Source organism: Geotrypetes seraphini, chromosome 5, assembly GCF_902459505.1.
Source record: "Geotrypetes seraphini chromosome 5, aGeoSer1.1, whole genome shotgun sequence".
Classification (NCBI taxonomy): Eukaryota; Metazoa; Chordata; class Amphibia; order Gymnophiona; family Dermophiidae; genus Geotrypetes; species Geotrypetes seraphini.
In genome coordinates, this window is record NC_047088.1 from 196,107,358 (window position 1) to 196,395,715 (window position 288,358).

At 43.5% G+C, this 288,358-nt stretch overlaps 1 protein-coding gene across 3 annotated transcripts; it reads left to right on the top strand.

The window, feature by feature from the left end:
- The first annotated feature begins 38,383 nt into the window (after window positions 1–38,383).
- LNPK (lunapark, ER junction formation factor) lies at window positions 38,384–230,757 on the top strand. Of its 3 annotated transcripts, none has more exons than XM_033946157.1 (13): window positions 38,384–38,535; window positions 62,501–62,593; window positions 79,598–79,639; window positions 95,855–96,042; window positions 114,250–114,308; window positions 125,684–125,724; window positions 139,806–139,889; window positions 139,974–140,022; window positions 164,095–164,316; window positions 201,987–202,092; window positions 206,745–206,815; window positions 218,591–218,761; window positions 229,843–230,757. In XM_033946157.1, exons 2-13 carry the CDS (start codon window positions 62,567–62,569, stop codon window positions 230,028–230,030), a joined length of 1,248 nt encoding a protein of 415 aa, XP_033802048.1. In that variant the 5' UTR covers window positions 38,384–38,535; window positions 62,501–62,566; the 3' UTR covers window positions 230,031–230,757. The 3 variants fall into 3 exon arrangements, with proteins under 3 accessions (XP_033802048.1, XP_033802049.1, XP_033802050.1); XM_033946158.1 differs by having other exon boundaries at window positions 229,852–230,757; XM_033946159.1 differs by lacking the exon at window positions 79,598–79,639.
- The last annotated feature ends 57,601 nt before the right edge of the window (window positions 230,758–288,358 follow it).

A 288,358-nucleotide genomic window follows, 5' to 3' on the forward strand; every position in this document is an offset into this window, starting at 1 on the left:
GCAGCTCCAGGGCCCCCAACTGCAGTTCTAGGCTGGGTCTGTGGGTTGCATCAGCTTGTCCACACCTGCCTCTCCCTGGTTGTTCACTCCTAGTGCGCAGTGGTACAGCGACAGCAGCGCAAATCTGCCCAGTTTTCAATCTGCCGGTTCATGTGCTACCTCCAACCAGCTCCAGCCAAGGCTTCGTGGAAGGGAGGGAGGAAGTAAACATTTCCACGGGCCGGATTAAAACACTGAATGGGCCAGATATGGCCCGTGGGCCAGTTTACCCGTCTGAGCTAGACCAAGAGCTCCAAGTACTACCTAGGCTGCTGTATAAACAATTGCACCACTTACATTTATGACTACAAAAACAGTTTGTAAAGGAATATACTAGCCACCACAATTAAAAGGTTAGACTCTTCTTATTGGTTTATAACGTCTGTCTAAGATATATGAAACAGAACAAAACAAAAGACCCAATGCTAGCTTTATTGCCATTTTTAATAAATACTTCTTTGGTACTTAATGTACATATTATATCGGGTATCTCAGAACCTACCTACTTTCAGTTGATGGTAAACTCACCCACAGAAACAATATAGGTATTTTTACCTACAGTATCTACCATATGAAATTCACTCCCTGGGATTATGAGATTATGTAAAGATAGTATAAATTTCAGAAAACAGTTGAAAACTCAACTGTTTGTTGATGCCTTTATGTAATACATACAGATGGAACACTGACCTAGTTTGGCCATGCACTGACCCTAAGAGTTGATGTAGTCGTGGATACAGTAATATGAAGTAAGAACTCCAGCTTGACAGCTGTGATATGTAAATGTTTATTTTGTTTATTTTATGGATACTTGATGTGTTTTAACAATATGTATGCTGTTTTGCACATCGCTTTGATTATAATCAGTTTATACATTTTTTAAACCAATAAATCACTTATTGGGTCTAACTTTCTAATCTTTTCCTCCCTATAAACATAAAATGAGGAAAAGGTCTTATTGGACAGGAAAGGAGGGGAATAGGGTCTCTGAGGCATAGTAGAGAATGCAATGGTTCCATTGGTGGCTCAATACAATGGTCATACTTGCTCATCCTCCTTTTCAATGACCAACGCCTGAAGCCAAGAATGGGAGGCTTGCCCCCCTGTTGCTCGACATCTGCTAGAAATACAATAGATCAACATGTACTATTCAAGGGTGCAAATTCAAGCACCTGTGTAGCATCTGTAGTTCCCCTCACCCCCCTCCCATCCTTGTGTCCTTGTAGGTCTCAGTCGAAACAAGGAGCAACCTCTAAGGCCTGACGCCTTCAACAAGGCCCCTTCCCCAATCCTTATCCAAAACATGTTACCTTGGTTGCATCAATACCCAAAGCGAGCTGATGCCTACTTATTGCTACAAGGATTCTTTGTGGGTTTCTTTATCCCATTTGAGGGAACCATTCCACCAACACCCACCCTGCATGGTGTCCCTCCAATACTCCAATGATCCACTGTGATTGCCAATACACTTAACATAAGAACATAAGAATTGCTGGGTCAGACCAGTGGTCCATCCTGCCCAGTAGTCCGCTCACGTGGTGGCTCTCAGGTCAAAGACCAGTGCTCTAAATGAGTCCAGCCTCACCTGCGTACATTCCAGTTTAGCATGAACTTGTCCAACTTTGTTTTGAAACCCTGAAGTGTGTTTTCCCCTATAACAGATTCCGGAAGAGCGTTCCAGTTTGTACAGAATCTATCCCCTTTCAGCTTTAGAGAGTGCCCTCTCATTCTCCCTACCTTGGAAAGGGTGAACAGTCTGTCTTTATCTACTAAGTCTATTCCCTTCAGTATTTTGAACGTTTCGATCAAGTCCCCTCTCAGTCTTCTCTTTTCAAGGGAGAAGAGACCCAGTTTTTTCAATCTCTCACTGTACGGCAACTCCTCCAGCCCCTTAACCATTTTAGTCGCTCTTCTCTGGACCCTTTCGAGTAGTACCGTGTCCTTCTTCATGTACGGCGACCAGTGCTGGACGCAGTATTCCAGGTGAGGGCGCACCATGGCCCGGTACAGCGGCATGATAATCCTCTCCGATCTGTTCAAGATCCCTTTTTTAATCATTCCTAGCATTCTGTTCGCCCTTTTCGCCGCCACCGCACATTGCATAGATGGCTTCATCGACTTATCAATCAGAACTCCCAAGTCTCTTTCCTGGGAGGTCTCTCCAAGTACAGCCCAGGACATCCTGTATTCGTGCATGAGAATTTTGTTACCGACATGCATCACCTTACATTTATCCACGTTGAACCTCATTTGTCATGTCACAGCCCATTTCTCAAGCATGTTTATGTCATGTTGCAGATCTTCGCAATCCTCCTGCATCTTCACTACTCTGAATAGCTTAGTATCGTCCACAAATTTAATCACCTCGCTCGTCGTACCAATTTCCAGATCATTTATAAAGATGTTGAAGAGTACGGGTCCAAGCACCAAGCCCTGCGGAACCCCACTGGTGACGCTCTTCCAGTCTGAGTATTGTCCATTTATCCCATTGTCCATGTTTCCTATGCTCCAGCCAGTTTTTGATCCATGTGAGTATTTCACCCTCGATTTCATGACTCGCAATCTTCCGAAGTAGTGGTTCGTGTGGAACTTTGTCGAACGCCTTCTGAAAATCCAGATAAACAATGTCGACTGGATCGCCCTTGTCTATCCGCCTATTTACCCCCTCGAAGAAGTGCAGCAAGTTCGTCAGACAAGATCTGCCTTTGCTGAAGCCGTGCTGGCTGGTCCTCATCAAACCGTGTCCGTCAAGGTGATCAATGATGCGGTCCTTTATCAGCGCCTCTACCATCTTTCCTGGTACCGAGGTCAGACTCACCGGTCTGTAGTTTCCCGGATCTCCCCTCGAACCCTTTTTGAAGATTGGCGTAACATTTGCCACCTTTCAGTCTTCCGGAATCTTCCCCGATTTGATTGACAGGTTGGCTATTAGTTGAAGCTAGGAAGAAGCTGTGTGAATTGTTCTCCGTTAATTATGTAAGACATTCTTTATCTTTTTGAATCAGCTATGCCCATTACTAGAAACATTTTTGTAAATCATCGTTAGATCCCTGAGGCAGGAATGAAATGTGGCACGTCGGAACTTGCAAGCTATAAGATAAGTTTGCTATGTTTTCTTAAACTATATGACATACACAAGTTAAGAATTTCCAGCCCTAGTGGCATATGACTATATAAGCATACAAGTTTTAAGTCGTCTCTTACTTTTTTGTATATGCAATGAGGCGGTAGTGTCGGGGTTTTTACCAAGTTATCGCCTCCATGATTCTGAGCATAAAGTTTACTAACATTTCATATACCATCGACACAGTATACCTATAAATATTATTAAGAATGATTTTTTTTTTTTTTTTTTTTTGCATCTTACACATTCCTCTTTATCACTCTATTTTTGAATGATTTAAATTTATTACCCCCTTTTTTGGGTTATAACCATGGGCAGAATTTTCATATGCAGACTAGCAGTGGCAACAGCAGGCAGTGGCGTACCTAGGGTATGTGGCACCCGGGGCCCATCATTTTTTGACACCCCCCCCCATGTAAAAAAATATTTTTTGTAATGACCATGAAACGGAATAAATGGTCAGAATAGAAACAGGCAGTGAAAATTTTCTTATATTCCAAACATAACATAACATAAATTCAGTGGCGTACCTAGGGTATGTGGCACCCGGGGCCCATCATTTTTTGACACCCCCCCCCCCCCATGTAAAAAAAAATTTTTTTTTTTTTTTTTTTGCAATAACCATGAAATGGAATAAATGGTCAGAATAGAAACAGGCAGTGAAAATTTTCTTTTATTGAACCTCATATATGTAACCATTATTCCAAACATAACATAATATAAATTATGTCTAAATTGTCATGACATTAGAAGTACATATGGAGTAGTTGCAGGTGATGCTTGGGACAGTTCTGATTGTGTTAGTTCGGTTTTATGTGTTTTTTGAATAGAAGGGTTTTTATTTCTTTTTGAAGGTTTTGCAGTCTGTGGTTGATGTCAATTGGTTGTAGAGTTGGAGGTCGAGTGTTGCAGCTCGAATGGCTAGGAGGTTGTCGAACAGTTTTTTTCTTTTGACGTTTTTGGTTGGAGGGTGTGTGAATGGTGCACAAGTTCTCCTATGTCTGTTTGAAGTGGATTGAATTATTTAGCTGAAGAAATTAGTTACCCCCCATTCCACACACATTAATTATCTTCCATTTTTGTTCCCATTATAAAAAACACTGATAAGTTCCCAGAAAAAAAATACATTAAAATAAGAAGTGAAAACAAAGGCCCCTACAGATGAGAACATAACATAAGAATAGCCTAACTGGGTCAGACCAATATTCCATCATGCCCAGTAGCCCATTCTCATGGTAGCCAATCCAGAATACTAATACCTGGTCAAAACCCAAAGAGTAGCAACAATCCATGCTACCGATCTAGGGCAAGCAGACACTTCCCCCATGTCTTAATAACAGATTATGGACTTTTCCTCCAGGAATTTGTCCAAATCTTTCTTAAAACCAGCTACACTATCTGCTTTTACCATAACTTCTGGCCACTTCATTTTTAAGTTTAGATCTTTCCTTTCAAACAGAAACCTTGCTAGATGTCAAATACAGCACAAGGTAACTTCACATGGACTTAGCTGTGCAGGAAATGTGAATCTCCTCATACACCCACCATATAGTGCAAAAATGTGCAAAGGTCTGTTTTTTTCTTTCGATCACTACATAGCCTAATGCCACACAAGCAGCGCTGTTACAAACATATTCTGTAGGTCAATGCTAAGGATAACAAAGTTTCCTTCCTTGGACTAGAAGGAGATACTGATAAACCACTGGAAGAGATCCCAACACAACACCCAAAGACCCACTCAGTGTGTGAACCAGTTGAGTGGAATGGACTAACTGGAGGGTGGAAATGGGCCCGGAGTTTGCTCAGCAGAATTTCCCAGACCACCTCTTCCTCTCAACACATTGACACGCTGCCACCACCACCACTAGTAACACCTCACTGGGTAGGCCAGCTATGCTATAAACTTTATAAAACACATTATTATATTTTCTTATAAAGCACATATTTTAACTGAACTCTCTGACATCCTCAGCCTTTCCATTCACAAAAATAGAAGGAAGAAAAGTTCCCATTTCCTGCTGTTTCATGTCCCCGGCCTATACAATATTTTTTTTCTGCAGACCCTTCAAAAGTCTGACCAAATCCTCGTTTCACTTGCATTATAAAGTACTGAGGATGCCATCTCTCCCCAATCCCAGGTCCTAAAGTCTAAGACAGTAGCGCAAACTAATACTGCCAGATTCAGGAAAAAAAATTTCGATTCGATTCAGCCTATTGAATTGGTTTTTCAATTCGATTTTCCTGCCCAGTTGGGTGATTTTTTTCAAAACTCCTGGTGGGTTTTATAGCTTTTTCACCCCCTTTGGCTTCTCCTAACCACACTGGCGCTGTGGTGTAAATAAAATAAAGAAACAAAAAGGACTTTTCCTCTCTCTGTTAAATCTTAGCTCACGTTTGCAGTCCAACACCAGCTCTGTCAGGATACAAATTTCAAATATGACATATTATAATCACAAAACAGAAAATAAAATTAATTTTTCTACCTTTTGTTGTCTGGTTATATTTCAAATCTTGTTGGTCCAAGGCTCTGGTTTTCTTCTGATAACTTGCTTGCCAGGGTCTCCTTCTTTCTTCTTTCTGCGTGCTAACCATCCATCTGCCAACTCTGTCCTCCCTTTCCATTTCCCTTCCCTCCCCAGGAAGTCTGGTATCTTTCCTTTTTTTCATCTCCCTCCACAGATCCACCTTTTCTTAACTACCCTTTCATCCGGCATCTCTCCCTCCTTCCCCACCACCCCAGAGTCCACCATCTCTCCCTTTCTTTTCCCAATTACCCTCCTATCCAGTATCTCTATCCCTCCTCCACACCATCCCTTGTGTCCAATTTCTCTCCCTTTCAGTTCTTTCCTCCCTAAATCCCATGGTCCATCATCTCTCTCCCTCTCCTCTATTTTCAGACCCATTATTTCTTCCTCCCCCCCCTCAAAGTTTGGCATATGCACGTCTCTTTGAACACCCTCTTCCCTCCGTGTACTTCTAAACCAGGGTCCCCCCCAAAGGCCTGTCCCCCCTTAAAGGTCTGCCTGTCCCCCCTTGAAGGCCTGCACCTCCCTTGAAGGCCTGTCCCACCCCCTTGTAGGCCTGTCCCCCCCTTGAAGGCCTGTCCCTCCCCCTTGTAGGCCTGTCCCCCCCTTGAAGGCCTGTCCCCCCCTTGAAGGTCTGCACCCCCCCCCCCGAAGGCCTGCACCCCCCTGAAGGCCTGTCCCACCCCCTTGTAGGCCTGTCCCCCCCTTGAAGGCCTGCCTGTCCCCCCTTGAAGGCCTGTCCCCCCCCTTGAAGGCCTGTCCCCCCCCCCTTGAAGGCCTGCACCCCCCCCCCGGAAGTCCTGCACCCTCCCCCGAAGGCCTGCACCCCCCCGAAGGCCTGCCCCCCCCCCTGAAGGCCTGCACCCCCCCGAAGGCCTGTCCCCCCCTTGAAGGCCTGTCCCACCCCCTTGTAGGCCTGCCCCCCCTTGTAGGCCTGTCCCCCCCTTGAAGGCCTGTCCTCCCCTTGAAGGCCTGTTCCCCCCTGAGTCCTGCACCCCCCCGAAGGCCTGCACCCCCCCTGAAGGCCTGTCCCCCCCTTGAAGGCCATTCCCACCCCCTTGTAGGCCTGTCCCAACCCCTTGTAGACCTGTCCCCCCCTTGAAGGCCTGCCTGCCCCCCCCCTTGAAGGCCTGTCCCTCCCCCTTGAAGGTCTGCACACCCCCCCGAAGGCCTGTCCCCCCCTTGAAGGCCTTCCTCCCCCCTTGATGGCCTGCCTGCCCCCCCTTGATTGCCTGTCCCCCCTTGAAGGCCTGCCTGTTACCCCCCTCCCCCTTGAAAGCCTGCCTGCCCGCCCGCCCCACCCCGAAGGACCGCTCGCCCCCCTGGCCTCCCCGCACCACCTATGAAGCAGCACTACCTATGCTCCCGGCCTTGCCGTTCAGTCCCCCCCCCACCACCCCCGAAGGACCGCTCGCCCCACTGACCTTCCTGCACCACCTATGAAGCAGCCGCAGCAGAATCGCGACATCAGCGATCCCTGCGCTGCTTCCTGCGCCGCGGTCCCGCCCCTCCTCTGACATCAGAGGAGGGGCGGGACTGCGGCGCAGGAAGCAGCGCCCAAGCAGCTCAGGGATCGCTGACGTCGCGATCCTGATGCGGGCTGCTTCACAGGTGGTGCAGGAAGGTCAGTGGGGCGAGCGGTCCTTCGGGGGTGGGGGGGGACTGAACGGCAAGGCCGGGAGCACCCCCTCAGGGCTGGCACCCGGGGCGGACCGCCCCTCCCGCCCCCCCCTTGGTACGCCACTGACAGCAGGCATTAGCCACAAGCAGCACCACCTGCACATCTCCCATCACCTGAGGCAAGACCTCCAAATTTTGCTCCAATTCCTCAGCAAATTTAATGGGCTGTCCCTTATTCAGATGCAGCCGGTGTGGTGGGGTATTTGGTTGCTACTGTGATGGAGCCTGGTTTGCCGCTTCATGGCCCCAGATATGGAGAGACTCCAGCTTCACCAGGAACATCACCTTTCTTGAGCTTTTCCCTATAGTTGTAGCTTGTATGTATGGGCTCACAAGCTTGGGAATAAGAGGATGGTCTTTTGGTCCAATAATGTGGCAGTCACCGAAACTATCAACAGGCAGATGACTCGTTGTGTTGTGCTGCTTTCAAATAAACCTCATAACCTCAAAGCATGTTCCTGTAATAGATAACCAAATAGAAGACGCTCTGTCACGTCAACAATTGCCTCTCTTTCAACAGCTCGTCCCATCAGCAGAAGAGGAGCCTACACAGATCCTTGAAGAGTTGTTGAAGCTAGAGATGTCCCACTGAGCTGTTAATTTCTGATTCTCTTGCTCCTATGACTTGGCTGGCCTATTAATCAGCCTATCAGCACGTCTCTGGGCACTTCCACTGCTTGGTTGAGTCTCTGGACCTGTGAGTGAGAAGCGTATTGCACACTATATCACGGATTCATTCAGCAGTGGTATGTCCAGGGCAAGATTCACCTCTCACTTAGCAGGGTTTACATTCTTCTCCAAGCTCTTAGGCTGGGACAGCCTATGAACCAGCTTTTTGGCAAAGACCCTACTTAAAAGCTGGGTCAGGATGATTCCAGTTCAACCGTACCCCCGCCTGCCAGTTACCCACAACATTCTATATCTCCTTTGGAAAGCCTTAGGGACTATATGTTCAGGGGTCTCCTTGAGGGCCGCAATCCAGTCGGGTTTTCAGGATTTCCCCAATGAATATGCATGAGATCTATGTGCATGCACTGCTTTCAATGCATATTCATTGAGGAAATCCTGAAAACCCAACTGGATTGCGGCCCTCAAGGAGGGACTTTGAGATCCTTATTCTAAAGAATATGAAACAGGGCTCTTCAGGGCAGCTTTCGCCTTGGCTTTCTTTGCTGCCCTCCACATTAGTGAACTGACGGTACAATCCAGCCAGTGCTTGACTGGTGGGCTACGCCTTGATGACATCAACTTCCAATTTGGGGTGATATGCATACGCATTGCCAGGTCCAAGATGGACCAGAGCGGCAGAGGGAACTTGATCACTTTGCACGGAGTTCCTGGCTTACCAACTTGCCCTGTGGATAACCTCCAACAATATATGGCAGCCTGCCCAAAGGGGAGTCATGTTCTGTTAATCCATTAGGATGTGAGCCCACTCACAGTTTCAAATACTGCAGTATTTAAAAGGCCTTTGACAGAGGCAGGCCAGTGTCCTGAGTGCTTCAGCATGCATTCCTTCCACATTGGTGCCGCCATGTCTGCCTTCCAGCATGGCCTTCCAGTAGTAGCTATTCAGGGACTGGAGTGCTGGAAATCATCAGCATACCACAGCTATATTAGGCCCTTTGCTCAGGGTGCCTCTCCCTCTTTCGCTTCCAACCAGTAACTCCATCTCTTCCAGGAACCCACACAATATGGATCATCGGACAAGTACATGTCTTGAGAGCACATGACAGATTACTCAACCGGCTTACCAGCGCAAACATGGGCTTCAACCCAGGCACTACAGACATCCTTTGGCTTGGAGCCAGCGAGATGAGAGGACACCAACTGCTCCCCTGTATCTACAATCTGCTGGAAGACTGGAAAGTGGCGATCTTCAAGAAGGGTTCGAGGGGAGATCCGGGAATCTACAGATTGGTGACCTTGGTACCGGGAAAGATGTGAGAGGCGCTGATAAAGGACCGCATCATTGATCACATTGATGGACACGAGCTGATGAGGATCAGCCAGCACGGCTTCAGCAAGGGAAGATCTTGCTTGACGAACTTGCTGCACTTCTTCAAGGGAGTAAACAGGCAGATAGATAAGGGCAAGCAGGTCGACATTGTATATCTGGATTTTCAGAAGGCGTTTAACAAGGTCCCGCAAGAACGACTACTTTGAAAAATTGCGAGCCATGGAATCGAGGGCAAAATCCTCATGTGGATTAAAAACTGGTTAGCGGATAGGAAACAGAGAGTGGGGGTAAATGGATAAAACTTGGACTGGAACAGCGTTACGAGTGGAGTGCCGCAGGGTTCGGTGCTTGGGCCCGTGCTCTTCAACCTATTTATAAATGACCTAGAAACTGGTATGATGAGCGAAGTGATTAAATTTGCGGACGATACGAAGTTATTCAGAGTAGTGAAGACGCAAAAGGATTGCGAAGACCTGCAACATGACATAAACTTGCTTGAGAAATGGGCCGCCACATGGCAAATGAGGTTTAACATAGATAAGTGTAAGGTGATGCATGTTGGTAACAAAAATCTTATTCATGAATACAGGATGTCTGGTGCGGTACTTGGAGAGACTCCCCAGGAAAGAGACCTGGGAGAACTGGTAGACAAGTCGATGAAGCCATCAGTGCAATGCGCAGCGGCAGTGAAAAAAACAGAATGCTAGGAATGATTAAGAAGGGGATTACGAGCAGATTGGAGAAGGTTATCATGCCACTGTACTGGGCCATGTTACGCCCACCTGGAATACTGTGTCCAGCACTGGTCGCCGTACATGAAGAAGGACACAGTACTACTCGAAAGGTTCCAGAGAAGAGCGACTAAAATGGTTAAAGGGCTGGAGGAGCTGCCGTACAGTGAGAGATTAGAGAAACTGGGCCTCTTCTCCCTTGAAAAGAGGAGACTGAGAGGGGACATGATCGAAACATTCAAGATAATGAAGGGAATAGACTTAGTAGATAAAGACGGGTTGTTCACCCTCTCCAAGGTAGAGAGGGCACTCTCTAAAGTTAAAAAGGGATAGATTCCGTACAAACGTAAGGAAGTTCTTCTTCACCCAGAGAATGGTGGGAAACTGTAACGCTCTTTCAGAGCCTGTTATAGGGGAAAACACCCTCCAGGTATTCAAGACAAAGTTAGACAAGTTCCTGCTGTACCAGAACATACGCAGGTAAGGCTAGTCTCAGTTAGGGCACTGGTCTTTGACCTGGGGGCCGCTGCGGGAGCAGACTGCTGGGCACGATGGGCCACTGGTCTGACCCAGCAGCGGCAATTCTTATGTTCTTATGTAAGACAAGCCCAAACCACATGCACTAATCCTACACCTGGCGGATCATGACATCAATGTGTCTTCATGCAAACATTTCATCTCTGATGTTAAGAAAGACCTATTTGATCTATCTCTCGTTGCAGACACGCAGATCCTCTGGTTTGACATCATTCCTTGCTCAGATCCTGGTGTTTCTAGACTATGGTTATAGAGGGTAAAGAAGGTGAATTGCCAGATTGGCTGGTGGACAAATGGTCTGGGTGGAAGGAAGATCTAGCAAGAGTGGAACACTCTATCATCCCTGGTCATTATCTCTCAGATTGGACCCTCTTCTCAGACAAATCTACTAACCAGCTTATTAATGACTTCCAGGAGACCTTGGATAACCTCTTCAAGGGTGGGGATTGTTAGAGAAAAGGGTATTAATAGGGACCCAAGACTTTAAAGCCATGGGTTGTGGCAGACGCAACCGAGCCCTGAAAATTCCTGCCAAATAATTTAGAATTGGCGCTCTAGTTGAGAGCATACTATGCCTAAGAGCAAGATACTGTCCACCTTGCTGGTTTGCATGGCAGGTGGACTGATGAACTGTAGGCAGGTTTGGAAAGGACTAATGCAGTGGCCTCGTTGGAAAGGAGGATGGTAGGTCATGAAAGGGACTGAGGGGCATGCTTCCTCGCTGGGTTTGAAGACGGGGAGCATGTCCTGGAGAGGGCTTAAGGCTCGGGTGCTTCCTAGGATGTTATTCATGCTTATCCTTAATAAAGTTGTGCCCTTCCAGAAATTTCTCTGTGATTTTATTTCTAATGCCTTCTGCTGAGCGTACGAGGGGATGCAGCCTTCCTATGTTATGTTACCACAACAATATTTTAGCTATAATGCAATCCAATTAATTCAACTTTTGACCTATATGAAAATCTGCAAACTCTAGTTCTATAGTACAGATATGTGGACAGAAATATTTTAAATCAGGTTTTTCTTTTACAGCCACATATAATCAAGTTTAAAGCTCTATCAAAGAATGCTTGAAGAGCTATATCTCCAAATTCCAGGTTGCCTTGCACGTTCCTCACAAAGCGGAACGGTACTGCTAATGGAAAGCATACCAAATGGGCTCTTGCCCACTTCTCTGACCTTAATCCCAGCCCACCCCTCCCCGCCCTTTTCAGTTCTCAGCTGTTCTGCCATGTAACAGGATAACCACAGCTGGTGACACAGCTTCTAACTGCACCTTCTACTTGGAATGAACTATCACTACCTTTCACTTCTGAAACGCCCATAGCTCTCAAGAAGCACATCTAAATAGTTCATCTCTTTTGTCACTATTAGCTACAGTATTTTTGCCATTTTAACTCCTGCTTTATTGCAATTGCGGAACCCTAATCGGCCACGAGGATGTCAGAATACTTTGGAATAAGCAACCTACAATGTATCAATATTATAAGCAGCTGTCTGTCTAGGAAACTTAAACTTATGAACAGTGATCTTGGAAGTTTAAAAACATTAGCTACAAACACCAAAGAAACAATGACACATGTCTCCTAAAGCAACAAATAAATAGAAAATTTTTGTTCTACCTTTGTCTTCTCTGGTTTCTGCTTTCCTCATCTTCTTGTTACTCTCTTCCTTCCATCCACTGCCTGCCATCTCTCTGCCCCTATATGGCATCTTCTCTCCTTCTATGCCCCTTCCAGAAACTGTATGCCTCCCCCTTCCATCTCTCCTTTCACCCCCATTGGTCTAGCATTTCTCTCCTCTCCTTCCCTCTCCCACATCTCTCTTCTGCAATCCCTTTCTTCCCTCATTTTCCTTTTCAATTTATTTTCTGCATCCATCTAGATTACGTTCTTACTACCCTCTCATCAATTTCTATTTTTACTGTCTACCTACAGCTCGCCACCTCTTTCCCTCACCCCCTCCAGTATTTCCCTAACTCAATCCTTTTCCCCCATCATGTGCCCTCCTTTTATTTATCCCCCTCCTTCCATCCTCTGCCCTCTTCTCTCTCTCCCTTCTCTCCACTTCCATCATCTGCCCCTTCTCTCTTTCCCCCACTTCCATCATCTGCCCTCTTCTCTCTCCCCCTTATCTCCACTTCCATCATCTGACCCTTCTCTCTCTTCCCCCTCCTTTCATCATCTGCCCTCTTCTCTCTCCCCACTTCCATCATCTGCCCCTTTTCTCCACTTCCATCATCTGCCCTTTCTCTCTCTTCCCCCCTCCTTCCATTATCTGCCCTCTTCTCTCTCCCCACTTCCATCATCTTCCCCTTCTCCCCACTTCCATCATCTGCCCCTTCTCTCTCTTTCCCCCACTTCCATCATCTGTCCCCTTCTCTCAATCTCTCCATCCACCACAGGCCCATCTTTCTTCCTCACCTTTCCGATTTTGGCAACAAGATTGGCAAGGACCCCCCACCCCCGCGATGGCACTGAGCGGCATCGGCACCCCCCCCCTGCGATGGCACTGAGCGGCATCGGCGCCCCCCCCACTCCACGACGGCACTCAGCGGCATCGGCGACCCCCCACTCCGCGACAGCACTCAGCGGCATCGGCGCCCCCCCTGCCCTGCGACAGCACTCAAGTTCAGCCTCCTTCTTCCGGCATCAGCAGAACTTCAGATCGGCAACAGGTGCTCAGTCAAAAGCTTCCCCTGACTGAACTGCCTGGGCGGAAACAGGAAGCTGAGTCAGGGGAAGCTTTTGACTGAGCACCTGTTGCCGATCTGAAGTTCTGCTGATGCCGGGAGAAGGAGGCTGAACTTGAGTGCTGTCGCGGGGCAGGGGGGGTGCCGATGCTGCTGAGTGCTGTTGCGGAGGGAAGGGCGCTGATGCCGCTGAGTGCCGTCGCAGCCCAGGAATTTTCCAGACCTGTCCGGCTTTGCACCCCTCCTAAGGCTGCACCCGGGGCGGACCGCCCCCCCTTGGAACGCCACTGTGCTAAAGGCATAGAGGGGTGGGGATTGGTGGGGGCGGGGGACCCTGGCAGTGGGAGGGAGTGGGTATCCCTCCTGTCAGGGGTATTGGGAGTTTGTTGGGGGGGTGGGCCTGGTAAAATCTGGCCTAATATGCCAGCATCTACCTCCAGGATGCCTAGTGATGCCCAACCATGCCTTGGTGTCGCTAGGTGGGATTATACAAACGGTGCCTAGCAGCCCTTTGTTTAAATCAAATGGGAATCAGTGGTCATCAGACCAATCCTGAAAAAAACTACGCTTGTTCATAGGTGCCCGGAAACTGTAGACCTGCCTCTAACCTAACTATTGTCTCCAAGATCCTGAAAAAACAGTATTAAACCAATTGCACTCCTTTATTGACAAACAAAGAGCTCTATCTGCCTTCCAATCTGGATTCAGGAAATTCCACAGTACTGAAACCATCCTTCATGACATCATTGACGACTGCTCGAAACTCATGAATAAGGGTAATGATGTCCTTCTGGGGCTGCTGGATCTCAGCGCAGTGTTCAATATTATTGACCATCCTCGCCTCATTGAACGGCTCTCTGAAACCAATCATATACTGCTATCCCCCCTATTATTCGATCTCTACGTTAGACCTGCAGATATCAAATACAGATTCACTCCTTCGCGGATGACATCCAACTGTACCTACCGCTAGGAGAAGCCCATGATGCCCAGATTGCGAAACTCCAAAACTGCCTCTTGGAAATCAAAAACTGAATGTCCGTCAACAAATTACAATTAAACACCTCCAAAACGGAACTCCTTTGGATGCAGTGTTCCCGCTAAGCTGCGCTGGCCAGCGCTCGCGCACAAAATATTACATCGCAGCGCAAAGTTTCTCTTCACAGCGCACACACGCGTCGGTAAGGTAAGGGGACGCATTGGGGGGATTGCACTTCCCCACAATTGCCATGCTTCGGTTCCCCTTCTTCCTTCCTTCCTCCCCCCCCCCCCGCGGGACCCTGCGGCACCATCAACTCTTACTCCCTCTAATGTCGGCCCTGCAGCTCCAGACTTCCTCGCACCTTCTCCCCTCCCCCTTTGGATCGCTATTATTTTAAATGTTATAGCCGCGGAGCTGTATCCATCAGTGCAGATGTCTAACCTCGGCCTGCCCCGGAACTCTTACTGCAACAGTGACTTCCTGTTCCTGCCTAGACGGGCGGCTGCTGCAGTAAGAGTTCCGGGGCAGGCCGAGGTTAGACATCTCCACTGATGGATACAGCTCCGCGGCTATAACATTTAAAATAATAGCGATCCAAAGGGGGAGGGGAGAAGGTGCGAGGAAGTCTGGAGCTGCAGGGCCGACATTAGAGGGAGTAAGAGTTGATGGTGCCGCAGGGTCCCGCGGGGGGGGGGGGGGAGGAAGGAAGGAAGAAGAGGAACCGAAGCATGGCAATTGTGGGGAAGTGCAGAGCTGCAGGGAAGAGTGTTGCGGTACCCAGCTGGAGGGAGAAGGAAGATGAGGGAGGGAATTAAAGGAGATGCCAGGGCTTGGAGCGTAGGAGGAAGGTATGCCAGTCTAAGGGAAAAGGAAGGGGGAGGTGTGAGAGCATGGAGGGGGAGCGAAAGATGGAAGAAAAGGAAAGGAGAGAGATGCCAGAGAATCAGGGAAGGGGAGATACCAGACTATGAGGAGAGGTGTGGGAGAGGGAAGGCGAGGAGAGAGATGCCAGACCAATGGGGTGAAAGGAGAGATGGAAGGGGGAGGCATACAGTTTCTGGAAGGGGCATAGAAGGAGAGAAGATGCCATATAGGGGAAGAGAGACGGCAGACAGTGGATGGAAGGAAGAGAGTTACAAGAAGATGAGGAAAGGAGAAACCACAGAAGACAAAGGTAGAAAAAAATTTCTATTTATTTATTGCTTTAGGAGACATGTGTCACTGTTTCTGTGAAGCATTGTATGCAGAGTCCAGCTGGTTCAATTTAACCTTTGTCTATGTATTTTTATTTTATCCCCCCTTTTACAAAACTGTGAAGCGTTTTTAGCACCAGCCTTGGTGGTAGCAGCTCTGATGCTCAGAATTTTATGAGCATCAGAGCTGTTACCTCCGTAGCTAAAATCCACACTACAGTTTTGTAAAAGAGGGAGGGGTTAGTTTGTGATTACATATTCCTTACTAGGCGAAGGTGTTTTCTGTGTTCTGTGTGTTCGAAAGACATGGTTTTCTGTTAGGATTGACGGTGTAGGATTGATCTGTGCTGGTCTGGCTTGTTTAGTTTTACAATGGGTGTATTGATGTACTGCTCACTGCAATATGTAAGATGCTGCCTTTTCCTAGGTACTCATGTGTGACGTGTGGTTTGTTACTAAAAATCATGTTTTTCTTACAGATGGGGGGGGGGTGCCAAAAAATGATGGGCCCCGGATGTTACATATGCTAGGTACGCCACTGTATGTAAAGATACCAGAAAGCTGGCGTAGCAAAAACTTCTAAGTTTTGAGTATTTAACCCTCCCACAATCTCACGGGCACTCGTTTCAAGTTTATTGAGATTTTGATTTAAACGCAATATCAAATATTTTCAATGCGTATAACAAAAATAAATTTGGGGAAATAAATAAAACCATTTGAACCAGTGTTCCCGCTAAGCTGCGCTGGCGTGCGCTGGCGCACAAAATATTACATCGCAGCGCACACGTTTCTCGTCACAGCGCACGATCGGAAGAGGCGTACGGCAGATGGCAGGGCGGCGAGAGGAGAATCGGGCGAGTTGGCTCATAACTTGCTGGCGCCCGATATTTTTGGCTCACGGTGAAAAAAGTTTGCTCACAACACCCGCCCGCTTAGAGGGAACACTGGCTGTGACCACACCCATTCCTCGCTGTGATGGGAGTCAACTACTATAACTGCAAAAGACCAAGCGCGCAGCCAAGGAATACTCCTCGACTGCAACCTTGAAAAATAAGGAACTACTTTTCAGAGTCAGATTACTCCCAATTACTCTATGCCTTTAGTACTCTCCCACATGGATTACTGCAATACACTATTCAACGATCTCACAGCAAAGAATATAAAACGTCTCCAGCATGTTCAAAATACTACAATCAGGCTTCTAAAAACCTCCGTGCCAGCGGCCCTGTCTCCCAGGCTCTAGCATCAGCTTACTCGCTGCCTGTAGCCAAACACTGTGTCTTCAAGGGCCTGATGCTAGCGTTCAAATCCTTGCATGACATGGCACCAGGCTATGCGATTGCTAAGTTTCCTCTGTATGTGCCAAACCGGTACCTCCGCTCCCAAGATGAAATATGCCTCAAAATGCCCCCTGGTTGTGCCCTTCAACTGCAAACCACCAAACAACATTCCAACTCCTTCTTCATACTGAGCCATTGGAATCGACTGCCCCCCGCAGATCAGATCCCTTGAAGGACTCCTCAACTTTAGGAAAGCAATAAAAACATACCTCTTCACCTAACCCCCCTGCCCTTGACCAATAGATCACAAAGAAATACCAGAACCCAGTATGTGTCACGCAAGGAAAACTTGTTTTGTAAAATCACTGTAACTATGGCAAATCCAACCTGTAAATTCTGTTTGTCAATTAGGATAAAACTTGTATTGGAAAACTTGCACTGTAAGGACAACTATGGTAAATTGTAACCGGTAAGCTGTACTGTATATTAGTATTAGACCCCCTAGTATGTGTCAAGTTAGGATAATAACTTGTAACATAAACTTGTACTGAAATGATAGCAAATCCAGTGCAAATCATAACTGTTAACTTACAGTGTATGTTCAACCTGTAACCCGTTCTGAGCTCTGTGTGGACAATGGGATAGAAAATAAATAAATAAATACATTTTTGCTTGCATGCTGACTAAACAGGATATGGAGACCACTAGTCCTTAGCTTTTTACATTTTGGGTGATAAGGGCAGCTTTGGTGGCCCTTACCCCAGAGTCTGCGTTCAAATAAGGCCAGATACTTTGCATCCTATATAATAAAACCCTAGAGCGCGCATGTGCTCTTGAAAAATCGTGATCCCTGGTGCCGTGTTTTCTGATCCGTGGCCGCGTTCCATTTTAGAACGTGGCCAGGGATCACTCTGGCCACTCCCCTCCTCATTCACCAACCTGAAGCAAGCTCCTCACCAACCGGAAGCTCCCGCCCTCCAAGCACCTCACCTCCCGCCCTCGCTCACCGCTGCTGCTGCTGCTGCCACTGATCCTTCTCTTCGGGGCAGCCTGCGATCGTGGCCGGCTTTGGCGGGCCTTGCGGGCCACTTTCCGGCCTCGGTGGCACGTTCCCTCTGACACACGGGATCGCGTCGGGAGGGAGCATGCTTCCGGGTTGGGGAGCGGCCTGTGAGGTTCGCTGGGGCCGGCTACCACGATCGCGGCCTGGAGCAGGCCAGAAGATGCCGGGATGCAGGGAGGGTAAGCAGGGGAATCAATACAGGGGGCCAGAGGGAGAGGGAAAGGGGGCTGCTTTGGGGGGAGGGGTGTGCTGAGGTGAGACAGAAGGGGCCATGGAGAGACAGTGAGAGGGAAAGGGGGCTGCTTTGGGGGAGGGGTGTGCTGGGGGAGACAGAAGGGGCCATGGAGAGATAGAGAGAGGGAAAGGGGGCTGCTTTGGGGGGGAGGTGTGCTGGGGACAGACAGTTTTGCTCTGGGGGAACACAGAAGGGACCATGGAGAGACAGTGAGAGGGAAAGGGGGCTGCTTTGGGGGAGGGGTGTGCTGGGGGGAGACAGAAGGGGCCATGGAGAGATAAAGAGAGGGAAAGGGGGCTGCTTTGGGGGGGAGGTGTGCTGGGGACAGACAGTTTTGCTCTGGGGGAACACAGAAGGGCAACACCAAAATACAAATACTAGGGAAGTATCAATTGAATTCTAAGATGCACAGTTACTTCCTGAGTAATTTCTTACTAAACTTGGCCGTGCCTCAGAGACTGAATCATCAAGCAAAGCTTTTAGCTATACTGCTTTTCATCAGTCAAGCTCTCACTCATTGGCAGCAGGCACAAGTTCAGATTTAGATAATTTGTTTAAGTCTTTTTATCATTTTTTCATTTTTCTTTTTTCTTTTAAGAAATAAATATATAAATTTTTTAAAGGATAGTGCACATTATTAAAGGCACTTATCTGTTTCTCTTGTCAGCACTGGTTCCCAACGGGGCCACCGTTTCACCTCGTGTGGCTTCCTCAGGGGAAATTGTGCAGTGCCTGGAATGAAACATGTTACTTTGTTATATTTATTCTTTTATTACATTGTTGCAGCAATCTTCTTTAAAAAAATTTTTAATGCAGTTTTAAACTTACAATGTTGCAGCAGTCTTTAAACAAAATTCAATGCAGTTTTTAGTGAAATTTTATTGAGCAACTTACAGAACAGGTTCTCTTTAATCCTCCGTGTAAAGGGATTCAGAAAATGGCGATCGGCTGACAGAACGCTGAAGTTTTAAATAGTGTGGAACCACTCACGGTGCTTACGTGGGAGCGTGCAAGCGTGGAAAAATGTCACCACGTGCAAACATCGCTCACATCGTGATTTGTTCGGAGCCAGGAGAATCCAAAAAAAATTTTTTTTGGATTCTCCTGGCTCCGAACAAATCACGATGTGAGCGATGTTTGCACGTGGTGACGTTTTTCCACGCTTGCACGCTCCCACGTAAGCACCGTGAGTGGTTCCATACTATTTAAAACTTCAGCGTTCTGTCAGCCGATCGCCATTTTCTGAATCCCTTTACACGGAGGATTAAAGAGAACCTGTTCTGTAAGTTGCTCAATAAAATTTCACTAAAAACTGCATTGAATTTTGTTTAAAGACTGCTGCAACATTGTAAGTTTAAAACTGCATTAAAATTTTTTTAAAGAAGATTGCTGCAACAATGTAATAAAAGAATAAATATAACAAAGTAACATGTTTCATTCCAGGCACTGCACAATTTCCCCTGAGGAAGCCACACGAGGTGAAACGGTGGCCCCGTTGGGAACCAGTGCTGACAAGAGAAACAGATAAGTGCCTTTAATAATGTGCACTATCCTTTAAAAAATTTATATATTTATTTCTTAAAAGAAAAAAGAAAAATGAAAAAATGATAAAAAGACTTAAACAAATTATCTAAATCTGAACTTGTGCCTGCTGCCAATGAGTGAGAGCTTGACTGATGAAAAGCAGTATAGCTAAAAGCTTTGCTTGATGATTCAGTCTCTGAGGCACGGCCAAGTTTAGTAAGAAATTACTCAGGAAGTAACTGTGCATCTTGGAACACAGAAGGGACCATGGAGAGACAGGGAGAGAGTAAGGGGGCTGCTTTGGGGGAGGGGTGTGCTGCGGGGAGACAGAAGGGGCCATGGAGAGATAGGGAAAGGGGGCTGCTTTGGGGGGGGAGGTGTGCTGGGGACAGACAGTTTTGCACTGGGGGGAAGACAGAAGAGGGCCATGGAGACAGTTAGGGAGAGGGAAAGGGGGCTGCTTTGGGGGAGGGGTGTGCTGGAGGCAGACAGCTTTGCTCGGGGGGGGGGGGGAGGGAGGGGAGACAGAAGGACACAGACAGCGGCCAAGGAGAGAGAGATAAAGAAACACAGACAGACACACATATATTCTATCACCCGTTAATGTAACGGGCTTAATGACTAGTAATAGCATAATACCCTGCAAAAAAAGGGTGTTATGTCATTTACAGGTTGTTGTACAGGTGGCAGCAACCTAGCAGGGGGATGTATGTATGTAGGGTTACCAGATGTCCGGATTTTCCCAGACATGTCCTCCTTTTCGAGGACATGTCTGTGGATCCGGAGGCTTTTGAAAACCTGGCACTTTCAAAATCTGGCACTTCCTGTCAAAATCATGTCAGGAGGGGGCATCCATGCGGGCACGGATGCAATGCAGTGACATCACACACATATGTGCATGCGCATGATGCCATCATTGCGCATCTGTGCATGCGCGGATGCTATCTGGGGGCAGGGCTGGGGGCGGAATGGGGCGGAATGCAGGCGGAATGGGGCAAAACTGGGTGGGCCTGTGTGCATGGCCATGGGTCCAGATTTTCCTCTGGGAAAATCTGGTAACCCTATGTATGTGTTTCTGGGACACAAACATGAAGGCCTGCTGTACTATAAACACTCACTGCATTGAAATTCCCAGGACATTCAGGAAGCTTGGACAGAAATTTTCCTGGAGAGACCTTAAGGTTTCAGGGTTAGGATGTTTGTGTTGTGCAGCTGTATAATTCTGACAACTGATATGGGGCCTACTGAAGAGACATGGAGAGCTACTTGTAACAACAGATGGCCTTTCCACAATATTTGCTGGGTGACACAGCACTTATGGTTTGAAAATGAGGGCCTGACATGGAATAGGGTTGACCATAGGGGCAATGATTCTCTTAAGATACAGGAAACACACCTTCAGAGACAGATGCACCTGGAAACAGGTGGGACACTGGATATGTGACCTTTCCTAAACACTGGCAGTGCTCTGTCCTTTGCAATGATGAGGAGAACTGTGCTGAGGGAACCATAGAGAGGGATCAGGATTTAGGTAATACTAGCATTGCTAAGTGTGTTGTATCAACTGTGCAGGTGTGCTTTCCATTGCCATGCACTGGATTAGGGCTCTCACTGGGGCAGGACACTGGTCAATGTACCTAATACAGCTAGTGTGAGTAGGATTACCAGCTGTACCCCTAGCCACGCCCCCAGGCTCACCCATTTCCACTCATCCTGCCCCCTTATGTCCCAGCTCTGCCCCCGTAAGTGCTGGGTTTTGAAAAGCCGTCCAGATCACCGGACATGTCCTGAAAAGGTGGACATGTCCGGGGAAATCCAGACATCTGGTAACCCTAAGTCTGAGACAGGGTCAGCTGTGGCGATATCATTCATGTGTGGATGTCCTTTTTGTGGCAGAGTATGGGAGTGCTTGGTACTGACCTGCTAACGCTTCCATCTGACCACAGACCCCTGAAGACACTTTAGTTTCCTATAGCACAGATCCCTGGCTCTCTTCTTCAGGTTTCAATCTATTTGGAAAAAAAGGGAAAGGTTGAATCACTCTTGCCTCACAGAGATTCCTTTGTGCACTCTGAACAACAGAGTGCTTCCCATCATATCATGTGTATAGGCTGAACATCCTAGTGATGTCTTCAGGAAGTTCCTTGGTCCACATATGGCACAGGGGTGGCTGTGCTAACATGCATAGGCGTCAGAACAGGATTGGGGGCGGCACAGGGGCCATGGCCAATCCAAAATTGCCAATTGGAGGTATGGCTCTCCCGACTCCCCCACCTACCACCTCCCCACCCCTGAAATTTAAATCTTTGGGCAGCCGAAGGCACAACGAAGTCAGCCTCCCACCATCGGCCTGTCCCAGAAGTGTTCTTTCTAAAGTGTCCTGCCTATGCGGGAAGAGGAAGTTCTACAGAAAGAACAGGCCGATGGTGGGAGGCTGGCTTCATAGCGCCATCGGCTGCCCAAAGAGTTTAAATTTCAGCAGCAGGAAGGTGGTAGGTGGGGGAGTCGGGAACTGGGGACAGGTTGTACCATAGGATCCAACTGATAGGGGAGGGCTGTGGTTAGGAATGAGGGAAGGTCATGATGCACAGGCTTTGGGATAGGGTGGTTGGGAAAGCAAAAAGGACAGATGCTGCATGGACTAGGAGGGGGTTGGGAAGGACAGAGGCTGCACAGGCTGGAGGTTAGGAAGGGAGGGAAAGAGAGATGCCGCTGGTGGGTGAGGGAAGAGAAAAAGAAAATTCTTGGACATAGGTGTGAGAAGTGGGAGGGAAAGAGAGATAGTATACATGGGGAAAAGCAGAAAGAGGGAGAATTGTTGGGCATGATATTGGTGGAGAGGAGGGAGGAAGAAATGCTACTGGGAGGGAGCAGAGATGACTCAAAGAAGGGAGAGATATCAGATTTTGGAGAAGGGTGATGGAAGGAGGGAAGAGAGAGATGTCACACCACTGGATTGGAAAGGAGAGAGAGAGAGATGCCAAACTACAGAATGGAAGGAAAGAAGGGGAAAGATGCCAGACTGCAGAAATGAGAGGCGTGAAGGAAAGAGAGAGATGCCAGATCATGGGATAGGAGAGAGATTCCAGGCTATGGGAAGGAGAGGAGAAAGATGCCAGATCATATGAGGGGGGAAGGGGGAAGAAAGAAGTCTGGCCATGGGAGAGGGATGAGATGGTGCACCGAGATGGAGGTGAAGGGGAGACAGAGGGAGGAGATGGTGAACAGCAATAGGTACAGAAGGGAAGAGATAAGAAGAAAAAAGGGGAAGGGGAGAAGAAAGAGGGAGGAGATGGTACACATGGATAGATGGGAAGGGAAGACATGGAAAAGAAAGCAGAAAAATGGCAGAAAGTGAAGGAGAGAAAAACAGCAAATGGATAAGGTGGCCCTGGAAACACAGTTAAGAGCACAGACAGAAGGAAGTGCAGCCAGAGATTGGGAAAAGATGGTTTGAAATTATTTTATTTTCAATTTAGTGATTGAATTGTGTCAATTTGAGAATTTACATCTGCCGTCTATATTTTGCATTGTTCAGGAAAAAATGCATTTGTTTCTGTTTCTCTGTGGTTGTACTGCATGCAGAGAATTGCATCTTAGGGTTTCATTTGAATATATTTGTACTTTTAGTTTGTGGTCCTGTATTTGCATGGGGTTATCTGTGTTCTGCATGTGTGACCAAGGCCAGGTGTTCTGGTAGGAATGAATGTTGAGAAGCATACAGTGTGCTTTGTGTAGTTTAATTTTGTGGTTAACCATTATGTGTTGTTAATAAGATTATATTGTGTGTATATATGAAAATGAATGGAAAAAATGGTATTACAATTGGTACTATTATGGGGCAGGGTCTGGGGCGGAGATTGAGTGGGGTCTGGGGAAGAGCTTTCACCCCCCCCCACCCATAAAACCGTTCTGCTGCCCATGGTAACATGGTCATGGTATACTTATCCTACTACATTTCTAACACATGCATCTCCTAGCCCTTCTCCTTTAGTATGCTGTGTGCTCTTATGTGAGCTCTGAACCTACTTGTAAAGCAGATGTGTGCCAACTACAACTGATTAGAGCCATGTTTGTTGTTATTGCACCAGCATCTATCCTCCTTCCTCTCTTGCCTCTTACAGTATGTACCCCCTTCCCTTATCCCTGGTTTTTTCTACTTTTTTCTCTTTTATAATTAAATGGAGTTCTTTTCCTGTCAGTTCGATTGATTTTATGTTGTAAGCCACTCTGATGCTTCCCTTGCGAGGGGCGGTATATCAAGTCTAATAAACCATAAACCATATGCCCCCTCATATATCATAGACAGATGCTCTAGGACTCCATACGTCAGAATTACATAGTTTATCACTCAAATTCCAATTTCTGACATATGAAAAACAATATTGCATTTAGAAAGACATGGATAAACATCCAAAATTTTCAAATGCTTCTTGATTTTCGGTACTATGTAATCAATCAAAGAAGTGTATTTTATGACATACATGAGTATATCTGAATTATCAGAGTTAGGGATGTATTGTAAAAGTGCATTCCGAGGCTTAAACCATGCTTTCTTAGCTGTCTTCTTTAACAACTTAGGCCCCCTTTTATCAAGCAGCATTAGGGTTTTTTATCACCAATTTTTAAAGCTCCTAATTTTTTATCACTGGTCACTGCGGTAAAAACTCCAGTGCTCATAGAATTCCTATGAGTGTAGGAGCTTTAAAAATTGGCGATAAAAAACCCTAACGCTGCTTGATAAAAGGGGGCCTAAGTTATTAAAGAAGACAGCTAAGAATGCATGGTTTAAGCCTCGGATGCATTTTTACAATACGTCCCTAACTCTGATAATTCAGATATACTCATGTATGCCATAAAATACACTTCTTTGATTGATAAAAGTGGGCCTAAGATAGATAACCCTAATCTTTAAAGTTTCTTTAAAAACAATTTATATTTACTGATACTACAAATGTGTCAATGATGAAAAAATTGTTTGAAGGGGATGCTAGAATGCAAGTGTACAGGATACATACTTGTGAAATCCAATAGGGTATTTCTATCGATAGGTTTGGTGTGGACAGTAGTAAAAAACTGTTCCTGATTGTAACCTATTTTTACATCCAAAAAAGATAACTCTTCTGCATGCCAACTAGTTTCAAACTTAATTGTAGGATGACAAGAGTTTAAAAATAGTACAAACTAATGTAAAGAATCCATATTCTTAGAGGTGGGAACCAAAATGATATGAATCAATACATAAGTGAAAGGGTGAAAAATGAGTCATCTATTCAGTCAACATAAAAACATAAGAATTGCCGCTGCTGGGTCAGACCAGTGGTCCATCGTTCCCAGCAGTCCACTCCCGCAGCGGCCCTTAGGTCAAAGACCAGTGCCCTAACTGAGTCCAGCCCTACCCAGGGCTGTGGAGTCGGTAGATAAATGTTCCGACTCCGACTCCTCAGTTTTTTGTACTTCTGACTCTGACTCCAACTCCGACTCCCCAACTCCTCTGTATTAATATGCGAATGTATTTTATACATTCCTTAAAGGAAAGAAAGGCAACATATATGTCATTACCACAGAAACTACTGGCTGGGAAGCCAACAGTCTACTGTATTGAACTGTTTAAGCAAAAGACAAACACAACGAAAACAAAGTTTTATTAATTTTTTTATTAATTAATCAAATGGCTGTAGACATAAACATCAGGAACACCAGTTCAAAGATAAAAACCACATTATTTGGGCTGTGGAGTCGGAGTCGGAGTCAGAGTCGAGGAGTTGGAGTCGGAGGAAATTTCGGGTACCTGGAGTCGGAGTTGGAGTTGCCAAACAATGCACCGACTCCGACTCCGACTACATTTAGATTGGAATTTAAAAAAAGCAAGTTTAAATGTCCCAATTCACAAGAAGTTATAATTAATGACTTCTCTACTGTAAGAATAAAGACCAATGCATGCACTACCTCATGTAACCGCAAAACGAACATGTGCTTCACTATATGGCACGCAACGCACAATTCGGAGCACCAATACTTATAAATGTATTCTCCCTTGTTGTTGTTTACAACTTATTTCCAACGTTCAACAAGGTTTTCAATACCTCGTTGATAGAAATTATCTGGTGTAGACTCGAAAAATTCATCCAACCAAGCTCTCCCACCATACGCACAACATCTTTTTACGCAGATGAAGATCTTGTTTCACGCGCGGGGTCGTTTGTTTATCGGGGCTAAGCCATTCCTTACGCTGCTTCATATTGATGTACAGGCACCATTTTTCGTCGGCAGTAACGATTCGGTAAAGAAATCGTTCCTTGTGTCCATGAGTTGAATGGTGACAAGCAAGCAAACCAGCGGAGATTGTGGCTCGTTGATTTTTGTTGTCGTCACTTAAAGCATGCGGAACTCATACTCCACACTTCTGAACCTTTCCCATCGAGTGAAGATTCTTCTCTATAGCAGTGTGAGAGCATTCCATTTTCTCTGCCAGTTCCCTTGTCGTTTGACGTGGATTTTCGTGCAAAAGTTGGTTTAATCGCTCTTCATCGAACTCAACTGGACGGCCAGCACAAGGTGCATCTTTGAGGTCAAAATTTCCATTTTTGAACTTGGCATACCAATCACGAGTGATTCTTTCAGCTAAAGCACCCACTATATACACAGCACAAATGTTGCTAGCAGCTTCTGCGGCCTTAGAACCTTGATTAAAAGCAAAAAGAAGGTGGTGTCGAAAATGCTCATTTCTCTCAACTTGACGTTCCATTTTAACGATCTGAAAATTAACAGAAATTTATCTAAAAAAAAACAAAACATAGATTCCGGTAGAACAAAATATTCTCTTTGGAATGACTTAAAACATTGTGCCAAAAACATTTAATGACATGCGGAATGTTACAGTGTTTTTTTATATTTTAGGGAAAAAAAGCATCCTAAACAATGGCAAAAAGACTGCGAACAACAAACACGACAAAGTCTACTGTTTATGAGCACTTTGCATTATCAAGTGATGGAAAACATTACGTGTGCCAATGTATTAGAAAAATTATGATGGTGAAAAACAATGTGATGCAAAAAGCAGTTTCGGTGGGCCTGATAAAAATGCACCTACAAGAGCATCAAATTTAAAAAGACACTTACAGCATTTTCATCCCAAAGTGTTAGAAGCCTTGAATGAGAAAGATAGCAATGAAAACATTGCATCTACTTCTGTGACAAAAAACGTTCAGAAATCTACTGGAGAACAATCGCAAATAAGAAAATTCTTTATATCTGACAAAGTTACCATAAGGATGACACCAGAAAAATTCAAACAACACATTATTGAAATGGTAGTAAAGAATAGTGTACCACTATCCTTCTTTTCACAGACAGCCTTTTTAGGCCTAAATGGAGAAATGGCAGAAAAACTTGGTGTTTCTCTGGAAAGAGAAAGTATAAGGAAACTTATAATTGAAGAGGCAAAATATAAAAAGGAAGTTCTTAGCATCTCCTGTGTTAACTTTGCATTAATCATTAGCATGTACTAATCCTGCTGTACTAGATGGTTAGTATTAACATACCCATTCCCCACCCATGCAATGTCATCTCCTCCCCCCCCAATTTTTTTTTTTTTTTTTAAATAAATACTGTATGGGTTGGAGTATACGAACAAGGAAAACAATGCACAAAGCTTTAATGCCTGTTCTCATTCTAACCTTGTGTTAAAGGTTTACCGCTCTTTAGTAAAAGGGCCCCACAGAATTGGTCACAGAGAAATGGGAGGCGGTATATCTCCTTCAGAAACCCCCCAAGATACCTGTGAGTCAGTCAGAGAAAGTTGAGAGAAAGGGGCTCATTTTGAAAAGAGAAAAACATCCAAAAATTGGCATAAAAGGGCACATAGACAGTTTTCTTATCAAACCCTCCCAATTTGCTATTTTAAAAACCTATGCTTTTGATCAGTAGTTCATTTAAATCTCAAGCGGGTATGTTAGAGGCATGGTGTGGGTGGGATGAAGACATGCGGATGACTTGGACGTTATTCTGCTGTAATCAAACATTTAAGAATTGGTTCAGGGCACAATTGAATGTTGAGGCTAGACATGTTTTAATAATGAATAAGTACCATAATATTGTTCAAGCTGACCAGATGACCACTAGAGGGATGTAAGCATGACCACCCACACCCCCTAGTGGTCATTGACCCTCTCCCACTCCCCAACAGATGTAAATGAAACAGTACATACCTGCCTGTATGGCAGCTTCAGATACCAGCCTATATGAGCAGTAAGCAGGTCTCTGGAGTAGCCTGGTGATCAGTGCAGTGGACTGCAGAAAAGGGGATCCAAGCCCATATCCCCCTTTCACTGCTACACTTGTGGTGGAGAGTGTGAGCCCACCAAAAACCTCCTATAGCTAGATATAGGTGATACCTGGAGGCATAAGGGCTATTGGTGTGGTGTACAGTTAGTTTCAGTAGGTCTAGGGTAGGTTTTGGAGGGCTCCCCATACATTATAAGGAGGTTATGGTGAGATATGTACTTGTGCCTTTTTATGTGAGGCTGACTGCAGTGCTTTCTAGGGTCACCTACTTCTCTGCTGGGATGTCTGTGTGGCCAGTCTACTAAGAATGCTAGCTCCTCCTACATCCCAATGACTTATTTTGTGCATTTTTCTTTTGCACATGTTTTTGTTTTGTTTTTTTCAAAAAATGGTTCAAAAAGATAGACGCATATCTGAAAAATGGCCATGTTAAAAAAAAAAGAAGATAGATGTTTTGTAGTTTTGAAAATGGTCATGTTCACTCCTGGATTTTTGTGCATCTTCCACAAAATGTCCAAACTCAGATTTGGATGTCTTACTGAAAATGCCCCGCCGCATGTCCTAGGTCCTACTGGGATCAGTTATGAACCTTGAAGGACAGCTGTAGAAGAACTCAAGGAAGCAGGCAGGTACAGCCATCTACCTATAGGAGACACAGACAGTTCTGATGTGCCTCTCAGAACTAGGTTAAGGGATATGTCTGTGAACCACAAGAGCCCATCTGGAAGTATAACAAGGAGTCTAAAAGGGGGAGAAAAGAGTTCAATATAGCAAAAACTAGCTGAATGAAAAATATGGAAAGAGTAGAGGGGAAAACTGTTGGAGGCATCCTGGCTGCCTCTTGTGGTCGTTGACAATCCCAGATATTGCATTAAATATCCAGGTCAAAGTTTGGCACGATTTAGTCTGCAAAGATAATTTTCATTGGCTGGCCAGCTAAGGCTAATGCCAAAGATACCCCTTCTTTTACTAAGGTGCGCTAGCTGATTTAGCGCGTGCTAATCGATTTAGCACACGCTAACGATTAGTGCGTGTTAGATGCTAACGCGTCCATTATATTCTTTGGATGCGTTAACATTTTGTGCATGCGCTAAATCGATTAGTGCATGCTAAATCGGTTAGCGCTCCTTAGTAAAAGGACCCCATAGACTTGCTTTTTAGGTGGGTCTATCTGGCTGTGTACCTTAGTTTCCAGCCAGCCAAGTCCCATGGAATATCGGGAGGGGGAAGTGGGTATAATTTTAAAGTCTCTATTTTGAGCATGAGTCATTGCTAGTAAAGGAGTTTTGCTGAGTGATAGCTAGCTTGGCCACAGTAGACCTCTTCTATCCCTGCCTCACCAACAGGACCACCCAAAGTAGATACACCCTCATGGAATGACAATGTTCTAATATCTAAATAAATAAATATTTTTCTTAGTGTGCTCTGGGACAGTTTTGAGTCATATCTAAGGTACCACTTTGGCCATCTGTTGACATAAGCAACTTTAATAATAAGACTGTGACATCATAACTGCTGAAAGGGGCGTTCACAGAAAGAAAATAAAAAATGCTGAAAAATGTGGTTGTCAAATTTTACATAGGATAGTGGGGTTTGGGGGGATGTCACACAATGCTTCCTGTTAGCTGTCCAGACTTGATGGCATCCATCTTTCTGATAAAAGAATGTTTAAAGGGAATAGTTACACATTTGAAGAAACAGAATCTTTGGAAAGAGGCTTTCTTATCCCTATCAAGTATGTGAAAAATATATGAGGGAAGGTCGGGCCATTCTCAGCTTCAACAGCTGGACAAGGACTCCTTAACTCAAAATTATAGAACAATGAATAGAAAATCACCACTTAATCAAGGGGAGGTTGGGCAATTTCCTGCTTCTGTAGGGCAGTGACTTTATGCTGTATTTAGTAGAAAGGCCCAAATGGAAATAAAACTGTGGTCATATGCCTGTACAAATAATGATTTTCAGTGTAGTTCTTTACATTTGAAAAGGGAAGGGTAAGGAGAGAATGGGTGGGATAACATTAACGGAAAGAAGGAGCTCAAGGCCTGTGAGTTCAGCTAGAGAGTGTTGTGATCCTTTCTGCTTTTTCAACCATTCTGGAATTCTGTCTCCACCATTTCCCCTGGATCACAGTTTCATTCATTCACTCCTCTCATTCTAAAGAAATGTTTTCTAATTTTACTCCTCTGTCGAACCCATTTTATCCCATTGTCTGTATTCATTTTAAATATTTTTATGTTTTTGTGTGATGCTAACATTTAATGCTTGAAATGCAGTACAGGACTAGTAAGTGAAATCCATACTCCTATTTCCTCACTAAAGATTATACTTCCTCCCCCCCCCCCCCCCGCCTTTTACAAAACTGTAGTGCGATTTTTAGCACCAGCAGTAACAGCTCCGATGCTCATAGGAATTCTATGAGCATCAGAGCTGTTATCGCTGTGGCTGGCACTATAAACCATGCTTGGTTTTGTAAAAGGGGGAGATTGTTTTCTCCAATATTGGACAAGTATGAAAGTCTTCTTGCGGCTGTCATTTATTTGTCATTGTGAACTTCCTAAAACTGATTGCTGGAATTCCAGATTCTGAAGAGTTTATTCAAAGTACAGCAGAGCCAAGCAAGGTATTCTTTTGAGAGCATTTAAGTAAATTCAAGAAAGTCATATAAAGACACGGATCTTCCTTTTTTTATTTAGTGAAAATCTCAAAGAAGTTTGTGATATATTTTTATTAGGAAACCTACACAGCATCTCACACTTGAAGTCATAGCTATGAGTTGATCATGCAATACAGTGTTCTTTAAATTAAAACAAACAAAAATTTTAAAGCTTAATATGAGTCTTTTTAATGTGCACATTTACTCACTTAGAAAAAAAGGCCTCTTCATTAACACATGATTTAAGAATCAGTTACACAACTTATAATCACATATAAAATCCTAATGGGAGTATTTTCTTACTAAGGCTGTAACAGTTTACATTTACTTAATGGCCTGGGGTTATAAGGAAACTACTCAATTAGGAAACTTAGGCCAGTTGCCTGCATATTTTAGAGCAAATTATCCTTTCACAGTCCCAGAGCACACAATATAAATACCTTCACCTTATTTCCAGTGAAAAAGATTTTGAAAATCTGTAACCCTAGCCCACACTTTAAACTTATGAGGTGTTTCCCCTGTGGTGGAAGGAAGGACTTCAATAAGTTATAATGTTTTTTTGTATCACATACTTTATGGCTGGCACATATTTTAGCTGTTAAGCTACTACAAGTATACTAAAACCACTGTGTATTTTCAGTGAAGAGTTTTTGTCCTAAACCCCAGATATCCCCAGCATGTTCTAGAACAGTATTCTTCAACCTTTTTACACCTATGGACCGGCAGAAATAAAATAATTATTTTGTGGACCGGCAAACTAATAAGACTGAATTTTTTTTTAAAACCCCATCGCCGCCCCGTCCCTGCGAGCTTGGTCCAGTTAACCATCTGATCCCATCCGCACAAGCCTCAAATAGTTATGATTTTATATTGACCATATTTTAGTAAAGTATAAAAAGAAACAATATTCTGTACAATTGTCATTTTATAAATATAAATAATACAGGGCAAGGATCAACAAAACCCCCGTCTCCCCTCCCCTTCAAATATATCCCCTCTACTATCAAGAAAACTGAATAAGCCAAATTATTACAGAATGCTACACAAATATCATGCTAACAGAATACTGCAAAAAACAAAAGGAATTGACCCCAAAATATCCACAAAGAAGAAAATCCAGAGAAAACCAAAAAAACTCTGTGGAGTGACGATGTTCCTAAATGGACTTTATTTGAAAGTATCAAAGTTCCAAAGGTACACTAAAATCATCCACATAAAATAATTCCATCCACATAAAAGTAAATCATCCACATAAGAGCCTTAAAGGACCTAGTCCGCTAGGGATACAGGACCCAACACGGTCCGTGTTTCGACAAAAAGTCTTCTTCAGGGGTCCCTGGGGGTCCTATAAAGGTGAGTACGTGGGAAACAATTGTGTGGTGAGCCAGAAGTGAAGCTCTGCCTGGGCTTTGCATTCCCCAGTTATGTCTAACATCAGCTCTAGCAGGATACATATTTTAAATCTGATATATTCTAATCACAAGATAGAAATAAAATTATTTTTTCTACCTTTTGTCGTCTCTGGTTTCTGCTTTCATCGTCTTTTCACTCTCTTCCATCCAGCGTCTGCCCTCTGTCTCTTCAATCCAGCATCTGCCCCTTCCATCCACTGTCTGCCCTTTCTTCCTCCCATATGGTATCTGCGTTCTTTCTATGACCCTCTCTCCTACACTAGATCTAGCATCTTTGTCCCTCTTTCCTTATTTCTCATCTGACCCCCCCTTCCTAGCATCAATCTCTCTCTACTTTGTCATTCCTCTGTCTCTCCCCTTTCCCTCATCTGATCTCTCCATTCCATCCTGACTCCTTCCCCTCCTCTAATCTCCCTGCCAGCTGTTTCCTTCCAATTTTCCTCCTCCCCTGTCCAGCAGTACCTTCTCCCTTTCTTCCTCCCCTTATCCAACAGTAACTCTCTTCCCTTCCCTTCCCCTTCTCCCCTGTCAGCAGTAACCCCTTCCCCTCCCTTGTCCAGGAGTACCCCTTCTCCCCTTATCCAACAGTAACTCTCGTCCCTTTCCTTTCCCTTCTCCCCTGTCAGCAGTACCCCCTTCCCCTCCCTTGTCCAGGAGTACCCCTTCTTCCTTCCCTCCTTCCCTCTCCAGCAAATGTTTCCTCTATGTAAGCTAGCGGCAACTCTGTGTGCTTTTAACTTTGGCACACAGCTGCTCCTAAGCAGTATTTTAGCCGCGGTTTCATGAGGCAGCCTTGGGGCCTTTGGTAGGCTGGCCCACATCACATCATCGAAGCGGGCCAGACTAGCAAAGGCCCCGAGGCTGCCTCATGAAACCACGGCTAAAATACTGCTTAGGGGCAGCTGTGTGCCAAAATTAAAAGCACACAGAGCTGCCGCTGCTGGTCTGGGGGTACGGAGACAAAGGCAGGAGCAGGAGACATACGCGGAAGGAGTCCTGGCATAGCGACAACAGGAAGTTGCATATATTTTGTTTGGGGGGTCATTGGGGGGGATCTGGCAGTTGGGGTTTGGTACTCTCCTGCTGGCGATCTTCGGGGGGGCGGGTTCTGTCGGCAGGAAGGGTTGAGCACCTTCCTGCCGGCAATCGCAGGTTTTGTCAGCAGGAGGGATTGGAGAGGGGAGACTGGTGGCTGTAGCCGCGGCTGCTATACTAATCGCGCCAGGGAGATCCCTTGCTGCGATTAAGTATAGCGGCCACATCTACTTACCATGTAGGCCAGCATTTTGCTAGCCTACTTTGTAAGTGTCTCCTGCTCTGCTAGGAGATGCGTAGGGCCACGTAGGTTTGCCTAAGGCTACCGCCTAGCCTTAGGCGAGCTTGCAGGCCTTCCTAGGCCACCAGAAGTGTCTTCAATATAGGCGGCCTGCCTGGGGGGCATTTTTTTAGAAAACATGCCTCCCGATTGACTGATTAAACAGCTGTAGGATGCCTACAATCGGGACGCACTTTGCAGAATCAGGGCCTACGTGTATTAGTTGTGCCTGGGAATTTGAAATGATGAGACAGATAGGCTGGGGATGAACCTGCCATGGTTTTCAAGCAAAGGCAGGCAAACTTAAAGATGACCCTTGCTTCCACAGGTAGCCAGTGTAGTTTTTTTGTAATACGTACTTACATGGTCCGATTTCTTGAGGCCATAAATGAAAGACTGCAGCATTCTGGACAATTCTCAGTCATTTGATGGTTTTCTTAAAAGATCCCAAGTATATAATATTGCAATAGTCTAAGGTACTCACGTCTATCTGCCACCCAAGTCCCGCTCAAAAGTAGACCTGCTTTTCATTTGCCTACAATGTAGGTGTTACGCAGACCCGCTCGGGCGCTCAATGGTATGTAAATAGATGTTCACATTGAAGCTTCAACACACCATGCCTATTTCCATAGGCACAGCTTTTCCCGATGGGCATTCACGAAATTTCATTTTTCTACTGGACCATTTCATTTTGGTCCAAATTTCATTTGCCATTTCATTTTGGTCCAGGTGAATCTCTTTTCACTTACGCTGACAATATTCTTGTCTTCTAACATATATTCCTCTATATCCAGACTCAGAACTGGTCATTTAAATAGGGTATGAAGCTAAACCCTACTAAACACAAATTATTATGATTTGTATCAGAATATCTAGAACTCCCAGAAAACTTTTTTTTGAGCACTGGAGAAAAATCTTATAGAAAAATCTATTAGAGTATTAGGCCACGATCACACAACATTTTGACTCATTATATGAATATATTATATGTTGTGCATCCACGTATAATTTGTTAACATAATAATTATGGACTCAAATCTTACTTTTGAACAACAGATAAACAACTTATTTAGAATGATTTTTTTTTTAGCTTACATTGTCTTAAGCCAGTTGGATCACTTGTCCATAGACATCATTTTCCAGTTCTCGTTATATAGCATGATATGATTAATTTTGCTGGATTTAACAATTATGGAAATATTGCCTGAACTAAAATGTATTTCCTAACCAAGCTCTAGTTAGTATTGTTGCAAGCCTGAAACAAGAGAAATTAAGTACCCATTCAGTGGAAAACAAAGGATGGCAGGGTTGTTGCAGCAATATCTCCTTAGACCTGTTAGTTTCCAAGATATGCAACACAATCAATGAAACTGAAATGTTAACTATCCCCAGTCTACATGAACAATACTTAGTAATCAGAGTGAAACTCCAAAACAATGACTCTCTTTAAACCTTATCAGGGCTAAGCAATCAGAAATTGGGCTAAGATAAAAGCCACTGGACATTTTCAGATAATGACCCTATTAAAATCCAATAAATGACCCTATTAAAATCCAATCAAGGCTCTGCCCAGCTAGGGAGCCAAACCAGATGGCATCACTCACCCAGAACAGAAACTAAATTTGAATTATTCTTGAATTGTGATTGGACCTAACTTCAAGCTCCTATCTATATATATAAAATCGGATGTATGTATGTATGTATGTTCCTAAAATATTGCAAAAGGTGAAGTGGGGAAATATAAATAAAGTAGTGCAAAAAAAACTCCACTTAAAGGTAGCTGAGAGTCTGCTCAAATGGAAGAAAAATCCTCAGGTTTTATTGGCAGAGTTCAAGCTCAAATCACCACCTCCACATCATTGGCTAAAACACTTCCATAGAGTGACAACTCGCTGTTGAGGTTTAAAATAATTGAGGACTGAGCTATTTTGCAACTGAAACCACTGTAAGTGTTTAAAGCAGTCTGTTAAAATTCCAACGTTTCACAGCACTAAGCCGTTTCTTCAGGGCTAATATGACCTTGCTTGAATCTTCACAGATATACTACCAGATCGACAATCTTAAAAGTGACAAATCCCCTGTACCTGATGGAATTCACCCAAGAGCCTTAAAAGAACTGAAGGTTGAAATCAGAGAGCTTTTGTAAAAAACTTGCCAAAACTGGACAGATACTGGACAATTGGAAGATAGTAAACATCACGCTAATTTTCAAAAAAGGATCAAGAGGAGAACCGGGAAACTACAGACCTGTGAGTCTTATGTCTGTCCCTGGAAAGATGGTTGAAGCACTGATTAAAGATAGCATAGTCCGGCACTTGGATACACACGACCTGATGAGAGCCAGTCAACATGGCTTCAGGAAAGGGAAATCATGTTTGACGAATTTACTTTAATTTTTTGAGACCGTGAACAAACAAATTGATAGTGGAGAACCGGTGGACATAATATACTTGGACTTCCAGAAAGCATTCGACAAGGCTCCACATGAAAGGCTTCTCAGGAAACTACAAAGCCATGGAATAGAGGGAGATATACTAAGATGGATAGGCAAATGGCTGGAGAACAGAAAGCAGAGAGTGGGCATAAATGGGAAGTTCTCAGTCTGAGAGAAAGTGACTAGCAGTGTGCCCCAGGGCTCGGTACTTGCCCATATTTTCATCAATGACCTAGAAGAAGGAAAATCCAGTGAGATCATCAAGTTTGCAGACGACACAATTCTATGCCGGGTAATCAGATCGCAGAAGGATAGCGAGGAACTCCAGAGTGACCTGTGTTAGTTAGAGAAATGGGCGGAGAAATGGCAGATGAAGTTTAATGTGGAAAAGTGCAAAGTAATGCATTTAGGCATAAAGAACAAGGAACACGAGTATAGAATGTCAAGTGCAACTCTGGGTAAGAGCGAACAAGAAAAGGACTTGGGTGTACTGATAGATAGGACGCTGAAACCGTCGGCACAATGCGTGGCAGTGGCAAAGAAAGCAAATAGAATGTTAGGCATGATAAAGAAAGGAATCACGAGTAGATCGGAGAAAGCTATAATGCCACTTTATAGAGCAATAGTCAGACCACACTTGGAATACTGTGTCCAACATTGGTCTCCCAACCTAAAGAAGGATATAAAACTGCTGGAGAGGATGCAGAGACGAGCAACAAAGCTAATAAAAGGTATGGAGAACTTGGAATACGAGGAACAACTTAAGAGACTGGGATTGTTCTCTCTTGAGAAAAGGAGACTACGAGGGGATATGAGCGAGACTTTCAAAATACTGAAAGGAATCAACAAAATAGAGCAGGAAAAAAAATTATTTACAATGTCCAATGTGACACAGACAAGAGGACATGGACTGAAGCTAAGGGAGGACAAGTCCAGGACAAATATCGGGAAGTTCTGCTTCATGCAACGAGTGGTGGACACCTGGAATGCTCTCCCAGAGGAGGTTATTGCGGAATCCACCGTTCTAGGATTTAAAAGCAAACTAGATGCACATCTCCTTACGAAAGGCATAGAGGGATATGGGTGACTAAAATTACGCCAGGTGTACATCTGGCTGGACCTCCGCGTGTGCGGATCGCCAGACTTCATGGACCGAAGGTCTGATCCGGAGATGGCAGTTCTTATGTTAAGAAACCTAGATTGTTAACCTCTTAGCTCTAGAATTAAGTTTAAAAGTGCCTGCATTATTCTTAAAATCTATCATGGTCAATCTGCATAAACTATTATGTCTTTAATATTGAACTTTGTTAGACAAGCCAATCGCAGATCTATTCATGCACATTCTTTGGTGTATCCTTCTTTTAAGGGCATTCAATCTAGGTCTTTGTTTTCTCATTGTCATTTATTTTTACTTCCATTTGGAATGAATTACTGGTTAATCTAAGAATGTGTACATTTTATCAAATCTTTTGCATATATTTGAAAGCCTTTCTTTTTCAAACACTTTTAGAATGACTACTTTAATACTGTACTATTACCTTATATTAGTAATCTTTTTTGTGAACTGCCTCGAGCCCTAACATTGGTTTTCAGATGATGTGATATAAGAAGACAAAAGATTAGAATAGACCTTATGAGACTCAGCATCAAAATGGCAAATGAGGTTTAGAGTGAGCAAGTGCAAGGTGATGCATGTAGGATATAGAAATCCTACGTGATGCAGGGTTCCATGTTACGAGTCACTGCCCAGGAAAAAGTCTAGGTGTCATTATTGATGATATGTTTAAAACTCTCAGTTCAGTGTGCAGTAGTGACTAAGGGAAGTAGAATGTTAGTAATGATCAGGAAAGAAATGGGAAACAAACTTAAGAATGTTATAATGCCTTTGTATTGTTCCATGTTGTGGCCACACCTTGAATACTGTGTACAATTCTGGATGCTGCATTTCAAAAAAAGATATAGTGGAATTAGGAAAAAGTATAGAGAAGGATGACAAAATGGTAAAGGGAAAGGAGCGACTTCCCTATGAGGAAAGGCTAAAGTGGCTAGGGCTCTTCAGCCTGGAGAAGAGATGGTTCAGGGGACATTTGATTGTGGTCTATAAAATACTGAGTGGAGTGAAATAGGTAGAGGTGAATCAATTGTTTACTGTTTTCATAAATACTAAGGGCTCCTTTTACAAAGGTGCCCTATCCACAAAATGTATCTTGACTCTTCCAAGGCAAAACCTAGTATCTGACAAAAGTGTTAAAAAATAAATTTGAGCTGGTTTTGCCTGCATTGATTTATACAATACTGCTGGACTTAAGCTCTAAATTTACATTTGACTAAATATTCTCTTAATGTCCCGCATATTTGTTAGCAGACAATTAGGAGGTTGAGATAATTGCCACGGGCTACACCACGAATGCTATGTTCGCATTGTTCTGTTTAAAGTTCACAAACAAAAAAGTATGCTATCATTCAACGATCTTACTGCAAGATCTTGCCAGTTAGCATTATAACGTAGAACAGCAAACATAGAAGACAATATTTATTCAAAATGAAGCTCTCAGCATTAAACTAATAAAGAAGTGCGAACTGCCAACATTCACATGACTCCGGGACAGGACCGCACGCCAGCTTAAGCTCAGACTGCAGAATCCTCTGCCATGAAACAAAAGCTCTGCCCAGCGGAATACGTCATATGACGCCCAATTCTGTCATAAGTCGCAAGCTAGGTGCGTGGTGATTGGCTGGTTAGAGTTGGAGCGCGGTGTTTGATGGGAGCGCGGTTACGTTGACAGTTGCTGAGCTATCTTGGGAGGCGGTGACTGTGGTGGGGTATTGGCCACCAATGCTGGTGTCTCGATGCGCGACCTTCCCGTCAGGTTGGTAAATAGTATGTGAATTGCATAGTGCCAGAGCAGTGGTGCTTTGGTTTGTAGTTCTAATTTACTAATAGTACTTGTTTCATCGCTGTGTTTGTAATTAGGAAGCAGAGTGGCCGAGGCCTGCGACTCCATCCCTATGCTGGGTGTATAGTTTTGCACATGCGCCCCTCTTTTTTTAAAATTTTTATTAATAGTTCATGGGGGTGCAAGGTCGGATTGTCCTACAGGTCAATTGTATACTGCACTCCGAAGAACTGGGGAAATCACGTGAAAATTCAAAGTCTCGCTTCTTTATCAAGAACAGTTCATTTGGTGTTCACGCTTTAATTGTTTACGAACAAGACAAAGGCGTCCTATTTTTTTTTAACATAAGAATTGCCTCTGCTGGGTCAGACCAGTGGTCCATCACAGTGGCGTACCTAGGGTATGTGGCACCCGGGGCCCATAATTTTTTGACACCCCCCCCCAATGTAAAAAAATATTTTTTGTAATAACCATGAAACTGAATAAATGGTCATAATAGAAACAGGCAGTGAAAATTTTCTTTTATTGAACCTCATATATGTAACCATTATTCCAAACATACCATAACATAACATAAATTATGTCTGAATTGTCATGACATCAGAAGAACATATGGAGTAGTTGTAGGTGATGCTTGGGACAGTTCTGATTGTTTTAGTTTGGTTTTATGTGTTTTTGAATAGAAGGGTTTTTATTTCTTTTTTGAAGATTTTGTAGTTTGTGGTCGAGGTCAATAGGTTGTAGAGTTGGGGGTCGAGTGTTGCAGCTCGAATGGCTAGGAGGTTGTCGAATTGTTTTTTTCTTTTGACGTTTTTGGTTGGAGGGTGTGTGAATGGTGCGTGAGTTCTCCTATGTCTGGTTGAGGTGGATTGAATTATTTAGCTGAAGAAATTAGTTACCCCCCCATTCCACACACATTAATTCTCTTCCATTTTTGTTCCCATTATAAAAAACACTGATAAGTTCTCAGAAAAAAAATACATTAAAATAAGAAGTGAAAACAAAGGCCCCTACAGATGAGAACATAACATAAGAATAGCTTAACTGGGTCAGACCAAGGGTCCATCATGCCCAGTAACCAGTGTTCCCTCTAAGCGGGCGGGTGTTGTGAGCAAACTTTTTTCACTGTGAGCTAAAAATATCGGGCGCCAGCAAGTTATGAGCCAAATAAATATGTTGCTTTCTACCACAGAACTTCCTTACGTTTGTATGGAATCTATCCCCTTTCAACTTTAGAGAGTGCCCTCTCGTTCTCCCTGCCTTAGCTACTAAGTCTATTCCCTTCAGTACCTTGAATGTTTCTATCATGTCCCCTCTCAATCTCCTCTGCTCAAGGGAGAAGAGGCCCAGTTTCTCTAATCTTTCGCTGTACGGCAACTCCTCCAGCCCCTTAACCATTTTAGTTGCTCTTCTCTGGATCCTTTCGAGTAGTACCGTGTCCTTCTTAAAGTACCAGTGCTGGACGCAGTACTCCAGGTGAGGGCGTACCATGGCCCGGTACAGCAGCATGATAACCTTCTCTGTCTCTTCAGTCCAGCATCTGCCCCTTCCATTCACTGTCTGTCTTTCCCTGCCATCTCTCCTCCTGCCCCCCCCCACCCCCCAATTTGGTCTAGCATCCATCATCTTCCTTCTGTTCCCCTCATGGTCTGGCATCTCTATCCTTCCCTCCCCCCTGTGGTTTTTAGCATATCTCTCTTCTCATTTCCTCCACTCAGATCTGATCATTCTCTGCTCTCTCTTCCCTTTTCTTCTCTGGTCTTCCTTCTCTATTTTCTGCCTCCATCTAAATTAAATTCTTTCTTACTATTTAGTCCCGTTTCCCTCTTTTCACTGGGGTCTACACACAGCTTGTCACCCCTTTCCCTCACCCCTCCATTATCTTACTATTTTCTTCCCCCTTTATTTATCTCCTCCTTCCATCCAGTATGTGTTCTTTCCCCACTTCCATTCAGCATCTGCTCTCCCTTCTCAACTGACATCCATCTGCCTTCTGCTCTCTCTCCCTTCTTCTCACTTCCATCATCTGTCCCCTTCTCTCTCTCTCTCATCTCCTCCATTCCATCATCTGCCCCTTCTCTCTCTCTCTCTCTCTCCCCCCCCCCCCAACTTCCATCATCTGCCCCCCTTCCCCTCACCTTTGTGGGTCACTTTCTTTCCCCTGAGGGTGGCTCATGTCACAGGGGAAGCTTTGGCCGAGCAGAACCGCTTGATTGACAGTGGAACTTACTTGATTGATGTCGATGCTGGGGCCCGTTGCCGTTTGAAGGAAAAAAAAAAAGGTGGAAAAAAGGAACCTGTAAAGGCGAGAGGAAGGGAAACCTCCAGGACAGCTGCTTTTTGCCCTCCTTCAGCGGCCCAAGAGTTCAGACCAGCAGCGGCAGCTCTGTATGCTTTTAACTTCGGCACAGAGCTGCCCCTAATCAATAGTTTAGCGCGGTTTCATGAGGCAGCCTCGGGGCCTTTGATAGCCGGCCCGCTTCGATGATGCGATGTGGGCCGGCCTAGCAAAGGCCCCGAGGCTGCCTTATGAAACCGCGCTAAACTATTGATTAGGGGCAGCTCTGTGCCGAAGTTAAAAGCATACACAGCTGCCGCTGCTGGTCTGGAGGTGCGGAGACAAGGCAGGAGGCAAACGCGGTGGAAGGCAGGAGTCCCGGCGAAGGCAGGAGTCCCGGCACAGCGACTGCAACAGGAAGTTGCAAGTCAGCTGACGCCGGCCTTTCGTTGCGGCGGGGACCGAATCCTTCGCGGACCGGCAAGATTTTGTTTGCGGACCGGCGGTTGAAGAACTGTGCTCTACACTGTGTGCGCTGTGACGAGAAACTTGTGCGCTGCGAGGTAATATTTTGTGCGTCAGCGCACCCCAGCGCAGCTTAGCGGGAACACTGCCAGTAACCCATTCTCATGGAAGCCAATCCAGGTCACTAGTACCTGGTCAAAACTCAAAGAGTAGCAACATTCCATGCTACCGATCCAGGGCAAGCAGATGTTTCCCCCATGTCTTAATAACAGACTATGGACTTTTCCTCCAGGAATTTGTCCAAACCTTTCTTAAAACCAGCTACACTATCTGCTTTTACCATAACTTCTGGCCACTTCATTTTTAAGCTGAGATCTTTCCTTCCAAACAGAGACTTTGCTAGATGTCAAATATAGCACAAAGTAACTTCACACGGACTTAGCTGTGCAGGAAATGTGAATCTCCTCATACACCCTCCATATAGTACAAAAATGTGCAAAGGTCTGGTTTTTTCTTTCGATCACTACATAGACTAATGTCACACAAGCAGCGCTGTTATAAACATATTCTGTAGGTCAGTGCTAAGGTTAACAAAGTTTCCTTCCTTGGACCAGAAGGATATACTGACAAACCACTGGAAGAGATCCCAAAACAACTACCCAGGAATAACACCCAAAGACCCACTCAGTGTGTGAACCAGTTGAGTGGAGTGGACTAACTGGGGGGTGGAAATGGGCCCGGAGTTTGCTCAGCAGAATTTCCCAGATCACCTCTTCCTCTCAACACATTGACACGCTGCCACCACCACCACTAGGAACACCTCACCGGGTAGGCCAGCAATGTTATAAACTTTATAAAACACATTATTATATTTTCTTATAAAGCACATATTTTAACTGAACTCTCTGACATCCTCAGCCTTGCCATTCACAAAAATAGAAGGAAGAAAAGTTCCCATTTCCTGCTGTCTCATGTCCCCGGCCTATACAATATTTTTCTTCTGCAGAGTGCAGACCCTTCAAAAATCTGACCAAATCCTCATTTCACTTGCATTATAAAGTACTGAGGATGCCATCTCTCCCCAATCCCAGGTCCTAAAGTCTAAGACAGTAGCGCAAACTAGTGCTGCCAGATTCAGGAAAAAAAATTTCGATTCGATTCAGCCTATTGAATTGGTTTATCGATTCGATTTTCCTGCCCAATTGGGTGTTTTTTTTCAAACATCCTGGTGGGTTTATTTTATAGCTTTTTCACCCCCCTTTGGCTTCTCCTAACCACACTGGCGCTGTGGTGTAAATAAAATAAAGAAACAAAAAGGACTTTTCCTCTCTCTGTTAAATCCTAGCTCATGTTTGCGGTCTAACACCAGCTCTGGCAGGATACACATTTCAAATCTGACATATTGTAATCACAAAACAGAAAATAAAATTAGTTTTTCTACCTTTTTGTTGTCTGGTTATTTTTCAAATCTTGTTGGTCCAAGACTCTGGTTGTCTTCTGATAACTTGCTTGTCAGGGTCTCCTTCTTTCTTCTTTCTCCTTTCTCCGTGCTAACCATCCATCTGCCATCTCTGTCCTCCCCTTTCGTTTCCCTTCCCTCCCCCGGATGTCTGGCATCTTTCCTTTTTTTGTCTCCCTCCACAGATCCACCTTTTCTTAACTACCCTTTCATCCAGCAGCTCTTCCTCCTTCCCGACCACCCCAGGGTCCACAATCTCTCCCTTTCTTTTCCCAACTACCCTCCTAACCAGTATCTCTATCCCTCCCTCCACACCATCCCTTGTGTCCAACTTCTCGCCCTTTCTGTTCCTTCCCTCCCTAAAACCCATGTCCATCACCTCTCTCTCTCCCCTCTATTTTCAGACCCATTATTTCTTCCCACACAAAGTCCGGCATATGCACGTCTCTTTGAAACCCTCCCCCTTTCCTCCGTGTACTTCTACACCAGGGCCCCCCCTCCCCTGAAGGCCTGTCCCCCCTTAAAGGTCTGCATCCCACCCCTGAAGGCCTGTCCCCCCCCCTTGAAGCCTGCCTGCCTGCTCCCCTTGAAGGCCTGCTCCCGCTGAAGGCCTACACCCCCCTCGAAGGCCTGTCCCCCCCTTGAAGGCCTAAATCAATGAACAGAATGGATCACCTAATTGTTGCATATAATGTATGTTTAAAACAGAGGAGAAAAGACCTCAAAAAACCCCTGGAATATGAATCAAAAAGACCATAGCCAATTAGGGTTGGTTTTCATCACTGGTCAAAAAACCCCTGTGTGGATTTTAATTTTTAACTTATTATGTGATGTTGTTTTTAATCTTTATCAAATATGTGCAATATTTATATTTCTTTTTCTAAAATTTTTTTATCAAAATCTCTCTTGTTAATGATTAAGCATGAAAAAACCAGCAGCTCTAGACATAATTCAATGCTGAAAAAACACCATAATCTTTGAATGTCAAGCACTTATCTTAGTGACCCGACGGAGGTCCCATCCATTTCGCTCCAATGGGGCTTCTTCGGGGGTAATAATAGAGCTTGTATATTGCCGGTGTAAACCAATTTTTCAAATTGCTCATATATTCTAAGAGAGAAGAGAAAACATTATATGAATATTTTAAAAAACAAATCAAGACCCATTAAGGATAGGTATGATGAATACTTTTTGTTCTTGTATTCAACTTGTATCATACTGTATATTAAACTGCAACCAGCCAGTCACATGATAAAAATTGACTAAAGAAGTTAAGACTTCCAAATGTATATTAATTGTAAACTACAGTTACAAAACTAACTGTAATAATAAAAAGCTCGAATTGCAAAGTTGGGATGCCATAAATAAACAACTACCAGTTGAAAAAAATGTGAATGATTAACAAACACATATTAATAATGAATTGCTTTTGTGAAGCTTACTGCATTAAGAAAAGCTTAAATTCCAAACTGGATATGGCATAAATAAATCGCTAATAAGGCAAAAAGATGTGAATAATAAATCGGGATAAACTTGCCCGTAGTGTAGCTGCGTTTTTCAATCTTTGCATCAAGCATGCTACAAAATGGCGCCTGTATTTAAACAGGACGCCGAGAAAATTGAACCAATAGAATCAATGATGATGTCATGATTAATGACGTGGGGAATCACGTGTATGTGACGTTGACTTGATCTCGATCTGCTGCTGTCTATAATGAATGGTAATCAAAAGAGACTTTCAAAAATGAAGAAAGAAGAAAGCTAACCACTTGATTAACCCAGAATGGCAGAAATGCAAAATATAGGCAAGATGTTGTTGATTGTGTTGCAATGATGAGGCTTAAATCATCAAAAAAATGCATGCCATTCTATTTGGTTGTTAAGTCCATGGGGTTCAAGTGATTGTAATCTGGAGATCCAGTGTTGTTCCCGTCTCAGCAATATTTTGCCGCGGTCACCCCCTCTTCTGGTTTTAGGTATGATGTCGATAACCCAACATTTTAATTGCTGAAACTTGTGATGCATTTCTGAACAATGGGATACTAGTGGTGCCTCTTTTTTGTTGATCTTGAGATTAGAACGATGTTCGTTTAATCTAATTTTAAACTTCTGATTGTTTTTCCAACATATAATTTGCTACATGGACATAATAGAAGATAAACAATATACGTACTGTTACAATTACTGAAAAAATTAATAAAATATGATTTATTGTCATGAGGATTAATGAATTGATTAGATTGGATCATGATGTCACAATTTTGACAACGTCCACATTTATAATGTCCTTTTAATATGGGTTTTGTGACTGTCAAAGGTTTTAGCTCAGATGGACTCAATAATTCCTTTAAGTTCTTGCCTCGTGAATATGAACTGCGAAAAGTGGTATCTTTAAATATGCCCAATGTTTTCATGATGTTCCAATGTTTTCTGACAGTATGTGTGATTCTTGGGCTAGCATTGGTGTATTTTGGCACAAAAGTACAGATATTGTCTTTTTGCTGGTCTTTAGGAAACGAATGAAGTAATAATGACCGGTTGTTGTTCTTCGCCCTTTTATATGATGAATTTAGATGTTTTTTGTGATATCCTCGTCTTGTGAGTTTATCTTTGAGAAATGATGATTGAGATTTGAAATCAATGTCAGAACTGCATATACGTTTATAACGAAGGAATTGAAAAAAAGGTAAACTGTTTTTGCATCCTTGTGGATGACAGCTAGTGGAATGAAGAAAAGAATTCCTATCAGTCATTTTATGATGTACTTTAGTAATGAAGCCTTGATGGGTTTGTGTAATTTTGACATCCAGAAAATAAATATTGTCATAAGAAAAAGTGTGTGAAAACTGAATATTGTCATTGCAAGTGTTAAGCCATCTTGAAAAAGCCAAAAATTCATCTAGATCTCCTACCCACAACAAAAAGATGTCATCGATGAATCTATGCCAAGATTTAATTTTGCTGTGAAATGGTGATGACAGTAACCATTCATTTTCAAATTGATTCATGAAAATACAAGCAATGGAGGGGGCAAATGTAGCCCCCATGGCTACACCAGACAGTTGAACATAAAGTTTTTCTAGAAACAAAAAATAATTTTCTTGCATGGCAATTCTACTTAATTGTAGAAGAAAATCGGTTGGCACAAAATGAGGATGTGGCCTGGATTCCAAAACTGTTTTGATTGCTTGCAATGCTTCCTCTTGGGGAATGGATGTGTATAATGAACTGATGTCAAGAGTGACCATTAAATATGGATCATGTACTTGAAGGCCTACACCCCCCTCGAAGGCCTGTCCCCCCCCTCGAAGGCCTGTCCCCCCCCCTTGAAGGCCTGCCTGCCTGTTCCCCTTGAAGGCCTGCCTGCCTGTTCCCCTTGAAGGCCTGCCCCCCTTGAAGGCCTGCCTGCCTGTTCCCCTTGAAGGCCTACACCCCCCTCGAAGGCCTGTCCCCCCCTCGAAGGCCTGTCCCCCCCGTGAAGGCCTGCCCCCCTTGAAGGCCTGCCTGCCTGTTCCCCTTGAAGGCCTGCCCCCCCTGAGGCCTTTCCCCCCCCGAAGGCCTGCAACCCCCCAAAGGCCTACACCCCCCCTCGAAGGCCTGCCCCCCCCTTGAAGGCCTGCACCCACTCCGAAGTCCTACACCCCCCTCGAAGGCCTGTCCCCTCCTTGAAGGCCTGCCTGTCCCCCCCTTGAAGGCCTGTGCCCTCCCTTGAAGGCCTGTCCCCCTGAAGGCCTGTCTCCCCCCCCTCCACAAGGTCTGCCTGCCCGCCCCACCCTGAAGGCCTGCTGCCCCCCCACTACCTCGAAGGACCGCTCGGCCCCACCATCACCACCACGAAGCACTGCTCATTCCCCCGGCCTCCCCGCTTCATTTCCCTGGGGAAACAGCCTGCAGCAAGATCGCGCAATGTCAGCGATCTTTGCCTGCTTCGGCTGTTTCCTCCGCCGCGGTCCCGCCCCTCCTCTGACGTCAGAGGAGGGGCGGGACAGTGGCGGAGGAAACAGCCGAAGCAGGCAAAGATCGCTGGCATCACGATCTTGCTGCAGGCTGTTTCCAGACGCGACACCCGGCGCAGGGGGGGGGAACTGGACCGGACCGGGAGCACCCCCTCAGGGCTTGGCACCCGGGGCGGACAGCCCCCCACGCCCCCCCCTTGGTACGCCACTGGTCCATCATGCCCAGCAGTTCGCTCACGCGGCGGCCCTCTGACCAAAGACCAGCACCCTAACTGAGACTAGCCCTACCAGCGTACGTCCTTGTTCATTATGAACTTGTCTAACTTTGTCTTGAATCCCTGGAGGGTGTTTTCCCCCATGACAGACTTCGGAAGAACGTTCTAGTTTTCTACCACTCTCTGGGTGAAGAAGAACTTCCTTACATTCCTACAGAATCTATCCCCTTTCAATTTTAGAGAGTGCCCTCTCGTTCTCCCTATCTTGGAGAGGGTGAACAACCTGTCCTTATCTACTAAGTTTATTCCCTTCAGTATTTTAAACTTTTGTTTAGTTTAAATGTTTAGTGTGTACATGAACTCAACAAATTAAACAAGTCCCCCCCTCCCATTGCAAGCAATATGCCATTTCCCACTCCCTGTCTTGTTTACTTCTTGATAAAGAGGCCAAGGAGTGAGACTTGCTAAATGATTGGTCCAGGGTATTAATCTGGAACGATTTATGTGTAATATTGCTTTGCAAATGGAAAAGGCAGTATGAGGAATTATTGTGTTTTTGAATGGATATAGAGTGGAGGCAATATGGGTAACTTTTGGGTTGAAAATTGCTCTATGCTCATTGTTTAAAAGTATGTCAGACTATATACTTTTAGGCTTAGGGGGAGACAGTATTCAGGAATGTATGTGGCATCTTCTTTTTCTCCTGCTTGAGCCACTTGGATTTTCTCCTCTTTAGTTTTACTGTTATGAAACTAGTTGATAAGGATAAGTGGTTAGGTAGTGACTGTGAGAATGAGAACCTTTACATGAGTGACACACACACTTGATGAATGAGACTCTGTGCATTGTAGTGTGTCCTTATAGGTGCATTTGCTGGTGTACTGTAATCACAGTTCTGTTTTGGATATTTGAAAGCATATTGCATAGCTGTCCATAACTTGGATTTATGTAATCGGAATTTGGATGCCCATAAAATTACAGGTATAGCCAGACACCCCAAGTGGGTGGGCATGAAAACACCACTCTCCACCTGGCATCTCTCCCTCCCCTTCCCCTCTGGGCTATCAGGAGGGTCTCTTAACTGTGCTCCCCAAGCACCCCTTGGGTACCCCTTTAAAGCCTTCAATTCTTTGCTGGCATCAAGCAGTAACTTATATCCACTGCTTGTGCTGGCTCCCAGCCTTCCCTTTGAAGTTACGTCAAAAAGAAGGCTTGGGACTGGTGTGAACAGTGGGATATGAATTGCTGCTAGTGACAAACTGAAGGAATTAAAAGGTACCATGTGGGGGAAAGATTGGGCTAGCATTGGTGTAGTTTAGAGACACTCCCTCCCCGTGAACATGTGAGGGAGAAATGCTTGGAGTCTTTAGCTGGAGGAGCTTGGGGATTCCTTCCAATCATATTGCAGCTGTTCAGCTGCTGGATGATTCTCCAAAACAGTGGTGAACAAGCCAAAGTGTAGATGGAATAAATCCAAAATAGAGATTTAATTGAACAAGAAACAGACCTGGAGGAGTAAATGTACACCTGACTCGGCTAAGTTTCACCCTGTATTGGGCCTCAGGGGCTAGAAATACTGTTAAAAATAAATATTACAAATGGGTATAAAAATAAGCATAAAACACATGAACCACTGCTACCCTAAAAGTGCACATAGAAAACCAGCTATTTGTATACTTCAGAGATAAAATGAGCTAGTATTAAATACATAAGGACAATCTAGATGAAATCATAATCTTGAAGCTAAAATGTATTCACTATGGATAAAAACAGGTCACATGAACTACTCAATATAAAAAGCATTCTCAAACCCATGCATCGAAAACAGATGTGCCAAAAGTAAAACTTAACATCAGACTGTGTGTTTGATTTCAGTATTTTTATCCAAAATTGTTGAGTTATATCCAGAAATTCACAGCCAGTAATCCTGAAACAGTGATTGTCATCTTCCTTAGACTTGGATACTATTGTTATTGAAAAGAGGCACAATGCATTACCATGATTATATGCACAAGCTAGGTCACATAACTTCCTTCAAGACTCACCAACACTAACCTTTTTACTTGTATATTACAAAAAAAATCTCTTTCAAAAGACTTTTACAAAAAAAATAAATATGTACACAAAATGGTTTAAGGGCTTTAAAAACTATAGTGGGCATGATAGTACATTGTGCCTCATTTCAGTTTCAACAGTACCTGTGTTGTCTGTGAGGGAGACAGTAAGCACTGTTTTGCTATCATTTTTTAGTATGTCTTCTTGGCTCTGAACTTTTTGTCTATAATCTGGCTCCTTTTGGTTTGATTTCAGTATTTTTATCCAGCTTAGGGTTTGCAGTTATCACATACCCAAAGTAGTGTGGAAGCCTTACTTTTGGTGCTTTCAATGTATGGTTTTGATGTGTAAGCCTTCTGAATGTCCTCTGTAAAACGTCATTTCACATACCTAATGCTCAATAACCGGCTCTTATGATATAGTTTGTTCACTCATCAATTCCAGCAAACAACAAATATGAATCCAAGTGAGGCAATATACACCATCTATAACTTCAGTATAAGCTCTTCTGTTAGGTCATCAGATGTCCTTTCCGTATGTTGATCGCTTTAAATCAACAGAAATATGTGCACAGCTAAGGCAACAATTTCACAAACTTAATTGTTACTTTAATCATTACTTAGCACTCTTCTTTGATCCAATTTTATGCGCTTTGTCTATACGCTTTAATTATATGCTTTATTAATGCATTTTATTTAAATGCTCGATAGTATCAAAAGTTTCAATTTTCAAATATGCTTAAAAAGCACTTATCTGTGCACTCTGTGCTACTATTTCGGCTGAGGACTATTTTCATCCGAGATATTTCGCCTAATGGCTGTTTCCAGGTTGTCCCCTGCAAAGTATGCAACATATGATTAATAACTCTTGCCACCTAAACAGCACATATTATATAACTCTTGTAAAACCTCATCCTATTCCTATTCTATTTTAATTACAACCCTTGCTTATTTAAAGCTATGTACCTATGAACGTTGTTTGGTCCTAAGCATTGGCTTTGGGTACTTTGATCTTCCATTTAGATTTTTGATCAAAATACCTATTCCTTGGCCTTCATTTTTTTATTTTATTTTTTTTAATTTTTAAACAATTACCGTATTTTTCACTTCATAAGATGCACTTTTCCACCCCCAAAAAGGTGCGCCTTATGGAGCGAATACACCTCCCCCCAAGTACCTTTTTAAAGTTGCGGTGATCCAGCGCTCTTCTGCTGGATGGCTGGCTTTCCTGAAATGCTTTCATGTTTTCCTTTATATATACAGTGGTACCTTGGATTACGAGCATAATCCGTTCCAGGAGCATGCTCGTAATCCAAAATGCTCGTTTATCAAAGCAAGTTTCCCCATAGGAAATAATGGAAACTCGCTTTGATACGTTCCCACCCCCGATAAACGGCATTGCTCCACCCCGCTCGCAAAGGCCCCCTCGCTCCAACCGGCGGCCCCCCTGCCAGTACAACTTAAATTTACCCACCTCCCCGTCTAGCACCAGCACGCAGGCACAGCTCGTGTGCCTAGAAGATCTTCCGGCTTCGGTTCCATAGACAAAGTGCGCTTTTGACCTGACACCTCTGGCTTCTGCCTGCCTTGAGCATGCATCTGCGCATGCTTAAGGACTTCGATTCTCCCTCTCGCCGAGATTCTCGGCGAGAGGGAGAATAGAAGTCCTTGAGCATGCGCAGATGCATGCTCAAGGCAGGCAGAAACCGAAGGTGTCAGGTCAAAAGCGCACCGGGACAAAGGCGTGCTTTGTCTATGGAACTGAAGCCGGAAGATCTTCTAGGCACACGAGCTGTGCTTGCGTGCCGGTGCCGGTGCTGGTGCTAGACGGGGAGGTGGGTAAATTTAAGTTGTACTGGCGGGGGGGGGAGGTGTTGCCGGTTGGAGCGAGGGGGCCTTTGTGAGCGGGGGGGGGGGGAAGCGATGCTGGTTATCGGGGGGGGGGGGGGGTGCTCGCAAATCGAGTCAACACTCAGTTTGCGAGTCAAAAGTTTGCTGAGTGTTTTGCTCGTCTTGCAAAACACTCGCAAATAGGGTTACTCGCAAACCGAGGTTTGACTGTACTGATATTTATCAACATTTTACTTATTTCTGATCTGAAGAAGAAGGGTTACCTTCGAAAGCTCATCATAAAATGTATTGAGTTACTCCAATAAAAAAAGGTATCACCTTATTTCCTATTTTTGTTTTTATTTCTTTATATTACCTCGGTGTTCTTCACAAATAATTTTTCCAGCCGGGTGGGGCAGAACTGGGAAATTTGGTTGTGGGGAAAATTAAATGTGCACTATTTTTATTAGTTAATTATTATTAATTATTTTCCAATGCTCAATATGACTTCCTTTTTTAAGGTTTGACACTTAGGCAATGTTCCAGTAGCATTTAAGCCACCCTTGAAAAAAAGTAATGCAGAGCCTCTTATTCCAAATAACCATTGGCCAGTATCAAACCTTCCATTTCTTTCAAAACTTCTGTACTTGAGAGAGTGGTGTTCAACCAATTTCAAACTCATGTTGAATCAGTTAATGCTTTGCATCCCTGGCAATCTGGTTTTTGTTTAAGACAAAGCACAGAGACAGTAGTTCCTGTCTTAGGGTTCCTTATACAAAGCTGCGATAGCAATTCTGCCACAGCAACATGCACTGAAGCCCACAGGAATTGAATGGACTTTTGGTGCATTCGCCATGGGAGAATCACTATTGTGGCTTTGTAAAAGGGTCCTTACTGAGTGAACTCCATAGTCAGCTAGATCAATGTTTCTCAACTTCTTCAAGCCAAGTACTCCCTAAGTCTAACAAATACCAACTGAGTACCCCAGCCCAAGCTCTGCCCCTGACCCTACCATCATTATAATAGTTCTAATTGTATTGCAATTTCTTCCATTCATTTTTCATGTACACACAATATAATCTTATTAATTCATAATTGTAACTACAAAATTAAATACCCCCCACAAAACACATGTTTGTTTTATTTATATTTATTTTGTTTTTCAAAGAGGTCAAGGCAGATGACTTTAAAATATGCAATGTCACCTCAATAAAAACTATAGAAAAATAGACAAATATAGTACAAAATATAGACAGCATATTATAAATTCTCAAAACTTACACATTTCAATCACTAAATTGAAAATAAAATCATTTTTCCTACCTTGTTGTCTGATGATTTAATTCGTTTCTGGTTGGACTTCCTTCTGACTGTGCATCCAACACTTTTTTTCTTTCTGCCTCCTGCACGCTTCCTCTCCTCCGGACCTCATTCAATTCCCCAACCAACATCTCTCTCTGTCCCTCCATGAGTCCAGCTTTTCTTCCTCTCTCCTCCACCCCTAATGACAACATGTCTCCCTTTCCCTCCTCTGTTATGATCTTGCATCTCTCTGTTCTTCCTCAGGGTCTCACCCCCCCACCTCTGTCTCTTTTGTCTGCACCTCCCATAGTCCAGCATTTGCCTCATGTCATAGAAACATGATGCCAGATAAAGATCAAATGGCCTATCCAGTCTGCCTCTTTGGCCAGGCCTCTGTCTTTCTTCTGCTTACAACCCCCCCCCCCCCAATATGTCCAGCATGTGTTCTCTTTGTCTTTCTCTGCCTCTCTCTCTCTCCTTCCTTCCTCCCTGGTCCAGAATCTTTCCAAATCTCTGCAGTCTCTTTCTCTCTCTTCCCTCTATACACCCCTAAGTTAAACATCTGCCCCCTCTCTTTTGCCTCCCCTTTGTTTTAGGTTTCTCCCTCTATCTTCCTTCTGCTAACATTTTGAGTTCTACCTTTGTGTCTCGCACTCTCTTTGTCTTCCACCTCCTTAGGGCCTGGCATCTCTCTCTCCTTGGTTCAGGGTGTTTCATAGGAACATAAGATTTGCCGCTGTTGGGTCAGACCAATGGTCCATCATGTCCAGCAGTCTGCTCACGCAGCGGCCCTTAGGTCAAAGACCAGTGCCCCACTTGAGTCTAGCCTTACTTGCGTATGTTCTGGTCCAGCAGGAACTTATCTAACCTTTTCTTGAATCCCTGAAGGGTGCTTCCCCTCTCTGCAGTCTCTTTCTCTCCCTCTAGCCCAGCATCTGCCCTATCTTCCCCCTTCCTTTTGGTTCAAGTCTGCTTTCCCGTCCCTTCTCAAGGTCCTTTTCTATCACTCTCTCTCTCTCCCTCCCCCTGCTCTCCCCCCCCCCGCACGTCTCTTTGGCAACCCCTATCCCTCTGAGGCCCTTGCAATGGGCACAGCCTTACACAGTGCTCAGATAGGGGAACCACAGAGGGAATGCCAATGGAAGAGGAGGCTGGAGAAAGGGGAAGTAAACAGAACCCCCATTAGCGCCCGCCCACCAACGTGTGCCTCCAAACCCCCTGCTAAAGACCCAATCTTCAACGACATCAGCACCACTCTGCTGCAACCTAGACAGGAAAAGAAAATGGGGCCAACCCCCAAGCACCCTTGGCCAGACAGAAAAGGCACCAACGCAGAAAAGTTTTTTTAAAAGTTATAAAAAAGACAAATTCATATGCCCTTTCCCCTGTAATATCAATCATAGCACCTCGTTTACATTGTCTACCTCCCTCCCTCAACCACCAAACTCGCTCACATTCTTCTTTTGAAACTCTCCCCAAGCACAGAAACATACCACAAAATCACTCTATACTGAGCAACAGGCGCTCCTCTGAGCTGTTAACTCCCACGCAAAAATAACAGACTCCTGCCGTAGTGTCTAACTTCTTTTCGCATTGAGTGGCTTTCCACTGCGCATGCCTGACAGTGTTTCCCGATTTGGTTGGTGGAGAGAAGTGGAAAGGAGGCGTTACCGTAAAAGCACAAAAATACGAAGGACCGAGCAAACCGGAGAGATTCGTGAGCTCCTCCTGTAATAAGACTGCTGTAGCCAGTATTGTCCTGTCAACTAGATTTTGAAGGGTAGTTGTAGTTTCACTATTTAACAGTGCCGTTCCAGGCTGTTTGAATTTCAAGCATCATTCAGCCGGATGCTCATTTAAATTAGCTGGGCGAAGCGCCTAGCTAAAATGCTAGAGAGAACACTGCTACCTTAAATCTGATGTGGAGAGCCTTTCTGACGAGACCAGGTCAGTTAATGCAGCCTGCAGGCATGCTGCCATCTACCCAGGGAACCTCCTCTCCAGTGTCTGCTTCTAAGTTGAGCAGGCCGGTCCATGACTCCAATGACCTTTCGGAGCCAGACTGGCTGGATTGAAGGTCAGATTCCATGATATTTTTGTCTCGGGATTCAGATTCAGTACTGGATGACTGGCTGGCAGTCAAGAGTCCTCCCGACCAGGGGGATGACTGATTCGCTGCCTCTTCAAATCAGTTTCGGTCAACCACTTTATTGACTATGCTATTAAAGAACTGAAACTGGAGGCTCCCACCTCTACTTCCAGTTCACAGTCATGAGTGGCTTTAATGCCTTATATGAACTTATCAGGGTCATGAGCGAGGCAATGAGTAAGTGACTCAGCCTCCAAGGTGACCTTGAGCAGGCTGCTCTTTAAGGGATAGATACTTTTCGATAAGGGGACCTTATGACCAGTGTGGCCGATTGCTGCCCTAAATCTTCTGCTGGAAAGTAGACCACACTGACCTCCGGGCGGGATTAGGAGCAAATTTCATCCCTCCTGTCGTTCTCTGCAATATAACCAGGGGGCATCTGTCCAGAGATCCTTCTAAGGTTACAGATAGCGACAGCTATTCAGTAGTTCCAGACACCAGCAGCCCTCAGGGGCTTGTGTCAACTCTCCCTTCAAGAAGTCTCAATGATGCCAGGTTGGCAGTTGCATCTCTGAATGTTGGGGGACAGCTATCAGTGTTTCGGGGAGAGGGGAGTGGGAGAAAATTTCCTCAGACCAATGGATGTTTAGATATCTTCTGAGAGGGTTACATGATTGAGTTTTATTGCCCTACTCTGGTTTTGTTTGCCGACTCTCCAACTGGAAAAGAGACCAAGATCAGGGCCATGCTTCAAAGACTTCTGGACATTTGAGCCATATAACCTGTTCCCGATGTTGACTTGGGGTCTGGAAGATACTCTGATATTTCAGCATTCCTAAGAAAGGCACAGAGGATGAGGCACATCTTGCATCTCAAGGAAGTAAATTCCTTTCTGGAATCTGATGGATATTTGACAGCCTGTTCCCTGTCATCAGCAGCAGATGAATCCACATCAGGGGTGGGCAACTCCGGTCCTCGAGGGCCGGAATCCAGTTGGTTTTCAGGATTTCCCCAATGAATATGCATTGAAAGCAGTGCATGCAAATAGATCTCATTCATATTCATTGTTGAAATCCGACTGGATTCCGGCCCTCGAGTACCGGAGTTGCCCACCTCTCATCCAGACGCATGGTTGTCCATCCACCAGCAGGCGGAGATAAAGAACAGCAAAGTAGTGTGCCAGTACCTTGGATGGCATGCTCCATATCTCTCCAGTATACTCTTATCTCCAGCAGTTGGATAAATGGACTTTCCATGTTCCTGAATTCTAGTCCAGGCTCTCATTGTATTTTCTAACTTGGTTGTAGCCTGGGAGATTTAGGCTTGTAGGGGCCTTGGGGATATATGACCTGTTGGGGCCAGGTCAATACTTCTCTCCTTCCCCCCCCCCCCTACAGTTTCTCTTGTTCTGTCTGCTTTACAGGCTCCCTCTTCACAAAGAGCATTACTTAGGAAGATTCCTTCTAACATTTTACTTTTTACGACTCTTATTTTGGTTACACTGTTGGAAGAGAAAGATCATTGGCGAAGGACTTTTATGTTTGGGAATATTGAAGGAACCAGATGAAGAGGATGACCTACAATCAGAAGGCTGGACATGTTGAAAGCAACTATGGGGATAACGCTGGAGGACCTTACTGGACTAGCACAAAACTGATCTCTTTTTAGATCTGTAACTCAAGTTGCTAGGACTAGAGCATGAATCAATGGCACCTAACAACAACTTTTGATATTAATTCTATACCTTTCTTTATGGAAGAGGTAGATCCACTCAAAAGTTATAGTGGGGGGTAGAGACAGACTGCTTTGCTTAAACAAACAAAAAAAACTATGGTATAGGGAGGGAGGACAATTGGTACTCCTTTTTATAAAGGCGTGGTAGCGATTCCCCTGCCACAAATCCACCGAAGCCCATTCAGGTCCTATGGGCATTGGTGTGTTTGCTGTGGGAGAATCGCTAATGTGGCTTTGTAAAAGGGATCCTTTAATACACTGACTTAACAAGAATACATGACTTATTCTTACCAAATCAACACTTTTCTCTCTTTTATGGTTGAAAATAAGTAGTCTAAAATTTGTTTTATAATGTTTCTTTTTGCTATATGTTTTACTTCATTTTTAAATATGACTGATTATGCCATGAGAACTCTGTACTGGTTGTGCTGTGATATGAAAAAGATTTAGAACTATTGTTGGGAGGTCACGTGATGTTGTGCCGCTAAGCCGACATCAGTGAGGAGAGCTTGTGAACCCTAGACTGAAATCGCCCCCAAAACCTTACATTTTCAGCTTCAGGAACTCCAAAAATCAAGTGCCCCAATGATCTGATTCCCCCCCCTGCCTGTGATCTTGGTGAGTTGGAGTCTCAGCGATGTCCAAGCTGCCTAGGAGAGAGAGGGATCACCTTCGGGCTGGGAGATTCAAAGATGGCAGAGGATGAATAACCTGGGCCCCAAACTGTATGCTTAGCATGGGTCACGGAGATAGTTTCAGAAATCAAGACTGCTCTGGGCACAGCCTTGGAGGTAAAGCTACAAAGCATTGCCAACAAATTGGACGCAATGGACGGCCGGTTGGAAATGTTACACATGGATCTTACAAATTACAAATTACCAACATAGACTTTCCAATGTGGAAGACTGTGTGCAAAACCATGAGGAGACAAATCAGCAGTAAGGTTGCTTCCTCAGAGGAAAAAATAGACCATCGCTCCCGATGCTGTAACCTCTGGCTGGTTGGCGTGCCAGAATCCATTAAAGATGCAGATCTTCAAAGCTTTTAAGAAACGTGAATACCAACAGCAGTGCAGATATCATCCTCGGCAAGGCCTTTGCACACTGAAAGGGTGCCTGGGGCCAGACTGCGCACTATGATTCTTAAAGTATTAAACTATATGCACAAGCAAGAAATCTGGAGGGCCGGAGAACAAGTGACTTATGAGAATCGCCCAGTCTTGTGTTTTCAAGATTATTCCTTGACGGTGATAACCAAACGCAAAGAGTGTTACACAGGCTTGTTCACTGCTACACCAGAAGAGGATCTCTTTTGCCCTTCTCTACCCTGCATGCCTGAGAGTGCGCCATGAGGGCAAGGTAATTTTTTTTTTTCAATCGGGCACGTGAAGCCCATCGGTTTGCCTAACAGATAGCGAGAGAAGCTCCCTAGCCTTGGGGGCTGATGGATGGACATTGTTTCCAGGGAGAGACTGGCCCCATCGCTTCCTTTCTTGTCAACCCTGTCGTGGACCTGACAATTTTGGCTGGTGGCATATCAAAACAAGAAAAACCAACAGTAGTCTTAAGATATGTGGACTTTATTATTCTTTCTGTGCCTTGGAATGGATGGTCAGGGAATTTGGAACAAATACACAGTTATAGGATTGCAGAAGGATTGATCTTCGGGTGGGGTTTCTGGTCTTGCCGGGCAGCACGAGAATGATAGTGATCTTGGCCCAGAGAACATCGCTGTTATCGTTGGTAGTAATTTCAATTTAAGGGAGCCTTTGGGTGGTGGGGGAAGAATGATTGTTTGCATGAGGGTTTGTGATACAGGATTGCCTGCAATATGTGGCGGATGGTGTGTGCAGTGTGCATGGGGAGTGCAGATGCAAAGACCTGATGAGGGTTGAGCACCTTGAGTCTATTTATCCCCCACCCCTTCTTCTTTTTTGGGGACAATTAAGCTTCAAAGTGAACCTTCAGGGGCACTGCTCTCAGCTGCAATGATTTATTCTGTGGAGTTGGGACCGTGAGAAGGCTTGTTATTATTCGGAACTGGGGGTGATCATGTATGGCAGGGGTATGCAATTCCAGTCCTCGAGAGCTGGAGCCAGGTCAGGGGTACAGGATGTCCATAATAAATATGCATGAGATAGATTTGCATCTCAAGGAGGCAGTTCATGCAAATCCATCTCATACATATTCATGGTGGATATCCTGAAAACCTGACCTGGCTCTGGCTCTTGAGGACCTGAATTGCCTACCCCTGATATATGGTGTTACTTGATATTTTCTTTATAGGGGTTGGATCCCTCATAGGGCCCCTAGACCATACTGTTTGATATGGTAAGCTAGGGGAGGGAGAAGGGGTGGGAGGGGGAGGGTTAGTTTGTGGGGGAATTCAGTTCTGGCAGTTAGTGGGTGGGGTTTTTTTCTACTTTGTTGTTGGAGGAATGAGAGATGCTGGAGCTCACTCTGCTCCAAAGTGAAGATTTTCAGTGAGAAGACAGAGGGGGGCTGAAGGCGGGGCTGGCCCTTCCTCATGCTAATACCGATCAACTTCTGTTTTGAAAGGCCTTGGGAGACTACACTGGGATGACACTTAAGCTGTTTTTCCTGGAATGTTAGCGGGGTAACTCCTCCCGTAAAACGACAAAAAATTCTACAGGCATTAAACCGATGTAGTATTCCTTCAGGAGACACACCTTTTGCAGCAGGAACATGAGAAATTTAAAGAAATAGTGGGTGGGTCATACCTTGGGTGCCTAAGCAGTTCAGCGCAAGGCAGGAGTTCTGATTTTGTTTTGTAGGAGTCTGCAGATGGAGGTAAGGCAGCAGTGACTACTAGGAGTCATCCTAGACAAAGACTGAACTTGTCACAATCAAATAAGTTCTATCATAAAAAGTTGCTTCTACAAACTTCGTCTTATCTACTCCTTAACTTCTATTCTTGAAACCGCATCTATCCAAACTCTGATCCACTCATTAGTCATCTCTCATCTTGACTATTGCAACTCCTTATATAATGGGATCATTCAAAAGGAATCACGTCATCTGCAGCTTATCCAAAACGCAGCAATCAAACTTATACACAAAGCAGGAAAATATGACTATGTCACTCCCTTCTATGAGAAGCGCATTGGTTACCCATTTCACATCGCACATACGCGCACACCAGCCTTTCTTGATAAACTCCTCCCCATGGACCCTTAGATCAGCAGACCAGAACTTATTGACTGTCCCCCCAATCAAGGAACTTTTTTATTACACCAGAAATACAAACTTTTCCATAACATCCCCAACTCTATTGAATGACATGCTATCTCACCTCCAAGAAAATTATCTCGATAAATTTAAAACTAAACTAAAAACTTTCTTGTTACAAGATGCATTTCATAGCGCTTGACAATACCCCTTTTCAACTGCAAATCAGCCCACAAAAAGATCCGCTTCTATGAAGCGATACTCTCCTCGTATATTTTCCCCTTCCCTCATACATTCATTCACTTTTATTTTTTTACGATGTAATTAAAACCTTTCCTCCCCCTCTTTCCCCCAAGTTCATGTACATCATCGTCCTTGTCTACTTCATGTTTTATTATTTTTTTCTCTCTTTTACCCCATTTTATTTTCATGTTTTTAGCTTTGTAAACCTGCCAGATACATGATGATGGTCAGTATATTAAAATGTAAATAAACATGGAAATTTGGATCCTGGGGGCAGATATGTCATAGCTCATGTGGAGATGGGCGCCCTTTGCTTCTCTGTAATATTTATGTCCCAAATGTGTACGCTCAAAAACTTTTTTTGTACTTGGATAGCTAAGGTGGCTGACCAGGAAGTACCCGTCCTTATGGGAGGGGACTGTAACATAATATTTGATCCTAGTATGGATAAATTGCAGTCCAGAGGAGGGGATCAGATGAACATAGGGAAAGGCCTTCCAATGCTGTGTTCGGTTCTGGATTTGCTAAATGTCTGGAGGGTGCTGCATCTGGGGGAGTGAGACTACACACACCATTCCAGAGTGCATGCATCCCAGTCTCGAATTGATTAATGGCTGGTCTCGAGCATACTTTTTCTTACATCTCTAGGGCAGACATTGACTCCTTTTGGGGTGTCAGACCATGCTGTGATTTCAATTCACCTTCAGTTTGAGGCTTCTCAGAGACAACCATATTCCTGGTATTTTTTACTATTCTTTTATAGGGACCCTACATTTCATGCTCAATTACAAGCTAAATAGGCGGATTATAAGTCTCAGAATGCTCCCCATTTGGACAATCCAGTGTTATATACTGGGAGGTAGCTAAGGCAGTCCTTAGAGGTGAAATTATCACTTATATGGTAGCTAGTCTTAGGGCTAGGGACAGAGACGACATTCATTTGAAAAAACAGGCGCATGCATTGTGAGATTATTACAAGACTTTATATACCAGGCAGCAGGACTTGATGGGGGGGGGGGGGCGTCTATTTGGAAAATTTCTCTTTGCCTCACTTTTTCAGCAACCGCATAAACCAAGCTCAGTGCCTCCATCTCTGAGGCTGAGGAGGTGATGGCAATTCAGAACGGAGCTTTATTCAAAGCGCCTGGTACAGATAGGTTTAGGTTGGAGTTCTACAACCTGCTGAAAGAGGATTTGTCACCCCTGTTAGCTACGGTATTCAATCAGATTGTTCAGACTGATCAACTGCTGGAATCACTCCAACTGGGATGCATAATAGTGCTTTTGAAACCGGGAAGGAACCTGATGCACCCATTCTTCTTTAGGGCTATCTCGCTAATCATTGTGGAAGCAAAGCTCTTGGGCAAAATCATGGCAAATCGACTGGCACACCACTTAACTTCTTTGTTGGTGGAATCGCGGGTTGGGTTTGTACATAGTCGCAAGGTGACCAAAAATGTGAGAGAAATTTTGGCATCCTTGGAGTGGGTGGCTTGTAAACAGATCCCATCCATATTGGTCAGTTTTGATGCTGAAAAGGCTTTTGTGTATCCTGGGATTTTATATTCGAAGTACTTACAAGATACAGGATAGTAGGTTTTTTTCCAAGATGCCGTGAGAGCGTTGTACATGAGACCTTGGGTCATTTTATGGGTCAATAATATTTGCTCGGCACCCTTTGTGATAGAGACAGAATGTCCGTTATCCTCTTTTTTTTTTTTTTTTTCTATTTATCCTAACCCTGGACCCTTTCTTGCGGGAGGTATTAATGAACCCGGAGATCCAGGGGGTTCGGATGGGTCATACTTTCAGCGTTTGCTGATGACTTTCTGGTCCACATTATGGACCCCTGGGTCTCTGTTCCGTTGCTTATGGACAGTGTTCAGGAGTATGGAGATTTTTCCGGTTTCAAACTTAACTTAGTGGTCTACTCTTTTTGGGCTGCCATGGTCCAATGTTTGACCAGATTGCTACAGTGTATGATTCCTCTGTCAGCGGAGGGCCTGCTGCTAGATCAATATAAGGTCTTCAATAAAGGACACCGCCTTTTGTTGCATAAATGCACCTTAGTGGGTAAAAAAAAGTGACTTTGTCAGTGTGGATGAGTGAAGATGTCCCCCTCTTTCTGGGGTTGGACAAACCGGCTTCACACCTTGTTGTTGGAACTTAAATATGCTTAATTCACTCCAAAGCCCAAGAACCATTTTTTTTAGGGTTTGGGAAGTACTGTATATATCTTCTCTCTTTCTCCTAGAGCCTACAGTGAAGTTTCCCTTTGGGGGGGTGGGGGTCGGTGGGAACTTGAGAGCTGTGTCTCACTAGCTGGGCAGGTCATAGGAACAGGGCCACCAGCATGCCTTATAGTTCTCTGTTGAAAGTCTAGCCTCTCAAGCTCCTGGAAACCACCACACTTAGTTATTTTTGTGTTGTGGTGACAGGATGGAATGGATGTTTCATACAGAAGACTTCTTTTGGTGGTGGGGGGGGGGGTTGAGGGTTTGTAATGGTGAACAGGATGTTCATGCTATGCTGTGTTAGCATTGGTTGTGTGTGTTTTTTTTATGCATTTGCCATATATGTCTTTGTTTATCAATAAAAAAACAGATTTGAAAGTAGAACCATTGTTGGAGCATGCGAGAAGATGTATTATGTTACATTTTAAAGACTTGATACTGCCATTAGTTACAAGGATAGCACAGGGATTTACAATTGAGCTAATAGAGAGAGAGATCTTTTTGTGTTTAGTGATATGTTAAGTTGCTTGTGCTCTCAGATACATTTTTAGATTTGTCATGTTTGCTGTAGGCTTATGTGCTGGGACTGAATTGCCCATTGATATTGAAATCGGTGGTAGCTCCTTGTTGAAAGATTCAAATGTGATCTTGGAAAGAGAATGTGTATACTTTTAATAGGATGATGACCAACAGGATTGACTGTCTCATAAAATGGAATAATATTTTTACAGATGAATATCTGTTCTTGTACATGAGATGAATATATGTTGGCCAACTTCTGTTTTTAAATGTTGCAACAAATCCTGAAACCATTAAAAATGTTTACACAATCTTAACATAATATATCATGGGGTTTGATTTTTGTATACTAACTCATATTTTTGCTTCTAGCTGTGAATTCCATTGCCTGATTTCCATAAGCTCCAAATACCTTTCTCTGCTATAACAGCAAAAATAATGGGTGGACTTGTGTCTCGATGGAAAGTAAGTAAATCTTTTTACAGTGTATAAATCTTTTAAAGATTAAGGGGCATACAGGCTGATATATGTATTTTTCCTCCAAAAACTAACGGTGATGTGCCAAAGTAGCTTATTGACCGTTCTAAATGATCAGTCACATCTAGTCTGACTGTAAATTAACTGTGCCAGTCTTATCCATTTATCTGGCTATTTGTAGTAGACCAAGTAAATGCTGCAAACTAAAATGAAAGCAAGATCTTTTGTGATGGTGGTGGTTGTTTATATTTGGAAAATTAAGATTTCATAACTCCTGTTACTGTTGGCCATTAAACTTCATTAAAGGATCACTTTGTGTATTCTTGTCAAAACACCCAGCAGTCGCCCTCACCCTTGTCCTCATTTGAACTAGTTAATTTTCCCTTTCTCTCCCCTTCTATACCTCTGGCACATGTTCCCTTTTGTATTTCCTGTGCTTCACTGATATTAGTTCTGTGTTGGGAGTCTTTGGGGAGGAAGGTGGTACAGATGCATAACCCCTGTTGGTCACTGACAGGCATTATACATAATGTGCTTGGATAATGCGAAATATAGATGTGTTTCTTTTTTAAGGTAAACCACAATGTTTTTTTATCCTGCTGAACCAGTCCAGACAAGTGGGTTGAGTCCACCAATAGATACATGGGCATCATTGATCTAGTTCAGTAAGGGCTGTTGCAACCTGGAATTTTCCAGCATTTGTCTACCTTTAGCAGAATGTGTAGGTTGTTCTGGCTGGTGCAGTAGGTCTCTAGGCCTGACTCCCTGGACACAGGCCACAACCTATGTGAGTTTAGAGGTGAGCTTAGTTTAGAGATGTTTTAGCCAATGGGCTATAGCTTGGAGAGATTATTCTCTTTGGTCCTCGTGGGGATCTGTCAGTGATTTGGGGGTATTCCCCTCCCTGGGGCTCTTAAGCAGTATTCAGAAAAAAAAGGTTTGAACTTGGTAACTAGCTTTTCTTTATTCCCCCTGCTTTGTGAGAGGGAGGAATGAATGAATGAATACACACATATATACAGTCATGTGAAAAAATTAGGACACACCATTAAATATTCAATTCTTTCTTAAGAAATGTTCACATATCGATGTCAAATCTCTTTTTTTTATTTATCTCTGGAAAAGAAAGTGACGTAATTGCAGGTAAACAACAAATGTTTTCCTTGATTTACTCATGAAACAAGATATCCACAAAATATATATTCTAACTGAGGAATAAATTAGGACACCCTAATAGCTAATGTTATCCCAGGACAAGCTGGCAGCATATTCTTGACTGATGGGTGACGGCACCGACGGAGCCCCGGTATGGACACTTTTAGAGTGATTGCACTCTAAGAACTTGGAAAGTTCTAGAGGTCGCACCGCGCATGCGCGAGTGCCTTCCTGCCCGACACAGGCGCGCGGTCCCCAGTTTCTTAGTTTCCGCGGAGCTAAGAAGACGCGTTTTTCAACGGCCGTTGAAAATTTTTCTCCACGCCTTCCCGCTCGCGAAAACCCCCTTGGCTCTATTGCCTCTTTTCTTTTCTTTTATTTTTGTAAAAAAAAAAAAAAAACTTGTATTTTTTCTTCATTTTTGATTTTTCCCCGGCGGGGCCTTCTGCCACCATCGAGGCCTCGGCCTTCGATTTGGCGGAAGCCGTTTTTCCTTTCATGCCCCCTCAGCCAGGGTTCAAGAAGTGCCAGCGGTGTGCACGGCCTATCTCCCTTACGGACCCGCACAACTGGTGCCTACAGTGCCTGGGTCCGGAGCATCAGGCGTCTACCTGCACCCGCTGTGCCACGTTGAAAAAACGTACTTTAAAAAATCGTGAAATTCAACAACGATTACTTTTCGGTACCGAGATGTCCGATCCCGCGACATCGACACCGGTATCGGCTCCGGTACAGTCGGCACCTACCTCATCGACACCGCGTGACACCGCGCCGGCGTCGCAACACCCAGGTAAGCCGGCTAAGAAGCCTTCCCCGCTGGAGCGTCCTCCGGTTTCGATTGCAGCGAGTCCAGTCCTGCCGACCGTGAGGCGCCAGCGGAAACGCTCCGCCCCTATTGAGGTGAGTCCCTCGACATCGGGCTCCTCATCTCCGGGGTGTAGAGCGGCACCGCAGGTACCGCAAAAGAAAAAGGCGGTACCGGTGCCTTCATTAGATGATCGCATAGCGGCCATCCTCCAAGTACAGCTTAAGGAGCAATTACAACAACTCCTTCCAGCTATCTTGGCTCTGAATCTCCCGGTGCCGGTCCGTACTGAGCCACCGGTACCGGCAGTGGAACAGCCTGTATTGTCTGCATCTACTGTTTCGGTACCGGTACACTCGGCCGCATCGGTGTCGATGCCACTCCTCGCACCGGAGCCGACATCCCACCACCAGTCGGTACAAACTTTGGCACCGATGCGACCGGTGACTTCTCCCGGTACCACATCGATGAGGTCGGGTAAGTCACTGCGCAAGTCCCGACACTTGGAACCATCCACCCCTGAGTCTCGGGACCGTAGTTCCAATATTAGGGACCCTGATCTGTGGGGTGATTCCGAAGAACCTTTTCTATCAGAGGGTGAGTGTTCTTCGGATGAGGATGATCCTGTTGTTCCTGACCCATCCTCCAAGCATGACTCTTTGTCTTTTACTTCCTTTTTAAAAGACATGTGTGAGTCTCTTTCCATTCCTTTGGAGGCTGAGTCTAAAAAGTCTAAAGCCTTTCTTGATGCCCTTGACTTTGACCAGCCTCCAAAGGAATTTTTGAAACTCCCTCTTCATGACATCCTGAGGGAAACATTTTACAAAAGTCTAGAGACTCCTCTTACTATCCCGGGAGCTCCCCGCAAATTGGACTCTCTATACAAAGTCATCCCTATCCCAGGGTTCGACAAACCCCAGCTTCCACATGAGTCCCTTCTTGTGGAATCTACACTTAAAAAGTCTTCAGGAGCTAGTGTTTATGCTTCTGTCCCTCCTGGCAGAGAAGGTAAAGCCATGGATAAATTTGGTAAGCGTCTTTACCAGAATGCAATGCTCGCCAATAGATCTGGCAACTATGCTTTTCATTTTTCATTCTATTTAAAGCATCTCCTTACCACCATGGCTTCCTTTGAGCAGTACCTTCCTGAGCGAAAACGACTGGCTTTTCGCCAATGTTCTTCTTCACTTTTCCAGCTGAGAAAGTTTATGGTAAGATCTATTTACGATACTTTTGAACTTACCTCTCGAGCAACAGCTATGTCTGTGGCCATGCGCCGCCTTGCCTGGCTGAGGGTATCCGAGCTTGATGTCAACCATCAAGACCGGTTAGCTAATGCACCGTGCTTAGGGGATGAGCTGTTTGGAGAGTCTATGGACTCAACTACCCAGAAGCTCTCCGCCCATGAAACACGTTGGGATACTCTCCTCAAGACAAAAAAGAAACCTCCACCGGCACGGCCTTTCAGACAACAATCGGCCTACCAACGCCGTTATGTGGCTCGTCCTCTGCAGTCAGCTCCACAACAACCTAGAAGGCAGCGTCAGCAGCAACGGCAGACACCTAGACCACAACAGCAACAGCCTGCCAAGCCGCCTCCTCAACAGAAATCCACGCAGCCCTTTTGACTTACTTCTCCAGGGCATAGCCAGCGTCCAACCATCTTCCCTGCAACCTCAACCTATAGGAGGTCGTCTTTCTTTTTTCCTCAGCCGGTGGGAAGTTATCACTTCGGACCAATGGGTCCTCAACATCATCCACCACGGCTACTCTCTCAACTTTCAGAACCTCCCGGTCCCAAGTCTACCAAAAGAGTCTGCTTTGAACTCTCCTCAGTCTTCCCTCCTTCTTCAGGAGGTTCAATCCCTCCTCCTTCTGAACGCTATAGAGGAAGTTCCTCCAGATCAAAAGGGGCAGGGATTCTACTCCCGTTACTTTCTGGTCCCCAAAAAGACAGGAGACCTCAGACCGATTCTAGATCTTCGCGATCTCAACAAATGCTTGGTCAAAGAGAAATTCAAGATGCTATCTTTAGCCATGCCTTACCCTCTTCTCAATCAAAACGAATGGCTATGCTCCCTCGATCTCAAAGAGGCATACACTCACATACTGGTCAATCTGACCTCCAGACAGTACCTCCGCTTCATGATCAACCGCTGTCATTACCAATACAAGGTACTACCCTTCGGTCTTGCCTCCTCTCCAAGAGTGTTCACCAAATGTCTGATTGTGGTAGCTGCCTTTCTACGCTCTCACCACCTTCAAGTCTTTCCTTACTTGGACGATTGGTTAATCAAGGCCGATTCATCTCAGACAGTGCTCCTGGCCACCAACCAAACCATCCTGTTTCTACAACTTCTGGGGATCGAGATCAATCTTCCCAAATCTCATCTCATCCCCACTCAGAGACTTCAATTCATTGGAGCAGTGCTAGACACAGTCCTCATGAGAGCATTTCTACCGGCCAACCGTCTTCAGACTATCCAATTTCTCTGTCAGCAGGTACTTCTTCAGAGTTCCATATCTGCCAAACAGATGATGATACTCTTAGGTCATATGGCTTCCACAGTTCATGTAACACCTTTAGCACGTCTTCACCTGCGCACTCCTCAATGGACCCTTGCTACCCAGTGGTCCCAAGCGACGGATCCTTGCTCACGACACATATCTGTGACATCATCTCTTCGTCAGTCTCTACAATGGTGGTTGATATCCTCAAATCTCTCCAGAGGTCTTCTGCTCCATCTACCACCTCATCAACTAGTCATCACCACCAACGCATCCCCTTATGCCTGGGGAGCTCATTTGAACGAATTCCAAACTCAAGGCCTTTGGACAGCCCAGGAAAAGAAGCATCACATCAATTTCCTGGAACTCAGAGCGATGTTTTACGCCCTCAAGGCCTTCCAACACCTTCTCTTTCCTCAAGTCCTCCTGCTGTGCACAGACAATCAGGTTGCGATGTACTACATCAACAAACAGGGTGGAACAGGCTCTCGCCTTTTGTGTCAGGAATCCCTAGAAAATCTGGACTTGGGCCACAGCTCGCAGCCTATTCCTGAAGGCAATCTACATCCAAGGAGAGCAGAATTCATTAGCGGACAAGCTCAGCAGAATTCTCCAACCTCACGAATGGACTCTCGATCCTTCAACCCTACAGTCCATCTTCGATCAATGGGGCACTCCTCAAGTGGACCTCTTTGCAGCTCCTCACAATCACCAACTGCCCCAATTCTGCTCCAGAATCTATACTCCTCACCGTCTGGCAGCGGATGCATTCCTTCTGGATTGGTCCAATCGGTTCCTGTATGCTTTTCCTCCTCTGCCACTCATGCTGCGGACCTTGTTCAAACTCAAGAAGGAACGAGCCACCATGATTCTAATTGCTCCTCGATGGCCCAGACAACATTGGTTCTCCCTTCTTCTTCAACTCAGTTCCAGAGAACCTTTGCTACTTCCTCTGTTTCCTTCTCTGCTTTCGCAGCATCAGGAGACCCTCCTGCATCCCAACCTTCAGTCTCTACACCTGACAGCTTGGTATCTCTCGGGCTGACTTCAAACAACTCTTTTCTCTCTCAGCCCGTTCGGTCTATTCTGGATGCTTCCAGGAAACCCGCCACTCTGCAGTGTTATCATCAGAAGTGGACAAGGTTTTCTTCTTGGTGTCTTCTTCATCATCATGATCCTACGTCTCTTCCAGTGGAGACCTTGTTGGATTATCTGCTTTTTCTGTCTGACTCTGGCCTCAAATCTACCTCCATCAGAGTCCATCTCAGTGCTATTGCTGCGTTTCATGAGCCAGTCCATGGGAAACTCCTTACAGCTCATCCCCTGGTCTCCAGATTCATGCGAGGTCTTTTCAATGTTAAACCACCCCTTAAAGCACCTCCTGTTATCTGGGATCTGAATGTGGTTCTCTCCGCTTTGATGAAGCCCCCGTTTGAACCTTTGGCGACAGCCACTTTCAAGTTTCTCACTTGGAAGGTACTTTTCCTTATCGCTCTTACCTCTGCCAGGAGGGTCAGTGAGCTACATGCACTAGTTGCAGATCCACCTTTTACGGTCTTTCATCATGACAAGGTGGTTCTGCGTACACATCCAAAGTTTCTCCCTAAGGTTGTCTCTGAATTCCATCTCAACCAATCCATTGTTCTGCTTGTCTTCTTTCCGAAACCTCATTCTCATTCTGGGGAACAGGCTTTACATACTTTGGATTGTAAGCGAGCTTTAGCTTACTATTTGGATCGTACTAAGCCCCACAGATCATCGCCACAACTTTTTTTGTCCTTTGATCCTAATAAATTGGGTCATCCTGTTTCTAAGCGTACGCTGTCGAATTGATTAGCAGCGTGCATTTCTTTCTGCTCTGCTCAGTCCGGACTGACACTGGGAGGTTCCGTCACGGCCCATAGAGTTAGAGCTATGGCAGCATCTGTAGCTTTCCTCCGTTCTACGCCTATTGAGGAAATCTGCAAGGCTGCCACTTGGTCCTCAGTTCACACTTTTACATCACATTATTGTCTGGATACATTTTCCAGACGGGATGGTCACTTCGGCCAATCTGTTTTGCAAAATTTGTTTTCATAATGGCCAACCTTCCCTCCATCCCTCTTTTTGTTAGCTTGGAGGTCACCCATCAGTCAAGAATATGCTGCCTGCTTATCCTGGGATAAAGCACAGTTACTTACTGTAACAGGTGTTATCCAGGGACAGCAGGCAGATATTCTTGCGTCCCACCCACCTCCCCGGGTTGGCTTCTTAGCTGGCTTATCATAACTGGGGACCGCGCGCCTGTGTCGGGCGGGAAGGCACTCGCGCATGCGCGGTGCGGCCTCTAGAACTTTCCAAGTTCTTAGAGTGCAATCACTCTAAAAGTGTCCGTACCGGGGCTCCGTCGGTGCCGTCACCCATCAGTCAAGAATATCTGCCTGCTGTCCCTGGATAACACCTGTTACGGTAAGTAACTGTGCTTTACCAGGGCTGTGGAGTTGGAGTTGAGGAGTCGGAGACAATTTTGGGTATCTGGAGTCAGTCGATAAAAATATACTGACTTCTGATAAATTTAAATTATAATAAATTATAATAAAAAAATACAGCAAGTTCAAATGTCCCATTTCACAAACAATAGTCATAATTAACACATCATTGTTTACGGGCATTTTTCGCTGATTTACGCCGAAAAGTGGGCAAATTTTTAAATGTTGCATGGGAAATTAAGTTTCGCGTAAAATAGCTGTAACTTCTGAACCCTTGCTTATTTTTGAATAAAACTTTCAGTTTCTTTTCTTATATTGAATTCAGTAAAGTGACATCACATATGCGTGAAAGATAAACGACCAGAAAATGTCCAAATAGATTCCAGCAGATCTATTTTAAAGAATTAAAAGAAGTAGAAAAGTATGATTGCTCATCAAAACTAACTGTAGAAGAAGCCATCCTTGTTTATCCTGAGATTAGTGATGTGACTAGAACCGTAACAGCAATGCTATCCACCCAAGTCAGTGTTGAAAGACAATTTTCAGCTCTAAAAATAATCAAGTCGGATTTAAGAGCTTCTATGAAAGAGGATCTGGCAGAAGCAATTCTGTTTCTTAGAACAACATTACATTGAGTTTGTTTTGGATTGCATTTAACAGCTATTCTACTCTACAACTATATACCAAGTTTAATATATAAACTGTTTTAGGTTTTCCAGCTTTTGTTTTAAAACTAACAAAAAATGTGGTTCATAATTTTAAACTGGTAAAAGTTTCTGTTTCTGATTTTTAGTCATGCTATGCTACTACTTTATAGCCAGAATTCTTGTAATATTCAGCGGACTTGAGGAATCGGGTTGAACCATGGGGGCTGAAGCCATATTTTTTTTCTTTGAAATTTGCAAAAAGTAAAATTTTTTTTTTTTTTTGAAGAGGAGGAAGTCCATCTTCAGGGTACTTAAATACTTCTCTCAAAAATCTATAGAATAGTTCCTTAGGAGACATTGTCAGCAATTTAGGAAAGTTTAGAATCCTAAGATTTAACAGTTTAGTATAATTATCAAAATTCGCAGCTTTCCTTGCAAACAATAATCTGTCTTGCATTAAAGAAGAATGAGAGGATTGTAAACCTTGGACCTTTTGGTCTAGGTGTGTAACCTTTTTCCCCTTGGACTTTCATCTCTTCCTCAGTCTTTCCCAACGTCTGTGTCTGAATTTGAACCAGGGGAAAGGTTCTAGCACATAGCTTGTGGAGAGAGTTTAATGCTGTCCAAATTGACTCTAAAGTGAATTCAGCAGGTCTTACCAATGAGGGGACTGATGGAACCTGTCCTGGACCTGCTGAACCCTCCAAACTCTCCTACTCTGGTTGAGATGTACCTGCCACGAGTACTTGGGGAAACCGCCATGCCCTTCACCAACGCAGCCGACGTTGAGTTTCGTCTTTGCAAGGTTTCCAAAGTTCCCCACTCTCGCCGCTGCAGGGGAGGAGCAGGTCCCGTGGGACTCGACGAAGCTTCGCTGCCGAATGCTGACGTTTCTCTTGCACTCGGCAGAGCTGGTTTGCCCCTTGGAGAAGAGGTTAGGAAGCGGGGTAGATTTGGGCTGCCATGCAGAGGCAGCCACTCTGCTCCTTCTTTTTAGGCATCTTTTAAAATTGAATCGTAAACCTGAAATCGGGTCAAAAATAGTGATTTTTCCAGCATTCTCACTACGCCACCATCTTTCCCTCATATTAAATACAGAGGAGTCAGAATCATGGGTACCAGAAACTGAGGAGTCTGAGTCGAAGGATTTATCTACCGACTCCACAGCCCTGAGTGTTACCTCCTTTGGCTGAAATAACTGCAGTGAGACGCTTCTTGTAACCATCTGCCAGTCTCTGACATTGGTCTGAGGAAAGTTTGGCCCACTCCTCATGGTTTACTCATGATACAAAAGATATCCACAAAAATGTGTATTCAAATTGAGGAATAAATTAGGACAACCTACACCCTAATAGCTAGTGTTACCCCCTTTGACTAAAATAACTGCAGTGAGATGCATCTTAAAGCCATCTGCCAGTCGCTGACATCGGCCTGAGGAAATTTGGCCCACTTCTCAATGTAGAATTCTTTCAGCTGTGAGATGTGAGGGGTTTCTTGCATGTACAGCCCATTTCAAATCACCCCACAGCATCTCAATGGGATTAAGATCAGGGCTTTGACTCGGCCACTCCAGGCCTTTCCATTTCTTAGTTTTCAACTAGTCCTTGGTGGATTTACTGGTTTGTTTTGGGTCATTATTATGTTGCAGGGTTCAGCTCCACTTCAGATTTAATTTTCTTATAGATGGTCTCACATATTCCTCAAGCACCCTCTGATACACAGTAGAATTCATGGTAGATTCTATGATGGTAAGCTGCAGCAAAGCATCCTCAAACCATGACACTTCCACCTCCATGCTTCACAGTCGGTATGAGATTCTTTTTCTGGAATGCTGTATTTGGTGTACCATCTGCCAAACTATTATGACTCACTTCAAGTTGTAAAAAGATAGCCTCAATAATAGTTATGCTCAAAACACCTTATACAATCCAATGGGAATTCTGATTCCACTTTCTCAAAATGAGTTAGTGGTGTTGGAATTCTTCATCATTCCCAATACATGGAAAGTACTCAATATGTTTTTTAGAGAGAGAGATTTTTTTAGAGATTTTTTTCTATTTTCTTATTTATTTTATAACATCAATATAACTTATTATAGCTTAAATAGCTTGTATATAGAAAAAGGTTTAAAAGTGCATCACTTAACTTAAATCCTTATCGGGGAACCAATCTTTACAGACTAAGCCTCCCCCTTTCCTCAGAATGTTGCCCAGTTCCTAAAAAATCTAAAGCCCTCCTCCCTGCACCATCTCCTCATCCACACATTAAACTATGGAGCTGTGTACTCTGACCAGCGGTTTGCACCCCCCAAGCGGTGTACATACCCTATGCCTATTGAGAACCTCTGTCTTAGGATAGGGGCAAGTTCTGTTTCAGGGACATTTCTCGATTTAATAGCAAACCCAAAGAGCCAGTGAGCAGTGCCCTTCCAAGGAGTGCAAAGGCTTTGAGAATCTGGTGCTGGTAATTGACCTCAGTGAGAGCTTACTGAACCACTCGTTAGTGCTGGTGGGACGTGGGCTGTCACTATTTCATCACTAATGAGTTTGCATCATCTTGGACCAGTGGGCCTTGAATGTAGTGCATCAGGGCTGTGCCCTGGAATTTGCAGAATTCATCTTCATTGTCTCTATTGCATCCCCCTGTAGCTTTCACTTTGAGAGAAACAGTTGGAAATATCCTCTAGTGCAAGGGTGCCCAACACGTCGATCGCAATCGACAGGTCGCTCGCTCAGGTGACCCCAGTCGATCGCAGAGCGGGTTCCCTTCTTCCCTTCTCTTTTTTCCCCTCCTGACTGGCCTGCTCCTGAATTCTGCTGCTGCCTCCGCTGCTCAACATTTAAAAAAAAAACAAAAAAAAACCGGCTTGGAGAATTTATGCTCCGGGGGCTAACGTGTGCTTGTACCGATTTCCCTTCTCTTTCCTCTGAAACCGGAAGTTATGTCCGGGGGGTGGGGGGTGGGGGGAGAAGGGAAGCCGGCACGCACATGTTAGAGCCCCATTCGCGGGCTAAAGTGGGAGACAGGTCAGTTAAGCTTGCGATTTGCTCTTCTTGCTGCCAGGTCCTGCCTACTTTCTGTTTCCTCAAAGGCAGGACCTGGCAGCATTTCTCCCAATAGGTCGATCTTGGGCCGATCAGCCTTCCTCTCCCCGACGTCAATTCTGCCGTCGGAGAGGAAGTTCTGGCCAGCGGAACTTCCTCTCCGACGGCAAAATTGACGTCTGGGAGAGGAATGCTGGTGGGCCCGAAACAAGGAGAGCTTGGCCGGCGGCGGGCGGCTTTGGGGGCCTGTTATCCCATGGCAGTGGCAGTGGCAGTGGCTTGGGGGAGGGCAGGGAGGGAGAAAGAGGGCAGGTAGGGAGACAGAAGGAAAGAAGAGAAACAGAAAAAAAAAAGGGTGCATGAAGAGAGAAAGAAAGAGAGGGTAGGGAGAGAAGAAGAAAATGTGTGTGGGGGGGGGGGGAATGAGGTCAGGAGGAGAGGAAGCATACAGGCTAAAAGAAGGGAAGAAAGATTGGATGCACAGTCAGAAGAAGAAAGTGCAACCAGAGACTCATGAAATCACCAGACAAGGTAGGAAAAATGATTTTATTTTAAATTTAGTGATCAAAATGTGTCTGAATTTATATCTGCTGTCTATATTTTACAATATGGTCCCCTTTTACTAAACCGCAATGGCGGTTTTTAGCGCAGGGAGCCTATGAGCGTAGAAAGCAGCACTGGGCATTCAGCGCAGCTCCCTGCGCTAAAAACTGCTATCGTGGTTTAGTAAAAAAGGAGGGGGGTGGGTATTTGTCTATTTTTGTATGGTTGTTACTGAGGTGACAGTGCATAGAGTCATCTGCTTTGACCTCTTTGAAAAAACCCCGGAATAGGAATGATAATTAACAATTCTATGCGTACAGTGTGCGTTGTGTTTTTTTTTTTAATTTTATTGTTGGTAGATCATTTTGACTTGGTCATTTTAAAAGTAGCTCGCAAGCCCAAAAAGTGTGGGCACCCCTGCTCTAGTGATTATTGCAGCTTGGAGTAGTGGAACTGGTTCCTCATCAGGATGCAGGTCGGCGTTACCTCATCTGCTTTTGCCCTTCTTAAGAAGGAGTATTCTGTATCTCAAGGGCTCTGTGAATTCCTCATTTCTTTATGGAAACCCTGAGGTTGGTATTTATCTTGGTCAGACCAGGTGAATTTTTGACATCTCTGGACGTGGTTGAAGGTGTATATCTCTACATCACAATCGGGTACCCTCACACACACATCTTTGATTTTGTGTTCTGGGCAAACACTTCCAATTAAAGACTCTCTCCCCTTGCAGTGGTGCCTTTTACTTTCAATGCCCTCTGCTAGTGAGGCATCGGAGTACACCCATACCAGGATGATTGGCTGATCTGGGCAGACTAGAATTAAGAAACAACAAATTATCGGGCAATCATTAAATCTTTTTGAATAATGACCCCCTTTTTTTTCTCTCGTAATCTTTTGAAATGGGTAGGATGTCAATTTGAGAACCTATATCTTATTTTTCATATTTAATGTATTAATGCTAGGACATTTTTGATAAAAGTGGTTGTAATTTTATTGCACAACAAATCTTGCTGTGCAGTTTTTTTGAGAAACAATTTCTCCTTAAACACTTTAGTTTTTTGTATACACAAAGACCGAGGGAATAAATGATCAGCACAGTGAGTTTTTCAGATGCCTATCTGAATGATCTATTATCAGCACCTCAATTTATTTACACATGACGTTTTATTTTTTATTTTTAAATTCTTTATTCATTTTATAATTCACAACAAGTGTACAGTAAATATGAAACAATTAGAATACAATATCACTTGAAAATCTACTATATCGTAGAACAAAAAGATATAACCCCCACCCCCTCCCACATACAACAAAAAATATACCACATGAATATAATATATAGGACCTGGCAACTCAGCTTCAATGCCAAAAAATGCAAAGTTATACACCTAGGCAGCCAAAATCCATGCAAGACTTATACCCTTAATGGTGAGATCCTAACTAGAACGGTAGCAGAACGAGACTTGGGGGTGATTGTCAGTGAGGACATGAAGGCTGCCAGTCAGGTGGAGCAGGCTCCATCCAAGGCAAGACAGATCATAGATTGCATACGCAGGGGTTTCGTCAGCCGTAAGCCGGAAGTCATTATGCCATTGTATAGATCCATGGTGAAGCCCCACCTGGAATACTGTGTGCAATTCTGGAGGCCACATTATCGCAAGGATGTGCTGAGACTGGAGTCGGTTCAGAGAATGGCCACCCGGATGGTCTCGGGACTCAAGGATCTCCCGTACGAAGAACGGTTAGACAAATTACAGCTATACTCGCTCGAGGAGTGCAGAGAGAGGGGGGACATGATCGAGACGTTCAAGTATCTCACGGGCCGCATCGAGGCAGGAGGATATCTTCTTTTTCAAGGGACCCGCGGCAACAAGAGGGCATCCGTGGAAAATCAGGGGCAGGAAACTACGAGGTGACACCAGGAAATTCTTTTTCACTGAAACGGTGGTTGATCGCTGGAATAGTCTTCCACTGGAGGTGATTGAGGCCAGCAGCATACCTGATTTTAAGGCCAAATGGGATCGACACATGGGATCTATTCACAAGGCAAAGGTAGGGGAGGGTCATTAGGGTGGGCAAACTGGATGTGCCGTGACCCTTATCTGCCGTCTATTTCTATGTTTCTATGTTATTCATATATATATTATTAATAGAAATCCAATCCCCCCCGATCCACATGTAAGAATTAAAGTTGGGAAAAGTGTAAATTATTCATTAGAATAATTTAAAAATGGCCCCCACACATCCTTAAATTTATTATAGTAACCTTTTTGAACTGCCAACACTCTTTCCATTTTAAACACATGACATACTGAATTCCACCAGAAACAATAATTCAACCTTGTACAATCTTTTCAGTTATACGTTATTTGTTGAATGGCATCTAGTGTCAATATCATCAAAAGCTTATTATTATTATTAGCAGATATTTGAGGCTTAGCTCTCATCAGCATGCCAAATAAAATTGTGTCGTATGATAATGCTACATATAGAGATCCAAAAATTTTTAATGAATGGACAATAAAACAAGTGATCTAAAGTTCCAGCATCAAGGTTACAATGCCAACATCTATTAGACCTAGACACATGACGTTTTAGAAATACCTTTACATCAGTGGATAGAGTTGGAGTGGTTACAAAAAAGAGCTATCCGTACTGAACTTCATGCATTAACATTAATTGAATATCCATGCGGTCTTAGGGTACTGAAGGAGCCCCAATCTATATGGATAGGATTTAAAATTTGTTTCTAATTGGAATAAAATTCTAAATAAATGTAGTATGGATCTAATGATTCTGATTGTTGAGCAAGCACAGAGGACCTAGACATCTCTAAAATCAGATATAGATCAAACAAAGACATTTCCTCACAAGTTCCACCTGAGGATGTAGTTGCAAAGATAGAACAAATGAACAAACTCCAAGAATTCAAAGACACACTTTTAAAAGACTAAATTAGAGAAATTTAAACGTGACGAGCGAGATTACATCCAGAATAGGGTTTATAATTGGGCACGTTTGAGTCAAAATAGATCATTTCAGATAAGGATCCAAGATGGCCGCGGTCGTGGTTCACTGAGCAACCGCCCGCAAACCTTACCTTGGGAAAACTTATTTTCTGGCGTTTTTTTCGCTGTGGACTTTTCATCATGGCAAAGAGGAGGGGAAAGGGAGCCTTTTCAGCCTCGCGGCGTCCCGGAATAGCCTCCTCTGGCAACATTGAGGAGTTGCTGAGACGGATGCAGGGCGCCATTGGAGCGTCGGTGTCGCCCCCGGCTGAGACACTTCCTAGCAACGGACTGGAGGTGTCTCTTCGGGCTCATGAGATCTCGTGGAGAGGCAGCCGGAAGAGCTCCCACCCAGAGGCTGCAGGGAACGGCGAGACAAACACCGACTCAGGCTCACATGGATTGCAACAGAGCCTGAGTGCACATGGGGACATCACAACGCTGGGGTCAACCTTGACACAGGAGGAACGGAAAGGAGAGGATCCTTTGGCTGGTGAGCCTAATTTCTTACTATCAAATCTGCAGACTTTTAATATTGTAAAGCCCCAAGAAGTTACACTGGAGGCTTTGTGGGATTTGATTGCCAATTTGGTTAAAACAGTAAATACTAATCATCTTCAAATTGAGGGGAAAATAAAAACTCAAGAGAAAGAAGTTCTTCAGATAAAACAAGACCTGGGAGAATCAAAACTAGATATCCAGAGTATTAAAGATCAACTTAAATCTTCCAAGTTGCTTCAGGACACTTTAATTAAGGACAATATAAATCTAAGAAGGAAGATAGAGACATTTGAAAATTTCTCTAGGAATAATAACTTAAGATTGATTAATTTTCCATGAATTTCAACAGTGACTCCAAGAGAAATGTTAAAGCGGTATTTGCTGGAGATATTGGAAGTATCGGAAGATTCATTACCTCCTTTCACCCAAGTCTATTATTTACCTAATAAAAATCAGGATCTTCAAGAAAAAACTCAGGGACCAATTGATGTATCTGCTTGACTTGAATTATCTGATAAAGAAGTTGCAATACCTGCTACATTGATTGTGACCTTGGCAATTACGTTGGATAAAAATTGGCTTTTGAGACTATTCTTCAAAAATAAAGAGAAAAAGTTTCTTGATCTAAAGATACAGATGTTCCCAGATTTGGCAAGAGATACACAAAGACGTAGAAAGGAGTTTTTATTATTAAAACCTGGAGTTTTGGCTCTTGGGGGAACTTTCTATCTTCGTCATCCCTGCAAATGTATAGTTCAATATAATTCTCAGAAATATGTTTTCTTTGAGCCAAACCAGTTGACGGCCTTTCTCTCCTTGTCCCGCCTGGAGAAGGGGAAAGAATGAGGGCTTCAAGATATTAGACGCCTGAACATCAGATAACCACGTACCAATTATCTTTCATTAATATTTCTTTCTTAACTCCGTTTATTTTACATCATGGATCAATGGTGGACTTGAGAGATTATACAATATTTGGTTTCTATGTAAATTTAATGAGGTCTCTCTTTGTTCTTTTGTTGTAATCACTTTCTGTACAAGATTTATCTTGATTTGTTAATTTGAAATTTATAAATAAATAATAATAATAATAAAAAAAATAGATCATTTCAAAAACGAGCAAGAAAAATGACATTTGACGCTACTACAAGTGGCTCCAGTGATGAAGACCCACAGACTACTAATTTAGGAGCTGCCAACATTCAACAACCTCCACAATTTTTTTTCGTGCCACGCTCAAGGGGCCAAACCAGACAACCGCATCATTCACCACCTCGAGTTACACATTATGCCCAACCTCGCCAATGTCCAATCACACGTTCCAGACAGAGAAGGAACAAGTAGTAATTAATACATCATCTAAATCTCTCTCTCCATTTCAAGTGTCTATCCTCCAAAGGGGTCTATCTTTTGTACCTTCAGTAAATACAGATGTTTTTCAATACTTGAAAGTATGAAACGTTTCATTCGCACATTACGGTTAAAGGTTTTCTTTAAAGATCAACCATGTAACATCGATCTATCGAAAGTTTGAGTCCCATCACGTTGGACACCACCAGGGGTTATAGATTCTGCAATAGATACATTTCAAAAGTTGGTATAACAATTAACTTTTTTATTTGATTTTGGGGGAAGCATCAGATGATTCTCGGTGCTGCCATCTTTGAAAAAGATGGCAGTGAGGAGCATGTCCAGTGCTTCCCTTGGCCAATGTAAATATTAGTTAATATGGGGGATGGGAAGATTCTAGTCTTTAGGTCCTCCTTGTACCTGAGGTCCGAGCCAGGTCTGCTTTGGGACTTCAACTGCTCTTTTTTTGTAACTTCCCATTCCTTATTATTTCATACCTGCTCATTTTCTTTGAAGATCTGCTATACTAGTCCAGGGCCTGTTGTAGAAGACTATGGTAAAAAGGATCTTGGGATTCATGTGCGCATATCCTCTTGGTTTGTATCTAGGTCTGCAGTGGTTTTGCTGGGATTAAACTTGGTATGTGGCAAAGTGGATCTAATTCTACTTTGACAGAGGCGTACTGGAAAATTCCAGGTTGCATCAGCACTTGCAGGGGTGTTATTGAACTATTCCATTATCTCTACCTCCATATGCTGATAGGTGTCTAGTAGGACTCAAGGAAAGGAACTAACAGGTATGCATACATTTCACCTTGACTCCCATCAAAGTCAATGGGAACTTAAGACTTTAACTGACCTCTAGAGATTTGTCCTCATCTTTAAAGTAAAATTATTAAGTGCCTAAATATTTTGAACATTATAACAAAAGCTTAACACTACCTTCCTTTCTTACTCTTTGCAGGCAAAACCTTCCACTGTTGAAGTTTTAGAGGACATAGATAAGGTAGGTTTTCTTATTTAATTGATGACTAGGAAAATTTTTTCTAATCCTCTTTCAGTGCAATAGGTGAGGCATTCTAGATGGGTAATACACTTCCCCCTCCTGATTCCCAGTTCTAGGACTCGTGATTTCCTAAAACTAGAATCACCCCTACCTCCCTCCCACCTCCCCGGACCTTACCTGGTGTTCTAGTGGTTTTTTGGGGCAGGAGTGATCTTCCTACGCTCCTGCCCCGTGCAGATCACTTATCCAAAATAGCTGCCGTGAGTTCCCAGCATAGTCGCATTCCTCCGCTCTCACACGCCAAGCACCCCTTTTCCCATACATTCGGAGAACAATCTCTCCTCTCTTCTGCTCTCCTCGATCTAGCATGTTTCCCCCCTCTTCTCCCTGTTCACGATACAGCATCTCTTCCTCAAACTGCACCCCCAACCCCAACCCTACTCCTACCCCTACCCCAAACTCATATCCGAGATCTACCATCACTAGCCCCGCAGCTTTCCTTCTCTGGTGCCCTGTCCCCTCTGACACAACTTGTCTTCCTCTGATTCGTCCCACTTTGCCGGAAACAGAAAATTGCATCAGAGAAGGGCAGAGGGTTAGAAAAAGGAAAGCTGCGGGGCCCAGCGCAGATGATCCAAAGTCAAGTACTTTCTACAGCATTCCCGTGGGAGGATATGAGCCTCTCGGTGACCACCTACCTACTTCGTGCAGGTGTCAATAAGAGCTTGCTGTATCAGTTCGGGCAGAGAGCAAGTGCGGGTGTGCTGAATTATTTAAGGATTTGCTGAACCATATCTTAGTTACAACAATATATATATATATATATATGTATTGTTGTAACTAAGATATATATATATATATGTATTGTTGTAACTAAGATATGGAAAAATTTGCTTTCAGGAGTTGTATTTTATTTCTTATTCAAAGTTTGTTTGATTTGATGTAAATAAGACTATATAAATCAAACAAACTTTGAATAAGAAATAAAATACAACTCCTGAAAGCAAATTTTTCCATATCTTAGTTACAACAATACAGTCCACAAAAAGGAAAAGAGGGAGGAAAAACCTTTCACAACCAAGGGAAGTTGGAACTTTAGAAAAGGCAAAAGGAAATGTGGAGACTGTTAATCAAATGAATTTATATTCGATCAGGTTTGTGGACAATGGGTCCATTATCCGGTTTTCTAGAGACCGTCTTGCCTTCCAGGAAAAATTGTAATTGTTCAGGTTCATAAAAAACATAACGATTACTTTGATAGGAAATACAACATTTACATGGAAAGAGTAGTTGAAAGATAGCCCCCCAAATTCAAAACTGCTTGACGAAAGGTTAAAAACTTCTTTCGTCGTGATTGTGTCCATTTAGAAACATCTGGAAATATGGTAACCTTAAAGCCAAAAAACTCAGCTTTTTTAGTTTTGTAGAATAATCGAAGAATTGCTTCTTTGTCTTGAAAAAAGACAAATGTAACTAATAGTGTGGCTCTAACATTAATTTCTACCTGGGAAGATTCCAGGAATCCTGTAATGTCCAGTCCAATTGGTTCTTCAGCCACTACTTCTTCTGAACTGGCAGCATATTTGTCTCTGAATACTTCAAGACTGAGGTCAAAAATAAATGAAACATTTCCTTAGAATACAATCTGGATACAGGAAAATTAAGGAGGCGCAAATTGAGGTTCCAATTAGCATTCTCCAGATTTTCTATTTTCCTAATTAACATATTCCTATCTCTTAAATGTTGACCAGATTGATTCTTAACTTCAGAAACTGACTTTTCAACTTGATCTAATCTAACTGAATGTTGCTGAAGTTTTTCCTCTAACGCTTTAATTTGTTTTGTGGATTCAACAAGAGGAACAATAAACAGGGAGTATACCTGATGCAAATTTTCAATAGCTCCCCAGAGTGCCTCCATGTCCATGACTATGGGCTTCACTAGTGGCTTTAGGGGTGAAATAGTAGAAAATCCTAATGCTGAAATTAAATCCAAATTCTGAGTCTTCCACCTCTCCTAAAGCCAACTGAGAGCCCAATCCTCCACGCGAGAGCGTCTCTCTCCTCTGTGATGTTAATCCTTCCGGGGTCAGAGGGGAAACCGGCAGTGCCATTGGTGAAAAAATTCCCAATGCCTCCCGCTGCTCTGTCGGATCGACCTGCATTCCTCCGAGCTGTGGAGGAATTCCTGGTCCTGCCGGGCTCAACGATGTCTCGTCGTCCAACCCCCGGCAGTGGATACGCCCTGATTAACAGGCACAGCAAAGGTGGTGATTGCTGTTTTCCGCGGCGTTAAAGTGGTAGCTGAAGCGGGAGGAACTGTCCTCTGCTTCCCTCTTCTCTTCGGCATACTCCGAAAAAGCTATTTCAAAAAGGTAACTGGCAACCTTAGTCTTTTAAGCCTAGAGCGGGGAGCCTCCAACTATGCGACCTTCTCCATCGCCATCTTGTTTTTTTTCTCCCCCTTGCTGAACCCTCTTGCTTTAGGAGAGTTGGCCACCGAATCGGCCAGGCTGATTTAAAAAAAAACAAAAAACGTATCGATTCACCCGATTTGAATCGAAAATCGGGCAGCACTACTGTGTTCCCCCACCTGAAAAGTCCTAAAATCGCCATTTTTTGTGTTTGGGACGTGTGAAAAATATTGTAATTTTGGCACAGATTTCTTGACGGTGGAAATTCTTGAATTTTTAGAGATCTTTTTTTACTAAAGCTTCCTGCATCTCCAAAACTGCACATTTTGCCTAAAAACATGGTGGAATGGAGTCCTTGGGCTCTACTCATGTATTGTGCAAATTTAGCGCTTTTAGAGTGTCCTTAAGCCATGTGCTGTGTGGTGCAGCCGTGGGAGGCAGCAATGTCAAACTTAGCTTCTTCCCTGCTGAAGCAGGTGACTGACATGCTCAGCTAGCCTGGTGGGGCGGCCTTCTTTACTTTCAGGGCTCAGTATGGCTATTGGCTCCATACGCCTGGCTGTGGACCCTCCACAGACTAAAATGCAAATTTAAATAATCTCAGGATGGCTCTACACCCCAAGAGCTGGACACTTTTTCAGACTTTATGAAATTTTTGTGGAATGAGTTTTAGACCAGGCGTTCTCCCCTTGTGCAATCCCAATTCGCCTCTGCAGTGTCTCTTGCTGGCATTGTTCCTTTGGGCACGTGCTCGATTCAGCCTGCTGCTGTGCTTGCACTGCCTGACCCTGATGTGGATGACTCACTTGCTGAATCCTTATTGCAGGCACATTGCTTTCTGGGGTGGGAGATCAGGGACTGTATGCTCGATCTGTGGGATTCCTCTGCAGTTTGGGAACTTGGGGATGATCCCATGGTCCTGCGCTTATTTGAGTCTGCGGCTTTGCCGTAAATTATTTCTGAATCTTTGCAGGAGTTGAATTTGGTCATTCAGCCGGCTCCGCCTACTTCTTCCTCCTGGTTTTGTGGTCTGCTCTTGCAGTCTGCTTCTTTTCCCTGGTACCCTGACATGAGTGTTCTGGTCTTGGAGCAGTATGACTCTCTAGAAGGTGCTCTTAAAATTACCAGAGCCACGGTTGTATCCTCTGGCACAGGAGTTCCAGCAGCTTTTGGGTCAGCCCAAGTGGATTCTTTGGTTGCACAGGTGACTAAATGCACCTCTTTACCCAGTGAAGATGGTGTGGTGTTAAAGGATATGGTCCTCTGGAAATTCTTTGACGCAGCTGCTTAGGCATCCTTTGCCGCACGTGCCTGTCTCTCGACTGGAGAGTGAAGCTTGTGGATCCTTCTCCTTTTGGCTGAGACAGATTATATTGCTGATGAATTTATAACCTTCTACAAGTTTTGCCAAAGTTGTTGGCGTATTCCATCTCTTCTCACAGGATGCTCTGGATCTGACAATGGGCTGGTGATTCCACGTCCAAGGCTACTTTGGCTAGACTGCCCTTTAAGGGATAGTTATTGTTTGGCCTACTCTGGATCTTCAGCATATGAATGCAGCTCTCAAGCTCTTTTGCATGGAGTCCGTGTTCGGTCATTGCTGCAGTGGCCCCAGGGTAGTTTCTTGCCTCTCTGGATCTCATGGAGGCATATTTGCACATTCTTATTCTGGCCCACTGCAAATTTTTGCGGTTTCATATTCTGGAACAGCATTAACTAAAACAAAAGAACGATCCAACAAATCTGCAGTGAAGAGTCAAACGATGAAAACAAGGAAAAAAAACCTGCAGATGCAATGTACAAGGTACAAAATCTTTATTGGAGAAAATACAATGTAGCATTCCAAAAAATGGTTCATATATGAAGACACAGGATCCGACACGGTTTGTGTTTCGGGAAACACTCCTTCTTCAGGGGTCCTTGAATGACTGACAACGTAGTACTCCTATCCAGCTGCAACTCAATTGACTTGCTACATTTATATTTTCTCCAATAAACATTTTGTACTTTGTACATTGCATCTGCAGTTTTTTTCCTGGAACAGCATTACTAATTCTTGGATCTGCTTTTTTGGCTGGCGACAGAGCCCCAGACCTTCACCAAGGTGGTCGTGGCGGCTTACCTGCGGAAAATGGATCTCCAGGTTCACCTTTATTTAAACGACTGGCTGATCAGAGCTCCCTCCTTGTCCGAGGGTCAGCGCACAGTGGAGCAGGTGCTGGAGGTCCTGGGCTGGATTATCAACTTCAGAAAATATTCGCTGGAATATCTGGGAGTCCTCTTTGCTATGGCTGCAGGCCATGTCTATCTGGGATCCATGGTTGCCACGTTGGATTTGGTTCCTGTGTCCTCTTCAGCAAGCTGAGCTCTGCGCTTACAGCCCTGTCTTCCTTGGACTCTGGAATCTCGGGCAAGCATAGACTGGTGGCTTCTCTCACAGTCACTTTGCAGTGGAGTACCGCTGCAAATTTCCTCTTGGATCGTGGTGATGACATACGCCAGCATTTGGGGCTGGGGAGTCCTCTGCAATCATTGTCCTGTTCAGGTGTGTTGGATGTCCTCTTGGCGGTAATGGTCAATCAACTGGTTGGAGCTCAGAGCCATTCAGCTAGCTCTGATGTGCGTGCAGAAGACTTTGGAGGGCCAAGTGATCAGTTGTCTTTGACAGTGTGATTGATTGTAAAACCGCTTAGATCAACCTTGATAGGTGGTATATAAATACCTAATAAACTTGAAGGGAGGGACCAAGAGCACCCCTCTGGCTCAGGAAGCCTGCATTCTTTTCCTTTGGATGGAACATCGCCTCCAAGCGCTGACGGCAGTTCATGTAGTGGGAATCATCAATGTTCATGCAGATTTCCTCAGCAGACAGACCCTGGATCTGGATGAGTGGACTATGTCTGTCTGCAGTAGCGTTCCGAGCCATAATGCAGTGCTGAGGTCAGCTGCACTTTGACTTCATGACCACTGCGAGAAACAAGAAAGTGGATCGTTTCTGCAGTCAAAAGATCCGAGCCCGGAAGCAAGGGGCTCGACGCTGTGGTGCAGTGTGGTCTCAGGAGCTTCTCCTGTATGTCTTTCCTCCTTGGCCAATGATAGGCTGGGTCACTCAGCGGATTACGGTCCATCAGGTGTGCATCATTTTGGTGGCTCCAGACTGACCTCTCAGACCATGGTATGCAACTCTGATGCATCTGCGCAGGGGTCATAATCTTTGGCTGAGGACCCATGCAGGGTCCAGTCCGCATGGATGATCCGGGTCACTTTGCTCTAACAGTATGGCTCTTGAACATGCAGCCTTAGAGTAGAAAGGATATTCTGCTATAGTTAGTGATACTCTTCTGAAGTCTAAAAGGTCGTCCACAGTTTCCGCTTATGCTAAGGCGTGGAAGGCCTTCCAACATTGGTGCGCCCAGGACCAGGTGGACTCTTATTGAGCTTCGACCTTGCTGATTTTTGCCTGCCTTCAAGCTGGCCTGGATAAAGGCCTCAATGTAGCATCTCATTGGGTTCTAGATCTTGTTTTAGATCTTGTGATCGTTGATCCTAATTGCCATTGCATCCTGATGTCGCTAGATTTTTGAAGAACATAAGCAATGCCTCCACTGGGTCAGACCCGAGGTCCATCGTGCCCAGCAGTCCACTCACGCGGCGGCCCAACAGGTCCAGGACCTGTGCAGTAGCCCTCTATCCCTTTTTCCAGCAGGAAATTGTCCAATCCTTTCTTGAACTCCAGTACCGTACTCTGTCCTATTACGTCCTCTGGAAGCGCATTCCAGGTGTCCACCACACGCTGGGTAAAGAAAAACTTCCTAGCATTCGTTTTGAATCTGTCTCCTTCCAACTTTTCCGAAGCCCTCTTGTTCTTTTATGTTTTGAAAGTTTGAAAAATCTGTCCCTCTCTACTCTCTCTATGCCCTTCATGATCTTGTAGGTCTCTTATCATGTCTCCTCTGAGTCTCCGCTTTTCCAGGGAGAAGAGCCCCAATCTCTCCAATCTTTCAGTGTATGAAAGGTTTTCCATGCCCTTAATCATTCGTGTCACTCTCCTCTGAACCCTCTCAAGTATTGCCATATCCTTCTTAAGGTACGGTGACCAATACTGAGCACAGTACTCCAGGTGCGGGCGCACCATTGCCCGATACAACGGCAGAATGACTTCTCTCGTTCTGGTCGTAATACCCTTCTTAATAATACCCAACATTCTGTTTGCCTTCTTAGCAGCTGCTGCACATTGTGCTGTTGACTTCATTGTTGTGTCCACCAGTACACCCAAATCTCTTTCAAGGTTACTTCCCTCTAATACTAATCCCCCCATTTGGTAGCTGAACATCGGGTTCTTTCTCCCTATATGCATGACCTTGCATTTCCCTATATTGAAGTCCATCTGCCATTTATTCGCCCACTCCTCCAGTTTGTTTAGGTCCCTTTATAGGTCCTCAAACTCTTCCGCATTTCTAACCCTTCTACAGAGTTTAGTGTCATCCGCAAATTTGATAACTTCACACTTCGTCCCCGTTTCCAGGTCATTTATAAATACATTGAACAGCAGCGGTCCGAGTACAGACCCCTGTGGAACTCTGCTCGTGACTTTCCTCCAGCCTGAGTAGTGACCCTTCACTCCAACTCTCTGTCTTCTGCCTGCCAACCAGTGTTTGACCCATCTGTGCACGTCCCCTTCCACCCCGTGGTTCCACAGCTTCCTAAGTAGCCGCTCATGGGGTACCTTGTCAAAGGCCTTTTTGAAGTCGAGGTAAATGATGTCTACGGGTTCCCCTTTGTCCAACTGACTGTTTACCCCCTCAAAGAAGTGCAGTAAGTTTGTTTGGCACGATCTTCCCTTGCAGAAGCCATGTTGGCTCGCTTTCATCAGCCCATTTTTTTCGATGTGCTCACAGATGCTGTCCTTTATCAGTGCTTCTACCATCTTGCCCGGAACCGATGTCAAACTTACCGGCCTATAGTTTCCCGGGTCTCCTCTTGACCCCTTTTTAAAGATAGGTGTAACATTTGCTATCTTCCAGTCCTCCGGGATCTCTCCAGTTTTCAAGGATAGGTTGCAAACTCGGAGTATTCCCACTATCTCATTTCTTAGTTCTTTTAGTACCCTAGGGTAGATACCATCCGGGCCTGGCGATTTGTCGCTTTTCAATCTATCTATCTGTTGGAGGACATCCTCATGGCTCACCTCTATTGCTGACAGTTTTTCTTCTTGGTCTCCATGGAAGATCACGTCGGGTTCTGGTACACCGGATGTGTCCTCGCTTGTGAAGACTGACGAGAAAAATTTGTTTAACCAGTCGGCTACCTCTTTTTCCTCCTTTATCACTCCCTTTCTGTCTCCATCATCCAAAGGTCCTACTTCCTCCCTTGCCGGTTGCTTCCCTTTAACATATCTGAAGAACGATTTGAAGTTTTTTGCCTCCCTGGCCAGCCTCTCTTCGTATTCTCTTTTCGCTCTCCTAACCACTTGATGACACTCTTTTTGGCTTTTCCTGTGTTCTTTTCAGTTCTCCTCAGTCTGGTCCTTTTTCCATTTCCGGAATGATTTTTTCTTGTCTCCTATCGCTTTCTTCACCTCATTGTTTATCCATGCAGGATCTTTTGCTTGGTTTTTTTTTTTTTTGCACCCTTTTCTAAATCTGGGGATGTACATATGTTGCGCTTCTTGCACTGTGCACTTGAATAGAGACCAGGCTTGCTCTACGGTTTCTGCTTTTCTTGAGCTTTTTCTGAGTTTTTCCCTTACCATTTCTCTCATAGCATCATAGTTCCCTTTCTTGAAGTTGAACGTTGTCGCTGTGGTTCTTTTCCCTTTTGCTGTACCTACTTCTAATTTGTACTGGATCATGTTGTGATCGCTATTTCCTAGTGGGGGCTCTTTGTTTTAGACCACTGGTTAAACAACCTTTCCCTTCTTGAGCCCTTAACCTGGTGCTGTCTAGTCTTACCAAGGCTACTTTTCAGCTCGATCGAGAGGCTTCCCTCTTGGACTTTGTGCTTAAGACCGTTTTTCTGGTTGCCATTACTTCGGTGAGACGTGTGTCAGAAATACAGGCTTTTTCTTGCAGAGAATAGTTTCTCTGTATCTCTGAGATGGGGGTTTCCCTACGGACAGTTCCTTTCCATGTTAATCAGAAAGTGCGTTGGCCTGCCTTTCAGCCTACTGGTTCCATGACACAAGATCATCTGTTGAAAAAACTGGAAGTGCGCAGAGTGCTTCTGCGTTATCTGGAGGTCACTAACGGTTTATGCTGACTCATTCGGTTAAGTGAAACGCTCCCGCTTCCAAGGCCACGATTTTCAGATGGATTTGTGGGGCCATATCGTCAGTCTACATTCTTTCTGGGAAACAGTCCCCTGTTTCCGTCAAGGTGCATTCTACTAAGAGAGTGGCGGCTTAGTGGGCTGAAGCTAGAGCTGTCTCCCTTGAGATTTGCGGGGCTGTAACTTGGTCTTCACTACACATATTTGCTAAGTTTTACAGAGTAGATGTGGTGATGAGATGTGACTCTGCCTTTGGGTCCTTGGTCTTAAAGGTCGTCACAGCAAGCCCACCCTAGCTTTTTGGGGACTGCTTTTGTACGTCCCATCTATCTAGAATGTCTCACCTATTGCACTGGAAAAAGAGATTATGTACTTACTCTGGTAAGGTCTTTTCCAGTAGATGGGTGAGACATTATAGACTCCCGTTCAGTCCTTCTGCTTCTCCATGTTGATTCTTGGATGCCTGTCAGCCCTTGAGAGGTGCGAAGAATTTTGTATATGTTTCCATTTTATATGGGAGTAGTTCTGAGCTCCTTTGAAGCCTTTGTTGGCAGTTACCATTCCTGTTTGATTTACTTCTTAGTCAACAACAACACACTCCTAATTTGCCAAACAAATCCTAAACTAGAAAAAACAAGGAAGGCAACCAAGTCACATCAAGGTCTGTGAGGGGGAAGCTCAAAGTGCCTAACTTGGCTCACAACTTGCAAACCAAATATAGTGTAATATGTCAAAGAACATGTCACATTATATGATGTTATAGGGCGCTCTCAGTGTGAACCCTCAGTGATAGGAGCACAGCTCCGACACTTCACTTCTGGGCCAAGGCCATAAGCCTCCACCCGCACACCATCATCGAGCGCCCTGTGTGTGCAGAAATCAAACCAATCAACAATCATTGATTGTTGATTGGTTTGATTTCTGCACACACAGGGCGCTCGATGATGGTGTGCGGGTGGAGGCTTATGGCCTTGGCCCAGAAGTGAAGTGTCGGAGCTGTGCTCCTATCACTGAGGGTTCACACTGAGAGCGCCCTATAACATCATATAATGTGACATGTTCTTTGACATATTACACTATATTTGGTTTGCAAGTTGTGAGCCAAGTTAGGCACTTTGAGCTTCCCCCTCACAGACCTTGATGTGACTTGGTTGCCTTCCTTGTTTTTTCTGATTTACTTCTTAAGCAGAACAGTTTTGTTTTAAGCCTGTTGCTACAGGTGCCTCCTCCTCACGTGTCTTGGGTGGCTCTCGGTGCTTGCATACTAACTGCAGGTGAAACTAAGGAGCCCAGTGAAGTACAGCAGAGGCAAAAGGAAAAAGCCAGAGTGGATTCCTTTTGCAGATGGCCATCTGTTTAGAATGTCTCGTTTATCTACTGGAAAAGAGCATACCAGGGTAAGTACATAATCTCTTTTTCTCCAAGCCAACATAATTTGAAATCATAACAAACAGGTAGCAGATGAATCGACCTATACGTGAATTCCATTATTTCAACTGATAATTCAGATCAGCCACACATTATCACATCTGATAACATTATCTGATGGTGCTGACATAGAAAAGTATTTTAAATTTTTCTAGACTTGACATCTTTATGTGTAAATTCCCACGCTGCCACGTAAGCCTCTTCAGTTATATTTTCTAAGTCTGTTTATCTTGGATCATAAAGCTATAATTTCTGATACAATCTCCACTTCCAGGAAATACTTAAGCACTTAGCAAGGAAACATATTTAATGGATGAAAATCTTTATGCTCGTTTCCATCAGCAGCAGAGCACAAGACTTTGCCAGTGCTTGCGACTTCTCCAACAGGCAAATTTGGTGGCATGGAGACTAAAATATTTTGGCTCGAATCAAATCTTGTCTTGGTTTTGGTCTGGATTGTCGTTTTATGGGTCTGAAGTTATGAGATCATGTTAACAAGGCTTGAACTCTGCTTTTGACGAGGAGGATAATGTGTGTGGATTTTCCCTGCCCCTTCTGTTGGGGGAGAACAATCCCTTGAAGTGGAGGTTGCATCAAAAATGGCAGTAAAGCATGGGTTGTTTTTTTTTCTCTCCTCATACTTACCTTTTTGCCTTTTTTCTTTAAAGAGATTCTCTATGATGTAATGGTGTTAAGTTAAATTTTTTTGTTTGATGTACTACATCATGGGATACATTAATGATTAGTTAAATAGGTAAGGGTGTTTTAATTTTTTAAAAATTTGACACTTGTATGATTTTTAGCTAACAATACATCTTACAAGATCAGGGAAGCAAGGAGGGAAATTACAACATGTCTGAGAAAACACAAGCAATGCTGCTAGTTAAATGGGTTCTGTAAAATTGAGCTAGTTTTGAAGCCCAGCAGCAGGAAATTGGCAGTCTTTAGCAACTTTTCTGGTTTGCATGCTGATTTCAGTTTCTAGCAGATTTGAACATACTGATGGTGCTGATTGTTGTAGCTTTTTTTGTGGTTTCACAGCCTCCCCTCTGTCCCTGTTGTCCAGTTGCTGCCATGCAGTAGCTCACCTTTTTTGCTCCCTCCCTCCCTCTCTGTTACCCAACTTCACTGACCAAAAATGGTAAATCCAATGTATGCTGTTCAGGTGGGGAAATACAAAGGGAAAAGAGGTAGGGTGCTACAGAAGGAATGATAAACAAAATGTGGTGCTTTACAAATTGGTAGGGTTAAGACTTAAAACGTAGTTTTGAAAAGGTAGGCCTTTGCTTTTGTGCAGTTTATCCCAGTGGTTAATTTGCATTCTTTCCTACTTAGAAATCCTCTGTTTATCCCACACCTTTTTAATTTTGTAATTTTTCTGTATGCACTAGTCTGGGAGAATATTCCAGGCTACCTTGTAGAAAAAGAATTTTTGCAATTGTGTGTGTTTAGTGTACACCCTTTTGGAGCTTTATATTACAGTATAATCTCTAATTCTATAACATTATTTCACTTGAAAAAAGGTGCTGCTTATGTATTATATACTTTCCGGGTATTTTATTTCTTTATTCCAATATTTTATCTGACCATTCAAGTATTTTTTAAAAAAAAAATCTTTCATACATTTTTTTGTCTTGTCTTCTAGAACATACCTATTTATATTCTTGAGTCTCAAATGACATAGACACCCCCACATCATTTTTGATTTGGCTGTCTCAAATATATTTATAGTAAGCAAGTATGTTACTTTAGCTGGTCTGTAGAGGATGAATGAAGCCCTGATTTGGGGCATCTAATGTGAAAATTTTGTAGCACAACTTTGTTTACTTGTATAGTACCAAACTTCACAACTAAAACATGTTGAAGAGAAACTAGTTGAAACTGTATAATAATGAGAGGGTAGACAACACAGACTTCCCATTAGAACTACAATCCCGAATTGTAGAAGTAGAAATTGATAAACCACCTATCCATGAAAACCCACATACAATCAGTAATAATCTTTCCTTGTGATGAGAAAACTAAGATCATCAGAAAATACTTCAAAACGAAAGCTTTCCAAATTTTAGTATCCCATCTTGACTAGACTACTGTAACATAATTCTAGTTCTTTGCCCTAAAACTTTGCTAGCACATCTACAACTAGCTCAAAATGCAGCAGTAAGGCTCGTATATGGACTATGCTAATTGGAACAACTACAGCCCTACTATATGAAACTACATTGGCTGCCCATAACTGCAAGGATCAAGTTTAAATTAGGCATCACTGTCTTTAAGATCCTGAGAGCGAATGCCCCTGACTACCTAACAAGAGTTGGCCATCCTACTTCAGGGTGCCTCCAACAGATATTCCACCAGAAATCTTTTCCCATCATGCAATAATATAAAGTCTACCAGGCAAATTACCTTATTCATACAATATTAATTAGCAAAATGCTGGAACCAATTACCATTTACACTACAATCTTGTGGCCACTACCTCAGATTCAGAAAACCTTTAAAAGCATTTCTCTAGCAAGATGAAACCAACCCTGAAGTAACTGAAATAAGAATGATAAAAGCCCATTCCTAAACTGTCTAATGCAGCTCCTGGTAGAAAATGAAGAGCCAAAAATGAACTACTTGCACTTGTAACTATGTGTTTGAAACTGACCTTACTGCATTAATAGCAATCCTATTGAATGTCCATGTCAATCTGTCCCTTGCAGGGGTAGGCAATTTCAGTCCTTGAGAGCCACAGGCAGGTCAGGTTTTCAGGATATCCACAATGAATATGTATGAGATGGATTTGCATGCACTACCTTCTTGTAACTTCCTGGTTAACTGACCCAAACTCTTGTAATGTAATCTGACTTTGAACTGAATAGGTCAGTGTCCTGCAAACTTTCTCAAGCCGCTGCACACTAAAGTAGTATTTGCTGCTCAAGGCATCCAAAAGTGTGCAGATGCCACCGTGATGTCATGCATATGCGTGACATCATCACGTTGATGTCTGTGCATCTGCAAAGGCTCTCCAGATGGGCCCTGAGATACCAGTGGAAGGTGCCAGCAGGGAAAAGGGCCAGAGAGAAGGAGAGGCGCTGGCACTGCCAGATTGCCTACAAGACGTGCCTCTCACCGCGAGAGGCATGTCCTGTAGGCAGTCAGCCAGCGCCTTTCCTCATCCTCAGTGTGCCACGGCACATTTGAAATCTCAGGAGGCACTGTAGTGTGCCGCGATACACTGGAATAGGTAAAGATGGAATAGAAAACCTGCATAGCATAGAGCGCAGAGCATATACCGTATTTTCACACATATAACACACGCGTTATACGCGTTTTTACCTACCGCGCATACCCCTCGCGCGTTATACGCGTGAGCGCGGTATACAAAAGTTTTTCTACATAGTTCCCACCCCGCCCGACGCCCGATTCACCCCCCCCAGCAGGACCGCTCGCACCCCCACCCCGAACGACCGCTCGCACGCGCTCCCACCCGCACCCGCCATCGGAGCAAGAGGGAGCCCAAGCCCTCTTGCCCGGCCGACTCCCCGACAATATCGGGCCAGGAGGGAGCCCAAACCCTCCTGGCCACAGCGACCCCCTACCCCCCACCCCGCACTACATTACGGGCAGGAGGGATCCCAGGCCCTCCTGCCCTCGACGCAAACCCCCCTCCCTCCAACGACCGCCCCCCCTAAGAACCTCCGACCGCCCCCCCAGCCGACCCGCGACCCCCCTGGCCGACCCCCCCGACACCCCCACCCCCCTTCCCCGTACCTTTGGTAGTTGGCCGGACAGACGGGAGCCAAACCCGCCTGTCCGGCAGGCAGCCAACGACGGAATGAGGCCGGATTGGCCCATCCGTCCCAAAGCTCCGCCTACTGGTGGGGCCTAAGGCGCATGGGCCAATCAGAATAGGCCCTGGAGCCTTAGGTCCCACCTGGGGGCGCGGCCTGAGGCACATGGGCTCAACCCGACTATGTGCCTCAGGCCGCGCCCCCAGGTGGGACCTAAGGCTCCAGGGCCTATTCTGATTGGCCCACGCGCCTTAGGCCCCACCAGTAGGCGGAGCTTTGGGACGGATGGGCCAATCCGGCCTCATTCCGTCGTTGGCTGCCTGCCGGACAGGCGGGTTTGGCTCCCGTCTGTCCGGCCAACTACCAAAGGTACGGGGAAGGGGGGTGGGGGTGTCGTGGGGGTCGGCCAGGGGGGTCGCGGGTCGGCTGGGGGAGCGGTCGGAGGTTCTTGGGGGGGGCAGTCGTTGGAGGGAGGGGGGTTTGCATCGAGGGCAGGAGGGCCTGGATCCCTCCTGCCCGTAATGTAGTGCGGGGTGGGGGTAGGGGGTCGCCGTGGCCAGGAGGGTTTGGGCTCCCTCCTGGCCCGATATTGTCGGGGAGTCGGCCGGGCAAGAGGGCTTGGGCTCCCTCTTGCTCCGATCGCGGGTGCGGGTGGGAGCGCGTGCGAGCGGTCGTTCGGGGTGGGGGTGCGAGCGGTCCTGCTGGGGGAGGTGAATCGGGCGTCGGGCGGGGTGGGAACTATGTAGAAAAACTTTTGTATCTCGTGGGCTCTTATTAGACTCTCTGCTGTGTCTTCCAGAAGGGAGGATATTTAGTGGGCAAGCCATAAGCTTCTAATAAAAGCATTTATGAGGGGGCGGTCGGAGGTTCTTGGGGGGGGGGCGGTCGTTGGAGGGAGGGGGGTTTGCGTCGAGGGCAGGAGGGCCTGGGATCCCTCCTGCCCGTAATGTAGTGCGGGGTGGGGGTAGGGGGTCGCCGTGGCCAGGAGGGTTTGGGCTCCCTTCTGGCCCGATATTGTCGGGGAGTCGGCGGTCCTTCGGGGTGGGGGTGCGAGTGGTCCTGCCGGGGGGGGGGGGGGGGGCGGGGCAGGGCGGGTAAACGGAGAGTCGGGACAGCGCACGGAGAGTCGGGTGTGGCCAGAGGAGAGTCGGGGCGGGCGAAAGGACAGTCGGGCAGCATGCGCGTTATACCCGTGAGCGCGGTATACAAAAGTTTTTATACATAATATCGTGGTTTCTGCGCGCTATACCCGTGTGCGCGTTATACACGGGTGCGCGTTATCTGCGTGAAAATACGGTAGTATATAGTGCAGAGCATGTACCGTATTTTCACTCATATACCGCGCACCCGTGTAAAACGTGCACACGGGTATAGCGCGCGGGGAACACAAATTTATGTAAAGAAATTTTTATATACCGCGCATGCCGTCCCGACTCTCCTGTCGTCGCCCGACTCTCCTTTCGCCCGCCCCGACACTCCTCTCCCCCTTGAAGTCCTGTTCCCACCCTGAAAGCCTGATGCCCCCCCCCCGATGCCCGATTCACCCCCCCCCCCGCAGGACCGCTCGCACCCCCACCCCGAAGGACCACTCGCACCCGAAGGACCGCTCGCACCCCCACAGCCTCCCCACCATGGAGAAGCTCTTACCGTTGTCCTGCTGCTTCCTCTTCCGGCGGTCCCGGCCCTTCTGTGAGCCCTGCGCCTGCTGCTTCCTCTTCCGGCGGTCCCGGCCCTTCTGTGAGCCCTGCGCCTGCGCTGCTTCTTCTTCCGGCGGTCCCGCCCTTTCTCTGACATCAGAGAAAGGGCGGGACCGCCGGAAGAGGAAGCAGCGCAGGCACAGGGCTCACAGAAGGGCCGGGACCGCCGGAAGAGGAAGCAGCAGGCGCAGGGCTCACAGAAGGGCCGGGACCGCCGGAAGAGGAAGCAGCAGGACAACGGTAGGAGCTTCTCCATGATGGGGGGGTGGGTGGGGAGGCTGTGGGGGTGCGAGCGGTCCTTCGGGGTGCGAGTGCGAGCGGTCCTTTGGGGTGGGGGTGCGAGCGGTCCTGCGGGGTGAATCGGACGTCGGGGGGGGGTGAACTATGTTAAAAAAATGTTGTAAAACGCGCTCACGCATATAACGCGCATGGTTATGCACGGTTTGTAAAATCGTGTATAACGCGCGCATTATATGCGTGAAAATACGGTAGTGGTTCAAAGCGTAGCATGTAGAGTGTAGCTCCTATGGCGTATAGGATTTTTCTCATGACAAGAGTAGCTTGTACGTTGAAACTGCTGTCTCATAAAATACCAATTTTGTCCATTTTTTTGCAATTTTTTTTGTTACAGAAAATTCAGTTGCTAGAAGAGTTCAGAGAGAAAAACCAAAGGTTACAAAAGCTATGGGTTGGAAGATTACTTCTGTATTCCTCCATATTTTACCTTCTAACCTGCTTAATTGTATATCTGTGGTACCTTCCGGAGGAGTGGACAGCAAGAATTGTAATGACCCTTCCATTTTTTGCTTTTCCAGCGATGTAAGTAGACTCGAATGAGTTCAGTGTCTAGATTCTATTTGTTTTACTTTGCACTGTCAAATGATGTTACTTTTCTCCTTAAGAACTTTTTTTTTTTGTTAAAAAAAAAAAAAATTCACAAAGGGGCCCTTTTTACTAAAAGCTTTTTTATTGGCTTTCTAGCCTGTCCTTCCCAGGAGCCCAGAATGGATTACAGTTGTACATTCATAATAAGGATGACAACATTAAACAACATAGGCCAGAGGTTGGCAATCTTTTTAAAACAAAGAAACATTTTATCTTAAATATATGACCCAGGATTTACAAAGAGCCATGATGGGTAGAGAAGGGGGTTCGAGATATTCCAGGTCTCCCACTCTGTTCCCTCCCCAAGATCTAGCTTCTCTCCCCTCCAATCCCTTGCAGGTCTCTGCATCTCTGATCCCTTCCACCAACCCATAGTCAAGGCCTCTCCAGGCCCTGACCCTTTGATTCCCTTTAAACCCCACAATTTCCCCTCTCCACAAGCACCTACCTAGGTACCAGGTCCAGTGGGGATGTCTTTGGGACAGGAGCATTTTAACATGTGCTAGGAGATAGTTAGTTATTATTTTCATATGTATCTTATACATTTTTATAGGATGATCTGGAGCCTTAAAGGTTTGGATAACTTCCTACAAGAAGTGTCTACTGTATAAGCCATTATTAGGATGGAACGTGGGGGAACCCACTGCTTATTCTTAGGATAAGCAGCATAAAATCTGTTTTACTCTTTGGGATCTTGCAAGGTACTTATGTTATGTTAGAGATGAAGAAAAAAATTGCTCATATGCTGCCGTACTTCGCATAGCTATGGGTGAGCACAGTCCCACACAATGATGTCACCACACTGCCCTCTGTCCTCCGCAGTGTGAAAAGCCGGCTGCTGAGCCCCGGCATTGTTCCTTTCCAGTATGCCTTATATGCATCCTGGCACCTACAGCTTTTTTTTCTTGTGGCTATTACCTCAGCAAGAAGAGTCTCAGAGCTACAGGCTCTTTCTTGCAGAGAGCCTTTTCTCAAATTCAGAGGCAGTAGTTTCTTTGTGCACCATTCCATCCTTTTTGCTTGAGGTTGTTTTGATGTTCCATGTCAATCAGAAAGTCAGATTGCCAACGTTCCAGTCCACAGGTTCCAAGAAGGACTGGATTCTGAAAAAGTTGGATGTGAGAAGAATATTTCTCCAATAGGCTGAACTCTTTGGAAACCTCAAGATACCTTACCATTTTTTGTGCTTACAAGTCAAGCAAGACGTGGGGCACTGACTTCCAAGGCCATGATCTCCAGATGGATCCCTAGGGCAGGTTCGTCAGCATACAATGTGAAAAGATTAGGACACCCCATGAAATATTCAGTTCTTTCTTAAGAAATGTTCACATATCGATGTCAAATCTTTATTTATCTCTTGAAAAGAAAGTGATGCAATTGTTGGTAAACAAAAAAGATTTTCCTTGATTTACTCAAAGATATCCACAAAAATGTGTATTCTAACTGAGGAATAAATTAGGACACCCCCACATATCCTCCCAGTTAAAGAGGGTCAAATCACACACAGGTGTATTACATCAGGTGCACATGATTAGAACATCATTACTCAGCATTTTGAAGGAGGTTTGCCCTACTTAAACCTCAGACATTTAGTTTGGTGTGCTCATGACTGCTGCGGTGAGAGTGAACACCATGGTGAGATCAAAAAAGCCTGAGGCTTTCAGAAAGAAAATTGTAGCAGCTTATAAAAATTGAATTATTTGGACACCAGAAAAGAGGACATGTTTGGCGTACACCAAATACAGCATTCCAGGAAAAGAACCTCATACCAACTGTGAAGTATGGAGGTGGAAGTGTCATGGTTTGAGGATGCTTTGCTGCAGCAGGACCTGGCCAGCTTACCATCATAGAATCTACCATAAATTCTACTGTGTATCAGAAGGTGCTTGAGGAATATATGAGACCATCTGTAAGAAAATTAAATCTGAAATGGAACTGAACCCTGCAACATGATAATGACCCAAAACAAACCAGTAAATCCACCAAGGACTAGCTGAAAACTAAGAAATGGAGTGGCCGAGTCAAAACCCTGATCTTAGTCCCATTGAGATGCTGTGGGGTGACTTGAAATGGGCTGTACATGCAAGAAACCCCTCACATCTCACAGCTGAAAGAATTCTGCATTGAGGAGTGGGCCAAACTTTCCTCAGGCCGATGTCAGCAACTGGCAGATGGCTACAAGAAGCATCTCACTGCAGTTATTTCGGTCAAAGGGGGTAACACTAGCTATTAGGGTGTAGGTAGTCCTAATTTATTCCTCAGTTTGAATACACATTTTTGTGGATATCTTTTGTATCATGAGTAAACCAAGGAAAAATTTTGTTGTTTACCTGTAATTAAATCACTTCTTTTCCAGAGATAAATAAAAAGATTTGACATCGAAATGTGAACATTTCTTAAGAAAGAACTGAATATTTCATGGGGTGTCCTAATTTTTTCACATGACTATATATTGCTGTGGAAAACAGTCTATCAGCCTCAATAAAGGTGCATTCAACTAGAAGCACGGCTTTTTTATGGGTGGTAAACATAGAAACATAGAAATAGACGGCAGATAAGGGCCCACGGCCCATCTAGTCTGCCCACCTTAATGTCCCTCCCCTACCTTTGCCCTGTGAATAGATCCCATGTGCCGATCCCATTTTGCCTTAAAATCAGGCACGCTGCTGGCCTCAATCACCTGTAGTGGAAGACTATTCCAGCGATCAACCACTCTTTCAGTGAAAAAGAATTTCCTGGTGTCACCTCGTAGTTTCCCGCCCTTGATTTTCAACGGATGCCCTCCTGTTGTCGTGGGACCCTTGAAAAAGAAGATATCTTCCTCCGCCTCGATGCGGCCCGTAAGATACTTGAACGTCTCGATCATGTCTCCCCTCTCTCTGCGCTCCTCGAGCGAGTATAGCTGTAATTTGTCAAGCCGTTTTTCGTATGGTAGATCCTTGAGTCCCGGTAGTCGGGTGGTCTCCCCTGAGAAGATTTGCAAGGGAGCAACTTGGTCCACTCTACATAGATTTCCAAGTTTTACTGAGTGGATGTAGCAGCAGGGGAAGACTCTACATTTGGGTCCTCAGTGTTATGAGCTAGCATAGTGGTCCCACCCTAGATTTTTGGGACTGCTTTTGTATGTCCTGTCAGTCTGTCCAGAATGACACACCTATTGCACTAGAAAAAGAGATTAGGTTCTTACCTTGCTATTGTGTTTTCTAGTAGATAGGTGTGTCCAGTACTTGGCAGCTGAATTTTAATGCCAAAAAATGTAAGGTAATGCACCTTGGTAGAGGAAATCCATGCAGGACGTACACCCTGAATGGTGAAAACCTGACAAGAACTGCAGCAGAACGGGACTTGGGAGTAATCATCTGTGAAGATATGAAGGTTGCCAATCAGGTAGAGAAAGCTTCAGCAAAGGCGAGACAAATGCTGGGTTGCATTAGAAGAAGCTTTATCAGCCGAAAGCCTGAAGTTATACTGCCGTTATACAGATCCATGGTGAGACCACACCTTAAATACTGTGTTCAGTTCTGGAGACCACATTATCAAAAGGATGTGAAGAGAATGGAGTCAATTCAGCGAATGGCCACTAGGATGGTCTCAGGACTCAAAGATCTCCCATATGAAGAGCGTCTGAACAGGCTACGCTTATATTCTCTCGAAGAGCGCAGAGAAAGGGGGGACATGATAGAAACATTCAAATACATCACGGGCCGCATTGAGGTGGAGGAAGAAATCTTTCATCTTACTGGTCCCACGGCGACAAGAGGGCACACGTTAAAACTCAAGGGGAGGGTGTGTGTGGCTTGGACACGCATGAGGAAGGTCGGATAGTAAGAGCGCTCCATGGAAAAAGACCTTGAAAGAGTTAAAAAGTCACAGGAAATTAAATAATTTGGATTTATTTAATTTATTTTATTATAAATAAAGAAAATAAGGTGATGGCGTCAGGGAAACAAAACAAAAATGACTTTGCGGTGTCGGGTAATAGTAAAAGAGCGAAGACAGAACAAGAGATGGGTTTAAAGACTGGAGATGTGGAAGTAATGAAGGAACTGAAAGTAATTAAAGAAATGCTATCGAATATAACTAAAAAAGGCAGGGGAATCAAGATGGCGTCGGAGTGAGTCGAGCTATCAAGTGGCTCCTGCTCTGTTCGGCATTTTCTTCAATTTTTCAACTTTTCCTTATAGAATTTACCTGCTAGGCCTAAGCGCAGAGGTAAGCAGAGGAGTGTGCTTCCTGCCTCCTCTTCCACTTCACTGACTCGGCAAGCGGCAATAACATCCTATGTTGTCCCAGTTGGAGAGGGCGCATCCGCTGACCGAGGAGGGCAGACCTTGGTCCTGGAAGGCGACGTTTCGCTTAGCCCCTTTGGGCCCGGAGTTCCTCCGCGTCCCGGGATGATGTCGGGGACGCCCTCAGACGCACAGGAAGCGCCGGAATTGATGTCTCCGGCGGCGCTGCAGGTCTCACCCCTGACCCCGGATGGAAACCACAGCTTGCTGACTTCCTTACAGTAAGCATTGGAAACAGGAGGACCTGAAAGTCAGCGGGAAGCAGGGAAGGTGGAGATGGATCCTATGGTGGAGTCCCCCGGAATAGCTCCCCCCGCTCCCCTGATTAAACCAGTGGTGATTGACATGGAGGCATTATGGAGCGCTATGGAGACTTTACATAAGGTATGCTCCCAAATTGTACTTTCCACACAAAATACTAATAGTAAATTTAAAACTTTTGAAGAGAAACTCCAGCAACAGTCTCTTAGAATGGACAAATTGGAGAAATCTGTGGCAGATGGGAAGATTACTACTAATTTACAACTTAAGGATAAAGTTTTACTTGCTAGGAAAATTGAAAATTTGGAAAATGCTAATAGGAACTTGAATTTGAGACTTTTAAATTTTCCTGTTTCCAAGTTTCAATCTCCTAGGGATCTATTTCATTCCTTTTTGAACACTGTTTTGAAATTTCCTGAAAATAACATGCCACCATTACAAAAGATATATTTAGTACACACCCAATTGATGGACTACCTTGATCAGTTCTCGCTGCTACATGAAACCCAGTCTGGCTTCAGACCTCTGTTCAGCACTGAGACGGTAATTGCAGCGACCCTAGAATACATACGCAACTTATTCAGCAAGGGCTATAATGCCTTAATCATGCAATTCGACATGAGCTCAGCCTTCGACTTGGTGGATCACAAAAAACTGCTACAATGTTTAGATGCAATCGGCATCGGAGGTGAGGTGCTTAACTGGTTCCGAGGATTCCTTATGACCCGCACCTATCAAGTGCGCTTCAACCACAACCTCTCTAAAACATGGAGAAACCCATCAGGCGTTCCACAAGGGTCCCCACTATCCCCACTACTCTTCAACGTCTATATATCTTCACTAGGTACGCAACTGACCAAGCGAGGTATAAAAGTATTCAGTTATGCAGATGACTTCACAATCATTATCCCGTTTAATGCATCACCCTCCGAAATCACCCCCATAGCAACAGAAGCACTAAACCTGATGGAACAATGGACCACAGAATTCAAACTGAAGCTCAATGCAGATAAAACTAAATTCTTTATAGCCTCGCCACATGCACATAATACGACAAAATCATTACTCATTAACAATCTTAATTACCCCATTCAACCAACGATGAAGATTCTCGGGGTAATACTAGACCAAGGGCTAACCATGAAAGACCATGTGGACTCCCTAATCAAAAAAGGATTTTTCACTCCCTGGAAACTTTTCACTCTCTGGAAACTTAGGTCCATTAGAGCATACTTCCACGCTCCAGCATTCAGAATTCTAGTACAATCCCTTATACTAAGCCACCTTGATTATTGCAACATTACCCATCTGACAATCTCCCAGAAGCAAATGCAAAGACTGCAACTGATACAAAACGCAGCAGTCAGGCTGATCTTCGGGCTGAAGAAGTCCGATCACATAACCCCTTCCTACCAACTCCTGCACTGGCTGCCAATGGAGGCACCACGAAGTTCAAGCTGGGATGTCTCTGCTTCAAGGTATTATATGGTCTAGCCCCTAAATACATAACAGACCTCTTCTCATTCCCATCCAACAAACATGAGAGAAGTATACACCTGAAGTTCGTCTCCCCACCGGCTAGAGGATGCAAATATAAAAGATACCACCAACAACTTCTATCATATCAAGCAGCCTTATGGGGCAAAGACTTAGAAAAACTAATTACTCACACAAATGACTATGGAGAATTTAGAAAACACCTAAAAACGTACCTGTTCTCGAAACACCTAGGTAATGAACCAGGACAATAGCCCCCTTCGCAATATCATTCCCAAAACTGAATTTGTAAACTGTTAACCCCCAATCACAAACTATGAATACCCCATTCAATTTATGGAATTTTTCTAATTCTTTGTAAGCCGCATGGCACTTCAAGGCCCTGCAGCATACGAACTGTTGTTATTATCATTAATGTTCCCATTATCAGATGTACACTGCTATACTCTGTAATTCGCTGTATGTACAGTTTCTCTTTATTGTAAACCGCCTAGAAGTCGCAAGATTGTTGGCGGTATATAAGAATAAAGTTATTATTATTAAATTTACCAAAGGAGGATAAAGATAAAGGGAACGCCATACCGGGAGAATTGGATCTCACTGGTATGCTGGAGACATCGCAAGAAGATTTATTGACTAGAGCTACTTTATTGGTAACTTTTGTCTTTCTTCAAGATAAAGAAGCAATTCTTCGTCTATTCTATAGGACTGAAAAGGTGGAATTTCATGGATTCAAAATTTCTATATTTCCTGATGTATCTAAGTGGACACAAGCCAGACGTAAGAAGTTCTTGGCTTGTCGTCAGTCTGTTTTGAGTTTAGGGGCAACTTTTCAATTACGCTTCCCCTGTAAATGTTGCATCACTTATCAGAGTAATAGATATATTTTTTATGAACCCGATCAACTGCAGTTTTTTCTTGAAGATAAAGTAACCACAAGAATTCCAGATAACTCCATGGAATCAACCCAGCATGCCATTATAACTCCAACTGCACTCTGTTATTTGTATTGTATTAATTTAGTTTATTTCTTGAAACCAACTACCCTTGGAAGTGATTGATTCCTTCTCCTCTCAGATTGTGGACTTTACTCATAGTTACTATGTGGCATTATTTTATAATTAATATTTGTTTTTCTTATTGGATTGTTATATTTCCTTCAAGTACTGATTGACATGTTAATTTGTAAAAGTATAAATAAAAAAAAATAAAAAAGAATATAACTAAAAAAGTTACTGAATTGACGGATGATGTTTCAACTTTAAACAAGAAGATGGATTTGATGGAAATAAAATAAAATAACTTAGAAGGAAGAATGATAATAGTGGAAGAAGAAATATGCCATAACAAAACGGAAAGGGAAAAAATTGAGCTACTTACTAGAGAGCTGGAAGATTGCTCAAATCGCGAAAGAAGGAGCAATTTACGCTTGCTTGGCTTACCGGAAGGGGCAGAAAAAGGAAATGCGGTTGCTTTTATTGAAAACTTGTTACCTAAAATACTTCCGCTTAAAACAAAGTTCCCAATAGAGGTAGAAAGGGCGCATAGAGTGCCGACAAGAAGATCAGAAAAACAAAAGGGTCCACACCTACTGATCTTTAAATTATTGCGACACCAACAGGTCATTGAAGTATTTCAGCTGGCAAAACAAAATAAAGGTTTAAAATATCAGGATGCCTACATTTTGTTCCAGACTTCGCAAAAAGCACTGCTGTTAAAAGAAAGAAGCTTTTGGAATTAAGACCGCAATTAAGAGAATTGGGAGCTAAGTTTGGTTTAGTTTACCCTGCAAATATGAAAGTTACTATGGGAAATAAGACTTTAACTTTTGATGATTCAGAAGAACTGCAAAAATTTATTCAGAATCAAGAACTGCCAATGTCAACATAATTTTCATTTTCAATGCAATTTTTTTTTTGTTATTATGATTGTATTATGATATTTTGTTTTGTTAAGGAAGATAGTTATATCTTTTAATTGGAAACGTATGCTGATTTCAAAGGGTAACGATACAGAATGTTTTTAACTGTATTCAAAAATATTCACTTTAACGATCTTTCTGCTTAGAATATTGAATAGAGTAAACATTCTATATTGGAAGCATAATGTTTTTATAAGCTGTTTATTTTAATTTATGATAGAGGATGGGATATACAAGAGGGTTATAAATATTTAATATATTGGGTGAAGGTTGGAAGGATTTGAAGCGAAAGTAAGGGTGAAATATTTTATTGCTTAATTCTATGAACAGGATACTCTACTGAACAATCATGAATGTATGTGGAATTAAAAGTAATGGAAGTATGCCGTTGTGGTACTTGATTAGTAGAGATCCTGTTTATAAATATGGGGTTCTGCTTTATATATATTAATTAAATTCCGTATGAAGATGTGACAATTGAATGGAATTATATGGAGGGAATTCTAGTGAGTAAGATGTTAATTATTTAATACGGAAATTTTTGGGACGGAGCCTCTTTCTTATGGGGATGTGACTGTGGGAGTGTATGCTGGTCATATGTGCATGATTGTTACATTTTTATCAGATGGCGGAAAAGAGAGCGAAGAATATTAAAGATTTGTCAAAGGAAATGGTGAAACTCATATTCCCATAAGTCTGTGGAATAGGATGTACGTTTTAAGAGATATACCAATGAACCGGAAAGCGTCAGGGATGTCATGGAAACAACGTTCGCTTACCCAGTTGGTTTCTGTATATCTCTTGAGTATCTATATTATGACTATAGTTTGAAGTTATACAAAGATATTTCTTTGAAGACAATGTCTTGCCATCATGTGAAGAGGAATGAAGATTATACGGAGGAACAGGATATTAGTTGGAAGAATTAAAGATGACGTATGGAACTGAAGACTTGCATTGCATATTCATGAGTGCAACGGGAAAAGGTTCTCTTTGTTCGCTACAAAATCTGAAAGTGGAGAGAGAATGGTTGCGCTTGGCTTGTGTATACTTCTGTGGTGGCGTTTTCATGAGAGGAGAGCTTTGTCTTGAAAACTCTTAGGTTATTTATCCCTGTATTCCTGATATATTACTCTTATACCGGAACTATATATAGAGAGAAAGCAGGGACTTATTAGTTTGTAGATGATCTTATAGGAAATATGCTTTATTCCGTTTATATATGTAATATGAAATAGGGAAGAAAAAGGTTGAAAGAGATCTATTATGAAGGAATAGATCTGTTGAAAGAAGTTGATATAGGAAGAACTTAGTATTTTCTGTATGATCAAAGTCAATATAAGGAGCAGCTTGGGAAAATATAAAAGTGATGGTTTTAATGGAAATAGAATTAATAAAGTTTTTCTATGATAACTTTAGAAGGTCAATTAAATAAAATTAAGGTCATAATATATGATAGTTTTAAGCAATTGCTTATATATTTTATGATCTTATTTTTCATTTGCTTTAATCCATCATTTAATATGGTAAAGTAATATAAATATGATCCTGAAACTTTTAAAGATTTAATAAGAGATATTTGTTATTAAATGTTTAATGGATGAAATATGTAGAGGGGATATTAAAAGTAATATATTTAATAAATTAATTCAATATGCTTATAATATAGATTATATATATGAAATGCAGAGATAATTGTGCTGAGGAATTGAGTATGACAATGGTTTAAAACTTGATTTTAACCATGGAGAGGTTTTTAATTGGGAAAGAAATATACTATTAATTATTATTTAAGCTTGATTATCATTCAAATTAATTTGTGACTCAATTTAGAATTTTTAATAGAAGAAGGTCTTTTTGGAGTGTTTTATTACCGATCTAATATGCGTGTTACCAAGTTTACACAAGTACTAATTAATTGGGGGGGGGTGGATATGGGAGGGGGAGGGTTGTGGGTTAGGGGGAATGGAAGTTCTAAGGGGAATGGATTATTAAGAAATAAGGGGATATATCTTAAAAATGTGCTGCTGTCTGATCATGATATTTATTATAGAGTTATTTGTCAGAATTTCATCATAAAATAGATGGATATTAAAATTTTCTCTAAATGTCAATGATCTAAATCACCCAATTAAGAGAAAGAAAATGTTAGCTTTTCTCCATAAACAGAATGCAGATGTGTATTTCATTCAAGAGACACATCTTTCCGGGATTGAATCTAAGAATTTATTGGGGGGTTGGGTATCTAAATGTTTATTTGCACCTGCTGTGGGGAAAAAAGCTGGGGTAGCTATTCTTGTAAACAGGAAATGTAGTGCTGATTTTCAGTTAATAAACTCTGATCCTTTAGGAAGATGGGTGCATGTTAAAATGGTTCTGGGAAATACAACTCTGGATTTATTTAATTTGTATGCTCTAATTCGAATCAAATGGAGTTTTTCAAAAAAATTCAACAAATATTATTACCACTGGCTGCTTCTAATTTAGTGGTAGCTGGAGATTTCAATGCTGTAATGGATCCGTTTATGGATAAGAGACCAAGCAAAGTTATGAAGTCGTTAGGATTAGACAATTTGGTACAGTCTTGTGATTTAGTTGATATATGGCGTATTCTTCATTTTAATGATCAGGAATTTTCTTTTTGTTCTCAGGTCCATAAGTCTTTTTCACGAATTGATTATATCTTTGTTTCTAATAGTATAGCTCAGCGTGTGACGAAAGCAGTTATTGATCCTATTATAATTTCGGATCATGGTGGTGTGTGGATTGACTTACATACTGACGACCCAGTCTATTCTAAATCAATTTGGAGATTTGATAATGCTTTGCTTGCAGACTCGAACTTTCTGGATGATTTTAAATTAAAAATGAATGAATTTTTTCAAATTAATAATTTGGAGGATAGAAATATTGAGATATTATGGGATGCTTTTAAAGCAACAATGAGAGGGAATATTATTTCTTATTCAGCATTTATTAAAAAACAACTTAAACAATTTATTGATTTGGAAAAAGAAATTAAAGTATTGGAAAACAAATTAATTGAGAAATGGGAACAAGCTATTTTGCAAAAATTATTAAAAACAAAAGCCAAATATAATGAGATTTCCTCTCAATTTGTAAGGAAAGATATGTTTTATCAGCAAGCTCAGTATTATGGTAATTCAAATAAGGCTGGAAGGTTGTTAGCAAATTTTCTTAAAGCAAAAAAAAGGAAATCTAAGATTATTGCAATTAAAGATATGCAGGGCAATACACACATTAACACTAAAGATATTTTACTACAGTTTCTTGATTTTTATAAAGGTTTATATTCCTCTGAATCTTATGAAAATAAAGAACAAAATGGGTTAGATTTTTTGAATTTACTTAATGGACCAAAAGTTCTGGATCATATAAAAAGAAGTTTAGAAGATCCTATATCTTTAAAAGAAGTAGAATTAGCATTGAAGTCTCTTAGAGTTGGGTCCGCTCCAGGTGGGGATGGATATACTGTTGAATTTTATAAATCATTTCAGAATATTCTTTTACCATATCTATTAAATTTGTATCAATACCAAATGAATAATGGTAGTATATCAGGTACTATGGCTGATTCTGTAATTATTGTCTTGCCAAAACCAAACAGGGATCCTACTTTGGTTTCAAATTACAGGCCTATCTCTTTGCTAAATGTAGATGGTAAATTGATTGCTAAAGTATTAGCATCAAGATTGGCAAAAGCTCTTCCTTTTATTATTGATGTTCATCAAACAGGATTTATTGCTAAAAGACATTCTTCAAATAATACTAGGTTAGCCTTTCATTCTTTAAATTTAGCCAAAAATATTAATGATCCAGTTTTTCTAGTGTCTTTGGATGCAGAAAAAGCATTTGATAGAGTGGAATGGAGTTTTATGTATCAAGCCTTAGAATGGTTTGGTATAGAATCAGGTTTCATTCAAATGATTCAGACATTGTATAGCTCTCCTGGTGCAAGATTATATATTAATAATATGTCGGATAGATTTAACTTGCTAAGGGGGGTTAGACAAGGATGTCCTCTATCTCCCTTACTTTTTGATGTTCTTGAACCCTTGCTAATTGCAATTAATCAAACTAAGGGAATAAAAGGAATCCCATACTCAAATTGGGAATTTAAACTTTCTGCTTATGCAGATGATATTCTGCTTTATTTGAGGGAACCGGAGACTACCATTCCATGTCTACTTAATCTATTAGAGAAGTTTGGAAAATTTTCTGGATATAAAATTAATTGGAGTAAATCTGAAATTCTTCCGATTAATGTTCATTGTACCAAAGGCTTATTTGATTCATATTCATTTATATGGAAAGAAGAAGGATTAAAATACTTAGGAATTGTTTTTAAAAACACAATTGATGACACAGTGAAAGAAAATGAAAAAATTTTATTAAAAAAAATAACAGAAATGTGTGAGCAATGGAATCCTTTACATCTCTCTTGGTGGGGAAGAGTTCAAACAATTAAAATGATGATTTTGCCTGTAGTTTGTTATCAAATGAGTATGATACCAATTTTCTTTCAGGGGTCATTTTATAAAAAGTTAAACAATATTCTTACAAAATTTGTTTGGTTTGGTAAAAGACCTAGAATTGCTTTAGTATCTTTGCAAAAAACAATTGTGGAGGGAGGGGTAAATTTTCCAAATTTTTATAGGTATCATCAAGCCTATATTCTAAGACAGGGTATGTATTGGATCCTCCCAGAACTCATGGAAAATGTACCGGTTTGGTTATATTTAGAATGGCAGCTCCTGTTTCCATTACATCTAGTACATGTAGTTAGTATAAAATTGCCTAGGAAATATAAAGATAATAGAATATTACTTGATACTTGGAAGACATTAAGATATATTAGTAATTTATCACCAGATCCAATTTCTAAATCATTAAATCAATCCATTTGGGTAAACTCCAAGATTAAAATCGGCGGTTTTAAAATCGTCTGGAAGCAGTGGATAATTGCAGGTATTAGAACTTTGAATGATGTTATATTAGATTAGTCTCTAAGCCCGTTACATTAACGGGTGCTAGAATAGATGTGTGTGTCTGTCTTTCTTTCTTTCTCTCTCTCCCCTTGGCCGCTGTCTGTCTCTCTATGTTTATTTGTTTCTCTCTCCTTGGATGCTGGCTGTCTCTCCTTGGACGCTGGCTGTCTGTCTTCCTTTCTGTCTGTCTCTCTGGCCTCTTGTGTGTCATTCTTCGTGTCTGTGTCCTTGTGTCATTCCCCCACCCCCCCCAGAGCAAACCTGTCTGCCCCCAGCATACCCCTTCCCCTCTCCCTGTCTCTCCATGGCCCCCTTCTGTCTTCCCCCCCAGATAAAGCTGTCTGCCCCCCAGCACACCCCTCCCTCCAAAGCAGCTCCCTTTCCTTCTCCCTGTCTCTCCATGGCCCCCTTCTGTCTTCCCCCGCAGAGCAAAGCTGTCTGCCCTCCAGCACATCTCTCCGCCCAAAGTAGCCCCCTTTCCCTCTCTCTGACTGTCTTTCCATGGCCCCCTTCTGTCTTCCCCCCCCCTCCGAGCAAAGCTGTCTGCCCCCAGCACACCTCTCCAACAAAAGCAGCCCCCTGTATCTGCAGCACCTGCACGACACCCTTCAGCCAATCGTGAGTGCTCAGAGCGCGAGAGAGAGCAGGGCCTAGGTGTATTTGGCGCGGCAGGGGAGGCCCCCGACTGCCCCAGCTGCAGCTTCTTCGGCGTCGGTGAGGAAGGAGAGGTTGGCCCGACTCTCCGCAGGGGCTTTGGGGACAGTCTTCTGCGGCTCGAAGCTCTCCTCCTGGCAGCCACTGCCAGCAGCGCTTTGCACTGCCTTCCTCCCGCCGGCCAGAGTAGATGTCTGTATGTCTGTTTTTTTTTAAATTTGTCTCTCTCTCCTTGGACGCTGTCTTCTGTCATTCTTTGTGTCTGTGTCTCTCCCTGGTCCCCTGTCTGTCCGTCTTTCTGTCTCCCTGTCCCCCCTGCTTGCCAAAGCAGCCCCCTTTCCCTCTCCCCCTGTTCTGCAATGCCTACCTGCTCCATGGCCCCCTTCTGTTCCTCCCCAACCTGATTGCTGTCTGCCCCCAGCACACCTCTCCCCCCCCAAAGCAGCCCCCTTTCCCTCTCCCCCTGTTCTGCAATGGCTACCTGCTCCATGGCCCCTTTCTGTTTCCCCCCCCCATGATTGCTGTCTGCACTCAGCACAACCCTCCCACCAAAACAGCCCCCTTTCCTGCCTGCTCCATGGCCCTTCTTTTTCCTCTTCCCCTCCCTCCATCCATGGTTCCTGCCACCGCTGCCGCTCCTGTTCAAAGCGGCCTGCTGAGGTTCGCGGCTGGCTGTAGCGAACTCGCAGGCCGCTATCCACCTTAGTAGCTTGTTCCCTCTGACGCGATCGCGTCAGAGGGAATGTGCTACCATGTGGAGAGCGGCCTGCGAGGTTCGTTGCAGCCGGCCGCGAACCTCAGCAGGCCACTTTGAACAGGAGTAGTAGTGGTTGTTGCGGGAAGAGGGGGAGTCGGCGACGTGCAGGCCGCTGTGAACAAGAGCGGCAGCGGAAGCAGGACCATGAGCCCTCCTCCCGCCGCCAGCGCTGCTCCTGTCGCCCGATGCACCTAACTGGCGCATACGCCTCAAGCCGCGGCCACGGACGGACACAGCACACATCAGGTCCCCACAGGAGATGAGACGCCGCTGCTGACAGCCAAGGTAGGTGCTGGGAAGAAGGCTGGGGACTCACGCATGCGCACTCATGTGGCCACGGAACTACAGATCATGGAAGCACACAATAGGAGTGCGCATGCGCGAGTTAGCCTTTTATTATATAGGATGGATCATTGCTTAGTTTTTCACAATTGCAACATAAGTTTGGCTTAAACAAAACACAATATTTTAAACATAGTAACATAGTAGATGACGGCAGATAAAGACCCGAATGGTCCATCCAGTCTGCCCAACCTGATTCAATTTAAATTTTTTTTTTTTTTCTTCTTAGCTATTTCTGGGCGAGAATCCAAAGCTTTACCCGGTATTGTGCTTGGGTTCCAACTGCCGAAATCTCTGTTAAGACTTACTCCAGCCCATCTACACCCTCCCAGCCATTGAAGCCCTCCCCTGCCCATCCTCCTCTAAACGGCCATACACAGACACAGACCGTACAAGTCTGCCCAGTAACTGGCCTAGTTCAATCTTTAATATTATTTTCTGATTCTAAATCTTCTGTGTTCATCCCACGCTTCTTTGAACTCAGTCACAGTTTTACTCTCCACCACCTCTCTTGGGAGCGCATTCCAGGCATCCACCACCCTTTCCGTAAAGTAGAATTTCCTAACATTGCCCCTGAATCTACCACCCCTCAACCTCAAATTATGTCCTCTGGTTTTACCATTTTCCTTTCTCTGGAAAAGATTTTGTTCTACGTTAATACCCTTTAAGTATTTGAACGTCTGAATCATATCTCCCCTGTCTCTCCTTTCCTCTAGGGTATACATATTCAGGGCTTCCAGTCTCTCCTCATACTAGAGAATGACACGGGGAAAAAATCTGTCCCCGTCACCGCCCCGTCACCGGCCCACCATCCTCTGCACCGCCCCGTCACCGCCGATCCCTTCACCGCCCCGTCACCGTCACCGCCATCCCTTTCACCGCCCCGTCACCGCCACTGCCATCCCATTCACCGCCCCGTCACCGTCCCCGCTGCATCCATATAAGCCTTTTTCCTTTCACTCCCTCCTTCCAATTTGAGCCGGGAACACTAGCGATCGCACGGTCCCCGCGGCCACTACCTGCCTGCCCGGTCGATCCTGGTGTTTGGCCGGCTATCTCCCTTCTCCTCACCTTGGTTTGTGGGTTTTCTTTTTCGGCAACCTGCGCGCTTTCCCAGGGAGCCGCACACGCGCGGCTGCTCAGTGTTCGATCTTCTGCTCTGCTGCAACTTCCTGTTTCCGGTTGCGTCAGAGCAGAAGATCGAGGCTGAGCAGCGGCGGGTGTGCGCGGCTCTCTGGTAGCGTGCGGGTCGCCGAGGAGGAGGATCTGCGGACTGGGGTGAGGAGAAGGGAGAGAGCTGGCTGGACACTGGAATCGATTGGGCGGGCGGGTGTGAGCTGCGGGGACCGCGCGATCCTTCATGCCTCACTGCGGGGGACAAGACCATTCACCGCCCCGCGGGCGGTGAATGGCCTTGTCCCCGTCGCCGCAGCGACTGCTAGTTTTCTTCCCCGTTTTCGGCGGGTGACCCGCGGCTAAAATGCGGTGGCCGCGGGTAAACCGCCACCGTGTCATTCTCTACCTCATACGTCTTCTGGCGCAAGCCTTCTATCATTTTCGTCGCCCTCCTCTGGTTGCAATTGAAGCAGGCTATTCAGGTAGGGTTCCCTGAATGGAAAGGTCTTAATACTCAATATAGTTTACAATTCCTCTGCTTTCAGGCGGATTTCTTGGGACACCAAGCCGCAAAATGGTATAAATTATTATATGGATTTTTAAATAAAAAAAAGAAAACTGGCCTTAGGGATATTTGGAGTATTGAGATTGGACAGACAATTTCTGCATCTCAATGGCCACGATTTTGGTCTTGGAGATTAAGGTCTACAAGGTCAGCATCTATGAGTCAAAAGTGGTTATTTTTGTTACATCGAATTTTTTGGACCCCTACACGTTTACAAAAGTTAGATAACACTAGATCCAATAGATGCTGGCATTGTAGATTAGAAGTTGGGACGTTAGATCATTTAATTTTTTTCTGTCCCTGTGTAATTGCTTTTTGGAAACTAATTTGGCCCCAAATTAATAAATTATTAGAAAATCATGTTGGACTCTCTTATGACACTATATTATTTGGTACAGCAATGAGAGGTCAGAGTCCGATTTCTGCAAATAATAATAAGTTATTATTAATATTGACGGGGGTCGCCATGCAACAGATTACTCAAAATTGGAAAGATTATACTAAGCTAAATTATACCTTCTGGTGGAATTCAGTTTGCCACATATATAAGATGGAAAAGTTGATTGTGTTACAACAAGGAAATTTTCATAACTTTAAAAAATATGGGGACCATTGATTTCTTATTCTAGTCATCAAACATCTTAAGCACATGAATAGTTTATACTTGAATTGGGATGGGATATATGTATAATATTGTCAATTAAGTATTGATCATTGGGGGGGTATTTATTCTTATTCTATAAGATTATATGATTGTAATTTCAAGTGTTTTGTAAAAATTGATTTAATATGTGTATCTTCACTTGATGTAAGAGATAAAAATGAATAAAGATTTATAAAAAAAAAAAAACAACTCAAGGGGGGAAGATTTCATGGGGACACCAGGAAATTCTTCTTCACCGAAAGGGTGATTGATAGATGGAATGGTCTTCCACGTCAGGTAGTTGAAGCGATCACAATGCTCGACTTCAAAGGACGATGGGACCGTCAGGTGGGGTCGCTCCAGAGGAATACTTAGAAGACGGATTCTCGAAGGAGGGAGGGTTCGTGAGTGGGCAGACTTGATGGGCCTTCGGCCCATTTCTGCCGTCATACTCTATGTTTCTATGTTTCTGTAGGCCTGCTCTGTCAGTGATTTCCTATATCTACTTTCTCAATTGGAAAGTTTGTATACAAACCTGAAATTTGGATGTCAGTAAGACCTTAAAGGTATGAAAAATTAGTCTATTGTATAACACATTAGAGTATTTAAGCTCCTTAAAGGTTTCTGTTTGGCATGTTTGTTTTGCTATTTTGATTGTTCAGTGGCAATGTTTAAAATGTTATGATTTCAGAGCAGAACAGTGTTGTACTTTGGGAATTTCCCTATACCACTCCTTCTGATGCGTTTCTATATGGGTCTGTCGCCTGCTTTGGTACATACTGAAGGGGACAGCAGAGCCCTCTAGTGAAGGAGGGGTTCAAAAGCTGGAGTGGATTCCATTTTCACAGTTATTGAGCACTGGGATATTACCCATCTGTCCAGAGTGACACACCTATCTACTAGAAAAGATATTAATAAGGTAAGAACCTAATTTTTTTATATTTCTATTTAGACAGAAATCCAGATGGCATCTATGACAGTAGCATGCTAGGTTGTATAATAAATAAAAATGTAAACTTAGAATATTATTCAGTCCTCCATGAGGAGCATGTATGATATGAGTGTACTATTTATTTTTTCTTTACAGCATTTGGTTTTCAAGGACATTACTTATTCTATGGTTTTCCAAAAGAATGGAAAGAAACAGTAAGTTTTTAAAATATTTTTATATTCATTTTTGTGAATGGGATTGGTTAAATAAAAAAAATCTTGATTTTTGTATACAAAAGAGATTTAGTATAAAATGCACAAGGGAGGAAGATGCATTCTATCTATTGGTGTTTAGTACATAATGGATGCATTTCATATACTGTGGATACTTTCACAAAAAACTATTGTAAAATACATGGGTATGCCTTCAGAAGTGCTGCCCGATTTCCGATTCACCAATTTACTTCGATTTGATTTCCTTTTTTTCAAAAATCGGCCTGGCCGATTTGGAAGTGCTGCAGTGCTTAGGCCAGACATTGGCAAACTACGGCCCGATCTAGGTTTTTAATCCAGCCCCCCTGAATTTGTCTAAATGACATAAACGTATAAAGTGAGAAAGCAATTAGAGTGACGCAGCACCTCTATAAACAAGAAAAAAAAGAAAAAAGCACTGCCCATCTACATCTGGTCTCTTCACAAAGGATAATAAGAACAACCACTGGGAGAGGAAGCAAAAAAATAACCTTGAATGAACCCCTTTATGCTTTACAAAAACAAAACAAAAAAACACAACAGAAAAAAAGGGGGTGGAGAGGAAACTACCACCCAGCCAGGTGATGCAAACAAACTACAAAATAAAGCGCAGATGAAAGTTCAACAATAAAAGTTCCCAAGATTAGTTAGGACCAGGACAGGAAGTTTAACCTAGAGTCTCTGCAGACTGCGGTGGTGCAGTGCTTAATTTATGAGTGTTTCCCAGACGCAGACTTAATTTTTTTCCATCATATCCGGATCTTACTGGCCTAATTACAGAGTATTGGGAGGTCCTGGAGGGCTTCTTAAAGGGAGCTAAGACTGACAAGGTGGTATTCCCATGGTTCCTGAATTTCAACAGTTATCTTTCCAACCTAAGGTGGACTCCGTAGCTCAGGTTACCAAATGGACTTTCCTTCCTAGTAAGGGGGATACACAGGACTGCAGAGTGAATGTGGCTTTCAAACATCAGTTTGAAGCCTTAGCCTTGGGTTTTAAGACTGCTTTTGTTGTGACATGGCCTGTCATAATAATAATAATATTCTTATATACCGCCAGATCAAGAGGTTCTAGGCGGTTCACAGCAATAGAACTAAAACATATAATACAGATAAAATACATCAGAAAATAAAAGAAAATGTTAAAAGTTAGAAACAGGATGCATTAGGATATCAGCCTATTAAAAAGTTGTCTTTAACAATATCACTAATAATTGGAAAGATTATAGTAGACTTAATTGTAACTTTTGGTGGAATTCATTGTGTCACATGTATAAAATGGAACGATCATTAACTGTACAAAATGACAATTATAAGAACTTTATTAAAATATGTGAGCCATTGACATCCTTTTGTAATGATTAAACACCATTTTTCTATTGAAATATACACCATATACTATAGGGAGGGGGAGTGGTTCATATTGTATTGTTTATTTTAGTGATAATGGGGATGACGGGAGGGATGAGAGTTTATATATACACTTTACAATACTGTAGGAAGATTTTCAACTGTTGTTTTTCAAAGTTTATTTATTTTGATATTTGTACACTTGATGAAAGTTTGAAAATGAATAAAGATTATTAAAAAAAACAACAACAACAATTTTCTAAAATCAGAATAAGAAGGAACCTCTAACATGATTTTTCCAAGCCATACATTTAGTTTAGTGGCTTGAAACGAAAGGGTTCTCTCAAAAAACCTCTTGTAGCGATAAGATTTTAAGGAGGGATATGTAAACATATGCACTCTACGTGTACTCTTAGTAGAATGGCTCAGAGAGAAGTGAGGAGCAAGATAACCTGATGACATACCAAAGATTGCTTTGTAACATATACATATAAATTTAAACAAAATTCTGGACTCTATCGGCAACCAATGGAGTTTCTGATAAAAAGGGAACATATACTCCCATTTTTTTCAAACCAAAAATGAGGCGCACAGCAGTATTTTGAACCACTCTCAATCTTTTGAGAATTTTCTTATAAGCACCTAAATATATAATAGTACAGTAATCAAGAATACTTAAGATAGAGTCTGCCGTTCATAGGCACGGACGATGAGGTATACCTAAGAACATAAGAAGTTGCCTCCACTGGGTCAGACCAGAGGTCCATCCCGCCCAGTGGTCCGCTCCCGCGGTGGCCCACCAGGTCCTTTGACCTGTGAAGTGATTTGACCATTTTTATATCCTACCTCTGCTTCTATCTGTACCCCTCAATCCCTTTATCCTTTAGGAACCTATCCAAACCTTCCTTGAACCCCTGTACTGTGGTCTGGCCTATCACAACCTCTGGAAGAGCGTTCCATGCGTCTACCACCCTTTGGGTAAAAAAGAACTTCCTAGCATTTGTTCTGAACCTGTCCCCTTTCAATTTCTCCGAGTGACCCCTAGTGCTTGTGGTTCCCCACAGTTTGAAGAATCTGTCCTTGTCCACTTTCTCTATGCCCTTCAGGATTTTGAAGGTTTCTATCATGTCCCCTCTAAGTCTCCTCTTCTCCAGGGAGAACAGCCCCAGCATTTTTAACCTGTCAGCGTATAAAAAATTTTCCATACCTCGTATCAGTTTTGTCGCTCTTCTCTGGACTCCCTCGAGTACTGCCATGTCTTTCTTGAGGTACGGTGACCAGTACTGGACACAGTATTCCAGGTGCGGGCGCACCATTGCACGATACAGTGGCATGATGACTTCTTTCGTCCTGGTTGTGATACCCTTTTTGATGATGCCCAGCATTCTGTTTGCTTTCTTTGAGGCTGTCGCACATTGCGCCGATGGCTTCAATGTTGCGTCCACCATCACCCCCAGGTCTTTTTCAAGGTCGCTCACCCCTAGCAATATTCCCCCCATTTTATAGCTGAACATCGGGTTCTTTTTCCCTACATGCATGACCTTGCATTTGTCCACATTGAAACTCATTTGCCATTTTTTTGCCCACTCCTCTAGTCTCGTCAGGTCCCTCTGCAGGTCTTCACAATCCTCCTTGGTTTTGACCCTGCTACAGAGTTTGGTGTCATCAGCAAATTTAATGACCTCACATTTCGTCCCCGTCTCCAGGTCGTTGATAAATATATTGAACAGGAGTGGTCCCAACACCGATCCCTGAGGGACTCCGCTCGTGACCCATTGCCAGTCTGAGTAATGCCCTTTTACTCCAACCCTCTGTTTTCTGCCCGCCAGCCAGTGTCTGATCCATCTGTGTACATCCCCTTGCACCCCGTGATTCCACAGCTTCTTAAGCAGCCTTTCGTGAGGTACCTTGTCGAAGGCTTTTTGGAAGTCGAGGTAGATGATGTCTATGGCTTCCCCCTTGTCCATCTGGCTGTTTATTCCCTCAAAGAAGTACAGTAAGTTCGTGAGGCACGACCTACCCTTGCAGAAGCCGTGCTGGCTCGCCTTCAGTTGTCCATTTTTTTCTATGTGCTCGCAGATTGTGTCCTTGACCAGTGCTTCCATCATCTTTCCCGGGACCGAGGTCAAGCTCACCGGCCTGTAGTTTCCCGGATCTCCTCTTGATCCCTTCTTAAAGATGGGCGTGACATTTGTTATTTCCAGTCCTCTGGGATCTCCCCAGTTTTCAAGGATAGATTACATATTTGGCAAAGTGTTTCCGCTATTTCGTTTCTCAGTTCCTTTATTACCCTTGGGTGGATGCCGTCCGGGCCCGGTGATTTGTCGCTCTTCAGTCTGTCTATCTGTCGGAGGACATCCTCTCGGCTCGCCTCTAATTGGACCAGCTTTTCATCGTGGTCTCCATTTATGATCTCCTCAGGTTCTGGGATATTGGATATGTCCTCTCTCGTGAAGACTGACGAGAAGAACTTGCTTAATCTGTCAGCTATCTCTTTTTCCTCTGTTACCACTCCTTTCCTGTCTCTGTCGTCCAATGGTCCCACTTCCTCCCTGGCTGGTTGCTTCCCCTTCACATACCTGAAGAATGGTTTGAAGTTTCTTGCTTCCCCCGCCAGTCTTTCCTCATACTCTCTTTTTGCTTTCCTAACCTCTCGGTGACATTCTTTCTGGTGCCTTTTGTGCTCCTTCTGGTTGTCCCTTGTTGGGTCCTTTTTCCATTTTCTGAAAGATGATTTCTTGTCACTTATCGCCTTTTTTACTGCATTGTTTATCCACGCCGGGTTTTGAGCTCGATTCTTTTTGCACCCTTTCCTAAATCTTGGGATGTACAGGTCTTGTGCCTCGTGCACCGTGCCCTTGAGTAGGGCCCAGGCTTCCTCTACGGTCTCCATCTTCATTGAGCTGTTGCTGAGCTTTTTTCCCACCATTTTCCTCATGGCCTCGTAATTTCCTTTTCTGTAGTTGAGTGCTGTCGTTGTGGTTCTTTTCACCTTTTGTGTTCCTATGTTTAGTTTGTACTGTATCATGTTGTGATCGCTGTTTCCTAATGGTGCTAGTACTACCACCTCCTTTGCGGGTCCCCCTAGCCCATTGAGGATTAGGTCCAGAGTGGCATCCCCTCGCGTTGGTTCCGTGACCAGCTGTTCCATGTAACAGTCCCTCGTTGCCTCTAGGAATTTAGTTTCTCTCGTGCAATTGGAGTGTCCAGTGTTCCAGTCTATTCCAGGGTAGTTGAAATCCCCCATAAGCACCACACTTCCAAGTTTGCATACCTGCCTCAATTCGTCCTTCAGGTCCTGGTCGTTTGTTTCTGGCTGTCCTGGTGGGCGATAGTACAGTCCCAATTTGATGTCTGCTCCATTTCCTCCTGTCAATTTAACCCATATTGATTCCAAGCTGTCCGCCCTTACTGTCGTTTCCATCCTGGTTGAAGGAATGGAGTCCTTTATATACAGTGCTACTCCTCCACCCTTCTTGTGTGTCCTGTCCCTCCTATAGAGTTTGTACCCTGGCAGGGCCACATCCCATTTGTTGTCCTCGGACCACCATGTCTCTGTGACTCCTATTATGTCCAAGTCCTCTTTACTGGCTATAACTTCTAGCTCTCCCATTTTTGTCCTTAGGCTCCTGGCATTTGTATATAGGCAAATTAAGTCCCGGTTGGTTACCTTCTCATTTGGTTCTCCTCGTGGTTTGGTGCTCCTGTCGATCCCCTCACGGTCTGCCAGTCCCCGAGCCTCGTTCTGTTCACCTTCCTCCTGTGGTGTGTCTATCCCGTCCTCCGTCCGCTTCTTCGACTTTGGATAGCCCTCTGTTTCCGGCTGTTTCTTCATTTTGTCGCTCTTTAGTTCCTTAAGTTCCTTTGATCCCTGCAAGGCGTCTTTGGGTTTTAGTCCAGAAAATGTCCACACAGTCTCGAGCCCTCTATTGCCATTTCCTGATTCAGTATCCTTGCTTGATACTGTGGTCCGATGTGTCGAGGTCAGATCGACTATCGGCTAATCATAGCGTGGATTGATTAGATGGAGGATGCTCCATATGACATTATCATAGTTTTGAGCAAGGTATCAGCTTATTCCATCTCCGCCCACAGAATGCTTTGGATCCAACAATGGGCGGGAGATTCGGCCTTTAAAGCCACCTTAAGCGGATTCCCCTTTATGGGGCAGATGCTCTTTGGAAAAGGTTTGGATGATCTTATGGCCAGTGTGGCTGATCTTCACCCTAAGACACTTCTGGACAGTCTGCCTCTGAATTCTCAAGGGTATACTCGGAATAATTTTTGTGGCTCCAGGTGCTTTTACCAATACTCTGAAGGATTCTCTGCCCAGAGAGTAGCGCAGGGTTCAAGACAAGAGGTATGGTAAACTAGACCTCCGGACCACTTCCAACCTTTTATTTATTCAGTTTTCTATACCGTTCTTCCAGGGGAGCTCAGAAATATTATGCCAGCGGTGATGAATGTTTAGCTGCTGTGCTTTATGCTTATGCTCCACTGTGCGGGTTTTTCCTGCTTCCACATCTCAGCACTACATTAAAGAACATTTGGAATACTACATTTTCAGATAAGTGATGATATTTAAGGACTGTGATATTTTATAGCATACCGTATTTTCACGTGCCTCAGGCCCCGCCCCCAGGCCCCCCGCCCCCAGGCCTTTTCTGATTGGCCCAGGCGCCTTAGGCCCCACAAGTAGGCGGAGCTTTGGGATGGATGGGCCAATCCGGCCTCATTCCGTCGTTGGCTGCCTGCCGGACAGGCGGGTTTGGCTCCCGTCTGTCCGGCCAACTACACAAAGGTACGGGGAAGGGGGGTGGGGGGTGTCGTGGGGGGTCGCGGGTCGGCTGGGGGGGGGCGGTCGGAGGTTCTTGGGGGGAGCGGTCGTTGGGGGGAGGGGGGTTTGCGTCGAGGGCAGGAGGGTCTGGGATCCCTCCTGCCCGTAATGTAGTGCGGGGGGGGGGGTAGGGGGTCGCTGTGGCCAGGAGGGTTTGGGCTCCCTCCTGGCCCGAACAACTAGTGGGAGGGGGGGGTCGCCAGGGCCAGGAGGACTTGGGCTCCCTCCTGGCCCGATATTGTCGGGGAGTTGGGGAGTCGGTGGGGCAAGAGGGCTTGGGCTCCCTTTTGCCCCGATCGTGTCAGGGAGTCGGGGGGGCAAGAGGGCTTGAGCTCCCTCTTGCCCCGATCGTGTCGGGGGTGCCGCGGTTGGCTGGGGCAAGAGGGCTTGAGCTCCCTCTTGCCCCGATCGTGTCGGGTGTCAGGACCACCAAGAGGAAGCAGCAGGACACCGGTAGGAGCTTCTACATGATGGGGGGGGGGGGGGGTCGTGAGGCTGTGGGGGTGCGAGCGGTCCTGCGGGGGGGTGTGAATCGGACGTCGGGGGGGGATCTATGTAAAAAAAGTTTTGTACAACGCGCAAGGGTATGCGCGGTACGTAAAAACCACATATAACGCGCGCGTTATATGCGATAAAATATGGTAATTCCACTTATCTTGGAGTTTTTGACCGAGGATGTGTCTGTTGGTCTCAAATTTGTGATTTTGAGATCGGCTTGTCTATGTGGAATGTTTTTTTAGAAACCCCTATTAGACACTGAGGTCTTTTCTCCATTTTCTCAATTTATTGATGTATGGTTGTTTGTAGTGCTGTATAACATTGGATGTTGTTTTTGGATACATAATGATTTTTTGGACTCCCTTCTTGGTTGTGAGTGTTTTTACATGAATTTATTTAGGAGCGGCTGGGGCACGGGCAGTGTGTCTGGGAGGGAATGCATGGATGGGAGAACATCTCAGGGGAGGAGACATAGGCATCCTGGGACTGTCGGCCAAGTCTCTTCCCTGAAGAAGCCCTTTCTGGAAACGTCAATCGCTCCTCCTAAACTTACTTGCTCCACTTCATCACTTCATCATGCTTCTATTCTTTTCTCTCCTCTCTTCTACCTTCCAAAGTATTTAGATCAATGCTGTCTTGTTAAAATGTTTATTTTATTTTTATTTTTCCTCTAACTCTACTTTTCACTTCTCTATTACCCTCCAGGTACTTTAGTTAGATTGTGAGCCTTCGGGACAGTAAGGGAATTTTTCAAGTACCTTTCTTATTTCTAATCTTAATGTATATTTTCTGTAAACCGCTTAGAACCTAACGGATGTAGCGGTATATAAGAAATAAATTACAAATTACTCAAGCATTTTTCCCTGTCTGTCCCGGTGGGCTCACAATCTATCTAATGTACTTGGGGCAATGTTGACCTCCAAGAAATCCCAATGATGCGAGGACTGTAGCCAGATTTCCACAGATAGGAGGAAGGCTAACAGAGTTCTGGGAGGTATGGGTGCATATCAGCTCGGACCACTGGGTGCTAGACATAATCTTGAGACAGGTACCAACTCAAATTCAACTACCTCTTGGTGGATCATTTCATGGATTTGTTGGCTGGGTGACAAGAAAAAGTGCTCAGTCTGAGTTACAGTAGACAGGCTACTAGCCATTTGGTCCCTGGAACCTGTTCTGCCTGCAGAATTGGGTTTGGGCAGATAACTTTAAATACTTCATAGTGCCCCAAAAAGATTCAGATGAATGGAGCCCTATCTTGAATCTGAAACCAGTAAATGTAGCCTTGAAGATGCCATGCTTCCGCATGGAGACTGTTTGGCCAGTCATTGCGGCAGTCGTACCAAGGGGGGTTTCTGGCCTCCTTGGATTTGTTGGAAGCCTACCTCCTATATTCTGATTTTATCCAGCTCACAGAAGGCTTTTTAGATTCCATGTGCTAGGGAGACATTTCCAGTTCTCTGCCCTTCCATTCAGGCTGGCAGTGGTGCCGTGCACTTTCACCAAAGGAATGGTGGAGTTGGCGGCCCATCTCCGAAAACAGGGAATTCAAGTGCTTACCTACTTGGACAATTGGCTGATCAGGCCATGTCCAAAATGGAAGGAGAGAGTGCAGTGACTCAAGTGGTCCAGCTGTTACAGGATGTGGGTTGAATCATCAACTTCCTGAAGAGTCGTTTGGAGCTGGTTCAACAATTGGAGTACTTGGGAATATGCTTCAATATGGTGCAGGGCAAAGTCTTTATTCCTGAGCCATGCAAACGGAAGCTTATGAAATGGATCTCTGACTCCTTGACGATGCCAGCGCCTATGGCATGGCACTATCTTCAGATACTAGGCTTCATGACGGCAACTATAGAAGTAGTCCCTTGGTCGAGAGCTCATATGCGTCCCCTCCAGCATGCTCTGTTATCCCACTGGTCTCCACAGACTGATTCACACTTTGGAAGCTACTGGAATGGATGGTAGAAGTTTGGCGAATATTACAGTGGTGGCTGAGATCGGAGTGTCTGGCAAGAGGCGTGGTGCTCCACATCTCCTATTGGGTGATTTTGATGACTGATGCCAGTCTTTATGGCTGGTGAGGACATTATTGCTGGCATGTAGTCCAAGGCCAGTGGACGTTTTCATAGAAGTGGTCCATAAACTGTCTAGAGATGCAGGTCATTCGACTAGCCTTGCAAACTCTGGAGAAACACCTGAAAGGCAAAGCGATCAGGGTGTTCTTGGACAATACTTTATTTTTCATAAATTGTCTCTTCGGGTACCTTAGTTAGATTGTGAGCCTTAGGGAATTTCCAAGTACCTATCTTATTTATTTTTATTTATTGTATCTTTTAATGCATTCATTTTTGTAAACCGCTTAGTATATAACCGCGGTATATAAGAATTAAATTAAATTAAATTAAAATACTATGATGGTGGCTTATGTTAATCAACAGGGAGGCACCAAAAGTGCTTTATTAAGCCTGGAAGCCAAGCTGCTAGTCAGTTGGGCAGAGGTACATCTGCAAGTGATATCAGCAGTTCATGTAACAGGAGAGGACAATGTGCAAGCAGACTATCTCAACAGGAAGACCTTAGACCTGGGGGAATGGTCACTTTCCTAGAGGGCATTCGACTGCATAATGTGTTGCTGGGGGCGTTCGATGATTGACATCATGAGTATCTGTGGACAAGAAAGTGACTTGATATTTTTTTTTTTTTTTTTCAGCAGGAGAGTCAAACCAGATAGTGACAGCTTAAGATGCCCTGCTCCAACCTTGGCCAATGCAAGGTCATCTGTATGTGTTCCCCTGTGAACCTTGGCCAATGCAAGGTCGTCTGTACATGTTCCCCTATGGCCCATGATGGCCAGATCATTCATTGAATAGCAAACCAACCTGGACGGGTGATCCCAGTGGCTCCAGATTGACCACGTTTACCGTGGTACGGGGACTTGGTAGGCCTGCAAAGAGACAAAGGTCTCAGGTTTCCAGTACATATGAATCTCTTGCCTTAGAGTATCCAGAACATTTTGGTCTTAACAGCATGGCTCTTGAGCACACAGCCCTAGTGTGTAAAGGCTATTAGAGATGGTTATAGCTACCTTCCTTAGAACAGAGAGACCAGTAATAGTCACGGCTTATGCTAAGGTCTGGAGGTTGTTTCAACAGTGGTGCACGAATAAACAGTTAGATCCTTGGAAAGCTGCAGTGGTTTTGGCTTTCCTGCAGGCCAGTCTAGAAAAGGAGCTGGCAGTAGTTTCCCTCAAAGTGTAAATTGCAGTCTTTCATGTTCCAGATCCTGAGTGGAAAAGGGATCCTTGGCCTCGCATCTGGATGTTGTCAGATTTTTGAAGGGGGCACTGAGGTTGAGACCTCTGGTACGATAGATGTTTACAACATGAAACCTTAATGTTTGTCTTGAGTGGCATCAGCAAGGCATCATTTGAGCCTTTGCAGGCGGCATCCCTGCTGAATTTAACAGTGAAGATAGATGGTTATTCTAGTATCTATAGCCTCAGCTAGAAGAATCTCGGAGATACAGACACTTTATGCGGGGAACCATTCCTCAGGTTTACTGAAGCAGGAGTTTTCCTCTGTACAGTCTCTTCATTTTTGCCTACAATGGTGTCTGCTTTCCATGTCAATCGAGAAGTCAGGTTACCAACCTTCCAAATCATGGGTTCCAAGAGGAGGGACAAAGTAATGAACTTGCTGGATGTACAGAGAAGTCTACTTTGATACTTGGAGGTAACCAATGAGTTTTGTCCTTCATATCATCTTTGTGTCTTAACCAATGCAAGGTAGTGTCTAAGGTGACCATATCCAGATGAATTCGTATAGCTATCTCATCGGCGTACGTTGACTGTGGAAAACAACTGCCATTTGCTTTGAGAGGTGTGGTGTCATTGTGGGTGGAGACAAGGGCAAACTCTCCTGAGGAGATTTGTAGAGTAGCTACATGGTCCACTTTTCATACATTTGCAAAGTTTTAAAGGGTGGATGTGGCAGTAAGAGGAGAAACCACTTTTGAGTCCTTGGGGTTAAGGGCATGCTAATCTATCCTGCCCTAGCTTCAGGAGATTGCTTTGGTATGTCATCTATTTTTAGTACTTGTATGTCCTTTGTGCCAGAAGGAAAGATTAGGCACTTGAATAATCTTTCGGGAAGAGGATATATGAGTCCCGACACCCTGCCCCTTCAGTCTGGGGTTCGCCTGCCTACTTTTCAGCCAAACACATGGGTCCAGAGCAGGGGATTTTTTTCCTCAGATGCTTCCATTACCTTTTTGGAAGATTACCATACTTGTGTACGTATTCTCTTTCTCCTTCATTCTATGACCGCCTAAGTTTAATTAAACAGATATTGTTTAAACTGCAGTTATTGTACTAATAAAAATGTAAAGTTAAACATTTTTTTGTTAAAAACTTATGACAGGATGTCTAGTCTTTGTAGACTTTCTTACCAAGATCATCCAAATTTCTAATCTTGGTTTATATTTGAGTCAACCTTTTTTTCCTCCTTTTTTTTTTTTGGGGGGGGGGATAAAGGCCACCTCCGGTTTATATTTGAGTATATACAGTAATAGCATTCTTCATATTATGACTTGAGAGACAGGACTATGGCAGGATTATATATGAGTACATAATATAACTTTTCTGCTTTTTCTAGACGATGCTTTAGAAGAACTTAACACTGACAAGAAGAAAATAGTAAGTAAAGAAAGAAGGCCAGCCTAGTAACATACAGGAGATCCATGTTTAAATTCCTGAGCTTAATGTTTATGGTGTGGACTGTCAAGCTGTGTATGCTGCAAAGTGAGTGTTTACCACAATGGTGATTCTTAATGGTTTAACCCAGTGTTTCTCAATATGCGGTATGTGCACCCTTAGGGGTCAAAATGATCTAAAATGATCTACCAACAATAAAATTTTAAAAAACACAACGCGCACTGTACGCATAGAATTGTTAATTATCATTCCTATTCTGGGGTTTTTTCAAAGAGGTCAAAGCAGATGACTCTATGCACTGTCACCTCAGTAACAACCATACAAAAATAGACAAATACCCACCCCCTCCCTTTTTACTAAACCACAATAGCATTTTTTAGCGCAGGGAGCTGCGCTGAATGCCCAGCGCTGCTCTCGACACTCATAGGCTCCCTGCGCTAAAAACCACTATTGCGGTTTAGTAAAAGGGGACCATATTGTAAAATATAGACAGCAGATATAAATTCAGACACATTTTGATCACTAAATTTAAAATAAAATCATTTTTCCTACTTTGTCTGGTGATTTCATGAGTCTCTGGTTGCACTTTCTTCTTCTGACTGTGCATCCAATCTTTCTTTCAGCCTCTATGCTTCCTCTCCTTCACACCTCATTCCCTCCCCCAACTTTTTCTTCCTTTCTCCCTGACCTTTCTTTCTTTCTCTCTTCATGCCCCCTTTCTTTTTTTTTTTCTCCTCTTTCCTTCTGTTTCCCTGCCTGCCTCCTTTCTTTCTTTCTTTCTTTCTCCCTGCCCTTCCCCAAGCAGTGGCTGCTGCCATCGGGGAACAGGACCCAACGGCACCAGTGGATAACAGGCCCCAAAGCCGCCGCCACCCCATGCTCTCTCTGCTTCGGGCCGATCATTCTTCTTCTCCCCGACGTCAATTCTGCCGTTGGAGAGGAAGTTCCGCCCAGCCAGGCAGCGATTGGCTGGCCCGAACTTCCTCTCCGACGGCAGAATTGACGTCGGGGAGAGGAAGATTGATCGGCCCGATAGATCGCCAAGGCAAAGGGAGTCCTGGATGATCGACTCACTTTGCTTTGGCGAGCTACTGGTCGATCGCGATTGACCTATTGGGCACCCCTGCCATAGACCAAGCATTGTTTCCCATTAGGGGGTTCTTTTACTAAGGTGCGCTAGCTGTTTTAGCACGCGCTAAATATTAGCGCGTGCTAAACAACGCGTCCATTATATCCTATGGATGCATTAGCGTTTTGTGCACGCTAATATTTAGTGTGCGCTAAAATGGTTAGCACACCTTAGTAAAAGGACCCCCTAAGTTTTTACACTTTGAATCTGCCAGCCTCACAGTTAGCTGTACGCCGATTTAATAAAAATGTTTTGCTTGCTTTGTAAAACACTTGCAAACCAAGTTACTTACAATCCAAAGTTTTATTGTACACAGACTATATGTAATCTGTTAAACACTGATAGCACCAAATGCCCCCATGTGATGGGAGCAGAACAGAGCAATGGCAGAAACCAATATTCTAGAAAATGTTTAAAATGTATAATGAGCCGTACGTATAATAAGTTCCTCATCTGATTTTGCTAAAATGGTTGCAGACTGTCTGCCTGGGCAAGAAACTTTGGAACTTCTGAGAGACAATATGCATCAGAGAAAAGCGGCTAAAATGGTTAAGGGGCTGGAGGAGTTGCGTACAGTGAGAGATTGGAGAAACTGGGCCTCTTCTCCCTTGAAAAGAAGAGACTGAGAGGGGACATGATTGAAACATTCAAGATAATGAAGGGAATAGACTTAGTAGATAAAGGCAGGTTGTTCACCCTCTCCAAGGTAGAGAGAATGAGAGGACACTCTAAAATTAAAAGGGAATGGATTCCGTACAAACATAAGGAAGTTCTTCTTCACCCAGAGAGTGGTGGAGAGCTGGAACGCTCTCCCGGAGTCTGTTGTAGGGGAAAACACCCTCCAGGGATTCAATACAAAGTTGGACAAGTTCCTGCTAAACTGGAACGAATGCAGGTGAGGCTGGATTCATTTAGAGCACTGGTCGTTGACTTGGGGGCAGCTGCGTGAGCTGATTGCTAGGCATGATGGACCAGTGGTCTGACCCAGCAGCGACAATTCTTATGTTCTTATATCAAGTTGAGCTGTGAAAGGAGTAGAAAATAGTACCCTTTTAAAACACCACCTTGCCCAAATGATCCAAGAAAAAGGAGTCATTGCCAGGAGGCATGTTTGTAAATTTTCTACATATCCTTGATTCTTTTTTTTACAACTAAGGAATGCGAAACAGATGTAAAATTATAAGGTTCAATCACTTCCCTCTTTTTAAGACTGACTGGATGACAAATTGAGTCTTCCACACATGAGGTTGCTTTTCCATGGGGCTGTGAATTAGTATGGCAACAATGGTCTTTGTAACCTCGGTTTACTTCATAAGTTTAGACATCTGCATATGATGTTGCTTCCTGCTAAAGCAAGAATGGTCTTGTATACTGAACAAATGTTGGGTAGAAGTTCTTATAAAAAGGGATCCATTCTGTGCTGGGGATAGAAATGGATGAGGTAGAAATCCCTGTAGGGGGGGTACTCTTCATTCTTTTTAAATCATCGCTAGAAGAAATCTTTCTGCAAGCATTTCCAGTGCGACTTATTTTTAGCCTAAAGATTGCACAGTTTTTTTATAAATTAGGATGATGTGTTGTGTTAAGAATATCTGTTTTGTATATTGCTGATTTATCTGTGACATCCTCAAACAAAGGTGTGGGAGTGAATTGCCTTAATAAGGCTCCTGAAGTAGAAAGCAGAGTGTGGAAGGTACTGGTAGCCCTTAGTCATCCTGCACTCGAGGAAAGTCAGGAAAACCCTGTTGAGGAAAGTATATCTTAATGAAGACAACTCATCCACCAGCCAGTGATATAGCTTCAATATCCCCTGCTGTTGAGAATACCCAATTTATTAAGCATGCTGTTTGTGAGGAGAAAAAGAAACGCTAGGTGACCTTATGTGTCTACTATGCCAAGCGATCTGTAACTGTGATTTAGATGGGATCTACAAAGTACTTTGTGAATTTAAGCTTCTACAGTGTTTTGCTTTTGGTGGGGGGAATAAGGGAAATGATACTGGTTCCTGCTTCCAGCTGCTGAAGATGAGGCCTGTGTCAAGACAAATCTTCTTGCCATGTTCATGGCAGTTTTGGAGATTAGGGGAGGACTTGCCAGCTAACAGTATGCTGCTAGTATTGCCAGTGCTTCAAAAGAAGCCCACACTTTCCATCATTATACCCCCGCTACCACTCTACCTTTTGTACTCATTCACATACCCTAGCCAACAGCATCTCCTTCAGAAAGTCAGAGTATAGGACTGGAGGGTGATACTTTTCACTCAAGGGCCATGTGAGGTGACTAACATATATAAAAATCCAACTAGATAGGTATGAGACTGTTCAATATCTGGAGCTGCAAGCTGGGCAGTATACCCTCTTGGATTGCCTTTTATACTGCATTCAGTTTCTGTGTGGATGGCTCATGTGTACATGATTCCACTGGAAAAGATACCCAGTAATACCACTAACTGCATTTCAAAAAAACCCAAAGATAATGGATTTTTTTTGTACACTTAAATCGCTAATTTATCTGGAAAACATCTTAATTTATAAGTTTTACATTACATTAGTGATTTCTATTCCGCCATTACCTTGCGGTTCAAGGCGGATTACATTATTACAATTTACAGTATTACATATTACATATGAGGTATTATGTCAATTGGAGATACATAAGAAGTAGTCTGGAGATTTACTAAGATGGAAAGATCAGAGTGTTGCAGGTGGTGCGCATTTGGTTGAGTTAGTTTAGTTTAATGTATTTTGTACCGACTTCATAAGCACCTAGGCTTAGAATCCCTTCTCCAGATTCTGTGTTTCTTACAGGCATGTTAATTTTAAGTCAGTACAAATTTTTTAAAAAAAGGTGTTGGAGCTTTGGCACAATATAAACGTGGAGGGGCATAATCGAAAGAGTTGTCTAAGTCGCAAGTCGTCCAAAGTAAAAAACAGCCTTAATTTTTTTTGTTTCAAAAATCGTCTAACTATACGTCCTGTCCAAGTCGCTAAATCGTCTATCTTTATACCACATTTTTGTCCAACTTTTCGTCCAAGTCAGAAACGCCTAGAACAAGCCCTGTTGGACATGGGAGGGGTCTGCAAAGTGATGGACTGAACACCCAGACATGTTACCTAAATAGTGGGGTACTTTACAGGGCACTGCTGTGAACTTCACAAAAAGGATGCCATGTCTTCTCACTACGGCTCCTTTATAGGTCATGGTGAGCCCCACAAACCACCTCCAGAATCCCCTAGACCCTATTTTTGATTAAATGTTAAAGGAAAGGGTGGGAAATTTATATTTTTGATGTTATTCTAGTAAGAAATACAAGTGATGTATTTCATTCATATGTTTTATAATTTGTACACTTGATTTAAGATTTAAAAATGATAAAGAATTAAAAAAAAAAAGGAAAAATCATTCCACAGAGTACTCACTGATCAGTTTGACCACAAATATACTCTTATCTAGAATCATCACAACTGTGTTATTCTTTTCTCCTTAGACTTATCAGCAGCATTTGATACTATTGATTATGTATTACTTCTTGAAAGACTCTATAGGTGTCTGTGGCCAAATACTTGACTGGTTTAATTCTTTTCTCTCTAATCTATCATCTATAGTTACCTTTAAGGATACTGTCTCTAAACCTTACATTCTTAATTATGGTATTCCCCAAGGATCCATTCTATCTCCACTATTATTCAATATTTTTCTATCCCCTTTACTAAATTTATGTCAGTCCATAGGCTTCACCACCTTTTCATACACCGATGATATTCAACTTTTACACCCTCTAAATCCAGAAAATAAAGAAGAAATAATCGAGATTAATAGAAAGTTAGTGAAGATTAAGCAATGGCTTAATTCCAATATGTTAGCCCTAAACATTAAGAAAACAAAAGCATTATTTTTCCCATGGAAAAAAGATATAAGCCTGAGTGCCCCTTTCACCCTAGATAATATCCATTTAGAGTCAGTAACATTTTAAAAATACTGGGTGTCATCATTGATGAAAGACTCTCTTACAATCAACATGTAAGCAACACTGTTAAATCTTGCTTTTATAGGCTACAAATGATTCGCTCGATTTCTAAGTTTCTAGAGCCAAAATCACTAAATATATTAATTCATTCTTTATTTATCGCTAAACTTGATTATTGTAATTCTTTATTACCATATTTTCACGTAGATAACGCGCACCCGTGTAAAACGCGCACACGGGTATAGCGCGCGGAAAACACAAATTTATGTAAAGAAATTTTTATATACCGCGCATGCCGCCCCGACTCTCCTCTGGCTGCCCCGACTCTCCTCTGGCTGCCCTGACTTTCCGTTCGCTGCCCCGACTCTCCGTTCGCTGCCCCAACTCTCCTCTGGCTGCCCTGACTCTCCGTTCACCTGCCTCGACTTTCCGTTCGCTGCCCCGACTCTCCTCTGGCTGCCCCGACTCTCCTCTGGCTGCCCCGACTCTCCTCTGGCTGCCCCGACTCTCCTCTGGCTGCCCTGACTCTCCGTTCACTGCCCCGACTCTCCGTTCGCTGGCCCGACTCTCCGTTCACCTGCCCCGACTTTCCGTTCGCTGCCCCGACTCTCCTCTGGCTGCCTCGACTCTCCTCTGACTGCCCTGACTTTCCGTTCGCTGCCCCGACTCTCCGTTCGCTGCCCCGACTCTCCTCTGGCTGCCCCGACTCTTCGTTCACCTGCCCCGACTTTCCGTTCACTGCCCCGACTCTCCTCTGGCTGCCCTGACTTTCCATTCGCTGCCCCGACTCTCCTCTGGCTGCCCCGACTTTCCGTTCGCTGCCACGACTCTCCGTTCGCTGCCCCGACTCTCCTCTGGTTGCCCCGACTCTCCGTTCACCCGCCCCGACTTTCCGTTCACTGCCCCGACTCTCCTCTGGCTGCCCTGACTTTCCATTCGCTGCCCCGACTCTCCTCTGGTTGCCCCGACTCTCCGTTCACCCGCCCCGACTCTCCGTTCACTGCCCCGACTCTCCGTTCGCTGCCCCGACTCTCCTCTGGCTGCCCCGACTCTCCGTTCGCTGCCCCGACTCTCTTCTGGTTGCCCCGACTCTCTTCTGGTTGCCCCGACTCTCTTCTGGTTGCCCTGACTCTCCGTTCACCCGCCCTGACTTTCCGTTCGCTGCCCCGACTCTCCTCTGGCTGCCCCGACTTTCCGTTCGCTGCCCCGACTCTCCGTGCGCTGCCCCGACTCTCCTTTCGCCCGCCCTGCCCTGCTCCCAGCTCTGTAAGCATGCGCAATGGTCTGAGCATGCTTGCTGCTTAGTTTTCTGCGCCGGGTTGTGGGGGCGCGCTTTTGACCTGTCACCAAGGCGGTTTTTCTGGCGGTGTGCTTTTCACCATGTGGCTGTGGCCCCCCTCTATCTGGCCTTGTAATTTGCCCAGTGAATACTATTTTGACTATACAACAGCATCTCAGCCTTTGGGTAAGCCTATAAAAGATTAATGCTGCATGTAGAGCCCACATTTTAATTTGATCTCTTCAGATTGGTATTCTGCATATATCTACCCGGTAGTAGAGTTTATCAATTAAATTTAAATTTACCGCCATAATGGCAGGAATGAGACGAAAGTCATATACAGCGGACTTTAAGCTTCAAGTCGTTGCGAAAGCTGAGGAAATAGGCAACCGGGCCGCAGCGAGAGAGTTCGATGTTGGAGAAACATCGGTGCATGAATGGAGAAAAGATAAGAAGGAATTGGAGAAATGCAATCCGCGAAAACGGGCACATCGTGGGGCCAAACCAAAATGGCCTCAGCTGGAGGATGACTTGAAGCAGTGGATTCTGGCGAGAAGGGAGCAAAATCAATCAGTCTCTACTGTTGCGATTCAGATGAAGGCAAAACTACTTGCCAATGGAAGAGGAATACCCGACTTCAAAGCTGGCTTCACATGGATCTCAAAATTTATGAAAAGGAACGGACTATCAGTTAGAATGAGAACAACTGTTGGCCAGCGACTTCCAGATGACTGGCAGCAAAAATTGATTGATTTCCGTGACTTTGTCGCCAAAGAAATATCTGAACTTGGCATCACTGCAAAGGACGTCATCAACATGGATGAAATTCCAATGGCATTCGACATTCCAGCGACAAGAACCATAGCCCCCACAGGTACTAAATCTGTTGCCATCACCACAACTGGGCATGAAAGAACGTGTTTTACAGTCGTTCTTGGTTGCTCAGCTAGCGGGGTTAAGTTAAAGCCCATGCTCATTTTCAAAAGGGTCACTATGCCCCGTGAAAAGCTGCCCACCAGTGTGGTTGTGCACTGCAACAAGAAGGGATGGATGGACTGCGACGTAATGAGATTGTGGGTAGATAAATGCTTTAGGGCAAGACAGGGTGGATTCTTTGCAAAAAAATCCTTGTTAATTTTTGATGCCATGGCTGCCCACAAAGAAAAAAATGTTCAGGCCTACATTAATTCTACTCGTGCCCACATCGCTGTGATACCTGGAGGCCTGACATGTAAGCTGCAACCACTTGACATCGCAGTGAATCATCCATTCAAGACTTTTATTAGAAAGGAGTGGATGCAGAGCGGCATGCACGAGTACACACCCACGGGGCGGCTGAAGCGGGCAACTTTCACAGAAGTCTGCAAGTGGGTGGCTTCAGCATGGGACAAAATAACACCAGATACCATTCGAAACGGATTTAGAAAAGCGGGCATTGTTTATGAAACCAATGACACTACGGGTACTACCAGTGCAGCGGAAGGAGGCAACAACATGGATATCAGCGATGATGATGACGATGATGACGATATTACTTTGGAAATAAACGAGGATCGTCTGCAGGCCGTGCTAACTTTATTTAATGATGATGATGACAATTCGGATTTTGATGGATTCAAGGATTCAGATGACTGTGATGATGATGACTGAATAAACCTGTAAATTTTGTTTATTTACAACTTTACCGTAATTACGGTAACTGTATTTAGATTATTTTGTCCTCGATACTTCGTTTGATCTACCGGTTAATGTTATAGTTTATAAGAATGAACATGTAATTTCTGTTCTTGTTGCTGAATTCATACTCACTAACTCTAGATTAAAAGTTATACGGTTGTTTATAAGAATGAACAGTTTTTTTCTTTTCACGTGTTTGGTTGGAGGGTGTGTTAATGGTGCGTGAGTTCTCCTATGTCTGGTTGAGGTGGATTGAATTACCGGTATTTAGCTGAAGAAATTATGGTAGTTAAACACCCCCCCCCCCCAATTCCACACACATTACGGTAATTCTCTTCCATTTTTGTTCCCATTATAAAAAACACTGATAAGTTTCCAGAAAAAAATACATTAAAATAAGAAGTGAAAACAAAGGCCCCTACAGATGAGAACATAACATAAGAATAGCCTAACTGGGTCAGTCCAATGGTCCATCATGCCCAGTAGCCCATTCTCATGGTAGCCAATCCAGGTCACTAATACCTGGTCAAAACCCAAAGAATAGCAAACATTCCATGCTATGGATCCAGGGCAAGCAGACGCTTCCCCCATGTCTTAATAACAGACTATGGACTTTTCCTCCAGGAATTTGTCCAAACCTTTTTAAAACCAGCAACGCTATCTGCTTTTACCATAACTTAAATCTTTCCTTCCAAACAGAGACCTTGCTAGATGTCAAATACAGAAAAAACAAGGTAACTTCACAAGGACTTAGCTGTGCAGGAAATGTGAATCTCCTCATACACCCACCATATAGTGCAAAAATGTGCAAAGGTCTGTTTTTTTCTTTCGATCACTACATAGCCTAATGCCACACAAATATATTCTGAAGGTCAATGCTAAGGTTAACAAAGTTTCCTTCCTTGGACCACAAGGAGATACTGACAAACCACTAGAAGAGATCCCAAAACAACTACGCAGGCACAACACCACTCAGTGTGTGAACCAGTTCAGTGGAGTGGACTACGGTAACTGGGGGGTGGAAATGGACCCGGAGTTTTCTCAGCAGAATTTCCCAGAACATCTCTTCCTCTCAACACATTGACACACTGGTGGGTTTATTTTATAGCTTTTTCACTCCCTTCGGTCTGCCTGTCCCCCCTTGAAGTCCTGTCCCCCCTTGAAGTCCTGCCTGTCCCCCCTTGAAGTCCTGTCCCTCCTTGAAGTCCTGCCTGTCCCTCCTTGAAGTCCTGCCTGTCCCTCCTTGAAGTCCTGCCTGTCCCTCCTTGAAGTCCTGCCTGTCCCTCCTTGAAGTCCTGCCTGTCCCCCCTTGAAGTCCTGTCCCCATCCTGAAAGCCTGATGCCCCCCCCCCGACGCCCGATTCATCATCCGGAAGGACCGCTCGCACCCCCACCGCTTGCACTCCCACCCCGATGGACCGCTCGCACCCCCACAGCCTCCCCCCCTCCCCCATGGAGAAGCTGTCTACCTTGTTTCCGGATGCCAGTGAGCCCAGCTGTTTCCTCTGCCGGCGGTCCTGCCCCTTCTCTGAGCCCTGCGCTACGCTGCTTCCTCTTCTGGCGGTCCCGCCCTTTCTCTGACGTCAGAGAAAGGGCGGGACCGCCGGCAGAGGAAACAGCTGGGCTCACTGGCATCCGGAAACAAGGTAGACAGCTTCTCCATGGGGGAGGGGGGAGACTGTGGGGGTGCGAGCGGTTCTTCGGGTGGGAGTGCGAGCGGTCCATCGGGGTGGGGGTGTGAGCGGTCCTTCCGGATGATGAATCGGGCGTCGGGCGAGGTGGGAACTATGTAAAAAAATTTTTATATATCGCGCTCACGCGTATACCGCGCAAGGTTTGTAAAAACATGTATAACGCGCGCGTTATATGCGTGAAAATACAGTAATAAATATTACACAAAAAGAAGAGGCTTCTTCAGATAATCCAAAATACTGCCATTAAACTGATTCATAACGGCAAAAAAATATGATCATGTCACTCCCTTTCTGATCAAATCCCACTGGCTCCCAGTTAATCACCGCATTACTTTTAGTATTTAAAACTTTGTCTACTAATGAACCTCAATTCATTAATAAATTACTTATCCCTCAAAATACGTCACGTTCCCTTAGGTCCATTAATCAAAAACTTAGAGCAGTCCCCTCCTTGAAAATTATTGGAACTCGTCGACATGATATGTTCTCAGTAATGGCTCCAACTGTGGAATATCTTGTCTCAACATATAAGAGAGGAAAATGATTTGAGTCGTTTTAAAAGTAACTTAAAGAGTTTTCTTTTTAAAGATGTTTTTAATCTTTAATTATGTTCAAAGTTTATTTTAACTTTTCCTCAGTTTTCACTCTCCCCTCCCTAATGATCGTTCCATTCATGTTCTCTTCTTAGTTCTGCCCTTTCTTACCTTATGTATCTATTAGTCTGTAAGTCCGTATATTTATCGCGTGCCTATACTTTTTATTAAAGTTGTATTTCGCTTAGTAAATTAAATAAGCGATTCATCAAACCAAAATAAAACTTGAAACTTGAAACTTTTACTATACATCCTGGACAGAACTTAGAAGTTGTGAGTTAGACGATGTAAAAACAGGTGTAAGTGCCAAAAAGGTATCCAAGGTGACTAGATACAAAGTAAAGACCTACACACTCCCCCAGTGTTCACTGAGCCCTCTCATACCCCCACAAAGATCAGAATAAAAAAGTACATACATATCTCCAGAACATCAGCCCCTGGTATAGGAAAGCCTAGTAGAGCTGCACACAAGTGTCTTAAATAGCCTGGGGGATGGGTTAGTGAACCATAGAGAGGAGTAGCAAGTCCCATAAGCCACTTTAACCACTGCAATTATGGTGGAACATTCGAGGCCACCAAAACCCTACTCAACTGCCATTTAGGTGCCACATGCAGCCATAAGGGCTATTGGGGTTGTAGACAGGTGGGCATAGTGGGTTTTGGATGGCTCACCATAACCTATAAGGGAGTTCTGGTGAGATGTTTGTGGCACCCTTTATGTGAAGTTCATAGCAGTTACCTGTAAGGTGCACCACTGCTCCTTACAGGTAACTGCTCTTGAGTGGCCAGTCCATTACAAGATTGGCCCCTCCCATGTCCAAATGGTCTTGTTCTGGGCATTTGGGATGTGGATGAAATTTTGCTTGAAAATGTGGTATAAAGATAGATGTCCTGGTGGTCTGGGGGACCCAATGGCCATGGCTGTCCAAATGATTTTCGGAAAAAAAAAAAAATATTCTAGATGTATGGTGATTTGTCTTTTGAAAATGGGTGTTTTCCTACTGCCAGTTTTTGGCATCTAGCACCATACTTTCAAATTGAACTTAAATGTATGTTTTGATTATGTCCCTCAACGCATTTATGCCATGGAGGTACAGTGGTGCCTCGCATAACGAACGCCTCACACAACGAACGCTGCACACAACGAACTTCATGTCTTGATTCACACAACGAACTTCGTTTCACACAACGAACTTCACACAACGAACTTCGTTTCACACAACGAACTTCGTTTCACACAACGAACTTCGTTTCACACAACGAAGTCGCCCGAGCTGCCGATGTATTGCATCCTTCCGCGCAGGCACTGCACTTAACTGCCCTCTCTCACTGTATACAGTCGTCTTTTTAAGATAAACTCAATATTTTTTATATATCATGAAGCAGGAAGGTGATTTCTGTTGAAATGAAGCGGGAAATAATTAGAAGGAGTGAATGTGGGGTAAAACAGTGTGACCTCGTCAAAGAGTTTGGCCTCAGCAAGACCACCATTTTCACCATTTTGACAAATTTATCTTTTTTTTATGTCATCTTAGCATATTTTATGCTGCAGAACGAATTATTTTTTTTAACATGTATTGTTATGGGAAAACGCGTTTCACATAACGAACTTTTCGCATAACAAACTTGCTCCTGGAACGAATTAAGTTCGTTGTGTGAGGCACCACTGTATTTAAATGTCTGTCATCTCCCTTCTGCCACCTTCCTCCATCTTCCCTTTTTTTCCCCAAACTATACATATTAATCTTTAAGTCTCTCCCTATACGCTTTATAATTACCATTGATTATTTTAGTAGTTGGACCAACTCCATCTTGTTTATCCTTTCTGAAGGTATAGTCTCCAGAACTGTACACAGTCCTCTAAATAGGAGATCACCAGAGACTTGTATAGTGTAAATACACTTCTCCCTTCGTATTCGCGGTATCATCACTCTGATTATTTGAAGTTTTTAGTTTGTATAAGCTTTACAAGTGGGGTTAAGCTAACCAGGCCCTGGCCCAACTTTTCTGCCTCTCACCCTTGCATTGTCCTCGCGGGTACCTGCGAGACTTTGTCTGCTAAATTGGCGTTGGCAAGTGAGCGGTTTCCCCTCTGAATTAGGCTCTTCTTTTTCACCTTGCTGCCGTTGACAGGCAACCACGGCGGTCCCCTGCTCTCGCTCTCCGATTCTTCATTCGGCTCCCATGACTACCGAGGAAAAGAAGAGCGAAGGCTGCTCTTTCGCGCATACCTGCCAAAATGGAAAGGTCACAGCTCCTAGAACAACGGCCGCTACTTCTTTTAGGTTGTTTTCAAAGCCTCATTCTAGCGCTGTAATGGCTTCCCTCGCGCTCTCAATGTGTTCCAAGCCTCATGGGAATCGCCGCCAACTTCTTTTGTCTCAACCCTATAGCTCCTATTTCTATTCTCTTGTCTTTCTTTCCCCTTCTTTGTATCTGTTTCCCAGTTATTCTTGGTTTTTCCGTATTCGCGGATCTGTTAAGCCCTATCACTGTGAATATGGAGGGAGAAGTGTATCAATACTTTTTTCCCTACAGGCCATTCCTCTCGCCATGCACCCAAACATCCTTCTGACTTTTGCTATTGCCTTTCTGTTTGGCCACATATGGTATCTGATGATCTTATAACCCCCCCAATTTATAGCACTCCATTGGGTTTTGCAGCTCAAATGCATGACCCTGCATATTTTTATTTATTTATTTTTTTTAATCATTGCGTTAGTTGTTAAAATAACTGGCAAACCATTTTAATTAAAATTTTGCATTGGCTTATAAAAGTGAGCTCAATGTAAATGTAATGCTATCAAGACATGCTTTAATTATGATCCATAAAATATATTTTACTTGTATATAGTTTCTTGACATTTTGGTTCTTTTTCTCTGGGAAGAGACTTTAGGCACTCGATGCAGAGGAAGCTTTTTAGCCAAGTAATTTGATTGAGTTCCTTTGATGTTTTCCTGTTTATTGAGTTTTCACAGCATTTGCAGCAAGCTAATTGCTTCTGCTAATAAATAATCTAAAATCGATGCTGACAGCAGTTAATTGGCACAGAGACTTTATTCTGTACAGCACTTGGCTAATGACCTTCTTTAAATTAATAGCATTAAGTGCTATGAGGAAATAAATCTGAAGAATTGCCTGTCATTTGCTGTCATGTCTAATAACTTCCAATAATGATAGCTGATAGAGTTTTGCACATTTCATTATTGAAGCTGGTGCATGTAATTATTCTTCTCATTATGTATAAACAATTAGCAATATTTGATGTTTGCTTGCAATAAAGCTATAAAGTGCAAGTGGTAGATTAGATGTTAAAATCTACTCATTATATATAGTTTTTATGGTGTATATATTTCATGCCATATTGGTAACATACGCAACATGATGGTAAGGTTGAGCATAGTATGTATAGACTTTACCACCACCATTGCTGGACACCACTTTTTCAAACTAGTTCTTAGTTGGGGAGTGTGTGGCACAGGGGTTAAAGCTATAGCCTGAGGCTGTGGGTTCAAATCCCTTGCTGCTCCTTGTGACCCTAGGCAAGTCACTTAATCTCTTCGCTGCCCCGGGTACACTAGATAGAGTTTGAGCCCACCGGGACAGATAGGGAAATATGATAAAGTACCTGAATGTAAACCACTTAGAATATGGGTGGTATATAAATAATAAAATAAATAAATAAATTCTTGAGTGATTTGATTATGGAATTCTTATTTTTAGCTTGAAGAAGTAATGGAAAAAGAAACATACAAGACTGCTAAACTGATTCTTGAAAGATTTGATCCAGATGCAAAGAAGACAAAAGTAAGAAACTTGTTATTTATTTTTGCAGCATATATTATAAATGAGGTAATGCATTGATAAAAATGATCACATTATCTTTCATAGGAACATGAAATACCACCTGGGCAATCTGCAACTCCAAGACCTGGACAAGGTAAGTTACATCAAATGTCTGTGAAGTTCTAACCTCACAACATTTCAATTTTTCTTGTAATATAATACAATTTTCAATGTATGCAGTTACCTGTTGGTAAATCTCAAAAATAGAGGGTAATTTCTCAGTCAAGGTACCCAAAATATTTTGGCTCGTTTAAATAGATAGGAAGGACTTCAAAAGTCTTCGTGCAAATGTTTGGCTACTGTAGTTTATAGCAACAGCACTCCTGGTGTCATGAAACACAGCAGAGAATTACTTACAACTGTTTCACCTCTAGTTCACTTATATGTCCTTTATTATAAAGTTCACTGTCAAGCAGGGCACTCTAAATGTTAAGAACATAAGAAGGTCCATCGCGCCCAGCGGTCCGCTCCCGCGGCGGCCCATCAGTTCTATGACCTGTGAAGTTGTTCCTGACCATTTCTATAACCTACCTCTGCTTCTATCTGTACCCCTCAATCCCCTTATCCTTTAGGAACCTATCTAAACCTTCCTTGAACCCCTGTACTGTGCTCTGGCCTATCACAACATCTGGAAGCACATTCCATGTGTCCACCACCCTCTGGGTAAAAAATAACTTCCTAGCATTTGTTCTAAACCTGTCCCCTTTCAATTTCTCCGAGTGACCCCTAGTACTTGTGGTTCCCCACAGTCTGAAGAATCTGTCCCTGTCTACCTTCTCTATGCCCTTCAGCATTTTGAAGGTTTCTATCATGTCTCCTCTAAGTCTCCTCTTCTCTAGGGAGAACAGCCCCAGCATTTTCAACCTGTCAGCGTATGAAAAGTTTTCCATACCATTTATCAGTTTAGTCGCTCTTCTCTGGACCCCCTCAAGTACTGCCATGTCCTTCTTGAGGTATGGTGACCAGTACTGGACACAGTACTCCAGGTGCGGGCTCACCATTGCACGATACAGCGGCATGATGACTTCCTTTGTCCTGGTTGTGATACCCTTTTTAATGATACCCAACATTCTGTTCGCTTTCTTTGCGGCTATCGCACACTGTGCCGATGCTTTCAATGTTGTGTCCACCATCACCCCCAGGTCTCTTTTCAAGGTTGCTCACCCCTAGCAATGATCCCCCCATTCAAGGTTGCTCACCCCTAGCAATGATCCCCCCATTTTGTAGCTGAACATTGGGTTCTTTTTCCCTACATGCATGACCTTGCATTTCTCTATGTTAAAACTCATTTGCCACTCTTTTGCCCACCCTTCCAGTCTCATTAGATCTCTTTGTAGGTCTTCGCAGTCTTCTGTGGTTCTAACCCTGCCGCAGAGTTTGGAGTCATCAGCAAATTTAATAACCTCATATTTCGTCCCCGTCTCCAGGTCGTTAATAAATATATTGAATAGGAGCGGTCCCAGCACCGATCCCTGTGGAACTCCACTCGTGACCCATTGCCAATCTGAGTAATGGCCCTTTACTCCGACCCTCTGTTTCCTGCCTGCCAGCCAGTGTTTGATCCATCGGTGGACATCCCCTTTTAACCCCGTGGTTCCACAGCTTCTTGAGCAGTCGTTCGTGAGATACTTTGTCAAAGGCTTTTTGGAAGTCAAGGTAAATGATGTCTATGGATTCCCCTTTATCCATCTGGCTGTTTATTCCCTCAAAGAAGTACAGTAGGTTCATGAGGCACGACCTTCCCTTGCAGAAGCCATGCTGGCTCGCCTTCAGTTGTCCATTGTTTTATATGTGTTCGCAGATTGTATCCTTAACCAGTACTTCCATCATCTTTCCCGGGACTGAGGTCAAGCTCACCGGCCTGTAGTTTCTCGGGTCACCCCTTGATCCCTTCTTAAAGATGGGCATGACTTTTGATATTTTCCAGTCCTCTGGGATCTCCCCAGTTTTTAAGGATAGGTTACATATTTGGCGAAGTGTTTCCGCTACTTCGTTTCTCAGTTCTTTTAGTACCTTTGGGTGGATGCCGTCAGGACCAGGTGATTTGTCGCTCTTCAGTCTATCTACTTGTCGGAGGACATCCTCTCGACTTACCTCTAGTTGACAAGCTTTTCATCATGGTCTCCGTTTATGATCTCCTCGGGTTCTGGGATATTGGATGTGTCCTCTCTCGTGAAGACTGATGAGAAGAACTTGTTTAACCTGTCAGCTATCTCTTTTTCCTCCTTTACCACTCCCTTCCTGTCTCCATCGTCCAATGGTCCCACTTCCTCCCTGGCTGGTTGTTTCCCCTTCACATACCTGAAGAATGGTTTAAAATTTCTTGCTTCCCCCGCCAGTCTCTCCTCGTATTCTCTTTTTGCTTTTCTAACCACTCGGTGACAGTCTTTTTGTTGCCTTTTGTGCTCCTTCTGGTTGTCCTTTGTTGGGTCCTTTTTCCATTTTCTGAAAGATGTTTTCTTGTCCCTTATCGCCTTTTTCACTGCATTTGTTATCCACGCCGGGTTTTTTGTTCGATTCTTTTTGCACCCTTTCCTAAACCTGGGGACATACAGGTTTTGTGCTTCGTGCACAGTGCTCTTGAGTAGGGCCCAGGCTTCCTTTACGGTCTTCATCTTCCCTGAGCTGTTGCTGAGCTTCTTTCCCACCATTTTCCTCATGGCCTCGTAATTTCCTTTTCTGAAATTGAGTGCTGTTGTTATGGTTCTTTTCACCTTAAACATAGTAACATAGTAGATGATGGCAGATAAAGACCCGAATGGTCCATCCAGTCTGCCCAACCTGATTCAATTTAAATTTTTTTTTCTTAGCTATTTCTGGGCAAGAATCCAAAGCTTTACCCGGTACTGTGCTTGGGTTCCAACTGCCGAAATCTCTGTTAAGACTTACTCCAGCCCATCTACACCCTCCCAGCCATTGAAGCCCTCCCCTGCCCATCCTCCACCAAACGGCCATACACAGACACAGACTGTGCAAGTCTGCCCAGTAACTGGCCTAGTTCAATATTTAATATTATTTTCTGATTCTAAATCTTCTGTGTTCATCCCACGCTTCTTTGAACTCAGTCACAGTTTTACTCTCCACCACCTCTCTCGGGAGCGCATTCCAGGCATCCACTACCCTCTCTATAAAGTGGAATTTCCTAACATTGCCCCTGAATCTACCACCCCTCAACCTCAAATTATGTCCTCTGGTTTTACCATTTTCCTTTCTCTGGAAAAGATTTTGTTCTACGTTAATACCCTTCAAGTATTTGAACGTCTGAATCATATCTCCCCTATCTCTCCTTTCCTCTAGGGTACACATATTCAGGGCTTCCAGTCTCTCCTCATACGTCTTCTGGCGCAAGCCTCCTATCATTTTCGTCGCCCTCCTCTGGACCGCCTCAAGTCTTCTTACGTCTTTCGCCAGATACGGTCTCCAAAACTGAACAGAATACTCCAAGTGGGGCCTCACCAATGACCTGTACAGGGGCATCAACACCTTCTTCCTTCTACTGACTACGCCTCTCTTTATACAGCCCAGCATCCTTCTGGCAGCAGCCACTGCCTTGTCACACTATTTTTTCGCCTTTAGATCTTCGGACACTATAACCCCAAGGTCCCTCTCCCCGTCCGTGCATATCAGCTTCTCTCCTCCCAGCATATACGGTTCCTTCCTATTATTAATCCCCAAATGCATTACTCTGCATTTCTTTGCATTGAATTTTAGTTGCCAGGCATTAGACCATTCCTCTAACTTTTGCAGATCCTTTTTCATATTTTCCACTCCCTCTTCGGTGTCTACTCTGTTACAAATCTTGGTATCATCTGCAAAAAGGCACACTTTTCCTTCTAACCCTTCAGCAATGTCACTCACAAACATATTGAACAGGATTGGCCCCAGCACCGAACCCTGAGGGACTCCACTAGTCACCTTTCCTTCCTTCGAGCGACTTCCATTAACCACCACCCTCTGGCGTCTGTCCGACAGCCAGTTTCTGACACAGTTCACCACTTTGGGTCCTAACTTCAGCCCTTCAATTTGTTCAACAGCCTCCTATGAGGAACTGTATCAAAGGCTTTGCTGAAATCCAAGTAAATTACATCTAGCATATGTCCTCGATCCAGCTCTCTGGTCACCCAATCAAAAAATTCAATCCGGTTCGTTTGGCACGATTTACCTTTTGTAAAGCCATGTTGCCTCGGATCCTGTAACCCATTAGATTCAAGGAAGTACACTATCCTTTCTTTCAGCAACACTTCCATTATTTTTCCAACAACTGAATTGAGGCTCACCGGCCTGTAGTTTCCTGCTTCATCCCTGTGACCACTTTTATGAATAGGGACCATATCTGCTCTCCTCCAATCACCAGGAATCACTCCCGTCTCCAGAGATTTGTTGAACAAGTCTTTAATAGGACTCGCCAGAACCTCTCTGAGCTCCCTTAGTATCCTGGGATGGATCCCGTCTGGTCCCATCGCTTTGTCCACCTTCAGTTTTTCAAGTTGCTCATAAACACCGTCCTCCGTGAACGGCGCAGAATCTACTCCATTTTCTCGTGTAACTTTGCCAGACAATCTCGGTCCTTCTCCAGGATTTTCTTCTGTGAACACAGAACAGAAGTATTTGTTTAGCACATTTGCTTTCTCCTCATCACTCTCCACATATTTGTTCCCAGCATCTTTTAGCCTAGCAATTCCATTTTTTATCTTCCTCCTTTCACTAATATATCTGAAAAAATTTTTATCTCCCTTTTTTATATTTTTAGCCATTTGTTCTTCCGCCTGTGCCTTCGCCAAACGTATCTCTCTCTTGGCTTCTTTCAGTTTCACCCTGTAGTCCTTTCTGCTCTCCTCTTCTTGGGTTTTTTTATATTTCATGAACGCCAACTCTTTCGCCTTTATTTTCTCAGCCACTAGGTTGGAGAACCATATCGGCTTCCTTTTTCTCTTGTTATTATTGATTTTCTTCATATAAAGGTCCATAGCCATTTTTATCGCTCCTTTCAGCTTAGACCACTGTCTTTCCACTTCTCTTATGTCCTCCCATCCTAACAGCTCTTTCTTCAGGTACTTTCCCTTTGCATTAAAGTCCGTACGTTTGAAATCTAGGACTTTAAGTATCGTGCGGCCGCTCTCCACTTTAGCCATTATATCAAACCAAACCGTTTGATGATCGCTACTTCCCAGGTGAGCACCCACTCGAACATTAGAGATACTCTCTCCATTTGTGAGGACCAGATCCAATATCGCTTTTTCCCTTGTGGGTTCCGTCACCATTTGTCTGAGCAGAGCCTCTTGAAAGGCATCCACAATCTCCCTACTTCTTTCCGATTCCGCAGACGGAACATTCCAGTCCGCATCCGGCAGGTTGAAATCTCCCAACAGCAGAACCTCCTCTTTCCTTCCAAACTTTTGGATATCCACAATCAGATCCTTATCAATTTGCTGCGATTGAGTCAGAGGTCTGTAGACTACACCCACGTAGATAGAAGTTCCATCTTCTCTTTTCAGAGCAATCCATATCGCTTCTTCCTCTCTCCAGGTCCCTTGCATTTCGGTCGCTTGGATATTGATCTTTACATAGAGAGCTGCTCCTCCACCTTTATGACCATCTCTGTCCTTCCTAAAAAGATTATATCCCGGTATGTTTGCATCCCATCCATGTGTTCCTATTTTTAGCTTGCACTGGATCATGTTGTGATCGCTGTTTCCTAGTAGCGCTAGTACTACCACCTCCTTTGTGGGTCCCCCTAGCCCGTTGAGGATTAGGTCAAGAGTGGCATCTCCTCGTGTTGGTTCCGTGACCAGCTGTTCCATGAAACAGTCCCTCACCGCCTCCAGGAATTTTGTTTCTCTCGTGCAATTTGAGTGTCCAATGTTCCAGTCTATTCCAGGGTAATTGAATTCCCCCATCACCACCACACTTCCGCTTTTGCATACCTGCCTCAGTTCAGCCTCCAGGTCCTGGTTGTTTGCTTCTGGTTGTCCTGGTTGTCCCAATTTTATGTCTGCTCCATTTCCTCCTGTCAGCTTAACCCATAGTGACTCCAAGCTGTCCGCCCTTACTGTTGTTTCCATCCTGGTTGAAGGGATGGAGTCCTTTATATATAGCGCTATTCCTCCACCCTTCTTGTGTGTCCTGTGCCTCCTATAGAGTTTGTACCCTGGTAGGACAACATCCCATTTGTTGTCTTCGGACCACCATGTTTCTGTGACTCCAATTATGTCTAGGTCCTCCTTACTGGCTATAAATTCTAGCTCTCCCATTTTGGTTCTTAGGCTCCTAGCATTTGTGTATAGACAAATTAAGTCCCGGCTGTTTACCTTCTCTGTTGGTTTTCCTCGTGGTTTGGTGCTCCTGCCGACCCCTTCATGGGCTGCCAGTCCTCGAGCCTCGTACCGTTCATCCTCCTCCTGTGGTGTGTTTGTTTCATCCTCATCCCCCTCCTGTGGTGTACCTATCTCATCCTGCATCCCCATTTCTGGATGTCCCTCTGGCTCCGGCTGTTTCCTCCTTTTCTCGCTCTTTAGCTTTATTAGTTCCTTGGGCCCCTGCATTGCATCTATGGGTTTTTTTTTCAAAAAATGTCTACTCAGTCTCGGGTCCTCTACCGCCTTTTCCTGGTTCAGTATCCTTGTTTGATACTGTAGTCCGATGTGTCGATGTCAGATCGACTATTGACCTGTTTATTCTATTCCTATGGGCCGCTTAGCACTTACCATGTGCTGCTTGGCAGCGTACCTTGTAAATACCCAACTTAATGTGCCTAAGTTTCCGTGTACAAAAATAAAATTCAGTTTGAATTTGGAGATGATCTGTTTATCGTAGGACAAGCAGGCAGCATATTCTCACATATGGGTGACATCATCCATGGACAGCATGAAAAGTGAGGGAGGGACGTGTGGATAGTGGTGGTAGTGGGGGAGCAGAGAGGAGGATGGGTGCCAGCGTCCAGGTGGACCCCCCCCCCTTACTACGCCAGGATTCTGCTGGCTAGGGCAGAGCCTTTTGCCCCCACAAACAAAACAGCATTCCGCTTCCTATGGTGAGCTGTACTTTCTCAGAGTTCTAGCCACTAGCAGATAGATGCTTTAAGCAGCTGAGAGAGTGCCTATAGTGACATCTCACAGCACTGATCCAACTGGCCCCAGCTACTAACTACCATAAACTATTTGCAATCTGGAGTAAATGTATGATGTTGGGTTTTCAGGATATCCACAATGAGTATGCATGAGAGATTGTGTGCCATGAAGGCCATTCATGCAAATCTATCTCATGCATATTCATTGTGAATGTTCTGAAAAGCCAGCTGGCTGTGTGTGGCCTGAAGACTGTATTGAGAAGCACTGCAGTGGGTATTGGAGAAGAATAATAGCCTAAACAAACAAAAAAAAAAATATTTCCCTTCCTAAAATTTTTTTCCAGTTCACATATTGCTCACATATTGCTCACATCATTTGCTCACTGCCAGCTCCTACTTCATAGTTAGTTAAGAAAGGTTGTTGGCAATTGCAAATGCCCCGCCACCGCAAACTTTCAATTTCAAGAATAAAATTCTCCCCAATTAATTGGTTAAAATTAGAAATCTGAGAGTGCTATGAAATTTGTGCCCCCCCCCCCCAAAAAAAAAAATAACAACCACAAAAAAAACAAACAAAACAGCAATTCATAGAGCAGGACCTCTGGTTAGATTTTATATTACAGCATCAGACTGGCAGCTTCCATGGTCTCGGTCCATGGTTTCCAGTCTTTAGGATAAAAACTTGTACTGGAACTATGGTACATTGTAACCTATACAGTATATACTATACAGTATATCAGGGGTGCCCAAATGGTCGATCGGGATCGACCAGTAGATCACAAAGACAACGTGAGTTGATCGCATTGCCTTTGCGATCTTTTTCGCCTTGCTGCTTCCCCAAACCAGGCCTGACGCGTACAAGCGCTGGACTTACAAAACTTTACCTCCGACGTCAACTCTGATTTTGAAGAAGTTCTGGGCCAGCCAATCGTTGCCTGGCTGGCCTGGAACTTCCTCCCCGATGTTAGAATTGACATCAGAAGTGAAGTTTTGTGGGCCCGGCGCTTGTAAGGCCTGGCTCGGGGAAGCAGCAGGGAGAAATCACGTTGGTGGCTTGGGGGTAGGGAAAGAATCAGAGAAGTGGAGAAATCGGCATGATGGCTTGGGGGTGGCAGGGGGAGAGAGAAAGAAAGGGGGGCAGGGGGAGAGAGAAAGGCAGAAATAAAGAAATATTGGCTTTACAGAAGAAGGAAGTGCAACCAGAGACTCATGAAATCACCAGACAAAAAGGTAGGTAAAATTATTTTTTCAATTTAGTGATCAAAATGCGTCCGTTTTGAGAATTTATATCTGCTGTCTATATTTTGCACTATGGCTCCCTTTACTGAACCGCAATAGCGTTTTTTAGCGCAGAGAGCTTATGAGCATTGAAAGCAGCGCAGGGCATTCAGAGCAGTTTCCTGCACTAAAAACCACTATCGCGGTTTAGTAAAAGGGGAGGGAGTATATTTGTCTATTTTTGTATAGTTGTTACTAAGGTGACATTGTATATTTTAAAGTCATCTGCCTTGATCTCTGATTAAAAACCCCCAAATACAAATGATACTTAACATTTTCTCTGCTTACAGTGTGCTTTGTGTTTTTTAAAATTTTATTGTTGGTAGATCATTTTGACTTGGTCATTTTAAAAGTAGCTCACAAGCCAAATAAGTGAAGGCACCCTTGCAGTATATTATGTATGTTAGCCTGTAACCCGTTCTGAGCTCTTTGAGGAGGATGGGATAGAAAACTAATAAATAAAGTTTTAAGAGACTTTGCGACTGCCTGCACCACACATGCGCAAGTGCCTTTCCGCCCAACGCCAGCATGCGGTACCTCAGTTCTTCATTTTCCACGGAACAAAGAAGCCCCTTTTGATTGAACTCCATTCAGTCGGTGTTGTCTTCCTGCTTTGCGTTTCTTTTACATTGTTTTTCTAGTTTTGGTGTTATACTTTATCTAGTCTACGTTTTTTGTTGCTTTTGTTGTTTTTTCTTAAAAAAAAAAAGAGAGAATAAAAGTTTATTTTCTTTTTCTAGAACCTTAGGCTTTGGCCTTGAGGTTATTTCCCTTGGTGGGATTTTCATTCACCATTGATTTTAATCTTGCTGACGAGATTTTTCCTATGTCGAAACCTACAACGGGATTTAAAAAGTGCTATAGGTACCAGCGGCCTATTTCGATAACCAACCCCCATAATTGGTATCTTTAGTGTTTGGGCCCTGATCACCGAATTGAATCTTGTGTTAAGTGTTCCACTTTGAAGAAGCACTCCATTAAAGCCCATCAAATTTAACAGGAGAAGCTGTTCGGCTCCGCTATGGACATCGGAAAAGCTTTGGAGCCGTCATCATTGAAAACTACATTGATATCAACATTGGGAAATCTAGCATCGGGGAAGCCAGATACCGAGACATCCTCTTCCCGGCAAGCATCACAGGTCTCTACAGCATCGAATCTCTTGATGCAGACCACACATTGATGCCATCGATCTAAGGATCTGCAGGTTGTCTCCTCTTAGTCGTCCAGGTCACCATGTCCGATAATACTGACTGGTGAGCCTTCGGTACTGGTGCATGCCGCTTGCAGGAGTCGCAGGCATTGAAGGCATATGTTCTCTTGATGCAGGCCAAAAGATGTTGCCATCGTTCTGCTGATGTACAGGTTTCTCCTATATGGGGTGTATCCTCTGCCAAGGCACCCATGCCGACACAACCTGCTGCACCGACGGTACCAGCAGTTGAGCTATCAGTACTGGTGTACTCTTTCTGGGAGAAGCTCGATGAGTTCTTCACAGGGAGATTGTTACTGTTTTTAGGTTGTACTGCTTGCATATCTTAAAATCAACTCCCTTGGTACCGGCCCAACTTGAACATACTACTGAGAGGTATCAAGGTACCAATACCACCGATTCATTGGCGCATCGAAATACTGCTCAGGAATTTTCTATGAGGCGTCGTATCTCTCCACACCGTTCTTCCATGCATGGTTCTTTGCATGGAAGTTCTACTTCTTCTCACCGTAAGACATCAGAGTTCTTTCTTCTGTTGACATCCTTTTTTAAAGAGGCATCAGAAAGTTCGTCGATCATCTTCTTCCTCTTCATCGGATCGGTACCAAAAATGTCGCAGGGCTTCTTTTTTTTTTTCTCAGTAGTTTTCTCTGATTTGAAGTCCAACCCGGAGTGTGGTTTTTCCCAGGTACGTTAGATAGATTGTGAGCCCACCGGGACAGATAGGGAAAATGTTTGAGTACCTGATTGTAAAAACCGCTTAGATAACCTTGATAGGCGGTATCTAAAAACCTAATAAACTTGAAAACTTTTCTGAGCACGAGTCCTTTGGTGCAGTACTTCCCCGAAGAAGATCCTCTCCTGAAGAAGTTTCCTTTGCTCCTTACATTAACCAGTTATGCAAAGATTTGTCTGTTTCAGTGAACGCTGAATTTCAAAATATATTGAACTTTCATGGGCTTCCAAATATCTCTTTAAATTGCCATTACATGAAATGTTTAAACAGATCCTTTTTAAAAAATTGGGAGATGCCTTTACCTGTTAAGGCTGCTCCGGGGAAGATGAATTTGCTTTACTCCCAGATTTGGTAGTCCATAACTTCCACATCCTTCATTATTGATGGAATTGACCCTCAAAAAATATTTTCCTACCAGAGTTCATGCCTCATTGCCTCTGGGACACGAAGGCCATTCTATGGTCAAGTTTGGACGTCACCTTTATCAGAACTCAATGCTGTTGAACAGAATTCTTAATTGCACTTTCTATATGTCTTTGTATCTTCAACATGTACGATGGTTGACCAGTTTTGAGCAATACATTTCTTTAGAGCATCTTCTGGAATTTCAGCAGACTATTCATACTCTGTCACAGATTGTGAAGTATCTTCCAAGATCACTTTCTAATGTTTTTCAACTGTCTTCCAGAGCGTTTACTATGTCAGTAGTTATGAGATGCCTAGCTTGGCTCAGACTTTCTAATATAGACCTCAATCTTCAAAATAGATTGGCCAATATTCCATGCCTAGGGAAGGAGCTTTTTGAAGAGCCCATCAAGTTTGCTGCACAAAAATTAGCTCAACATGAGCAAACTTGGAATACTTTAAATAAAACTAAGTCTAAGTCTTTTTCTTAAAGAGATCTACCAAACAACCTCCTTCACATTGGATACATTCTCCTTTTTCACCTTCTGTTTCTGGGCAGCCACTGAAATAACAGCAGATGTGCTAGAGGCCTTGAACTGACTCAATGGAACTTGTTCATAACTCTGCCCAATTCTTCTAGATCAGTTGGAGCTTGCCTTCACTGTACCATCAATGTTGGGGTGTCATATCAACTGACCTATGACTTTCACAGTCCTTATGGAAGGTTTCTTTTTTCATTTATGCCCATAACTGCTTAACCTCACCCTTCATCCCTCCAAAAAAACAAACAAAAAACTTCAGTTGGTCGTGACTCGGGCTGCATCTCAAGTTTCTTGATTTCCAGCAGTATTTATATTTCATATTTCCTATGAACTTTGCTGCACAAACTCGCATTAGTAGGACATTCACCATGGGTGTAGAGCTTGTAAGGTGGTATTTTCCTATTACCTGGACTCCATTCCACTAAGAGAGGAATCTTAAAATGGGTGTAGAGTCTGTAAAGTTGGATTCCTCCAAATGTTTTTCAGCAAGAATAACACAAATTAGTGTGCGTCAATCAGAATACTTCTGGATTCCACCATGCCTGTAAGGTGGTTCTTTTTCCTGCTGCTTGGATACATTAATATAAGCACATGACGGGATCTAACGGGGGTGTAGAGCTTGTAAATTAGATCCCCTGCATAGGAGAACCTTGTACTGCTTTATTTCCGAAGCAGAATCAAACAAATTTTTCTTAAAAACATGTCTTCCACTGTACCATCAATGTTTTTATACAGTACCTTCCAGAAGGGACCCACTTACTTTAACTATTTTTCCCTACACCTATTCTTTCATGAACATTCTCCACAAAACTTTTCATTCCATCTCATTTTGATTCTAAAAGGCTCAGAGGTTTGGGAGTGGCTATAGGGGAGGAGCAGGCCACTACATTCTTTATAGAATATATTTTTTTCTTTTGCTCCAGATTATTTCAATAGCCTCTGAACTGATGGTTTCTTCTATATAGCCTATAATTAGACGTTTATGCATCCTGAAATCAGTTTGCACATTCCAGATTTGTTCCTACTGGGATTTCCATACAGGCCTCTTACATTTCTTTTATTTTTTGTTTTTAACACATAATTTCGGTGCTCGAGCAATTTTGTTTTTAACACACAATTTCGGTGCTCGAGCACACTTCATCTCCACTTCTCCTTGTATGCTGAGCCGCTCAAGTTGCAATATACTCTATACCTCAGCAGGAGAGTTTAGTTCTCTGCCACTTTATTAAGAGAATGAATGCTTTTGGATCTATAAAATTTCTCAACATTTACCCTTTTTTCGGTCCTTCAATCACTAATTGCCAATTTTTCTAGACAATATTCTCCTCATAGTCTAGCAATGGCAGCCTCTCTCCTGGATGGATCGGACCATTCCCTCTGGGCGTTTTCTTCAATTCCTCTCTTAATCAATTCAGCTTCAGCAAGAATCGGCCTCCATGCTTCTTGTGGTCCCTGGGTGGCCCAGACAGCCATGGCTCTTCCAATTTTCCAAGTTTATTTAAAATTTGTTATACTGCCTAATCTGAATTCTAGCCTTGACAAAGATCTTTCTCTCAAGAGTCGAAGGTCTGTTTTATATCTTGGTGCCTTTCGGGGTGGCATCGGCAGACGCTGCTCATTGCTCATCCTACCAGACTTTTAGTTACGTCCAAACAATTTTCTATACAGCACTGCTGTAAGAAGTGACAGAGATGACTTTCTCTGTTCTAGGCTCTTTATCTTACCTTATTAAGTCTTTATCCAAGTTCATCTGGGAGTTTTTTCCTACCCTCTCCCGCTCAGTTCCTTGCCTCACTTCAGTCAGAGTTCACCCTAGGGTTGTGAGTATTTCCATGTTCAGGTTGACAACCTGCTCATCCTCTGGTTTCCAGCTTTGTAAAAGGTCTTGTCCGACCTCCTCTGGGTCCAGTGGTTTGGGATCTTCAACTTGTTCTCACCAAACGGTAGGACCCTTCATTTGAACTACTGTTCTCTGTACATCTTAAATTTCTCTCTTGGACAGTGGTCTTTGTCATCTCCATCACTTCTGCATGCAGAGGGACTAGGCTTCCAGAGTGGGTGAAACCCATTCTGTACAGCTTTTTCACCAGGATAATATACTTTTTCTGTACCCCTCCTTTATTCTGGACAACAGTGCTCACGAAATGTAATATATATTTCATCGTTGTGCTTCTACCTTTCTCTCTAAAGCCTCATTCTCACCCTGGAGGAGTGGTTCTTCCTACCTTTCTCTCTAAAGCTTCATTCTCACCCTGGAGGAGTGGTTCTTCCTACCTTGGACTGCAAAAGAACCTTTACTTTCTCTTACAAGGAGCTCAGTCATGCAGAACCTGTTCATCCTCTTTGTTCCTCACAGGTTAAGTCAGCTTATCCCTAGAGATCTATTTCCACATAACTTGCAGTCTTTTTCTTTTTCCATTTTTCCATGTACTACAACTTATGGAATCTCTGATAGCATGTAAGATCTCAGCTATTGTGATTTTAGTTGCATTCTTCCATCCCGATTTCATGGGGATATCTGTAAAGCGGCTACTTGCTCCTCAGTTTATGCACTCCTGTCTGGAATCTTTGTCCAGAAGAGTGTCACTTCAGCCAAACTGCATTATAAAAGTTCAAGTTTCAAGTTTATTAAAATTTTGATGAAACGCTAATCATAAATTCTAAGCATTTAACAATTAAAAATGGGGAATAATTAACATACTTGTTAATGACCAGACATAACATACATAAAATCAATAGGAAAGTGGAGGAAATACAATTTAAAAAGAAAAGTACAAATAAGTGTAGAAATGAGGCTTCACACAGGACTCAGATTGGGATGAGGCGACCCTAAATGGGAGCCTTATAACCCTTTTATTGAGTATCTTAACTCCCTTAATTACTTAGCTAATGCTTTGCAAGGTAAGTTTCATCATGCATTTACAGTGCGGATTATACCAAGGTAACTCCTTTGTTTACATATTTAATGTGATTCTCAAAGCTACTATCTCACGTGACATCTGAATACATTATAACGGTTACAATTCCCTTGTGTACACATTTAATATGTCTAAAGGCTTACTATAGCATGTGACATTCCAGAGGTTATAATGCATTCTCCTTAAGCTCAGCATGTGACAGAGGCCTGCATTTGCACGTAGGCAAAGTCTGTCTGCTGCCCATATAAGGAATACTTAAATAAGATAAGGGTAAATGTGTGACAGGGGTCTTGTGACAAGAGGGGAGGGGTGAATGCCTCAGCATTCTGTCACAAGGTGCTAACATTTTTCCTTGCTTTAGAATGGCTATGTGGCAAGAGGGGAGAGGGAATGAGGAATGATTCATAATTCTTTCACAAGGGTCAGTGTGCTGAGCTTGCCTTTTATCAGAATTGCATCCCTTCAAATAAGGTTAAGGACAAGAGGGCAGTGAGAGAATTCATATTAGGGTTGAAAGGGATTAATGTTGATATCAGCTAAGACAGACCCTGAGATGGTTTAGCATTCATATGCATCTTTAAAGAGGAAGCATTTAAGGTTTCCCTTGAATTTGTCTAAATTTTGCTCAGCCCTAATGTGTGTAGGTAATGAGTTCCAGATTATAGGGGCTGTGGTTGCAAATGAAGAAGCCCTGCGGGTACTGATGTTTTTTAAAGATGGAACGTGAAGAAGGTTCTCGAAGGATCATGAGGAATGAGAAGCTTATGAATGGAAGCAGGTGCTTTAGTGTATTGGGTTTTAAAGGAAAGTAAAGCAATTTTATATGTGATTCGATGTGGAATTGGTAACCAGTGCGTACTCTTTAACAGGGGGGTAACGTGATCAAATTTCTTTTTGTTCATAATAATTTTTATGGCAGTGTTTTGTATTAATTGAAGATGTCAGATGCCTTTTTGAAGGGGATCACGAACAGATTGGAGAAGGTTATCATACTGTTGTACCGGGCCATGGTATGCCCCCACCTGGAATACTGCGTCCAGAACTGGTCGCTGTACATGAAGGTCACAGTACTAATCAAAAGGGTCCAGAGAAGAGCGACTAAAATGGTTAAGTGGCTGGAGGAGTTGCCATACAGTGAGAGATTAGAGAAACTGGGCCTCTTCTCCCTTGAAAAGAGGAGACTGAGAGGGGACATGATCGAAACATTCAAGATAATGAAGGGAATAGACTTAGTAGATAAAGACAGGTTGTTCACCCTCTCCAAGGTAGAGAGGGCACTCTCTAAATTTAAAAGGGGATAGATTTCGTACAAACATAAGGAAGTTCCTCACCCAGAGAGTGGTAGAAAACTGGAACACTCTTCCGGAGGCTGTTATAAAGGAAAACACCCTCCAGAGATTCAAGACAAAGCTAGACAAGTTCCTGCTGAATCAGAACATACGCAGGTAGGGCTAGACTCAGGGCACTGGTCTTTGACCTAAGGGCCGCTGCAGCTGACCCAGCAGTGGCAATTCTTATGTTCATATGATCCCTTTGTTCAATGAATTACAGTAATCAAGCTTGGATATGATAAGGGAGTGTATTAGGATGTTAAGGGACTGCAGGTCAAGAATGTTTGCTAGGGATCTGACGGGCTAATTTTAATTACCCTGCACGCCAAATGTGGCCTACAGGCCTGAGTTTGACACCACTGCTCTGGATAAATATCAAACATGTACCTTCAACACATGTCCAATTCCTCTTTTAGCCTCTATGTTCCTCAAGGACTGCTTGCAAAATTAGGTCTACTTTTGAGCATGAGTTGGGAACGAGATAGGCTTCATTTAGATCAGTGTCTCTCAAACTTTCTCGAGCCAGGGCACAGTAAAGATAGTGGCCACAGCTCGAGGAACCCAGAAGTGCACGGACGTAGCTGTGATGACATCATGAGCATTCTTGACATCCACACATGCGCAGAGGCCCTCCAGACAGGCCCTGAAATGCCAGTAGGGCATGCAAGCAGGGAAGTCTAACAAATATCAACTGAGTACCCCCAACCACAGACCTCCCAATCTCCACCCAAGACCCACCCAAGCTCTTCCCCAGATCCCGTCCTCTTTACTAATTGTAATGCAATTTTTTCCATTCATTTTTCATATATACACAGAGAGAAATTCTCAAAACTGATACATTTCATTTGAAAATAAAATCATTTTCTCTACCTTTATTGTCTGGTGACTTTATTTGTCTGTGCTTTTAACTATCTTTCCAGTGCCTTCTTATCCATTGACTGTTTTTCTCTCCATCTTCACTTTCTGCCTTGCATCCATCTTTGGCATTAAGCTAACCTTCAATTTGTTTGCTTTCTTCTCAAAATCTATTTTTCCATGTCTTACCTTACCTTCCTACATCTCTCTTTCCCACCCTATTTCTATGGTCTCGCATTTCTCTCCTTCCTCCCCTTCCCCCCATAGTCCAACATCTCTCTCCTTCCTTTTCCCCCTTCCCAGTCTGGCATCTCTCTCTTCCTCTACTACTACTACTACTACTACTACTACTACTACTACTGCTATTTCTATAGCACTAATGGACTCTTTTCTATTTCCTGGTCTGATATCTAGAAATGATAGAGGAAATCAACCATGGATGTAGAGCAGGTAATGTAACGATCATGGGAGACTTCAACTTTCCCGGGATAAACTGGAACCTGGGAACCTCAAGCTGCTGCAGGGAATCCAAGTTCCTGGAAATGATAGGGGACTGCTTCCTAGAACAAATGGTGGGAGAACCGACAAGAGGGACCGCCACCTTGGACTTGGTCCTAAATGGCATAACTGGAAGGACAACAAATGTAGAGGTCACAGTCCCGTTGGGTACGAGCGATCACAGCATGATCAATTTTAAAATTGGCATCGGGAAGGAGAAACGTACCAAGACTCAAACCACAACCTTTAACTTCAGAAAAGGCAAATATGACAGCATGAGAGTCATGGTTAAAAAACGGCTCAAGAAAAAGGCAGCCAAAATCAGAACAGTCGATCAAGCATGGTCCCTACTAAAAAATACCATCACCGAAGCGCAGAATCTCTACATTCCGCAGATATCCAAAGGAAGGAAAAATAAAAACAAAGGAGAACCAGCTTGGCTAACTAAAGAGGTGAAGGATGCAATAAGGGATAAGAGGAACTCGTGTAAAAAATGGAAACGCGAACACACAACGGAGGCCTGGAACAGTCACAAGATCAACCAGAAGAAGTGTCACAAGGTGGTAAGAGACGCTAAAAAAGCATATGAGGAAAAGATAGCGCAAGAAGCTAAAAACTTCAAGCCCTTTTTTAGATACATAAAAGGGAAAAAAACAGCTAAGGAGGCAGTGGGCCCTCTCGACGACCAAGGAAGAAAAGGGTGCATCAAGGAAGACAAACAGATTGCGGATAGGCTAAACTCATTCTTTGCGTCTGTCTTTACTAAGGAGGACACTGCATCAATGCCAGAAACAGGGAGAGCATTCAAAGGAGAAATTGAGGATAGCCTAACCACAGTGAATGTGGATTTGGACATGATATACTATCAGATCGACAAACTAAGAAGTGACAAATCCCCTGGACCAGATGGAATTCACCCGAGAGTGCTAAAGGAGCTTAAGGTAGAAATCGGAGAACTTTTACAACCCCTAGCTAACTTGTCAATTAGAACCGGGCGAATACCAGATGACTGGAAGATAGCGAATGTCACTCCAATCTTCAAAAAAGGATCGAGAGGAGAACCGGGCAACTATAGACCTGTGAGTCTTACATCGGTTCCTGGGAAGATGGTTGAAGCACTAATAAAGGATAGCATAGTGCAACACCTGGGAAACCACGACCTGATGAGAGCTAGTCAGCATAGCTTCAGGAAGGGGAAGTCATGTTTGACAAACTTACTTCAATTTTTTGAGGAGGTGAACAAACAAATCGATAACGGTGAACCAGTGGATATAATATACTTGGACTTCCAGAAAGCGTTCGACAAAGTTCCACACGCAAGGCTTCTGAAGAAACTACAAAGCCATGGAATAGAAGGAGATATACTAAGATGGATAGGCAAATGGCTGGAAAACAGATTGCAAAGAGTGGGCATTAATGGGAAGTTCTCGGACTGGGAAAAGGTGACGAGCGGTGTACTCCAGGGTTCGGTCCTTGGGCCCATCTTGTTCAATATCTTCATAAACGACCTGGAAGAAGAAACAAGTAATTTAGTCAAGTTTGCAGACGACACAAAACTATGTAGGGCAGTTGGGTCACAAAAGGACAGAGAAGAACTCCAGAGAGATTTGAACCAGCTAGAGAAATGGGCAGAAAAATGGCAGATGAAGTTCAACATAGACAAATGCAAAGTGATGCACCTGGGTAAAAAAACAAGGAACATGAATATAAAATGTTAGGTGTAACATTGGGCAAGAGCGAACAAGAAAGGGACCTGGGGGTACTGATAGACAGGACCCTGAAGCCATCAGCACAATGCGCAGCAGCAGCAAAGAAAGCAAACAGGATGTTGGGCATGATAAAGAAGGGGATCACGAGTAGATCGGAGGACATCATAATGCCGCTTTACAGAGCAATGGTCAGACCACACTTGGAATACTGTGTCCAACACTGGTCTCCCTACCTAAAGAAGGATATAACCCTGCTGGAGAGGGTGCAAAGACGAGCCACGAAGCTAGTTAAAGGTATCAAGAACTTGAGCTACAAAGAACGCCTCGGAAAACTGGGATTGTTCACCCTCGAGAAGAGAAGACTGCGAGGGGACATGATAGAGACTTTTAAAATATTAAAAGGATTCGACAAAATAGAGCAAGAAACATCGTTATTCACATTGTCCAATGTGACTCGGACAAGAAGTCATGGATTGAAGCTGAGGGGCACCAGGCCCAGGACAAATATCAGGAAATTCTGCTTCGCACAACGAGTGGTGGACGCTTGGAACACACTCCTGGAGGAGGTCGTGATGGAGACCACCATTACGGGATTCAAGGGCAAGTTGGATGCACACCTTCTCGCAAATCACATTGAGGGATACGAGTAAACAAGGTTTCTCAACAGGGAACACCTGGCTTGGCCTCCGTGGGTGCGGGTCACCGGACTGGATGGACCTAGGGTCTGATCCGGCAAAGCCATTTCTTATGTTCTTATGTTCTTTAGTCATCTCTCCTCCCTCCCTCCCCCCAGTATAACATTTCTCTTTCCCTTTTTGCCCCCTGCAGTCCATCTCTTCTCTCTTCCTCCTTTCTGGCCCCCCTCCCAGTCCAACATTTCTTTCTCTCATTTCTTTGCTTCTTCTCCTCCAGTCTTCTTTCCCTCCCCTAACCAACATCTCTCTCTCTCTCCCCCCCTCCCTACATGAGTCCAACTCTCTGCCCTCTCCCCCCTCCCCCCCGAGTGTGATATTTCTCCTTTCTATCCTTCCCATCCATCTTGCCCTCTCCATGAGTCCAATCCTTTCTGCATCCTCCACACTTTCTCTCCCCTTGCCTCTTTCCTTAAGTGACATACTTCCTTCCCACTCCCTAACACATGTTCTCTCCCCATTTCTCCCTCTCCTCCACCCCATGTCCATTTCTCCCTCTCCTCCACCCCATGTCCATTTCTCCCTCATCACTCTTACTCCTCCTGTAACAATTTTCCTTCCTTCCCTCCTCCCAACCCCACTCACAGCTAATATGCTCTCTCCCCATCCACCATCTCACCCTCCCACCCCTCCAGTGTGTAGCATCTTTCCTTTCCCTCCCCTTCTGCCAGGTTAAGTAGCACCTCTTCTCCCTTCCCTTTCTCTGCCCCCTGTCCAACAGCACCTCTTCTCTCCCCATATACAGCAGTACCCCTTCTCCCTTCATCCTCCTCTTCCCCCTGTCCAGCAGTACCCCTTCTGCCTTCCCTTTCCCTCCTCCCCTGCCAAGCAGTACTTCTTCTGTCTAGCGGCAGCTCAGTGTGCTTTTAACTTGGCCACAGAGCTGCCACGAGGATTAATTTAGATGCAGTTTTCATCAACAGCCTCGGGGCCTTTGCTAGGTCAGCCCATTACAATGATGCGACTTCCTCTTTCGAAAGAGGCCAAGTTAAGAGCACACTGAGCTGCCACTGCTGTTCCAGGGGTGTGGAGAGCAGGAGTCCAGGGAGATATGTGGCAAGAGGCAAGTCAGCTGGCCGGTGCTTCTCTTCCTCTTCTGTGAGCCACGGCACATTTGGAATCTCAGGAGGCACACAGTTTGTGATACACTGATTTAGGTGGACGTGACTTGGGCATCACTTAGGTGTGCTTGAGGCGTCCACATATAGGTGAACAAGACTTCTATTTTTTGATGTTTAATAATGCATTACTTAAGCAAAGCACACAATATATATATATATATATATATATATATATATATATATATATATATATATATATATATATATTGCATACTAAACTTCTATTTTTGGGGTAAAGAGGACTCCTACTTGATGATAATAGAAAAAAGATATTTAATGAAATACATTATTTAAGCAAAGCATGTGAAAAAAAAAAAAATATATTGCATGCTAAACCTTATTTCCAAAAGGTTAAGAAAATAAGTGTTCTTCAGAGCAAGTGGACGTGTCTGAAGCACAATCTTGACATCATTGTGACATTATCAATATGCACCTAGATGGCAGAATGCCACTAAAAAATAGGAATATGAGCTGGGGTGGAGCCTAGTGGAAAGCCTGATGTGAGACACTTTGAACCCCTATTTTTGTGCACTTTTCGCTGTCCAACATCTCTTAAGTGAAGAAAGCAGAGCCTACACCCTTCTCTTCACTCTGATGCACTAAATTGTACTACTTTTCTTATGCTGGTGGCAGTAAGGGCTACTTTGAGATATTTGTTTCAGGGAAGGAAGGGAGACTTGGGTTTTTATTCCTGTAGGGGGCATCTTGATTTGGGAGGGGGAGGTAAGACTAGAAGGGGGATTCTTGACCCTACTGGGATATCAATGCAGGTGCTAAAAGGGGCCAAAAGAGACTTTGAGGAAAAAATAGCCAAGGAGGCGAAAACATTCAAGCCGTTCTTTCGATATATTAAGGGGAAATGACCCACGAGGGAAGCGGTGGGGCCGTTGGATGACTGTGGAATAAAGGGAGTGCTAAAGGAGGACAAAGAAATCGCCGACAAACTGAACACATTTTTTTGCATCTGTATTTACCGAAGAGGATATACACAGCATACCGGAACCCATCAGGCTATATGCTGGAAATGAAGACGGTAAACTGATAGGGTTGACGGTCAGTCTAGAAGAGGTATGCATGCAGATTGATAGGCTTAAGAGCGATAAATACCCAGGACCGGATGGCATCCATCCGAAGGTCATCAAGGAACTGAAAGGGACTATAGCTGAACTGCTTCAGCTAATAGCCAATCTGTCGATCAAATCGGGAAAGATTCTGTTAGACTGGAAAGTAGAGAACGTTACGCCGATCTTCAAAAATTCAGCAGATTACAGGGAATTGGAAAGATCATACTAAACTAAATTATACTTTTTGGTGGAACTCAGTGTGCCATATTTATAAAATGAAAAGGGTATTTGCTATGCAGCAAGGTAATTATAATAAGTTTAAAAAGATTTGGGAGCCATTGACTATTTATTCTAGTGATCAGACATCTTAAACACCTGAATATTGGATAAGATAAAGAGGGGTGGGATTATGATTGATAATAATTGATATATGTTAAGTATTAGTATATGGGTGGGAGGGGTGGGTCTTTTTTATAAATATTTATTTGGAGTAATACAAACAAGAATGTCAAGTGATTAATTAATGTATTTCTGAATGATTATTGTACACTTGTTGAAATTTCTGAAAATGAATAAAGATTTAATTAAAAAAAAAAAAAAAAGGTTCGAGGGTAGGTCCGGAAAACTACAGACCGGTAAGTCTTACCTCGGTACCGGGAAAGATGGTAGAGGTGCTGATAAAGGACCGCGTCATTGATCACATTGACGGACACGATCTGATGAGGACCAGCCAGCATGGTTTCAGTAAAGGCAGATCTTGCCTGATGAACTTGCTGCACTTCTTCGAGGGAGTAAACAGGCGGATAGACAAGGGCAACCCGGTCGACTTTGTATATCTGGATTTTCAGAAGGTGTTCGACAAAGTTCCACATGAACGACTACTTTGGAAAATTGCATGCGTTGGAATCGAGGGTGAAATACTCACATGGATTAAAAACTGGCTGGAGCATAGGAAACAGAGAGTGGGCTAAATGAACAATTCTCAGACTGGAAGAGCGTCACCAGTGGGGTGCCACAGGGCTCGGTGCTTGGACCTGTGCTCTTCAACATCTTTATAAACGATCTGGACATTAGTACGACGAGTGAGGCGATTAAATTTGCGGATGATATGAAGTTATACAGAGTAGTGAAGACACAGGGGATTGCGAGGATCTGCAATGAGACATAATCAAGCTCAAGAAATGGGCATCGACATGGCAAATAGAGGTTTAATATGGATAAGTGCAAAGTGATGCATGTCGGTAACAAAAATCTCATGCACGAATACAGGCTGTCTGGGACGATACTTGGAGAGACCTCCCAGGAAAGGGACTTGGGAGTTCTGATCGACAAGTCCATGAAGTCATCTGCACAATGCGCTGCGGTGGCGAAAAGAGCGAACAGAATGCTAGGAATGATCAAGAAGGGGATCACAAACAGATCAGAGAAGGTTATCATGCCACTGTACCGGGCCATGGTGCGCTCTCACCTGGAGTACTGCGTCCAGCACTGGTCGCCGTGCATGAAGAAGGATATGGTACTACTCGAAAGGGTCCAGAGAAGAGCGACTAAAATGGTTAAGGGGCTGGAGGAGTTGCCGTACAGTGAGAGATTAGAGAAACTGGGCCTCTTCTCCCTTGAAAAGAGGAGACTGAGGGGACATGATCGAAACATTCAAAATACTGAAGGGAATAGACTTAGTAGAAAAAGACAGACTGTTCACCCTCTCCAAGGTAGGGAGAACGAGAGGACACTCTCCAATGTTGAAAGGGGATAGATTCCGTACAAACGTAAGGAATTTCTTCTTCACCCAGAGAGTGGTAGAAAGCTGGGACACTCTTCCAGTGTCTGTTATAGGGGAAAACACCCTCTAGGGTTTCAAGACAAAGTTGGACAAGTTCCTGCTAAACTGGTGAAACTGGACTCATTTGGAGCACTGGTCTTGACCTTGGGGCCGCTGTGTGAACGGACTGCTGGGCAGAATGCACCATTGGTCCGACCCAGCAGCGGCAATTCTTATGTTCTTATATTCTTATGACCTTTGCTGTCATTTTGGGAAAGAGGGTTTTGAGTGTTGGCCACATTGGGGCCGATTCTGTAAATGGTGCCTAAAACGAAGGTGCTGGCCACATGTCAGTCACACTTAGGCGCCATTTACAGAATCATTGCTAGCGGCACCTATGTAAAAATTTAGGTGCCTGAAATGTTTTAAGGGCACTTTGTGGCACCTAAGTCACACTCCGTCTATAAAAATGTCCACTTAGATGTTGGGCGCCAATAAGCGCCATGCAATAGGCGTCTATCCAATTCTATAAAAGATAGGCTCCTATCACACAATTTTTTATTTTTTCAAATTATTGAGTCTACTAACGATTTTTGCCAATTAAGTTAGGCGCCCAAAGTTTATAGAGTTTCTCTGATTGGGCCTTCACTAACCTCCCCCCCCCCCAAAAAAAAAAGGCTAGCATAATCTTAACCATGTCTCAGGGAGGTATAGTTTTAGCTTTTAGATGGTCAGTGGGTTTAAGTCTCTTGAGAATGTGAACTAACGCAGATTTGTATGAAGACTGTATTTTCCTTCATATGTTGGGCCTCCAAATATAAGGCTTCATTTTGACTGAATTATGCACAAACTGTCAAGTAGTAGTTTATTTCCTGAATTTCATGTTTTATTAAAGCTGTTTATAAAATGTGTCAGTACTATGCTAAATTTCTAATTCTATTAAAGTAACAGTACAGTATACTTGTTTTTCTGCCAGAACTTCGTCAGCGGACTGCAGCTCAAAGAAATCCAACTTCATCCACCTCTGTAGATCCTAGCCAGGGATCTCCGCAAGCACCAGGACTGCTGGCAGGAACTTCTACTCCTCATAGGGACACATCAGCTCCAGGTGGTCCGCCTGAGAGAACTGTTTCAGCAGCAGTGCAGTCAAATATATTACCAAGATGTCCAGGATCTCCTGCCACGATGCCTGGAATGGGTAAGCCAGGCACTTACTGTTATTTACAGTTTATACTGCCCATCTCTGGTTACCAATAAAATAAGTCATTTTCAGATCATATGGAAATGGAATTTCATTTGGAAATAGAGCAGTTATCTGATTAAGCAGGAGTTCCATATTCAATTAGCCATAACTCTTTACAGCTGGCACCTTGTGATACAGAAACCTACTGCCTGAGCTCGTTTAACTGTTATAGCTTCTTTGTTTAAATGGCCATAAAACTTTGCAGCATTTTGTAGTCAACAATATATATAACATACTTTTTTATGGTCTGTGTTTAGGATTGCTTCAGATTTATATAAATCAGGTATCAATGGAAATTCTTCTAGATTCTTTATAAACTTACCATTTTAACATGTTTGCCATTTCACAATATAAATGGCAGAAAGAAAATGGTGTGTATTTTGTTTGTAATATCTTGTAGCTGTTTTGGGCTACGAGAAAATAGAGTACTTTGCTGAAAGCACTACAATTTGTTTTTGTAAACTGGTATATACTCGTACAAGTGGTGTTTTATGAACTAGATAAATTCATATTATGCTAAACCAGTTTAGGTATTTTTTTTGGCATACAAGTAGAATCATTATTTCTGGTACGTCCCTTCTGGATTCTGTACTCAAGGTATCCAGTTCATAGCTATGATCCAGTGTTTGCAGAAATCCCACACTTTTCTCACATCCTACTACACAGAGAGAGACAGAGCCACCTTCAGCTTCAATTTTTGCAAGTGATCCATGCAGAAGTCTTTCTGATCTGCTTTTTCTTATTTTTGGCAATTTCAAGTTTGTTTTCAGTGGCTTTGGTGCCGTGTGATCACTTGCAGTTCTGTGGAGCCAGACTGTTGCTTCACAGAGAAACTGGTGGATCTGTGGAGCCAGCCTGCTGTGTGCCACCCTGTTGGGACTTGGGTCCATCTGCCTGGGAGCAAACTTGCCTTTTGACCATGTCAGAGGTTTAAGCGCAGGCTGGATGTGTCCTGAGTAACAGCTCTCAGTGTATAGGGGCGCAGGCTGCATTAGTTTTGGAATTTATTTTTGTGTTTTGGGCACAAATTCGCTGGTGGTGGCCATCTTGGATTTTTATCAATATATATATTTTTTTAAAGCTTAAATTCTGTCTCAAAACCTCTCGATTTGGTTCAAAAAAAGGCAGGGATGGACTCCTCAGCCCTAATCTGTCGACCATATGTTTAGATTGTGCCGGATGGCCAGCACAAGAATATCAGTGTGCTGCTGCGCACTGTGGGAGGGGGTGGGAGCTTTGAGCCTTGCTTCCTCCGGGTCCTTGAGGGTTGGGGAGCTGGCATGGGTTCGGGATCTGGGTTAAAAACCCGCCAAATGCCTGTTTTGGATGATGGTGCCAAGCGCTTGTGCACAGAGTCTGGAGATTCCTTCCAAAAAGCACCAATGGCTTGGTGAGACCCAGCCGCTGCCCCAGGATGTGCTTTTTCTCTGGAATTGATTCAGCTTTGTGAAGAGCGTATTCCATGGATCCAATTTTTTTGACACGACAGGTAAGCATGTCTTCTGCGGAAACGCAGGTTGGTACATTGCCGGATGTCCCTTTATGAAGCTTCTCTATGCCAGTCATCACAGATCCGGATTGCCTTAGTTGGCACACAAATACATCGATCCTCAACATCACAGCGACTCTCCCCATCAAAACATCGTCACTCTTCATTGAAGCATCGATGTCCTCCTTAGATGCATCAACACTCTTCATTAACTAGACACTCTGCATCAAGACACCGTCATTCTATATCGCATCGATCCCACGTTTCCAGAGATAAGAGAACCTCCTGTAACTTCTCTTCATCATCTTCATCAGATCGGTACCGATGACATTGAGCAGCATCGTCTCCTCCACATTCTTCTTCATACAGAGAGTCACCTGGGATTCATGCAGTTGATTCTGATCTCTCATGTCACCATGTGAGCCCCCATTGTCTGCCCCTGAGCCATATGATATACCTTCTGATCCAAAAAAACAAAAGGAATTGACCCCAAAATATCCACAGAGAAGAAAATCCAGAGAAAACCAAAAAAAACTCTGTGGAGTGACGATGTTCCTAAATGGACTTTATTTGAAAGTGTCAAAGTTCCAAAGGTACACTGAACATCCACATAAAATAAATTCATCCACATAAAAATAGGTTATCCACATAAAAGCCTTAAAGGACCTAGTCCGCTAGGGATACAGGACCCAACACGGACCCCCAGGGACCCCTGAAGAAGACTTTTTGTCAAAACACGGACCGTGTTGGGTCCTGTTAACCCTAGCGGACTAGGTCCTGTAAGGCTTTTATGTGGATGATTTCAGTGTACCTTTGGAACTTTGACACTTTCAAAATAGAGTCCATTTAGGAACATTGTCACTCCACAGAGTTTTTTTGGTTATACCTTCTGACCATCTCCTCCTTCTCCAAGAAGATCTCCCCCTGAAGAACTTTCTTTTACTAAATACATTGACAGTTGGCCAAGTCTCTCCCTGTCAATTTAGAAGCTGGCTGACTTCGAACAGTATATTCCTCTAGAATATCTTGAGGATTTTCAGCAGACCACACAGTCTTCTACAAACCAGGAAATATATGGCAAGGATGGCATTCGATGCTTTTGAAATGTCATCAAGAGCATCGGCCCTGTCTTTTGCTATGAGGCATCTTGCTTGGCTACGAGTCTCTGACATGGAGTCTCTGACATGATATTAATCTTCAGGACTGTTCAGCCAACATTCCATAACTGGGGGAAGAACTCTTTGGTGATAGAATAGAGGCTGCTACTCAAAAGCTGACTCAGCATGAGCAAAATTGAACTCTTTTAATAGATCAAAGACTAAGAGTCAACAATCTAAGTCTGCTCCAAAACCAACTTCTTTTTATTTTTTAAATCAAATTTTGAAATTTCAATTCACAAGTATCCACTTCTAAAGAAAAAAATACTTTTAAATGCAGCATATTTCCATTAGAAATAATATACTTCTCCTATATTAGACCCCAACCAAATGAACAAGGAAAGGAATAAGGCAATCCAGAATTAGTAATAGCATTAAAGTAAGGCTTTAACAATCACCAGCGGTAATTTTTATATACCAATACCCTATAATATCTTTAAACCTTAAGCTATTTTCTTAAGATCTATAAAGGCTTCCAATTGTTCAGGAACAAAAAAGATATATTTTAAACCTCCCAGGGAGACCAAACATTTACAAGGATAAAGGAGCCTAAATGTGGCCCCTAAATCCAAGGTCTCTTGTCTATAAGCGAGAAAAGATTTTCATTCCTGTATTACTTTTGTAACATCTAGAAAAATCCAGATTTTTTGACCAAGGAAAAGAGATTTAGAATTGGGGAAATTTACAGATTTTTTAATTATTATTTATTTTTATATTTTTTACAAATTGTTTATTTCCACTGAATTGTTGTTTAACAATTGAAATAAGAAACAAACAAAAATTATAAAATAATTCCACATTAATGACTAATTCAAAGTCCACAAACTGAGGAGAGAGAATCCATCACCTCCAAGGGAAGTTGGCTTTCAGGAATAGTTCATAATTAAATCGCATTACAGAGAGGGACAGATTCTTCAAACTTTCAAATAATAAAAGAACAAGAGGGCATTCAGAAAAGTTGAAAGGGGACAGATTCAAAACGAATGCTAGGAAGTTCTTCTTTACCCAACGTGTGGTGGACACCTCGAATGCGCTTCCAAAGAGCGTAATAGGGCAGAGTACGGTACTGGGGTTCAAGAAAGGATTGGACAATTTCCTGCTGGAAAAGGGGATAGAGGGGTATAGATAGAGGATTACTGCACAGGTCCTGGACCTGTTGGGCCGCCGCGTGAGCGGACTGCTGGGCACGATGGACCTCAGGTCTGACCCAGCAGAGGCATTGCTTATGTTCTTAGTGCAGTTGGATTTAATTAATTAACTGCCTGGTTGAGAGACTCTATGAAGGCCTCTGAAGTTCTTTCAGCTGCCTTACCCTCAAGAAAAAAGTTCAATTGATCAGGGTCATAAAATATATATCTAGTACTCTAATAGGTAACGCAGGATTTACTGGGTAAACGTAACTGAAAAGTTGCTTCCATACTCAAAGTTAACTGATGATAAGCCAGGAATTTCTTCTGTCTGGCTAGCGTCCATTTCAAAACATCAGGAAATATTGAAATTTTAAATTCCACATTATCAGTCTTATAGAATAGACGAAGAGCTGCCTCCTAATCCTGGAGAAAAACTAAGGTTACCAGTAAGATTGCTCTAGTGACTATTTCTTCTTGTTGAGATGTTTCCAACATACCAGTGAGATTCAGATCTCCTGGTACAGTTCCTTTGCCTTTATCTTCTTTAGGAATATTCAAATAATATAGCTTTTGTAACGGTGGCATATTATTTTCAGGAAATTTCAATACTAGTTTTAAGAAGGAATGAAATAAGTCTCTCTGTTTGAAATTTGGATACTGGAAAATTTAAAAGTCTAAGGTTCAAACTTCTATTGGCATTTTCCAAATTTTCCATTTTCCTAATAAACAGGCACTTTTCCTTCAATTGTAAATTAATGGAGACCTTCATTTCTGCCATTGATTTTTCTAAATTGTCCATTCTTTAAGAATAAATGGGATACCCATGTGGGATTCCTACGAGGGTCAAGATAAGGAAATTGGGTCATTAGGGCATAGACAGGGGGTGGGTAAGCAGAGTGGGCAGACTTGATGGGCTGTAGCCCTTTTCTGCCGTCATCTTCTATGTTTCTATGTATTCTGTCAGACTGTTTTTGAAATTTCTCTTCAAAAGGTTTTAAATTGAATGTTAGTGTTCCGTACTGAGGAAACAAATTGGGAGCATACCTTATGTAGAGATTCCAGTCCACTCCAAATCGCTTCCATGTCGGTCACCTCAGGTCTTGTTAAAGGAGCAGGTATAGATATTCCAGGAACTGCCCCAATGGGTTCCACCTCCTCCTTCCCTGCTTCAATGCAGGTTTCACTTCCTCCGTCCTCTGGTGTCGGCTGCAAGGAAGTCGACAAGCTGTGAACCGCATCTGGGGTCAGGGGTGAAATCTGCCAGGGCCAACTCTAGCACCTCCTGCGCTGCTGACGGCGTCCCTGACATCCTCCCGGGACGCGGAGGAACTCCAGGCCCCAGTGGGCTGAGCGACACCTCGCCCTCCAAGACCGAGGTCTGCCCACCTCGGTCAGCCGACAAGCCCGATCCAACCGGGATGGCGTATGCAGTTATTGCCGCCTGCCGTGACAACGAAGTAGCAGAGGAGGCTGGAAGAATGCCCCTCTGTTTGCCCCTGCGCTTGGGCATAGGAAGAGGTAAAAATGTTGATAGAAATGCAAGTTGCCAGTAAAGTGCAAGAGTGACTTCAGACGCGACTCACTCCATCGCCATCTTAGATCTCGCCCAATTTTCAAATTTTCATAACATTATTTAAATCTTGTTGAGATAAAAGAAGCAACTAAAGTAGCCCGCTGAGTGGTTTCATTAATTGATTGCTCCAATATAGCTGACAAATTTTTTAAGTTCAATTCTTATTGTCCTGAAGATGAAGATGTTGCGTTACTGACCACAACCAGCTTCTTATTCTTATAAAAGATGATACCCTGCAACATCTTTTTCCAAACCGCCACCACAAAAGAGACAAAAGCAGCAGTGACCGGAAAAGATTCACACTGACTCCTCAAAAGCCAGCTCAGTTTTTTTGACGTGCTTCTAGAGAGCATGGCCACCATATTTCCCTCTCAGCCTCTTCCCCAACCTATTGGAGGTTGACTACAATTATATCATCAATGTTGGGTTCTCATCACAATGGACTCTTGGGTCCCCAAAGTCATCATGGAGGGCTACTTACTCCAAATCACCCTCCAAGAGAGTCCTCTTTCACATCACAACAGACATCCCTTCTTCAGGAAATCGAAGCTTTGCTTCAGTTAAATGCCATAGAAGCAGCTCTTCCTTCTCAGAAAAATCAGAGGTTTAAGTATTTTCTAATTCCAAAGAAGACGGAAGGTCTTTGACCAATTCTCAACCTCCGAGACTTAAACAAATATCTGGTCAAAGAAAATTTTGTATGTTATCTTTAGGGACTCTACACCCTCTTCTAGAATGAAACGAATGTCTATGCTCTCTAGACCTCAGAGGCCTTCACACACATCTCTATACATCCTGTTCACAGGAAGTTTCTGTGCTTTTGCGTAGCTCACCAACACTTCCAGTTCAAGATTCTGCCATTTGGCCTGGCTTCTTCCCCAAGAGAATTTGCCAAGTGCCTAGTAGTCATGGCAGCAACCCTGCGCATTCACGGGTTTTAAGTATATCCATATCTAGATGACTGGATGATAAAAACTGTCTCGCCTCAAGATATGCTTTCTACAACACAGTTGACAATAACAGAAAAGAGACTTGGGAGTTATGATCGACAAGTCGATGAAGCCGTCCACACAATGTGCGGCGGCAGCGAAAAGGGCGAACAGAATGCTAGGAATGATAAAGAAGGGGATCACGAAGGGATCGAAGAAGGTTATCATGCCGCTGTACTGGGCCATGGTGCGCCCTCACCTGGAGTATTGCATCCAACACTGGTCACCGTACATGAAGAAGGACATGGTACTACTCAAAAGGGTCCAGAGAAGAGCAACTAAAATTGTTAAGGGGATGGAGGAGTTGTCGTACAGTGAAAGATTAGAGAAACTGGGCCTTTTCTCCCTCGAACAGAGGAGATTGAGAGGGGACATGATCAAAACATTCAAGGTACTGAAGGAAATAGACTTAGTAGATAAGGACAGGTTGTTCACCCTCTCCAAGATAAGGAGAATGAGAGGGCACTCTCTAAAATTGAAAGGGAATAGATTTCGTATGAACGTAAGGAAGTTCTTCTTCACTCAGAGTGGTAGAAAGCTGCAACGCTCTTCCGGAGTCTGTCATAGGGGAAAACACCCTCCAGGGATTCAAGACAAAATTAGACAAGTTCCTGCTGAACCAGAACGTACGCAAGTAGGGCTAGTCTCAGGGTGCTTGTCTTTGACCAAGGGACGCCACATGAGCAGACTGCTGGACACGATGAACCACTGGTCTGACTCAACAGCGGCAATTCTTATGTTCTTATTTCTTCAACAACTAGGGTTCGACGTCAACTTTCCATAGTCTCAACTTCAACCATCCCAAAAAACTGCAATTCATGGGATCCCTTCTCGACACCGTTTATCTATTGGCTTTTCTACTTCAACAAAGACAAGACACTTTGCTTCAGTTTTGCAAGCATGTTTCTCGTCTATAAACCATTTCAGACAGACAGAAGATGTGGCTTTTGGTGACACATGACATCCACAGTCTGTTACCCCCTTTGCAAGGCTCCATCTCAGAACAGCTCAGTGGACCCTAGCATCTCGATGGTCTTGGGCTCTCGATCCTTTCTCAAAATATTACAATCGCCTCGCCTCTTCGTCAATCACTTCAGTGGTGGATGGATCTGACCAATCTTTCCAGGGGTCTACTATTTCACATCCCTCCACATCAGAATGTGCTCACCACAGATGCGTCCATGTATGCTTGGTGAGGCCACCTGGACGATCTTTGCACACAAGGTCGCTAGTCTGCTCAAGAGAAAACATTACACATCAACCTATTAGAGCTGAGAGCTATTCAAAATGCTCTAAGAACCTTTCAGAGCAGTCTTTCCAATCAAGTCCTCCTAGTTCACACAGACAATCAAGTAGTAATTATATTACATCAACAAGCAAGGAGGAACTGGCTCTCTCCCTCTCTGTCAAGAAGCCAATTACATCTGAAACTGGGCGATTGCTCGAAACATATTTCTCAAGGCCATATATATGCAAGGGTCACAGAACATTCTAGCAGACAAACTCAGCAGATTTCTTCGACCGCACAAGTGGATCCTCGACACCAAAGTATTACATAAACATTTTCTTACTATGGGCGACTCCTCAGATTTGTTTGCCTCTCTCCACAATCACAAATTGCCTCAATACTGTTCCAAACAGTATTCTCCTCAATGTCTTGAAGCAGCTGCTTTTCACCAATCCCTCTCATTCTCAAGACATTAGTCAAACTCAAGCGAGAGTCAGCCACCATGATCTCGATAGCTCCTCAGTGGCCCAAACAACCTTGGTACTCCCTTCTACTTCAGCCAGGGATCCAATTCCCTTGAAAATCTTTCCATCTCTGCTTACTCAAAGTCAGAGTCTTTTTCCATCCCAATCTGAAATTACTACACCTCATAGCTTGGTACCTCTTGACCGGACTTCAGCAGATCCTAATCTGTCTGATGCAGTACAAGCCATTATAGCTGCTTCTAGAAAGCCCTCTACTCAGCAATATTATCAATAGAAGTGGACACTTTTCAATATGTGGTGTACTCTCTACCACCAAGATGCTCTAACTTAGTCTCTATCATCAGTGTTGGATTATCTTCTCCATCTTTCCAATTCTGGCATAAAACCTACTTCAGTCAGAGTTCACCTCGGTGTTATTAGTGTTGACGTTCCTGTCAACAATAAATTTCTGGGCTCTCATCCTCTTGTTTCCAGGTTTATGAAGGGACTTTTCAATTCCAAACTCCACTCAAACCACCTCATAGAAACATAGAAATAGACGGCAGATAAGGGCCACGGCCCATCTAGTCTGCCCACCCCAATGACCCTCCACTACCTGTCACTGTGAATAGATCCCACATGAATCCCATTCAGGCACGCTGCTGGCCTCAATGACCTGAAGTAGAAGACTATTCCAGCGATTTCCTTTCAGTGAAAAAGAATTTCCTGGTGTCACCGTGCAGTTTCCTGCCCCTGATTTTCCACGGATGCCCCCTTGTTGCCGTGGGACCCTTGAAAAGGAAGATATCTTCTTCGACCTCAATGCGGCCCGTGAGATACTTGAACGTCTCAATCATGTCTCCCCTCTCTCTGCGTTCCTCGAGTGAGTAGAGCTGTAACTTCTCTAGCTGCTCCTCGTACGGGAGGTCCTTGAGTCCTGAGACCATCCGGGTGGCCATTCTCTGAACCGACTCTAGCCTCAGCACATCCTTACAATAATGTGGCCTCCAGAATTGCACACAGTACCTCTAGGTGAGGTCTCACCATGGATCTATACAATGGCATAATGACTTCAGGTTTACGGCTGACGAAACTCCTGCGTATGCAACCTATTATTTGCCTTGCTTTGGAGGAAGCTTGCTCCACTTGATTGGCAGTCTTCATGTCTTTACTGACGATCACCCCTAAATCTCGTTCTGCTTCAGTTCTTGTTAGGATCTCGCCATTAAGGGTGTAAGTCCTGCATGGATTTTGACTACACAGGTGCATGACTTTGCATTTTTGGGCATTGAAGCTGAGTTGCCAGGACCTAGACCAACGCTCCAGTAGAAGCAGGTCGTGCATCATGTTGTCGGGCATTGAATTACTGTCAATTGCCTGGGATCTTAGTATAGTCATAGCCACTTTGATGACATCCCCATTTGAACCAATGGCTTCTACTCGCCAGGTTTCTTACTTGGAAAGTGGTCTTCTTGATTTCTCTCACTTCTGCCCATCGAGTGAGTGAACTTCAAGCATTGATGTCGGACCTGCCATTCACAGTATTCCATCATGATAAGGTGGTTCTCCGCACTCATCCTAAATGCCTCCCAAAAGTGGTCTCAGAATTTCATCTCAATCAATCCATTGTGCTACCAGTTTTCTTCCCAAAGCCTTATGCTCATCCTGGAGGAACAGCTTTTCACACATTGGTTTGTTTGTTTTTTTTAATATAAATTTAAAGATTACAATATCAAATGATACCAGGAAAAAAAGGATTCTTATACAAAATTTAAACAATATTTATACATACAAACAAAATTCTTTTCCAAGCCCACAATAATGGGGAGACATGCTACCAATTTTTTATACAAAAAATAAGAAGAAAACTAAGAATTGGTTCTTGATTCATCCTTATGAATCTTAAACCCTTTCCTACCATTAAATTTCCTCCAATTTCTCAGTTATGAAACATATTAAAGAATAAAACTCATTTCTGTTCTCTAGCTAATAAGAATTGTTGCAATTGAATAGGATACATATTCAATGTCTTGTAATTTAACAAGACATTTGCATGGAAATTTTAAATAGAATGATGCCTCAAGAGCTAACACTTGTTTTTAATTTTAAAAATTCTTTCCTTCTTAATTGTGTAGCTCTTGATACATCAGGAAAAATTCTAACCAAATATCCACAAAATTTTGTCAATCTATTTTTAAAGTAAGTTTTCATTATTAACATTTTATCTATCTCACTCATGCATGTTATTACCAGAGTGGACCTACCGTATTTTCACGCAAATAACACGCACCCGTATAAAACGCGCACACGGATATAGCGCGCAGAAATCACGATGATTTGCACAAAAACTTTGATATACCGCGCTCACGGGTATACCGCGCATGCTGCCCGACGCTCCTTTCGCCCGCCCTGACTTTCCGTGCGCTGTCCCGACTCTCCGTTCACCCCCCCTGACTTCCGTGCACTGTCCCCCCTTGAAGGTCTGTCCCCATCCTGAAAGCCTGATGCCCCCCCCCCCGACGTCCGATACATCCCTCCCCCCCCCCCCGAAGGACCGCCGACTCACCAACAATATCGGGCCAGGAGGGAGCCCAAATCCTCCTGGCCACGGCGACCCCCTAACCCCACCCCGCACTACATTACGGGCAGGAGGGATCCCAGGCCCTCCTGCCCTCGACGCAAACCCCCCTCCCCCCCAAGAACCTCCGACCGCCCCCCAGCCGACCCGCGATCCCCCTGGCGACCCCCACGACCCCCCCACCCCCCTTCCCCGTACCTTTGGTAGTTGGGCCAGAAGGGAGCCCAAACCCTCCTGGCCACGGCGACCCCCTAACCCCACCCCGCACTACATTACGGGCAGGAGGGATCCCAGGCCCTCCTGCCCTCGACGCAAATCCCCCTCCCCCCCAAGAACCTCCGACCGCCCCCCAGCCGACCCGCGATCCCCCTGGCGCCCCCCACGACCCCCCCACCCCCCTTCCCCGTACCTTTAGTAGTTGGCCGGACAGACGGGAGCCAAACCCGCCTGTCCGGCAGGCAGCCAACGAAGGAATGAGGCCGGATTGGCCCATCCATCCTAAAGCTCCGCCTACTGGTGGGACCTAAGGCGCGTGGGCCAATCAGAATAGGCCCTGGAGCCTTAGGTCCCACCTGGGGGCGCGGCCTGAGGCACATGGTCGGGTTGGGCCCATGTGCCTGAGGCCGCGCCCCCAGGTGGGACCTAAGGCTCCAGGGCCTATTCTGATTGGCCCACGCGCCTTAGGTCCCACCAGTAGGCGGAGCTTTAGGACGGATGGGCCAATCCGGCCTCATTCCTTCGTTGGCTGCCTGCCGGACAGGCGGGTTTGGCTCCCGTCTGTCCGGCCAACTACTAAAGGTACGGGGAAGGGGGGTGGGGGGGTCGTGGGGGTCGCCAGGGGGATCGCGGGTCGGCTGGGGGGCGGTCGGAGGTTCTTGGGGGGGAGGGGGGTTTGCGTCGAGGGCAGGAGGGCCTGGGATCCCTCCTGCCCGTAATGTAGTGCGGGGTGGGGTTAGGGGGTCGCCGTGGCCAAGAGGGTTTGGGCTCCCTTCTGGCCCAACTACCAAAGGTACGGGGAAGGGGGGTGGGGGTCGCCAGGGGGATCGCGGGTCGGCTGGGAGGCGGTCGGAGGTTCTTGGGGGGGAGGGGGGTTTGCGTCGAGGGCAGGAGGGCCTGGGATCCCTCCTGCCCGTAATGTAGTGCGGGGTGGGGTTAGGGGGTCGCCGTGGCCAGGAGGGTTTGGGCTCCCTTCTGGCCCGATATTGTCGTGAAGTCGGCGGTCGTTCGGGGTGGGGGTGCGAGTGGTCCTGCCGGGGGGGGGGATGTATCGGACGTCGGGGAGTCGGCCGGGCAAGAGGGTGCGGATGGGAGCGCGTGCGAGCGGTCGTTCGGGGTGGGGGTGCGAGCGGTCCTGCTGGGGGGGTGAATCGGGCGTCGGGCGGGGTGGGAACTATGTTTTAAAACTTTGGTATACCGCGCTCATGCATATAACGCGCGAGGGGTATGCGCGGTAGGTAAAAACGCGTATAACGCGCGCGTTATATGCGTGAAAATACGGTACTCTGGATCACATCCTGACTATCTTCCAAAAACTCTGTCAAATTAATTTGATTAGTAACCAGATGGTCCACCTCCTGGGCGGATTGTACTTTCCTTTGAGGAACATAATAATAATTATTTAATGGGAAATTTTCCACATTGAATAATCCCAGTATTTCTTTAAAATATTTCCTTAACAAAATTTCAGGAGATAATAAATGAGTTACTGGGAAATTAACCAATCGGAGATTTCTCGCTCTATAAACATTTTCCATCATTTCCATTTTTGAATGTATCACCGTAGAATCCTTAACAGCAGTTACTGAGATAGCTTGAAGTGTATTACTTTGAGTTTCAAACACACTTAATCTTTTATCCAAACAACTCAAATTGGAACCCACATTTTCAAATTTTTGAGACACAGACTGTGAAAAATCCAATGTTTGTTTAACTGTTTCTCTGAGAATCCCTTCAACTCTAGATATACCTAACCACAAATACTTAAGGGTAATATCCTGTGTTTCCACTGTAGGTGGTTGGTCCTCTGCTACACTTGAAAATTCAAGTGGTTTAGGTATTTCAGAAAAAAATAATTTACTTGTCTGAGCAGAGGATCCCACATATTCAGTGGAAATAGCGGGAATGTCTTTCCTGCTATCACCTGATACTGGATGAAGAGGGGGTGTTCTTTCGAGGGGACTCATTAATGCTCCCGATATGGGAGATGTCATATCCGATAAAGTTTGTGTAGGATTATTAATAGAAAATGTCAAATGCCTGTCCATGGGACCAGATAAAGCTCTTAGGTTTAATCTTTCTTTTCCCCATAATCTGGCTGATTAAGGTTTAATACAACCTGAATTCCTGCTCCTCAGCTGCTGCGGCCACAACCGCAGCAGCGGTGTGAAATTTAAAGGAATTCTATGGAGACGGACCCGATGACGTCAGGGGGTCCATCTCTCCTAGTGCCTGCCCGAACCAACGAGCGCCTGCCGCTGCTGCTGGAGACTCGGGGCAGCAAAGAAACGTCTCCTCCAGATGTCCCAGGGTGAAATCAGGTTAGCAGCTCCCAAAAAACTGCGGCAGTGGTGTGAAATTTAAAGGAATTCTATGGAGACGGACCCGATGATGTCAGGGGGTCCGTCTCTCCTAGTGCCTGCCCGAACCAACGAGCGCCTGCCGCTGCTGCTGGAGACTCAGGGCAGCAAAGGAACGTCTCCTCCAGGTGTCCCAGGGTGAAAGCAGGTTAGCAGCTCCCCCACACATTGTACTATAAAGCTATTTTCTGTTTTTGAGGGGAGGGATTGAGACCGGCAGAGCCTTTAGTGACTTGGCAAGAGGGAAGGCCCTTCTGGCTTCATTATTGCCATTGAGTCATCTTCTCATTAATGTTTATTATTGCAAAGCTCTTAAAAATATAATTAAACCTCAGTTATTGTTGATTTTAACAGACGTTAATGCATACTCATGCTAGTTCTTAACGGGATCTTCAGACTGCCACCCGAGTAGCATAACTTGTAAATCTGTAAGATTTAACTAATATAACTGGGGAGTTTACCATAAATACCCTGCTGAACCAATTTCAAAATCTTATGATTAATACAAAATTGCACTAGAAGCCAATGCAATTTCTTCAATATAGGGGTAATGTGATACTCCCATAAGCATACGAGCAGCAGAATTTTGGACAATCCACACCGCCTGTACCTGAGTAGCTGCTATACCCAGGTACAAGCCATTGCAGTAGTCCAATTTCAATAGCACCATACTCTGTAAAACTTGCTGAAAATCCCAACCAATAAGCACTATTTTTAATTGTGCTAACATTCTCAAATCAAAATATTCCTTCTGTACTACTCATGTAACTTGCGCTTCCATTGTCAATTTTGCATCCAGTCACACTTCCAATAGCATGATTTCCTTTTTTACTGTAACCTCAGTTCTATAGAACTTCATGTGTATATGTGCTTGTGTGTGGTGTTGAGGTTTTGGTAGGTGCAGCTGTACTTACAGTAGTTGTGATGGCATGGCATAGTAGAACTGTCAGCTGGCCATACTTATTCTCCCTCCCTCAAATCATGTCTGCACCTTGCTCCTTACCTGCATTAATAATAATAATTTTATTCTTATATACCGCCATACCGAAAAAGTTCTAGGCGGTTCACAACAAGGTGAGCTAATATTACAGATAAAATACAAATTAGAATAATGGACTTAAGTAATTAACTTGTGTTTTGTTACTGCACTGGCTGTTAACACACAGTAGCTGTTTAACAAAACTTAATAAAAGGGCCCTTAATATGTTTAAAAAAGAACCCCCCCCCCAAAAAAAAAACTAGCATAGTCAAGTTGAGCCTTAGGGCTCCTTTTACTAAGCTGCGCTAGCGGTTTTAGCGTGTGCTGCATTGCCACGTGCGCTAGACACTGACACTACCATTGAGCTGGCGTTAGTTTTTATGCGTAGCTTGGGGTGCAGCGTGCGCTAAAAATGCTAGCGCACCTTAGTAAAAGGAGCCCTTAGTCTTGCTTCAGTTGATAACAAATGCAACCTGTCAAATAATCCACAAAAACTGCTATGCCAGTTACAGAAGTCCTCAGTGAACTGCATTATAGTAATTTTGCTGTAGTTCATGTGTTTGTTTTTCCAATCGGATCCTCTTGTTCCCAATGAGGCTGTTGCTTCAACTTGCAACTAGGCAAATGCTATCGTCACTGCTATATGTTTGATATGTTATAGTGAGATCAGAATATAACCAAACTCCCAAATTTAACTTTTGCACTCAAGGGAATAAAATTCCTTGGCTGGGAAGTCAAAGTGGATGAACTTCTGGCTTACCTTTTATTTAACATGTTACATTCCACAGCCAAGCATTTTATTCTGTCCAAATCATCATCTCTGTATATACCAATGGGGCACTAGATCTATATATTTATTTATTCAATTTCTATACCGTTCTCCCAGGAGAGCTCAGAACGGTTTACATTAATTTATTCAGGTACTCAAGCATTTTCCCTTTCTATCCCGGTGGGCTCACAATCTATCTAGTGTACCTGGGGCAATGGGGAGATTAAGTGACTTGCCCAGGGTCACAAGGTGCAGCGTGGGTTTGAACCCACAACCCCAGGGCGCTGAGGCTGTAGCTTTAACCACTGCACCACACTCCCCCTATATATAGGTAGTACTTAAACTTGAATACTGAAAAATTCCTACACATTGGTTATATATAAAAATTGAAGGAATACGGTGATTAGATTAGATCCTTGCACTACCCCACAACACAGCTTACCATTGTGTGGATCAAAATAATCCTAGCATTCATTATTGGAATCTCTTTTGCAAGTAGAATGAAACAATCCAAAACCATACCTGCCAAGCCAACAGCTTGGCAAAAATGCAGATATTGTATATATTGGTCTGCAGTACTTGAGAAAGCACAAATTAGCTATTCTGTGTTTTCATATTAACAATTTTTAAGTTTTTAATTTATAATGTAGTTTTGAAATTTTTTTTGTATACTGTGGATGCTATCAACTCTTAATAGTACCTAAATATTGAAGTGGTTGATGTAATGCTAATTTTAGGATTTTCCCTGCTTCCATTTGCAAACTCTCGCACATCTGGAGAGGTGAGGGGGAGTGGGTATGAAGAGATGCGGTGAAAGTCTCTCATTAGGGCAGGGTATCGAGGGCTGTGGAGCTACACACAAAACCACTCTGATTTTTCATGTATCACCTGTAGGAATTGCGGGAGAAGTATAGGTAGGGTATTTACCTCTTGACATTTTGGGCCATCTTCCCATACAACCAAAAATACAAGCACAATATTAGGAATTATTAGGGAAGGCATGGAGAATATTATTTATTTTTAAAATTTATATACTTTTTAACACCAAACGATTTCAATATCAACATACATAAGAATAAAACACATATAGACATCAAAGTTGTTCTGTATCACATCAGCCCTTCTTTACATTAGAAACATAGAAATAGACGGTAGATAAGGGCCACGGCCCATCTAGTCTGCCCACCCCAATGACCCTCCCCTACCTTTCTCTGTGAATAGATCCCACGTGTCTATCCCATTTGGCCTTAAAATCAGGCACGCTGCTGGCCTCAATAACCTGAAGTGGAAGACTATTCCAGCGATCAACCACCCTTTCAGTGAAAAAGAATTTCCTGGTGTCCCCGTGCAGTTTCCCGCACCTGATTTTCCACGGATGCCCCCTTGTTGTCGCGGGATCCTTGAAAAAGAAGATATCTTCTTCCACCTCGATGCAGCCCGTGAGATACTTGAATGTCTCGATCATGTCACCCCTCTCTCTGCGTTCCTCGAGTGAGTACAGCTGTAACTTATCCAGCCGTTCCTCGTACGGGAGATCCTTGAGTCCCGAGACCATCCGGGTGGCCATTCTCTGGACCGACTCCAGTCTCAGTACATCCTTACGGTAATGCGGCCTCCAGAAATGCACACAGTATTCCAGGTGGGGCCTCACCATGGATCTATACAATGGCATAATGACTTCAGGCTTACGGCTGACGAAACTCCTGCGTATGCAACCTATGATTTGCCTTGCTTTGGATGAAGCTTGCTCCACTTGATTGGCAGTCTTCATGTTCTCACTGACGATCACCCCTAAGTCTCGTTCTGCTTCAGTTCTTGTTAGGATCTCGCCATTAAGGGTGTAAGTCTTGCATGGATTTTGGCTGCCCAGGTGCATGACTTTGCATCTTTTGGCATTGAAGCTGAGTTGCCAGGACCTAGACCAGCGCTCCAGTAGGAGTAGGTCGTGCATCATGTTGTTGGACATTGAATTTATGTCTGTTGAGCTTTTGCCCACTACATTGCTTAGTTTGGCGTCATCGGCGAATAATGTTATTTTACCTCGCAGCCCTTCTGCCAAGTCTCTTATAAAGATGTTGAATAGGATCGAGCCCTGCGGCACTCCACTGATTACCTCTGTCATTTCAGAGGGGGTGCCATTCACCATTACCCTCTGAAGCCTACCTCCAAGCCAGTTCCCAACCCATTTCGTCAATGTGTCGCCCAATCCTATAATAGTTCTACTCTCATAAAAATGCTGCTACAAAATGTTGAATCTTTAAAAAAAAAATTTTATTTCAGTTCTATGACCAAACAGACTACAGTATTCCACATTCTCAACCCTTCAAAACAGAAAATTGATGCTCTTGTGTTTGCATACCTTGGCTGCACAACTACATCCACAACATAGTGTTTTCTGATCTTAATGATCTACTTGGACAATAAACACTTATTATCTGTTTTAAATAGGATGGTATTGGATGATATCCATTGTTCATCAAGCTTTGCATCACCTTTTTGTTGTAGCCTAAAAATCACTGGTAACCAGTGTTAGCTGCTGCAAAACAGGTGTTATGTGAGCAGTTTTAAAAAACCCCTTAACCAGCCATACCACCACATTCTGAACAACTGCAGTGCACGACACCTGGTTTTTGCTGATCCCAGATATAAGGCTTTACAATAGTCCAATCTAAATAACACTATCACTTGTATAAGTTCTCGAAAATCAGACAGAGATAGCATGGGTTTCAATCTAAACAACAAATGAATGTGCATAAAGCAACATTGGACAGTTTTTTAACAATTTGATTTTTTAAAGAGTCCCGAATCAAGTTTGACACCCAAAACAGTCATCTCCTTCAGATACATTGGCACCCAACACATTCATACACTCCAGTCACAACTCATCACCATTCCTCCCAACAAACATCACTTCCATAATTCCATGATGTAACCGCAACTTTTGTGTGCAACTTTGAGTTCTGCTTCATAAATGATATAGTTGAATAAAAAAAGATCAGAAAATGGTGACCAAAAGGATAAAGGGGTTGGAACTCCCTTTGAGGGAAGGGTAAAGAGAGGTATGATAGAGGTCTATAAAATCATAAATGGAGTAAAACAGGTACCTGCAAGCCAGTTGGTTTGTAATTATTTTAAAAAGTACAAAACTTACAGCCTGTTTTACAAAGCTGCGCAGCAATGACCCCGAAGCTTTTTTAAATCTCTATGAGCTTTGGGGCCGTTACTATGCGACTTTGCAAAACAGGCCCTTAAAGTACACATAGGGCTCCTTTTACTAAGCTGCGCTAGCGGTTTTAGCGCACGCTATGCTCGCTACACCCTAATGCCTCCATAGAGTTGGTGTTAGTATTTTCTGCATAGGGCAGGGGTTAGCACGCTCTAAAAACGCTAGCACACCGTAGTAAAAGGAGCCCATAGTTACATTACATTACATTAGAGATTTTGATTCCCCCATTACCTTGCGGTTCAAGGCGGATTACAAAAGAGTTAAAAATGGTGGTTACAATGGAAGATTGTTTTGTCATTTCTAGAGAGGTAAAGAGTAGTTTCTGTGTGGCGGGAAAAGGGAGGGAGGAAGGACGGTAAGTTTGATGTTAGGACTGTTTTAGGAATATCTTGAAGAGTATAGTTTTTATTTCTTTTCTGAACATCTTGTAGTCCGGGGTCGTTATCAGTAGATTGGAGATTTAGTTATCTAGTTTAGCTGCTTGAGTGGCTAAGAGGCCATTGTAGAGTTTTTTCCGTTTTACTTCTTTGATTGAGGGGTATGTGAATGGGGTGTGTGTTTTTCTATGTCTGACTGAGGTAGTTTGGATGAGGCAGTTGTTCAGATAGGTTAGGCCGTCTCCGTTTAAGGTTTTAAATAACGTACAGTAAAATTTAAATAGTATTCTTTCTTGGATTGGTAGCCAATGTGAGTTGATGTATGCTTCTTTAATATGGTCGTGTTTCTTCAATGAGTAGATGAATCTTAGAGCAGTATTTTGGATTGTTTGTAGTTTAGTCATTGTAGCAGGGCAGGGGAGGTAGAGGATGTTGGAGTAATCTAGTAGATTTAGGATTAGGGATTGTAGTTGTATATGTAAAACAAATTGGAGAAAATATTTTTACCTCCATGCATAATGAGGTTCTAGAATTTATTGCCAGAGGATATGGTAAAAAACATATGGGTTTAAAAAAGGTTTGAACAAACACCTAGAGTCCATGATAGGCTATCAAAGGGGACTTGGGGAAATTGACTGCTTATCCCTGGGGATAAGCTGCTAAAAATGTAGCTAGATATCTTGCTAGATATTTGTGACCTGAATTGGACACTGTTGGAAATAGAATGCTGGACTTGATGGACCTTTGCCCTGATCCAGTTTGGCAGTTATGTTCAATGTGGCAAAAATCACATTTCTGATTAAAACAGTTGGAAGTTTCTGGGTCCTGCATTGTATCTGTAGAAGAAAAAATGTTTCCCAATATCTACATTTTTGTACGATATATACAACTAATAAATGGCTTAATTATCTCTGAGTGGGGAAATAGCATATTTTTCATTTTGTAGTGAAGAAGTAATTTTAGCATATATTACTGCTGAGATCCCATATGTTGGAAAATTGATAGCCAGCAGGTATTTTGCCAAGTTACATAAAACTGTCCAGTCAACCTGTAATTGTTTTTGATGTTCCTATTAATAATTGTCTTTAACAGCATGATTATTCAATTGCATGGTTTGAGAGACTTCTAAGTATGTAACTAAAGAACTGTTTTGAAGCATGCAAATTTTACATTAGGTTGAGAACTGCATCATGCAGCAGACCTATCCCCTACCCTAAGTATTTGTTATATTGAATAAAAGCTGCTTAGATTAACCTGAAATTCAGATCCTGGTTTGAACTTTTCTAGCCATTTCAGCTTCATTGGCTCTGTTGGTGAAGTTGAAAGTTCCCAAGGGATTTTTCAAAAGTGTAGTAAGTTTTTTGTTTTGTTTTGTTTTGGTTTTTTTTTTTTTTTGCACATGTTACATTTTTATGTTCATATATGGTAAATGTAGGGGACAGTCCCTGCATTTAACTCACAGGGCAGATGGCACATGGGCAAAGCATTATATGCAACGGCAGTGTGGGTGCTCCTTTGTTATCTAGCAATGCATGTACAGCAATGTGGGCCCACATTGGCACTCTGTGATCATACCCCTCCCCACCCCAAAAAACCCAGGGTGTGGAGATTGCTAAGGGGTGTCACCCATGGCAGCTGTCATTCTTGACTGCTGCCCAAGTCAGTGTTATCCAAAATGACACCTGTGTCATGTAGCAGTACTCTCTTGATATTACTGCTAGTGTTCATCATTTGACCAGTACCTCTCACCCTCCTGACCAGACCCACCACTTAAAAGCATGAATGTTGTATGCAGGTCTGATTTTTCCTATCCTTAAAGTATAGCAGAACTAGAATAGGCTCTGAGAAAAAGATAGCAAAATGATACTGGTAGAACTCTCCCTTATAACAAGTCTTTTCAGCTTAGAGAATATGGTTGAAGTTGATAAAAATACAAGCAGGATGAAACATTTTAAGCCTTTTATATTTACTTTACTTAAAAATTGTATTTCTCCCCTCTTTTCATTTTGTTTACAATCGCCCTTTTCTAACCAAGTATGTCTAATTGTATGAAGATTTTGTCTACTACTTGTTGTTTGTTCCCCCATTTTATATTTTTAACTTTTTAAAAAATGTACAACGCTTGGAATGTTATGTTAAGCGTTTAATCAAATTTTTAATAAACTGTGAGACTATGAAACTAATGAGAAGATTGAAAAGAAATTGTAGAATTGTGGGGTTTTTTATACAGTGTATAATTAAGTTGCTGAATATGTCGGAGAATGTGGCCAATGCAACCCAAATAGCAGAATTCAGAAGAGGTTTGAATAAGTTCCTGAAGGAAAAATAAGTTCATGGAGGAAAAATCATAAATTTGTAGTCAGGTCAACTTGGGAGAACTGTTGCTCATCTGTGAAAATGCTTGGCTTGACGGAACTTTGGCACAATGTGGATTTTCTCATGTTCTTAACATTTTTGGCCACCTTAAGCATCTAGATCAGTACTAGTAATTGGCATTTCTTGTACAATCCCGCTCTATTCCTGGACAAGCGGGTTATGCATCGCATGTTGCAAGACTACTAAGAAGCCTTATTTTACATAATTGTTTTCAGACCCTCACCTCAGGACTGCCCTCAGGACTCCAGTTGCTTTCCTGCAAGCAAGACAAGCTACAAGCTAGTCTTTTCTGCTCGTATTTAATTTTTCTTCTACTGGTATTTTTACAGATTTTGCTTCTTTGTGCTGCTGAGGTTCCCAGTGAGGACGGCTCTGGCTGCGGGAGATCAGTCTTTGGGGATAAAATCTGTTTCCAGGGGGTTGGCTGCTTTGCAGTGCACCTCTTGGATAGCCTGCATCTTCAAATTAGGGCTCAGGGAGCATTCCCTTGGGAACTGGCTCACCCCAAGTTGGTCTGCTAGTGAATTTGAAGGCAGACTCCATGACTCTGTGGAGGTGTGCCCGGGATCGGAGCCGACGGCATTCCTCTGCCAAGTTGCGTGCACATTAAGTTCCTTGGGTGGCAGAGGACCCTGGCCGGTGGTATCGCCAGCAGCGCAGGAAGTGGGTGAGGTTTCGTCGGCCCTGGGTTCCTCGACCCCTTTAAGGGGTCCTGCCGCTCACTCCAGGTGGGGCCAGTCCAAAAAGTCAAAATTGGCCCCTGGGGACAGCACGCTTGCAGAACCTGGTGAAACGCAGCCGCAATTTGTCAAAGGTGAAAAAAATCTTCCCAAAGCACCAAACAGAGCTCCCAGGAGACAGCTGCTGCCCCAAACAAGGGGTTTCCTCCGGAATTTATTAACATGCTGTTGCAGGCTTATATGGCCAAGACAAATGCACTATCTGCGTGCCGTCTCTAGCATCCTTGCTAGGTTAGGGGGTTCCCCCTTCCTAAGCACGGGTCTTAAGTCCAGATTCCCTGAAATGTCCAGGTATGATTGGCCATCCGATGACACAAAATGACCAAGACGACCTGACAATGCCATTACTTACACAGGCAGGTACTACTGCGGGGGATGTAGCGGTGCTCGCAGATCTCCAAGAGCCGGATCTAGGAGAGGTTCCAAATATGACTGAGGACCTCGCGGTGCGGAGATTCTTTAATCCCTCAGGCTAATTTCTGAATCCCTCCAGGAGTTGAAATTGGAGGTTGGGTAATCAGCAGCAGAATTGCTGATTAAACACATCCGTCATTGGGTAGAGCTTGGACATAGCTCTAGCAAACTCTCAGACCTTCCGGCGCCTCCTAGTGATCTGTGAACATCTTTGCTATGTCTGGAAATCAGGAAAGAACAAAGACTGCGGCTTCATACTACTAAATTTTTGCGTCCCCAAAAGCAGATTCCCTGGTGGCCCAGGTCACCAAGCACATTTCTCTCCCTAGTGATGGAGGGATTGTGTTAAAGGACACACAGGATCGTAGGATTGATTTCGTCCTCAAATGGCTGACTTTTCGGTTTCTGGACTTGCAGTTTAAAGTTTCATCATGATCCTAACACTATAGTGCTTCAAGATATCCTCTTTTTTAATTTCAGGTATGGATTCTCTGTCGGGCGCCGTGTAATATCTCATCTCTTCATAGTGGTGAACAAGCTGTCGGCGTACTATATTTTGGCATGTAGGATGTTGTGGATCCAGCAGTGGTTTGGTGACTCATCCTATAAGGCGACCCTGAGTAAATTTAACTTTTAGAGGGCAATTACTGTTTGGTAAAGGTTTAGACAACCTCATGGCTAGTATGCAGGACCATAAAACCAAGTCCTTGCCCAACAGCAAGCCCCAGTCCTCTTGAGATCTGGGACATTTTAGCTTTCATTCCTCCAGACTTTCCTGTCAGTACTATGGGGGCTCCTTAGAGCAGCGATCCTATTGGTCAGCCAAACAGTGGTTTGGTGGATCCTGACATCCACAGTCATCGGGGAGCTGCTCGGCATCTACCCTTAAGAAAAAATTCTGACGCCAGGCCCTCATCTGCTCCTCTGGTGATTGTAGGTCAACTTTCTGCCTTACTGACAGAATGGTTGGCTATCACTTCTGCTCACTGGGTCCTGGATATTCTTTGTGATGGCTGAAAACTTGAGTTTAATCAGTCCCTGTCAGCAGAGGTGTAGTAATTGGGGGGGGGGAAGCTGTCTGCCTCAGGCGGCATTTTGGTGAGGACGCAGGCACCCATCATCCTCGCCACCTCCTTTCCCGCTGATTCCCTTCCCCTGTACCTCTGTAATGTTCCTGGCACGAGTAGCCAGCAGTATCTGCTCTTACTCTGATGTCACTTCCTGGACCTGCACCTAGGAAGTGACATCAGATGAAGAGCTGATGATGGCGCGACAGCAGCTTGGGGACTGCTGCTTGAGCCAGGAATGTTGCAGAGGTTCGGGAGAATGGAAGTGGTGTGTGTGCGGCAGGAGGGGTAAGAAAGAGTATGTGGAGGTGGGAGGAATGCCACCATCCCGGGAACCTCTCACCCTCGTTATGCCATTGCCTATTGGAGCTCTTTCTAGACTCTCCATGAGGAGGCCAAGCAAGGCAGCCAAAGTGGAGGCCATAGTTCAAAGGTTGCTGGACATTGCGGCCATAGAACCCATCCTGGAACCTGACTCAGGCCAAAGAAAGGCCCCAAAGATTGGAAACCGATCCTGGACCTCAAAGCAGTGAATGCAGTCCTCAAAGTTCCTTGTTTCAGGATGGAAACAGTGCATTATGTGATTACCTCGGTGGCTCCGGGGGAATTCATAGCTTTATATCCTTGTTTTTCCAGATCACAGGAAACATCTGTGGTTTCATGTTCTGCAGTGGCACTTCCAGTTTTTGGCCTTGCCCTTCGGGTTGGCGACGGCACCCATGACCTTCACCAAGGAGATGATGGTAGTGGCAGCCCACCTGCAAAAACTTGGAATTCAAGTCCATCCCCTAGACGACTGGCTCATCAGAACCCAGTCGGAGTCAGAAGGACGTTGGGCGGTTTGCCAGTTTGTTCAGCTGCTTCAACACCTAGGCTGAGTGATTAATTTTCAAAAGAGCCACTTCTTGCTGATGCCGGACTTTGAATATCTGGGAGTATGCTTTGCCACAGGACAGAATTAAGGTGTTTCTGTTCAACTTGTGCCAGGTGAAGCTTCGCCAATTGATACGTGCCTTCCTGGAGACTCCAGTCCCGACAGCCTGGCAGTACCTGCAGGTCTTGGGGTCCGTGGTTGCAACCATAGACGTAATTCCCTAGGTAAGGGCTTATCTGCGCCAATGGATGCGCTTATTTCCTGTTGGAAGTCCACAGAGAGATCACATTGCATGCCTGTCTTCCTTGGACAGTAGGGGCTCGGTACTGTCTGGCCTGGTGATGGAGTTCTCCTTCTTTGTCCCTGTATCTTCTCTTCCAGATCTTTGAATGGGTGATCCTGGCGATAGATGCCAGCCTGTTTAGAGGGGATGCTCTTTGCTCAGACAGCCTGGTCTAGGTGGCCCCCATCTGAGAGAAAGTGGTTATCAATTGCCTGGAACTTCATGCGATTTGGCTGGCCCTGAGTTCAAGCGTCTTCTCTGGAATCAGGCAGTGCATGTCTTCTTGGACAATGCCATGGCAGTGGTCTATGTCAATCGCCAAGGAGGCGCCAGGAGCAAGTCTCTGCAATGAAACCTTTCGGTGGATGGAAAACCATCTTGTGGCAATAGCAGCACATGTAGCAGGAGTGGACAATGTTCAGGTAGATTATCTCAGCCATCAGACTCTGGATCCGTGGTAATGGTCTCTGTCCCAGAGAGCCTTTAACTACATAGTGGAACGGTGGAGTCATCCAACATTCAATCTCATGGCACTGGCGGCCAACAAGAAGGTGGATTGGTTCTGGAGGGCCGTCTTTTTCTTCTCTTCAAGATGTACTGGAAAAGGGCCTGGCCATCAGCTCTCTTGAGAGTTCAGATCACCAGTCTCTCTTGTTTGGGTCCTAAGCCTCTGAGAGTCTCTTTGGCTGCTCATCCAGATGTTGTCTGGTGTCTTAGGGTGCATTGAGGCTTCTTCCCCCTGCAGCTACCCTGTCTGGGGCGCATTGAGGCTTCGGCCCCCTGCGGCTACCCTGTCCAACTCGAAATCTCAATCTAGTTTAGTCTCCACATAGTCTCCGTCTGGTTTCCTAAGACGTACAATCCCGCCTGAGTTTTTTCTTCTATCACTGATATACCTGAAGAAGGATTTATCTCCCTTCTGGATGTTCTTTGCTAGAGACTCCTCCATGAGGAATTTAGCCTCAAAACAGCAGTCAGGGAGGCTAAATTCCTCATGGAGGAGTCTCTAGCAAAGAACATCCAGAAGGGAGATAAATCCTTCTTCAGGTATATCAGTGATAGAAGAAAAAACTCAGGCGGGATTGTACGTCTTAGGAAACCAGACGGAGACTATGTGGAAAAGGATTCGGAAAAAGCCCAACTATTAAATGAATACTTCTGCTCAGTCTTCACCCGAGAAGCGCCAGGGCTCGGCCCTCAGCTACAGACAAGGGTTGGCTCAGTTGACCCGTTTAGTAACTTTGAGTTTACGCCCAGCAGTGTCTACGGTGAGCTGTCAAAGCTCAAGGTTAACAAAGCAATGGGGCCGGACAACCTGCACCCCAGGGTGCTTAGGGAGCTGAGTGATGTCTTGGCGGAGCCACTGTCCGCGCTCTTCAACCTCTCCCTTAGTACAGGCAGCGTCCCGTTGGACTGGAGGACGGCTAACGTCATTCCACTCCACAAGAAAGGCTCAAAGATGGAGACAGCAAACTACAGACCAGTGAGTCTAACATCGATAGTGAGCAAACTAATGGAAACTCTAATCAAACACCAATTAGATAAGATCCTGGATGAAGAGAATCTACGGGATCCCCGACAACATGGATTTACTAAGGGGAGATCCTGCCAATCCAACCTGATCAGCTTCTTTGACTGGGTAACGGGGAAGCTGGATATTGGGGAGTCCCTGGACATCGTGTACCTGGACTTTAGCAAAGCATTCGATAGCGTACCACACTGCAGGTTACTGAGCAAGATGAGTTCTATAGGATTAGGTAACACATTGACGAAATGGGTTGGGAGCTGGCTTGGAGGTAGGCTCCAAAGGGTGGTGGTGAACGGCACCCCCTCTGAAATGACGGAGGTGATTAGTGGAGTACCACAGGGCTCAGTCTTGGGCCCAATCCTATTCAACATCTTTATAAGAGACTTGGCAGAAGGGCTTCGAGGTAAAATAACATTATTCGCCGATGACGCCAAACTGAGTAATGTAGTGGGCAAATGCACAACAGACAAAGATTCAGTGCCCGACAACATGATGCACGACCTACTCCTACTGGAGCGATGGTCTAGGACATGGCAACTCAACTTCAATGCCAAAAAATGCAAAGTTATGCACCTGGGCAGCCAGAATCCATGCAAGTCTTATACCCTTAATGGCGAGATCCTAGCAAAAACGGTAGCAGAACGAGACTTGGGGGTAATCGTCAGTGAGGACATGAAGTCTGCCAATCAAGTGGAGCAGGCTTCGTCCAAGGCAAGACAAATCATGGGCTGCATACGAAGGGGTTTCGTCAGTCGTAAGGCGGAAGTCATTATGCCATTGTATAGATCCATGGTGAGGCCCCACCTGGAATACTGTGTGCAATTCTGGAGGCCGCATTATCGCAAGGATGTGCTGAGACTGGAGTCGGTGCAAAGAATGGCCACCCGGATGGTCTCGGGACTCAAGGATCTAGCATACGAAAAACGGCTTGACAAATTACAGCTATACTCGCTCGAGGAGCGCAGAGAGAGGGGGGACATGATCGAGACGTTCAAGTATCTTACGGGCCGCATCGAGGCGGAGGAAGATATCTTCTTTTTCAAGGGTCCCACGACAACAAGAGGGCATCCGTTGAAAATCAGGGGCAGGAAACTACGAGGTGACACCAGGAAATTCTTTTTCACTGAAAGAGTGGTTGATCGCTGGAATAGTCTTCCACTACAGGTGATTGAGGCCAGCAGCGTGCCTGATTTTAAGGCCAAATGGGATCGGCACATGGGATCTCTTCACAGGGCAAAGGTAGGGGAGGGACATTAAGGTGGGCAGACTAGATGGGCCGTGGGCCCTTATCTGCCGTCTATTTCTATGTTTCTATGTTAGTTCTCCGATCACTGGCTCGTCTGCCCTATGAGCCTCTGGAGCAGGCATCCTTAATGGATCTCACTGTCAAGACAGTTTTCCTGGTGGCCATAACTTCAGCCCGCAGAGTTTCTAAGCTTCAGGCTTTATCCTGCAGAGATCCTTTTCTTCAGATTATGGATTCCAGTATGTTTCTGTGCACTGTTCCCTCCTTCCTTCCGAGGGTGTTCTCTAGTTTCAACCAAAAGGTCTGACTGCCTACCTTTATTACCTCGTGGTCGAAAGAGCAGGACCAAGTGCTGAGGTCGCTTGATGTGTGCACTTTTTGTTGTAGTACTGGCAGGTCACAAATGAGTTTCAGGTATCGGACTACCTGTACATATTGGTGGATCCTGCCCAAAAGGGCACGCTGGCTTCAAAAGCCATCATTTCAAGATGGATCCTTAAGGCTATTTTATCTGCCTACATCGCCGCCGAAAAGAAGCTCCCTCTTTCTGTGAGGGCTCATTCTGCTAGAGATGTTTCTTCCTTTTGGGCAGAGTCATCAGCGATCTCTTTGGAGGAAATTTGCAGGGCTGCTATCTGGTCCTCCTTGCATACTTTTACCAAGTTTTACAGGATTGATGTGGCCAAGCAGGATGCTGCTTTTGGTTCCTCTTTTGACAGCATGCTCATCAGTTCCACCCTGACTCTATGGGCCTGCTCTGTTACATCCTACTTGTCCAGGAATAGAGTAGGATTGTACAAGAACAAAAGATTAGGTTCTTAACTTTACTAATCTTCTTTTATTTATTTATTTAAAAGATTTCTCAATCGCTTATTTCTAGGCAGCTTTATAAATAGTAACATACATAAAATAAAAACATACAAAAAAACAAAATTTGTACAAACAACAAGCATTTCAAATTATTCAGTGAAAACAATTAATACACAGCGCTCCATTATATATCAATCCAAAACCCAGAATAAACCAGAATCATCATTTATTGCAATGCTTTTACAAAAAGTGTAATCTTAACATTTTCTTGAACTTCTGAGTATCAGAGAGAGCTCTTTGCAGTCCAGTCTTTCTTGTAAATCCACGCTCCAATCCTGGAACCTGCCCTGGGAGTTGCTCATTTGTTGATTGTCTGCCTTAATAAATATTGGTAAGCTAGATTTATGGTTTATTGACCAGCTTTTCTAAGAGTACCATCTGAATGCACTTTGCCTTGGGGGTCCCTAGCTGTGCCCCCCCCCCCCCCCCTGTTAGTTCAGGCTGTGTCTCATAGCACAGTTTCATTCAGGTTTATGCTGTTCAATAACTTGTTTCAATTGTTTGTTGTTATGACTTTTCAAGTTATGAGCAGATTAGATTTATTTGTTGGGGAGTGTCCCTGTACCCGTCCTTTTCTCTGTCCTCTACAGGTGTCACTATCTGCTTTTGCACAAACTGGAGTCCTGAGGGCAGTCCTGAGGAAAGAGGGGAGGGTCTGAAAAAATTATTTAAATTAGGCTTCCTACAACCAGTCTCGCGATATGGGATGCATAACCCACTTGTCCAGGAATAGAGCATGGATTTACAAAAAAGAAGATTAGGAAAGGTAAGAACGTAATCTTTTGTTCAAGTTTCTTTATTTTTTATATACCATTTATCATACAGGTATCTAAACGGTTTACAATAAAATGATGAATATGCATGAGATGCAAACCAAGGAACAGAAAAATACATCTATCATTTCTGTATCTAAAGATATAGAGCATCTTCAAGTCTGAATGCTATTGAAATGTGTACATTCAGATACAGTGGGTATTTTTTCTAATACTGGATTTTTTCTAATAATGGGATTTGAACCTGTATCCCTTGGTTATAGTCCATTGCACTAAACACTAGGTTACTCTTATGTTCTGCAAGGACATGTATGTGGCCATTTTCATAAGAATGTTGCCAGACAACTTTGTGCCTTGTTTTCCCCTTTCTCTGTGGACGAGCAGATATCGTAATCTCACTTGTGGGTAACATTATTCACAGAACCTGGTACCGATACTGCCAAGTGCACTATCACTTTATATCTTTAGGCTGTGCCCATACCGTATGCATGCCAGTGCCTTCCTGCTCAATGTCTGCTTGTAGGACCATCAGTTTTAGTCTTCACAGAGCTGAGAAACTGTCTTCAGTTTTTTGTCAGCACATCAAACTTGGATATCTTTTTGTTCCTTCCCCATTTCATTTTATTGTGCTTTTTGCCATAATTCATTTTTCTCATTTTTTAGTTATTCCCTGAGTTTGGTTAAATTTTTTTTTTTTCATTTTTGAATTTTTTAACCTTCGGGCTACTTCAAATCCTTTTTTGCCCCAGGGATAGTTTTTGGTATACAGTATTCCCCTGAAATTCACAGGGGTTCCGTTCCAAGAACCCCCGCAAATTAAAAAAAAACCCACAAATGCGTTTTTTTGCCTGTCAAAAGGCAGGAGAGGGCAGCTGGAGCGGGTGAAGACAGCGGGTGAAGACAGCGGGTGAAGAAAATCACTCGCGGTCTGCCCCCGACTGCCTCTTCCTGTAGTAAAGTCGGGCTACACTAATCAGGAGCTGTTTTGACACGCAGCTCCTGATTGGTGTAGCCCGACTTTACTACAGGAAGAGGTGGTCGGAGCAGACCGCGAATGAGCGAGTCTGCAGATTCGCAGAGGAACACTGTACTTTTTCACTCGAGCTCCCCAGGCTATCGAATCTTTTGACTTTGCGTCAGCCATTTTTCTCTCCATGTCAGAGGGTGCTGAATGGCTTCAAGAAATCTACTTGATGTAATTGAACCATTTCAGGCTCTGACCCCCCCCCCCAAATTTGTGTGTTCAGTATCTAGGTCCTGACCATTGGGACATTTGCTGGTCATATGCAAAAGAGGACACTTATGAGTGTAAAGCCCAACAACATAAGTGTGTTTTTTTGTTTTTTGTTTTCTTCAGCATCGAACATGGCAGAGATTCACAAACTGCATCAACATTGGCATCAGTACTGACACCATGTGCACAGATGTAATGGAGAGCATCAAGCATCAGGCTCTCTTCAAAGGCAAGATCTGTCATAAGAACATAAGAAGTTGCCTCCGCTGAGGCAGACCAGAGGTCCATCTCGCCCAGCGGTCCGCTCCCGCAGCGGCCCATCAGGCCCTTTTGCCTGAGCAGTGGTCCCTGACTAGCTCTATAACCTGTCTCTACTCCTATTCCTATAACTTACCTCTACTCCTATCCCTTTAGCCCATCTCTACCCTTATCTATACCCCTCAATCCCTTTGTCCTCTAGGAACCTATCCAAACCTTCCTTGAAGCCCTGTACGGTGCTCCTGTCTACCACAGTCTCTGGAAGCACATTCCATATATCCACCACCCTCTGGGTGAAAAAGAACTTCCTAGCGTTTGTTCTAAACCTGTCCCCTTTCAATTTCTCCGAGTGCCCCCTTGTACTTGTGGTTCCCCTTAGTTTGAAAAATCTGTCCCTGTCTACTTTCTCTATGCCTTTCAGGATCTTGAAGGTTTCTATCATGTCTCCCCTTAGTCTCCGCTTCTCCAGGGAGAACAGTCAATCTGTCAGTATATGAGAGATTTTCCATACCCTTTATCAGTTTAGTTGCTCTTCTCTGGACTCCCTCAAGTACTGCCATGTCCTTCTTGAGGTACGGCGACCAGTACTGGACACAGTATTCCAGATGCGGCCGCACCATTGCACGATACAGTGGCATGATGACTTCCTTCGACCTGGTCGTGATACCCTTTTTAATGATACCCAACATTTTGTTTGCTTTCCTCGAGGCTGTGGCGCACTGCGTCGACGCCTTCAGTATTGTGTCTACCATCACTCCCAGGTCTCTTTCAAGGTTACTTACCCCTAGTAGTGATCCTCCCATTTTGTAGCTGAACATCGAGTTCTTTTTTCCCACATGCATGACCTTGCATTTCCCTATGTTGAAGCTCATTTGCCACTTTTTGGCCCACTCTTCCAGTGTCGTTAGATCCTTTTGGAGATCTTCGCAGTCTTCCATGGTTTTAACCCTGCTGTATAGTTTGGTGTCATCCACAAATTTAATGACCTCACATTTTGTTCCCACCTCTAGGTCGTTTATGTAGATATTGAACAGGAGCGGTCCCAGCACTGACCCCTGCGGAACTCCGCTCATGACCCATTTCCAGTCTGAGTAATGTCCCTTTATTCCAACCCTCTGCTTCCTGTCCGCCAGCCAGTTTTTGATCCATCGGTGGACCTCCCCTTGCACCCCGTGGTTCCATATCTTCTTAAGCAGTCTTTTGTGTGGTACCTTGTTGAAGGCTTTTTGGAAGTCAAGGTAAATGATGTCTATAGATTCCCCTTTATCTACCTGGCTGTTTACCCCCTCAAAGAAGTACAATAAGTTTGTAAGGCATGACCTACCCTTACAGAAGCCATGCTGACTCGACTCTAGCTGCCCATTGTTTTCAATGTGTTCACAGATGCTGTCCTTAACCAGCGCTTCCATCATCTTTCCCGGGACCGAGGTCAAGCTCACCGGCCTGTAGTTTCCTGGGTCACCCCTTGAACCCTTCTTGAAGATGGGCGTGACATTTGCTATTTTCCAGTCCTCCGGGATCTCTCCAGTTTTTAGGGATAGGTTGCATATTTGTCGAAGTGGCTCTGCTATTTCGTTCCTTAGTTCCTTGAGTACCCTTGGGTGAATGCCGTCCGGACCCGGCGATTTGTCGCTCTTTAGCCTGTCTATCTGCCTTAGGACATCCTCTTGGCTTACCTCTAATTTGACCAGCTTAACATCTTGGTCTCCATTTACAATCTCCTCAGGTTCTGGAATGTTGGTTGTGTCTTCCCTCGTGAAGACTGATGTGAAGAACTCGTTTAACTTGTCCGCTATCTCTTTTTCATCTTTTACCGCTCCCTTTCTGTCTCCATCATCTAAGGGTCCCACTTCCTCCCTTGCCGGTTGCTTCCCCTTAATGTACCTGAAGAATGATTTGAAGTTTTTTGCTTCCCCCGCCAGTCTCTCTTCATATTCTCTTTTTGCTTTTCTAACCACTCGGTGACACTTCCTTTGGTGTTCTTTGTGCTCCTTTTGGTTTTCCTTTGTTCGGTCTCTTCTCCATTTTTTGAACGATGTTTTCTTGTCACTTAACGTCTTCTTCACTGCATTTGTTATCCACACTGGGTTTTTAGTTCTATTTTTTTTTTTTTTTGCACCCTTTCCTCCTCCATGCCTCACCAATTGGGGGAGGTAGCACATAAAGCTAAGAAGCATAGACATTCTTCTAGGCATGGCATAGTATTGTCCCAGGCATCCATCTCCTCGATGCATAGTAAGCATTGATTCACCATACATTGCTGCAAATCATTTTTCCTCCCAGGCAAGCCTTGACATCAAGGTCTGCAGGCATGTAGATCATTGACTTACCATCTATTGCTGCAGATCATGTTTCCTCCCAGGCATGCCTTGACATCAAGGTCTTCCACGCCCAGACAACACGCACTGCAGACTGCTTCCACGCTGATGTCTGTCTCTTCCGGTGCAATCACCGACTTTCCAGAAGGAGATCTGGACTATGCTTAAACAAGAGCTTTCAGGGCTACTGCAGATGCATTCTACACCAGCTCTAAAAGCGACCAAACCTGCCTCAGTCCAGCCTGAGGATACATTGAAGCATTAATTGAGGATGAGGTTATGCACCCCTGCTTTGTCTAGCAACTGAGTCTATATAGACCCATTCAATGTTATCTCTTAGGTCAGAGCATCGATCCATGTCTCAAAGCACTATTGACACTCCTCTTGATGTGCATACCCAGACTCACTTAGGAGAGAGTATTTAGAGGAGTCTGACTCGGATATCTCAAACTACTCTGAGGATATGCCAGATTTGTCTACAGAAGAATCCTGTGGCATACCTTCTGATCCTTCTCCACCTTAAAGGCGTAAGTCTCCTCCACCAGGGAGCATATCCTTTACTGGTTTTATAAGGTCAAGCTCTTCCCATTAAAATGGAGACAGAGGACAGATTTTGTTTGTTCATAGCTTTTTGAGATTCTTGACTATGAATCTCCAAATAACTGTATTGAGGTACCTTTACAAAGGGTGATGAAAGATGCTCAACTGTGAGGACCCCTCTATTGGTCCAAATAGCTCCTAAAAAATTGACACAAAGTACAGAATACAAAAATGTTCAGGGTTTGAGAGTGCACAACTTCAGCATCTCTCTAAGGCAAGGGTGTCAAAGTCCCTCCTCAAGGGCCGCAATCCAGTCGGGTTTTCAGGATTTCCCCAATGAATATGCATGAGATCTATTTGCATGCACTGCTTTCATTGTATGCTAATAGATCTCATGCATATTCATTGGGGAAATCCTGAAAATCCGACTGTATTGCGGCCCTCGAGGAGGGACTTTGACACCCCCTGCTCTAAGGTCTTAAGTTGTTTTTTTTTTTTTCTCTTCAAGGAAGGGAAGCCAGAACATTAGACACTCTCTTGGTAAATGCATTTTGCAATCCATGCTTATCAATAGAATCATGGACTACCAGTTCCATTCTTCCATTTATTTAAAGTCCTTGGTTAAACAACTTTCAGAGTATGAGGAATTCCTTCTCAGGACAAACTTTAAAAATTTCAACTATTAGCTAAGAGCTTGTTCACTACAAGAAAGTTCATCTCAGTGCTATCAGTGCATTTTGTTCCCACCTGGACAACAAACCGCTTTAGAAACATAGAAACATAGAAAGATGACGGCAGATAAGGGCTACAGCCCATCAAGTCTGCCCACACTATTGACCCACCCTTTTAAGTCTACTGACCCCCTTAAGTATAATTGTAATTATACTGCCACTCTACTGACCCTCTCTTTCAAGTCTATACCCTAGTGACCCTATCCCTTGGCATGACCCTCGTAGGGATCCCACATAGGTATCCCATTTGTTCTTGAAGTCTGGGATGCTGCGTGCCTCGATCACCTGCACTGGAAGCTTGTTCCAATGCTCAATCACTCTCTCCGTGAAGAAGTACTTCCTGGCGTCTCCACGAAACTTCCCTCCCCTGAGTTTGAGCGGATGTCCTCTTGTGGTCGAGGGTCCCCTGAGAAGAAAGATATCATCTTCCACCTCGACCCGTCCCGTGATGTACTTAAATGTCTCAATCATGTCTCCCCATGGCTTTCTGTATATCCCTTAGTAGCCCATTTCATGAAAGGCCTATTCCACACAAAACCACCTATCAAACCTCCTCCTGTCACTTGGGATCTTAACGTGGTTCTCTCTGATCTTATAATAATTCCCTTTAAGCCACTCATATCTTGCTTTCTCAAACTTCTCACTTGTAAGGTAGTTTTCCTCATAGCTCTCATGACTGTATGCCAGGTGAATGAACTTCAAGCCCTTGTATCAGATCCTCTCTATAAATTAGTAAGCTAGTGTTTAGACTGTAAGCCGCCCAGAAGGCTATGACCCTTGGTGCGGGATAGAAAGTTTTCATAAAAATAAAAGGTTCTTTTATGCTAGGGTTTTTCCTTTGTACACATAACAAAATTCTTCCCTAAAGTAGTTTCATTATTTCACCTCAACCAATCCATCATTTTGCCTTTTTTCTTTCCAAAGCCACATTCTCATCCTGGAGAAGCAGCCATTCACACCTTAGACTGCTCTGACATTCAACATTGACTGCACATAGAGGGTCCTTTCAGCTGTCACCTTTGAGCCTAATAGGCTTGGAGTTGCTGTATCCAAAAGACCATCTCTGCTTGGCTAGGAGACTATGGGCTAGATTCACAAAGCAAACTGATCGTGTACCGATCGCTTTTCAACCCAATTTTACTCCAGTCCGATTCACTTGCCTCTCTGCCGATCCGATTCTGATCCGCGCATGCAAATGGGGGGAATGGCATGCAAATTAGGCAGAGACACGATTCACTAAACAAATTTTGAAAACTGAAAGGGCTGGCTGATCAACACAAGAAGTGACTGCTGGGGACCAGTCGCAAATGTCCTTTCTGACTCTCCAGCTCCATTGCCGCCCTGCTCTCTGCACACCCTGCTCTCTGATGCCCCGATCTCACTTTGCAGAAGCCCTGGAGCCGGATTTGGGGGAGAACAGAGGCTGTTGGCTGCATTGTTTAGCTCCTCTTGCCGCCCTGCTCTCTGCCCTTCTCCTGACTTTCAGCCTCTCCGCCCCAACTCTCCTCTTGCCGCCCTGCTCTCTGCGTCGAATCCAATCTCCCCCCTGCTCTCTGCTGCCCATACTGATCTCTGCTGCCCCGACTCTCCTGCTCTCTGCCTCCTTCCCTGCAGTACGAGCCTTCATGTTTAAATCGGGGCATAGTGCACCTGCGGGCTCGCACTGCAGAGAAGGCAGCAGAGAGCAGGAGAGTCAGGGCCAGTGAGTTTAAGAGGCTGCTTCCGCCGGTGATCGCCCTTCAAGACAACTTTTGATAGCAGGAGAGTCGGGCCCCCCCCCCCTAAAAAAAAACCCAGAACAGAAATGAAAACAAATGTATGTGCAGACCATCTACAGGGAAAGTAGATGGTCTGCTCATGCGTCAGGATCACACACTTGTGATCCATGTCAGCGGATGGGGGCGTTCCTCCCCCCATTAGAATATTGTTGGTTTCTGAATCCATCGGACCTGCCCGAATCGGACACGGATCGGTCACGATTGGGTAGGTTAGTGAATCTAGCCCTATATCTCCTTTGCATGTACTCAGGATAGGTTGATGCTACAAGGTCATGTGATAGCCCACAATGTAGAGGCTGTGGCTGCCTCAGTGGCTCATTTTCACTCTGCATCTATTGAAGAAATCTGCAAAACAGCTACTTGGCCCTCAGTCCATATGTTTACTTCTCACTACTGTTTAGAACACAACTCCAGACGAGACAGTTGGTTTGGGCAAGCAGTTCTGCAAAATTTATTCTCTACTTTTAAAGCCAACTGTTTTGCCAGGCTCCTGTATATTCAATGCTTTACATCTTCCAGATATAAAAATAAAACACCGATAAAAACAAAAACTGTGGATACATCTTCCAGGGACATGATTCTGGCAGCTTGGGAGTCCCACATATGGAAATATGCCTGCTTCTCCTTGGAGAACTCCTGCTTACAGCTGAGTATCTTTCCTTTCTCTGAGGACAAGCTAGCATAATATTCTCACAGCCCTCCCTTCTCCCCTAGTTGACTTCTTAGCTTTTGTTACTGAACTGATGGTCCCACAAGCCAGTGTCAGACAGGAAGGCACCAACACACACACGATATGGGTACTGCCTAAAGATTTAAAGGAAAGTGCACTTGTTAGTGTCTGAACTGGGTTACATGGATGACCACCCATGTGAGAATATATGCCTGATATCCTTTGAGAATACCTGCTACAGGTAGGTATATTTGTTTTATAATTTAAAGTTGATAAAATGATGGTTCAGGAAGGAGTCTCAAGCGTGAGGATGTCCTATGTATTTTCAAACAGAAAATCCTGATGCTTTTCCTGTTCAAAAATGTGCTGGACAGTTTATTTGCCACTTAGACGCCTTTTTGAAAATTCCTCTATGTGTTCTGGTAGATCTTTATTTATTTATTTATTTATTTTTTTAATTCTTTATTCATTTTTGTATGTTACAACAAGTGTAGCAAATAAACTCATTTAAAACTTAGAGACACACTTGATTAACTCTCATATAAGCATCAAATTAAACATTTCATTACAAATTAAAATTCTATAATATTTTAAATATGAAAGAAATCTAACATTTATATAATTCTTATTGAATCTAATAATCCCTCCCCCTCCCTTCCTATTCAATAAATCATAAAATCATCCTTACTGTGAAATTATTGAAATACTCATGTATTATATAATAACAACAAGTAAAACCCACCCTTTTCCCCCCTAATCAAATACCTTAACATGGGAAAAGTTAATCATTCATTACAAAAATCTGTTAACGGTCCCCAAACTTTCTGAAATTTACTAATATAACCTTTTTGCGTGATGGGTGTTCTGGTAGATCTAATAGATGTTTAATTTGTATGTTACTTAAGGCTCCTTTTATCAAACTGCACTAGAGGTTTTTAGCGTGGGCCAGCATGGTAAATGCTATGACACTCACAGAATTCCTATGAGCGTCGGAGCACTTACCTCGCTGGCCCGTATTAAAAATCTCTAGCAGAGCTTGATTTTTTTTAAAAAAAGGGGGGGGTGTTAATGATTTGATCTTTAAGGGAAGTACTTTGCAGAGCACACTATTGGAAAGAACAAAAAAATATGGAATTGTTGTCCGGCTTCATGATCATCATTTACTTATCCTGCAGGGCTAGTCAACTCCAGCTTGTGCTGGGTAAAATTCAGGTTCAGGGAAGGCCAGAGAATAGCAGGAAGTACTTTCCCCTAGAAATGGCTTTTTCTTATAGTTGAAAAAACCTAAAATATTTTTGGGTGCTGTGTTAGGTATGTATTACTGCATGTGTTATAAGTAGTTAGTTCATATAATGTTTGAAAAAAAATCACTAAAGATTTATTTTTCTAGGTCTTCACCCTCCAGGTCCCCCTCTAGCAAGGCCTATTCTTCCACGTGAAAGAGGAGCTTTGGATAGAGTTATTGAGTACTTGGTCGGAGATGGCCCGCAAAATAGGTATATAATTTCTGCATCTTAAACTGAGTTCAGTTTTTTTTAAATTAGCATTTTTTTGTATGTTGAAGGTCTAAACAGTGGTAGTAGGAATGGCACAAGCATTTGTATATTTTAATCTGTTAATCTGCTATTTACTATACCCTTATCTCCCTTGTAGATCCTTTGTACTTGTCCCAAGCTTTCTTTGACGTTAGGTAGTCTTTGTCTCTATCTCCCCCATGAAGTATTTCCTCAGATTACTCATCTTCCCCCTTTCACCTGCATACTATGCACCCTCATTCCAGAGCTTCCTTTCAATTGAAAGACTGGCATCCTGTGCATTTATGCCACAAAAGTATTTGAACATCTCCATCATATTTTCCCTATCCCATGTTTCCAAAGTATACAGATTGAGATCTTTCTTTCTCCATATGTAGACCATTGACCCAGGGAAGAGGGGCAGGAGTTTTATTCCATGTATTTCTAAAAAAAAAAAAAAAAAGTGTATGTATAAGGGGTGTTAATCTAATTTTAGACCTAAGGACTCTAAATAAATTTGTTCTTGAGGAGAAGTTAAAGATGATGTTTTCCCTGGGGATTCTAATAGCCATTCTCCTTTTTGCAAGAATTTAATGCTCTCTATACTTCAGTGGGTATGAGCATCTTTTTAAATACGAATTTTAGAAGTCATAGTTGATTCAAGGGTTAAATGTAAAAGTAATGAGAAACAGGTTTTCTGTTTCTTGTACAAAAAGAAGCCTGATATAATAAAGGTATATAAAATATTGGAGTGGAACAAGTAAATGATCTTGTTTACTCTTTGATGTGGTAGCACAAATGGACATAACGTTTGGGTCCTCTGTGCTTGCAGCAGACTCATCTGCCCCATTGTAGACTCGGAACTGCTTTGGTACGTCACACTTGTCAAGCCTACTGTACCCTTTGCACTAGAAGGGAAGATTAAGTTCTTACATTATCGTCTCTTTAGTAGAAGGTCTCAGTTAGAGAATGACACGGTGGCGGTTTACCCGCGGCTACCGCGTTTAGCCGCGGGTAACCCGCCAAAAACGGGGAATGAAAATTAGCAGCCTCTGCGGGGACGGGGACAAGGCCATCACCGCCCCGTGGAGCGGTGAATGGTCTTGTCACCGCAGTGAGACATAAAGGATCGTGCGGTCCCCGCAGCCTCCACCCGCACGCCGGCTCGATCGTTTAACCAGCTTCCTCTCTCCACCTCACCTTAGTTTGCCGGCTTTCTTTTTCGGCGACCAGAACGCTTTCAAAAGAGCCGCGCACGCGCGGCTGCTCAGTATTCAATCTTCTGCTCTGACCCAACCGGAAACAGGAAGTTGCAGCAGAGCAGAAGATTGAACTTTGAGCAGCCGCGCGTGCCGGTTGCCGAAAAAGAAAACCGGCAAACTAAGGAGAGCTGGACAGCAGTAGCGTACCAAGGGGGGGGGGGGGGCGGGAGGGGCGAAAAAGGTAATGGCGCCAGGCCTTGGAGCACCGAGGCAGACCGCTTCTCCCCCCTCCCAGCCGAACCCCCGCTGACCCTCCTATCTCTCCCCCCCCCCAAGTGAACCTTTCCGACCCTCCCAGTGAAAGCAGCAAACCTCCCTCCAGTAGCGTCGGCTTTCTCCTCCCTCTGCCGCATCACTGATGATGTCATCAGTGACGCGGCAGAGGGAGGAGAAAGCCGCGAAGGAGGTTTGCTGCTCTCGCTGGGAGGGTCGGAAAAGTTCATGGGGGGGGGGAGATAGGAGGGTCAGCGGGGATTCGGCTGGGAAGGGGGAGGAGCGGTCTGCCTCGGTGCTCCATTACTTTCTTCGGGTAGTAGCAGCGTTTACAATTCGCTGCTGTTGCCGGCTTCAGGCCTTGTTCTCTGCCGGGTCCTGCCTACTTCCTGTTTTCATGAAGACAGGACCCGACAGAGAGGAAGGCCTGAAGCGGGCAACAGCAGTAAATTGTGAATGCTATTGCTGCCCGATGAAGTTCAGGACATCAGGACATCGGGGAAGGAGCAGGGAGAAATCGGCTGCTGGCTTGGGGGTGAGGGGAAAGAATCGTGGAAGTGGAGAAATTGGCACGATGGCTTTGTGGGAGCTAGGGGGAGAGAGAAAGAAAGGAAAAAATAAAGAGGGGTCAGGGGGAGAGAGAAAGAAAGGCAGAAAAAAAGAGGGGGTCAAGAGGGAGAGAAAGAAAGGCAGAAAGAAAGAGGAGGGCCAGGGGGAGAGAAATAAAGAGGGAGGCCAGGGGAAGAGAGAAAGAAAGGCAGAAATAAAGAGGGGGGCCAGGGGGAAGAGAGAAAGAAAGGCAGAAATAAAGAGGGGGTCAAGAGGGAGAGAAAGAAAGGCAGAAAGAAAGAGGAGGGCCAGGGGGAGAGAGAAATAAAGAGGGAGGCCAGGGGGAGAGAGAAAGAAAGGCAGAAATAAAGAGGGGAGCCAGGGGGAGAGAGAAAGAAAGAGGGGCCCGGGCAGGAGAAGAAAGAAGGACCAAAGAAGGACCAGAGACTCATGAAATGTAGGAAAAATGATTTTATTTTCAACTTAGTGATCAAAATGTGTCCGTTTTGAGAATTTATATCTGCTGTCTATATTTTGCACTATGGCCCCCTTTTACTAAAACGCAATAGCGGTTTTTAGCGCAGGGAGCCTATGAGCGTCGAGAGCAGCGTGGGGCATTCAGCGCAGCTCCCTGCGCTAAAAACCGCTATCGCAGTTTAGTAAAAAGGGAGGGGGAATATTTGTCTATTTTTGTATAGTTGTTACTGAGGTGACATTGCATAAAGTCATTTGCCTTGACCTCTTTGAAAACCCGCGGAATATAAATGATAATTAACATTTTCTCTGCGTACAGTGTGCTTTGTGTTTTTAAAATTTTATTGTTGGTAGATCATTTTGACTTGGCCACAAAGGTAAGGGGGAGGGAGGGAGGGGAGCTGCTGAAAGACATCTAGTAATCCTTGCAGGCTTGACTTTGCAGGGAATTATTTTTGTAAAATCATGTTTTATTATGTGACTGGCATTATCTAGACTTTAATTTCTATGAATGAATAGAATGAAAATAATGTAAAATTACTTGCTTGCGGGGACCGCGTGTTCCGGCTCACACAAGGAAGGAGGGGGTGAAAGGGAAAAAGTTTCTCTTCCTTGGAAATAGATTCTGAAGTGACCTCATCAAAGAAGACCAGCACCAAATGTACAAGAAATCCCTTAAACAATGTCAAAAGAGCCCAAAATAGAAAACTGCTACTGCCTTGAGACTCCATTATTGAAGGAATCAACTTGAAATCACAGAAGAGACAGGAAAAGGTTAAATGCCTCATGGAATCCTCAGGTACAAAACACAAACCAAATTGTGAATGAAATCAGAGCAGACAGTAAGAATTATAAAATTGATGTCATTATCCATCTGGAAAAAAAAGGCGTACTAGAAATAATGCCTCAGCAATACAATTTTCAGAAGTTCTATTTGCTCATGGTAAGGGAGAAGAGAGACTGCTAGTGATGGTGGGGGGACTGATAGAAGATATGAAAGAAGGGTGGTAGAAAGGAACAGATGGTAAAGGAGGGAGGGAAGGGTGGTGGTGGAAAGGAATAGAACAGACATTGAAAGAGGGTAGAGAGGAACAGACCCTGAAAGGAAATGTGGAAGGCAGAGTGGGGAGAAGACGCTGGAAGGGAAGAAGACAGATGCCAGACTATGGGGGAGCGGAGGGAAGAAGATGGGTGCTAGACAGGGACGGTGACGGGGCGGTGAATGGGATGGCAGTAGCGGTGATGGGGCGGTGAAAGGGATGACGGTGACGGGGCGGTGAAGGGAACGGCGGTGACGGGGCGGTGCAGAGGATGGTGGGCCGGGGACGGTGCAGTGACGGGGACAGATTTTTTCCCCGTGTCATTCTCTAGTCTCAGTGATGTATTTAATCTTAAATGTTTTATTAATTGTACACTTGATGTAAGTTTTTAAAAAATGAATAAAGAATTTAAAAAAAAAAAAAAGAAGGTCTCAGTAGGCTTGACGGCCACCCTGTCATATGTTAAGTTAGCCTGCCTCGGACACACATGTGTGTCACTAGATACTTGCCTTTGAACGACCAAGAGAGAATGGAGATGCTTAATGAATTCTGTTAAACAAGTAAGAAGAGTTATCCATTAGCACTATAGCGAAACCTTTCGGAGTAGCTATAGGAACTGCATAAATGTTAGTCTCTTTGGGGAGAAATGGGATAGAAAACGAATTAAATAAATAAATAGTACTGGTTGCACTCAGGTAGGTGACTTGTTTGGTTTCACCTTTGTTTATGATAGGTATCCATTGGTTTAATTGTTCTTATTGCAGAGCAGACAAGATTTGATTTGTCGGAAGTCCCCACACCCTCCTTGTTCTTTCTTCTTAGGGGTTATCCATTGCTTTGGTATGAACTGGGGAAATGAGACACTGCCCAGTGACACGAGGTGGAGTTGAAAAATGTAAATGATGCCTTCTGCAAACCTCATGAGTGAAGGGAAGAAGAAACCCACTTGTCAAGCCTACTGTATCCTTCTACTAGAAATAAGATTATTGAGATAAGAACCTAATCTTCCTATATTGCTAAAGCCTTGTTTAGTTAACACTAGTTTCTTAAAAACATAATGTACTATATTTCATATTTTGATTTTATTTTTCTTCAGGTATGCTCTTATATGCCAGCAATGTTTTTCTCATAATGGTATGGCTTTAAAGGAGGAATTTGAATATATTGGTAAGATTCTTTAATCTGTTTCAGGTCTAATTTCTGTATAATTTTATGTATATCTGTAGCATCTGCAGGAAAAAATTTGGCTGAAATGATTGAGTAGTAAATACCATTTGGAAAGTAACAAAATGTGTTAATGTAGCAGTATCTTCATTTAAAAGAGGCTTCATGGTAAAATAACTTGCACCTCTACAGAGGAAATAGTGGCATATGTGCTGAAGAAGGGAAATTCAGAGAGAATACTGCACATTTATTTAAAATAACCTACTGTATTTTTCGCTCCATAAGACGCACTTTTTCTACCCCCCAAAAAGGGGGTAGAAATAAGGGTGCTTTTTAGGGAGCGAATGTTAAAAAAAAAACAACCCAAAACAAAACCCGTACCTCTTTTTGTTATCCCAGCGGTCCAGCGCGCTTTCCACGCTCCTACCTCGGTTCCTCTGCTCTCTTCCGGCAGTGTCAGCGGCACAGTGGTGCACGAGGCAGGCACGCGCTTTTTGTGTACCTGCTTGGTCCCTCCCTGCACTCAGAATGGCTGCCTGTCAGTTCTTGTCCCGTGAGAACTGACAGGCAGCCATTTGAAGTGCAGGGAGGGACCAAGCAGGCACGCAAAAAGTGTGTGCCTTCCTTGTAAACCTCTGTGCCGCTGCTGCTGCCGGAAGAGAGCAGGGGAACCGAGGCAGGAGCTCGGAAAGCGCGCTGGACCACCGGGATGGCAAAAAAAGGTACCGAGAGAGGGGTGGGTGCCTGCCTTTGCCTTTGTGCTGGTTAGCTTGAGGTGGGTTGGCTGGCTGGCTTGGGGTTGGCTGGCTGGCTTGGGGCTGGCTGGATGGCTTGGGGTTGGCTGGGGGCTGGCTTGGCACTGGCTGGGGGCTGGGAGCTGGCTTGCTGGCTTGGGACTGACTGGCTAGCTTGGGGTTGGCTGGGGACTGGCTGGCTGGGGGTGGGTTGGCTGGTTGGCTGGCTTGGCATTGGCTGGGGGTTGGGAGCTTGCTGGCTGGCTTGGGGATGGGTTGGCTGGTTGGCTGGCTGCCTTGGGACTGGTTGGCTGGCTTGGCACTGGTTGGGAGCTGGCTGGCTGACTGCCACTAGACGTGCTCACCACTAGACGTGCCCTGTACCCTGTCCCAGCCTACTATTAGACCACCAGAGGGGGACAGGGGACAGGACACACTATTTGGTTCAGAATTTTTTTTTTCCTGTACAGGTGGGTGCGTCTTATGGTCAGGTGTGTCTTATGGAGAGAAATATGGTATGTTTTGGAATGAGAGTATCAAGATTTACTGTAGCCACTTTAATGTAATTGTACAGGAAGTAAGATACTAAAGGTTAGTAAATAGATATAACTTTTTATATTTCACAAACACACGATGAAACTATGGGGCAGATATTCAGTGGCAATATTCATGTAAGTTAGATGCTGAATATGGTAGCATAACTTTAGACCCTATTTATACAGTCTTAATATTGAGAATGTGAACACTAGTCAATGCTTGAACACAATTTAGAGCATGATTTAGATCCTAATGTAAATCCTAATATAAAAACAAGAGAACCCCACTAATTGAATAATCCAAATGAATATGTATATACAACGAAGATTCAAACCACGTCTCTCATTTTACAAGCCCGTTTGTATTTGATATGTCCGTAAATCAGCATGTAAATGTTTTTACATAGCCGGATATGCACTCACCATACCCAAGTGCGTGCAAAAGGCAAGGAGGCATGGTCCTAGGCATGTTTTTGGGTAGGTCAAGGGTGTGGCAGGTTTATAGATGTTTGTTCCCATTTCAGACTAGAACTAGTGCCCCAATGCACAAAAGGTTTCCTTGCAAGTAAGATTGGTTTTAATCAATATTACTTGCAAGGAAACTCTCCTGATGGTCAAAGGGTTTTCCGTGGCTGCTACTGATCATTGAAGCAGCCACCGAGAAACCTATACAAATACATTGCAAAGAGCTCATTAGTATTAGCCCCCATCCCCATTAGTATTAGCCCTTATCCCATCTCTCCCCCTGCCTCCCTCCCTCCCTCTCCCCAGGCCCACCATTTCTCCTTTTCTCTTCCCAACAGTTCTTTCTTCAAGTATCTCTTTCCCTCTTCCAACTTCTCTCCCTTCAGACAATTGCCCACCATTGTCCTCTGTTTCTGGCCCCATAAATTCTTCCTCCATGCCCAATCTGGCACTACTTTTAATACCCTCCCCTTTCATACTTTAAAAAACCAAAAACAAACAGTCTAGGAGGCTTCCTCGGCCCAGCATGTCCTCCCCCCTTCTCTCTGTGCCGTTCCGATGTCGCCCTCACCTTCTGTTACGCTGAAAAATCTGCCAGCCTCGGCAGTGGTTCAGCATCATTGCCCGCAGCTCCCCTTCCAGCTTTCAGTGGTCTGCCTCCAATGATGCAACTTCTGTTTCCGCCCAGGTGGACCAAGGCAAACGGAAAACAGGAAGGGGAGCCGTGGGCAACATTGCTGAATCACTGCCAAGGCCGGCAGATTTTTTAGCTTGACAGAAGGTAAGGGTAACATCAGACCAGCACGGAGAGAAGACATGGTGGGCCATGGGGACCACCCAGAGCCTTGGGCCGGGCTGTGAGAAAGGGAAGTTCCCAGACTATGACCCCAAGGTCGGGATCACTGCTGTGGGCCACATAAAATGGCTAGCAGGCTGGATTCAGCCTGTGGACCTTATGCTTGACACATGTGACTTAAATTGACCTATGTACTCCTCCCTCCGTATTTGCAGTGGTTAGGGGCGGTACATAATCGCGAATACAGAAAAACGCGAATAACTTTGTATATATTATTCACGGTTTTTTTTGTAACAGCCACCGTTAATATATTGAAATCGCAAATAACAAGCAGCGATTTTGAAAGCTGGGAAGCAGTGATTTTCAGGGTGAAAGCTGGGAAGCAGAGTTTTTCTCTGTGCACGCTGGGAAGCAGCAATTTTCAGGGTGAAAGCTGGTAAGAGACACTTTATCAGTACAGTACTTTACTCATGTTGTAATTTTGGGGAGGGAGGAGTCAGCATGTGAAAAATCGCGAATAAGCAAAACCGTGAGTGCTGAAACTGTGAATATGGAGGGAGAAGTACGGTATACTGCTTTCAAGACAGTGTAAGCATATTAGTGGCCCCAGAGGTTGCCTACATGGCCTGGAGAACCAGGTTACGGGGAACACAGTATCTTTGATATGGTAGTACTCTGGAATATAAAATCTATATCTATATTCCCCAACTGGATTCAAATCCAAAATCCCCAGGGCAAATATTATTCCTGAGAAGCAATAAATTAGGCTGTGTATTAGAAAAAATAGAATATTTATTTCTACAGCAAGTGGCATAATGGTCATATAGTGAGACTTAATACTAGCCAAGCTAGGATGCGTAAGGAATACAATACCCCACTATTGCATGAATTACTTGGGAAGTAAACACACAATATATGTGTGGGAGCACATCTGTTGCAATTTAATATACTGCCTTTCATGCAGAGTAGAAGAGATGTCTAATGTTGAACCTTGTGGTGTCGAGTTTCTCATCCATTTGGCTTGTCACCATCTGAGATGAGACCAGTGGACCCTATGATATCCTTGTGGCTGGTTCAATCTGATATGGCCATAAGAGTTATCTTACAGATTTTTCTCCACTTGGGTCAATGTAACCATAAAGGTTTCAAACCTATCCTAAGGATCTCACATAGAAAGGTTTCATACTTGTTTCTGGCCTGCTCAGGAAAGGTTTTAGCAAACAAATTCTCTAGAGCAGTAGTTCTTAAACATGTCCTGGGGGGGACCCCCAGTCGGTTGGGTTTTCAAGATATCTCTAATGAATATGCATGAGGCAGAGTTGAATATAAGAGGTAATAGGCCTGCAGATCTGCCTCATGCATATTCATTAGGAATATCCTGAAAACCCGACAGGGGGGGGGGGTCCTCCAGGACAGGTTTAAGAACTACTCCTCGAGAGCACAATTCTGAATGCTCTAAAGCAGGGGTGCCCACACTTTTTGGGCTTGCAAGCTACTTTTAAAATGACCAAGTCAGAATTATCTACCAGCAATAAAATTTAAAAAAAAACACAAAGCACACTGTATGCAGAGAAAATGTTAATTATCATTTATATTTGGGGGTTTTCAAAGAGGTCAAAGCAGATGACTTTAAAATATGCAATGTCACCTCAATAACAACTATACAAAAATAGACAAATATACCCCTCCCTTTTTACTAAACCACGATAGCGGTTTTTAGCGCAGGGAATGCTGAAAACACTGCTGTCTGGTGATTTCATGAGTCTTTGGTTGCACTTTCTTCTTCTGACTGTGCATCCAATATTTCTTCCCTTCTTTCTGCCTCCTGCATGCTTCGTCTCCTCCAGACCTCATTCCATTCCCCAACCAAAATATCTGTCCTTCCATGAGTCCTCTCCCCGTGCCTGCCACCCAACACACTCAATTCCCTCCCCCAACTTTTTCTTTCTCTCTCCCTGCCCCCCTCCCCTTTCTTTCTTTCTTTCTTTCTTTCTTTGTCTGTCTTTTTCTGTCTTCCTGCCCCCCTCTCTTTCTTTTATCTCCATGCCCCCCCTTTATTTTTGTCTCCCTGTTCTGCCTCCCTGTCTTTCTTTCTCCCCAAGCCACCACCAGGGCTGTTGTCTGGAAACAGGCCCCCCAGCCACCGACAACATCTGGGAACAGGCCCCCAAGCCGTTGCTGCCGAGTTCTCCCTGTTTCCCGACTACGCAACAGACTAGCAGCCTTCACCCCGACATCAATTCTGACATCCAGAGAGGAAGTTCCGGGCCAGCCAGGCAGTAATTGGCTGGCCCGGAACTTCCTCTCAGACGTCAGAATTGATGGGGGAGCGGGGAAGACTGGTGTGCCCGGCACTTCTGTAGTCGCTGCTGGCCTGTTGTGGCATCGGGGAACACGGAGAATGCAAAGGCAATGCGAGTCAATCGTGGAGCCTGGGTTGGGCTCCGCGATCGATTCGCATTGCCTTTGCGATCTACTGGTCGATTGTGATCAACCTTTTGGGCACCCCAGCTCTAAAGGTTTCCAGAGATAGTTGAACAAAATTGTCCTAATTCAGACACACAATTTTGTCCTTTACTGCCTATTTATGTAGAACACAGCCAAATTTCTCTTAATTAAGACACAATTTTGTCCTTTACATTACATTACATTAGGGATTTCTATTCCGCCTGTGCCTTGCGGTTCTAGGCGGATTACAATATAGAAGATGTCTGGGCAATTCCAGTAGAATTACATTACAGGATAAGAGTAGATTACAGGAACAGTAAAGAATTATGATACAACAATTTAACAGAATGGTACATAACACAGAGGATAATACATGTCACAGAAGATAATACAAATCACAGGAGATAATATATATCGATTGAATCAAGTTAAATCAGGTGTAGTGTAGAAGAGTTACAGTACATTCTAAATCACAGACAAGGAGATACTATAGGTGGGTATTTCTGAAGGTGTTGATTGGGAACTCGTTGGGAGGAGGTTAGAGTGATGGGAGATATTTTTTGAACAATAGTGTTTTTATTTCTTTACGGAAATCTTTTATGTCTGTTGTTTTGATCAGTAATTCTAAGATGTCAGAGTCGATTTTAGCTGCCTGTGTCCCTAGAAGGTTGTCGTAAAGTTTCTTACGACGAGTTCCGTTGAGAGGTGGGAAGGTGAAGATGTTCTGCGTTCTCCTTCTTCATGTAGAGCACAGCCAAATTTCTATCTCTTGTTTTGTGAAGCTGTCAGGTTGTAGAAATAGGTGTTCTCTCAAGAGATAAAGCTTAAGTCTGCCTGGAAAGAAGAATGTCCTCTAACCAAATCAATTGGTTTCTAGAACCCCATAACTGGTATCTGGTAGTGCTGCCCAATTCAAATCGGGTGAATTGATTTGAATTGGTTTGTTAAGAAAAACTGGACTCACCGATTCTGTCCCGAGACCTGTTCAGGCTTTCCCACTGCCGCCGCCGCCGCCACCCACCGGAGTCGTACCCATCTAATGTAACTTCCTGTTTTGCGAAACCGGAAGTTACATCAGAAGAAACAAAAGGACCTCGTGCAGATCGGCACCATTTGTATTTTTGGCTGGCTCTCTCCTTTCTCCTTTGCGCATTTCTCCTCTCCTCCCTGCGATTCCACATCCAAAGTGTACTGTAAGTATGTGACTCGGGCTGGGGAAACTGAGAATCGGGCAGGGGGGCTGGTAAAACTTTGAGAATGATTTTCTTTGGGACTAAGAAAGCTGAGAATTGGCAGGGGGTTGGGGAAACTTTGGGGATCATTTGCTTTGGGGAAGCTGTGGATCTATGTTTCTAACTAATTTTACAACTATGTTATAGTTTGGATGTTCCTATTTTTGACATGATATTTCCTTGGTTAAATAAAATGTTTAAACTTAAAAAGCTATGTCATTGATGTGAATAGAATCGAAATATTTTTCTCTAAATTGGGCAGCACTAGTATCTGGATAAAAGTTGCAGTGGGTATTCTAAAACTAGAGAACATATTTGGTGAAACCAAAGAGAATATTTTCTATTGCAGCACCAATATTGTAGAATGTCTTACCACTGAGTTTGAAATTTATTTCTAGAACATTAGATTTTAGAAAACCATTTAAAGACTTATTTTAACAAGCTCATCACTGTAATGAAAAGCAAACTATAGAATAGAATGATAATGCTATGATGTTGTAATCATCCTGACTACTACATTGATAAGTTAGGATATTGATTTTTAGTTCTCAATGGAGTAATTAATCACACTGTTTTTTGTTATATTTTTATGAATTTGGAATATTTTTTCTTGTTTATGTGCAATTTTGAGTTTGTCTAGATGTTTTGTTAAATATTTATGATTGTAAACCACTTTGAACTTTAGAGCAGGATGTAAATTTTTAATAATTGCAATCTTTGTTTCTGTGTCCTGCAAAGAAAAGGGTTCATCAGCTCTGAAGAGGGTTACAAGTCAAATTTATCTTGGATATCTTTGAGACTATGAGATGACAATTCTAATAGCTCTGCGATGGCCACAACATATATGGTTTCTGCTTCTTTTAGTTATCAATTAGAAAGCCAGTTTGGTTAGTTTTCCAGCTCTGGACAAACAATCTGACCTTTACTTCATTCCAATATGAAATCTTTAGCCCTCATAGTCTAGATGCTGGGAGGATAGTTATGATTTTAGGTTTAGGTTTATGTGTTTAGGTTACTAAGACTCCACTAGTATGTATGAAATTTTAAATAGAAGACACTTTTTTCTAGAGCAAGGAAATTACCTTATAGCAAGTTTGGTATATAATGAGCAGAAGGATCTAATAGCTTCATCTTTTCAGAGTCCAATCTGAAGATTTCATTTTGTAAGGGTTCTTCTTTAGTGCAACTGGTGCTTACTGTTGCCATGCATATGGTAAACCATCTCCACTGTATACAATATTTAGCTTGTGAAAACTCTGCAAGATTTGCTTCAGAAGACCACTCATCAAGTGGTCTGTAGATGAGACCTCAGAGTGGTATTGACTAGTGCTGATTCACTGTCCGATTCACAAATCAAATCAATTCACTGATTCAGCTTGGCTGAATTGATTTGAATCGATTTGATTAAAAAAAAAAAAAATCGGACTTACCAATTCAGTCACCGGTTTGGGGGGGGGTAGTCCTATGACTTCCCCTTCTGATGGCAGTGGTAGCAGCAGCCTTCACACAGTGTTGGTCCTTCCTCTCTGCTGTGTCCTGCCTTCGCAGAAACAGGAAGTAGGTGGGACCAGCAGAGAGGAAGTAGAGAGCTGCACAGGAATCCTACAGAGTCAGAAAGAAGGCTTCTGGGTTAGCAGCTAGCCACGTGTAGGAAGGAACGCTGCTGACAACCTGAAGAAAGCGAGTGCGACTGGACCCAGAGGAAGGTAGTAGTGCATGGGCTGGGGGGGGGGACAGGTAAGAAAGTATAGGTGTTAGAATGAGCGATTTAACAGAAGATAAACAGAAATCAGAGACTGGGGCTAACATGATTTGAATAATAAAATAACCAGACAAACAAAAGGTATAAAAAATTTTATTTTCTATTTTGTGATTATAATATTTTAGATTTGAAATGTGTATCCTGGCACAGCTGGCGTTAGACAGTGAGCACGCACTAGAACCTAACATAGTTTGTTTTGTTTACATGTGACAGCGCCAGCGTGGGGGTTTTAGAGGGCAAAGGGGGGGGGGGGGGTGAAGAGACTTCAAAATAAACCTATCAACTAATTTTAAAGCTACACCTTAAGCGCCCTCCTCTTGAATTCCCCATCTTACCAATCCTTCAGAAAATCTCTGAAATCCCACTTATTCAACAAGTTTATCTAACCCTTCCATCCCACATACAATCCCAACACGCATCCCCTCCCACCTGCGCAATCCCACCCTCTTCTGTCCTCCTCTCTAAACCAATGCTGTAATCTTCATCTGCATTGATATCAGCAGTATCCATACTTTATTTACATTAGGGATTTCTATTCCACCATTACCTTGCGGTTCAAAGCGGATTACAAATGGATTGTCAGGACATTAGAAGTATTTAGGGAGTAGTTTGTACATTTCTTTGAGTTGCTAAGGATTACATTTGAATTGTCATGGTATTAGAAGTACATATGGAGTAGTTGCAGGTGATGCTTGGGACATTTCTGATTGAGTTAGTTCAGTTTTATGTGTTTTTTGAATAGAAGGGTTTTTATTTCTTTTTTGAAGGTTTTGTAGTCTGTGGTCGAGGTCAATAGGTTGTAGAGTTGGAGGTTGAGTGTTGCTGCTCGAGTGGCTAGGAGGTTGTACAGTTTTTTTTCTTTTAACGTTTTTGGTTGGAGGGTGTGTGAATAGTGTGTGGGTTCTCCTATATCTGGTTGAGGTAGATTGAATTAGTCAATTGTTCCAATAAGCTGGGCTGTCTCCGTTTATTGCTTTAAATAGTAGGCAGTAAAATTTGAAGTGTACTCTACCTTGTATTGGGAGCCAATGTGAGTCGTGGCATGCCTCTGTGATGCGGTCGAATTTCTTCAGTGAGTAGACCAGTCTTAGGACTGTGTTTTGTATTGTTTGTAGTTGTTTTATCATGGTTGCTTTGCAGGGGAGATATGTAGTATGTTGCAGTAGTCTATGAAGGTGTCAGGTCAAAAGCGCGCCGGGACAAAGGTGCGCGCAGACAATTGAGCGCAGTGCGGAGGTGCGCGCCGAAGAAAATTACTGTTTTTAGGGGCTCTGATGGGGGTTTTGTTGGGGAGCCCCCCCCACTTTACTTAATACAGATCGCGCCGCGTTGTGGGGGGCTTGGGGGGTTGTAACCCCCCGCATTTTACTGAAAACTTCACTTTTTCCCTGTTTTTAGGGAAAAAGTTAAGTTTCCAGTAAAATGTGGGGGGTACAACCCCCCAAACCCCCCACAACGCCGCCGCGATCTGTATTAAGTAAAGTGGGGGGGCTCCCCAACAAAACCCCCCGTCGGAGCCCCTAAAAACAGTAATTTTCTTTGGCGCATGCCTCCGTCTTGCGCTCAGTTGTCGGCGCGCGCCTTTGTCTTCCGCAATTATGTCTATGAACCGTCTATGACAGTGATTCCCAACCCTGTCCTGGAGGAACACCAGGCCAATCGGGTTTTCAGGCTAACCCTAATGAATATGCATGAGAGAGATTTGCATATGATGGAAGTGATAGGCATGCAAATTTGCTTCATGCATATTCATTAGGGCTAGCCTGAAAACCCAGTTGGCCTGGTGTTCCTCCAGGACAGGGTTGGGAACCACTGGTCTATGAGACCTAAGATTAGGGATTGCAACAAGAGTTGGAATTATTTTCTGTCTAAGAATTTTCTGACTTGCCTCAGGTTTCTCATGACTGCAAATGATTTTTTGTTTGTTTGTTTTGTTCATTTGTGTGTTTTGTTATTTTCAAGTAGGATGAAGTTTGTTTTGCCCTGATTCAGTTTCAGTTTGTGGTCTTTCATCCATGCTGCCACTGTTTCAAGTGTTCTGTGTATTGTGGCTGCCATGGTTGATAGAAAGGAAGGAGAATGGTGATGTCGTCTGCATAGTGGTAGGAGGTTAGACCTTGTTTGTCTAGGTAGGAGCCGAGGGAGGCAATGTATAGGTTGAAGAGTGTGGGAGAAAGAGGTGATCCTTGAGGTACTCCGCAGGGGTTAGACCATGGCTGGGATTTTTCTTTGTTTGTTTTAACTCTGTATGTTCTGGATTATAGGAATCCTTTAAACCATGATAGTACCTTACCACTGATTCCTAATGAGTCCAGTATCTGTAGACGGATGTTATGGTCTACTAGGTCAAAGGCTGCGGAGAGATCTAGTTGGATAATTAGCTTTTTTTTTTTTAGTATTTCAACTTTACTGTATACCTTCTTGAATTGAATAGGTATGACTGGTTATAAATAAAGCTATTATTATTATATCATGGAAATCGAATTGAAAAATCAATTCAGTTGGCAAAATTGAAATGAAACATTTTTCCTGAATTGGACAGCTCTAGTATTAATCAGTTGATGAAAGCCAAAGCAGTTGATTAGGTTGTATATCTGGTGGTTGTAAATTCAGCTTAACAAGGGCTACAGAAGAGGGCCCTGCAAATAAAGCCTGAACATGCTCTGCAGGTGAATAGGAAGTGTTTATTAGCACACAAACCCTGCCTGTTTCCTCACAGGTACAGGGAACAGATTATACTTTTTCATCCAGAACTAAGGTTCTGGGTTACAGAAACAAAAAAGGTTTCTTTTGGCTGCCACATCTCAAATTTAAGATTAGCAGTCATCTCTATCTGGTTCTAGCCAGGTCTGGTTCTAGCCAGACCCTGGAAATAAGTTAATAACTCCACAAACAGTGTCTTACCCCAGTCAGGCTCTTCTCTCTATCTGGACTCTCTACTCCCTCTGGGACCTCTCTCAATAATTCCAGTCTGGAGCAGAAATACTCTTCCCTGCTTGAGTCCCATCCCTCTGACTCTGCACTGAACTGAAAAGCTCAGGACATTCTGGGACAGGTAGTTCCCACAGATTTGTCCACCGCCCCCTATTGCACCAGGGTATAAATGCAGTTTCATTGAGGGAAAATCTCTGAATCTCTCACAGTGGTGGACACTTTTTACACAGTTCCAATCCTTAGTGACTTCAAAATTTATACAATGTACTTCTATAATGTATTAGTTCTGTACTGCATTATATTTTGATAATATTTTATATTTATTACAGTACTTGATACTTGGTCTTGAACAATATTAGAGCAGTTTACAAAAGAACAATAGGAAAAAGCAAAAATCTCACTGTAGACACTGCCGCCTTCTCCCAACACACACCCACACCCACACCCAAGCTAATCCAACAGCCTGAGAAATTGTTGTTGGATTTGTTTGGTTTTCTGTTTTTTAAATCCAGTCTGAACTTTGAGGTGGTGTTTCCAGCCTAAAATGATGAGAAATATAATTCCAGAGGAAGGAGGCCAGAATGGAAAATACAAAGTGATTGTAATCTAAATTTGCTTGATGAGGGGTGTTATAAGTAATGTTGTAGAAGAGGCATGCAGTATCAAAGAATTAGGAAAATATGCAGGTTAGCCAGTATATAAAACCTGGCTTAAAGAATAAAATAATGATCTTTTAATTTTATTTTCTAAATGATAGGGAACCAAGGATGTTAAACAAAAAGTGGGAAAACATGATCAGACCAATTAGCAATGCAAATGTCATCTGCTGACTGACTTAACACCATTGGATATCCTTTTTAAATCTTTTCAGCATTCAGATGTGCATACTGTTTTTTTCTAAATCCTGCAAGAAAAACTCGACCACAAGCTCCACGACTCCAAGAATTGAGTCTTGAAAAAAGATCAAGTACAGATGCTCAGATAACTGCTGATTCTTTACAAACTGATGGAACAAATTTGCCAGAGAATCAATCCACTAATGGTAAGTTTCATATTTTACATCTCCAGAAAACATTTTACTCAAAGCAAAATATTTTTGTGTTTTAAACATATTGTTCCCAATGTGTCAGTCTGCCGGTTCTAAATAGCTTCGTTAGAAAAGCATACAGGGACTTCTATGTAAATACTAGTCAGTAAAACGATTATGATAATAAGTAAGAGACTGACTATAATGGTAATAAATACCAGTGGGGAGAGAGCAATTGGCTCCTAAAAACCGCTCAGAAAAGTGAAACTCTGAAGGGGAGGTGGATACCTCCCCTTGGGACAAGAGTCTACCGTCCAGTCATTGCATTTGCTTTATAGAACATCACTTTCTGACCACTGGTAAAAATGTAATTTGTTTGAGTAAAATTTGCTAAATCGACAAAAATTGTTCAAAGTTGTTATGCACAAAAAACTCTTGCTCGTTGGAAAAGTGATACCATACACTTATCTGTACAAGCTTTAAGGTTTATGGTTGTAAGGGCTCTTGGGGGTCTCAACGCGGCCCCGTTTTGAATGTTCTGCTTCAGGAGACCCAATACTACACACTTTTAAACCTCTGTTGTAACCATATCTTTCCAAGAGATTATTGTTTATCAACTTCAGAGATTTTAAACGACGTTTGAATTCAGTGTGTCACATGTAAAAAATGGAAAGCGCGTTAGCTGTTCAAAAAGGTTATTTTAATAAGTTTAAGGATGTGTGGGGGCCATTGATAAACTATTGTAAAGAATAGTTATCATTTTTCCCTGATTTTAAATAAATGAAAGATTTGGGAGGGGGGGGGTTGACTTTTTAATATTCGATATGAAGAGTACAAATGATTTTATTATATTGTATGTATCAACTGATATTAGTATGGTGGGTGGGAAGGGGATAAATTCTATTTTGGGAACATGTGTGGTATTTCAAGTGATGTATTAAGTTAATCTGTTATTATTTTCATTACACTTGATATAAATATAAAATGAATAAAGAATATTAAAAAAAAGAGAATGAGGATCTCTCTTCACACACAGATTCTAAGGAAGAGAATGGGGCAAGCTTTCCCATACAGCTCGAGGAGAGTACAGAACTTCTCAGCACCCCTATAGTGCTGTCCCAAGAACAGTCAGAGGATTGAAATCCTCTGACGTTTGAAATCTCTGAAGTTGATAAACGATAATCTCTTGGAAAGATATGGTTACAACAGAGGTTTAAAAGTGTGTAGTATTGGGTCTCCTGAAGCAGAACATTCAAAACGGGGCCGCGTTGAGACCCCCAAGAGCCCTTACAACCATAAACCTTAAAGCTTGTACAGATAAGTGTATGGTATCACTTTTCCAACGAGCAAGAGTTTTTTGTGCATAACAACTTTGAACAATTTTTGTCGATTTAGCAAATTTTACTCAAACAAATTACATTTTTACCAGTGGTCAGAAAGTGATGTTCTATAAAGCAAATGCAATGACTGGACGGTAGACTCTTGTCCCAAGGGGAGGTATCCACCTCCCCTTCAGAGTTTCACTTTTCTGAGCGGTTTTTAGGAGCCAATTGCTTTCTCCCCACTGGTATTTATTACCATTATAGTCAGTCTCTTACTTATTATTATAGGTTCTAAATAGCTGGCAAAGGTAGTACCTTTTGTGTTACCTGGGCATGCTATGAGAGTTTCACTGAGGTCACTTTAAAAATTATCTTTTAGAATTAAGGATGTGCATGAACAAAAAAGTGGGTTCTGGATTTTTTTTATTTTTTTACAATTTTTGACACTTCAACAATTTTTCAGACATTTGTTGCATAGTTAAATCAGTTTTTGCAGACACAAAATTGGAAATACATGTTAATGAATGCTCATCCCTACTTAGTCTCAATCATAGAGTGACACTACCACAACTTCAGAGATAGTTCATTCCTCCCGCTCAAACGCACAGCCTCCATAGCACCGTATAGCAATTTGGCTGGTAGACTTTTATAATAATGGTGCTGTCTAGTGTGACACACATTATTCCTGAACCTTTGGGTAGTCAACCGCTTCTCTTGAGAATTCTTATAGAGAGCCTCATTAGCATTCTTTTACTCCGCCTCCCATCCCTCTGGGCTGTTTTTGTCTTCCCTCCGTGGCCCTTGATAGGCAGACTTGTGCGCATGATCATGATGCTCTAAGGTCTGGTGTTTCTAGTAGCTCCAGATTGGCCGAAGTATGTAGACTGGTCTGTCTCCAAAGGGATCAAGGTCTCAAACTTCCATGTTATCCACGAGTGCTCACACAGGACCCAATTGCCCTACAGGATCTGGACCCTTCGGTGTTACGGTATGGCACTTGAGCACACGGCGCAAGCATGCAAAGGCTAGTCAGTCAAAGTGGTCTCTTCCCTTCTAAAATGTAGAAATACACGTATGTGAAATACTGGAAGTATTTCTAAGCTTGGTGCACTCAGAGGTGTGAAGATCTGAACTTGGCTCTGATATTTGGTGCTCACCTTCCTGCAGGATGGACTGGAAAAAGGCCTAGTGGTTGGCTCCCTGAAAGTTCAGATTGTGGGGCTCTAGTGTTTTGGGCCTAAGGTTAATAAGAACACCATAGCCACACTTCAGACATGGCCAGGATTTTGAAGGGTGCTTTGCAGCTCTGGTGCAACATCTTTTACTACCATGGAGTCCTAATCTAGTCCTCCGGGCCATGGCTAGAATGCCTTATGAACCTCTAGAGCACAGGTGTCAAAGTCGGTCCTCGAGGGCCAGAATCCAGTCGGGTTTTCAGGATTTCCCCAATGAATCTGCATGAGATCTATTTGCATGCACTGCTTTCAATGCATATTCATTGGGGAAATCCAGAAAACCCGACTGGATTCCGGCCCTCGAGGAGGGACTTTGACACCCCTGCTCTAGAGCAAGCTTCCCTGATGGGTCTTACCACCAGAAACACCATTTTGATTGTGATTACCTCAGCCTAATGAGTGTTGGAACTGCAGGCATTATCAGTATTTCAGACTTGGGCATGGTTTAGCGCACAGTCCCATCTTTCTTACCAAAAGTGGTTTCTAGCGTTCATATCATTCAAGAAGTGTGATTGCCTGCCTTCACTCATTCAAGATTGAGGAAGAACATAAGATTTGCTATTGCTGGGTCAGACCAGTGGTCCATCGTGCCCAGCAGTCCGCTCACGCGGCGGTCCTTAGGTCAAAGACCAGTGCCCTATTTGAGTCTAGCCTTACTCGTATGTTCTGTTCCAATAAGAACTTATCCAACCTTTTCTTGAATTCCTGAAGGGTGCTTTCCCCCATAACAGCCTGTTGAAATTGTTGGATATGTGCAGCGTGTTACTGCAGTATCTAGAATTTATGAACAAATTTTGACTGCCAGATCCCTGCCCTAGACTCTGGGGACTGCTTTGATACATCACAAAGGTTCAATAATAATGTGTCTGTTACACTAGAACAGTGGTCTCAAACTCAAACCCTTTGTGGGGCCACATTTTGGATTTGTAGGTACTTGGAGGGCCGCAGAAAAAATAGTTAATGTCTTATTAAAGAAATGACAATTTTGCATGAGGTAAAACTTTTTATAGTTTATAAAACTTTCCTTTAATAGTTAAAAGGAAAGATATATAAACTATAAAGTTTTACCTTATGCAAAATTGTCATTTCCTTAATAAGACATTAACTATTTTTTCTGTGGCCCTCCAAGTACTCTATTTTTTCTGCAGCCCTCACATTTAAAGTTTAATATCTTTTCTTTCTCAAAACTGACACATTTTAATCACTATATTGAAAATAAAATCATTTTCCCTACCTTTGTTGTCTGGTGACTTTATTTTTCTGTACTTTCAACTACGTTTCGAGGGCCTTCTTGTCCTTTGACTGTTTTTCTCTCCGTCTTCACGTTCTGCCTTGCATCCATCTTTGACATTAACTTAATGTTCAATTTTTCTGCTTTCTTTTCAAAATCTACGTTTCCATGTCTTTCCCTTCTATCTCTCTCTTCTTCCGTCCTATTTCCATGGTCTGGCATCTCTTTCCTTCCTTTCTCTCCCTCACTCCTTCCTTCCTTTCCCCTAGTCTGGCATTTGTCTCCTTCCCTTCCCCCATGCCCTGGCATCTCTCCCTCCCCCTCCATGGTCTGATATCCTTTCCTTCCCTCCCTCCCATGAACTTGGCTTCTCTTGTTCCTCTCCTCTCACTTCCCTCTCTTTCCCCAATTGAGTGCAGCAGCAACAGAAGCAGCATTTCCCTTCCCCCTTTCCTGTGCAGCAGAAGCATTTCTCTTCCCCTTTCCCTCCCCCTCCCTTTCCCTGTGCAGCAGCAGCATTTCCCTTCCCCCTTTCCTGTGCAGGAGAGGCATTTCTCTTCCCCTTTCCCTCCCTATCCCTTTCCCTGTACAGCAGCAGCATTTCCCTAGGGTCCCCCTTTCCTATGCAGCAGAAGCATTTCTCTTTCCCCTCCCCTACCTTGTGGAGCAGCAGCATGTCTGGCCTGTTCAGTTGATCTTTCCGTTCAAAGCCGCGGGTGGTGGCTCCTCGCGAGATCCGCGCCTGCGTCTGAAGCCTCTCTGATGTTGTGACGTCAGAGAGCTTCCGATGCAGGAGTGGATAGCGCAAGGAGCCGCCAACCCGCGGCTTTGAACGGAACGATGGACTGAGCCGACCAGACACGCTGCTGCTCCAAAAGGAAGGGAAGGGGAAGAGAAATGCTGTCTTGATAGAGTCCAGACCGCGGGCCGCAAAATAGACCTGGAGAGAGCAGCATGATCGCGTGTTTGAGACTGCTGCACTAGAAGGAAAGATTAGGTAAGTCAAAGTTCAGCTTTCCAGCAAGTTGAGGCAGAGGATCTCCCTGTGAACTGTTTCAGCTCTATCTGCAGTGTTTTTCCTTTCAGCACATGTTTATGTCAGTACCAGCAAATAGCTTGAATCAGAGATTTGGGTGGGTCTAAAATGAATAAAGATTTTTGAAAAAAAAAAAAAGGAGTGTTTTTGTGGTTTGCCTGCATTCCCCACCCCTAAAATCTCTGTTTTTGAGGGTTCTCTGTGGGCCAATTTTAGTCAAAATAGGCCTTCAGTGGCTATCTTAGATTTTTCTAGATTTCATCATCAGGATAACAAGTGTTATCCAGAGACAGCCTGCCCAGATATTCTCACAAACCCTCCCATCTCCCCTGGTTGGCTTCTTAGCTGGCTTACTGAACTGAGCAACTGCACGCCTACATTGGGCGGGAAGGCACTTACGCACGTGCAGTGTGGTTAGTCACAAACTATCTAAAGTTCTTAAAGTGCCGATCCACTTTTGCAGCTGTCCGTACCTGGGCTCTGTGGATGATGTCGCTCACATGTGAGAATATCTGCCTGTTGTCCCTGGATAACACCTGTTACAGTAAGTATCTGTTGGATAGTATTTTCATTCTGGAAAAATAGTACATCATCCTTTTGCACTCTCATCTGTTCTGGCACATAAATCTTTGTGCTAAGTCCATGCAAGGTTAAAACAGTTGCGTATAAAATTTATGTAGCCTGGTTACATTGTTTCAGTGAATCCCTAAGTAAACAGATGCTAATTCAACCTCCACATGATACAAAGTTAAACACCAATAGAAAAGTGAAACAGTTCTATTAGCAAGGCATACATTCCATACAAAACCCGGATTAACAGATGTTTAACTACGGTATTAGATTTAAATTGTTAATCATCTGTGAAGCTTGGCGTTGTATGGGATGTACACCTCACTTATTGTAAACACAACATCCCTCTGCAAATATTTTGCATAATTACTATTTTTAGTTTATAATAGTGAATATAACAGGTGTAAAAACTTGACATTCTTTCAGTATTTTATAGCATATCCTTTTGGCAGAAATGCCTACCTTCAAATGTTTTCTTTAGCCAATTGAGTTCTGTTCTAGCTTTTGGAATTTTTTTTCACATCTTCCTTGCGGAACTCTCAAATATTCTTAAGTCTCCTTGTACGCAGTGCATGTTTGAGATTGCCCTACACATTTTCAATAATCAGGGATTGTAAAGACATTCCAAAATCTTCTTATGTTCAAATGTATTATATTGAGATCAACGGAAAGAAGTACAGAAGCATAAACAAATACAGAAAACAAGCTCACATTTTGTCAATGGAAAACACAGTATTAAACCACCTCCCCCACCCACACAACCACCAATCAACAAAATGAGCACTAGGTAAACACAAGTTGCCACTCCCCCAATCCCCCCAAACCCACCCCAATCCCCGGTCCTCCATCAATCCCAACCCAAGACATCCAATCGGGGGGGGGGAGGGGGGAGAGAGCCAATTTTGTGCAAAGCAAACAAGTGTAGAGATCAGTCCAAAGCAACAAGTCAGCAGTTCAGGAGGCGGCTACGGGCCACCAGATTCAAAGTGTTCCAAAATCTTCTTATATACTTAAGTACCTTAGATTTTATTTTTGAGATGTTTTGAATTGTTATATTGATCCAACCGGTTTTCAACTTCATCTGTTTCAGTTTTTTTCACCGAGTGTCAGACATGAACTTCTTGGATTTATTGGTATTTAGATAAATCCATTCTTTCTCTCATACCATATTTCCTGTGACATTGGATGCTGCAGAATCCCAAATTCTAATGACCCATGAGGTCATATGTTTTTTGTTGGGTTTTTTTTTTTTTTTGGAGGGGGTTCTGACAACTCTCCCATGTAGATTATGGTATGAGCAACACTGTATTGTGGACCTGGGCACAGCTACTCTAGTGTCATCTACACCTTTTCAGTAGGTCGTTGGCGGTGAGCTGTGGTTTCCATTTTGCAGATCTGGCCAATTTTTGGCTATTTCAGGAAAAACCTGATAGGTCTTCCAGATCCAGTTTTTACTTCATCAGTTCATGTGATTTTCTGACAACTGAAATTGCTAGCTGGAAGTATTTTAGAGATTAGAGATTATTTTTTTAATAAATAGCTCTCACCTGCTCTAATAGTGACTTCTTTATTACTTAGAGGAGCCCATGGCTATAGGAAGTAGAGAAGCCACAGGTAGAGAGGTTAGAAGGTCAATATTTGTTCAAATTTGGAATTATTTTCTACCTGAAATCTGATCAAATCACTAAAATCTTTGTGCCTTAATGAATCGATTAGAATGGTAGCAACATAGAAACATAATGGCAGATAAAGGCCAAGTGGCCCATCCAGTCTGCCCTTCCACAGTTACCATATCTCTTCCTATCTCTAAGAGATCCCATGTGACTAACCCAGGCTCTCTTGAAATCAGAAACAGTCTCTTTCTCCATCACCTCTAATGGGATACTGTTCCACGCATCTACCACACTTCTGTTAAAAAAGTATTTCCTTAGATTACTCCTGATCCTTAACTTCATCCTATGCCTTCTCATTCTAGAGCTTCCTTTCAAATGAAAGAGACTCGACTCATGCATATACATCACTTAGGTATTTAAATGTCTCTATCGTATCTCCCTGCCCCATCACTTCTAGTTTAAAGCACTCTTCAGTAGATTAGCCAGCCTGCTGCCAAAGACACTTCTTCACTTCTTTGATAGATGCACACCATCCCTACTCAGCAGCCCCTGGAAAATCATCCCATGGTCCAGTTAGCCAATACGCTCTCAATGACACCATCCACGTAGCCAAGCATTCATTCCAGGATGCGAGCTTCTCTGCCCTGGCCTTTACCCTCGACAGGGAGGATGGATGGAAATACCATCTGCGCACCTGTCTGCTTCACCTTTTTTCACAAAGCCACAAAGTCACTTTTGATACGTTTTCAGGGGGTACCTGGCAGTATCGTTTGTGCCAACATGGATGAGCAGCATCATATAATAGTCATCATGCTTGTTGAGTCTCGGCAAGCTCTCTAACATCTTGGATTTTGGCACCAGGCATACAGCATACCTCTCATGACATCTTGTCTGGTCTGCGGACAAATGCTTCTTTACCCCTCAGAAGGAAATCACCAACTACCACTACCTTATACCTCGTAGTGGTCACGGATCCAGTAATTTTTGGGATTTCAAGCTTTTGGTTCTTCCTCTCCTTGGGATGCTCTTTTCTCCTCCCCTTCCAAGACAACATAATGATTCTTCAGTTCAAGGGCAGGGGAAGTCACAGTACCAAACTTGCAGTGTTCAATAATCTGAGTCCAGCTATCTTCCGTTAGCACAGCCTCCTCATCCCTACTGCTGGAAATCTTTGACAACTCATGAACCATTTCATCAATGTACCTCTCATTCTCATGAATGCTTCTCAGTCTTGCCACCTCCTCTTTCAATTCCTTTACTTCCTTCATGAGAGATTCAAGCTAGAGAATGACACGGTGGCAGTTACCTGCTGCTAGCCACGGGTAGCTCGCTGAAATGGTTGCGGGGGAAGTGCTCACTGTGGGCACGGGGACAAGGCCATCCACCGTCCCGTGGAGCGGTGAATGGCCTTGTCAGCAGTTAAGGGAGGGAAGGCGTGCGGTCATCAATCGCGCGTGGCCCCCTCCCTCCTTACCTACTGCCAAATATATCTCCTTCCCTCCCCCTTACCTTCATGGTGCTTTCGTAAAAAACTTACTGAAGCTGGCAAAGCCTGCCTGCAGTCGCGTGTGTGTGTGGGCAGAAGTTTCTCCTCTGATGCAACTTCTACTCACATGGCGCTGTGGTGTAAACAAAATTAAAAAAACAAAAAAGACTTTTCCTCCCTCTGTTAAATCCTAGCTCATGTTCGCGGTCTAATACCAGCTCTGGCAGGATACACATTTCAAATCTGACATATTGTAATCACAAAACAGAAAATAAAATTATTTTTTTCTACCTTTTGTTGTCTGGTCATTATTCAAATCATGTTGATCCCAGGCTCTGCGATCCCAGGCTCTGTTAACTCGCTTGCCGGGGTTTCCTGCCCATTTGTCATTTTCTTCTTTCTCTGTGCTAACCATCCATCTTCCATCTCTGTCCTCCCCTTCTGTTTTCCTTCCCTCCCTTCCCCTGGAGCTCTGGCATCTTTCCTTTTTTCATCACCATCCCTGCAACTGCAGTGATGGACCCCCAACATCCCCAGATCCACCATCTCTCCTTTTCTCAACTACCCTTTCATCGAGTATCTCTCCCTTCTTCCACATCACCCCAGCTCTCCTATTCTCTTCCCAACTACTCTCCTATCCAGTATCTCTATTCCTACCCCCCCCCACACACACACACCATCACTTGTGTCAATTTCTCTCCCTTTCTGTTCCTTCCCTCCCTAAATCCACTGTCCTCCATCTTTCTCCATCTTCTCTGTTTTTAGATCCATTATTTCTTCCCACCATCCCTTCCCCCCCCAGTCCAGCATATGCACGTCTCTTTGAACCTCCCTTCCCTTCCTCCATGTACTTCTACACCAGGGGCCCCCCTGAAGGTCTGCATGTTCCCCCTTCTTTGTAGCATCCTCCAGATTCCCCCCTGGCCTCCCGGTCTCATCTTCAGCTAATTAGGACATCCTACAGAGGATGGTCAGTGCTGTAGCGATCCTAGCAGGCTGCCGTTGGCCTCCGTAGTACATTCCCTCTGCCACGGTCCTGACCCTCTGACGTCAGGGGCGGGATTGCGGCAGAGGCAATGTGCTGTGGACTACAATGGTAGCCTGCTAGGATTGCTACAGCACCAGCGATCCTCTTCAGGCTGCCCTAATTAGCTGAAAGAGAGATCGGGAGGCCAGTGGGGAAGCCAGAGGATGCTACAAAGAACGCCTATGCACTGCAGCACTTCCCGACTGACCCTCATCCCCTAAAGCAGGAGCAGCAACAGCAGTGGATGGCCAGCAAGAGGCAGCAATACTGCTCCTGCTTTAGGAGACCTGAATGAATCGGCGAGCCCAATTAAAAAAAAAAAAATGAATTGATTCACCAAAGTGAATCGATTTGAATCGGCAAATCAGACAGCACTACTCCATTGTCCCCAGTACACTTTAACATCTATATGAGTACATTGAAACATTACAATCTGACAGCTGAGGAATACCTATTTACTTATGCCGATGATATCTTTATCTTACTTGAAGTTGATCCAGATCTTACTAATTTTGTTCCTAATATAAATCATTCCATTTCCAAACTTCAAGCTTGGGCAATGTCTGTGCAAATGAAACTCAATGCTGCAAAACCCAAACTTTTGTGGTTAGGGCCAAAACTGGATTGCATTCCCTTTGCTGTGACTCTGGACTCAGGAGTGTCCCTGCAGATTGAATTTTCCTCCAAAATATTAGGTATCCTTATAGATTCTTTGCTCACATTTAAGGATCAAATAAACTCTCTTGTTAAGAAGTACTTTTTCAATCTTTGCATGCTGAGGAAAGTCTGGGCACTATCTCATCTGCAACATTTTTCTGTCCTGGTTCAGTCTGTTATTCTAGCCCAGTTGGATTACTGTAATGCAGTGTATCTAAGATTAACCAAGACCAGCCTGCAAAGGCTTCTTCAATTGATACAAAATACTGCTGCTAAATTGATCTTTGGAAAAGCAAGTTTGAACATGTCTCCCTATTGTTGAAAAAATTACATTGGCTTCCTGTCCATCTTAGGATTCACTTGAAATGTGCATGGATTGTCTTTAAGATCTTGTTTGGTTTTTTCCGTGCCTCTTGTTCCTCTATTCTGGAATGTTCAGAGATCCTGCTTTGCGAGAAATACCCAAAGATTTAAACTCTTTTCCCTCATTCAAGGGAAGTAAAGATGTTAATAAACTGAGTCAATCTTTCTCCTTTAAATTGACTGAAATTTGGAATGGAATGCCGTTTACTATAAGGGGTCCAATTAACTGTATTTCGTAAAACCCTGAAAACATTTCTGTTTGTAAAACATTTTGGAAATCATTCTTATTAAGTTTCCTATGACTTGTTATTCTGTCCCTTTCCTGTAAGCTCTGCCTTAACAGTACAAGCTTCGAACACTTATGATTTTAAAGTGTTTGAGGCTTGTGCAGATGAGAACAGAGCTGGCAGGAATGGGGCAGGGACAGGAAAATAACTTGCCGGGATGGGCTGGGAGAATGAGTTTCTGCGGGGATGGGGAAAAATTTATCCCCATGTTTTTCTGTAGTTGGGGGGCAAATGATTTTGCACAGGTTTCATCCATTCTTTGTTTTTAGAATTCTTGAAACAAAAAGTGCCACCTGCTGAAGCAGATGAGATGAGTGAAGAGCGAGTTCCAAGTATGGAAGAGCAATGGGATGATTTAACAGATGAGGAAAAACAGGAATCCCCAGAAATTAAAAGAGAAAATTCAGAAGCTGGCATTGTCACTGAACAATGTGAAAAGTCTTTAATGGAAACATAATGAATGCTTCATGTGTCCTAGTAATAAGCTCTTTGTAGCTATGTTTATGCCAATTATTTCTTTTCAGGTGGGTATTTGTATGGCACATTTTAGCATTCACTTAAGCTTCAGGTTGTATTGCTGCTAAATGCTAGTTGGTACTGTAAATGTGAAAATGCATTTTTACTTTTAAAGACTTGCACTTCAGAATGTACACTTGGTACTAGTTAAATAAAAAATCAAGAGTACTTTTAATTTACACAAGTATTTTAAATAATGCATGTGCAGATTAATTATACATGCAGTTGTATTTAGTGAGAGGCTTTAATCTGCTTCTGTTGGAAAATAAAATTGTGATTGCATGAGATGCAACTTTTTTGGAAATGTAATTTTGCCACTTAATACTAACTGTATGAATTTTGTATTCATTTGGGAGCTAATATGTCTAGTTATTCATCCATTTGAAGCAGTACGGAAATTACAATTGTGTAAACGTTTTTTATATGGAATGCAGTTACATAACATATGTGTCGCCTTCAAATATTGTTTATTGGAAATAGGAGATATGACACCATATATAAAATTAGCCATGTGTTTACATAATAGGGACATAGGATGTGCTTCATATTGTACTTGAATACTGAATATTTATATCTGTACAGTAATAATTCAGGAGTCTATTTTGCACCGTTTTGTGTTTACATTTTGTTTAAAGAAAATAAAGATTTAATATTTAGCATGAATGGTACCCTGTTTGTCTACCAGTGCTCCTATACTGCCTCACACATTATTTTTACAAATTGTAATTACATTTGAACTTATTTCCTTTATTAGTGATTGGATTACTCCGCATAACAAGAAGGAAAACTGCCTTTCATTTGAAGCCATATAGGCTGATAAATCACTTATGTGGGTCTATCCGCTGATATTGGTTAGTGCTGCTGAACACCAGCACTAAGCACTAAAGTAGAAACCAGCAATTTTATGGGTGGTTCAGACACAGAGTTGGCACTTATGCAGTTAAGTACTGATATTCAGCACTTAACTGTCTAAGTTAACCAGACAAATTGGACCATATAAAACTCATTCCTGTCTTTATCCAGCTTTGCTTAGGTAGGTAAGTACTGAATATCGCACTTAACCCCATAAGAGAAAGCCGACAGCATGAATTGGGATATTCCATGCTGGTACCTGGACATGACCCAGTATTAAGTATTTAGGCATAAGGCCAGCAGTGGACAAAATACTGCTGACAGGTGCCGACTGAATATTTACACCAGTATTTTAATATTTTGTTTGTAATTTTTTAAAATAAAATATAAATGTTCATTTTAAGCCCCTTGTATGAATTTCTTAGTTTTGTTGAGAAGTTAAGATGCTTCAATAGTCAGCACAAATGAGGCACATGGTGAGGGCCATCCCAAAAATATCTTAACACCCTAGGTGAACCTTCATTGTGCCATCCCACACAGTACCCTTCCCTGCTGTGCACCCACCTCCTTCCTTTTTCCATTAATTTTTGAAAATTATATTGCAAAAGCCTGTATTTATAATGCTCATTATAGAATCCAGCATATGATTTCCTCTTCCCCCATTCCAGTTTCTCTCATTTGCCCTCACCCTATATTTGAAATCTAGCATATCCCTCCCCTCTTCCCTACACAATGCAACATCTCCCCTTCTCATTCCCTGTAACTGTAGGGTTTTTGGACTTCTGAGCTTCCTGCTCTTGGATGTCTGCACTTCCAGGGCCATGTGCCATTTCTTTGGTGCGAAGAAAGATGCCCTATGATACAGAGTTTTTGGAAGTCGATTTGAGGACATATTAATAATATTTTAGAATCTGCGATCCCTAAGGCTTAGTTTAGTTTAGTTTGACTTTATGAGGTAGTGATTTGTGGAACTGTGTTGCATGTAAAGGATCCCTTAGATAAATATAAAAGGTGACTCTTCTTAATTATGACGGGTACAGCTGTACAGTTGATTACGCGCAAATGGAAAAATTGGGATCGTCTTAGCTTTATGTTCTGGTGGGCAAATTTGTGTTTATTGTATAAATATGGAAAAACAAATGCTGATTTGTCAAGGAACACAACAAAAATTTTAAAATTAATTTGGGGCCCATTGATATCTTTTGTAGAATTATTGTAGTTTTAATTTTGTTTGATATAATAAGTGCACATCCAGGGGGGGTAGGTATACGTTTTAAATGATCTTCTGATTTAAGTTTTTTTTCTTGAAGGGAGGGGGATTTTGTTAAGGGTTGATGAACTGTTTCTGAATGTTTATAAGTGCTTAATTGTCAGATTTATGACAAGTATGTTATATTGCATTTTTTGTAAGAACTGAAAATTTAATAAAGAAGAAATAAAAAAGAAGAAAGATGGAATCATTGTACTGATTCTGCAGACTCTTGTGATCTCTGCCCCACTACCACTAATAGGTCTCCACTGTAGATCAATACCCAAACTCTATCTGGAAACTTTTCTGACATGAACCTACTCCACTATTTAAGAAATAATTAAGTCCCAGATGGCCACAACTTTTACAATTGCTAGCTAAGTAATTGCATACATTTTGTTTGAAAATTTGTATGCATAATCTCACCACATAAGTTGGATGAACTGTTATGGTGGTTAGAACAGTAGGCTGAAAACTAGGGGACCCAGGTTCAAAACCTATTGCTGCTTCTTGTGATCTTGAGCAAGGTACTTAACCTTCCCCTTTGCCTTGGGTATGAAAAAATTTAGACCCCTTTTACAAAGCTGCGTGACAAATGCTCCAACACCCATTCAGTTTCTATGGGCATTGGAGCATCTACTGTACCGGCCTACACTGCTGGCTTTTGTAAAAGAAGGGATTATTTAAGAAAAAAAAACTCAAAAACTTTATAAACCCTCTCCTTGGTTGAAGCCTTTCATATACACCACAGTGTTACAGTACAAAGCATAAAAATATCTAAACCTCATGTAGGGGAAAAAAAGTGTCTTTTAAAGCCTTCAATAGATACCAAATTCCTCAAGTCATCAAACAACTTATTTTAGCCTGCAACTGCTACTTGTCAAAAAGCCGTAGGTTAAGTCCTATCCCATGTGGTCAGCAATTTCTTATGAGCGGTACACATCAAACATCTAGGAATAATGCTGAAGGTGAGTTCCTAACTCTTTTTTTTTTTTTTAAAGGCACATTTAGCTTTCCAGTGCAATAGGTAGACATTTTAGGCAACAGGGTTATTTCCCCATACTTGCATGGACTGCAGAAGGACTCCACTCTGGATTTTTCACTCTGCCGCCAGTGTACTTCACAGACCAGCTTTACGCCATCTATCAGTCTTTCCTTGTGCACGCATAGCTGCAGCTATGTGTTTTGCTCTCCTCATTTTTATTATTTTACTTCAACATAGTTTCGTCCCCTTTGCAGGTTTTTTGTGTCAACAGCAATTGGGAGGCTCCTCGAGGGCCGTAATCCAGTCAGGTTTTCAGGATTTTCCCAATGAATATGCATGAGATCTATTAGCATACAATGAAAGCAGTGCATGCAGATAGATCCCATGCATATTCATTGGGGAAATCCTGAAAACCCAACTGGATTGTGGTCCTCGAGGAGGGACTTTGACACCCCTGCTCTACCTGCTTGTGAATTCAGACTTCGGGTTTTAGCTGACAGGCCAATCCCTTTTTGGTACTTATTGGCTTGTCTGCATCATAATCCTTGGAGCTTAGGGCCATCCCTGAAGTTGTCTACCATCCGCTAAGCAGGGGTTGAGCACAGACTTTTAGTTGCACAAACTCTTAGGGTTCGGCGGTGTCCCACATCATGCCGGCTGTGTTTTTGTGCCTCTGCCTATCCTGATGTGCATCCGGTAGTCTACAGGGGTGGAGGCATTGTCAGACAGTGGAGTCTGACCAGCAGCCCGAAGATCACCTTGGAGAAGGCTTTCCCATTTGGCATCCAGGGATCACTGCATGGTATGGTTTAATATTAAGACGGGTATAGAGAGGGCTCATTCAAAAGTAAAAGATCTAGACTTTAAAAAAACTAACTTTGTTCATATTACATCAAGGAATTGAACGTCTTGAAGGAGTAGAAATGCAGTGGGCAAAACTGAAAGGAATTATTGTAAGGGCGACAAACCTTTTTGTGATATAAGTAAGAAAAAGAAGGCCATTTTGGTTTTCAAAAGTAATAGCTGAGTGGTAAGGAGTAAGAGGCTCGCTTTAGCAAATGACAAATTTGTCCCCGAACGAACTCAATTTCCCCGTCCAGTCCCAATGAATTTTGTCGCTGTCTGTCCTTGCTCCATTCCTGTATGTTTTGCCTGAAACGCATAAGTCTGGAACATTTTAATTTTAAAGTGTTTACGGCTTGTGCAGATGAGGAGAAAGCTTACAGGAATGGGTCAGGGACAGAAAAAGAACTCGACAGAATGGGAAAATGAGTTCCTGCAGGGACTTTGTCTTTCTCTAGTTAGCTTTCATAAACTACAAAAGCGCAGAAAGAGGAAAACAGGCAAAATGGCCCTAGCACATGGGAATAGGCTTAGGGGAACAACTACTATATTGATATAAAGACAATGGTGTGATATTTGATGACCCCAGCCTCGCCTATTATTTGAGAATCTGGCCCCTAGTAAAAGCAACTGGCCCAAAAGGAACAAGAATGAATTGATTCTGGCCTCATTGCTGCTCTCCCTACCCCCAGGACCAATTAGAGTGAATTGAGATACTGGTGGAAAATGGGAGGGGAGGACCAGTGCAGGCCAACCCTCAGTATTAAATGACTATAAAGCAAGGCTTTAAGGAGATAGGGGGCATGTCAGTTTGGGAATATTTTAATCTTTTAACTTCACATAGGGGTGGAAATGGGGCGAACTGGGCCCAATGTGCCATCAAAGAGTTGAGCTCACTACTAGGGGAGGGGTATCTAAGGGGACTTCAAATTTGGGGTTGTTTAATATTTCATGTAACTGCAGAAAGAGCAATTTTGGTTATGTTTTCTGTCTTGGAAAAAATAACCACAACTAAAGAAGGATAATATCTCAGTGTCTGTAACACATCACAGACACATGGAGGGGCATTTTCAAAGCATACATCTAAGTCAGAGTTGGCCATATGGTGTTAGATGTCCAAAGTCGACTGTAAGAAAATGCCTATTTTTGAAAGGCAAACCACCATATGTTTAGAAATATATATTTTTTAAATCATTTATCTGAATGTCCACGCCATTGGGATGCCCAGACTGTCAGGACGTCTACCTTTATACCACATTTGTGAACAAAATTTTGTCATTCCCAAACAGCCAGAACAAGACCATTTGGATGTGAGAAGGTCCAGTCCTGTAATGGACTGGCCCCCCCAGACATGACAGCAGAGCATTGCTTAGAAGGCACTGCTGTGGACTTCACAAAAAGTGTGCCAGATAAATATCTCACCAGAACTCCCTTATAGGTTTATGGTGAGCCCCCCAAAACCTACTATGCCCACCTGTTTACAACCCCAATAGCCCTTATAGTTGCAGGTGGTGCCTATATGGCAGTAGAGTAGGGTTTTGGGGGGGGGCTCACATTTTCCACCACAAATGTGGATAGAGTGGCTTATGGGCTTGGGTTCTTCTCTCTCTGGTTCCCTAGTCCACCCACCAGGCTACTTAGGACACCTTTGTGCAGCTCTGGCAGCTAGGGAGCCCCACATGTGAGACTATACTTCCTGCTTGTCTTTGGATAAAGCATAGTTACTCAATTGTAGCAGGTGTTATCTGAGGACAGCAGGCAGATATTCTTAAAACCCTCCCACCTCCCTGATTTGGCTTCTTAGCTTTATTACTGAACTTAAGGTCCCGTAAGCTGACTTCAGGCAAAAAGGCATCGATGCATGTGTGGTAAGGGCAGTCTCACATGCACTGTCCATGCTGGGCTCTCTGGATGATGTCACCCACATGTGAGAATATCTGCATTCTGTCCACAGATAACACCTGCTACAGGTGAGTAACTATGCTTTACTAGTGTAACAGCAAATCCTGGTATTGCCACCTAAGCCCTCTTACTCTGTCTGACCCCATGCTATCTAAAACATTCTGTTTTCAAGCCTTTTAAAAATCACAACAATCCATTTTCACTTGCACTATGGGCAGTTTAAAGATGGGCCGAATAAAATGTACTTTCAGACTTGATAATGTATGAGTGCAGAACTGTGACCTTTGAGACGTAGTAATACATCAATGTGACATAAGCAGTAAGTGCTGCAATTACCTTTAATACACTTGGGACTGTATTGCATCTTCTAAGCAATCTTTTTAGAGGAAGAAACCTCCTAAATTACACTTTGAGCAGCATTTTAGAACGGGTGTGTGTAAATGAGTACTGTATTGAGTCATCCAGGTTGGGATGTCTCAAGTTCTGCTAGTATTTTAGAAAAGATGCTGCTGAGGCAGAGTCTGTTCTAAAATACATGGAGGAAGGGATGCTTATGTGCTGATTATGTGTTCTAGGCAAAAAACCCAACAATAACCCTCTAATATCAAGTGCTAAAAATGGCAAATAATGTCATAAGTGGGATAACAAAAACATTTATGTGACTAAACATTTATCTTTGCTATTTTTGAAACATACTTGTCAATTTTCCCCCCAAATCATCACACAGCTGCCTATTCTGTACCAGTGTTGCCTTTTTGGGGAGGAGGGGGATGACTACCCTACTCCCTCCAGTGGGGCACTGCTCAGTGCAGTGGTCTTAAACTCGCAGACTGGGGACCACATGCAGCCCGCCAGGTACTATTTTGAGACCCTCGGTATATTTATCAATCACAAAAGTAAAATGAAACAGTTTCTTGATCATATGTCTCTTTAGCGATAAATTATAATATTATTATTAAGACTTAGCCAAAAGGAAAGATTTATAAACTATAAAGAGTTTTACCTCATGCAAATTCTTTAATAAGACATTAACTATTTTTCTGAGGCCCTCCAAGTACCTATAAATCCAACATGTGGCCCTGCAAAGGATTGGAGTTTGAGACTACTGGCTCAGTAGGAACACTCTTCTCAAATCTAGATGTCCTAGGTAGCAGATGTAAATCCCCCTGTTGATCCATTAGAGTAGTGAGGCCTATACGCCCTTGTGCAATGGAAAGTTAAATGTTAATTTTAAATCCTCCCTAGTCCCACCCAAAACACACCCAGACCATGCCCCCTTCCTATTTGCACATCAGTGGCATACCAAGGGGGGGGCGGGGGCAGTCCACCCCGGGTGCAGCCTTAGGGGGGGTGCACAGCCAGCCCGGTCTCTATCACGCTCCCACCCTCCCAGCGAGAGTAGCAAACCTAACCTCCAGTAGCGTCGGCTTCTTCGCGGCTTTCTCCTCCCTCTGCCGTGTCACTGATGATGTCATCAGCGATGCTGCACCGGCAGGAGAAAGCCGTGAAGCAGCCGAAGCTACTGGAGGGAGGTTTGCTGCTCTCTCTGGGAGGGTCGGAAAGGTTCACTTGGGGGGGGAGAGATAGGAGGGTCAGCGGGGGTTCGGCTGGGAGGGGAGAGAAGCGGTCTGCCTCGGGTGCTCCAAGGCCTGGTGCCATTATCTTCTTCGGGCAGCAGCAGCGTTTACAATTTGCTGCTGTTGCCGGCTTCAGGCCTTCTTCTCTGCCAGGTCCTGCCTACTTCCTGTTTTCATGAAGACAGGACCCGACCGAGAGGAAGGCCTGAAGCCAGCAACAGCAGTGAATTGTGAATGCTGCTGCTGCGTGAAGAAATTCAGGACACCAGGCCTTGGGTGATAGAAGGAGGAAAGGGAGCAGAGGGGGAGAGAATTGGGGAGAGTGTTGCTCTACCCAACTGGAGGGAATGAAAGGAGATGCCAGGGCTTAAAGGGAAGAAAAGGCGCCAGGGCATGGAGGGAAGGAGGAAGGTATGCCAGATCAAGGGAAAGGAAGGAGGAGATGTCAGAGCATGGAGGGGGAGGGAGAGATGGAAGAAAAGTAAAGGAGAGAGATGCCGGGAATCAGGGAAGGGATGATGTCAGACTGAGGTGGGAAGGAAAGAAAGGAGAAGAGAGAGATGCCAGAGCATAGGGGAGGGGGTGGTGACAGAGAGAGAAAAACGGAGAGGTGACAGAGTTGAAATCAATCATGTACAAAGGAGAGAAGAGGCACGGGATAGATAGTTTATGGAAGGAGCATAGAAAGAGGGAAGATGCCATATGGAAGAGAGAGAGAGAGAGGGTGCACACTGGATAGAAAGAGCACAGAGGGCAGTGAATGGAAGGGGTGAGATAGAGGGTGAACAGTAGATGGAAGGGGTAGAGAGAGGGAAACAGACACTGAATGGAAGTGTGGGGGAGAGGAAGGACAGCTGCTGAATGGAAGTGTGAGGGAAAGGGGGAGCAGATGCTGGAAGGAAATGGGGAGGAGAAAGAAAAAAAAGGGCACATGCAGGATTGAGGGAAGAGGATAGAATTAGTTACTGGAAGGAGTGAGGGAAAGAGTTGGCAAGCTATAGGTAGACACAGTGAAAAAGGGAAATTGAGGACTGAATAGTAAAAAAGAATTTAGACAAAGGCAGAAAATAAATTGAGAAGGAAGAACAGGAGGAAGGGAGCGGAGAGAGAGATGCCAGAGCAGGGGGGAAGGAGAGGAGACAGATACCAGACCAATGGGGTGAAAGGAGAGATGGAAGGGGGAGGCATACAGTTTCTGGAAGGGGCATAGAAGAGAAGATGCCATATAGGGGCAGAGAGATGGCAGACAGTGGATGGAAGGAAGAGAGTAACAAGAAGATGAGGAAAGCAGAAACCAGAGAAGACAAAGGTAGAACAAAAATTTTCTATTTATTTATTGCTTTAGGAGACATGAGTCACTGTTTCTGTGGTATTGCATTGTATGCAGAGTCCAGCTTCTTGCTGGTTCAATTTAACCTTTGTCTATGTATTTCTATTTTATCCCCCCTTTTACAAAACTGTGGAGCGTTTTTTAGCGCCAGCCGTGGTGGTAGCAGCTCTGATGCTCAGAATTCTATGAGCGTCAGAGCTGTTACCACCGTGGCTAAAATCCACACTACAGTTTTGTAAAAGGGAGAGGGGTAAGTTTGTGATTACTTATTCCATACTAGGCGAAGGTGTTTTCTGTGTATTTGAAAGGCATGGTTTTCTGTTAGGATTGATTGCAGGATTGATCTGTATTAGTCTGGCTTGTTTAGTTTTACAATGGGTGTATTGCTGTTGTACTTCTTACTACAGCATGTAAGATGCTGCCTTTTCCTAGGTACTCATATGTGACGTGTGGCTTGTTACTAAAAATCATGTTTTTCGTACAGATGGGGGGGGGGGAGGCAAAAAATGATGGGCCCCGGGTGTCACACATGCTAGGTACGCCACTTTTGCACATTCTTCTGTTTTAGATTTGTATATCTTGGCTTAGGTGGATAGTAATTAAGGTACATTATGGTAATATTGTGCACTATTTGCCCCTTAATACAAAGGGCACTAGCACACGTTAATCTAAATTAAACTGTGCTAACTAATAGATAATGAGTTATTATAGTAATACGATGCAAAAATGCTTGTTACTATATAAATTGAATAATGTGGCTTGTGGTGAACACTGCAAGCTCTTCTATTCTGGAACAATACAACCATTTTCATATCCCAGGAGTATCAGGCTCCTACTGGTTCTCTCTATGAACAGCAGTATGAGTGTATTTGTTGGCTTATTTGTTGGCATATGTAGTGAGAGTATTGATTTCAAAAACTTATATGTGCAGAAAAAGAACAGCATCACTCAGCAATTATACATACAAGATAAATATTCCAGACAGTTATATCAATATGTACACCCAATTAAGGAGGAAAGCCCTGAAAAGGAAGTGTTTATTTTTTAAAGGTTTTGCAAATTACTGGCTAATCATACCCTATCGCTCACTCATTACAAGCCCTGGCCAAAGCAAGTAACTTTCAGAAACTTATGCATACCTTGGAGAAGGAGGTGCAAAAGCCAACAGTGAAGCTTTTCAAAATACTGTATACATGCATTTCCATTGTAAAATGGGACGTATACCAAATGGTAAAACAAACAGAACTTTTACCTTTGATCATTTCAATGGAATAAGCTGGCAGTGGAAATTAGATTGATGGAAAATGATTATAGCTTCAGAAAGCACGTATTTTTTTTTTTTAAATTCAGTTGGGCTTTTGGAAACAAATTTTTCTGACATTATTAATATAAACATTGTTAAATTTTGTTGAAAGATTTGCTGAAATATAAATACCACTACAGTATTTAAATATTTCTATCCTGCTTAATTCTAGGTGGGTTACAATAAAACAAACATAATACACAAATCCAAACTAAATTTCTTTTCAATATTATATTCAGATCAGGAAAATTGCTTAAATATATATTGAAAATGGCCCTCCATGCCTATTTCAAGAAGCAGGTGAAAGCTTGGCTCTCCAGTTCTGTAATGAAAGAAGTAACTAACTTGCTGAAAGGAACAATTTATAAACTATAAAGAGTTTTACCTCATGCAAAATTGTCATTTCTTTAATAAGACATTTTCTGAGGCCCTCCAAGTACCTACAAATCCAAAATGTGGCCCTATAAAGGGTTGGAGTTTGAGACCACTGCTTTAAGAACATAAAGAATTGCCACTACATTTTGGATTTGTAGGTACTTGTAGGGCCTCAGAAAAAATAGTTAAATTCTTATTAAAGAAATGACAATTTTGCATGAGGTAAAACTCTTTATAGTTTATAAATCGTTCCTTTTGGCTAAGTCTTAATAATAATAATAATATTGTAATTTATAGCTAAAGAGACATATGATTAAGAAACTGTTTTATTTTACTTTTGTGATTATGATAATCATACCAAGGGCCCCAAAATAATACTTGGTAGGCTGCATGTGGTCCCTGGGTTGCGAGTTTGAGACCACTGTTCTAAAGCATCCAAAATTGGATTTAGATATATTGAAAATGTCCTCCATGAGTACTTAGGTGTTTGAGGGTATGCATAATCATGGGAACACCAATGCCGGTGTATACTAGTACTTTATAATGGCATCTTCGCAGGAACTGAGGAGCCAGTTTATAGAATTGCCCTGTATACAGTATGTTAACCATACAGCTGAATGTTGACCTTATGTTTATTTCTTTTGTACATGTTTTTCATGGTATCTATTTAGAATAAGTTTCAATATAATAGAATAAACATGTAATGAATGAAATAAAATGCTTTATGTAGAGATTAGGAGACAAGTCATTATTTGATTGGGATTAACATTGGTGAATCCCCTATGAACTATGTGAATAGCTTTTTAAATAAGGCCATGATTCATAAAAAGGATTTTATGACACAAAATAAGAAAAACATATTTCATAGGACTTGCCATCAATGTGGGTTCTTGGACAGCATCTGTGAGCTACAAATGTGATGATTGCAAAGTGCTCAGTCTAAATATTTTGCTCACAGATAACACTGTCTTTACTATCTACCGTGTTTCACCGAAAATAATCCCTAGCATGATTTTCGGGATCTTAATATAAGCACAACTCCCGAAAATAAGCACTAGTTGTAGGCAGCCACTCTTGCCCCTGCTGCACAGCTGAAGCCCCGCTGACTCTCCATCCTTCCCTCTCAACCTATCCCTGCTGGCCGCAACCATAAATACCTTGCTGCAGAGGAGCGTCGGGCCAGCAGCAGTCACAGGCTGCTGTGCGGCCTTCTCGCTGGGGCTGTCTATGTACTAATGATGATGTCATCAGTACACAGACGGCCCCAGCGAGAAGGCTGCAAAGCAACCTGTGAGTGCTGCTGGCCCGACACTCCTCTGCAGCAAGGTTGCAGTCAGCGGGAATTGGTTGGTAAGTAAGGATGGAGGTTCATCAATGGTTCGGCTGCGTGGCAGGTGCTTATGGGTTCTGCTGCACGAGGGGTTGGGAGGAATGGAGGGATAGGAAGATGCTACAGAGGGAAGGGGAGAGGAGAGGAAAGATGTTGCACATGTGGGGAAAAGCAAAGAGGAAAAATCGAGGTGAAGGAGAGGAAGGGATAGATGATCATGTACTTGAAAAAAATATGCCCTACCCGAAAATAAGACCTAGTGCCTTTTTTGGGCCCAAAATGAATATAAGACACTGTCTTATTTTAACTGTATACTTATCTTTTATTTGTGCTCTGAAAATATAGCAGATAAAATGCATAAGTGCTCCTGATATTGAGTTTTTCAATATGTAGCTAAAAAGATTGAAATTCTGAGAAACAATTTTGAAAAGAAATGAAATAGCATGCCCTCCAGGACCCTTGGAGAAAATAACTTCTCTGTTTGCTCCCAAATATGAAATGGTAAAATAGTATAAGTAAAGCAGACATGTCAAGCGTGTCAGATTTGTATTTGTACAGATTGGAATGATGTTTTAAAATATGTTCTACTTATTTCTGTAGATAAACCATAGAAATAACATCAACAAATTTGCACAGCTGAACTCAGAAGCTTCACATCAGATTTGTTTATATTGATACTTGGAAACTTGCTTTGAGACACACAAGTTTTAAAAACTTCAGTGGATACATTTGATACTGAAAGGCAGGGGTACTACTGCAGTTTGACATCTCAGCTGCATTCGATGCCGCAGATCACTCCCTTGTACTTCTCAAACTAAGCTGGGGTTGCAGGGGCTAGTATTGAATTGGTTCACAGAGTTCTTAAAAAACAAAACCTCAAAAAGATTGTGGAACAGAAGATTGGATGTACCAGTTTCTAGTTTAATAAGCATCCAAGCAGCTTAAAAACAATAATCTTAAAAACAATCCACTTTATGGAGAGGGTGGTGGATGCTTGGACTGCGCTCCCGAGAGAGGTGGTGGGGAGGAAAATGGTGACAGAGTTCAAAAAAGCGTGGGATGAATACAGAGGATCTAGAATTAGAAAATAATAGTAAATATTGAAGAACTAAGGCCAGTACTGGGCAGACTTGCACTTGTATATGGCCATTTGGTTGAGGATGGGCTGGGGAGGGCTTCGATGGCTGGGATGGTAGGGATGGGCTGGGATGAGCTTCGATGGAGACTTCATTAGTTGGAACCTAAGCACAGTACCAGGCAAAGCTTTGGATTCTTGCCCAGAAATAGCTAAGAAGAAGAAAAAAAAAATTGAATCAGGTAGGGCAGACTGGATGGACCATTCGGGTCTTTATCTGCCGTCATCTACTATGTTACTATGACCCACAAGATAAAAACCAAATAATGTATAAAATACAAATTACCCAACACAGGCCGTGTTTCAGCAAAATAAAAATGCGTTCCTCAGGAGTCTTATAGGGTCCTTGTCTGTCTTAAATATAAAAACACACAGCACACAATGTAGGCTGCTGTCATAAGAACATAAGAATTTGCCTCCGCTGGGTCAGACCAGAGGTCCATCCCGCCCAGCGGTCCGCTCCCGCGGCGGCCCTCCAGGTCCATCACCTGTGTAATGGTCCCTGACTATTTCTATATGAGAAAAGGTAATAATAAGTCCCCAAACTGGGAAGCCTTCTGCAGAGTACCACAAGGCTCACCACTTTCCCCTTCCTTTTTTAATATATACTTAAGACCCTTAGGAGAGAAATTCTCTAAACCACTGATTAATGTATTCATATATGCAGATTATATTCTCATGCTTTGCCCAGCTAAGGACTCCTTTAATGATACCATACATTATATAGGGAAGACTATTGAAGAACTGAATATGTGGATGAAGAAGAACTTTCTCAAGCTTAACAAATTGAAGACCAAGGTGGTCTAGTTCGGTAACTACAATTCATTACCACATACGGAATTAGTGTTAAAAATGGGAGAAAAAGTCAATATCAAAAAAACATCGAAAGTGTTAGGCATTAGCATAGATTCAGAGCTTACTTTTATTGATCAGATTAACTCTTTGGTCAAAAAAGTTTTCTACAGACTGAGGTAACTAAACATGATTAGATCGGTTCTAAGTCAGGATAGCTTTAGGACAATTGTGCAAGCAGTTCTGGTCCCTTACTTAGATTACTGCAATTCCCTGTATTGCGGTATAACTGAAAAAGAATGTAAAAGATTGCAACTACTTCAAAATACAGCAGCTATACTAATTTTCCGACTAAGCCAGTTTGAAAGGGTGAGTCCACTGCTGAAGGAATTACACTGGTTACCTGTAAAAGAGATAATCCAATTTAAAATTACCTGTATGGTTCATAAAGCTAGACATGGAAAGAATTCAAATGGAAAGATAAGGCCAATCAGGCCATCACAAACAGTTCAAGCTCCTATTGCAGACCTACAAGTGTGATCATTCTGCTGCCCCTCAATATCTCTCCTCTCTTCTCTCTCTGTATACACCTGCAAGAGAACTCCGTTCCTCAGATAAGCCGCTCTTAGCTGTACCCTTTTCCTCCACTGCCTATTCCAGACTTCATTCCTGTCATTTAGTTGCCCCCTATGCCTGGAATAAATTACCTGAGTTTGCCCACCAAGCCCCTTCCCTTCCTTTGTTTTAAAGCAGACTGAAAACCCACCTTTTCAATAAAGCCTTCAATCCTTAACCCTTCTCCTCTGCCCTCCAACCCAGCCAGCTGATTAACTGTTCCCCTTAACTGTATCCATCTGTCTTAGTTGTTTAGATTGTAAGCTCTTTTGAGCAGGGACTGTTTTCTTCTTTGTGACTCTGTACAGCACTGCGTACGTCTGGTAGTGCTATGGGAATAATTAATAGTAGTAGTAGTAATAGTAGGACTAGTCTCCTGTATCAATATTACAAATTCCTTCTACAACTCCAAATCAACCCAATGTTTTAAGCTGACCTTCCCTCCCCCTTCATATGTTCACTGGAGTTGTATGGATCTACCTTTGAATTCCATAGCCCCAAAGTTTGGAATTGTCTACTACAGTACCTGTGTCAATTTAACTCACATTACCACTTCAGGAAAATGCTGAAGACGTATCTCTTTTCTTGTTAAGTCTGTAAATCATTGTTCATTAATTATTGTAAACTGCATTGAATCCTTGTTGAAATTTGTGGCGTATGAGAAACTGTATGGTATGGTACGTTTGACCTATATTTTAAAACTGCAGTGAAAGTCGGCTTTTTCGGCACCTTACTTTCCTATGGAAGTGCCTCACTTGCAGTAGCTCAGTACCTCAGATTAGTTACTCTCACAGTATATGAATAACGTTGCTTGAGATCAATCTCACAAGCAGAGTTATTCACGCTGGTCATATTTGGCTATTAAGCTCTGGTCTGACACTCCCAGGCCAGTACTTAAAGGGCCCTCCAAACTCCTCTTGCCCTCCCCTCCCTATTCCTGATGCCCCTTCCGTGAAAACTTCCCTGCCCAAACAGATTCTATTCCTGATGCCTCTTCCCCGGAAAACCCCTTTAGCAATGCCTCTTGAACACAAGGCTCCTCTCCCATTACTCCCTGCCGCCTGCCCCAAAGTCACCCTATCCACACACGTCAAAAGTGCGCAGGACTTTGGCACGCCGACAATCCCACGGTGACATTTGCGCACAGGACAAATGCGTGCTGCTGCTTCCGCTGTTCCCATTAGCTCTCTGAGGGGGTGTGTGGGGAGGGAACCCCCCATTACACTTAGAAGTGTTCACGCTCCCATTCTCCTTCCCGTTTTTGTTCTTCGGCAGTTTTCAGAGTAGTGGGGAGGTAAGCTCAGGTATCTAGTGGTATCAGGATAGGAGTGATTCCTAGTTGTTTCTGCACCTTGCTAGTGCAATACTATAAGTCAAGCTACCATATACAAGTTTAAGTTCATATTTATTTGATATACCGTTAAAGGGGTGTACCATCTCAGTGGTTTACAAAATATCAATAATACAATAATAACGCTTTCATATTTCGCTGTGAGGCATACTGTGTTTTGATTTGCTGACCGTTTTGGTTTTTTTTAGTCATACCACTCTCTGTACCTTATCCACTCTAGTAGCTGTGGCTGCGTGTTGTGTCGACATTTCTCTTATATATAAGGCTTAGATCAACTTGTTGTATCCTGTAGACTATTTGCTTGATTTCTGTTCTTTGGATTATTATGTGTACAGCATGCTTGTATCTTGCCTCGTTAACATTTCACCTTTTTGTACTTATATATTTTAAATCAATAAAATCTTTGAACTAAAAAAAATAATACAATAATAAAACCAGAAAAAAACCCCTACACTTCAGATAGTGCAACAGAAAGGCAGCAAGGAGGTCACAATATAAATTTACAAACAGAAGAGAGAAAGAGACAGAGCGCAAATACACAGAACACAGACTCCATGTCCCAGCCCAGACCCCCAGTCACTCAAGGAGCCTCAAAGAGCATATAAATGTCTGCCTAAACAAATGAGTCTTTAATGCAGCCTTAAACTGCTTAAAATCCCAATTTTACTAAATGTACTAAATTTATAGCTTGCCTCTCCGACTGCTCAAGGTGGGAAGACAATCCCCACTAGCCAAAGGAAATTTGGGATGATAGGATATGTGAAAGTCCTGCCTGTAATGTAAGCATGGCTACATACTATCCTTTTTCCTGAAGCTTGCTAGCGGAAAGAAGATCCTTTTAAAACAGCTTCATCCTAGAAGTAGTACAGCAAGACCACACTAGAGGTTACCTGCATCATTTTGACCCCAGAACCAGCAAAGGACAGAAGCAGCAGGGGATCACTCCTGTTCCGACAACTCTAGATACCAAGAATTACTAAAGGAAGCTCTAGGGGAACTATGGAAAGGTTGGAGAGGCTTATGTGGATGCAGCAGGATCTTTTAGTCAGAATGGGACCTCCTATCATCAAGTGGGGGCTTTGTATTTGGGGGGAATATGGGAGGGGGTCTTCAGGGTGGGGCAGGGGTTGTGCAGCAGACACTGATTTAGATCACTGGCCCCTTTAGGAGACTCCTGGCAGCATCAAGCCATGGCCTGAGGCACCTGGGGCAGAAAAATCCCTGTTAGCTCTCTGCTGGCAGTATTTATCCAGAAATAATGCAGCTTCTAGTGTACAATGCAAACTGCATTGCTCAATTTGCACATGTACTTTCACTTTGAAAGCGGACGTAAAGCCTGTGGGTAGAAAGCAACCACAAACTCTACACTAAGCGAACCATATGAAAACTGCCTCCACAGTCAGCAAACAGAGAACGAGGGAAAATCTACCAACTTATATTCGTAATGAATCTTCTTTAGAAAAATTCAAGCGTTCCTTAAAAAGTTTTTTGTTCAAGGACGCTTTTAAAAAATAGACAACACAATTAGATTTCTGACTAGATTATAGATTCATCTTTTTCTTTTTTGTGTTACCTACCAAATGTGTTCCCCGCTAAATGTTTTCTTTCTCTCTTTAAAGATTGTAGTTCATCCCTTTCTCCTTTCGTACCAGTTATGTATTAGAATGGATAGAATTTGACTGTAATTATGTAAAAGAGTTTTGTTCTACCCCCCATTTTTAAAATGTTATACGCTTTGAAGCTTTTGATATTGCGTACATAACAAAAACGCAATAAACTTGAAACCTGAAACTTGATGTAACCCATAAGAGGACAGAGGTTGTTCAAGATTAAGCTACGAAATGAGAAGATAAGGCAGTGTCCCGCAAACTTTCTCGAGCCGTGGCACACTAAAGGTAGTGGCCGTGGCTCGAGGCACATGGAAGTGCGCAGATATCGCCGTGATGACATCACGCACATGCGTGACATCATCATGTCGATGTCCTTGTGTGTGTGAAGGCCCGCCAGGTGGGCCCTGAGATGCCAGTGGGGGGGTGCCAGAAGGAAGAGGGCTGAGAGAAGGATAGGTGCTGGCACCCACTGATTGCCTACAGGACGTGCCTCTCGTCACAAGAGGCATGTCCTGTAGGCAGTCAGCTGGTGTCGGTGCCTCTCCTCCTCCCCAGTGTACTGCAGCACACCTGAAATCTCAGGAGGCACACTAGTGTGCCTTGGTATACAGCTTGAGGTACACTGAGATAAGGTATAGACTTGGTGCATACCACTGCCAGCATGGTAGGGACCAGAGAAGATGGTCATTACAATATTTGGAACATAATGGAACAATTATTATTTGAAGATTTTCTCTCTCTCTCTCTCTCTCTAATTATTTATTTATTTATTTATTTTGAGGGAGCATGTCAGGGACAGAGAGTGGACATTACTGTACTAACCATTTAGCACATACAGTATATATTACTGGGCACTAACTGGTTTGTGCACAGTTAACGCCTCAACCTGAACTGCTTCCAAACTAGGTGGGGTTAAACCCTTTTGTAGTAATTTTTGAAAATGATTGCATGCTAATGGCAGCATTAGTGCATGGTCATTAATAAAAACAATTAAAAAAAGACTGCAGTAAAAATGGCCTTAGCACATGAGAAAGACCCATTTAAGGACATGCTAAGGTCAATTGTTATCACACTTTAGTAAAAGGACCCCTTGATATTTAGAACCACTGCAGGTCTAATGTTGCTGAGTAAGTGTAAGCTATGAAACTATAAAACTACATCAATGAAAAGGCTTCTTGTATTTCTTTTCTGGAAAAGCAGCAAACATTTTCTGTAGCACTTATACAATGTTTCTGTAGATTTCCAGTATCCCAGGAGACCAGGCGTGAATTTATATGACAGGCTGTGTTAGCCTGCAAAATAAATGTCAGTGGCCATTTCTAAGGTCTTTAAAAAGCTAAGTAAGATTTTCCTTAAGAAACTGAGGTGCCTAACAATCTTTGAAAAACAAAACAATTTTTCCTTAAGAGACTGAGAAACCTCTAGAAAAGCATAATTCTCCGCAAATTGTCAGTGCCCGTCCCTATGCTTTATGAGAGCAATTTTAAAAACAATGTCTATGGGTACAACAGCACATTTCCATACAGATGGACTTTTTAAAAAATTGTCTGCCCTATATGCAGGAAAAATTATCCATAACCTAGGTACCAACATTTACACATATGTTACAGTGTTACATGGGGGAAGACACTGCTGGCCCTGGGATCGGTGGCATGGAATGCTGCTACTGTTTGGGTTTCTGCCAGGTTCTTGTGACCTGAATTGACCACTCTTGGAAACAGGATATTGGACAAGATGGCAATTGGTCTGACCCAGTAGGGCTATTCTTATGTCCATATAAAAGTTCATATGCCATTATTAAGATGGATTTGGAAAAATCCATTACTTTTTTCTAGGATAAAACAGCATAAAATCTGTTTTACTCTTTTGGTATAATGCCAGGTACTTGTGACCCGGATTGACCACGGTTGAAAATAGGATATTGAGCAAGATGGACCACTGGTCTGACCCAGTATGGCTATTCTTATACAGTATTCTTACCTGTGTAAATGTTGAGAATACTAGCACCTATATGTGTGTACCTGTGTAAGTGCTGGCAGGGTGCCTAAGCTCTATTTTGCAACTACCCACTTAACTCATAGAGTGTGTATTTACAAGGGAGGAGCATGGGTAGAATAGATGTGCAGCATCCATTTAATATACATAGGGCCAGATTCAATAAATGGTGCTCAAAAAAAATCAGCACTAAGTACTATTCTGTGAAAGGTGCTTGCACTTAGTATTGATCCCCATAACCTAACTATGGGTTTCAGACTTACAGCTGGGCACTCTGAGCCAATATTCCATAACTATATGTGTAACTTTTTGGAACACCCCTGACACACCCTTGTCTTTCCCCATGGCCACCCCTTCTTTTGAGATAATGTCATAGGAGTTGGGTGCACTGCCTTATAGAATAGGGTGCAGCCAGATGTATGTGCAAATTTTAATAGGTATCAATTGACATCAATAATTGATTTTTAGTATCCAATTGTTGATGGTTCAAAGATCATTCTATAATTAATTTATCCGAGGACAAGCAGGCAGTATATTCTCACATATGGGTGACATCATCCACGGAGGCCCAGTATGGACAGTCAACAAGTGCACTGTCACTTTAAAAGCCTGAAGACCGCCCATATCGTGCATGCGTGAGTGCCTTCCCACCTGGCTCACGGGATCACCAGTTCTTTGTTTTCCATGGAGCTGAGAGGATGTTTTTCTCCCAGTGCATCAATATATGTTTTTTCTTTAAAACCTCTTTTTCAATGTTTATATGTATTTTGTGCGTACATTTTAGATGTCTCTTTTGTGCCTTCCCCCCCCCCAAAAAAAAATCCCCTTTTTCTGAAAGTTCTAGCTTGGGCTTCAGCCTGTTTTCAGGCTGAGAGTGTTGAGTTCTTAAAATAAATGGACTCCTCCCCTCGGACCATTAAGTACTTTGATTTCATGTTGGCAGATTTCATTTTGATGCCCAAGGCTCTTAGTGGTTTTAACTGGTGCACCCAGTGTCACAGGGCCATTTCAAGTACTGACCCACATAGTTTGCATGTCCAGTGCCTTGATCCTGAGCACTGTGATTTTTCCTGCCTGCTCTGTTCTAAACTTCAGAAAAGATTGTTAAAAGCCTGAAAATTACAGTACGATAAACTTTTCTGGTCCCCCTCATCGAAAATGGCAGAAGTCACTGATAGAAAACAAAACACCAAAACAAATATTCAGAATAGAACTGCTAATGGCGGAAGGCAAAAAAGTAGAAAGGCAAGTGATTAACACGGAGAAAAAGACCTCAGTGTTTCAAGGAAACATCCAAGAAACTTTTATGACAAGTAATATACTGTCATAAAAAACACATCCTTGGTCAAAAAACTCCGTGAATAAATATTAGAAAGCTGTAGTAACACAGTTTAAAGTACACAGTTTAAACTGCAATAGCAACAAAAATAAACTTGCACTTATCTTCCATACATCTCCCAACAAGCAGTTAGGTAAGATCTCCACTGCTCCGTAGAAGGAACCAATTCAATTCTCAAGTCATGCTTCAAAATACATCTCAGTATTCCCAACAGGCCCTGTTTCGCCGATTGGCTGCTTCAGGAGAATATCTGAGAAACAAAGTTGTGTAGTTAGTCATGATGAAACATATAAGTGTATTTTACATCAAAAATCATTTTCCTTGGATGAATATATGTACATATTGGGGGGTAGGAGGGAGTTTTTCTGGAAATTTCACTAAATTATGTGTTTATATTATATTTATGATATAATTGATTATAATATTTGAAAGAAGGTGGGTGGGACGGGATATAATTTTTATGTTTGTAGAATTATATGAGAATTACAAGTGTTATTGTTGTTACTAATGATATATTCCTGAAAACTGCCAATCAGGTGGAGAAAGCTGCATCCAAGACTAGACAAATGGTAGGATGCATCCGTAGAGGTTTCGTCAGCCGGAGCCCCGAAGTCATAATGCCTTTATACAGATCCATGGTGAGACCTCATCTGGAATATTGTGTTCAATTCTGGAGACCACATTATCAAAAAGATGTACAGAGAATTGAGTCGGTTCAACGAATGGCCACCAGAATGGTCTCGGGACTCAAAAACCTCCCATATGAGGAAAGACTAAATAAATTGCAGCTATACTCGCTCGAGGAACGTAGAGAGAGGGGAGACACGATTGAGACGTTTAAATATATCACGGGCCGCATCGAGGTGGAAGACGGTATCTTCTTTCTTAAAGGACCTTCGACCACAAGAGGTCATCCGCTGAAAATCAAAGGCGGGCAATTTCATGGCGACGCCAGGAAGTATTTCTTCACCAAAAGGGTGGTCGATCATTGGAATGGACTTCCACTACAGGTGATCAACGCCAGCAGCGTGCTAGATTTTTAAAAGAAATGGGATATGCATGTGGGATCTCTAGCGGGATAAAGTCTGAGGGTGGGTCACTAGGTGGGCAGACTTGATGGGCTATAGCCCTTTTCTGCCGTCATTTTCTATGTTTCTATTCCCTCTCCCTTCTTGCCATGTAGCCATTCTAAGTAAAGGAAAATGCTAGCATCTTGTCACAAGACCCTTGTCACATATTAACCTGACACAAGTTTACCCTTATCCCTTATTCCTTATATGGGCAACAATCAGACTTTGCCTGAATAGACCCTGAGGTAAGGCTAATCAAGAGAGCTTAAGGAGCATGCATTATAACCTTTGGACTGTCACATGCTTATCTTATTTGAGCTGTCCTTATTTGGACAGGACATCAGCTGACGGGCGTTGCATACGTGCAAAGACTCAGGCTCTGTCCACGTGTTAATCAGGCCCTTGTCTAAGTGCTGAGTTGGAAGATGATCATGAGGTAAAGGAAGGGTGATCATGATGTAAAAGCATGTACCTTTCTTTGTATCCACCAATGTAAAAGCATGTACCTTTGTACCCACCAATCCTGAGATGTGTAAACGAAGGAGCTACTATGATGTCATTAGCTTAGAAGCATAATAAAAAGGGACTCGGCGCTAGCCCCTGGCAGCGCCTCCATCCCGACTCTAAGGCTGCGTGTGTGTGTTTCCTGTATGGCATTCCTACACCATTAGCCCCCAAATTCTCTCTCTCTATATATAGGGCATTAAAAATTGGGTGTGTCATTGAATTTGTTTTTGCATCGTGGTTCATGCAGAGCTTCTACACATTGGTACTTTTGGATTGTTTAGCTTTTCCATGTATTTTCCACCCTAGGGCTAGCAGAGACCCCTGAGGAAGACTCTCTTGTTGAAACATGGACCGTGTTGGGCCCCAACGCTCCCAGCAAACTAGGTCCTTAAGGTTCTTATGTGGATTGCTAGGTTGATTTATATATATATATATATTTTAATAATAAAGTCCATTTCAGGAACATCATCTCTCCACAGTGTTTTTTTGGGTTTTCTTGGGATCATTTAAGTGGCAATTAAATTGGCATTAAGTACCAATAACTAGCATTAACTAGCACTAAGTGGTACTAATTTGTGATTATAAGCAAAAATAACCTATGCTCATATTCTGTAAACAGCACCTAATTTATATGACATGCAAATCTAAGGAGGGTGTGGAGTGGGAGGGAAATGGGCAGGTCATGGGTATAACTCACCCCTCCCCCCCCCCCCCGATGAACAAATATCTCTGCATCATTAAACAGAAGCAAGACTATTATCATTGGAAGCCATTTTTCTACTATGTGTTTTGCATTTGTAGAAGTAGTTGGACTCCTGATGCAGGCCTTGTGTCCGAAACATAGTCCATGTTGCATCATCAATTTTATTTAATTAAAGACTTCTAATTACCAATTGGTTCCTCAGTTGTTCCCATTTTTGGCCACTGGTGAATTATCCTCTCTGCTGTTTTGTATCACTGATAGAGAATGACATGGGGACAAATTTTTCCCTGTCCCCGTGGGAAATCATTTTTCATTTCATCCCAGTGAGTTCTTTTCCTGTCCCTGCCCCATTCCTGCAAACTTTGTCCTTATCTGCACAAGCCTCAAACACTTTAAAAGCATAAGTGTTCAAGGCTTGTGCGGTTAAGGCAGAGCATACAGGAATGGGGCAAGGACAGGGACCGTGACAAAACTCACAGGGATGGGATAGGGAAATTGAGTTCCTGTGGGGACAGGGACAAATTTGCCCCATGTTATTCTTTAATCACAGGTCATGGGTATGTCAAGCAATTAGGCACTATTATAGAATATTGTCAGTTGGGCACAAATATACCAGCTTTTGACATGGCATGAGTGCTCACACTTAGAGCTAGGTGCCAAAATGCTAATATGTTATAATGGCAACTACATGCAATATTGGCATGGCAGGTGAGGGAGTAAGGGAAGGAGCTGGATGCAGAGCCTGGCAGGGCAGGGGAGGGATGGGGGAAGGGTTGGAAACAAAGCCTGGTAGGGCCTGTGCAGATGCACTCCTGCCCAACAGCGATTTAGTCTAAGCTTTTCAAAACCTGGACAAAGTGCTGAGTTTTGAAAAGCCATCCGGATCATAAGGAGGACACGTCCAGGAAATCCGGATGTCTGGTAACCCTATGAATACATTCATTAAAAAGGAAAAAGTTGTCATTTCTGCATATCTACATTTATTACAAATCTTACTTTTTGAAGCCGAGCAACTGCTTCCAAAAACTCGGGGTGTAATAAAGAACAAAATGACACTGCTGTTTAAACAGGATGCTGTCATTACTATCCAATTGCAAAAGCCCAAGGGTGACTGGTTCAAAATTCTTTCAGTCAAAACATATTATCTTTCACTGGGCGTTGTTTTCTTGAATCCATTCAAACTCTGACGTCAGTCATTCATAAAAAAGTTCAACTAGAAGCACACTTTAAAACAGAACTTACTATGCTAGGAAGAGATGGTGCAAACAATAATCACCATAAAATTCTCAGACATAAAATACCTTCCACCTAGAGCTGTTCAAACCTGCCAGTTCCATCATTGCTCTCGCTGTGTTAATAATTTGTCACAATCTTCCCCCCTCTTTTCTTACCATGTTGAATGTCAATAATTACTGTATTTTTTACTCCATAAGATGCACCTGACCATAAGACGAACCCTAGATTTAGAGGAGGAAAACAAGAAAAACAAAATTCAGAACCAAATTGTATACTAATATATTCCTGGCACCTTTAAATTCCATCCCAGCCCCCCAGCACTTTTAAATTCCATCCCAGCCCCCTCCTCCATCAATCATCACTTTTAACATAACATAAAACTTTATATGTTAAAAGAATAAAAGATAAAATAAAAAATAAAGGTAGAAAAGCAAAATACCTGAGAGGGAAGTATAATAGAGAGTGACAGTTATTCGATCTTAGAAGACTGGAGGGCAGGCCAGCCACAGAAGATCTCCCAAGTTTGGGCCCCATAGACTCCAGGCTCCTGATGAGAGGGAGTAGAGTCAAGACTGCCGTTGCCGGCAAAGGAACAGCTCCAGGGTGAAACAGCCAACCACTCCCAATGGAGCCGATTCGCTGGGGGCTCTGGTTTCACTTTGCCTTGGTTTCGGTTCTTTTGCATCATGAGACCAGTGGTGAGGGAACAATGCCATCATTGGGCAGAGGCCAAAGAGCCAAAGTAGGCTACCACACAGCAGGAGAGCAGAGTCGAAGGGACTCTCCTTATGCTGTACAGCTCCGTCCCCACGCAGGTGGCCATCCCTGCTGCTGATGCTACTTCCCCCTCCACTACCTTTTGCTACAGGAAAAGGGGCAGGATGGAGCGCACTGAATGTTCTGTCCACATTCCAGACATTCACTGCTGATAGGATTGACAGTTGGAATGGGAAAGACGGCGTTTTTGACCTAGTAGCCATTGCTGGAACCATTTAGGAAGGAAAGTCGACCCCATCCTCCCTCCTAACATCCACACATACGCTAGGACCCGGGAATAAGGAAACAAACTAAAGGCTTGGCAATGACCTCATTTCCCCCTATCTGAAAACACCAGCCCTAGCTGTCAGGTGTTTTGCCTGGGCACCTAGCGCTCGTCCTCCTTCTTCCCGGACTGTAGGTGGGAGGCAGGCCCCCACTGAACAAGGCACCCGGAATGGAGAGGGAGGAGCTTAAGCTTGGTGGCCACGAGTGCCGCATCCTTGCCTCCCTCCCATCCAGTGGCGTACCTAGGGTATGTGGCACCCGGGGCCCATCATTTTTTGACACCCCCCCCCCCCATCTATATGAAAAATATGATTTTTAGTACCAATCTACATATCGCACCACAAGAGTGTACCTAGGAAAAGGCTGCATCTTAAACATTGCAGTGAGCACTAGAACACCAACACATACATTGTAAAACTAAACAAGCCAGATCCTGCACAGTCAATTGGTCCTGTAGTCAATGCCAACTGAAAACTATGTCTTTTTCAGAACACACAGAACAGAGATACACCCTCGCCCAAAATGGAATAATCACAAACTAAAAATAGAAATATGTAGACAAAAGTTAAACTGATCCGCCAAGAAACCAGACCCTGGATACAATGCAACACCACAAAAAACAGTAACACATGTCCTCTAATACAGTGCAAAATATAAAGACAGTAGATGTAAATTTGAAAAACCTGATACATAACAATCACCACTTTATAAATTAACAAATAAAAATAAAACAAATAATGAGAAATAAAAAAATACCATTTTATTGGACTAATCCCCGTAAGCTCGGTCCCCATCCCCGCAAACCACCTGATTCCATCCACACAAGCCTTGAATTGTTTATATTAAAGTATAAAAAGAAACAATATTCTGTACAATTGTCAATTTATAAATCAGCGTCTTCTCCCCACTCTCTTCCCCATTTCCCTTCAGCATCCTCAGCCCACTCTCCCTCCACTTTCCTTCAGCGCACGCACATAAAAACAAGCAAGTAATTTTATATCATTTTCATTCTATTCATTCATAGAAATTAAAGTCTAGATAATGCCAGTCACATAACAAAACATGATTTTACAAAAATAATTCCCTGCAGTCAAGCCTGCAAGGATTACTAGATGTCTTTCAGCAGTTCCCCTCCCTCCCTCCCCCTTACCTTTGTGGCCAAGTCAAAATGATCTACCAACAATAAAATTTTAAAAACACAAAGCACGCTGTACGCAGAGAAAATGTTAATTATCATTTATATTCCGCGGGTTTTCAAAGAGGTCAAGGCAGATGACTTTATGCAATGTCACCTCAGTAACAACTATACAAAAATAGACAAATATTCCCCCTCCCTTTTTACTAAACTGCGATAGCGGTTTTTAGCGTAGGGAGCTGCGCTGAATGCCCCACGCTGCTCTCGACGCTCATAGGCTCCCTGCGCTAAAAAACTCTATTGCGGTTTAGTAAAAGGGGGCCATAGTGCAAAATATAGACAGCAGATATAAATTTTCAAAACGGACACATTTTGATCACTAAGTTGAAAATAAAATCATTTTTCCTACTTTTTTGTCTGGTGATTTCATGAGTCTCTGGTCCTTCTTCTGGTCCTTCTTCTTTCTCTCTCCCCCTGGCTCCCCTCTTTATTTCTGCCTTTCTTTCTCTCCCCTTGGTCCCCCTCTTTCTTTCTGCCTTTCTTTCTCTCTCCCCCTGGCCCTCCTCTTTCTTTCTGCCTTTCTTTCTCTCCCCCTTGACCCCCTCTTTATTTCTGCCTTTCTTTCTCTCCCCTTGGTCCCCCTCTTTCTTTCTGCCTTTCTTTCTCTCTCCCCCTGGCCCCCCCTCTTTATTTTTTCCTTTCTTTCTCTCTCCCCCTAGCCCGCACAAAGCCATCGTGCCGATTTCTCCACTTCCACGATTCTTTCCCTACCCTCACCCTCAAGCCAGCAGCCGATTTCTTCCTGCTCCTTCCCCGATGTCCTGATGTCCTGAACTTCATCGGGCAGCAGCAGCATTCACAATTCACTGCTGTTGCCCGCTTCAGGCCTTCCTCTCTGTCGGGTCCTGTCTTCATGAAAACTGGAAGTAGGCAGGACCAGGCAGAGAACAAGGCCTGAAGCCGGCAACAGCAGCTAATTGTAAACGCTGCTGCTGCCCGAAGAAGGTAATGGAGCACCGAGGCAGTCCGCTTCTCCCCCCTCCCAGCCGAACCCCCGCTGACCCTCCTATCTCCCCCCCCCCCGTGAACCTTTCCGACCTTCCCAGCGAGAGCAGCAAACCTCCTTCGCGGCTTTCTCCTCCCTCTGCCGCGTTACTGATGACGTCATCAGTGATGCGGCAGAGGGAGGATAAAGCCGACGCTACTGGAAGGAGGTTTGCTGCTTTCGCTGGGAGGGTCGGAAAGGTTCACTTGGGGGAGGAGAGATAGGATGGTCAGCGGGGTTTCGGCTGGGAGGGGGGAGAAGCGGTCTGCCTTGGTGCTCCAAGGCCTGGCGCCATTACCTTTTTCGATAATGGCGCCGATGCTGCTTTCGCTGGGAGGGTAGGAGCGCGATAGGGACCGGGCCAGCTGTGCACCCCCCCCTAAGGCGGCACCCGGGATGGACCTCCCCCTCGCCCCCCTTGGTACGCTACTGCCCTGGGGAAACAGCCTGCAACAAGATCGCGCGATGCCAGAGATCTTTGCCTGCTTCGGCTGTTTCCTCCGCCGCGGTCCCGCCCCTCCTCTGACATCAGAGGAGGGGCAGGACCGTGGCGGAGGAAACAGTCGAAGCAGGCAAAGATCTCTGGCATCGCGATCTTGCTGCAGGCTGTTTCCAGACGCGACACCCGGCGCAGGGGGGGGAACTGGACCGGACCGGGAGCACCCCCTCAGGGCTTGGTACCCGGGGCGGACCGCCCCTCCCGCCCCCCCCTTGGTACGCCACTGCTCCCATCACTACCTGCTCATCTCCTCTGTTGAGCTGAGTCTCCTCCATTGATGCACAACCCCCACAATGCTCCGCCCTCAACCCTGTAAGCATCGGAGGATTGATGACAGAAATTGCCTAGCAGAAAGAAAAGTAGAAAATAGGGGGGGGGGAGGGTTGCATTCGCTTCATAAGACGCACCCTTATTTCCACCCACTTTTTTGGGGAAAAAAGTACATCTTATGGAGCGAAAAATATGGTAAGTAATTTAGGTCTGAAAATACATGATTATAATCTAGACCAGTGTTCTTCAACCACTGGTCTGTGGACTGGTGCCGGTCTGCAAAAATTTCCTGCAGGTCCGTGTCACTGATGATATCATCAATGATGCGGCGGCAGAAGGAAGGCCCTGGCGGGAAAGCAGCTAATTCAGTGCTGCCACTGTTTTGAACAGAGGCATTTTGGCCTCGCGGTGGAAGGGTCGACAGGGTTCTGCTGTGCGGGATAGGATAGGAGTGAGAGATGGAAAGATGCTGCGCAGGGGGATGGGTTGATGGGGTCATCGGGTTCTGCTGCATGTGGGGGATGGGAGGGAGAGATGGAAAGGTGCTGCGCAGGGGGATGGGTTGGCGGGGTCATAGGTGTTCTGCAAGCTCAAGGCTCCCACTGATTCTATATTATGGTAAGTTGTATAATTTCTATTATGATATTATAAAATATATTATGTATAAATTGGCTCTACAAACCAGCCCCAAATCTTCCCACCCTTGCCAGCCCCCACAAAAATTTGCTTCTATAAAAGTGGTCCTTGGTGTCAAAAAGGTTGGGGACCATTGATCTAGACAATGTTGAACCATTGGTGCCTCAATCCTTTTCCTTTTCAAACTTGATCTGTGCTCATTCATGCAAATTTTTAAACTTCTTGTAGCCTTACCTACGTAAACTTTAAGGCATTGCCAGAATGTCACATATACTGCAAAAGTAGTATAATGTATAAGGCTTCCCCACTTGAGAGGGGCCTTAGGCACCTGAGCCAAGCAGGGCCTTAGGCTCCTCCCCCTGCATCACATGGGATAGAGAGTGGAGCCCAAGGCCCTGATTGGCTCAGACATCTAAAGCCCCTCCTCTTGTTTCGTCGGGGAGGGCCGTCATTGGCAGGGGGATGCTTTTTTCTTATTTTTATGGGGCAGATATTGTCCATGTTTAACATGTACAGCATCTGTGCCTATTTAAAAAAAAAAAAATGGTTTCCTACTACAAACAGCTAAGTGGCAGGAGGCTGCTTTCGGGGCTTCCCCTGCCTCTTAGCTGTTCAGGCTTTCCCTACCAGCTCTGCACATGTGTGACAGTCATTCTCATAACCATCAGTCAGATGGGAGAGACAGAGATTACGACGAACCTCTGTGTGAATCATTTGCATTCAAACTTTTTAGTGCATCAATAGCTCTTTTTGAATCGGCCATAAAATTGGGATTGGAGAGACTCACACGGTCTTTCTGATCCTCTTTAGTGCATCTATGCCTGTGTCTGAATTCAAGAAAGCATGGGCACTTGGGATCTCTTAGGCAGAGGAGGAGATAGTGGATGCTGTGGATGAGCAGACTGGATGGGCCATTTGGCCATTATCTGTCATCATGTTTCTATGTTTCTATATTATAGAGTAGGGCATAGGGCAATTCCAAGTGTAACTCCTAATTATTGCCAATTAAGTGCTCGTTAACTCCAGTAATCAATTGTTAGTGTCTACTTGACCAATTAGTTTATGCACAGATCTTAGATCTGTGCCCAATTCTGAGTTCTCTGGGGAATCATGCAGATGAAGATAAGTATTTTTTTTGAATTGAGCTATTGTACTAACAGGATAAGTATATGTAAGTATATATAAAGGCTGTTATAAATGAAAATCGTTTTGATCATAATAAAAGATAAATATATAATGAGGAAAATTTAAAGATGACTTTTGATTTTTAAAAGCATGTTGAGCAAATTGGACTGAGCATGAGGTATACTCGATGGAGTTTTTAGATGAGACATGGATGTATCCATGAGCAATTATTTACTCTTTCTTAATATATGGGAAAACATAATGAACAACAATCTAAATCATTCAACAGAGACTTAATGTCCTCATCGAGGTGGGAAGTGGGGCAAGCAGCATGTAAAAAGGAATGGTCTGGTTTCTGAAGTGTTAACTGTGATATAATGTACTGTATTTCCTCAGGCATAAAAGTCAGTCAAAACACCATAAGCATAAAAATGATGAGGAAAAGGTGAAAAGTGCTTGAAAAAATTTCCTTCTGATTTGAACTTCAAACCAGTACAAGTAAGGGCTCATTTTCAAAAAAGAAAATCATCCAATAAGTAGCATAAAGGGGCAAATGGTTATTTTTCTTGCCAAACTCTTCCAATTCACTATTTTTGAAACCTATTTTCTAGATGGATATCTATGCTGTTCAGCCATATTTCATTCAAATTTCAGGGGGGCATGTTAGAAGCGTGGTGTGGGCAGAACTAGGCGGGCTTATGACCTGGACATTTTTCTGCAAAATCAAACATCTTAGAATACCCTACCTCAAACCACCTTTTTTCCTTTGCATCCTGATATTACAATGATAACGGAGCATTGGGAGGCTCCAGGAAGTCCTCTGCAGGTTGCCAGGATTGTGACAAAGTTGTATCCCCTGGCTCCAGATTGTCCCACCTAAAGTGGATTCACTGGTAGCTCAGGTTACCTAGTGAAGACGGAGTATTTTTGAAGGATATGCAAGACTGCAGGGGTTGAAGGCAGTGGCAGCAGCTTCATTGTACGCCCCTGCCATATATATTATGTCAGGCTCCATCAGAGGAGGAGGATGCTTACTCCTAATTGCTAATTTTGGGAGTGGATTATGTGGCAGATGCTCTATATGACGTGTCCAGGGTCATGAACAAGTTCTCTGCTTATTCTAGAATGCTCTGGTTTAGGCAATGGGTAGGAGACTCTGCTTCCAAGTCTAGGTTGAGCAGGCTACCTTTTAAGGGCCAAATGCTTTTTGACAAAAGGCTAGATGATCTTATGGCCAATGTGGTGATTTCATCAGAGCTCAACGTGGTTTTCTGCACAGAGATTGTTTTATGGCTCTCAGCAGCGGTTTGGAGGATCCAGGCAAGCTCAACTCTCAGGTTCCCAACCTGCAGCAGTCTCCAAGAAAGTTTCTTCGGCCTCTCATCCTGTGGTAGCCAGATTTGTTGAAGGGAGAGTTGCGGTTGCGTTCTCCTGTGTGACAGCCATTCCCAATGTGGACTCTTAACATTGTTTTGCATGCTCTCAGTAAGGCCCCATTCGAGCCCTTACAAGAGGCATTGCTGATGGATCTTACCATTAAGACAGTTTCCTAGTAGCTATCACCTCAGTGAGAAGGGTCTCAGAGCTGCATGCTGTGTAGTGCAGAGAGCCTTTCCTCCGATTTACAGTGGTTGGGGTCTCACTGTGCATGGTACCTTCATTTCTACCAAAGGTTGTTTTGGTCCTTCACATAAATCAGGAAGTCTAGCTACCCATGTTCCATACCACGGGTTTAAAGAAAAAAGACAAACTTTTGGCATTGCTGGATGTTAGGAGAGTTCCTCTCTATTATCTTGAGTTGATGAATGATTTTCATCTCTCATATCTTTTTGTACTAATGAGTCCTAGCTGTCTGCGAAAACTGGCTTCTAAGGTTTCCATTTCAAGATGGATACATATGGCTATTTCTTCAATGTATATTGGGTATGGTAAGCAACCACCGATTTCTTTGAAAGCACACTCTATGAGGAGTGTGGCTTCATCATCATGGGAACAGTCCTGAGCAGTTCTACCTGAGAAGATTTGTAAGGTGGCTACGTGGTCCACCCTCCATACTTTCATGAAATTTTACAGGGTGAATGCAGCGGCATGACTGGATGCTTCTTTTGGGTCCTCAGTGCTAGCAGCAGGCTCATCTGCCCCTGCCCTAGACTCAGGGGACTGCTTTGGTATGGCCCACTAGTTCAAGACTCTTATGCCTTTTGCACTAGAAGGGAAGATTAGATTCTTACCTTGATAAATTTTTGTCTGGTAGAGAGGTATACGAGTTTTGAAGGCCTGCCCTGTCAGATTTCAATTAGCCTGCTTACAGTTTCAGACATATATATTTCTAGATGCTTGGCTTTCTCCTGTCAAACAGGTCTGAAGAGTGATGAGAGAACTCTATTGAAAAAAGGCAATAGGAGACTATGAGAACTACATAAGTGTTAGTGCTGGTTGCACTCAGGTAGGTAACTTGTTTGATTCCACCTTGTTGTTTTGTTATATTCCAATTGGCTTCTTTAATTGTAATCATTTAAAACCCCTCCTCTTTATTTCTCCTCATAGTGATTTTCAACTGCTTTGATATGAACTAAGGCGATACAGAACAGCCCAGTGATACAGGAGGCAGAGCCAAAAAATGTAGATGATGCCTTCTACACAACTCGCAATTAGAGGTGAATAACCCATTGGTTAAAAACTCATATGCCTTTCTACTAAAAAGAAGATTATCAAGGTAAGAACCTAATCTTCCCTTGTGATCTTTGCTTGTTGCCTCTCTTTTTGAACTTCCATACATGTAGCAAATTGTTAACAGATTTAGAAGCCCATGGCAGTATCAGAAAAAGTAAAGACCAGAGCTATAATGAAGATCGTCTGACTTTATTTTGTTATTCTAGTCAGGATATCATGCAGTCTTGGAGCAGTGTGTACTCCTGCACATACGTGTCATTACAGGGAGGGAAAGATATTGGACCCGTAGGAGAGAAATGGGGTGGGAACGAGGAGAGAGTACCACACAGGGAACGAGAGAGGGAGACATACTGCAATGAAGGGAAGGAAAGAGGGAAGAAATGCTGCCCAAGAGGAAGGAGGGAAGGAAAGAGGAGAACATGCTGCCCAAGAGGAAGAGGGAAGGAAAGAAGGGAAATATGTTGTCCAAGAGCAAAAGGGAAGGGAAGAGAAGGAAAGAGGGGGGTTGAAATGTTTCTCATGAAAGGAGGAGAAGGAAAGAAGGGTTGAAATGCTGCCCATGCAGGGAAGGGAAGAAGGGAAAATGTTATACATGAAGGGAAGGAAAGAGAGAGGAAATGCAGCCCATGAAGGGATAGGAAGGGAGGGGTGGGATTATGCACATGAAAGGAAGTGAAGAGAGGAGGAAATCCTGCATGTGGATGGAAGTAAGGGACAGGACAGGACATGGGAAACTAAATACATTGAGGTAGAAAAATGTAAGAAAGCTGAATGTGAAAGATCTGTGCCAAAGATGTAGTGCAGGAAGTGAAGAAGAAAGGTAGTGAAAAAAGAAATAACAAATACATAGGAAGCCCTGGAAGCAGAACCAAAAACTGAGAACAAGATACTTAGAATAATAAGAACACCAAACAACAAAGGTGGGAAAAATTATTTTATTTTCAGTTTAGTGACTGAATTTTGCCAGTGTTGAGAATTTACATCTGTCTGCTTATTTTGTACAATACAGTACAGGAAGGCATGCATTTCTTTTGGTTTCCATGGTATTGCATGACAGGCAGTCTGGCTTCTCTGGTTTCAGTTTATGTCTCCATTTCAGTTTTTCTCTGTATATTTTTCGTGGTCCTGTATTTATTTTGTATCAGGTGAGAGCCATGTTCTGCATCTATGACAGAGGTGAAGGATTCTGCTAGTATATAGTGTCTGTAGGAATCTGTAGCAGTCTGGCCTGTTTCAGTTTTCCAGTAGCAGGTATATTGGTGTTTTAAGTCCCACTATAATATATATAGCACTGTCTTTTCATAGGTGGGTTAGGGACATTATGTTTGGCAAGTTTCCTACATAGGTTTTGTGTGTCTTTTTGCAGGGTTTTGTGTTTTACAAAATGTTTGGCCTATTTGAAAATTTAAAATACTCAGGCCTTGTGGTCTCCACACAAACAAAAACCCATCTGCTTTAAAGAAAGTCTCTGACAGTGAAAGGAATGTTTTTTATTCCCGAGGTGCTAATCATAATTTGAATTTTTTTTGTGTGTGTATCAAGTTGTAAGGGGATAGCTTTATTCTTAGGAAATATGGAGTTTATGATACAGAACTGGAGCATAAGGGTTTATGTTGAAATTCTGACCAATCTTGGAGAGCAGGGGTGCCCAATAGGTAGATCGCGATCGACTGGTAGCTCGCCAACGCAAAGTGAGTCGATCATCCAGGACTCACTTTGCTTTGGCAATCTATTTGGCCGATCAATCTTCCTCTCCCCGACGTCAATTCTGCCGTCGGAGAGGAAGTTCGGGCCAGCCAATCGCTGCCTGGCTGGGCAGAACTTCCTCTCCGACGGCAGAATTGACGTCGGGGAGAGGAAGATTGATTGGCCCGAAGCAGAGAGAGCATTGGGTGGCGTCGGCGTCGGCTTTGGGGCCTGTTATCCATTGGTGGCGTTTGGGTCCTGTTCCCCGATTGCAGCAGCAGTGGCTTGGGGAAGGGCAGGGAGAAAGAAAGGGGGCAGGCAGGGAAACAGAAGGAAAGAAGAGAAACAGAAAAAAAGAAAGGGGGCATGAAGAGAGAAAGAAAGAAAGAAAGGTCAGGGAGAGAGGAAGAAAAAGTTGGGGGAGGGAATGAGGTGTGGAGGAGAGGAAGCATACAGGCTGAAAGAAGGGAAGAAAGATTGGATGCACAGTCAGAAGAAGAAAGTGCAACCAGAGACTCATGAAATCACCAGACAAGGTAGGAAAAATGATTTTATTTTAAATTTAGTGATCAAAATGTGTCTGATTTTATATCTGATGTCTATATTTTACAATATGGTCCCCTTTTACTAAACCGCAATAGTGGTTTTTAGTGCAGGGAGCCTATAAGCGTCGAGAGCAGCGCTGGGCATTCAGCGCAGCTCCCTGCGCTAAAAAATGCTATTGTGGTTTAGTAAAAAGGGAGGGAGTGGGTATTTGTCTATTTTTTGTATGGTTGTTACTGAGGTGACAGTGCATAGAGTCATCTGCTTTGAACTCTTTGAAAAAACCCTGGAATAGGAATGATAATTAACAATTCTATGCGTACAGTGTGCGTTGTGTTTTTTTAAAATTTTATTGTTGGTAGATCATTTTGACTTGATCATTTTAAAAGTAGCTCGCGAGTCAAAAAAGTGTGGGCACCCCTGTTGTAGAGAATCCAAACTCTGTGGTCACACAGATAAATTTGAGGTAGGATATTTTGAATTATAATGACAGTTTTAATAGGTAGTTGAAACTGGCTGGAGGGGGTTTCTTTTATACAAATTTAAAAATGTTGGGGGAAGGGGGGTTATGATATGCAGAAATGTTGCCCCCATACATACCTAGCATGCCCCTATGTTGCCACCCAAAATATTTCTGCCTAGAGATGCCACTGGTCCTTCATCACCAAAAGCAGTGTGCATCTGCTCACACATCCTAGTCTTGCAGATCTACACTAAAGCAGGGCACAGCTGCCCCCTCCCTGCCCCCCCCCCAATCCTGCAGCCCTGGAGCCAAAAGTGCACTTCTATACTCCTGATCCTGCAATTTTGGAGCACAAAGACAAATATAAATCCTCAGCCATGTATTACCATGAGGCGGGTAGCATCTCCGCCCCTGATAGTGATGGTGCTCAACCCATAACCTATTGGCCTTTGGCTGGCTCAGCAGTTCCAAGCTTCAGATACAATGGTTGTTCTGGGTTGTTGCCACTTTCTTAGGAGAAGGAAAAGGAGGAGGAACTGAGCAGAGGAAACCTCATAGCGAAGGATAGAGAGGGAAGGACCACTGAGGCTGCATCCAGTTGGCTCATAGTATGCTGGAGGTAGAGAAAGAGAGAGGCAGCATGGAGTGCATAGGTGAGAAAAAGCAATAAAAATAAAATACCCAAATCCAAACAAAAACTTTCCTGTGGGGGACATTTTTGTTCTGGGGACAGAATGAGGAGGGTGTCCAGAATGAGGAGACAGGTCACCAATGTTGTAGGGGTTGTTCGGTGTGCTCCATGATGATAAATACCATGGAGTTTGTGAATCCAGCCTCTGGACAAAAATACAAACTGAGGAGTAAGACGTCCTGTATTACAGAGGGGGTTATTTACATCATCATTTGCCCTTGCTCTATGTTATACGTGGGACAGACCTCAAGGAAATTAAAGATCAGATTGCTGGAGCAGAAGGCTTGTATACATACCAGGAGAGTGGAGGAACCCAACATGCTTTCAGTATGCTGCGTTGTATGGTGATTGAACACCTCCCCTATTCAATGAGGCGTGGCGACTGGAGACGTCACCTACGTCAGAGGGAACAGAGGTGGATCTACCATCTTCACACCATTCACCCAGTTGGGCTGAATGCCCGGATTGAGTGGGCGGCATTCTTTGGTTGAGTTGACTCTGGATTGGTCCGGTTGGGATGGGGCAGAGTCTGGACTCCTTTTTGAAAATGTCCGTTGCAGAGTAATCCCACGCCTGAGCCTTCACCTGTTTTGGATGTGTGCAGTTTGAGCACCTGGAAAGCCTCTTCGGTCGCTGGTGTAGTAGGCTGGAATTGTCCCCTGACGCAGCTCAGTGAAACAGTGATTTCCCCGCCGGGCAGGAATGGCTGTGGGGCCGAGCGGGCTGGCACCGTTTGGGTGCTTGGAAGACAGCTTGGATACCTTCTGCAGTTAAGTGTTTGTGTTTATCCTACTTACCATTGACTGTGATCGAGACTTTGATGTGTGTTTTACACTGTGCTCACATCTATGAATGCTTTGAATTTTTGGCGTGCTTAAAAATATTTTGTGGGGGTACCTACGAGGGCTACTACTATGTCTTTCACTGCTGTTATGAATGACACATTTTGGACCTCACTTGCTTATGGTCTTTAAGTGGAGTTTTTTGCCAGATGAAGTCGAACTGAGGCTTTTTCTCCACAATTTTTTGGTTGTTTTTTTTTTTTTTAATTGAACTTTGAGCGAGTGGGTCTGTGTATGAGTGCTGTGAGTGTACCGTGTAGTGTTTTGGCTGGGTTCCCCGGGTGTTTCCAATAGGACATACCATACATTTGAGTAAATAGTGGATTATATATGTCCTTTCCCTAGATTTGTTTGGACAGAAACCTCCCCCCCAAAAAAAACAAGAGGAACCAGAGAAACTTGCTCCAAGAGCTATGTATAGCCCAAGGGCCTTAGTTGGGTAATGCCTGGGCTTCAACAAAAGAGAATTCAGGAAATGAAGTGCCATATATACCTGTTGCTCCAAAAGTGGCAACCTGCAACCTTTAGGATGGCAGTGATAACTGCAGCTTGATCTATGGACAGATCACTTCCAAGCTGAATAGAGTGTTTTTTTCTTCCACATGAAACCTGCAAGCTCTGCTACATTTTCTATTAAGATTTTATGCAAGCAAGTGTTTATAAGGAGTATACCCTGACACTACCAAATTCATCTAACTTGTCTTCAATTTGATTTACGATATAAAAATTGCTGTAACACTGACTGCCCTGAAGCCATCATTTTTCCCCCCCACATATTAGGAATACAGCTTACTGCTCCTTCACATAACTAAAGCCCAGGACTGATAGCCACCAGTCAACTCACCGCCATTTAATGAACTAGGCCTTGTACACTAGCATGCCATGTCTCGCTGCGGTTGTAGCCTGTCACATTTAACCAATGTTCTGGGGCTTTTTAAGGCTGTTAATAGACTCACGCCATGATTTCTTAAAATGTTAGCATTGTACCACAGTGTTTTGACCTTTTATGCCATAACACATGTTTTTTTGCTATTTGCAAAGTCTACACTAGTTCCTGCACCCATCAGGCATGTTCGTGCTACTACAAACTTTATAAATCTAGCTTTTTCTCATACATAAACAACACATAGACTGTTAAGGAACTGCACGGAAGGTGAGATGTTTTAGATTCATTAATACATAAACTATAGTGGGTTGATCTTAATAAAAGAGACAAGCATGCCCATGGTGGCTCTTGCTGAATCTAGGAAATGGTTGGTTTGGTCTAGTGTACACTTTTGGCACTATTTTGTCTTAAAATCATACATAGTATCTAGCACCAGCAGGTTGGTTTTATAGCTTCATCTATTACGATACTGTCACTGTTAATTGTCTTCTCTTACCTCTGCAGTATTCCACAAATTGGGCCTATCCAAAGTGACAGGAGGAAGAACATTAAGCATCTGACAAGATGATATCTAAGTTCAATTTCCTACTCTTTACCTGATTTATACCTGGGGAAGATAATTTTCCTTTCTGTCATAAACAGTCCTATAAATCAGCAGTGCTTATGGAACAGCTACACGGAGAGCCCCCAGCTTTGTATCCTCTGTGTTTCCTATTAGGAAGCCATTACTGCAGAATTTTCCACCTTCAAACAAACATGATGAAATTTAATACCACTGAGATTACAAAGATTAAGAGCTGAAGTACTGCTGGGGCTTTTCAATTGAAGCAGCTATCTGAGCAATCTTTGCAAAACTCAATAAAAACAGGGTTTCTGCCTTTGACATCATTATCCATCTGTTTGGATGAAATTGCTGTATCATGGTATAAATCTGTAATACAAGTGACATATCCTCTGAAATAAAAGGGAACATTAACTGCTCTATCTTCTAGAGGCCCTGGGACAGGCTGGCTATAAGCTCACTCAAGTGTGATGGCAGTTATTCTGTGTTTTACTAGACTGCAGACAATTATCCTTTGCTCTCCTCCCCTCTTATGACAAACTGCCAGAGCGTCTGCTGAAATGATCTCAAATAGATTTTCCAAAATGCTTAGTGCTAGATTGCCTCCATACATTATTTCTTTTCAATGCACTGAAAATAAAAAATCTAATCCACAAATCAATTGCTGCATCTATCAGATGCACATTGCCGTGCATTTTATTTCATTCTATCAAGATTTTATACAGCTTATATTCTCGATAGCATTTTACACTGATGTGCAAGCGGTAGGAAGGAGGTTTATATAGTGCATCAGTACAAGACACTTGTACAAAAGGAAACTTTTCTCTGGCAAGAGTTTATGGAGATGACTGCCTAACACGTGAATGCTTTTAGGTTAACTTTAATACAATAAATACATTGCTCAGTGATAAAAACAATAAAATACGTAGGGAATTGTCTTATGACATGATGCAATAATAGATTTATTGTTAACTGTTTCATGCAAATGCTGTTGGGAATATCACGTGATCAATAAACGCAGCTCCAGGGCAAAAGAGAAGTGTTACAAGCACAATGAATTGGTTGTGAATGGTTCCACTTGAAGGGTGCTAGAACACTTGCTGTTGGATGTGTGTATGAGTGAGAATTTGAGGAATATGCCAAAACCCAGTAAACAGTGCAAGTAAAATTGTTGAATATTCCAAGTACTTATCTGCAAAAACTGCTGTAATAGCCAATGGTAAATCAGGCAACAAAGAAGCTAGAACTGCTGAATATAGCTGCTGCTAAGGAAACTGAAAGTGAAGCCTCTTTTACCATGTTCAGAAAGGGTCTGCAGCTCCTAAACATACAGCTCCCATCTTGACTTGTGACAATGGAGGTCAGAGTGGGGGCTCCCAGTGAATCTAGGCAAAAGTCTTCAGTGTCTTTATCCATTTCATAATATGCTGCAAGTGTCTGAACCAGGTTTTGGAGGTTCTTCTGTTTCTATCTGGCAAATAGTTATGTGTACTGAAGAAACGTTACGAGGAACAGTTGGACAATTATAGCAATTCTCTGGGAAGGGGTAAAACATGGACCTGACGGATCTCGCGGATCTAAACCCGCACGTCCTTAAAAATCTGAGGTCCGTGCCACTTGTAGTTAGTTTCTGGCTCTGACAGACCTCGATGACAATTTAGCGCTGACGGATCCGTCTCAGCATAGGATCTGTCAGAGCTAAATTGTCATCGATGTCTGTCAGAGCCAGAGACTAAAAGTGGTTTACTTTGCTGGCAATAATTGAATGTTTATAGAGCCCGGACGGTTGGGCCGGGTCCCCGCCACTGGTATCTTTTGCAGGAGAGATTTTCTGCAAAACTTCATTAAGGGGAATGGTTTTAGTCTCTGGCTCTGACAGACCTCGGTGACATTTTAGCGCTGACGGATCCTAATACTTTTCCCTCCCTATGCTGAGACGGATCCATCAGCGCTAAATTGTCATTGAGGTCTGTCAGAGCCAGAAACTAACTACAAGTGGCACGGACCTCAGATTTTTAAGGACGTGCGGGTTTAGATCCGTGAGGTCCGTCAGGTCCGCGTTTTACCCCTTCACCAATTCTCTTAAGGACACGTGGGGAAGTTACAAGAGTTGGAAGCTGTTAATTACTTTAGTTACATGGTTTGGAATCACAGCGTTCTTTCCAGTCAATTAAGGTCTCTGGTTTTAAAAATAATCGAAGTTTTTGAAAACTGAGCAAGAGATATTCACTTGCTTTTCCTAAACTCCCTTTAATTTGTTTTGATAATGCTTCAGATTTTGCTGTCACCTTATTTTAGAGGTTCTAAAAATTCCTTCTGCTAAACAGATTGGTGTAATAAGTATTGCAAAACAAGTGAGCTATTAAGCAACAGCAGTGGGGAATTGATATTTTAGAGCCATGTAATACTTGGGATTAGACTAATTAGTGGGAGAATTCACTGATTTGGGATTGTGCTACTCTGTTAGATGAGTTAGGCAGGCTAGCCACCTCATGTCTTAGCAGAAATAAGGGGAATCCTGGAGGGCTGGCAGTTAAGCCAGAGACAGCATGCCAAGCTTCCTGACTTTTTTGTAATAGATGGCTGAGGTAGTAAAGGAAGGGGGGCTTTCATGATATCAGATGCTTTGTACATGTAGCCATGCCTGGCTCTGCCCGCACACTGCCCACGGGCTCTGGTTAGCTTTTTGGGGTCAGGGCACCCCGCAACCAGAGCTCACCATTATTGTAGTTCCCTTATCCATTTGGGGTAGTCCTTGGGAATGCGCCACGCTGTCCCCGGGTTCTGTCGTTGAATAGAGGGCCCCTCAAAAAGAGAGCAAGATAGCTTTCCCAGCAGGTGCCAAGGGACAGGCCCTGGCAACACTCTTCCAGTGGCTCCTTGCTCCTTAAGGAACAGCATCCACTTTTCTTTCAGATTTCCAGCATAAATCTCTCCACTCCCCATGGGTTGCAGTCCTCACTGCATCCCAACTGCACTCAGGGATGATGGTCTGGGTACACTAGAAACATAGAAACATGATGGTAGATAAAGGCCAAATGGTCAGAACTCCTTTCCCATGATCATGTCCTCATGATGGCTCTGGCTTTGAATTTTCTTTGCTCCGGACTCCAAGCCGGGGTCCCACACTCAGGGTCCTAATTCCTCATACCATATCCTCCCTACAAGGCATGGGGATCGGTCTGGGTTTACAGCTCCCTAGACTAGTCTCTTCCCCCCCACTCCACCCCCACCCTTGTGAAAAAAGGCTCACAGGTCCAGCTGGTGTTTCTCGCTGGTCATATCCAATGCACTATAAAAGTGTCTCTCAGTCGTTCTCCCACTCTCAGTCTCTGTCCTTAAATCTCTTCCCTCTGTGAACCTTCTTCAGTTCCATCTGTCTCCTCCTGTCCTGTTTGCTCTGCTGCAAATTCTCTCAGGACTTTCTCCTCACAAAATGATCAGCATTTCAGGAGTCTTCCTCCGCACTGGGGGGATAACCAGAAGCAGAGTCTAGCTCACAATCTCTTTTTATATCCTCCCCCTTCTCACCTTGGAAAGGGGCTCTAACTCCTCCCATTTCTTGTTGCTGTCCATTTCACCTTATTCACGGTGACCCTCTGAAAAATCACTGTCTCTGTGGCAGAGGCATTTTTTTTCAGGGGGGGGGGTCATATACACTTGCTACACCTGGTAGCAATACAATTTAGGCCTGAGGAGGAAGATATGTGGCAGTCCAATCCTAAAGGTACTGATTGGGAAGTGCTGAAAAATAGCCAGGTATTTTCATCAGAGAATGAAGGCTAGGCATGAGCTTAGTGACGTAGCGAGGGTAGGAGGTGCCCAGGGTGGTGGCACCCATCCTGTGCCCATCTCTCCCCCCACTCCTTCCATGCACCCTACCTTCCCACCCCTGTACCTCTTTACATCTTCGCCAGCGTGAGCAGCTACGCTGGCCTGCTCATCACACTGGTGTTGGCTTTCCCTCTGATATCATTGCCTGGCCCAATGACCCAAAAGTGATTTCAGAGGGAGCCAGGCCTGCGCGAGCAGCAGGCTAGAGTAGTTGCTCATGCTGGCAAATATTTTAAAGAGGTACGGGGTGGGGGGAGGGAGGGCGCGAGTGTGGCATACATTGCTGAGTGCGATTCTCTAAAGTGTGTCTATGAATTATAGAATCGCACTCAGCATTCTGCTCCTGGACATCTAAATGACACCTAATATTTAGATGTCCTTTACAGAATCTGGCCCTTAGTGCACAATCTTTCAGAAAGCATGTCTTCTTTGCACATATGTAATGTACTCTTTTTTTAAGAGTGTACACTCAATTGCTTTTCTCCTGTGATGATAAAATAGCTAAATGAAAACGAATAAAATGAACCTTCCCAGAAACAATACAGGAAATGATGGACCACAAGTTTGATCCAATATGGCAAATTCTTGTATTCCTATGGTATGTTTTATGTTCTTAACCCAGCCACTACATGCATCATCTGGGAATTCTGAATGCTCAATGATTTTCCAATAAGGCAATTGCTTCCTGGATATCATCCAAAGAAACCATTTTACGTTTTGATAGTACAGATCGGAAATTGAACATAAAGATGCTTAGCCTGGAGTCTTCTGCTTCTGTGACCCTCAAGAAATCAAGAGGAAGTTGTTTGGCACCATGAAACTCCATCACACCCTGACCTTCACCAACTCCCATTCCAGTACTACTGCACCTGTGCCTTCTGTTTTCCATTGCAGGAACAGAAATACCTTCAGCCTCTGCATGCTCAAAGGTTCTGATGTCATGCATCTGCATCAAGAGCATTTGAGGTGCAGTTCAAGCCACCATACATGGGTGAATTAGGGGATGCCGCAACTCTGAATTCAAAGATACCTCTATGTCAGGGGAAGAGGTGGATCATCATTCTTCCTCCCAGTGACTGTGCCTCTGAAGTAGACACCACCATAAAACTGGCATGAGCAACATGTGAATCAATTGGGGACAGGAAATCACTGAAGGTTGCAGGGTTAATCAGGGTCTTCACTTTCCTTTTCCCCCATGGAGAGCTAGAGAGGACTCGCAATATGCAGCACTGCACTTCTGCATTTTGGCTCTAACTCCCTTTCCACATTTTGCGCCATTGTCCCTTTTGTGGTGCCACGTTTTGGGTTCCTTGCTTCTCTTTTGTTCTGTGGAACCTTAATGTCACTCTTGAGGTCTTGGACTGCTGTTGTCTCTCTGTAGAATATACCTGCCAGCAACTTCTAAGCAAGTTTAATTTTCAATGGATGAAAAATGTACTGTTGGATTGCAAAAAGCCTCCCCATTAACATCAATAGAAATGAATCATTCGGTATATGAAACTGTAATAAATTTAAATATTTTTAGTATTTACATCCCTAGTGTAATATAACAATGCTGCATATGCCAAGTGATGTAGAGAAATGAATAACATCAGTAGTAATATGGATTGATTTGACTTATGCTCAGCCAACTGTTTTCAACTCAGTGTATGTCTCAGTACAATCTTTGCTCTATAGACCACCACCAACTCTAGTAGACATGGCTTTGTTCCTAGACCCTCAAAATGTTTTCTAAACCCAGTGGGAACTTTGGAAGTTCTATGAGTTGTATGATGGCCCAGAATCTCCCTGATATGCCCCCTTGTCCTGTTAAAATGTAGAAGGAGGATTATACATACTTGAAGGAAAATAGGAAATTTGATGTACTATGAAGCTGTTACTACAGAAAAGCACAAAAGGTGAAGATTATTCAGGAAATCTGAAAAGCTGTAATTCATTATGTGTGTACTGTCCCACTCTTTTTACCAAGGCACGTTAGCCGATTTAGCGCACGCTAAATGCTAACGCATCCATAGAATATAATGGGCGTGTTAGCATTTAGCGTGCGCTAAATCGGCTAGTGTACCTTAGTAAAAGGACCCCTGTATTTGCAGTCATATTTAATGTATCATTAGTTAAGACATGTTATGTAATGCGGTAACAGAATTTTTCTAGATTTAGGGGTCCTTTTATCAAGCCGCTCTAGCGGGGTTAGCGCGTCGGACATTTCATCATGCGCTAACCCCTGCGGCCGGCTAAAAAACTAATGCCTGCTCAATGCAGGCGTTAGTGGCTAGCGCGACAGGCAGTTTAACGCACAGTATTACGCGCGTTAAACCCCCTACCGCAGCTTGATAAAAGGACCCCTTAATGTTATGTTCATTAAATGGTATAAAAATTCTTGTATGAATAAAAAAAATTGTATGAATACATAAAACGAGAATGGTTCTTCCTAAAGAATAGTCTCTAGTTTCAGATATGGAAAAAAAAAGTTCTACTATGGCAAACAGTCAGTCCTATTGAGAATGACTGTGATAATTAAGAATAGCCATCTCAGGTTTAACAAATAGGCTCATACAGAATAACTAAAAAGATGATGTGCTACAGTGCTAATACTGTTTTACTAACTACTAACTAATTTTAGAAGTGCTGTTAAAATATTTAAGTTAGTGTATACACGGAAAAAGCAAATCTAACATGCATAAACTGGTTTGCAAGAGTTTTAATATGAAATATATATATATAAAATCGGAGGTATGTATGTGTGTATGTGCCGCGATCACGCAAAAACGGCTTGACCGATTTGAACGAAACTTGGTATGCAGATCCCTCACTACCTGGGATGATATGTTCTGGGGGTCTCGCGGCCCACCTGCACACATGGGCGGAGCTACAAATAGAAAATCAGATTTCACCCATTCATGTCAATGGAAAAAATGTAAAAAGCTGCCATTCTCACAGTAATTCAAAAACGGCTTGACCGATTTGAACGAAACTTGGTATGCAGATCCCTCACTACCTGGGGTGATATGTTCTGGGGGTCTCGTGGCCCACCTGCACACGTGGGCGGAGCTACAAACAGAAAATCAGATTTCACCCATTCATGTCAATGGAAAAAATGTAAAAAGCTGCCATTCTCACAGTAATTCAAAAACGGCTTGACCGATTTGAATGAAACTTGGTATGCAGATCCCTCACTACCTGGGGTGATATATTCTGGGGGTCTCGCGGCCCACAACTCTATGTTGCTTGCTCAAGGGTGGGTTCACCCAAGAATTTATATGTTCTTGCTCCAGGAGGTGAAACTAAAATTGTTGTTTATAATCACGTTTTGCGTTAGTTGTATTGTATTAATTTTGTCAAATATTTCACATTATAATTTGAATATTGTACTTTTTATTAAGCTGTAAAAAATAATTTCATTCACCACTATAAAGTATCTTTATTTGAATCCATTTACAGTGTTATTGCTATAATTAAATACCCGTGCAACGCCGGGGCATCAGCTAGTTTATAATATAATGAGATGGAATACTATATGAAATAGTTCATTGCCTATTAGTGTATCAAAAAAAAAAGAAAAATCCACAAAATGCTTTCAAGATCCATAATACAGGCAAATAATTCATTGAAGTAAAATGACTTGCCCCAGTAACAATAATTATGTCCAGATGGCAACTAATAACTAGTGAAAAGGGTTCTACAATGGAGAAAAATGATTCTGAGCAAGCAAAGAAAGTTTTTGAATTATTGTTCAGTGATTAGGGAGCTTAATCACTAAAGCTTATTATATATACAAAAACTGTGTAAGGGTAATTGTATAACAAGCAGTGGACCTGGGCCCCCTACGTTGGGCTCAGGGCCCTGCAGCACCTATTAGGTGATTGGCAGGGGTGCCAAAACTGCCATCCAAAGAAATTTGCTACTGAGCCATTCTCTTCTTCCTTTTGTTGCTGCAGGAAACAGGATGCTGAGATTCCTTGCATATGCTCAGTTTGTGCAAGAACTGAGCATGATCAGAGAATTCTGGAGTCAGCTGCTGAAGGCAGGGATGTAATGAGGGGGCCGACCACCCTGGGCTCTGTCTGTGTGGGGGCAGGGTGAGGGTGCCAGCACTGGCACCTCTCACCCTCTATGTCCATATACCTCTTCCCATATCTGGCATTGCCCCTCTGTGTCCATGTTCTATTCCCATGCAGCATCTTCCTTTGTGTCCCCACCCCCATTCTCCACTCCATGCCCATTATTGTCTCTCTGTTTCTGTATACCTCCATGTGTGTCTCTTTTCTCTTTCTCCCTCCCTCTGCTGTGTGTTCAGTATTTAATTTCTTCATCCCCTTAGTATGGCATCTCTTTTTCATTTCTCTTCAGCCTGCCCAACAGGTCCGGCACCTCTCTACCTTTCCTCCAGCAGCCTCCCTTCCACAGGTGTAGCACCTCTTCCCCTTCCCTCCAGCTACCCCTCATAGAGGTCCTGCAGTTCTCTCCCTTCCCTCCAGCCACAATCCCTTTTACAGTTCTGAAGACTCCAGCCTGCCTCTCATGTATCCAGCATAGCAATGCACCTCACTCCCTGCTGCTGGCACAACCCTTCTGGGAGAATGAGAAGATCCCTACACAGGCCTGCTCAACAGTGCATGGCCTTCCCTCTGCCATAAGGCACCTCCTTATGATGCAACTTCCTCTTTTCCCAAAGACAGGAAGTTGCATCATAAAGAGGCGCCAGACATGATGTGTAGATGAAACTTTAGTGTGTGCATGTAAACAGCTTACTATACATGCCTTCACATACTAAATCGTATAAAACTTTCCCTTAAAATTTAGAATGTGAGTCTAACCAGGTATTAGCTTCTTAGTGTACACACTATTTCAAGAGCTCAACTACTGCATGAGCCTAACAGATGAAGATGACAACACTTTACAGTATAGAAGACCCACACCAGCTGATATTCAGACTGCGGGACATAGACCAGCTAACTCCTGCGGTCGGCGCTAACCACAGATATTCAATACCAGGTCATTTCCAGTTGATTAACATTGAATATCAACATTTGGTGCTGGTCGGTTAATTTTATAGTGGCCAAATATAGACCTGCTATTTGCGTACTCCAATTTGGCCACTAAACTTGGCCAGTCAGCACTGAAAATTGTCAGTTATTGCATGATATAGTCGGTTACCTTTTAGCCACTCACCAGAAATATTCAGCAAAGATAACTGGTTACCTTACAATGAATATTCACATTTGGCCAGTTAAGCACTATTTAACCAGTAAACACCATTTCTGGCCAGTTAGATAGTGCTCAATCTCAGCCAGAAAAGCTCAGATTCTATAAATAACACCATTGGCAGCTGCTTTAAAGCGGCCGCTGATCACATATCAATCACACGATGATGCCGTTTAGAGAATCGCACCTTTGGCAAAGGTAGGCCAGGGTTTTCAAGGCCTACATTTCCGGCACTTAACTTTGACATGAATCACGTCTATGGAGGCGCTTTACAGCACATAATACCACTTCCGGCATTAGGTGACAGAAAACATTTCTATAGGCATGATTCTGGTACCTTTTTTAGGCACCTACATAAAAAAAAACCCCATCATGTGCAGTCGGTTTTAAACTTTGTTTATAAACGGTGCCGTTTATAAAATTTGGGCCAAAGTGCTTATTGTCTCTAATAAAATAATTCCAAAATACAGTAAAATGACATGATTGCAATGATATTATAGATATAATTAGGATGACCAAAGACCATTGCAAACATTTTGAGTCTTGAGTTAGCACATCAGTTAGAGGTCTTTGAGGTCAGTAATTAATTTTGAATTACTACAAATCTCTTATTAGAGAAGTCTGAGAACCTTCTGGACTGGCACAATTTTGGAAGCTCTCTAATCTGGTGCAGATCACTGCAATTAGTATGCATATGAAGGATTTGCATATAATGGATCTATGCTATATGCAAATTTAGCTCATGCATATTCAGTGTGGTGATTTTAAACACCCAACTACTAAGTGTTCCTCCAGGAGCGTGTTGAATAGCATTGGGATAACAAAAGACAGGGGCTTTGCTATCGGTGACATTAGTGGGCCCCGGAGAATACAACTCAAAAAAGTAAACAGAAATATAATAGAATTTTATAAAAATTACTGATCATTTACAGAATATATAGACAGGTCTCAAAAACAATGGAGAAAAACATCTCAGACAAATTCCTTCAATACCATTGCTTTGGTTATTAATGGGATGTATATTTGAACATCTCTCTCCAGCAGACCTCTGAAAAAGTAACAGTTTGATACATAAAATAAAAATCAATTTTTATACTGCATAACCGTTAAGTTCTATGTGGTTAACAAAATAAGAATCAACCATAAAGTAACAATATCTGTATCCTAAAATTTAGAAAACAAGTTTTCAATTGCTTCCTAAAATGTTGGCAGGATATAGAGCTGAAAATCATGGAACATAGAAACATGATGGCAAATAAGAGCCAAATGGCCCATCCAGTCTGCCCATCCACAGTAACCATTATCTCTTCCTCTCTCTAAGAGATCCCATGTACCTATCCCAGGCTTTCTTGATTTCAGAGAGTGTCTCTGTCTCCACCACCTCTTCCAGGAAACTGTTCCACACATTCACCACTCTTTCTGTAAAAAAGTATTTTCTTAGATTACTCCTGAGCCTAACACCTCTTAACTTCATCCTATGCCCTCTCATTCCAGAGCTTCCTTTCAAATGACAGAGACTCAACTCATGTGCATTTACATCATGTAGGTATTTAAAAGTCTTTGTCATATCATATCTCCATCCTTTTTATATCTTTTTGAAGGTGTGACCTCCAGAATTGTACACAATATTCTAAATGAGGTCTCACCGAAGTCTTATACAGGGGCATCAATACCTCCTTTTTCCTACTGGCCATTCCTCTCCCTATACACCCTAGCATCCTTCTAGCTTTCGCTGTCAACTTTTTAACCTATTGGCCACCTTAAGATCATCACATACAATCATACTCAAGTCCCGCTCTTCTGTCATGCATCATGCACATAAGTTCTTCACCCCCTAAACTGTACTGTTCCCTTGTTTTTTTTGCAGCCCAATTGCATGACCTTGCATTTCTTAGCATTCAATTTTAGCTGCCAAATTTCAGACCATTTTTCAAGCTTTGCCAGGTCATTCTTCATGTTATTCACATCATCCTGGCTGTCTACTCTATTGCAGATTTTGGAATCATCTGCAAAGAGGCAAATCTTACCTGACAGCAATATCGTTTATAAAAATGTTAAAAAGAACAGGTTCAAGAATAGAACCTTGAGGCACATCACTGGTAACATCCAAGTCCTGCTTTTCTGTCATGCACATAAGCTCTTCACTCCCTAATCTGTACCGTTCCCTCGGGTTTTTGCAGCCAAATGCATGACCTTGCATTTCTTAGCATTAAATTTTAGCTGTCAAATCTCAGGCCATTCTTCAAAAACACCAGGTCTTTTTTCATGTTATTCACACCATCCGGCGTGTCTACTCTATTACAGATTTTGGTATCATTTGCATAGAGGCAAATCTTACCCGACAACCCTTCAGCAATATCATTTATAAAAATGTTAAAAAGAACAGGCCCAATAATAGAACTTTGAGGCACACCACTGGTAACATCCCTTTCCTCAGAGCAATCTCCATTGATCACTATCCTCTGTCGCCTCCCACTGAACCAGTTCTTGACCCAGCCCATCACTTTTGGACCCATCCCGAGGGCACTCAGTTTATTTATTAGACATCTGTGTCACTGTCAAAAGCTTTGCTAAAATGTAAATACACCACATCTAGCGCACATCCTCTACCCAGTCAAAGAAATTGATCAGATTTGTCTGACAAAATGTACCTCTAGTGAATCCATATTGCCTCCGGTCCTGTAATCCACAGGATCCCAGAAACTTGAGCATTCTCTGTTTTAAAAGCGTTTCCATTAATTTGCTTACCACAGAAGTCAGCCTTACCAGCCTGTAATTCCCTACTTCTTCCTTACTTCCACTTTTGTGGAGAGGGACCACATCCGCCCTTCACCAGTCCTCCGGTACCACTCCTGACTCTAGAGACTCGTTGAAAAGTTCAGTCAGCGAAGCTACCAGAACTTCCCTAAGTTCCTTCAGCACCCTAGGATGGGAGGGTGGGTATATGTTTATATGATTCCTTGTTCTTTTCTTTGAGGGTTGGGAAGGGAGGGGGGTATTTTTGGGTATTGATAAGCTGTTTCTGAATGTTTATAAGTGCTTAATTGTTATGGTTATGACATGTGTGTTATGATGCACTTTTTGTAAGATCTGAAAATTTAATAAAGATATTTAAAAAAACAACAACAACAAAAAAAAACCAGTAACTCATTTAAATCCAAAAGCAGTTTCTGCAGTTTTTTAAATCATTGTTCTTAGAACAGTCTGTTTAAGGCTAGTCTCAAGTACCTGCTAGGCTTTAGCTGGCTAGTTGCTGAATATCAGCTTGTCCAGTTAAGTCCTAAGTGGCTAACCTTGACCTGGATATTCAATGCCAGTGGCTGGATATGACCCCGGTATTGAATATTTGGGATTGCCAAAGGGCCTTGATCTTTTTCCACTGCCTTCACAAAAGACCAATTGGGTCTTTCACCCCTTCCTCTCCCCAGAAACAACTGATCATTAATGTAGCTCATCATTTATAAAAGGTTTCAGTTCTTGGCCTGCATGTTATAATTGACTCAATAGATCTGATTTATTTGCTTGATTTACCACTTACAAAATTACAAAATACAAAATTACAAAATATGTTAATGCATGTTAAGTTGCTTTTTAGAGGGCATATAATATTTGAGCAATACTCCTTCCAACATTTTTAAGCATGAGTTTCCAAGCACAGATGACCCCTGACATTCTTTCAGATAGTCCAGATGATGCTTTTATTGAAATATTAAAATCAAAATAACCTGACAGAATTTTCTGCTTTGAGCACCAGTGTTGCTTTATCACAAGATCTTTGCTACAGTTGTAAATGTAAAGGGTGACTATTTGGTAGCCTATGATCTTTTGTTTAGTGAAACAAGCACCTGACATTGAGGAATTTGCTGTTTTTGTTCCCTTAAAAATAAAAGGTGCAAAGGAACATTGTTATAAAGTTTGTTTTGCTGGTATGTCTTTTTAATTCTTGGCTAGGGAGACCCTTTAGAACTTGTTCTACATCCATGATAAATCTTAACTTGGATGTGCCGGGCACAAACATCCATCTCTTGAACATCCAATTTAGCAGAAAGTTTTATTTTCTGAGTTTCTTAATGTCTTCTCTCTAGTTGTTGAGATGAATTATACATCAAATTGACAGAATGACTCAGAAGGTGCTCTGTTTATGCTCCATTTTCATCTACAGGTTTTGTTTTTTTTTAACACATAGGAAAATCTTGTTACTTTTTTTTCAGTTTACACAAAATATTAATGTAATTTGCAAAATGGCCAAATTATCTATATATCCTTGCATTATTTCACCCATGGTTTCTTCTGCTACTACATGTCATATGTTAGCAGTTCTTCTTTTGCTAACTTTTGCTATGTCTGACTGGAAAAATATGCAACAATAAATTATGATTGCGTTTCAGCAACTTTCAAAAGTATAAAGTTTCCACAGAAACTAACAGGTGATCCTTTCTGGATCAACTCCACACTCTTCATTAAGTCATTTTCATCATTGCCCATTAAGTTAAAAAACAACACTTAGCTTAACAGGTGCATCAAAAAGCGTATAGTTTAGGAGACATCAACTTCTCGACATGAGATCATATTTCACATCTCCTGAATCATGGGAGTCTCCTACCACAAAAATATCAAAGTTATTGTAACCTCTACAAACAAAATTAGAAAACTCTACACATCTAATACAAAAATGCTGTAGGTGAAAAGTCGCATACCAGCTTCCTCCGAGCTGCATTCTCTACTCTGCGGTTTTAAAAAATGGCCACACATTTTTTTGTAACTAGAAACTTAGAGGTCCTTTTATCAAGCTGCGGTAGGGGTTTAAAGCACGTAATACCGCGCGTTAAACAGCCTGTCATGCTAGCCGCTAACACCTGCATTGAGCAGGTGTTAGTTTTTTAGCCAGCCGAGGGGGTTAGCGCATGATGAAATGTCCGACATGCTAACTCCGCTTGCGCGGCTTGATAAAAGGACCCCTTAACGTCACATGAATTGAGACAGTCAATCACCGAACTTAGCTAGACCAGCATCATCCATTCAATCTCCCTATTTGACCAATACCGTATTTAACAAAATACCCTATTTGAGCCATACTGTTTATAACAAAAGAATCCAGCATTGTTATTTCTGATTTAAGAATTGTTCAAGATGGGCCAAAAAGTGGCAAATGAGCTTCAACATAGGGAAATGCAAGGTCATGCATGTAGGGAAAAAGAACCCGATGTTCACTTACAAAATGGGGGGATCACCGCTAGGGGTAAGTAAACTGGAAAGAGACCTAGGAGTGATGGTGGACACAACATTGAAGGCGTCGGCGCAGTGCACCGCAGCCTCAAGGAAAGCAAACAAAATGTTGGGTATCATTAAGAAGGGTATCACAATCAGGACGAAGGAAGTCATCCTGCCACTGTATCGTGCAATGGTGCGCCCGCATCTGGAGTACTGAGTCCAGTACTGGTCGCCGCACCTCAAGAAGGACATGGCAGTACTTGAGGGAGTACAGAGAAGAGCAACTAAGCTAGTAAAGGGTATGGAAAACCTCTCATATACTGACAGACTAAAAAAGTTGGGGCTGTTCTCCCTGGAGAAGCAGAGACTTAGAGGAGACATGATAGAAACCTTCAAGATCCTGAAGGGCATAGAAAAAGTAGACAGGGACAGATTTTTCAAATTATGGGGAACCACAAGTACAAGGGGGCACTCGGAGAAACTGAAAGGGGACAGGTTTAGAACAAACGCTAGGAAGTTCTTTTTTACCCAGAGGGTGGTGGATACATGGAACACGCTTCCAGAGGCTGTGATAGGCAGGAGCACGTTTCAGGGCTTCAAAGAAGGTTTGGATAGGTTCCTAGAGGACAAAGGGATTGAGGGGTACAGATAGGAGTAGAGGTAGATTATAGGGATAAGAGCAAGAGGTAGTTATAGAAATAGTCAGGGACCACTGCTCAGGCAATAGGCCTGATGGGCCGCCGTGGGAGCGGACCGCTGGTCTGCCTCAGCGGAGGCAACTTCTTATGTTCTTATGATATCTTTTGACTTTTAAGGCATTAGATACTGTATAGGGATGCCACCATATCTATCTTCTGTCACAATCCCCTACACACACACTCATTCCTTGTGCTCTTTAGATTCCCACAGATTGTGCTTTCTTTTTTTATATTGTAAACTCGTTTAGAAATTAGATAAGTAATTAAATCAAATTTTAATAAAACCTTGAAACCTTGAAATGTTTTTTCCCTGCTCCCAGGTATGCACACTATGGGTCTGATTCTGGAAAAAGCGCCTGCTGCAATAGGTACCTGCAAAACAGATGCCAACTGCATGTCAATCACCAGTAGATGTCAGGTCCAGAATCATGCCTATTTTTAGTACAGATGCCTTAAATGTAGGCCAGCGTTATACAGGCTTACATTTAAGGTATCTGATTCGCACCAATGGAAGCTCCTAGGCATGCCTATGGAAGCCTAAGGCCACTTCTGGTGTAAGCCATACCTATGCTGGCCTTAGGAGTCCATAGGTGTGTCTATAATAATAATAATAATAATAACAGCTTTTATACCGCAATACCGTGAAGTTCTATGCGGTTTACAGAAGATTAAGCAAAGGTAACAAATTGAATTGACTTTAAGAAGGGAGGAAGAAAGAGAATTAATAGGACAGGAAATTCATTGTTGAGGAGAGAGAGATCAAAAGGACAAGTTAATCGCTATAGAGGGGAGAGAGAAGAGAGGATCAGTTGTCTAGATGCTTTAGGAACAAGTGTGTTTTTAGACGTTTTCTAAATTCCCCATAAGTAGTGGGCGAAAGCAATTGTTCTAGGTCTTTACCTCATGATGCTGCTTGGTGTGAGAGAAGGTGTTCATGGTGTTTTTTCAGTTTCCAACCTCAAACTGGGGGGGAAACGAAATTGGAATGTGAGCTTCTCTTGTGTCTGTTGGCTGAGAAGAAGAAAAGGTCAGTTATGTATTTAGGGGCAAGTCCGTGTAGTGCTTTAAAGCAGAAGCAGGTAAATTGAAACTTTACGCGTGCCGCCATTGGCAGCCAATGCAGCTGCCGGTAGTAGGGTCAAACTTCCTCAGCCCAAAGATCAGTCTGACTGCTGCATTTTGCATCAATTATAAACATTGCATATTCTTTTGGGAAATTGCTAAATAAGCGATGTTACAGTAGTCAAGTAGACTTAGTACGAGGGATTGGACTAGGGTTCTGAATGCCGATTTTATCGAAATAAGCTTTAATGGATCTGAGTTTCCAGAGAGTAAAGAATCCCTTTCTGATTAAGGAGTCTTTCTGGTCTTTCATGGTTAGGCATTGATCCAAAGTTACACCTAGTATCTTAATGGTGGGCTGGATAGGGTAACTAAGTTTATTGATACATAGTGGCGAAGCAACGAAGAAAGTTGTTTTTTCTGAATTAAGTTTGAGCCTAAAGTTTGTCATCCAGTGCTCCATCACGTTTATGGCTTCTGAAGCTTTGGGAATAGTTTCAGAGACAGAATTAGCGAATGGGATGATAATCGTAAAGTCATCTGCATAACTAAATAGTTTTATTCCCAGCTGGGTTAGCTGCGTGCCCAGTGAGGACATATAGACGTTGAAGAGCAATGGAGATAGTGGAGACCCTTGTGGCACACCGGATGGATTGCTCCAGGTGTTTGAAAGCTCATAATTAAAACGTACCTGATAAGTGCGGGATATAAGGAAGCCACGGAACCAGTTCAGCACCTCATCCCTGATACCAATGGTGGCTAGGCATTGCAGCAGTTTCTCGTGGTCTACTAGATCAAAGGCAGAACTCATATCGAATTGCATAACCAGGGCATTAAGGCCCTTACTAAACAGTAGGAGCAGATTGTCTAAGACAGTGATTCCCAACCCTGTCCTGGAGGAACACCAGGCCAATCGGGTTTTCAGGCTAGCCCTAATGAATATGCATGAGAGAGATTTGCATATGATGGAAGTGATAGGCATGCAAATTTGCTTCATGCATATTCATTAGGGCTAGCCTGAAAACCCAATTGGCCTGGTGTTCCTCCAGGACAGGGTTGGGAACCACTGGTCTAAGATAGCCGCAATTACTGTCTCAGTACTGAATAATGGTCTAAAACTGGATTGAGTTTCATGTAGGAGAGAGAACCGATCAATGTGTACCAATCCCTCCATAATTTTTACAATAAACGGAATGGATGCTACCAGTCTGTGGTTGGATATTAGGGCTGAAGATTCTTTTCGATTTTTTAGAATTGGGGTTATTATTATGTGACCATTATTAGAGAGAAACTTCCCAGTTTTTAGGTTGTGAGCCAAGTATTGCATCAGCGATAGTTTAAATTCTAAAAGTGCCACTTTCATGATTTCTGGGGGGCATGAGTCCAGAACGCAATAGGATTTAGAGTATTTGTTATATAGTCAGGTGTAATTATTCCACTCTAAATCTTGAAAGGAGCTCCAGATCATGTCTGCCGGTATATCATTTCCGTGGGTGAGAGCTATTTGATGATCACTAGGGTCGTTAGTTGAACAATAGATTCTAAGGTTTTTAATTTTTGAATCAAAGTACAGTGCTAAGTCATTTGCAGAGGGTAACTTAGTGTTGTGTGTGGATGTGGTGTAGCGAGCGGTGTCGAATAAATTTGTGATCAGGTTGAATAGCTCTTTTGTATTGATTTCTTGTGAGCCATTACAAGACGAGTTGATTTTAATTGAGTAGAATGCTTTATGTTTGTCTTTTATCATTTGTTTGTAGATTTTTATGTTAGCTCTCCATTTGTTACGGTCTGCTAGTTCTCCTGTTTTTTTCCAAGTTCTTTCTAGTCGTCTAGCTAGTTGTTTCATTTTTAGAAGTTCGGTGCCAAACCATTAGTTATATTTATTTGCATTGCTTTTGCTATTACGTATAGGGGCGATTTTGTCTAAAATGGATGTGCTGGTTGTCATCCAGTGATCCCAGAAATCGATTCCTTCTTCTATCTCTGATTGCAGTTCGTATTGTGACCAGTATTCTATTGGGTTAATATAGCCTCTTGTGTGATGTTCTCTTTTTATTATTGGGCGTGTTTTAGATTTATGATAAGACCAGATTAGCTGGAAATAATAAGTAAAATGGTCAGACCAGATATCATGACACCAGGTGCCTTTACGTATAGAGATGGCAAGGTCTGGGATGTCCTTTGTGGACATGGCTACCACATCTAACTGATGGCCTTTTTCATGTGTTTGTGTGGGTGGAGGGAGGTTGTAATTGAGTAGGAATAGAAAGTTTTTAAACTCTTTCGCGTTTGTGTTGTCCTCTTCATCTAGGTGTATGTTTATGTCTCCTGCGATGATATTGTAAGAAGGACCGATTGAATTGTTTAGGACAAATGCACAGAAGTCTTCTTTGGCTTTTGGCCAGCTTTTTGGTGGGACGTAGAATAATATGCAGGATAGGGATTCTGCTAGATGACAGTTACCAATTTTACAGGCTAAAATTTCTAGTTGGTCGGTCATTTTGGAATCAAGTAGTTCAAACTCAAATCCTTCTTTAAGAATAATTGCTAAACATAAGAACATAAAAACATAAGAAATGCCTTCACCGGATCAGACCGAGGTCCATCAAGTCCGGCGATCCGCTCACGCGGCGGCCCATTTAGGTTCTCTATTATGAAAACCTGAAATTACCGTATCCCTCAATATGATTTGCAAGAAGGTGTATATCCAACTTGTGTTTGAAACCCCGAAGAGTAGTCTCCACCACAACACCCTCAGGAAGAGAATTCCAAGCGCCCACCACTCGTTGTGAGAAACAGAACTTCCTGGCATTCGTCCTGAACCTGCTGCCACCCAGTTTCAGACTATGACCTCTTGTCCATGTCACATCCTAACCCTAACCCTAACCTCCTCCTTTTTTTCCCACGCGGTTTAGCGTAAGGATTTAAAATTGTCTGGTAGGAGATCAATTATTATTGGATCATCTTCTGATAGTAACCATGTTTCAGTTAGTAAAAGGCAGGCTATTTGCTTGTTAATGATCCAATCTTTAATTAGGAAGGCTTTATTCCTGACAGATTTAGTATTAAGGTATGCACAGGGGACAGATGTGGGTGTGATAGGTTTGGTAGCGGTAGTGGTTTTAATGGGTTTTACTTGCCTTATTCTTTTTTTAAGGGTTCGTTGGTGTCTTCTTTTATTTGAGATAGTAGTAATGTGATTTGTTATGTCTATACACCTCCATATGTAAGTGAACAATGCCTGCGTTGTAGGCATCATTCACCAATACCAATGTCTTGATTGGTCCATTAGACAGCAGTAGGATGTCTACCACTATGTACAATCGGGACGCTGATTTTAGAACCAGGCCCTTTGAGATCAAATGTTCTTCAGCTTATTTTTTTTCCTAGTTCCCTGTGTCAGGGTGAAGTTCCTGTCACTGGCCAGCAGAGGGAGTTTGAGCAACAGAAAGGAGTTTATTTGCAGATAAAGAGCTGCCCAGTCACCCTGAGTGGAATAGGGTGCTGAAAAGAACAGCTCCAGGACAGAGAGCTGGGAAAGGCAGAAGCTCCTTCGGGAGCCAGGCAACTCTTGGGGGGAGGAATGCTGGTTTTGGCCTAATCCTGTCCAGTAAAACCTGGAGTCAAGGAGCTGAAGCTTGATGACTGGTAGAGCATCTGGTACAGTGTAGATGACCAGGAGAGTGAGCAACTGGGAGAGGTCTCACAGAGAGTGGCTGGGAGAGCCTAAAGAAGTCCTCAGGGCATGCGTCTTGGAAAAAATGACTGAAGATTTGGGAGAATCCATATTGCATGAGTCCAGGAAAAGACACCTGAGTGACTGGATGGGTCTAGAAGATGGAGTAACCAGAGGGCCAGTAGAGCTTTGAGGCCAGGTGGGGCTCAGGCTTGATGACTGATGGAGGGACCGGTGAAGTGTACAGGACCCATGGGGACCCAAGAGACTGGGGATTGAGGGACCAGCAGTGGCCCCACAAGCTGTTAGTAGAGCTGGAGGAGTCCAAGGCTGATGGGGATTGGTGAGTGACCAGCTGAGGGACTGGTGGGACCAGTGGTGACC

Bases quoted from the DNA above. Each gene is read 5' to 3' on its own strand.
- LNPK (XM_033946157.1), top strand. From the start codon at position 62,567: ATGGGTGGACTTGTGTCTCGATGGAAA. The intron at 62,594-79,597 runs GTAAGTAAATCT...TACTCTTTGCAG, and splicing joins GACTTGTGTCTCGATGGAAA to GCAAAACCTTCCACTGTTGA. The intron at 139,890-139,973 runs GTAAGAAACTTG...TATCTTTCATAG, and splicing joins CAGATGCAAAGAAGACAAAA to GAACATGAAATACCACCTGG.